This window comes from Paroedura picta, chromosome 8, assembly GCF_049243985.1.
Source record: "Paroedura picta isolate Pp20150507F chromosome 8, Ppicta_v3.0, whole genome shotgun sequence".
NCBI lineage: Eukaryota > Metazoa > Chordata > Lepidosauria > Squamata > Gekkonidae > Paroedura > Paroedura picta.
Window position 1 is genome coordinate 71,641,198 of NC_135376.1, and position 273,475 is coordinate 71,914,672.

At 43.1% G+C, this 273,475-nt stretch overlaps 8 protein-coding genes across 22 annotated transcripts; 2 read left to right on the forward strand and 6 right to left on the reverse strand.

Moving 5' to 3' along the window:
• Positions 1–931: 931 nt before the first annotated feature.
• On the reverse strand, positions 932–22,887 carry FAS (Fas cell surface death receptor). 5 transcript variants are annotated; one of them, XM_077350355.1, is made up of 9 exons: positions 22,564–22,887; positions 16,635–16,705; positions 15,386–15,516; positions 10,988–11,099; positions 8,086–8,150; positions 6,619–6,696; positions 5,637–5,692; positions 3,573–3,597; positions 932–2,363 (listed from the first exon to the last, which is right to left on the reverse strand). In XM_077350355.1, the coding sequence occupies exons 1-9, from the start codon at positions 22,609–22,611 to the stop codon at positions 2,023–2,025; spliced, it is 927 nt and encodes a 308-aa protein (XP_077206470.1). In that variant the 5' UTR covers positions 22,612–22,887; the 3' UTR covers positions 932–2,022. The 5 variants fall into 5 exon arrangements, with proteins under 5 accessions (XP_077206470.1, XP_077206471.1, XP_077206469.1 ...); XM_077350356.1 differs by having other exon boundaries at positions 15,386–15,520; positions 16,346–16,705; XM_077350354.1 differs by lacking the exon at positions 22,564–22,887 and adding an exon at positions 22,230–22,488.
• Positions 22,888–30,571: 7,684 nt separating this feature from the next.
• On the forward strand, positions 30,572–44,757 carry ACTA2 (actin alpha 2, smooth muscle). Its single transcript, XM_077350351.1, has 9 exons — positions 30,572–30,726; positions 36,162–36,332; positions 38,086–38,214; positions 39,656–39,766; positions 39,937–40,021; positions 40,113–40,274; positions 41,494–41,685; positions 43,436–43,617; positions 44,400–44,757. Exons 2-9 carry the CDS (start codon positions 36,204–36,206, stop codon positions 44,541–44,543), a joined length of 1,134 nt encoding a protein of 377 aa, XP_077206466.1. The 5' UTR covers positions 30,572–30,726; positions 36,162–36,203; the 3' UTR covers positions 44,544–44,757.
• Positions 44,758–45,748: 991 nt separating this feature from the next.
• Positions 45,749–73,273, reverse strand: STAMBPL1 (STAM binding protein like 1). 3 transcript variants are annotated; one of them, XM_077350340.1, is made up of 11 exons: positions 73,073–73,273; positions 60,801–60,871; positions 59,323–59,540; positions 56,754–56,829; positions 54,766–54,861; positions 53,080–53,413; positions 52,412–52,494; positions 51,195–51,332; positions 49,771–49,883; positions 47,524–47,623; positions 45,749–46,077 (listed from the first exon to the last, which is right to left on the reverse strand). In XM_077350340.1, the coding sequence occupies exons 2-11, from the start codon at positions 60,828–60,830 to the stop codon at positions 46,021–46,023; spliced, it is 1,245 nt and encodes a 414-aa protein (XP_077206455.1). In that variant the 5' UTR covers positions 60,831–60,871; positions 73,073–73,273; the 3' UTR covers positions 45,749–46,020. The 3 variants fall into 3 exon arrangements, 2 of the variants coding, with proteins under 2 accessions (XP_077206455.1, XP_077206454.1); XM_077350339.1 differs by having other exon boundaries at positions 52,370–52,494; positions 73,073–73,270; XR_013233682.1 differs by lacking the exon at positions 49,771–49,883 and having other exon boundaries at positions 52,370–52,494; positions 73,073–73,272.
• Positions 73,274–73,356: 83 nt separating this feature from the next.
• ANKRD22 (ankyrin repeat domain 22) lies at positions 73,357–93,624 on the forward strand. 2 transcript variants are annotated; one of them, XM_077350359.1, is made up of 6 exons: positions 73,357–73,664; positions 88,325–88,516; positions 90,097–90,204; positions 90,936–91,013; positions 92,389–92,487; positions 93,212–93,624. In XM_077350359.1, exons 1-6 carry the CDS (start codon positions 73,629–73,631, stop codon positions 93,284–93,286), a joined length of 588 nt encoding a protein of 195 aa, XP_077206474.1. In that variant the 5' UTR covers positions 73,357–73,628; the 3' UTR covers positions 93,287–93,624. The 2 variants fall into 2 exon arrangements, with proteins under 2 accessions (XP_077206474.1, XP_077206475.1); XM_077350360.1 differs by lacking the exon at positions 73,357–73,664 and adding an exon at positions 80,493–81,257.
• LOC143843760 (lysosomal acid lipase/cholesteryl ester hydrolase-like) lies at positions 93,618–125,664 on the reverse strand. Its single transcript, XM_077350341.1, has 10 exons — positions 125,623–125,664; positions 120,059–120,182; positions 118,441–118,558; positions 114,279–114,477; positions 107,712–107,821; positions 104,921–105,057; positions 100,866–101,006; positions 99,736–99,807; positions 97,311–97,382; positions 93,618–95,530 (listed from the first exon to the last, which is right to left on the reverse strand). The coding sequence occupies exons 1-10, from the start codon at positions 125,631–125,633 to the stop codon at positions 95,264–95,266; spliced, it is 1,251 nt and encodes a 416-aa protein (XP_077206456.1). The 5' UTR covers positions 125,634–125,664; the 3' UTR covers positions 93,618–95,263.
• Positions 125,665–130,738: 5,074 nt separating this feature from the next.
• LOC143843761 (lipase member M-like) lies at positions 130,739–164,535 on the reverse strand. Of its 5 annotated transcripts, none has more exons than XM_077350345.1 (10): positions 164,440–164,535; positions 164,131–164,327; positions 153,858–153,975; positions 149,687–149,885; positions 148,652–148,761; positions 145,434–145,570; positions 140,234–140,380; positions 138,733–138,804; positions 134,586–134,657; positions 130,739–131,366 (listed from the first exon to the last, which is right to left on the reverse strand). In XM_077350345.1, exons 2-10 carry the CDS (start codon positions 164,209–164,211, stop codon positions 131,133–131,135), a joined length of 1,170 nt encoding a protein of 389 aa, XP_077206460.1. In that variant the 5' UTR covers positions 164,212–164,327; positions 164,440–164,535; the 3' UTR covers positions 130,739–131,132. The 5 variants fall into 5 exon arrangements, with proteins under 5 accessions (XP_077206460.1, XP_077206462.1, XP_077206457.1 ...); XM_077350347.1 differs by lacking the exon at positions 164,440–164,535 and adding an exon at positions 162,132–162,217 and having other exon boundaries at positions 164,131–164,422; XM_077350342.1 differs by lacking the exon at positions 164,440–164,535 and adding an exon at positions 162,132–162,243 and having other exon boundaries at positions 164,131–164,422.
• An 11,662-nt stretch (positions 164,536–176,197) lies between these two features.
• On the reverse strand, positions 176,198–204,188 carry LOC143843762 (lipase member M-like). Of its 3 annotated transcripts, XM_077350349.1 has the most exons (11): positions 204,118–204,188; positions 201,968–202,066; positions 189,848–189,959; positions 187,955–188,072; positions 185,694–185,892; positions 184,920–185,029; positions 183,322–183,461; positions 181,320–181,466; positions 180,163–180,234; positions 178,609–178,674; positions 176,198–177,424 (listed from the first exon to the last, which is right to left on the reverse strand). In XM_077350349.1, the coding sequence occupies exons 3-11, from the start codon at positions 189,950–189,952 to the stop codon at positions 177,191–177,193; spliced, it is 1,191 nt and encodes a 396-aa protein (XP_077206464.1). In that variant the 5' UTR covers positions 189,953–189,959; positions 201,968–202,066; positions 204,118–204,188; the 3' UTR covers positions 176,198–177,190. The 3 variants fall into 3 exon arrangements, with proteins under 3 accessions (XP_077206464.1, XP_077206465.1, XP_077206463.1); XM_077350350.1 differs by lacking the exons at positions 201,968–202,066; positions 204,118–204,188 and adding an exon at positions 202,096–202,164; XM_077350348.1 differs by lacking the exon at positions 204,118–204,188 and having other exon boundaries at positions 201,968–202,138.
• A 4,522-nt stretch (positions 204,189–208,710) lies between these two features.
• LOC143842663 (lipase member M-like) lies at positions 208,711–259,800 on the reverse strand. Of its 2 annotated transcripts, XM_077347869.1 has the most exons (10): positions 227,067–227,171; positions 226,014–226,174; positions 224,633–224,750; positions 224,219–224,417; positions 221,392–221,501; positions 218,704–218,840; positions 215,824–215,970; positions 215,258–215,329; positions 211,933–211,998; positions 208,711–210,413 (listed from the first exon to the last, which is right to left on the reverse strand). In XM_077347869.1, exons 2-10 carry the CDS (start codon positions 226,107–226,109, stop codon positions 210,180–210,182), a joined length of 1,179 nt encoding a protein of 392 aa, XP_077203984.1. In that variant the 5' UTR covers positions 226,110–226,174; positions 227,067–227,171; the 3' UTR covers positions 208,711–210,179. The 2 variants fall into 2 exon arrangements, with proteins under 2 accessions (XP_077203984.1, XP_077203985.1); XM_077347870.1 differs by lacking the exons at positions 208,711–210,413; positions 211,933–211,998; positions 215,258–215,329; ... (5 more) ...; positions 226,014–226,174; positions 227,067–227,171 and adding exons at positions 233,359–233,625; positions 233,961–234,026; positions 235,644–235,715; ... (4 more) ...; positions 252,900–253,017; positions 259,703–259,800.
• Between the last annotated feature and the right edge of the window lie 13,675 nt (positions 259,801–273,475).

The window sequence follows — 273,475 nt, forward strand, 5'->3', positions numbered from 1 at the left end:
GGAAAGAATGACTCATAAAAAGTTGTTCTTCATAGCAGGCATTTGTTTGGGAAAGTCCATTCCGTCTAAAGATAACTCAACAACTCTTTATTTCAAATCATTTTCCTTCAAAGCTGAGGATCTATAGCACCAACCAAATAAAATGAGGGGAACCTAATGCACATGCACACCTTTTAGACGTGCAAAGAGAAGAAGTGCAAGTCTGTGCTTCCATCCATGCAACTTCTTCCTTTGTGAGCAGTGAACAAGTTTACCTGAGTTTCTTAAATTGTTTGAGCCTTGCTCCCTTCTCTTTTTGTTGAATCAAAGCCAACAGACTTCCAGTATGATATGATAGAATAATACTGAGAACTAACAATGGTAAGGGTTCTGAAGGGGGTTGTGCCTCAATGGGAGGCCTGGGACACGAACAGGGGCCAAGTTCCAAACAGAGATAGGATCCTGCACCAAATGGATCTCCTTTCTGACCTTCAGTCCAGACCTAAGTTGGTTGACTAAACCCTGACCATATTATCTTCTTTTATTCACAATGGACATAACAGGCTTGCTGTTCCTTCTTTGTCCCACCATATCTACAGAGCTATGGATGTGTCAGATGTCTCTCTCTAGTCTTCTTACGATTTCTGCGTTTGACTAACACTCTTTAATTCACAGATCCTCGCAAACCATAGCAAAAAGCTGTAAAACTGAGTTCACCTGAATCTCTACTCTCAGGTCCTGTGTGGACCACATAGATCAGTGTTAGGTAAAGAATCACATGGTAAAGTTCAGAGAAGGAACAGTCTGATTTTAAAAATGGAAATGTCGAGTCAGGGTACTAAAAGGTTAAATTCATTGCTTCCCTCCTTCTAGTTCTCTGAGCAGTAAAAAGTCCTCAAAGCCCTTTTTATAATGTTATTTCATAAGGAGGAGGGAATACAAGAGACCAGTGTTATTTGTTTGAAAACTTTATTAACTGCCTTTCTACCATATAGGAACTCAAGGTGGCTTACAGAAGAAGAAGAGTCGGTTCTCATATGCCACTTTTCTCTACCCGAAGGAGTCTTAAAGCTGCTTACAATCACCTTCCCTTTCCTCTCCCCACAACAGATACCCTGTGAGGTAGGTGAGGCTGAGAGAGCCCTGATATTACCGCTCCATCAGAACAGCTTTATCGGGGAGTGCAGAATCAAACCCGGCTCACCAGATTAGAAGACCGCACTCCTAACCTCTACACCAAGCTGGCTCTCTTTACAATGTAAACAGCAACAAAATTCAATAAAACACACTAAAGACACTTGCTTTATGCTAGAAAGGTGAATGATGGGAACATTCTGAACATTCTAATGGTTATGTTTGTCAGTTAGTGACAGTTGATGTCATTCACAGTTGGTGTTGCATCTTTCTCTGTTAGAAGAAGCTGACGGAAAGTGTGGATGCTTCTGCTAATATTTGCCTCTGTAAGTCAGAGACACGGTGTGTCAAAAAGAAGCTAACCAAACAGAAGTGTATTTTGACCAGATTTATCTTAGTAATATTGAAACTAAGATTGTTGAAACAAATTAACCAACTGAAGAGAAAAAGAAGCCTGTCAGATGTGCATATTTTTTGTTAACCATAACAATAAGTAAATTACTTAAAGAAGACTAAAGAATTACTTCAAGACAATGGTCTGTTTCGCTTGGCCCTGCTTGGCCCTTTCCTACCCAGCCACAGGACCTCCATCTTGAAGGGGTTGAGTTTCAGACGGCTCTGCTTGATCGCAACTGCCACTGATTCCAAACAACTGGCAGATGTCTCCAGGGGGCGAGTCCAGGTGGCCATCCATTAGGAGACAGAGCTGGATTGATCACTTTATAGATAGCACCCAAGCCCAAATTTCTGGACCAGCTATTGCAGATCAGTAAATTACCTTCTCTATGATGCTGAACAGAGGGCCTTTTTGCATATGCTGTGACCTTCAGTGTCCAAATTGCAGGCAGGTGTTGTCCATAAAGCACGAATGAGTAACTTATTCTTAACTGATAGCATAAAAACTGGATTTCAACAGCTGGGGTTTTCTTCTACCAAACATTCATGGTTTAATGAACACTTGGCATTGCTCTGTATATGGGAGTCCATCATTTGTTTAATCTTATCAGCAAGGGTGCGCATCTTAAGGTCTACCAAGCTTCTCATTAAAGTTCCATAAGCACCTTTCATCCCATTCTCTTGGTGCCAGCTCTCAAGTAGCTGTATTTTCTTCTCAGAAACATCGTGCATATTATTCATACCGATCCTATCTATGGTAGGACTTGACAGCATCTGTTTCCGAACAAACTTCATGACTTGTTCTAAGGTCATCAACTCCGCAATTTCACTGATGTGAGGTGTCAAGTCAGTATCTAGAAAGACATGACATGTGCGGGGACACAAAGAAATAATCCACATTATTCCAATGTACAATGAAAGTAATGAATAGAAAGCAGCGATGATAATGTCTATCTCCAGTGGCTGGGATCAAGGACTAAACGTTGTACCTTCCCTTTTTTTCTTACTGCAGACCCCTGCATTCCCCAAAAAGTCACTCCTGAGGGAACTTTGCAAAGAACAAAGGACAGAATAGAATGCTACTGTAGTTAGTCAGAATCAGCACAACCATCCTGCCAGGACTAGTTGGAGCCAGCTCACTATGCTGTTTGGGTTTTTTAAATTATTCTTAAATGCATAGGCTGCCCCTCATTGCAAGTAGCTTACAACGTTCTTTACACCAGGCCTATGCAAAATAAGCAAAGAGGCCTCCACAGTTTTAAGGGATGGCATAGTGGGGGTGGGGTGGGGGTGTCCCCTGTTGTATTTCTCCCTATCACAGTCTTCTTGTGATGGGAGAAATTGCACCCTGCTGACTTCTCCTTTTGAGCAAAGGTTTGGAGACACTCACTCACAGTCTTGGCTTGGCTACCCCACTTACAAAGGGCAAAACACTTATACGATCTGTAGAGAAACCAGAGCATTCCAAAAGATGATGCAAACGCATTGTCTCATCGTGTTGCACCTGAGATTTTACATGGAGGGAGCACAGTGGCATAAAGGTGTAATGGCCTCCTCATTACAAAGTGATAATACATTAATATCCAGTGACTAAGAGAGAAGCCTGTTCTCTGAAGAAATCATTTGCACAGGGTGAGCTTTCTAATCTGAACAAACAACTCCATTTCTAAAAATGTCCAACTGACAGAATCCTGTGAAAGGACTGACACATGACTGAAAAAAAATGTTTCCATCATGAGCAAAGAGGGTAGTTGCCACTTGAAAAAAGTTCACTCAGCAACTTTTAATGCTTCCATTTTGGCTCTCTAACAAGGGAGCACAGAGAGAGTTTCCCAGGAAAAGCCAGGAACAAATTTGAAAGGAAAATGATGAGAGGGGAAAAGGTTTACATTTCCCCCCCTCTCCGACCTCCACAACACACACTGTACTGCTCAAGATCGCAAACTTTCATAGTAGTTTTTACATTAAAATATACATTGGGAGACTACAGCCTGCATCTACTGTGAAACATGTAGTTTGGCCTTAACTGATAGAAATAGACAAAAATACATTTTTTTTCTTACCTGGGTAAGTTAGAGGTTCCAATTCCTAAGAAGGATGAAGTGAAATACTGATTAATGAAAAACATTCTACCAAATCTTGTTTCTCACTTTAATTTCTAAGCAACAATAAGCTGCTATCAAAAGGGTCCTCTTTATATCCTATTTCACACCTCTCCTCTGCATTGTAGAAGATCATGTCCCTTGTTTTCTGACATGAACCCACCCTTAGAATGAACTGAATGTGTATGAACTTTATATAAGCACAAAATGGGTCCTGAGTACACGCTGACTGAAAGGTATGTGATCTGATGCCACAAGGAAGGGCATACCAAGCTTTCTCAACTTGCATGAGAATTAAACAAACCAACAAAACTGCCTCCAATGTGTTATAGCTGGCCAAATTCTGAAGCAACTGATCAAATGGCATCATCTTTTCATCAGAGCAGGTTTTGGTATGTGAGGGGGGCCAAACCATGGATGCAGTTAACAAATGAGGCGACTGCTCCACAGCAAAGCTAGCTGGGATGTGTTCCAAACATAATACATACCTAGGGATTAGAATCTGTACACTAAATAAATCACTAAGGGGGGTGGGCTGTCCGGGATAGAAAACCCTCAGGGGCCAATCTGTAGGCACACATAGGGTGCCTCCCGATTGGCCCCTTGGCCCTGGACCACAGGCCCCAAACTCGCCCAGCTGCCTCCACGGCAGGAGCGCCAGCTGAGGGGGACCAGGCACCCGCCTCCTTGCCTGAGGAGGAAACTGCGGCAAGGAGTGATGGCCTGGCCCCAAGGGGATGCTGCCATGGCCTAGGCCGCTGCCCGTCACTGCCCAGGCATGGACGATGCTGCGCTGCAATGCTCCGTCACTGGGAACGCCCGGGGCCGCGGGAACATGTGCCACCGCTTGGAGGGCTGAGGAGGCCTCGCGCTGACAAGCGGCTGACTGGCCGCAAACAGACTGCCCCGCGCAGGACTGCGCGCCAAACAACCCCAGGTAAGGGGCTGCTGCCTCGCCAAAACGCCAGGGCTGGACCACGGGGGGACTGTTCCCCCAGCCCGCAGAGTGCCCATGCCACCTCTGCACCCCCAGGAACACCGCCGCTGCTGTTGGGGCAGGGGGGGAAGGGCTTCCCGGCCCCCTTCAAAGCCCGCTCTTAGGAGCCTAGTCTGTTAATAAGCAATGAGTCCAAAAGCTCATATTGATAGTTGTTAATCTTTAAGTGGACATTTAACTTTCATTTTGTGTTAGCGGACTAACATGGCTACCTCTTTGCAATCCCAAAGAGAGCCAGCTTGGTGTAGTAGTTAAGGACAGTGGCTTCTTGGCGAGCCAGATTTGATTTCCCACTCCTCCACATGCAGTCAGCTGGGTGACCTTGGGCCAGTCATAGTCCTGTTAGAGCTGTTCTGACTGAGTAGTTCTCTCAGACCTCTCTCAGCCCCACCTACCTCACAGGGTGTCTGTTGAGGGGAGAGGAAGGGAAGGCAATTGTCACCCACTTTGAGACTCCTTCGTGTAGTGAAAAGTCCAACTCTTACAAGAAGATATACAAAAAATAACGGACTGGATAGAAAAGTTGGAAGAACTGACCAAAATGGCAAAGCTTACTAATCTAGTTAATGGAATCATAGAATCTTTGGGGGTATTTCTCACATTGGGGGTATTTCTTACAATATTTAGTCAGATAGGTATATATGTATTAACTAAATATGTATTAATATTTAGCCAGATAGGTATATATATATGTATTAACAAATATGTTAATAGGGTGAACTGACTCATTATGGAACTATAATCTTTTGTTCTTTCTTTTTTCTGTTATTTTCTTTCTTAAACTAAATAAAGGCTGGAGCTATCCAGCATTTTAAAAAAGAAAAGAAAAAGTCTAACTCTTCTTCTTCTTCTAATCTGGTAGTGGCTAAACCTATGCCTACTTTATCATCACTGCACAGATATCTCAAATAATAGCAAAATGAAAATGCTTTGTCAAAGTCTGGCATTGACAATGATCTCCTATTTATTGTCTTGTTGTCTTCCTTAATTGCATTGTGAATCGCATTTGAATGAGAAATGCTACACACCATTGGTTTCTGCTCATCTGGGGTTGGCTTCTTCGACCTGAACTTTTCTTTGCCCCCTGCAAGAAGTAAGATTATGTGACGTAATATCCACCATAAGTCCCCTCCCCCTAACTGCCAGATCAAGGGGCTTGCACATGGCCATGGGCCCATATAAAGTGACTTAAGATTTGCAGCTCTGGAGAGTGGGAAGTATGTGCTGTGCCATCACTGCTCAAGCTGTGGAGTGTCAAATGTGAGACTGTGAATAGTTGTAAGCTTTGTATGAGGCAGAATCCATCCTGCTCCACCAGATTCTTCTCAAGGCCATGTATGATTTCTTGCTCAAGTGCCATAAGAAACTTTTTACTAGATTATAGATCTTTCAAAATAGTTCTTTGGGACTGACAACAGCTGACAGCATACACACTAGTCTTGACCTGATATTTGTGTTCAGTAGTTCAGTAGTTAGATTTACCAACACAACCTTGTTGAGAGGGAAGAGGGTTGCTGGAAGAGGGTTGCTGAAAAGCCACGCATGCTGCCAGCAACTGAAGAGGATGGAGGGGCCAATGAAATCGCTGATACTTCCCTGGCCAACCCAGAAACCACCCTCGGCCCCAGTCCTCAGCCATGTGACTCCTGAAAGCCTCCACTTCCTAGCCATGCCTGCAGCAAGGTTGTGGCCAGAGACACAAAAACAGTGAGTTGCCAGGCCTTGAAAGCTCTCTCACTCTTGTCACCATGACACTGGCTTCCCTGTAGGAGGGAGTTGCCTGCAACCCCCCCCCCCCCCGCCACCTCCCATGGGGTGGAGCAACCCTGGGAGGGAAAAAGAATCAGAAATTCTGAATGCTAAATCCTAGATTTTGAGAACATTTGTCCATAAACAGTATTATGGGCATTATAATTATGAGGAGAGAGAATGGAGGAGTTTTTTTTTTTTTTAATAAGAGTTTAGAATATAAGAACTGAGAAAAGTTTAAGAAAAGTGATACGGACTTACAAAGTATCCATATTATGGCTGCTAGCACGAACAAAGCAAGCACAACGACAGTCCCAATTATCCATGGCAAATGTTCTGCTAAAAGTTCCAAAAGTTAGGCAAAAAAATACTACTAACAAACAAACAGAAAACTGTTTCCTCTTGTCCTTCCTGAAAGTCTCCCTTGTTCCTCTCCTTCTAGGGCTGCCAATCTGGAGGTTTCTTGGAATCACAATATATCTCCCAAAACACAGCTTCCCTTAGGGCTGCTAACTTCAAGTTTGGAAATTCCTGGAGATTTGGGTGGGGGTTGAAAAGTTTGGGGAGTTAAGAGACCCCAGCAAAGTATGACGTCATAGAGACCACCCTCCAAAACAGCCATTTTCTCCAGGGGAACTGATTTCTGCATCTGGATAGCAATAGCAATCCTGGGTAATCTCTAGCCCCCAACTGGAGATTTGCACGTTAACAGGGTGACCTCAAATATCTCAATTGTTTACAAAGGCAATTTAATCTTGTATAATATCACTAAGTATACATGAACAATATTACACAGAATAGGTGAGTTGGCCAACTACTGTGACAAAAGCAAATAGAAAAGACAAACAAGCTACCAGTACCATACCATTTCAAACCACGGGAGTCCTTCCTCAGTTTTGCATGCAATGCATTCTTCCTACTACCAAGTAGGGTCTATACTGAGATCATGCGCCCTTGGAGAAAATGGCTGCTTTGGAGGGTGGAGTCTAGGAATTTCCTAACCTGGATTTGGTAGCTCCACCTATTTCCCACATGACAGGCAACCTACATTCATCTGCACCTATCTCTTAAACTCGCTGCCTCCCCCGCCTCTACCTAGGATTACCATGGCCCAGTTGTACGTAGAAATATGCACACAAAAATTCAGCTTATTTGGGGTTTGGGTTGAATAGACCTGAACTGATTCAGTATATCCTGAATCCCCTGAATCTCAGTATTGGTATAGAGGTTCAGGTTTAACAAGATTTGTAAAAGGCCTTTCCCTTCCCCACAACCTGCCTTCCTTACTGGCCACTGAGGGAAACAGGAAGTTGGGTGACATGGACCCTAGATGTCATTCAACAGTATTATTTTTGTGATTATAGGACAGAACCCATTACTATAATTTCTAGAATTCACTGCTGTTCACAGATGGCCATCGCTAGAAACTTAAGAGTATTGGATTATTTTAGCAAGGAAATTGCTATGTTCCTAAATGAGCTGACTTCTGGGAGCCAATCAAAATCTCAGCCTTAGGAGAGTCTGGGACTGACTATCAAAGGGTTATTTTTCAGCACATCATTTTTTCACATGGCCAGAGTAAACTGATAACAAGGATAAAAATTTGGAATGGCAAGCTGAAAAATGGTGCATTTATGTGTCGAAAGAATCATGAGTATAGCTTTCTATATATCTGAATGCAATTCTTCCCCTGTAATCATAACCTATTTCAGAGGTTTAGAAACTTACATTTTTTACCACAGATAGTGTCATTGGTTCGGGTGCATTCTTTAACAACTATGCCACCTTCACAGCTAGAAAAGATATGAAAAGCGATTATTCAAAAACTATGAAAAGATTCAACAGCCTTTAAAGAGAACAAATCAAGATATATCCATCTGTTTACTAATGGAACTTGATTCTTCAGTTCACCTGAGCCAAACGCCCTTTATATTACAGTGCCAGAGCTAGGGCCAATAGGACCTTGGGAAAGTTCATGTAAGCTTATAGATGCTCCCGTATGAAGACCTCCAGTCTAGAACTGCCAACAAGGCCTTCCTCAGGGGCCAACTTTGTAATCCGTTGCCACCTCATGTTTAATTTAGTAAATGCAGTTTCCTCAATGAGGAGAATGGGGGCATGCAGAGAGATAATAATTTTCATCCTACCCTCAAAAAACTGTTTTCTCATTGGAGAAAGTCAATCCTGAACAATCACTTCCACAGGGTGGGGCTGGGTGGGACACAGATGTCCGGAGGCTTTCTTCACAAAAGGAATTCCCATGCAATGGACCACAAAACTTGCCATAACAATCAAGTGTGAAATAAAATCCTTATTTTCAAAAACACGGTCTTAGTTATTTTGCTTGAAGGTTCTATTAACAGTGTAGATGAAAATAACATTGCTTGGAAATTTCATTCACAACACAGAAAGTGGAAATGCAGACATTTCGGTCTGTAGACTTTTGGTGCAATATTTTTCTAGGAATGAAATATATCAACGCAAATTGGTAACAAGAACTTAAAACTGACATGAGTGAAACACATAAACGAAGGTTTTTCTAGAGCTTCCGTGATTTCCACAATGGGCGTTTTTAATACATCGTTCTGAAATAAATACAATAACACAGTCAGGTGAGGCAATACAAATTCCAATACAAAAGCAAATAAATAACAGTGCAAAGGCCACAAATGGCTTACCACCATGACTTCAGATCTTTTGTAGCCCAGCACAGGTCTCCTATGAGATCAAGTTGTTGGTTCATAAAAAACACATTTATCTATGGAATGCAAGAACAAACAAGGCACCTGCAATGCACTCAATCAGCTGTAAGCTGTCAAACTACTTAAAGGAGCCAGGCCATCTGACTGAACATTAAACTGAAAATATTCCAAGTGGTGTGCTACTACATTGGACCATCAAAAATCAGCTCATCACCAATATAGGACCAAAACAGCCAAACAATTTCAAAGTAATTTTCCTTTGTGCGTAAGTGCCCAAAAAACACTTCTCAGAAAAATCCTTCTCAGAAAAAAAGTCAAAACCACAGCCAAAGCTGTTAATAAAACTACACAATGGCCCTACGTAAGAATCTGAAAAACTTGTTTCTCAAACGAAGAATTTTTATCGGAAACATGACAAATCCTGAACTGTATTAAGTTCCTCTGGAGCTAATTATCTTAAGTGATGAGTGAACCTAGCCTCTTGTATAAGTGTTCTGATAACATTTGTAAGGCTATAAAGATGAGACTGGAAAACATAAATTGCAAAAAAATAAATATTATCGGGATGTTGTGCTGCTGCATAATGGGAAACCAATGAAGCTTCCATGACTTTGTGTCTGATCTGGTACTTAAAAAAAAAAGGACTTTCTTTCACACTCGATTATTATTGCAAGCATTGTGGTCCATTGCATAGGAATTCCTTTTGTATTGATTCAATTGTACCCATTTGTTGTTGCTGCTGAAAGCTTTCCTCAGCAGAAGTAACAGTTATTTGCAGCTCCTCCCCAGCAAGAAAATGGCAAAGGAGTAAATAGATAGTTTCCCCCTCTCTACATATCATAGAATCTTAGAGTTGGAAGGGACCTCATGGGTCATCTAGTCCAACCCCCTGCACTATGCAGGACACTCACATCCCAATCGCTCATCTACTGTGACCTGCCACCCCTTTGCCTTCACAGAATCAGCCTCTCCGTCAGATAGCTATCTAGCCTCTGTTTAAAAATTTCCAAAGATGGAGAACCCACCACCTCCCGAGGAAGCCTGTTCCACTGAGAAACAGCTCTAACCGTCAAGAACTTCTTCCTGATGTTTAGATGGATTTTCTTTTGAATTACTCTGTTGCTTATGAAATTTTGAATGTTGCTTAAAATAAGCTTGGAAATTGTAATTAGGGATGATGGTCCCCAGGTATGGCCTGAAGATCCTTGTTTTACAGCTTATCTGCGGGTGACAGGGGTCAGTTCCCCTCGAGAAAATGGCTGCTTTGGAGGGCAGACTCCATAGCATTATATGCCACTGAGTTTCTTACCTATGCCAAATCCTGCCCACTTGTTTTATCCTTTGCCTATGGTCAGAGACATTTCCTCTCTTTTTTCTTTACGCTTTTTTCTTTACACTTCAGCCCAATCTTTGAAGGTCACCCAGTCCAATGAGGGTGCTACAAGACCCGTGTATCCTGCAAAGGCAAGTGCCTCTGAACTCATCACCATGGAAACAAGGCTCCTTTGGAATGTAGATCCAGAGGACTTACAGGACCCAGAATACAGGAGTGATGCAGAAGCTGTCAGGTTCCAGAAAGAAATCTCAGGTTCATTTCTCTCCCAGGCGGACATTCTGGGTTTTTCTGCATGCTCATTTTGCTTGCTTGTGTGTTTCTGTTGCTTTGTGGTTTTGTTTCTGTTCCCCATGTTCTATTCCCTCTAGTGGTGGATTCAATATTACATTGCTTTATGCTTAGCATATTTCCCTGCGGATTTAAACTGCAGATTTTTGTACGGGACATAGTGATGTTATATTGAGGGAGAAAAAACACATATGGAACAAAACCAAAACCATGAAGCAACAGAAACACACAAGAAAAATGAGAATAGGGGAAATCTCACTGAGATTGAAAGCGGGGGAAGGAGAAGAACCCTGGCGTGACTTACTTTGTACATGGTTCACAATGATCGCACAGTTTCGAGGAATTGCAAAAATAGCCATGCATGCAACGGCATTTTATATTCTGGGTTATGTTGCAGGGTTTTTCCACTTCGAAACCTAAAATAAATAGAACAGTGTTGTTAGGTTATTCTTTTAGAAAGGACTTGGTTGTTTCTATTGGGCAGGGGCTGATGGCCATACTTCAGGAGAGCAAAGATATTCTCAGGCTCCACTGAAACCTGAGGGATGCTTGTTTAAGTGCCTTGTATCTCACTGACAGCAAAGAGAAGGTAGCATGTTTTACTTTCTGTGGATGCTCTGCTTGATTATGTGCCATTTTGTATGTTGGTCACAATTGCCTTTATTTCTCCTTAATAAGATACGTCAAATAGAATACAAACACTGACGGCTACAATAAAATACATTTCTTTACATCTGTCCCATGTATCTGTGATGGGGATATGTGGGACAGCCCTCCAGTGGCTGCTCTTCTTCCTGCAGAATGGGGCACAGAAGGTTGCAGTGGGGGAAGAGTTGTCACGCCCCTTTTGGCTCCCTTGTGGAGTCCCCCAGGGGATGGTCCTCTCCCCACACTTTTTAACATCTTCATGTGCCTTCTGGCCCAGCTGGTCTTGAGTTTGGGGCAGAGCTGTCATCAGTATGCATATGACACCTAGCTCTATCTCCTCATGGACGACCGCCTGGATCCCCTTCCCCGGAACCATTAACCAGATGTTTCAAAGCTGTATCTGAGTGCCTCTAGCACAGTCGCCTGAAACTCAACTCCTCCAAGACAGAGGTCCTGTGGCTGAAAAGGAAGCGGGCAGGCCAGGAAGCACATCTACCCATCCTGACTGGAGCTCAGCTTAACATTGTGCCCTGTGCCAGGAACCTGGGAGTGATCCTTGACACTTCCCTTTCTAAGGAGTCGCAGGTCATGAGGGTAGCCCTGGAACCATAAAAACCCAACTGATGACAGTTAGGACCTTCGAAACTTCAATGCCTGTATTATTGTTAAAATTATATTACTTTTATTGTGCACAATTTTTAAAAAACAACTTTTAGAAATTAAAAACCTATATCCAGCCCATAGGCTATTGCAAACCAGTATGCAATGCTCTATGTGAACCAATAGAGCGACATGTTTCAGCCCTTATAGGGTCTTCTTGAATGGTCTAGTTCTTAACCAGTTTTTAACACATATAAAATATGTACAGCAGTCAATAAAAGCTCCAAAGGAGGAGCTGTAAAGTATTAGAGTCACTTAATGAAAGAAGTCTAGTTATCAGTCATTGGCTCTCTTCCAAAGGCTGCCTAAAATTTTCAATGGTGTTTCCTTATTAGTGCATGTGACTCTGATACTCCACTTTGAAAGAAAGTTATTTAGAACTCTCAAACACTTGGAGAAAATCAGACGAGATTAACTTTGTCCTCCTTCAAGTGCTAAAAATCTCTCTTGTTTACCAAAATGGATGAGGGAGGCTATTTTAGAAGAAGAGTTGGTTCTTACATGGCACTTTACTTGAAGGAGTCTGAAAGTGGCTTACATTCGCCTTCCCATTCCTCTCCCCACAACAGACACCCTGTGAGGTGGGTGAGGCTGAGAGAGCCCTGATATCACTGCCCGGTCAGAACAGCTTGATCAGTGCTGTGGCGAGCCCAAAGTCACCCAGCTGGCTGCATATGGAGGAGAAGCAGGGAATCAAACTTGGCTTGCCAGATTAGAAGCTGGCATTCCTAACCACAACACCAAGCAGAATGAAAGCTCTGGCCTTTCCCAGAGGCTCCCACAGCTTATGTGACTTATTAACAGTTGCATTGGTTCTGCCTCTCCCAGTGAGGGCTGATGGAATGTCGAAAGAATGAGGCTTGAAAAAAAGACAAAGAATTAGTAGCAGAGAGAAGCTGACAGCATAAGGGATGAAGTGAAAAAGGTTTATTCCTGACTGAGAGGAACTCTATAGAAGAGCTGCTTGGAACAGGCTGAATATAGTAAATTTGTAAAGCATTCCAGTTATAAGCAGGTAGCCGTGTTGGTCTGAAGTAGCACAACAAAAATAGAGTCCAGTGGCACCTTTAAGACCAACAAAGATTTATTCAAGGCGTGAGCTTTCAAGTATATGCATTCTTCCTCAAACTAAATGAAAAGCCATCATAACTGTGGGGCTATAAGGCAAAAGCAACTTGTGGGAAATTAGTAAACTGTGTCGTAATACCCAAATTAGGCCATATGATGCCATATGATAATTATTTGCTAACACAACTAATTAGTCCTCTTGAGTTCAGTTGTAGTTCACAAAAATATTATTGTTCCTCTATATATTTCTGAAACAGCCTAGGGGTTGGGATGTGTCCAGCTGTACAAGTTGGAATAAGGACAATCAGAGTGCAGCCAACTTTACCCTGATTGGCCCTGCCCCTGTGGCTCCCGCCCTCCAGACCTGGACTCTAGCCTCTTTGCTCTCAGATGCCTCAGTGCCTGGGGCCAGCAGCAGGTAAGAGGGCCCTGGGCAAAGGGTCGTGGTGGGGGGCTAGCTAATGAGGGCCTCCTGGCCTGCTAGGCTGGACCTGCTCACCAGGGCTTCCTGGCCTGCTGACTGCCTGCTCAGGAGTTCTGTCTCGGCCCTGCTAACAAGCTGCCCAGCCCCCGCCCGTCCCACTTGATTTGGCTGCGAGCTGTGGCCCAAAGCCCCCTTAAGCTGCCTGGCCATGGGCCAGGGGAGGGGACCTTTTCAGGTACCGTTTTTAGGAACGGGCTTTGAAGATAGTTGGAGAAATAAAACTGTCCACATAAGTAATTAATGGCAGACACTTTCCTAGATGTGAAAAGAAATAATTAAAAGAAACTAGTTGCTGGCCCTATCTATCTACACACAAGTGTGGAAGCATCCCTACAAGTGACAAGCTGTGCTGGCAAGTTATCTTGTCCTGAGACCACAGAGTTAAATTCAAAATTACATTACATATTGCTAACATAGTCACATTGCCCCAAATAGAATAAGGTTAGCATGCATAGTGAGATAAAACTTATGTCCTTGTTGAGTCCAGGGTATGCCATTGTTTTGAGTGTTGTAATAATTTGCATTTCTGCAATCTTCCTTTCTAGCTTGTTCTTGAAGTTCCGTTGTAATAAAACAGCTATTTTGCCCCTCCCCCCAGGGATATTTAACTAGTCTTCACTCACAAGTCATGCTCAGATATGTGCAGTGCTGGCCTTGAACAAAACAGGCACAGTTTGGTGCAGTACAATGCAACCACAGAACGTATTTACTCGCTTTTTTCTTTTCATTTTTTTGGAAGAGAATCTCATTTGATCCTCTCCAGCAGAGTCCAGGGTCTACAGCAATCAGCCTGACAGCAGATGTCAATGGCATGGGAATTTAGATGTATGCACAGAAATGTCACTTTCTGTACCACTTCATTTCAGGCCCCTTTAGACTCGTTGCTTAGCTATCTTTATACTGTTACGTCTATGAGTAGTGAGAAGCTCCAGATACTAGTGCTTACTGGATTCCCTTTGGAAGAGAGAGTACTGGAAGCTTATGGTGTATTTATTTAATTTACAGCCATTCACCTCAGATCCCCAGAGAGAGAGAGAGAGAGAGATCTTGCACACTCCCGGGGGTTCAGCCCAATCCAGCTGTAGCTGTCTCCTCCTGTCTATATGCCTTATCAACCTCCAAATGTTATTCTTTCTTTTCTGTCCACACCCTCCTGCCCTCTCCTATCTCTTCCTCTCTCTTTGTGCATGTGTGTCAGTCCTGATAACAGACTTGATGAGAACATTCCTGTCACTAGGGCAATAAAACGTTATTACCCACAGAGGAAACAGTGGCTTCTGCACACTCAAGGAATTCCTCAAGTCTGCATAAAAACATTAGTTTGCTACTTTGAACAGTAGGACAACAGTGTTTTTGAAAGTGCAAGAGCACTATTATTAATCTGAATTGAGATGGTGTCAGCGCACAATGGATCACATTTCCATGCCTCTGAGGTGGTTTTGCCTTTAGTGCAGGGATAGTCAACTTGCGGTCCTCCAGATGTTCATGGACTACAATTCCCATGAGCCCCTGCCAGAAAATGCTGGCAGGGGCTTATGGGAATTGTAGTCCATGAACATCTAGAGGACCATAGGTTGACTACCCCTGCTTTAGTGTCCCGGGAAAAGGCAGCAGCACAATGCTTCAGAGACAAACAGAAGTGCATGCCTGACTCTGTGCCACACTCAGGGACTCTCCTCCTCACGCTCAAGCACGTCACAGACTTCTGTTCTCTGTACTGCTTATGACACTATTGCAGATGGGCCATTGTGGATTAAACTTTCTGCAATGAAAGACACATAAAATGTTTTCCCCTTGGCCTGATATTGTAATTTTTTTTAAAAAGATCAGTTTCAAACATACCATGCGCAGAGTCACAAGAGTTGCACCGTTTGCATTTGGAGTGGTGATTGGGATGATCAGTGTACTCTTTCCCTTCTTCACATTTTTCACAAACTGTTTTCTCAGATGCTGTACAATTTTTTACTTTAAACCTACCTGCAAATAAAATTAAAGCATAAGTGTATGTATGTGTCTGAAGGGGATCCCATTGGACATATCAGATTTCCTGAATCATTCTTACTCCTCCAGACTTTCTAAGAACAGTTCTAGGAAGTATGTTACCCAAATGCTAGTAAGACTATATAGATCAGGGGTAGTCAAACTGCGGCCTTCCAGATGTCCGTGGACTACAATTCCCAGGAGCCCCTGCCAGCATTCGCTGGCAGGGGCTCCTGGGAATTGTAGTCCACGGACATCTGGAGGGCCGCAGTTTGTCTACCCCTGATATAGATATTCATCTACATAGAGAGATGATATAGATATAGGGGTTTGACTACCCCTGATATAGATATTCATCTACATAGAGTCCACGGACATCTGGAGGGCCGCAGTTTGACTACCCCTGATATAGATATTTATCTACATAGAGAGACAGATAAATAGACACAAACTGAATTTTATACTACAGGAAAACAAAATTCAAGTTCAGTAGCAGCTTAGAGACCAACATTTTATTCGGGGTATATTCTTGGACTTAAAGGGGCCCCTGGACTCAAAATTTGTTCTGCTGCTTCAGAGCAACACAGCTAACCACCTGAATCTATCTTTGTAATACAGCGAATCTGACAGAATAAAACTGTAGAGCCTTCTTTTTCAGCGATCTTATGATTAGACCCTGAGCCAAAAATGTCTTCTAGAAGAAGTTAATGTTTATGGTGTTTCAGGCAAATCCTAATTTCTAGCAATGATAAACACATGATGGCAATGCAGCACTCACGGTCTTCTATGTGTAACCACAGCTGTACTTAAAATTCCTCTCACCCATTTTCACAGCATGCTATTGGTAAGCCACTGTCTACAAAATCCATCCTAAAAGATGATCAGGAGGATACAAAGTGGAGAAAAAATATTTGAGAGGTTACCTTGTATAGAAATATCAACAACCGTTTGATTCTTTGTGCATTTTAGGGTTTCTTTTGTCTCACAGATAGTACAGCACAATTCATGCTACTTCATTTCTAAAATCCAGGGCACCAAAAGTATTATTGAGGGACTCTTCTACAACAGCTCTACTCTATTTCTGATCACCAACTCTACAAACGTACAATACCTACCAGGCTCACAAAGGTCACACTGGATCACAGGAACAGAATTGTCATGAGATGGTCCAGCAGCAATCACCTGTGGAAGGGGAAGAAGAGAAAAGGAATGTTATCGTATTGAATGCTAACGCATGCTTCTTATTCATCTTGAGTCCCTAGACTGCTACTAAGGTGTATCAATATTGTGCCCATTTATCCTTTGGTTTGACCTGTTTGGTCTATGTAGGGAACTGAAGGGCACTGTTGGCATTTAATGGCATATACAATGTTAGAAAGGATGTATGGACACAAATCTGACATTTAGAATCACAAAACTTAGAAAACTGTAGGAGAATATTTCAATCTCCAAGGCACTCAATAGGGTACCGCAAAGTAGCTATGTTATTCCAAAGGAATTTCAGGAGCAGATTGGAATGGGGCATTGCTGAATTACTCAAAAGCAGTGATACTCTGCACATGCTTGGGGGGACCCATTGCCAAGACCCAACACTCAGGTCAATGGAGCCCCCCAGAGATATTGGATTCTTATCTTGCTACATATTCTAAGTCACTCAGTTTTCACATATATAGAATTAAACTTTGTTGGTTTTAAAGTACCACTGGACTCATTCATTCAACTTGTATCCCGCCACTCCCGCAAAACTGGCTCATGGCGGCTAACAGTTTATAAGCCACACATTAAAACTCTCCATAAAACCATAAACCACATTACATCTAAAACATAGCCATTTCCAGACAGCAGTGGCTAACCTCCCTCAAGCTCAAACAGATTGATGACACCATGGGGGGGGGGCGCAAAGTGAGTCGGACCAATCTAATTTGCTCAAGTGGAGAAGCCCAGATCTTAACCAGCCCAGCCTCAACCTGGCAGAAGAGCTCCATCTTACAGGACCTGCAAAACTTCAAAAGCTCCACTAGGGCCCTTAGCTCACCCTGGAGCTCATTCCACCAGGGCTAATTCTGCACTTAGTTTGTTTATTCTATTGTGGATCCTGCTGAAGCCAGATCAATTTTAACTCGGATCTTCCTCTCCCACCCACATTGAAACAGAAAAGTGTTCTGCATGTGGTTAGGGAAGCTCAGAAGGGGAGGGGGTAGCCAAGTGCAGCAGGAGCCTTCTTTCTTTCCTTGAAGGGGTGGTGGTGGTGGAGAGGATTGGAGACAGCAGAGAAGGGAGAAAAAAACCAAGATACAAATCTCTACCAAGAGAAGTTAGGGCTTCTGAAGCCTCTGCTGAGAAAAGTTAGGGCTTCCCGTTTAAGGAAAGCTTGCAGCCTGGGAATGAGGAACTGAAGCCTGGTCAATCAGGACATCTCTACCACAGAGCTCAGCTGTGAGTTCGGAACACGCAGAGCTCTGCATGCTTTCTCATACCGATTTTTCAAATATTGAGGGTTATATTCACTCTAGGATATTGCAGGGAAAAGGTAGGGTCACTCAGGATCAATCATGTTTGTTGCAGAGGGAAAATTTAAATAAGAGAAAATCAAAATGAAAATCGCATTTAGTGGAGATGGCAGGGACTGAATCGACCTGGGATTGGAATAAAAGCTCCATGGGTCAGGGTCAGGACTGAAAAATCCCTGGCCTGAGTCAAGGCCAAGTGAACTTCCCTCAGGCCAGGGACAACCAGCAAATCAGCTCCTGCAGAGTGAAGAGCTCTGCGGGGGTGAGGCATAATCAGGCAAGTAAATGGGGTCGGGTAAATGGGGTCCTTATCGTAGATATCCTCAAAGGTTAATACGAAAACCGTGAACCTGATCCGGGCCACAACCAGCAACCGATGCAGCTGCTGCAGCACTGGCTGGATATGAGCCCTCCAGGATGTTCCAGTGATATACATCTGTGCTTAACTCTTTTATTATCTGTATGCTAATTTACTGCTATCCACAAGTCTTACCAACTGCTTTAATTCAATCTTAGCTATACCTATCGCTCAGTTACTTATGCATCTTGACACGAACTAGCCTTTCCTGGCAACTACAGTCCCTCTTTCTACCTATACATCAGGCTTGAGGAAGTCTTGTTTCAATGCAAGAAGTGTTCAAACTCAGGAAAGCTTATACGCAGATTTACACTTTCTCTTAAAGGTGCCACTGGACTCAAACTTCGTTTACTGCTCCAAGCCTATACAGCTACCCACCTGGATGCTTATTTTTATTGCTCCTGTTCTTCCTCTCTTTTGATGGTGTTGTGGGCTAAGAAAGTCTGGGAGACTCTGGTTCAAATCCCCATTCTGCTATGGAAGCTTGCTAGGTGACCTTGGGCCAGTCACACACTTTAACCTAACCTACTTCACAAGGTTTTTGTGAGGATAAAACTGAAGCAAGGAAAATTATACACACTGCTTTGGAGTCCTATCCCCCCCCCCACACTGGGGAGAAAAATGGGGGATAACTGAATAATGTTTTTATGGAGTTCTGTATTTCATATGTATCAAAAGCCTTGCTGAATGCTTCCACTGTGGCCGAACTATATACATTTTTACTATAAATAAATAGATCTATTGCAAAATCCATAGCCTCAGTAAGTCTCAATGCAAAGGGGGGGGGGTGTGCAGTGCGTTGGCTTTATGGTTACTGACATTGTACATCAGAAGAGAAAGTTACGAATGATTGTCAAGAGTCAAAGTACTGTCTGCAACAAACTGAGGATTATAGGCTGAATAGCAAGTTTCCACTGAAATAGCAAGCTAGAGGAAGAACATACTTTTGCAAAATATGGCAAGACACACAGCCAATTTCTGCTGCTCCTCCTGACAGTAAACGTATAGGGCAGCATCCAGGAAGGGAGATCCATGATATCTTCTGCACGCAGAGAAATAATGGAAAGCTTGTCTGTGAGCTAGTACAGATGATGGACACATGCAGCTGATGTGGACGAGCATTAAGATCCACATAGAAAAAAGAATGCAACTGGAGCTGGGTCAGGTTGTTGATACATATCATTTTAATCTTGAAAAATGTACTAATAGCTTTCAGTTCTCCAATCACAGTTTAATAAGGCCAGTAAAAAGGGAGAAACAAAACCCAATAAAAATATTAGAGCTCAGATGCATCTACAAGAAAAGTATGAGGAAAACTTGCCATATAGATACTCCATTGCCTTAAAATCCATCCATCCAACTACCAAGCATCGACTAATCAGTGTGATGCAGTGGTTAAGAGCAGAGGCTTCTAAACTGATGAGCGGGGTTTGATTCCCCTCTCCAACACATGCAGCCAGCTAGGTGACCTTGGGCTTCTCACAGACTTGTTAGTGCTGTTCTGTATGAGCAGTCCTGTCAGAGCTCTCTTAGCACCACCTATATCCTAGGGTGTCTGTTATGGGGAGAGGAAAGGAAGGTGATTGTAAACCGCTTTGAGATTCCTTTGGGTAGTGAAAAGTGGGATATTAAAAAAAGCCCTTCTTCTAACTCTCCTCAGGAAGATTTAAACTGTAAAGAGGAGACATTTTTTATAATTTTAAAACCTACATTTAAATGTATAATTCTTGAATATATATTACTGATTGTTTTTAAGTCCGATGTTACCCGTCCAGAGTCAACAAGCAAATAGTAGAATATAAAAATAGAATATTATTCTAAATTAGAAGTGAAACTCCTCTGATTTCTTGGGCTTGCTGAATAGCTTGGAATGGCTATATTCTAATATGGCCTCTATGTTTTTGCCAAGACCTAACATTTCTCTTAATTTTTAAAGGGAAGATGAATACTGAGGGAACAAGCTGGGAATAATTGTAGTGTGCAGATGGCCTACCACAAATTGCTTAGCCCTTCCTTCCATGCTTTCATTGAGAACTACTTTACACTAGGTTATAGCCAAGACAAGCAGGAACTGCATCAAGCCGTCTCACCAGTCAATGCAAAAAGTTTACCACAATAACAACAAAAATCCTCTACCCAATTCAGGAAATGGCTGCATTTACAACAGTGCATGCGCCCACTGTAGTTTCCTGACACACTTCTTATAAACAGTCTTATTCTTATAAACCTGTAACTATAATACTGAAACATACTATAATACTTCCTGAGAATACTCAGTGAATCCCCCCCCCAGTGTGATATTTTCAAATTTACCTCCCAAAGTCTGTATCTTTACCTTCTGCCTTCTTTGCAGCTTGCCTATAGCAGGATGCATTCTTGAATAGGAAGCAGCTCCGTTCTAGGCTCCTTCCACGTGGAAACGATTCTCCACATGACTTATTGCATTCACAGTGACAATGGAGAATCTATATGACAACTTTCCCTCAAACCTTTCTTGCCTTAGTCTCCCACAGCCAGCAGTCCCCCCCCCCCCCATTACCAGAAGGTACATTTGGACATTTGAGAAAAAATTGGCAATTGATATATGAGCTAGATCAGGGATTCCCAATCACGGGTCCCCCAGGGACCCAGCTAGGGAACTGGCTGCTTCCATTGCTCCCCCCCTCCCACGCATGAGTGAGTTCTCTCATGGTTTGTGTGCCTCAGAGCAAGAAGAAGAAAAGTCAGAAAGGTCACCCAGCTGGCTGCATGTGGGGGAGTGGAGAATCAACCCCAGCTTGCAGGATTAGGAGTCCATGCTCCTAGCCACTACACCAAGCTGGATCTCCATGCCTGCATGGCTACTCCCACCTTAAGCCATATCCTGTCTCTCCAACCACCACCCCCAGTCCTCCTCAAGAATACCTGTTAATGCAGGTGGTGATGTCACTCCTGGTGACATGCAACTAATTGGGGTGTGGCTGAGAGGCATTGCCAGCTGACATTTCAGGGGCTCCTCCAGGGTTAAAAGGTTGAAAAAGGCTGAGTGATGTAGTAAGGGTCAGGGATACGCAAGTTGGACTCTCTATTTGGCCATTACAGCTTGGGCCAGGACAGCCAGCTTGGCGTAGTGGTTAGGAATGTGGACTTCTAATCTGGCGAACTGGGGTTGATTCCCCACTCCTCCTCCACACGCAGCCATCTGAGAGATCTTGGGCTCGCCATAGCACTGATAAAGCTGTTCTGACCGAGCCTCACCCACCTGTTGTGCGGAGGGGACAGGGAAGGCGACTGTAAGCTGCTTTGAGACTCCTTCGGGTAGAGAAAAGGGGCATATAAGAACCAACTCTTCTTCTCACACAGTGTTGCAGTCTAACTTTACCCGGCTGCTGTGGGGAGAACTATGTTAGCTTCTTTGGATCCCCATTGGGAGGAAAGATGGGGTGTCAATGAAATGAGTCCAAGAAGTATGCTCTTCTCGCCTTTCAAACTCCAAGGGAGTTTTTTAAATGTTCCCCATTGGATCGCTAAGAGTGGGACACAACTGCATAGCTGACAATGTCGTCTGCATCATACAGAAAACTCCATGTATGGAAAGAACTAGAAGATTGCCAAGACTTTCTCCCTACGGTGCCCGTTTATTTCCACGCCTGCAACTTTTCACATTTAATTTTTCAAGCATTAAAAATACCCCCCCCCCTGCGAAGAAAACAAAAACACCCTTTAGTCTGGAAACCACCCTGAATAACTGTCAGTATAAAATTAGTCACCGTTACTTGCTTCCTGTTCTGATTTCAACAGCAGACCTGTGTGAGGCAACTACTTTTTGAAACTTCCCTGTGGTAAATCTGTAAAGTACCTTTCGTCGTTGCAGTTTGTTCACAGAAAAAGCAAAACCACTCGCTTTGATCAGCATTCCCCCATCCAGTCGGAGGCTCTTGTCTCGGCTGGCCAAGAGCGTCTCGAGCGGGGCAGAATACTGCTCAAAAGCTTGCTCCGCTCAAACCACCCGGCTCCGCTGGACCTTTTTCGAACTCGGTTTTGCCGCGTCGTGGCGACGAGCGCGCAGAGAAAGTGGGCACGGACGGAGCCGTCTCGCCTGCCGCCACCTTGCAATCGCCTTGGGAGGGGGGGGGGCGTCCACGAGCTTGTGTGGGACGGCGGGAAGGGGAAGTGGCGGCAAATATACTTACAGGGAGGAAGCCGAGAAGGGGGACGAGGAGCAGGAGCAGCTGCCGCATATTGCCTTCGGGCCAGCTCGTCGGAAGAAGAGTAACGAAAGTGAAAGGTCAACACTTCGGCATGACTCATCCCCTATGGGAGGTACGCGGTGCCAGCACTGCGACGCCTGGACGAAAGGGTGGCACGCTCCCTAGGGAGGCTAGTCCCCAGGTGGGACCGGGGGGGGGGTCTCCTGGAAAAAACTCACGTCCAGGCCAAAGGGATCAACTCCCCTGGGGAGAATGGCTGCCTTCGAGAATGGCCTCCCTAGCTTCAGACTCCACCAGGACTCTCCTTGCCCCAAATCCCGCCCACTTCTGGCTCCCCCCCTCAGGTATTTCCCACCCTCGCGCCTTCAAGACAACAAAATTCTCCTGCTCATGATTGGACTGCTGCTCTGTGCGCTTAGCCTTAGTGAGTCATGCGTGGGATGAGTGGAGCGTGGCTGAAAGCGAGTAGGTTTTCTTAACAGCATTTAATGTAACGTAGTTAACCACTGGGGGTCCCTTCCAGCTCTGTGATTCTAACCAGTCTTCACTTGCATTGTTTGACCAAGTCACTCAGGATGCCACTGGAGCATCATCCTGTTCTAGTTGTATGGATGACTTTTAGTTGGTGTGGCCTCATGAAGTCTATACTCAATCGTTGCCCTTCATGGCTCTTGCTACTGAGTCAGACTGAGGTGGTTGAGTGGACCCACAGGGGTAGTCAAACTGCGGCCCTCCAGATGTCCATGGACTACAATTCCCAGGAGCCCCTGCCAGCAAATGCTGGCAGGGGCTCCTGGGAATTGTAGTCCATGGACATCTGGAGGGCCGCAGTTTGACTACCCCTGACCCAGAAGGTAATAAATATCTCTCTGTGGGAGAGTGTAGTTCTGACTGTCTTGAAAGATGTGATTGTGAGACATCCCCTAAAAAAGCATTCCTGAACTCCACTACCCTAAACAACCACTGCCAGTGCCTAGTGGCTCACATTCTCTTTTTTGGGGCAAAGTGATTGAGCAGGTGGTAGTTATGCAGCTTCTGGTGGTCTTGGAGGAGGCAGATTATCTAGATCCATTTATTGTTCAGACCACCAGTTAAGATATGCTTCACAAGCCCTGTTTTCTTTGAACCAAATTACAGGGGCAGGCATGGGACAATCTGTGGCTATTGATACTCTTTTAGACAAGTATTGAGTAGTTTAGAAATTTCTATGGGGGCCTGATCATGTGCCTGCTGTGAGGTGGCACCATGTGACCTTGTTTCCCCTCTTCCTGCCTCCAGCCCCCCACCATGACTATTATGAGACTTGAAAAGATGTGCAGCAGCCAAACGAGATTGCATGGTGCTACTCAGGACGGAGGCAATCAGCAACAGGGCTTTTTCAGTAGTGGGACTTCACTTGTGGAATGTCTTTCTCCTTGACACTTGCTTGCATACCTGTGTTACTTTTTTATTAAGTGCCAGGCCAAAACATGCCTGTTCAATCAAACCTTTAATTAAGGGGGTGGTTTAACACCGTTTTGTAATCTGTTTTTTATGTGAAAGCTCTTATTTTTAAGTTAGATATTTGTAAATTATTCTTTATGTATTTATTTTGTTTTATTTTGTAAACTGTCCCAGGCAAGTTCCTAGAGAGATGACGTAAAATTTCTCTAAATATATAAATATGCATTCTCACCAACTTCCCTAGTAGTAAACAGGCATATTAGTCACAGTAGCAAAACTGGCAAGGGGGAGCAAGCAAGCTCAAGGAACAAGGTATTTTCATAGTAGTTATTTGCTTAATCAAACAATTCTGGATGTTTTAAATTGCAGGGACACAGTTCTACGGGAAGTTCTCTTGTGGAAGCTCCATGGTGCTCTTGCAGAATTCCTTCCTTGCAGATTCTATGATGCCTTTCAGGAAGGTAAATGTTTATGTTTATTATGTTCGAAAGCCTTATAAATACATGTATGGTGTTTCAAAGAAATTAGAAGAGGAAATTAGAAGAGTGGGAGACCCTACAGGGTCACCCTGAATTAGCTGTGACTTGGGAGCACTTTCTACTGCCAAAATAGTTCCTACCATTACATGCTCTTGACACTAGATGTCCTCATAGCTCACCCTACAATGTAGTTAAGTCAGGGATTCCCAATCAGGACAGAATCTGCACTTTGCTTTTTATCCCCGATGACCCTGAATGGAAAAAAAAAACACTCATCTACACTTCACTCGATTTCCATTCTGATATTTAACACTTTAAATTTCTCCTCTGCAATGTCTATGATTGGTCCATCGTGACACTACCTTTTCCCCACAATATCCAGGAATGGATACAACTCTCTACATTTGAGACAACTGCTCCAAAAGGCCCAGTATTAAGTGTAGATCACAGCATTTTGCTGGATTAACTTCCTCCCCCTCCTCCAATGCTGATGTAGTGTGGTAGTCTGTTGCTGATTGGTCAGGTCATCAGTTCAAAGACTGCTGGTTCCCAGTTGTCATTCCCTCACAAGACTTATTTTTGCCCTCATTTCTAAAGTGACTGTGTGCCAAGCCCACACTTCTATGTGCAAAGATTTGCCTTTCGGATTGTCTTCCACACCTCCCCTTGCTCACTCAGAAAAAGAAAAAGAAACAAGCAGCCTCATGCAGTGTTTGGTACTGTTGGCCATGGCCCAATGCCTAACCAACATGGGGTTCAAGATGCAACCCTTGAATGCCTGCAATATTTTCTTCAAGGTTGAGGAAAGAGAGTGATGCTAGTGGAGAGAACCTCCAACATGTGGAATCCCACAGGGAGCTTAACATCAAAATGCTCCTCCTCACCCAGCTGGTCTAGATTTTCAGGCTGTGTTTTCATCAGTATTCTGGTGATACTTATTTCTGTTGATGGGCACCCATCGACACCCCCGGATACTTTGGCCAGATGTCTGGAAGCCATGGTGGATTGGTTCAAGCAGAATGAGCTGTAGCTGAATCCAGCTAAGACAGAGGTTGCTTGTCAGGCATTTTACCATCTCCACTAGGCATGACAATTTGCACCCTACCTGTTGGCATCCGATTGAGCCACTGTGATCCATGCAATAGTCCCCTCCAGGCTAGGTGACTTTAATTCACTCTATGCAGGGCTGCCCTTGAATCAGCTCCAGAAACTTCAACTGGTCCAGAATGTGGCTGCACAGGTCCTCACAGGGACCCAATGGAGAGCACATATATGACCTATGCTCTCCCACCTGCACTGGGATCGGATCAGATTTGAGGTTTTGGTTCTCATCTTCAAAGCCCTAAACACTCTTGGACATTAGTAGCTACAGGACCTTCTCTTCCATTATGTCCCCCATAGAACATTACAGTTTAGTGAACCATCTCTGCTTAGGATCCCTGGCCCCAAGGAAGTTAAATTGTCCTCATCCAGGGCCTGGGCCATTTTGTCCCTGGCACCAGCCTGGTGGAATGCTCTGCTAGATGAGACTAAGTTGTTCCACAGGGCCTGCAAGACAAAGCTCTTCCACCAGGCCTATGGTTGCTGGCCTCTCTGTCTACAACCCATCCAGCTGAATTCCACCAGAGTGAATATTATTCCTCCCCCTCATTTTTCACTTGGAGAAGGAGGCGGTTCTTAATTAACTGGTCTAATTGTTAATATTTGATTATTCATTTTAAAACTTGTAAAACTTAACATTTAATTTTGCTCTGTATTTTTCATCTTCTTGTAAACTACCCTGAGCCTCCAGGGAAGGGTGGAGTATAAATGCAAAAATAAAAATTTTTGATGGCATCTTTCTTTCTTTCTTTCTTTCTTTCTTTCTTTCTTTCTTTCTTTCTTTCTTTCTTTCTTTCTTTCTTTCTTTCTTTCTTTCTTTCTTTCTTTCTTTCTTTCTTTCTTTCTTTCTTTCCTGCCCTTTATCCACAAATCTAAAGAAGTAAAAGCTGCAGAAACTGCCCCTGGCCAGGGCTCTGTACAAAATATGGAATTAAAAAAACAGACAATTCTTATTTCATCAGTGCCACTTCAGTAACAAGCCCAGGACAACTGAAATGGCAAAAATGAGGAATAAAATCAGATTTAAAGTATCCTGAATACGATAAAATCAGTGAAGTCGCTGACAGCAGAACCATCCTGTTTCCCATAGAATAGTTTTTCCTTTGGCTGGACAAGCAATTTGGCTTGATGCCTGAGAAGGCTCCCAGCCAATCGCTGCAATGTTAACCATAAATGTAAATGCATTTGTGCTTCAAAGTAGACTACCCAGAATCTTTATTGTAGCCCTTAGATTTCCCTGCTCTCTCAGTGCTGTACTCTCTCTGTGTTCTACCAGTCATCGTGAATAGTGAGTCTTGTTCAAAAGCTCTGAAGTAATTTCTGCTCAGGAGTAACTTCAGGGTTGCATTAAAATATCTTATCCTGTTAACAGCTGAAACTTTCCATGGCTTCGAGGTAAAAAGCATCACCTAACAAGATTCCACTGGGTTTCTATTATTTATTTATTTTTGCTTTATTGATAGCCGCCCACCTTTCTCACCAAGGTGGAGCCAAAGCAGTTCTCTCCTCAATTTAATCTCTACAACAGTCCTGTGAGGTAGGCTAGACTAAGAATGTATGATTGGGCCAAAGTCACCCAGTAAGCTTCCACTGTAGAGTGGAGATTTGAACCTGTATCCCAGACACTAGTCCAGGGGTGGCCAAACTGTGGCTCTCCAGATGTCTGGACCACAATTCCCATGAGCCTGTGCCAGTGTGTGCCCTGATGCCACTTGATCAGCAGTCACCAGAAAGCTTTGTTGGTCTCCAGTTTAAGAGATTGCAGAGTAAGTCTTCTGAGCAATAATTCCTACAGGTGTTATTAAAAGGATGTACTATGGAAATTCACCTAAATTTAGTTAGGAAAGTATACTTTCAAGAGGCTAGATAAAAAATCCCTGGAAAAATCCTTGTGCTGTTTTACAGCTATCCCCCCCCCCCACTCCCAGTGATACTGCAGTTCTTGCTGATAAGACACTCAAAAGTCTAATCTCCCTCTCCACAGTACCATTTTTCTCTTGAGTGATTACTCTTGAATGGCTGATATGTTTTCAGTTGCGTAATGAATGGGGATTTGAGGGCTTTTGTTGTGCAGTCAGTAGCATTCATGACTAGCTGGCTGGAAGCTGGTCATGCGTCGGAAGCCATGAGAATGAACGGCCATGAAATATTTGTAATCTGATCTGTGAATGTTTGGCTCCCCCCCCCACCCCCAAATGATGATTTGAGTGGGCCAAGTGGGCAAGCCATGTGGCTCCCTCCAGCAGCACTGGCACTCAGACATGCAAAGTGGACAAGCTAATGGAGCATCACAAAAGAGCAAATAACTTTTTTGTGAGTGTTCCCCCACCTCAACTCTTCTGGGTGGGTTAGGCAAGTATGGGGCTGTGGAGCTGCTGCCTTTTCCATTCTTTTCTGCTGTCAAGTCACAGCTGACCATGGGGTCAAGGCAAGAGACATTCAGAGGTGGGTCGCCATTGCCTGCCTCCACATCACAATCCTAGTATTCCTTGAAGGTCTCCCATCCAAACACTACCAATGGCTGGCCAGTATTTTCCATGAACAGAAAGGGAGGCTGGCAGTCCAAATGGATGCAATTAGAGTAGTGGGAGGCCACTGTGCGTTCTTCCTTGCTGTTGCTGATGCTTCATGGACCATATCTCTTCCTCTGTCTCAACCAATCCCATCATACAGTGAATGCCCTGCTGTTATCAAAGGCAATGAAAGTGAGCTAGAGTGAGAGCAGAGCTTCCTGGACTGGTCACATGGGAAACCTTAGTCAGTCAGGACCACATTGTCTCTCATTTCATCCACCAAGTGAAGCTACTTGGTAAGGGATCAAGATCACTCTTTCTATGGTGTTCCTTCTCTGTTAATTAGCCCTCTTCAGACATCACATTCACATAAACTGGGAGCTGACCAGCCATGTCCAGCCAATACTTGCAGTCACCATTTTGTGTGACTTGGCCAAGGCATGGATGTTGCACATGTATGTGGCTTTCACATGCTGCATGCACACTCAGCATATTGTTTGAATTTGGCAATGCATGAATTTTCTATAACATGCTGTATGTGCATGCAAAATGCATGCATTTCCCAGTCTCCATGGAGTGACAACTGTGTGCATTGGGTGCATCACAGAGACTGATACACATAGTAGGCAGGCTCCCAGTTTGTGTGGATGTAATATCTGAAGAGGTCTCCTGTATCTTGTGGTGATCACCTTTTACCCTTAAAGAGGGGTACAGATAGTACTGTGGAACCAACCCCCTTTCTCCCAAGCATTTCCACTCTGCTCCAATGTACAAGGTACCATTGTACCTTTGCATATTTTACAAACATACTGTATGACACCCCTCCTGACTGAGGTAAAAAGACTCAGATCTCCATTCCTGCTTGTGTCTGAGGGAGGAAGCTTTGACTCTTGAATGCTTTATAGTTGTTGTCATAGTAATTATTATTTTATTTTTATATCCCACCCTTTCATGGTTGGTTAAGGGTGGGTAACATCCTATTTAAAACAACACAAAGTAAATCGCATATTAATCTGTTATACATTTATACATTTTAATTTATTATTCGATTATAAATTCAAATCTAAAACTTCTTTACAGTTAAAATCTTTCTGAGAAGGTTAGTTGGTGTTTGGTTGGTTTAGTTGGCTAGATGGGTTCTTAAGCAGGGAGGCAAATAATTTCTTGATGTTATTTCTTGGCCTCAACCATTGGCCTGGCAGCCCCCCCGGGAGTGTTTAAGGTCCTGGAGGGCCCAAATTTCACTGGGCAGTGTTCCTTATACCCAGAAGCTCTTGTTGGTCTCTAAGGGGCTCCTGGACTCAAATCTAACAGCCTCTCCATTGCCTTGGCTCCCTTTGTATTTACAGTGCCAACTGAAAAAGTCATTTAACTATAAGTTCAAAAGTAAGATGTCCCATCACAACCTTCCCCTAAAGGTTGAATGTTCATGAAGTCCTGACATAGCTCGGTTGACTTCAAAGTGGATACACTTCTGCTGTTCATTTCCACTTCCTGTTTTCTTTTTAACTTGCCTAGCTGTCTCCCTTGCAGTCAGAGAGGCTGTCTGACTCTACACTTCACACTGGCACTTTGCAGGCACAGTAGGTGGCCTGGCAGCTGCAATAAATCAAGTTATTAGCAGAGTTTCATTCTTACTCCTGCTTCTCTGGTCCCCGCCTACTCAGTTTCTCTTAAGACAGTTTAAAAGTCTCCTAGTGAGCTGTAGGGAAAAAGATCCATTTGGAAATCCTGCTGCTGATTGCAAAAGGATAGATCATTTACGATCAGAAGGGAGACAAGAGACATTCTTCTTGTAGCAAGTTGATTCAGCAAGAATCCAATCAACAAGCTGGGCTTTTAAAACAGACATGTGTTTTCATCCCAAAGTGTACTTCTTGAAGGAAGAGTATTCATTTTCGTAATCAATGTGCAAACCTCCATAGACACAAACCGTGTTTACTATAGTTGATAATGGTAATGCAGAATTGCATTCTATGTTTTGTCCTCTGCATGTTTAGTGAGACATAAGTCACCGCATTTTCTGGAATTGCCGCCTAAGTATTCCTAAGTGGTCCTAATGACAAATGACACAGAAAATGTGGCAATGGAATTATAGACACCAGGGCATAGGCTGAACTGTGTAGGACTTAACTCCTTTACTAAGGGATTTAAGAGTGATATTTTGTATTTCCCTGCAGCAAGAACCCGGCACGCTTTACGCTGGCAGATGTATAACAAGTACCTCAAGGGGCATGTTGCCAGAGCGTGTGTTCCTTCCCGGGAGCTGCCTGCCTGTCTGTCATGCTGTTCCCCAGCAGTCTTTCAGCAGCCATGTAACTTATGTTTATATTAACTGTGGCTGAAGACTCCTCCTGGGCTGCAAACAGCAGAATGGAATGCGCATGTGGAAGGCACCCAGGGCCGTCTTGGCCACCCAGATGAGAGGGTTTTGTGCAGAAGGCCCTATATGGTTCTGTTTGACAGAGGGATGGAGATGGAGCCTGGCTTTGCTCCTTGTTTGGGAAGCTGATGGGAGGAGAACTAGCTCAGGACCTATAAAACCAGGGAACTTGCTGTTTCCCACTGCACCGTCCCAAAGCAGCTCTCCCCAGCCAAGCGCTGACAGGGTAAGTGGGCAGTGAACCAAAGGGGTGGGGGAGAGTGGCTGAGCTCTCTCCGGAGCTGCTGGGATGGTTTAAACAGCAAATCTTTTCTTGTACAAAATGTGTCGCTGCCTCTGAAACCTCATGCCACGAGAAATAACTCCCAGGGCAGTCTTCAGCAGAGGTCACTCCAGTCTAAGTCCACTAATTTCCTTTCCTCAGCCCAGTAACTCTGCCTAGGGGGACTGGGCTTTAAATAGCCAGCATGGCCGGCATTTGCAGGCTGCAGCCCTGCCGACAAATAATCGAGGCAACAAGAGCAATCCTGAATAGGTCTGCCCAGAAAATCTTGCAGCTGTGTGAAGCCAGGAACAGAAGAAAGGACTGGGGGGGGGGGTCAAGGGATGGGGATATATTGTAATTAACATCTGTTTTTTCGCTTTCAGTATATTCTTATAAAATAAAAAGATTAATAACAAAACAAGAAAGTTTTGCAGCTGCATTCAGCTGGGCTTAGTTCCAGGCGAGTGGCCTTAGAATTGTACTGCAAATATCACCAGTCTCTGTGGGAATGACCCCCAAGCTAGAGTGCACAGGATTGCAGTCTTTTTATGGGTTTGTTTTAGGTACTCTAACAAGCTTTTGGTATGCTCAGCACTTTGAAAGTATAGTTGATGTTAATGGGACACATGATGCTTTGAAATTAATAGGGCTTTTCTTTGGCTTGGTTGTTGTTCCCTTTGTCTTTCCTCCACCGTTTTGGGTAGAATTTGCAACATGCAAGTGGTTATAATGTTTACTGGCCATGTCATTTAGAGCTGAAGTCTGGAACTGGCCTATTTCTCTTGATGTATTTTCCCCATGACATTCGGTCATTAAACAGCATTCAAAGCGATCTTTGCTGGGCAGTGTTTTTCTCTCCAGGCTTTCGCTCAGATTAGTCCCGTGTTTCCTTTTACTTGAGCAGCAGTGGATTTGCCCCTCGCATGAATTAAGTTCTGCATTGCATATTTTGTTTTTTTTCTCTGTAAGAATTTCAAAGGATTCTCTTCAAACCCACCTTAGTCTAAAATAGACTGCCAGATTGAGTGCTTTTCAGTTTTGCTCCTGGTTTACTCTACTAAGGAATAAGAACTGAAATTATTTCTGGCTTCAGGTGGGGATGGATGCCAGTTTCCAGGTGGGACCTGGGGATCCCCTGGAATTACAGTTTATCTCCAGGTTCCAGAGATCAGTTCCCCTGAAGAAAAGGGAAGTGTTGGAGGGAAGTCTCTGGCATTGTACTCCACTGAGGTCCCAGTCTTCCTCAGCCTCCCCCCAAATCTCCAGGAGTTTCCCAACTTGATCTGGCAACCCTATCCCATGCTGGTGGCCAGGGGGAACAATGTGAAGTTTGTAGAGCAAAAGTTTTGCCTTGCTTTTGGGTATTAGGTAAAGTGCATGTATAGTGATGGTGCAACACAGATGCCCAAGGGAAACTCATGAGAGGTAAGTAGGGCAGATGATTTCCAGTTTAGTACACTGACAACAACACAGAATAAAATGAATTTGGGACTATGACTTTTCATCTGAAATGTCACCAATGTTTTCTAGAATCTCAAGCATGGGATATTCTCACTTGAGATAATGGGCAGAGTTACAACAATGACTCTTCTTTCAAGGGGCCCAAGGTGGTCCTCTCCTTTCCCCACCCTCACATCACCCCTGCGAGGTGGCTTTAGCTGAGAGCCTGCGACTTGGTCCAAGGTCACCAGACAGGACTTTATGGCTAAGTGAGGACATTCTGCCCTCTTCACAATACTGCACCATGGAGTAGTCCTGGGAACAAGACACAGAGGACCCCTTCCCTGGCAGCACTTGCCAGCTTGATTAATTGGGGACTCTGTGCCACTAGCTTTGCGTTGGGTGGCAGCATGCATGCAAACCTTTTTGTTGTTGCTGACTTATGACAACTCCATTGGGTTTTCAAGGCAAGAGAGGTTCAGAGGTGCCTTGTCATTGCCTGCCTCTGCATAGTACCCCTGGTATTCCTTGGTGGTCCTCCCATCCCAGTACTGACCAGGGCCAGCCTTGCTTAGCTTCTGAAATCTGACGAGATTGGGCTAGCCTGGGCCATCGGGGTCAAGGCTCCTTGGTGAGCTTCTGCTCCACTCTGTCAAACAGATAGGTTGAACCTGGCAGCATGAGGCTTCTCTGAGTACCATGCCTGTGTCTCATCCTTACACAAATGATAAAATTCTCCATGATTTTGTACTTGCTGATTTAGTTGAGATACAGTTACCCTTTTGATTATTAGCAATTCTAAATAGTGTGTCTTCTGGGCTATTCATTTCCATGCCATTCTTTGAGCAGGCTTCCTTATTTGCTTTTCCTTTCTCCTAATTGAACATATGAATAAGGTTGTCAGGTTCCCCCTGGCCATTGGCAAGGAACAGGGGGTAAGGTTGCAAGATCCTGGTTTGGAGACTCCTGAAGATTTGGGGAGGACAGAGGCCTACATGGGGCACAATGTCATAGAGTCCACTGAGCAAAGCATCCATTTTTCCTGGGGAAACTGATCTCTGTAGCCTGGAGATGAGTTATGATTTCAGGAGATCCCCAGGCCCCACCTGGAGGCTGGCATGCCTACATAGGCCTTACACAGGGTCAGAGTATTGGCCTATCAAGGCCAATGTTTAGTGCACTGGCTGGTGGTAGCTGTGTGGGATTATATGTCTTTCACATGATTTACTGATTCTTTTTTAAGAGGAGGCACTGGGGATACTGGAAGAGAAACAAAGACCTGGTTTAGATTATCACTGGTCTCAGGTTATCACTGAGCAAAGGCTGACCAGCTCTTTGACTAATCCTGCAGGCTCTTGTCCTAAGCTGCACTTCAGTCTTGAAGGGCACCATGCAGAGACTGCTATGTAGCGACACCGTACCCATGGCATTCCCCTCAGAGGGAGGTTTGTCTGGCCGGCTCATTTCAGATTTTTAAGAAAAGAACAAAGGTCATATCATAGGGTAGCATTTGCTACCTATCTTTTCCATTTTCATCTCACCGTTCCTCCAGTGATCTCAAAATGAGTGTGGTTCTTTCTTCCCAATTTTATCTTCACAAGGATCCTGTGAAGTACGTGTGTTTGAGAGTGACCTTCAGGGTCAAATTGGAATTTGATCCTTCCTCCTCCTTCTTTTTCTTTAACATCTTATTGATGGCTGGAGATCTGTTCTCCCATATCCTCCCCTGGAGGTCATGGCTAGGAGGGATTTTTTAGTTGTTTTAATTGTATCCTGGATCTTTGGATGGGTATTTTGTCATTTATATTGTTTTTAGGGGAATTTTATTCGGTTTTTTAAATGTTGTAACCTGCCACACGCCTTTTGGGAGTGGCGGGCTAAAAACTGAAATAATAATAATAATAATAATAATAATAATAATAATAATAATAATAATAATAATAATAATCCCCATCTTCCACTTCCTAGTTTGGCCCTCTAACCACTGCAACTCACTCTTTGAATTACTCTCAGGTTCCACAATTGTGAATGCACCTGTCCATTAATCTTTAATCTTGACATTTTAATTTCCTTTACTGTTTCCTCCCCCCAGAGTTGAATCCAAATCACTGATGGCGTTATAAACTTAGCTTGTTATTTCTGTCAGGCCCTTGCATCTGGTAAATATCGTCATTATTTGGTATGCTAACCCATGACCCAGTCTCTGCTTTTATATGTGGTCCTGTAACTTCCATTTCATTGTATCTGAAGAAGTGTTCAGTGCACACGAAAGCTTATATACCTTGAATAAAATGTTGCTGGCCTTAAAGGGGCCACTGGACTTAAACTTTGTTCTAGCACACTGGCTGTAAGATGTTCTGATGTTAACAGCACAATCCTGTGCATGTTTTATTTTCAGAACTTGTCTTGGCAATACTTGTTTTAGAACAAGAGACAATTAGCTGTTAATTGCATCCCTTAATCACCCGGAAGAGATCCGCATTACAGGCTGACTGAGGCAGCTACTGTACATTTTCACCCCTGCTCTCCGGAGCTTCCTAGGGATTTAAATCACAGTTCAGCTTGCAGCAGAGGAAGCTCTGATTTCTGAGCTTTGTTACTAAATATGGCTTTCCTGTGGAGTTCGCCATGCTCAAGCAGAAACGCTGTGCTCCCCCCTCCCACCCTTGCTGCAAGGATTTTTTTGGCTCAGTTGGCTGAGTTTGAGCAAAGCCCCTTGACCTCTCCGGTTCCATTCCAAAAACAGACTTTTGACAGACTTTGTTTCCTAATTAGGAAATGGTCTGTTCCGAACAGGCACGAGGCATTCATGTTACATGGAGATCCTGCATCTTGCAGCAAATGCTTACACACAATATTGCTGCTATCCTTGATACAGTTATCATTTCAAGCATTTCTTGCCCAGTAGAAGGTTATGATTTTTTAACTGAGATTTATTTCTCAAATTCTTTGACCAAAGAGCTTCAGATGACACATTTTCATGTTGTGTGTCCTAGAATCTCTGTGAGGGTTGCAGGACGGTGGATGGCAGGGGGGAAAAGAGGCTTTCCCAGAGCCATCTGCTGAGGCACTACTCACCCATTCACACAGAGACCTCAGTAGAAGAGGATGGGGAGCACTGATGCAGAGGATAGAATCCCATCCTCAATTACTTGGGAGTAAATGGAAATGCCCTTGGTCCTTCTTCAGAATAAGTGCAAAAAGAATTTTGTCACCTTTCTTCAGAATCTATTCACTTTGTCTTCCATCCCACGCCTATTTACTTTGTCTTCCATCCCCTTGTTTACTTGGGAGTAAATCAAACGAATGCCCTTGGTCATACTTCAGAATAAATGCGGAAAGGATCTTGTCACAAAGAATCTATTTGCTTTGTCTTCAGGTGACATGTGGTGCCAACACCGGAGGCTCAGTCAGAGGTTCTGTACAGCCTTTCTTTATATGAGGAATGTAACATTATCAGGGCCTGGTGCATGGCCCATTACACCCGTTGAACTCAAGCGTAGGTCTGGATGGAATTAAGGAGGTGAATACTAGTAATAGGTTAAGTGATATTAATGGTGATCCTTGAATTAGCCAGACAATGTGTACTCCATGCAAAATTAATTAATTAATTAATTTAAAAACATCAAGAAAATATGAAGCATGTAAAGGAAACGTCAAGAAAATACGAATCATGTAAAATTAGTCAAATTTGTCTTCTTAAATACTTCCTCTAATTCTGCTACTTGTGAGAAGAAACATAGTGCAAGGTATCAAAATGCCACCCTCTGCCAGTACCACTGAAAACACTTCTTCGGCCACCCCTCTGACTTCTATGTTTTTAGCATGCATTATCTGTATAACTATGACTCATAGTCATAAAGCCCAGAAAATAGCATTTTTAAAAACCCTTAAATTCTGATGTAGCAAATCTCTGTTGCTTTACCTCTAACAACATTTTCGTCTTCTCTTCACAGGACTGTAACTGTGTGGAGGGCCCAAGGAAGTTAGTATAGAAGATGTGTGAAGAAGAGGACAGCACCGCACTGGTTTGTGACAATGGCTCAGGACTTTGTAAGGCGGGCTTTGCTGGGGATGATGCTCCAAGAGCTGTTTTTCCATCCATCGTGGGACGTCCCAGGCACCAGGTGAATGACTGGCTCAGCTGTTAAATTATTGCTTCATAGAGTAAACAGGAGAGATCCGTTGCAGTTAATGGGGAGGAAGATGCATTTTTTCTAATGGCTTCCTCCACAGACCATTAAGTTCACTTTGTTTACTACTGCTTGGTAGAGTAAACAGAACTGATTCATGTAAGTTTCTGGTTAACATCACAGTTCTCAGACCATTTATTCTGGCTCATCCAGTTAATGGCTGCTCCATGCAGCTTGACTAGAAGCACCCATCTTGGAAGTCAGCCATTTTTCATTGGAATCTGGCCACTTTCTCCTACTACCAAGGCCAGACTAATTGAGGGATAGCAAATATATCAGTGCTTGCTTCGCTGAAGAGGGGTGTGTGACTCAGGTCAGTTTATTTAGTCAAGTTACAAACTGGTGAGAACAAAACTACAGCAGCCTGAATTCGGTCAGCATAAGTGTGGTTGACAAGGTGAGATGGAATCCAGGGAATAATTTGTGCCTCTTGCTAAATAACCATGAAATTAAATGGGAATTTCCCATCCCAAGGAAGCCCCAAAAATGCAGAGAGATCTAGAAATCACAGTGAGGGGGGTTGCAATCCCTTATTGATACTGTAACTGTGGCCAGTGCTATTTGAGAGCCAGTATGGTTAAAGAGCGGCAGACTCTATTCTAGAGAAGCAGGTTTGATTCCCTGTTCTTCCACGTGCAACCAGCTGGGTGACCTTGGGCTAGTCACAGTTGTCTTAGAGCTGTTTTTGCAGAGCAGTTCTCTTAGAGCTCTCTCACACCCACCTTCCTCACAGGGTGTCTGTTATGTGGAAAGGAAGGGAAAGGTGTTTTTAAGCCATTTGGGGACCCTTGAGGTAGTGAAAAGTGGGGTATAAAAACCAACACTTCTCCTCTTTATTTATTTATTGGAGTTTGATAATCATTGGAGCATGCAGCAGACTAAAACCAGAGTTTGATATAATTAAGAGCTAACAACATTTATTTCAGTGTAAGCCTTTGTGATGAGCCTCTTGTGGCGCAGGGTGGTAAGGCAGCCAACATGCTGTCTGAAGCACTGACCATGAGGCTGGGAGTTCAACCCCAGCAGCTGGCTCAAGATTGACTCAGCCTTCCATCCTTCCGAGGTCGGTAAAATGAGTACCCAGCTTGCTGCTGGGGGGTAAACGGTAATGACTGGGGAAGGCACTGGCAAACCACCCCATATTGAGTCTGCCAAGAAAACGCTAGAGGGCGTCACCCCAAGGGTCAAACATGACTCGGTGCTTGCACAGGGGATACCTTCACCTTTAAGCCTTTGTGATTCACTTAATAAGGTTGTATTATGGTGACACTGGGCTTTGTTACAGAATTAACAGAATTTGCTGTTATTCAATTACTTTAAAATAACTAGACCACTCACTTTATGGCTGAAATCATAATGATGTTTAACAGCAGTCTGTAGATTCATAGAGAAAACTGTCCTGTACAATATTTGTCACTAGATTGCTCTTTCTCTATTTATGTTTCTGGATTTGTCCTCACAAGAAAATCCAAACTGGTATTTTGGCTGGAATGTTTTTTAATAATCCACTTTAATACATCATTTTGTCTGGCGTTGCATTGTGCTTTTTGGACTGAGGCAGCTTGACAGCATCAGATTCTTATCTAGATTGAAAATAAAATAATTGGTTTATGTGACATCTGGCTTGCTTTTGACTTTGCTTGCTTCAAAGCCTGAGGCAACCATCTTTGTTTCTCTTCCTTATTAGGGTGTGATGGTAGGAATGGGACAGAAAGACAGCTATGTAGGTGATGAAGCTCAAAGCAAAAGAGGGATTCTGACTCTGAAATACCCCATAGAACACGGGATTATCACCAACTGGGATGACATGGAGAAGGTATTTAAATGGCATATTTGAAGTTATGCAGAAGAAAAGGATCCTGGTCAAAATGTAATGAAATCAAAGTGTTTGTTGATTACCTTTTCACAATAAATGCCTGTTCCTGATTTGTTGATCAATAAATGCCTGTGACTGATCAACAAATCAGCAAACCTTCTAGTGCATGTCTTCTTGAAGTGCACGGTATATTATACTTAGCTGGTAGATACACACATGTGTATAAACAGAAGGAGGCCAAAGGACAGAAATGATCACGCGGTAATTTGAAATAACTTTACTTTGCACTTCCTTAACATTTGTAACCAGGGCCCATTCCACACACATAGGATAATGCACTTTCAATGTACTTTGGCAGCTGGATTTTCCTGTGCAGAACAGGAAAATCTACTTCTAAAGCGCACTGAAAGTGTGTGGAATAGGCCCATGTGTTCATGGTAAACTTTTTATTTTGACTCTTGAGGACTTTTATCAATCAATAGTAAGCCACTTTCTGAGACCATTACCACCTGGCTTATCCCTGCTTGGCTGATATCTAATGGTTAGTGTGACCAAATTTGTGGATACTTAAGTAAAGAGAATGGAGAGATGAATGGATTAGACTGATCTTTCTAACCATAGGTTTTCAGAAGAACCTGAAATCTAAACAGCAAAATATTGGGGGGGGGGAATGAAATCCCCCTCCCCAAACGAAAGAAGTGATGCCTGTAACATTAAGAAACATGTTCTTAGTGAGTGTTGCTTGGCTACAATACAATTTTGCCAGTCCTTCAGCCTTGATTTCTGTCTCTAAAAGCCAGGGGCAGGGTCTTTTCCAAGACCTTTTAGGATGGACTCATGGGGCCAGGATCATTAGCAACCAGTTGGTGACTTGCTACCACACAACTTGAAGGACTCACCCAGGCCTGGCTGCTCACTGCTATTCAACAGCAGGCACTGCACAAACACCACTGTGGTTTAGTGGTTAGTGTTGCAAACTAGGATCTTGGAGACCCAGGTCTGAATCACCTCTGTACTATGGAAACTCACTGAGTGATCTTGGGGCAACAATACATTCTCAGTCTAAGTTACATTATAGAGTTGTTGTGATAATAGAATGGACGAAAGGAGAGTAATGTACACTTTGAGTCCTTATTGTGGAGAAAGGTTGGGTGTCAATGAAATAAGATGGGAGTCTGGAAAAAGTTGGGTGGGTGAGAAGGAGAGGAGGAAGCAGCAAAAGGAAATTGCTCAGCTGAGTATAAAATGTTGGCAGTTTCTTAAAAAAAAATCTAGCCCCGAGACGTCACAGTGAGGAATGGTATATAAGCTGAACGAATGAATCACTGAATGGACAGTCAGAGCATCATAAATATTGTCAAGGGGTCGTGGTATTAAATTATCATTAAATTTATGAATAATGGCTTGATAACAATGATAATCTTCTTGCCTTTTGCCTCAGATTTGGCATCATTCCTTCTACAATGAGCTGCGAGTTGCCCCTGAAGAACATCCAACTCTGCTTACAGAAGCTCCATTGAATCCCAAAGCGAACAGAGAGAAAATGACACAGGTAAATGGCATATTCCAAGTATAGGAAATGTTTGGGAGTGAAGGAGAAATCAATTAAGCTAGTCAATAAATGCTGTGACAGGTCCAGCTATGTTGTCAGTGGCTTTAATATAACAAAGATAATATAAATATAACAAATCTAAACAGTACTTCTTGTTTCACTGTTTTCAGATTATGTTTGAGACTTTCAACGTACCGGCCATGTATGTTGCTATTCAGGCTGTTCTGTCCCTCTACGCTTCTGGACGTACAACAGGTAAGTATCAATAGCTTAAGGACTTTTAAAAATAAACAATTCTGTTTATAATTGGGGCCCCAATGTTGTTGTGGTTTTGTGTCCTCTTAAGGGATTGTACTTGACTCTGGTGATGGTGTCACCCACAATGTGCCAATCTATGAAGGTTATGCACTGCCTCATGCCATTATGCGCCTGGACTTGGCTGGCCGTGATCTGACTGACTACCTCATGAAAATCCTGACGGAACGTGGTTACTCATTTGTTACTACTGGTAAGGAAAGTACTTGATATCAAGTTTTGTGCAGTGTTTTGGTAGCTGTGTGTGTGTGTGTGTGTGTTTTAAATTGCATTCTAGTCTGTATATTAGACCAGTGGTCCCCAACCTTTTTATCACTGGGGGCCGGTAAATGCTTGACAATTTTACTGAGGCCCAGGGGGGGGGGGTAGTCTTTTGCCGAAGGATGTCACCACCGCCCGAGCCCTTGCTCCACTTACTTTCCCATTGGCGCCCCTGACTTCCCACTGCCCACTGGGGGTGCTGACAGCAGCAGCTGCACAGTGCCACACTGAGAAACCCACAGTTCACTGAAACACAGTCTGATTGCAGCCGCATTAGATGGAACAGGAATTGGGCCTGATGCAGATATAGTCAAATGCAACAAGTGCAACACACACATGGATTATGCTGAGATATAGATTTAGGTTAACATTGGATGGAAAAGTATATACCCCTTTTAAAATGGATATCTGAAAATTATAAAGCGTATATTTGCAAATCACAGATTATCCATTACATCAACAATTACATAACCAATAATTGTGTAAAACAATACTCAGTGTCAAAATCAACTGACAGACATTCATTTGTAACTGACAAACCACACTATTGTGTGCTTTACTCTGCCACTTAAATTTAAATACCTAATTAAGGATTGCCAACTTTCTTCTTCATACTTTATGTTCCCAAAATGTTGCAGTGTTGTTAGTTTTAGTGATGATGAATGCTGCCCATTGTGCTGATGCAAGTACTCTCCAATCATAGCTCATTTTTAAACTGGGAACAAAGCAGCCCACAGGGACTTGGCTACAGAGAAAACAGCACAAGCACTGCAAGTTGGATGGGTTCCGTTTTTGAGTGAGTGACCTGCATGGATCGGAAAATCTGCAAGAGTTAGGATGAGTTTGAATCAAGTACACCCCCTAACCCTGTCTGCTGGAATCTCCTCCTCCTTTCAGTAAATATAGGGATGAAACTATAGAGCAGGGGTAGTCAAACTGTGGCCCTCCAGATGTCCATGAACTACAATTCCCAGAAGCCCCTGCCAGCATTCGCTGGCAGAGGCTTCTGGGAATTGTAGTCCATGGACATCTGGAGGGCCGCAGTTTGACTACCCCTGCTATAAAGAAACAAGACAAATATCAAGATAAATATCTTCCTTGTTACGATTGAAGAAAATCTAGTAGGTCTTTATTTTGGCTCTCATCTATAGCTGAGCGAGAAATTGTCCGCGACATCAAAGAGAAGCTCTGCTATGTTGCCCTGGACTTTGAAAATGAGATGGCTACAGCTGCTTCGTCATCCTCCCTTGAAAAAAGCTATGAGCTACCTGATGGCCAGGTGATCACAATAGGGAATGAGCGTTTCCGCTGCCCAGAGACTCTCTTCCAACCCTCTTTCATTGGTAAGATCATGTATATTATCTCTTATCCAATCATGTTAATGTTCCTGCCCTGTTTGGTTCTGAAATTTAGCCTCTTAATCTTCCCAAAATACAGCCCAAAATGTTGTTCTTCAAGTTCTACTTAGTTCTTATTCTCAGCCCACCCAACTCATATGTCTTAAGCAACCATCCCTTGATTCAACTGCTGATTTATGCGACTATATTTCTCAATTTATGAATTTTTCCACCTTGTGTAGTTTATCAATTTGCCACCATGCGATAAGGAGTCACTGCCCTTCCTGTTTGATATACATGAATTGAAAAATGTGATTAGCAGTGTGAACTCTGTCTTGAGAAAAAACTAGCTTTGCTTCTGAAATTCTCCTTATCCAATATTTTCCCTGGATTTAGGATGGTGTTATTTTGCAATTTAAATTATTAGAAATCTTCCATTTTTTTTGTTTCCAAATTGTTTCCAAACCTCCATGCATGTGCATTTCACTGCATCTTCCCATTTCTTCTGTTTGCCTGGATCACTTGCAGTGTTGTCAATATGCATGTACACATTGATAAAGCATTTTCCAAAACAATCATTATTCTACACAAAGTTGCATCAAGATTCTTTCAGTGTGGTCTTTTACCAATTCACAGCAGTGCATGTGCGTATGGATAAAACATCATAGTAAAAGACTATATATCCAATCATGACTGCTTTTTTGGAATGTTTTATCAGTATGCACATGTGCCTCTAATATGGGGGTAAGGATGACAATAGACATGAGTAAAGAAAGGAACTGAAATTGGAAGTTTTGGAATTTGAGACATTCTCCTAGTGAAACCAGTAGGAGCCTACTACAATACAGAAAGAAATTCCAGAACAAAGGAATGGAATAAGGAATATGTGCTCATCTCTAGGAAAAATTAAACTTTTTGTAGAATTTTGTTGTTGTTGTTATGGGTTGTCCAGAGATGTACCAGAATCCCTTACAAGGAGTATACCTATAACATGTTTAGGGAAATCTATCTACAGATTATTTCAAGAATACGAGGATTTCTTGTCAGAAGCTGATAAAAGCTATAAGGATGCCCTTACTCTTTCTACAACACAGTTAAATATTTTTAAAGACAGATTGTTTTCAAAACAGACTGTGCTCTTGGGCCGAGTTGAACTGGGGGAGCAGACGCTTTTATTCATCATTTGGGAGGGGGGCTCAAAAGGCAACAAAATTCTTTGCACTTCCCAGTGATATTCCCTATAAAAAGTGTGTTCTTCTCCTAGTACCATTTTTATTGCCACAATCCCGTCCTATCCAATGGTGGCACCTCTTCACTGCTCTGATTGGCCACTATATGGTGCAAGTTTCCAGTCTCTCTCCTCTCCATGGAAACAGCAATGTTGTCATACAGGCCATAAGATTGACTACATAATGATATCACTGATGGAAAGTGGAGCTAACACACTTCATTGCAAACACTAGTAAAGCAATGCAAGAGGCAGGCAGTTGGGAAGTCATATTGAGTAATATTTCAGTGTGCTTGAAAAAGTTTTAACGCTGAAAATGTTTGCTGTCAATCATCCTATTGTACTCCCAATAACCTCTTCTTGATTTTAACTTGCTGCAAGGTGTTTCATTTCCTGGGCACAAAACATGCACGTCAACTACTGGTAATTTTAGTACATTGAGTTTGGAGTAGAAAGAGTTTTTACTTGGATTAAACCAAAGGTATTTCCCTAGGTCTCCTTATAATTTGTTTGCTGGAATCATTTCAGGCATGGAATCTGCTGGCATCCATGAAACCACCTATAACAGCATCATGAAGTGCGACATTGATATCAGAAAGGACCTTTATGCAAACAATGTCCTCTCTGGGGGCACCACTATGTATCCTGGCATTGCCGATCGGATGCAGAAGGAGATCACAGCCCTCGCACCCAGCACTATGAAAATCAAGGTACCACAGGATTGTTCATTATCCCATACTGGATGGCAAAGAAAGTTAGTTATAGATGAGCTATTTTAATAGGAGCCGTTTGAGTATTATAGTTCAGTTCAGAAATAAGGGTTCTAAAGCTCCATATGTAAAACGAAGCAAGCAACTCATTTTGTTTCCAGAAAAGCAGGGATTCTGAAGCCAAAAACTACTGTGATATATAATAGGTCAGCAGTAGTGATTATTAGAATGCTAGCATTTTTTAAAAAGTAGAAATCATCAGATGGTTTCCTTTATGTATCATAGTTAACCTTATATAAACCCTCTGGTCAGGGTTTTGAAGTTTCCCTAGAAAGTAAGCCAAATTCATGGCAAATTGGAAACCCTTATGAGTGCCCTTTACCAAGAAAACTAAAATATAACTGGCTTGGATCCACTAGGGCATTTCCACCTGCTGCTCCTTAAGCACAGAATGTCACACAGGCATTTGCTCTTTAGTCTGCAGGAGGAAAGAGAAAAGTAATGATGTGTATGCAGAAATCGGTCTGTCCACAGAAACACTCTGCTGGATTCAAGTCCATTTGTTGACTTCCTTTACTTTAAGCTTTCCTTGGTCATGCTGAGATTCTGGAAGTAGTTCTTACCTATGTCAGAAGCACAGATGAATATAGATAAAAATCTTTCTGGCATTACAAGGGTTGACATAGGGGCAGCTTGCACCCATTATGGAAGACTGTCCAGGGCAACTTGTTACACAACATTTTAAGCAAGAATTCTTACATTCCTTCTCCCTTTCTCTCCAGATTATTGCTCCTCCCGAACGCAAGTACTCTGTTTGGATTGGGGGCTCTATCCTTGCTTCCCTTTCCACTTTCCAGCAGATGTGGATCAGCAAACAGGAATACGATGAGGCTGGGCCATCTATCGTACACCGCAAATGCTTCTAAGTTTCTTCCTTTTCTTTCTCTTTCTGTTTCTCACTTTGAGCACATTACTGTGAATGTATTCAGGAATAATAGCATTCTTGTATATTTCCATTCCAAATACTTTCATAACAATGTCTGTTTTCAGGTAGATTAATTTGTAATTCTGGGGATGGGGGAACTATCAGCTAAATTCTTTTATTTGTCATAAATAAAAAATTCCGTTTGGCTCCTGTTATTCTAACTGCAAGTCCATTCCTTGTGAAAGGAAGAATTCACCACTGCAGATACATACAGCAGCTACATCAACATGCAGCGGCAAAACTGTGGTATGGAAAGCAGGGTGAGGATTATTCAAGTAAGGCTTCAATATGTGTAGCTTCATCAACATGCAGCTACAAAAAAAAACAACAAAAAGTTTGCCCTACATATTGTAGATAAAATTGCTGTGTGGGCTGATTCTTAACATTTCAACCTGAAACGCAGAATGAACTTAGAAATTTAACTTGCAGTTTTCTTTCTGATGGCTTTGCTAGTGCTCATATTGAACACTTGGGGCGCTGCAATCAAGGTAGTGTGGTTTCCGTATTTGTTCTAAGGTTGTTATTTTGTTTGGGTTTTGTTTTTAGTGTCATGCAACAACAGTGGTCCAACTCAGCTCTTCAAATGACTTGTCTCCTCATTGCTTTGGGTAGGAAGCATTACTCAACTGGCAAGTCCATGGTAGTGAGGCAATAGTAGTCTATTTTGCTTGGAAGTTTTTCATTTCCATAAACATCCTTCACTTTCTCCACCCCAAGCAAGTTTTTCCATGGATCAAGATCCCTGGCAATATCCAGATTCTTACTTTCAAAAATAAATGAGGTGGAGAGGGAATATTCAGGACTCTTAAATTCTGTAGTCCATAGTTCTTAAAGGTAAAGGGACCGCTTGGGGTGACACCCTCTAGAGTTTTCATGGCAGACTCAATACCGGGGTGGTTTGCCAGTGCCTTCCCCAGTCATTACTGTTTACCCCCCAGCAAGCTGGGTACTCATTTTACCGACCTCAGAAGGATGGAAGGCTGAGTCAACCTTGAGCTGGCTGCTGGGATCAAACTCCCAACCTGATGGGCAGACAGCTTCAGATAGCATGTGTCAAACCATTTATAAAAAATCTGTATAGCTGAAAAACTGCAGTTAATAAAATCATGAAAAGGATTACAAAAGGAGTACAAAAAAATCCCAGTATTGTCACTGTTTCAAGTTCACTTTATTGTTGTTATCACAATATTTCAGAATAAACAACAGATCCTGATTCAATGCCACTGTGAACTCTATCTTGACAGAACAACAAAATCTCAAAATGGGAAAGGGTAATAAATATCAAATTATTAAATCTAAAATGTACAAATATAAAATGTCAGTAACTTTTGGAAAAAAAACACTGTAGTAAAATCTGGCAGCCATTGTTCTCCCTGGGGCATCTGTTTTGGGGAAAGACCTTTCTTCTCCCATCTGTATCACCTCAGATCTAAAACAGTTATTTTTACATCTTTCCCGATGACATGTTTGCAACTCTGTAAACCAAAAAATCAGATCAGACAAAGACATTTGTTAGGAAGGAATCAGCTGCAGGTGAAGTCAATCAAGAATAAAACATGCAACAGACAGAACACAATGATGGCTTGTTTTTTGAAAACATGGTATTTATTCAATGGTTAGTGCTGACCTGTCAATGGGATCTGACTAGTAGTCAGGGAGGATATTTCCCTGACTCCCAAAGAAGCCCTTTCTTGAAAGCTTGGTAGTGGTGGCAGAAAGCACTGCCATGTTATCACTAACTTATGGGGGAATTTATAGGGTTTTCAAGGCATCAAGGGATGTTTGCCACTGCCTGTTTCCATGTGGGCTTCCTTGGAGGTCTCCCATCCAAGTACCAACCAGGGTCAATCCTGCTTAGCTTCCCTGATCTGAAAAATGTGGGCTAGCTTGGGCCATCCAGGGTGGAGTCCGCATGGAGCTTTTATTCCAATCCCAGGTCGATTCAGTCCCTGCCATCTACACAGAATGCGATTTCTGTTTTGATTTTGGCCAATTTAAATTTTTCATCTGCAACAAGCAGGATTGATCCGGAGTGACCCTACCTTTATCCTGTAATATTTAGAATTGTCCACCAATGTTATAGGATTCTTGCTTATTTTTGCTTCTCTACCACTAGTACACTACAGCTGCCTCTGGGGAGTAGAGGGAAGGAGGAGTTCACATATCCTTCCCCCTTCCAGAAGCAAATTGGTAGAATGACCCTAGCTTTATCCTGCAATATTTAGGAGGGGAAATATCCCTCAATATTTTAAAGATGAGGTGGCTGGATGGAGTCAATGAAGCAGTCGGTGCGAGCTTAAATGGACTCCGGGGAATGGTAGAGGCTGTGTATCTTTGGATGCTGTAATATCAATACACTATAACAATCCTGCTCACACAGGAAGATCCAACTGAATGATTGCTGTAGTGTAGCGATAAGGTAACATCCAATGATGTGTGGGTATATATTTGATCAGGGTCAGCTTAGCCACACTGTAGTATAGTCCAATGAAAAGGGGTGATTAGGGATTGGAATATTAGGAGGGTTCTGGGTATGTTTAGCTCCCTTTACATGAAGGCAGGAAGAGCAAAATTTCAATTCTAGCTCAAGTCAACTGCAAGGTGGTAGAAAGCAATCGTACACCAATGTTATAGGATTCTTGCTTATTTTTGCCTCTCTACCACCAGTATACTACATCTACCTCTGGGGAGCAGAGGGAAGGAGGAGTTCACATATCCTCCCCCCTTCCAGAAGCAAACTGGTAAAATGACCTTAACAATATAAGCAGCAATCTTCAACATGCATATTTGGGGATTATTATTAAACCGTCATTTCTTAGTAGTGCTGCCACTTGTATGATCTAAAAAAGAACTCCTCTGTGACAATAGGTTTATGTTTTAAAATATATAACCTTAACCAAAGTGATGGTGATTATCCTTACATTAAATAGTCTAGGGTCCTTGGTATGAGGATGGAAGCCCTTCTTTTTACAAGCAGAAACTTCCAGCATGCCAGCATTAGTAAGTCTGAAGACTCCGGTGCTAGAAAACAAAGAATAAGAGTGACTTGTAAAAAATATGTTGCTCCTTTGCATTCTGAAAATATATCCACAGATTAGTCAGAAGCATAATCAAAGGTGCAAAGTGTTCCCACACAAGTGAATTATGATGCAGGCCTTGAAAATGCATAAAGAGCAAATAAACTTTAGTATTTCACATCAAAACCATCCCTACCTACTCACAAATAGCTCAATCCCATAAAGCTCCTTTAAAGACAGCAGAGGTGTGCAAAAACAGCAAAGGCTGCAGTGACTAAAGCCAGAACAGTGATTCAGATGGTACAACTGTGTCCTGCTTGAATTCATGAATTCCTGTATTGTGCTACAAATGCAGAACTTCGCTTGACACTAAGGCCTATTCTGCACTTTCAAAGTAGATTTTCCTGTTCCACACAGGAAAATCCAGCTGCCAAAGCACATTGAAAGTGCATTATCCTATGTGTGCAGAATGGGCCTAAGAGACAGGTCACTCGCTTCATGTTTCCCTAGGACATTATCAATGCAATCCTAAAGAGGCATGCCTTTCTAAAAGCCAGACTAGAAGTTACAGAAGCCATAGGTCTGGCCTGTGGCCACCGACAACGTTAAAGGAGAACTGCCCCATATAAAAATGATGCAAGAACCTGATCAGGCTCATGGTGCAGAGAGATCAAGCGATCTAGGCCAGTGTGGTGTAGTGGTTAAGAGCAGCAGGCTTTAATCTAGAGAGCTTGGTTTGATTCTTGCTCCTCCACATGCAGCCATCTCGGTGATCTTGGGCAAGTCACAGTCCTATTAGAGCTGTTCTCATGGAGCAGCCATGTCAGAGATCTCTCAATCTCACCCTCCTCACAGAATGCGTTTTGCGGGAGAGGAAGGGAAGGTGACCATATGCCGCTTTGAGACTCCTTCAGGTAGCAAAAAAGCAGGGTATAAAAAAACCCCTCTTCTCTCCATCCAAGCCTTTTCATGATCTGAACTCAGGCCCTCACAGCATTTTTAAAGGGCCAAACGTTTCTCTAAAATGGCTGCTTTTTAAAAAGTTTTTTTAGAATTTCAATGTGTATTATAGAAACCCCAAAGCAGAGGGCTTCTTGTGATAATGAAGGAAGCCAGTTCATAGGGCCTGTACTATCAGTGGAAGAACACAAATTTTGCATGCAGAGTTTCCCAGACTTCATGCCTGGCATCTCTGTTTAAAGGATCTCAGGCCACTGGTTTAGGAGACTTTTGCTTGTTGTGACTTTAAAAGAGCCACAGCCAGGCAGAGCAGACAGTACTGGGCTAACAGACCAATGGACAGACCCTGCATAAATCAGCTTCATACAGTCTAAGGTTCACTGCTAAAATGAATAGCCAAGGTCACTATTTCATTTTTAATTTTCTATCATATTAATATTCCAGAACCAGAACAGCATTACAAACAAATGCTCTTAACTTACAATCCATCCACCTAAAATAAATAAAGCTTCCACACTTCGGGTGATTTCTTCTTCTTAAGCAATAGGTACCCTGTGGAAGAGGACGTTGTGAACAAAGGAGGTCCATACATGCCTTTTGTTGCCAGCAGTGACATAGTGCACTTGAAGGACTCATAGACTAAGGATTGAGGACACAAACTAAGAGCCAGCGTGGTGCAGTGGCTAAGAGTGGCAGCTTCCAACCTGGTGAGCTGGTTTGATTCCCCGCTCCTTCACACGCAGCTAACTGGGTGACCTTGGGCTCATCACAGCCCTGATAGTGCTGTTCTCACAAAGCAGCCCTGTCAGAAGCTCTCTCAGCCGTACCTCCCTCACAGGGTGTCTGTTGTGGGGAGAGGAAAGGAAGGCAATTGTAAGCCACTTTGAGACTCCTTCAGGCAGTGAAAAGTGGGGTGTAAAACTAACTCTTTTCCAAATTAAGAGGGAAAACAGGACTGTTGTTGCTAATTTAGTTCAAGTTTGTTAAATGCAAATAACAGGGAGAAAATTAATTAAAATATTGCATGAAACTGAGATTGAGAAATAGAGTTTGCCTCTTAATGAATTATCACTAAGAACTAAATCGTATTCAAGGTTTTTTTTTTCTTTCTTCACCTTGATGTTTAAAAAGCTATCTTGTAGGTGATGTGGCTATTAGAACAGAGAATTTAGAAAGAGAGAGAAAACTCACTCATTATGTTTTGGTGAACAAACAATTGCAATAGCCTCGGGTAACATTAGCTGGTAAGAGCAATGTGTATGAAGATCAACACTAGATAAGAATGCCGTCTGTGTTGGATGCGTCTACAAAAGAAAAAAGGAATAAAGGAAAGCTCTGCATAGTGGACACTTGTTTTTTCTTTTTACCAATCAAGATTACAATACCATCCAGAAGAAATCATTAGTATAAGTTTTCCCTACACTTTTGTCAGCAAGGGGCTCATTTATGACATAGCCCTCATCTAAAGTGATAAGACAGGGACCAAGACCTTAAGAAGGTGACAATTTGAAGTTACAGAAAGTTTTGAAAGTGATAAGAGTAACCAGGCAAGAAAATAATCCTGAAAGACAAGGAAAACAAGGGCCTGTGCCTATGCAACTATTTTTGGAACAGAGAAAAAGTGCAAACAGTTAAATTTCAACTTGAACAGAGTTGGTTTAATTAGTTTCTTGGAGTATATAATTTGGACAGTGAGCTCACTGTAAAAAGTCAGGTATCCTGGTTTTGGGTCCTGCAAGCCAGGAAATTGACATTCCAAGAGTTGGAAGTGGCTGCTATGGAAGGGATCTCCCACTGAGCGATCACTGTAGCCAATCCATTATCACTGATGGAACTAAACAAGTGCACGTAATCTAAGACCACGATCAGAGAAGGTAAATCTCACAAACATTGTAGATAAGAGTTATTGTGCAATGTCGAAGAACAAGCCTATCTTGGAAATTCAACTGCAGCACTGTTCAAAACACCCTTTTCACCATAAGCTGTAACTAAGTTGAGCTGTGTGATATGAGTACATCAACACAATTTCACCTGTACATGCTCAACTATGCAGTAAGCAGCTTCCCCTGGATGTGATGAGTCAATATAGATTTGATATCTGCACTGCCATATTTGCTAGCAACAGTGGTAACCCAGCAACACCTATATGTCCTACAGCATATTCATCAATACCATATATACCTACACCTGTCCATAAGGAGACATGGGAGAATAGCCAAATATATGACTCAATCTCTTATTTATTTATTTCCACCATTTTTTTCAAGAGTGAGAGTCAAAAAGCCAGTTTGGTGTAGTGGTTAGAAGTGCCGATTTCTAATCTGGCCAACCAGGTTTGATTTCCCTCTCTTCCACATGCAGCCAGCTGGGTGACCTTGGGCTTGCCTCACAGGGTGTTCATTGTGGGGAGAGGAAAAGGAAGGCAATTGTAAGCCGCTTTGAGTCTCCTTTATGTAGAGAAATCGGAATTTAAAAACCAACTCTTCTATATGTATTTGAGAACTGTCATTTTGTCCTGCAATGCTGATAACAGTATGTTTGTTCTCTCTTTGAAAACAAAACAAAACTACATGCTTGCCTTCCTATCCCTAGCACTTCAATAGCCGCATACTTACATGGATCCAGCCTAGAGTGAGGAGGTCATGCTGGTCTTGAACACTGAATAACTCTTCCACATTCTCCATGTCACAGTAGTCTGGCCCTGCAGACTGTTTTGGTACTATCACATGTGTAATAGTGAATTCATTATGGGTCTGTAAAACACAAGGTTGGGAAGATGTCTTTTTGAACAAGCAACCTTAACCTCCAGAACCTAATGTTAGTATAAACTCGCATTATTCTTACTACTGACTTAAGTGGAGCTGCACTAAGCTTAGTGATTCATTATAGTAACAGACAAAATAACAACAGTGGCATTAGATTATATATAAAAATACACACACATAGAAATCCCTCCCCCCCTGGGATTTTTCTGCTCATAGAATCATAGAGTTGGAAGGGACCTGCAGGGTACTCTAGTCCAAGACCTGCACAATGTAGGATCTCAAAACTACCTGTCCACCCACAGTGACCCCAATTTCATGCCCAAGTGATATATTCAGCTAGAATATCAGAACTGCCCTTTTCGTATGCAACCCTATAACTCTTAGCCTCAGTGGAATTTACTTCTTAGTAAGCATATGTACAAATTTATTTTTTACATTCTTATTAAATATAATATATACAGTTAGCATCTGTGTATATACCTCAGGTGTCAGGCTGAACAGTTTATATATCTACCATGTATTACACACAGTGAAGTGTTTCAGTAGTGAACATAAGATATCAATGTACATTATTGAGATGCACAAACAAAACCCAAGCAACAGTAAATGGCATGAGTTAGAAGTGGATTTTTAAAAGCAAAATCTGAGGATAAAACATATCAATAGCTTCTGCTATCCTTAACATCAGTGTTCCGGCAACAAAATTCCATTTGCATTTGATGGAAGCCAGGAAAAAATTGTGAAGACCCCAGTAAATGGCACCAGACTGCACAGGAGAAGGGTGGAAGCAGGTTAATTACATGCCATGCCTCTCATAGAATTAGCTACTTCTGCAGAGAGGCGAACCATTGGACATTAGTTAATAAGAATTTCTGCCCAGACCCATACAAGCTATGTTACAGAAAGCCAGTTATATAATGCACTTACACTTCAGATATGCTTTTGCTCTGACACCACTTCATTATAGGAAAATACAGTATTATTAAAAGTGACTTCCCCATACAAATGTGAAGGATCAACTGTACCAGTTTTCCACAGAGAATTCCACATGTCTCTATTCCTCTTACTGTATTTGCTTCTGCTAGCAGCAGAAACTTGTGACAAAGGCCCTTGGGCAGAACTACACTTCGCAGCCCTTCGGTCACATTGTCTGAAAAGGAAAGGGAGGTGGGGAGAGAGAAAAAGGAGAAAAAAAAGAGAGATCATGCATGGAGAAATCTTACAGTAACACACTTTTCTAAAACACAATGTTGAACTGGAACTGAACAATTTTGATTGTCTGAGATGTAAACATTGGGCTTTTTATAGGCAGTTAAATTGTAGCTTTTAATATATCTGAAATGTGATGCTAATCTTGAGCGTTTGTGATAAAATGACCCTAACTAAAAATGGAAACAGAGTCCAGTAGCACCTTTAAGACCAACAAAGATTTATTCAAGGCATGAGCTTTCGAGTGCAAGCACCCTTCGTCAGACTAAGAACTCCTTACATGACCGTGGGAATATATAGCAAAAATTAATTCTGTTAGATTAGTAAACTGTGTCACACATCCAAATACAGCCAATGATAATTCTTTGCCAAAACAGCCAATCAATCCCCTTGAAATTCAGTTGTTGTTCGCACAAACATGGGAGAAATAAAACAAATCTAAAAATGGAAAACATTTTTAGGTCAGAGATATTTTAAAAATAAAGTGGGGTACAATGGCCCACCACGAAGAAAGACACTTGCTTACTCTGGACAGCACTCAGTGTAGCAGCTGGGTTTGTTGCCCGACTAGTTGGAGGAGACTGTCCGGCTGAGGCCTCGTTCTTGTTTGTTGATGCAGTATTGTTCAGATGGGGAGAAAGGCATGATGACAATACATTCCCATCCGTCTGTTCTGATGAAACAGAATTATCTCTAATTTTCTGATCACGGGCAAGTTCTTGCTTCTTCAGTTGGTCTTCAAAGAACTGAAACTGTTCCTTTTCCAGCTGCTGTTGACGGATTTGTGCGATTCTCTTTTTCTCGGCTTCAATCAAATTCTGCTGCTCCAGCTTCTTCTGTAATTCAGCTTTGCATTTGTTCTGGGAAATGTGTTAAGTGGAGAGATCTGATCAACAACCAAAGCCTTAGCGAGCTTTATATCATGCCCCCATCATCCCATGATAAGAATGGTTATGGGCAATATTAAGAGTTTAATTTACCTGGAAATGCTACATCCAAATTAGATTTTATATTGTATCTTAGAATTTTATGGGCTTTTAATTGTGTGGTGATCTGCCCTGAGTCTGCCAAGAGAGGGTGGAATAAAAGTTTAAATAATAAATTTAAAAAATATACTTTAACCCACTGAGATTGTCTTCCAAATCCTCATGCATGGGATAGGGAAATTAGGATATTCAGATAGCATAAATTCAGTGGGACTTCAACAGCAAAGAAACTACAAAGAACTACAAGAAGCAGTTTAAAGAAACTACAAGAAGCATCAAATGTTCTTAGGGCACTGACACAATACATTTCCCTAGGCACAGCAGCACAGGTGTTTGCATACTCAGGGAGATAAAGCCAACATGGCCCAGAGAAGGAAGACCTATGGGAGAAACTTTTCCTTTCCTGTCTGGAGCAGTTGCAAAGCTCCCTGGCAAGGAAGAGAATCCTCTGTGGCTTGGCTATCTGTCCTCTACATAGATGGGAGGAGTGAAAAGTGGTGGTGACATCTGGAGTGGTTTCAGGGTTTGTGCTCAAAGGCAATGGAGTTTGGCCTTTAAGTAGAAAGCAGTAAGCTTACCTGCCAATTTCCTGTCACTCAATTGGCATTTTCATTCAGGTGTGTAGCTGTGTTGATCTGAAGCAGCAGAGCACAGTTTCAGACCAGGGAAACCTTTAAGGCCAGCAAAGTTTTATTCAAGGTTTAAACTTTCATTTGCCTGCACATGAAAGCTTATACCTGGAGTAAAATGTGTTGGTCTTAAAGGTGCCATTGGACTCAAACTTTGTTTTGACATTTTTATATTATAGTTATTCTTATTGATATCGGTATTATGTTAGTACAACCCATGTCTTCATCTGTTTATAGAACTTGTGTGCTGCCTCTTCAGAACAAGGTTCATTCTATTCAAAAATTAACAAAAATAACTGAACAATTCAACCCAGCTTATTATTTCAAGAAGAGGAATTTATCTTTGTTGTTATTTTGCTAAATACAAATTAAACTTCATACATATTATTTGTTAGGATACCTGTACTCCACGTTTTCTCCCAACAGGGATCCAGGGACATTCTCCCGTTTTATCTTCACAACAACCCTGTGATATAGGTTAGGCTGAGAGGGATTGCTGAGCCCAATATCATCCAGTGAACTTCCATGGGAGTCCCTAGTGACCCTCTAATCACTATTCTGTGCTTGATTAAAGATATAATTGACTGAGAACTTTACCTCATCTTGCATAAATTCCTGATATTCTGCACTGTATTTCTTTAGCAAGTCCTTCTTTAGTTCATCAGTCCTTGGAAATGCAGTGTCCTTCAGTTTCTTTGGGAGGAGAGAAATAAAACCAAGAATCATCAGGCACTATACAACATCTATTACTGTAAAGTTAAACAAAAGCAATGCATTCATGCTTGTGTATCAGACAAAACACAGACACAGTGCAGTTTTAATGGCTCACTTCCCCCCCCCCAAAAAAAAAATTAATATATGGAGCAGGAGGTAGAAGTGCTCTTTTCTAATACAGAAATGGTTCCTTCTGTATTGGGGGGAGGAGGTAAAGTCACAGCTCAGCACCTAGAATCAAGCTACATTCAGTCCCCACATTTGAACTACAGATTACAAAGCAAATATGGGTTCCTCACCTTAAATATATGCATTGTAATACTGAAGGGAGGGAGCATTTACAAGGAAGAATTGGCAGACAAAGAACACCCTCCCCAGTTCTTCTTTATAGTTTTTAAACTTCATTTTTACTCCAGCCAAGGTTTTAAAGAAACCAGACTGGGGAAGGGAACAGCTGTGGGGGATAGTATTTGCACCAACTGTTTAGTGATAAAATATTGTTAGGCAGTTACAAACTCCAGCAATAATGGGACTCCAACACTAAAAACCAAAGCATAATTGAAAGAGTAGGCACCTGTACTTCAGGAAGTCAGAGAAAAAGCAAGCACAATGGTTTTAAATCTCTCTTTTTAACTTAAGCAAATTTATAATTTAAACCAGTGGTCCCCAACCGTTTTATCACCGGGGACCACTCAACGCTTGACAATTTTACTGAGGCCCGGTGGGGGATGTAGTTTATTCCTCTACTCTCAACCACTGCCCTAACGCTCTCTGATCGCTATGGTAATGTTTAAACATCCCTTCAAAATAAGATACAGACACGCCACAATAAGGAACATTTTATTTTCATGGAAATTTTAACTCATGACAATGACAAATCAATGGGAACCCTGAGCTTGTTTCTCTGCAACAAGATAGTCCCATCTGGGAGTGATGGGAGACAATGATACCCAAAGTGTGTTGTAAAGGGCCGGGGGGGGGATGAAGTAAAGGGCTGGGGGGGGGGAAAGAAGGTGTCCTTTGTGGCCCACCTCCAATTAGTCGAAGGACCACATGTGGTCCGTGGCCCACAAGTTGGAGATTGCTAATTTAAACTATCTACTATCATTTATGAAATTGTGGCATGTTAACTATAAGCTTGAACAGATAAAGACTAATGTATTTTGCTCACATTTCTATTGCAATTGTTCTTATTTTAGAACAACAGAAAAGAGACTCTTTGTCTACTCAAGACATAATCACAGGTATTCTTACTCAGACCTAATGTAACACGTTCCCCTATATTTAGAATTGGAGTATCATTTATGCATTCAGCATCTGATAGAATGTATAAAGGCCACAGATGCAATTCAGGTTGCAATTCTATGTAAAGTCTAGTAAGATTTATGAGTAGAATCATAGAAACATAGAGCTGGAAGGGGCCACACAGAGTAATGACGCCTAGAGCTGCAGTACTAGTATAGGTCTTCTCTGGACAGGCCATATTAGGACCATATTCTGGAGCCTCCTGGAGTTCTTTGGAATCTTATCAAGGAATGGCAGTCAGTTTTCTTGAGAGAGACTACATACCATGCAGCTACAAGAGAGAGTTGGGTGTTTTCTGATCTACTCTCAGTTCATTGGGGTGTAATAGTGTTGCTAAATATGCCTCTACAGTGCCCTGCAGCACTGATTATGTATGCTGGAGCATACCTTTGCAATGTGCTGGCAGATGTACAGGGCTGTCTCATCGGACAAGCTGATGGGGAAACGCCAACCAAAACAGCAATTGTGAAAGCCAGTGCCCTAGAGCACTGGTGAAAGTTTGTAATCCCTAGAAAGGCCTTGCACCCACCCCTGCTTGAAATGCCAGTTTAAAAAAGCAACCGTACCTTCATAATATCCTGTTTTTCTGGAACAGCACACTGCTGGTAGTCTCGATGACCCGGCAGCTTTTCTACAAACAAGCTTGAAAATGAAACACATACTTTTCGTCCCTGACAAATACACACAATATCATTATTCTTTTTTTTTTTTGTCCTGAGACAAAAGCAAATTGTAGAAATCATATGGGACCAGAAACAGCATTCCTTTTTTCTTTTTCTTTTTTAGCTATTCATATCAGTTTTCCATACCTTTGCAAGCTTACATTATGACAGGGCAATTCTACAGCAGGTTCTCACAGAGACTAAGTGCACAATAGCTTTAATTCTTACACTATTTACTATGATGCAATGCAACTAATTCTAATAGAACTATTCTGGAACAGGTGGTTTATTGAGCACAGCCAAGGACATTTCTGGAAGGTATGCACAGTAACGGTTTCATTATGGTACTTCCAGATGATACATACTACTGGACTCTTGATGTCAATATTTTCAACTCCTGCAGTCAGTGGCTCTCTAAAGGTAGAGGTTTTTCATGTTACCGACAATCTGATCTCTTTTAATTTAGACATGGCATGGATTGAGCCTGGGGAATTCTGCCAAGATCCCACCTTAGAGGGCATCTACTCCTAGGCTACAATAAGGGAAGGACTTGCACAGGGCAGCAAAGCACTTATATCTGGGAAAGAAAAACACCTTATGAGATAGTTTTCTGAGGTGTTTTTTCACTGGCACAGTTATTCTAATCTAAAGAATGCAATCGCTGGTTCTTAACTTTTAATCTAATATCCTTCACCAAGTGCATATTACCACTGGATACCTCCAAGCAAAAGTAAAAAATTAGGATATAAAATAGCATGTCAATAAGAAAAAATCCTTTTTCCTGTGATTTGTTGCTGGTACAGAGCCTCTTCTGTGGCTATCTTTCTGGAATTTCATCACACATATTCAGTCTCGTACATGGAGATTATTTTGTATGTCTGCTAATGTTGCCTCTGGTGGGACAGGAGGTATTTTTCATTGATCCCTAATTCTGGAGGATAAATCTAGGATCTCCACATGTCTGGAGGATAAATCTAGGATCTGATACACTCTTAACAGGCTTTGCCCACCTTGTGGCCAGTGTAATAGTCACACAAACTGTGGGTTCCCTTTAATGGCTCCATGTGATGTGTCTGATTTGGATTACCACTGTGGAGCATTCAGAGAAGGGGCTTCAATGGGGGAGAAGTGGTTAAGAAATCCAATAACAGCAGCAGCAACATCAATTTGGCCTCCCCAACCATTTTACCAACTTGCAACGGTCCTGCAGGTGTGTTATTTTGCTCAATGGAAAAATCCAGGTGTACACTTGTGGATCTTCCCAATGAGCCACACAGCACTTCCCCTAGCCTATTTCAAGTCAGGAAAATGCTGCAGGGGAAAGGCTGAAGCCGCTTCTCCGTGCATGTTGCAGTTATTAACTGAATAGGGCACCACATGAGTGGGAACTGAGAAAAATCTGCAATGCACCTGTGATTGATCTATTCAGGACACAGGGTGCAAACTTGGATCCAAACCTGCATCCTCCCTAATGTATGAATTTGCCATCAGTATTTTACCCTCAAGGAGGGATGAGCAATATAAAAGCAACCTCTTCTTTTGGCTGTCAGAAACCAATGAGGTTGCCTGAAATCCTGAATGCCCACCAATCATACCCTAATGTTCTAAATGCCCCCTAACATGAACCTGTAGATTGCCTCCAAGGTGGTGGTGGTGGGGTGTGTGGAATCACCAATAAAGAACAGGCATGAAACAGCAAGAGGGAGGTTCTTCACTTCTTGTTCTAAAATACAAAGGAACTGTGCATTTCAGCACAGTACAGACACATCATACAGCTTTAATGAATCTTAAAGAAAAAGCTATTCTGGGAGCATATTTTTCTCTTTAAAGAGATACATGGCTGCTCTGGTCTTGATTACTCAGCTTCTAAATAAATGAAGCCTCAGATTCTAAGCACTCTGCTCATGGTGGAGGGAAAGGATGATTTTTCCCAATTCCCTTCTTTCACTGCAGCACCCTACCTTGTATCTCAAGCTGTTCTAGGAGGAAGGAATCCCACTAACTTATGGAGAAAAGAAAAGCCTGAAGTGGGAGCAGAAGGCAAGTAAGTCACCTTCCTGACAGTGCAGCTCCTCTTACGTTGCACAGGACCCAAGCCGAAATGCTGAAAAAATACCACAGGTATCATGTGGTATCAAAAGTAATTTCTGAGAGGTGCTCATGAGATTTGCAAAATCACATTTCATATCACAAGATAGATGTGAGATGGACAGAAGATATATTTTATGTTCAAAACATTACCTGCGTTTTTTGCATACTGGCAAAACACAATATCCCTACAATGGAAACTTAACTCTAAGGGAATCTGAATTCCCTGTAACGAATGAATGAGAAATACACAATTGATGAGCTCTAATGTGGATATCTGAAAAGATTCTATTCTAGCAGCCTGTAAGAACAGTACCCACTGGCAGTCCTAAAATCTAAATAAAAGATATACCAAACAAAAATCCAAAAGCAGACAAATCCTTACGTTATAAACTTGTTATAGAGCACAAAGGCATTTTCAAGGTTTCCTTCCTCAAGATATACAGCCGCCATACGTTCCATCTCCACTCCAAACCTAAAGTAACGCCGTGGAGTGATGTCTTCATTGATGGTGATATTACAACCAAGCTTGCTTAAGGCACGTACGCGTTCTTCTGGGCTCAGCGAAACATCTGTGTGGTCAGGCATAGCAACTAGCCTTTTCTGTTAAAGCAGAGATCACAAGTAGCATGTCACTTCGATTGCTGACCTTATTCAGGAACTACTGCATCCAAGAAACTCAAGCAAAATCTTGGGCTGCAATTAGTTGCAACTTTTCATTTCAGCAACATTTGAAGAGCTTTAATTTTCTGCTTCCAGGCGATTACCATATAATGGCAGAAAATCACCCTAAAAACAGGACAATTTCCAGCAGCATGCTAAAACACACACACACACACACACACACACACAGACAAACCACCACTCCCCAAAAAGCTTCATGCTACTTGATGAGCCAATTATGTTACACTCTACCGCTGTTCTTACTTTATTTTACACTGTACTTATACAGGTGGGTTGCAGATAACACTTTAAAAACCAATATTAACTGCTCCATTATTTTCATTTTACAGAGAAGAATAAGGAATGAGTTTTTAAATGTGGTTCAAGTCAAAACAAGACATAATGGGGATAATTAGCTGCTGTTTTCACACTGGCTTCCCATCCTTTCCCCTCATTCTCCAGTAACATCCAATAATCTGAAATGCACTATATGATGTCAACCATGCTGAGATTTTATTATTGTTGTTGTTGTTCGATTTATTACCCGGCACACTCGGCACACCGGCTCATGGCGGGTTACATACAAAATTCAATACAATAATACAATCCCCAATTAAAGCCCCATAAAATTACAAAAATACAAAACCATATGGCGGAAACAACAATCCATCTTAACAACCCCCACTAAAAGCCGGGGTGGCTAGGGGGAGGAGTGTGACAACCAGCCATGCCAGCAGATGGACTGGCATGGGAGCAAATCTTCCTGGGGGGAGCCCCGTCTGATCTCCTACCAGCACTGGCCTCAACATAGACTTGGTGGAAGAGCTCTGTTTTGCAGGCTCTGCAGAAAGCTGGAAGTTCTCCCAAGACCTGCAGCTCCTCAGGGACTTCATTCCACCAGTAGGGGCCAGGACTGAAAAGGCCCTGGCCAAGGCCAGGTGTACTTCCTTGGGGTCTGGAATGACCAACAAGTTGGAACCCACAGAGCACAAAGCCCTGCGACAAGCAGTCCCCCAGGTATGTGGTTCTCAGACCGTAAAGGGTCTTAAAGGACAAAACCAGAACCTTGAACCTGATCCAGGCTGCAATTTTCTCCACCCATCCACACAAATTGCAACCATTGTAATGGAGTGGGAATACAACCAAGGCCAAACTACACATGACATTTTAGTTAGTTCTAAAAATCAGTTTCCTATTTACCAAAGAGCTCATAGTGAATGGCTGGTCCATTATCTCCCTTCAACTTTGCTGTTTCTTCACAGTTCTTCCATCTAGCCAAAGAAAGAAAAATATGGATGTATATAGTAATCAAATGCAAGAATAATCTGATACTGTATGTAAAGATTATGTATTAGTGGGACAATTTGAAAGAAATGTTCCCTTTCTACCTTCAACTGCATTTCTTACATTTGTCTGTAAATATAAAACACTGGCATAAACTGTTTTGCTGGGCTACCTAAGGCACAGAAGAGATAAATTCCAATTACTGCAGTATAGCCAGTTCCCCCTAAATACCGCATATATTCACATATAAGCCGAGACACCCAATTTCACCACAAAATGCTGGAAAACCTTATTGACTCGCATATAAGCCGAGGGTGGTGTTTGGATAGTGGCTCCCCCCCCCTTTTTCTTCCCACTCGCCTCCTTCCTCTTTCCCCTCCTCCCTCTTTCCCTCTGACCCCTCTTACCTTTTTATATCAATCCTTCTTATCTAATTCCCTTCTTCTTAGCTGGGTGTTCTGTTCTTTCCATTTTCCATTCCTTCCTTTAGGGGTGTTTCCTCGTTCTGCTCTCTGCTCTCCCTCTGAGACAGAGGCTTCAGAGCTTCTTGAAGCAGCAGCACGTGCTAGCCTCGTGCTAGCCTCATTAAAATAGTGAGGGGGGAGGCGGAGACTGCCCTTCCCTCCCCTCCCCTCCCACTGTCCCACCTGGGCTTGCTGCCTCTCTGCTTCTTCCTGCATCTGCTTCTTCAGTTAAGTATACTTGTCTCCCACCCCCGCCCTTCGGTCTTGTCTGGCAGCTTTTTAATATATATACCCACATATAAGCCGAAGGGGACTTTTTCAGCTTTAAAAAAGGGCTGGAAAACTCGGCTTATATGCAAGTATATATGGTACATTGTTCATATACTCGGCTTACATGCGAGTATATACGGTACATTTATCTGGCTTTAATAGAAGACAATATACTTACCTTGTACTTCAACATAATAAGTATCAGTTAACTACCAGTTACATTTTACTGAACAAGGTGCTGAGAACATATGCATAAGATCACTTTTACATTCAGAGGTTGAAAGGAACTCAATCTACTGACAATTTACCATTCTTCAATGAGGCCTCTTCAATGAGGCCTCAAATATGATGCATAAAATGGATGCCTTATTCCCAAAGGAGTGTCTGACCATTAATATCTTGGCTAGAGTTACTGCTATGATGTGCACGTCCACTTTCAAAGAAGAGGATGGTATCTCCTCCCTGGAAATTCACTTCTTCCATTCCTGAAAATATTTGCTTGACTCAAAACTGTTAACATCTATGTGGTACGTTTAGTTTGGTGGAAAAAGAAGGCATCTACCCTCTTTTTGTGATAATTGTTGGGAAGGATGCCTGAAGAACTGAGTCAAACTGTATCCTAAATTTGCTGCTATTCACAGATCTTATCAACTGTTGTAATCCAATCTTAGCTATGCTTATTGATCAGTCACTTATTCATCTTGACTCTAACTAGCTCTTCCTGGCAGCTAACCCCCACCCCACTACCCATATGTAATAGTTGAGGAAGTCTGGTTTCAATTTATCTAACAAAGTGTGCATGAACACAAAAGCTTATATCTGTAATTAAACTTGGTTGGGCTTAAAAGTGTCACTGGACTCAAGCTCTGTTCGGAGGTGACAAAAGATAAACTTGTAGAACTACAATGCAAACCCAAAACTAGTAAATGGCAAGGGTCAGATGCAGACACCCAATGGGGCTTAAGGAATTCAAATGGGAAATTGTTGCTCTATTATCCAGTAAAGGTAAAGGTATCCCCTGTGCAAGCACCAAGACATGTCTGACCCTTGGGGTGACGCCCTCTAGCGTTTTCATGGCAGACTCAATACGGGGTGGTTTGCCAGTGCCTTCCCCAGTCATTACCTTTTACCCCCCAGCAAGCTGGGTACTCATTTTACCGACCTCGGAAGGATGGAAGGCTGAGTCAACCTTGAGCCGGCTGCTGGGATTGAACTCCCAGCCTTATGGGCAAAGCTTTCAGACGGCTGCCTTACCACTCTGCGCCACAAGAGGCTCTATTATCCAGTAACTTTTCTCTAAATGTGTTACAGGTCTCTGAAAAGTAGCAAATACCTCACCAGCTTTTTAAAAGGGGTCCAAGGACTTACAGTCCCATAGCTTAGAATCTGATCTAAGTAAATTAGAAGAAGAAGAGTTGGTTCTTTTGGCCACTTCTCTACCAGGAGTCTCAAAGCGGCTTATAATCACCTTCCCTTTCCTCTCCCACAACAGACACCCTGTGAGGTGGGTGAGGCTGAGAGAGCCCTGATATTCCTGCTCAGTCAGAACAGCTTTATCAGTGCTGTGGTGAACCCAAGGTCACCCAGCTGGCTGCATGTGGGGAACCAGGCACTGGGAATCAAACCCGGCTTGCCAGATTAGAAGTCAGTGCTCTTAACCACTACACCAAGCTGGCTTTTAGTAGAAAACATTAAAGACAGAATTCTTAAGCACACTGAGGAATAAAGTCTGATGAGGGAAAATGAGCATAGTGTCCAGCCTCAATTTAAAACAAAAAATAGGGCTAAGCAAAAACAGACATTTATAAAATTATGCATGGGGTGGAGAAAGTAGATAGAAAGCATTTTTTTTTTACCTCTTATCATACCAGAACTTGGGGGCATTCAATGAAGTTGATTTGCTATGCGTTTAGCATGGCTAAACAGGAAATACTTCTTTACTTCACAATTAAAGCTTGCAGTTCACTGCCACTGGAAATGATGATGGCCATGTGCACAGATGGTCTTGAGGAAGAATTACACAGATTTATGGAGAATTGGCCCATCAATGGCTACTGGACATGGTAAGTAGAGGAAACAGAGGCAGCAAACCTCTAAATAGCAGTGCTAGGAGGCAGCATAGGGGACAGGTTATTCTAAGAGTGACTCTTACACATTTTGGGCACACACACAAGGTCCGTTCCCTTCAAGGTCCGTACTGTCAACTCACATTGACAACAATTCTCCTTGGCTCAGGTGGAAGTATTTCATCGCCTACTACCTGGTTCCTTTCACTTGGAGATACGGGGCATTGAATCTGGGATTTCTGCATGACAAGCAGATGCTCTACCACTGAACCATGGCCCCTTCCCAACAAGGAGCTCTGTTTAGCTGTGAGTCATTTATAATGAACATATTGTTTAGAACATATTGTTTCTTGCATGTTCCTTTAAGCACACGGTGAAGAACCTTACGCTGTAATGACAGCTGCTGAATCAGAAACCCTGTTGGGTAAAAAGTCCCAACTGACCCTACTCACTTTCTATAAAAACTCTTGGCATGTCCCAGGAAATATACTGGCAGGCACAATGGCAACCACAGGCACCTAAATTGGGCTCCCTGTGATGAACTATTAAGAAGGTAGATTTCTTAGCCACTAAAGATACTAAAATGTCATGGTCACTTTGTGATGCTTCCTCAGTGGCATAGTTCTGATTCTGTGAAGCTACATAAATCCTGATACATGAACCTGTTGCTGACACAATGGTGGATAAGTTCCAGTAATTAAGGGAGTACAGCAAAGATGACATACAATGTTTTAAGAAATATATAAAATTGATAAACATCTTTTGTTCAGTTTCGATAGAAGCTGATTACCTCACTGACTCATCCACTCAGGCCTACTCATTTCAACGGAAGTCGAATTCACTGCCTAGCTGCTTTGGAACATTAAGTCAAAGGATAAACTATTTATAGGATTTTGGACAATAATCTCAATAGAATCACTCTCTCTTAAGTAGAAGACATCTGTGGCTATAAATCAACACTTTATCATCAAAAGTAACCATGAATTAGGAGTCATTCTGCAGCCACAAAGCCAGCCTTATCCATTATCTCACTATGCGTATTCTTCTTCAGAAACAAACAAAAAATACCGAGATCCACACATATCTGACAGAGCTGAAAAATCTGAGTGGGTGAGGATCTCTATGAAGACTACTCATTGCAAATTTACCACTTGTTGTCTTTCTAGTTAAGGAGAAACAGTTCTCCCCTGCTCTGCAGGAAACTGGAAATTTTTTCTTCCACAAGAAGAATTATATTACTTATATGGGAATACAGATCAGTCAAACAGTAATCAATGATTTATAGAATTATAGAGTTTGAAGGGGCCATACAGGCCATCTAGTCCAACCCCCTGCTCTACGCAGGATCAGCGCAAAGCATCCTAAAGCATTTAAAGCTGGATGATTAACAAAAACTAGTGGGAAAGTTGCCGCTTATGAAAACACTGCCTTTTTTAACCCCTTTATCTTTCTGAAGTTTCATATGGACACACATTCTTCACAAAGCAAATGCGACTGTTGTTGTCAGCCATTCAGTTGAGCCCAACTCTTGGCAATCCCATGGCACAGCTGTCACCATGATCCCCAATCCCATACTGCCTCCCTCAGCTGTGCAATGTTCTGGCCAGTGTACGATTCAATCGTGCCCAAACATCGTGTTTAACCAATAAAATAATATTGGGTTGATCCCCACTCTCACTGAGAAAGAACTCGGCCATTGGGCTGTACAAGGTGGGATAGATTGTCGCCTTTGTAGGTTGTTGTTGTTGTTCTTAAATTTGGGAAGTTTTTATTGGGGTTTTATGTATTTTAATGTTTTATGATATAAACCGCCGCAAGACTGTCCAGGGAGCAGCAGTATGTAAATTAAAATATAAATAAATAAAGTATTGTCTACTCAGACTGGCAAAAAAAAAAGAGGAAGAAGTGAAGGCAAAAGGAAAAAAAAGATCAGAGCCCCTCAGTGAAACCATTGATGTCCTACAAGCTGCCAGAGCAAGCTCAGCTTGCAGTACACATTTGCAAAAGGCAATGCAACAATTGGCTGGCTGGAGCAGGCTTTTATTTCAATTACTGTATATACCCACATATAAGCCAAGGAGGGCTTTTTCACTGTGAAAAATGGTGCTGAGATATTAGGCTTATATGTGAGTATTTAGGGTAAGTGAGCCAAAGTTTTGTGATTTTGCCTACCAATGATACATCACACGTTATAAGTTGTAGTATGCAACTGTCAGCAACTGAGAAATTGATACCTGTATCACTGTGCTTCCAAATAAATCCTGTAGTCTTATTCCTGCTTAGAGATGTCTTCAGTTATAGCATATTTCTCTTTGAAGTAAGTCAGGTAACTTGCATAAATGGGAGAGGAGAGAGTAGATATTCTCTGTAGAAAGTTGCAGGACAGTGAAATGCTGTTTATAAATGAGTTTGAATGTGCTTACAGGAACAATCCTAAACATATCTACTTAGAAGGAGCTTCCATGCAGTTTAGTTGGCTTAATCCCAAGAGAGTGTCTGGAATCTTATAAGGCTAAGCTGTAAAGTGTTATTATTATTATTATTATTATTATTATTATTATTATTATTATTATTGGATATCTAGCCCGCCCGCTCCCCTGAGGCTCGCGGCGGGTAACATGTAAAAACCCCATAAAATCCGTAATACATAAAACACCTAAAAACGCCCCGCCCACCCAACCCACCCCACCTGATGGCCGCAGAACTATCCGGGAAACCAGGGGTCACTGCTGATGTAGATGTAGAGGGGGGAACTGATCTAAAAAGGGGAGGCGCTGGCCTCAACCACAAGCCTGGTGGAAGAGCTCCGATTTGGAGGCCCTGTGAAAGGATGGCAAATCCCGCAGGAACTGCAGCTCCTCCAGGAGCTCATTGCACCAGGCGGGGGCCAGGACCAAAAAGGCCCTGGCCCTGGTCGAAGCCAGACGTGCCTCCCGGGGGCCAGGAACCACCAATAAATTAGTCCCCGCCGAGCGTAACATAGATGTCCCCATGATACAATAAAAACACAGACAGCTGCTAAAACAATGGCGTTCTTTCCATGGAATGTATGATAGCAATGTTGGATATACTTGACAATGTTTGACAGGCTAATACAGAATGCACAAATTAGTTTTATCATTCTGGCTAATGGGACATTTCCACTCTAGTTCTTGGTGATGGCCAAGGGTTTGTGCTGTTCATTACACAATCTTTTTCTGAGTTTCATCAAAACACTTCACCTACACACTTCTGTACAATGTCTTTTCCCTGCTGTGACATTTACCTAATTGCAAGCTCTGGTCACAGTGACATCCATGATTCAAATGTGCAGACTGGCATTTGCATCTTCCCATTCTGTCTGCTTCATGCAGAATTAATCATCCAGTTCCCTTTCCAGAGACACAGAACAAGCACCATGTGTCTGATAGGTGTGTACGTAAAGTCTTGTTAAGTCACAGCAGACTTGAAGTGATCCCATGTTTTCAAGACAAGTGATTAAGCAGAGGTGGTTCGCCATTGCCTCTCTCTGTCTCCCATCCAAGTATGACCCTGCTGTAGCTTCCATAATTTGATGAGATTGGGCTATATCATACTGCTCCATAACCCATGTGTCTGTCACTACATGTTTGTAAAATTAATTTGTTTCTTGCGTGCAACCAACAATGCATGAAAAAGGGGAGGGGGGATCTGCTTCTGCTTTAACAAAATTGGGCAAAAGTTTGCCTACTCTCCTGTGGCAAGTGAAAGAGCTAGATATTTTCAGGCTGCTAATGTACTACAAATTGCTTGCATTGGTATGTGACTGCTTACTTGCAAAGCTGAAGCAAAAGACAAAGTTTACTAGTGATGCTAGCCAAAGCCATAACCACACAAACCAAGCAATAACAGACAGGATAATATTTATACAAGGCCAAAGTCTGAATCCAGTGGCATCTTTAGGGTCAACAAAATTTTATTCAAGGTGTAAGCTTTCGTGAGCACAACATACTTCTTCAGACACAATGAAATATATAGGCAGAGGGTGAGCCACAAATTAGTACACAAGCCTAATGAAGATATTGAACAGATTCAACGGCCTTACAGATATAACAGGCTAAGTTAGTATGGTTATAATTTAGTTAGGTTTAGCTTTTTTTGGGGGGGGGGGAACCATGAATAAAATAAATACGTCAAGATTGGAGAGTAATGGACAGATGCATTCCCAGTTGTGGAGCACTCCCAAGAGGAATTAACTCAGTCCTTGTCACTAGGCTCCATCCATCTCCACCCCCCCCCCCAGCATGAAGGCATCCCCACACTGGCCGTGCAGTTATGTCCCCTGTCCTCAGACCAGATAATTCAATTCTCCAATTCTAAATTATATCCCAATTATATATTATATCCTTACATTAAGAGCCTCTTGTGGCACAGGGTGGTAAGGCAGCCGACATGCTGTCTGAAGTTCTGACCATGAGGATGGGAGTTCGATCCCAGCAGCTGGCTCAAGGTTGACTCAGCCTTCCATCCTTCCGAAGTCGGTAAAATGAGTACCCAGCTTGCTGAGGGGTAAACAGTAATGACTGGGGAAGGCACTGGCAAGGCCACCCTGTATTGAGTCTGCCATGAAAATGCTGGAGGGCGTCACCCCAAGGGTGCTTGCACAGGGGATACCTTTACCTATTCCTTACATTACAATCTGCTACTAAATTCTATTTTTCCATTCCAAATAAGAAATAAAATGAAGAGGGTGTATGGCCCTCTACTACTTCAGACCAACATGGCTACCCACCTGAATCTATTTACAAAAGGCATACAATAAATAATAGAGGTCATAATGATAGCAGCAAACATGTGAATGAAGAAGTCAGCTCTCATTTTAGTTCTTATGAAAACATAAGCTCTCACACTGTGGGTGACAATAACTACACTCGCATATGGCTTCTGTTTAATTTTTTTAATTATAATTATATGGTTTGTTTTCTAACAAAGTACTTTTACACAGCTTTGTTAGATGCCAAAAGCTTTAACAACTGCTCTGAACCAAGCATTTTGTTGCTACAGCAAATAACGAAATGGTACCTGAGATCCAACTGTGACTCTTTGAATGACGTATAAATCAAATGGCCAGCAATATTAACTCACCTCCACTTGTTCTTATCAAAGTACCTGTTCTTATCAAAGCAATTTATTTAGTCAGGGTTCCATTGCTGTCTGATATTTTTCAATCAGCACTACCATCAAATGTCTCCATAACAAGATATTAACATTTTTACTCTTCTTAGGGCCCATTTCTAACTACACGAAAGCACTCTATGCATGAACATAAGCAGCAGAGCCTACTGGATCAGTCTGGTGGTCCATCTACTCCAGCATATTGTTTCACACAACCAGTTGTCCTGGAGGACCAAACAAATAGGCCACAGAGGCCAGAGGTTTCCCTTCATGCACTGGTATTTAGAGATTTGCTGCCTCTATAGATGGAGAGTCCATTAAGTCGCTATAGGTAGTTCTCTTCCATGAATCTGTTCAATCCTGTTATAATTACATGCTAGTGCTCTAGCATTGTCCACTACAATACATCACTTTGAAGTTTATTATTTTTAAAGCGGAACAAGCAATACATTTATTTGTTGACATTATTTATAGACTGCCTTTCTCACTTGGACTCAAGGTGGATTGCACAGTGTGAGTCAATACTGTCGATGGATGGGCCGTTCAATGAACAATGCAATAGGAATTAGGATTGTAGAACCAACCAGAAGCCTAAAAACAGATCTGAAGCAAAGCATAACTATTAACATGACACATTAAATGATGCAAAAATTACATAGTAGGATCTGTGTTTCAGCAAGCTACGCACAGTGGTAAGGACTCTACTAATTTATCCACATACCCGTGAGAAATGTTGTACCGTGTGACTATTTCCTATGTAGAAAAGCTCTCTTGAATAATTCAGTTTTGTCCAGTTTGCAGAAAGCCAGGAGACTGGGAGCATTCCTGACCTCCTCAGGCAAGCCATTCCCTAAAAACTGTGTGGGTATACAAACACCCCTCCCAATGTTCCGCTTTTAAATAAAATAACGACAAATACTGAAAATAGAACCCCACACCACTGCCGGCAAAAATGCTATGTCCCTTTCATTCAGTTACATGAGGATTAGACATCAAGCTATTTTAGCCTTTTCATTGAGTTATGGGTAATACAGGATGTATCTATAAACAGCAACAGGTTGTGGCATTGGTTTTCAAGCTACGTTCTGAAAATACTTCATATCAAGCTTACTTGATACCAGTTTGGTGTAGTGGTTAGGAGTGCGAGCGGGGTTTGATTCTGTTGTCCCCCACATGCAGCCAGCTAGGTGACCTTGGGCTCGCCATAGCACTGAGAAAACCGCTCTGACCAAGCAGGAATATCAGGGCTCTCTCACCTTCACCTACCCCACAAGGTGTCTGTTGTGGGGAGAGGAAAGGGAAGGTGACTGTAAGCTGCTTTGAGCTTCCTTTGGGTAGAGAAAAGCGGCATATAAGAACCAACTCTTCTTCCTCTTCTTCTTCATGGTGGATAAACTATGAAAAACTGAACCGGTCCACAGAAAGACAGTTAATACAAGTCCCAACAAAATCAATGGGGCAAATTAGCTCATCAAAGGAGAGAGAGCAGGTATTACTTGACTGTTCCTTGTCTGCTGAATTCTGTTCGCATATTGCTCTAGCTGTCCAATGAACCTGCTAGCTGAGCTTAGGGCAGACCAGCACAGCCTCCTTACATGTTGTAGGTCACAACACTTTGTTCTCCATCACAACCCAAACTATGCAATATGTTCACTTAACTTATACTGAATTAGGCCCAAGCTCCAGTGAAACAAGGCCTTATTTTTTAATTAAATATGTCTAGGGCTGTCGTCTTGCCTATTTAACTTGTATGCGGAACACATCATGAGAAAGGCGGGGTTAGAGGAGTCACAAATTGGGATCAAGATTGCAGGGAGAAATATCAACAAACTCAGATATGCAGATGATACCACTCTAATGGCAGAAAGCGAAGAGGAACTAAAGAGCCTGTTGATGCAGGTGAAGGAGGAGAGTGCAAAAGTTGGCTTGAAACTCAACATCAAGAAAATGAAGATCATGGCATCCGGGCCTCTCAATTCCTGGCAAATAGATGGGGAGGAAATGGAGGTAGTGACAGGTTTTATTTTCCTGGGCTCCAAGATCACTGCAGATGGGGACTGCAGCAAAGAAATTAAAAGACATTTCCTCCTGGGGAGGAAAGCTATGGCAAATCTAGACAGCATGTTAAAAAGCAGAGACATCACCCTGCCAACAAAAGTGTGTTTAGTCAAGGCTATGGTGTTCCCAGTTGCAATGTATAGCTGTGAAAGTTGGATCATAAGGAAGGCCGAGCGTCAAAGAATTGAGGCTTTTGAACTCTGGTGCTGGAGAAGACTCTTGCAAGTCCCTTGGACTGCAAGGCGAACAAACTGGTCAGTCCTAGAGGAGATCAGCCCTGACTGCTCCTTAGAAGGCCAGATCCTGAAGATGAAACTCAAATACTTTGGCCACCTCATGAGAAGGAAGGACTCCCTGGAGAAGATCCTAATGCTGGGAGCGATTGAGGGCAAAAGAAGAAGGGGACGACAGAGAATGAGGTGGCTGGATGGAGTCATTGAAGCAGTAGGTGCAAACTTAAATGGACTCCAGGGAATGGTAGAGGACAGGAAGGCCTGGAGGATCATTGTCCATGGGGTCGCGATGGGTTGGACACGACTTCGCACATGATTGTGCTGTTATTTTTGGTTACAATTATTAGTTATCAGTTATACATGTTACAGACTGTTTTATGTATTGTTCTCTGTTATGATGTAAACCGCCCTGAGCCTCCGGGGAGGGCGGTATATAAGTATGATAAATAAAATAAAAATAAATAAATAACATAACAACAAGAACAAGGGCTGGAATACTAACTTTGCCATAATCTCCTAAAATATTTACTGATCCTTTCACTGAAAGATACACATTAGGAAAATAAACACAAGTTAAACATTAATTTTACAAAATAGAACACTCATTTGAACTGGAGTACATGGTTTCAATTCAGCATTCAGATTTATCCATCTAATTAAACTTCAAGAAAAATGCAGTGTCAGTATAACTGTTTTTTTAATGAATTCTTTAATCCCCTTGGGTTTCTGACTTTCTCAAGGTGGTGATTTCCCATAGAGCTGCCCCTATCTTATCTTAGGGCCATATCACTGATTTCAAATCATATGAATTACTCTTCTTTGGAATATTTAAAGCAGAACTAGCACCGTTATCTTTCAGCTGATTTTCAACAGAAAGACCCATCTTTACATTCTCCAATAACATATTATTGCTAATTAGTCTGAGTTCACCTTTACTTATCCAAAGACAACCTGAGATTCCAGATGATTATTTTTGTCCATGTTATTTGTGTTTTATTTATGACACATGCCAGCAACAGGGCCCTTCCAGGGATGCGAAACTAACACACACCAACCCAACTAAGCATTTCCTAAATGACACCTGACCTTACTCTTTTACTCTATTGCTTCTGGCTGGTCCATAAAAGCACTGAATGCCCCCTTCCCCCGGAGCATTCCAGGCCCTACTAACGACAGAGACTGTAAGTGCTGCTGAGATCAATAACATAGCCGTGAAACTGCTGAGGGCAGGAAAGAGAGCGCTGCAGCCCGGGTGAAGAATGAGCTGGAAGAGAGATGCAGTCCACTCCCTCGGGCGGGCAACACCTGCCACCGACGGGAAGGAGAAGCACGGGGGTCGAGCGCATCCCAAGCAACTGGGAGACGCCGCGATGCGCCCAGGCGATGTGACAGGCAAGGGAGGCTGTGGCTCTTGTTGACAGCGCCGCTGCTGCGAAAAGTGGCAATCGGGTAGGGGAAATCACGGTCGCTGTGACGATCTGATGTGGAACGAGGGCTTCAGGTCTGGCGTATCTCAAGGGCCATCTTTAGGTATGCATTTAGGCTCGCTCTTCTCTCCCAGCTGAGCCGCTCACAAATCCAAGAGCAGCCCCGGCGACCTCCCTCGCAGCTTGCTCCCAATTGGCCCCACTGTAGGGAACAGGCCGGGCCGGGGGAAACCCTGCCGGCGAGCCCTCGCAGCCCTAGAGGGCCGGCCTGCCCGATTCCGTCCCATCGCTTTGGAGCCGCGCCTCCGAGCACTGGTCCCGGGCTGACCAACGGCAAAGGCCGGCTCCCCAGAGCAGCCTGCCTCCCACGCCGGCCCGCCGCGCGCCCCGAGAGCCCGGCCAGTTTGGCGGGCCTGGAGCGAAACCCGCCCTAGCCCCACCCCGCGCGCTCCCCCAGCGCCCGTCCCTCCACGCCCTTTAAGGCGAGCGCCGCGCTATGCCGCCCGCAAGGCCAGCCCAGGTCCCCTCCTCGCTTACCACAAAGCCTCTGCTCGGGCTCGCGTGAGAGGCTGCGGCTGGACCCGCCACTCGTGCCGCCAGAGGGGCTGAGCCTCGCCCAGCAGCAGCAGCAGCAGCAGCAGCAGCACCCACCGCTGCCTCCTCTTTCCCCTGATCAGCCACGAGCCGTCAGGAATGAAGCGCGCGCGCTAGCCCTCGCCCTCCCGCACCGCGTCCAGCCCCCAGAGAGTCGCCCTTTCTCCCTTCAGCAGGGAGCCTGTTTAGAGGGAGGCGCTTCGCGCCACGCGCGCGTGCTCAGCCCCCCGCCCCTTCTCTGCCAGCGCCAGAGCACCAACGCTGGGGTGGGGCCTCCTGCTTTCTGCCTCCTCGAGGGAAATGAAAAAGACGGCTGTGGCGACCGGGAGTGCCGCAAGCAAGGGGAAGGCCGCCCGGTGCTTCCGCGCTCTGTCCTGCGGAGAGTGCCACGGCCGGCCTTTCTTGCCTTGCACTACGCGGCTTTCTGGAGCCTTCCCAGCTGCGTGGAGAACGAAGGAGCCCAATTCAAGACTATGAAGTTTGGTTTCGAGAGGGAGAAATGGCAATGCGGTGGTGGAATGGGCTGCAGCACACGGTAGGGGAAAGAGGGTGGGACTCCCCAAAATAATAATTTTCTATAAGTGCAAAACTAACAGTGGGCTAGCCTGGAACATTTGTCCCCGGTGTGCTGATGTTTTTTTTTTTTTTAGAACAAGGAGCTTTTCTAAGTGGAACATTAAACGTACCTCACCTGCAGTCTGAAGTGGTACAGTCTATTTTTGTCCTCTTATAGTGCTAAGCATTTTTCATTTTTCTTGGATCACAAATTGATGGGAAGGGTGATTGCAGTATGGAAAATAAAACTTCGAATTGTTCTGGGTCACTCAGCAACAATGAGCTTGAACCAAACATGGAAAAGCAAGGACGCAAGTCTGACTACCAAATGTGGATTAGTTAGATCTATCATATTTCCAGTAGCCACTTATGGCTGTGAAAGTCAGACGATGAGAAAATTGGACAAGAGAAGAATCGATTCATTTGAGCTCTGGTGTTGGAGAAGGCTTCTGCAGGTTCCATGGACAGCAAAAGTCACAAACAGGGAAATACTACAGCCTGATGTATCATTGGTGGGCAAAATCATAAAACTCCGACTTACTTACGTTGGCCATTTCATGTGATCCTGCTCAACGGAAAAAGCAATTATGCTAGGACTGGTCAGTGGTAAAAGGATACCAGACCAACAAAGAACATGGTGGTTGGACATGGTTGAAGTGGACACTGGCCAGAACATTGCTTGTCTGAGAGAAGCAGTACAAGATTGGGGATTGTGGTGACAGCTGTCCCATGGGATCACTAGGAGTGGGACATGGCTGACAACAACAAGAAAAATAGTGCTAAGCGCTCTGGAGAGACAGACCTCCCCCCCATCTTGGTTTTGAATTGAACTAAATTGACAGCTAGCAGCACAGAGGATAATTGATTTAATTCATTTGTACCCCGCCTTTCACCTCATATGGGGACCCAGAACTGCTTACATCATTCTCCTTTTTATCCTCACAATGATCCTGTGAAGTAGGGTAGGCTGCAAGAGTCACCCAGCGTGAATTAGCAAAGGCCTTCACAGCTGGAGTCAACTACCCCCCCCCTAATCAAAATGTCCGTCAACTATTCACACATTCTGCACTTTGGCACAGAGAGATTCCCATCTTGTCGTGTCCTACCTCTGAAGATGCCAGCCAAAGTTACTGGTGAAACCATAGGGACTAAAACTACCAGACCACAACCACCCAGCCTGGAAAACCCACAACAGCCAGTCACCAGTGTGCTTCCATGGCATGAGTGGAGATTCAAACCTGGGTTTCCCAGATATTAGTCACATCCAACACTGGCTTGTTAAATGTGCCTGCAAGTTCAACAAGGACCTGAATTTCTCCTATTGCTGGACAAGGGTGCCACAAATTCTTACCTGTTCCATTCATGCCACCTGGATTGTAGATTGGCTGCCCTTAGCCCACTTCCAGGTTAAGAAGAAGATCTGTTTCTTTTGCACCCCACTTTTTACTATCTGAAGGTGTCTTCCTATGACAGACACCCTGTGAGGGAGGTGGGGCTGAGAGAGCTGTGACAAAGTGCTCTGAATAACTCTAACCGGCCTGTGACTAGCCCAAGGTCACCCAGCTGGCTGTATGTGGAGAGGTGGGGAATCATATCCAGTTCTCCAGGTTACAGCCCGCTGCTCTTAACCACTACAATCAAGCTGGCTCTTGACTTCTCTTAACCAGTATACCAAGCTGGCTGAGCAAGCAGGCTGACAGTGGTGTAGCAGCCATTGCCCTTTTAAGATTATAAGAGGATAGGGAACAGAATTGCAATTTTTCTCTCTTTGAAGTCCTGAAAGTGTAGAGAGGCTATGCTGATTTAAACTGTAGGGCAGGGATTCCCAGCCAGGGTTTCAGGGAATCCTAGTATTACATGAGAGCACCTCAGGGGATATGCAACCTTTTCCCAAAGTTCAGGTGGTCACTGACATCCCTAGACGTCCCTGGAACCTACTTCCCCTGTTGCTCTACAGGCCTAGTCCCTTTCTCCACAATGGAAATGGTAAATGACTTATTGATTGGCTGGCTCCTGCATCTTATTTCTACGTCCCCTTCTTTGAAGGGACATGTCACCACTTCTGGTGTTCCTTGAAGCCATGATCAACAGGTTGAAAAAGGCTGCTGTAGGACAGGAAAGGCTACACATTTGTGTTGCAGAAGCCATGCAACCCCAGCTTTCAGCACTTGGTGGAGGAGTAGTTCATGTGGTCAAATTCTTTCACTAGCAATGCAGGCTCTTTGTTCCCAGTGATGTACACACATTTTTATAGTTACACATTTATATTCCGCTCTCTTGCAGCTCAGGGCGGTTTACATTTGAACTTGTGATACAATACAGGAAACACCATCTGTAATCCAATACAAAGGGCAAACATAATTGTAAACGTATAACATTACTAACAGCGTCACATCGAGCATGCAGAATGTAATATGTGATCCAGGTTGTACACAGGTACAAGCAAGAATTCCTGTGTTCATGGCAACAAGAAAAAGTGCAACTGTAGTCACAGAAATTGTTGGCAGGTTTCAGCCACAGCAGTCAGGAAAACCACAGCTGTGTATACTGGGAGAACGTGTATGCAGGAAGAGGCTTCTTTGCTATTACAGCTAGTTGCTACATCTTTGTGAAACTGTTTCTTAAAACAAATAGGCATGCAAGTTCATTTACCTGCAGAGACAGCTATTGCTGGTGCCCATTAAATGTTTTTCCCCCTTTGAAAAGAAGCTATGACTGCAAATCTGTGCTGCCTGCAGTTTTTGTATAGAGATAATTACCACTGTGAATTCATTAAAAAAAAAAAAACAAACAAAACCTTGCTATGCAATATGTGAAATAAATGTGGTCTCATCAATTCCTAGATTTTGCAAAATGGAGATTAGTGCAGCAGCTTTCAGGTAAAACAAAATAAAACCCACAGATGAATTTTTCACCAAATTACATCCAGATTAAGAGGGTTACTTATTTTTCCAGAAAGTAGAAATATATATGTATTTCAGTTATTCATACAAAGAAAGCAAAAGGCATCAAATCTTCCTAGATTTCAGACATCACGTACAATTTGATTCTCCCCCAATACCTTTAGTTTTTTCTAGTTTCTTATTTGCTGGATGGGGTTACAGTTTTTCTTTTGTTTTAAATTGACTCCTTGCAGAGGTACGCAAAGTTGACAAGGTAATGATTGAGCTATGACAAAGATGCAACACATAAAGACAAAACATTGTAGACACTACACTAACCTAATTTTATGACAGACTCCAAAAGGAATTATGGGAAAGAAGCTATTTAGGTCATTGAGAAAACCAGCCAATTTTGCAGTTTTTCATTTCAGCTAGTTTGTTTAATTTCTTGGGCCTATTTGTATGCCCTGTGCTAATTTAAATTAGGCTGGAGTCAGATAACTGTCATTTCCCCCACAGAGCAGAAGATTGGTTGAAAGAGGGAATAAATACTCTTTCAAAAATGTGTTTGACCAGGGGACAAAGAAAATATGTATTTCAAAGGGTATCTCTGTTAGTTGTGCTAAAGTCAAAATAAAGAAGTCCTCTGTAGGTATGTATATCATCGAAAGTCAAGCTGTTCTAAAACCACTTTCTCTTCTCTTTCATGCTTTGCCTGCCTCTAGCTGTAAAGTGCAATATTCAAGGGTAAATGAAGAAGAAGAGTTGGTTCTTATATGCCGCTTTTCTCTACCCGAAGGAGGCTCAAAGCGTCTTACAGTCACCTTCTCTTTCCTCTCCCCACAACAGACACCCTGTGAGGTGGGTGAGGCTGAGAGAGCCCTGATATCACTGCTTGGTCAGAACAATTTTATCAGTGCCATGACGAGCCCAAGGTCACCCATCTGGCTGCATGTAGGGGAGTGCAGAATCGAACCCGGCATGCCAGATTAGAAGTCCGCACTCCTAACCACTACACCAAACTGGCTCTCCAGAAAGATAGGTTCATTTGCTGTTTTCTGCGGTGTTCATCTGTTGCTGACACTTCTGAGGAAATAGATAAAAGAAAAGTGCTTGAGAATATGAGAAAAATCAAAGTGTTTTGAAGCAAAATATAATTTTACTAGTAGAAAAATAAATATTGCTGTTTGTCTAATCAATGGCAGTCTTAGCTTTACATATAATGGCGGACAATTACAAGTATAGAAGTCACACAATAAATAAAATAATGTATGTATGGACTTGGCAAATTGGCTGGGATACGGGGGAAGGCCCTCCAGTGGCTGGTTGTCCTTCTTCAGAATTGGAAACAAAGGGTTGCTGTGCGGGAGGAACTGTTGCGTTCACCATCTTCATCCTTCACACATCACACCATCCATCACCCATCACACAAGGTGAAATATTCTCCCCCACTATTTAACATCTTTATGTGCCCTCTGGCCCAACTACTTCAGAGCCAAACTATGACATGGAATATAGGTGGGTGGATGACCACTTCCCAAAGTCAAAGGGGAGAAGGCTGGACACTGGACAAGACCCAGAAACCATGTCCACAATGAGGTGATACAATCAGGGGACTCCACAGTGAATTTCACATGTATAGCACCCCTGAAACAGCCAAGCAGTTAACAAACTCAAATGAACCCAAAGGTTTGTGAACATGGGGGGGGGGGGTTCCGTGCAAGCTTGGGGTTTGAGGTTCATGATGTCCCTCTGACCCACGACCCCCCCCCATCCCATACATTTCCATTTTCCAGGTTCTTGCCCACCTCTACTCTGGGGTATGATTTAGGCTCCTACTCAATTCAAGCGTCCTCATTGTTCTCTTGCCAGGATCTCTCCACTCTGTCACTCTGTTCCTAGCTAAGCAGGGCAGTCTAACCTCCTGGTCTATGTTACTTTGTTTACTTTGTCCAGATCCACCCATGTTATGGCTCCAGGTAGGCTCACTTGTTAGCCAGCTGGCTGCTTGCCTGCCCATCTCCATCAGTGCCCTCAGTTTTGACAGATACTACCCCTCATGTTAATCAGAATCTCCCACCACATCCCAGGAAACCTAGCTGTACTGCAGTTTATGTACATTGGCTGGCTAAAAGAACTTTCTCACCTTGTCAAAAGTTTCCTTCTTGCAAAGAGTGGCCGTCACTGTGCTACAAAGCAAGAGTCCCAAGGATTTCTATTGCATTCTCAGGTTTTGGATCACCCTAGTATATACATCCCTGGTGGCAAGAATTAATGCCCTGAAAGGTGACATACTGGGATGCCTAGTCGAAAGCCTAGTTTCTACAAAAGCATTCCAAGGTGAAGTGCAGTTTGGAGTCCCATTGAACTGCATTGCTAAGTTTTGAACCAACTCATATACCCATAGGAAGTATTATTTGGGGTGGTCTGAGTCTTGCATGCTGAGATTTTAAAATATCATTAATATCTATAGTTGCAATGGAGAACAATAATAATAATTGGGTTTTATACCCTGCTTTTCGCTACCTGAAGGAGTCTCAAATCACTTTCCTTTCTTCTCCCCAGAACCTCAGAATTATCTGAATGATTTGTACAGTACAGTAGCCTATAGGAACAAAGCTGGAGGTATGACTTATTAGGAATAGTAAGAGGAGATGAAATGTAGGGGCATCCAGGATGGGAGTTGCAAATTTCAGTTCAAGAACTTCTCAACCTTTCTCCTCAAGCTTAAGCAACACTGTTCTTGTTTCTGACCTCCTGGTCTGTTGATCTCCTTGAAAAGCTACAGATTATCGCACAGTAGGGTCTGGAGTTGATCTAGCACCCAATAGCTGCAACCATGTGAGCTGGTTAATCTCTTCTTTGTCCTTGGCTTAAATAGGCTGAAGAAAAGCAGCCAAATTGCTGGAGCTCTCCTGGTGAGGACTTAATTAGGCCAGAATCTTGCAGAGAAGTAGGTCTTGTCTGGTTCCACAATGGGCTTCTTGCTCTGTACTGTTCCTCAGCTCAGCTACTTCAACATGAGCCTGCTACCTCTGCCACTTCTGGTGGACTTCTAGATTCAGTCTTGAGTTGACACATTGGCCCATGAAGGAATGGAGAAGACAGAGGGAAGTTCTGGTGACTGCAGCTTGCTCAGGAGCAGATTCTGGAACAAATGAGGCAGAATCATCTATCACACAGTGTGTCTCTGAGCTTCTTGCTAGGGTTGCTAGCTCTTAGTTTGGAAATGCCTAGAGACCTTGTGAGGGGAGCAGGGAGTGGGTGGGATTTTGGGGCTGGGGAGGGATCGATTGAGTATAATGTGATGGAGGTCACCTTCTAAAGTAGCTATTTTATCCAGGGAAACTAACCTCTGTTGCCTGGAGATGAACCATAAGGCCATGTTTCTAGCTCCCCAGGCTCTCCCCCAAAAAACTTCTGAGTCAGACTCCAGATCCAGCTCAGTAGGGGTCATGTCAGTTACCTCCATGTCTTAGCAATGATGAATGGAGCCTCTTCCATCTATTATTTTAGGCATGACAGGAAAATATTTTACACTGAAGGAAAGAGCTTTGTTTGAACTAGTTTTGCAAGTCCTGCGACTGTGATATTTAAAAATGTTTTATCACTTTATGGTCCTCCCTCATGCAAATTAAAAAAAAGCATCAATAGGTGTGACTGAGATGAACACACCTGCAATATTTAGACAATCCAGATGGGATCTAATAAATGTGGTAAATTTGCATAGCCCTAGACAATTTTCCTGCATGCTACATTGCAATGAATACTTCAAAACTGCCTTTGTGATATTTGATACATATTCATATATTATCACCCAGGAAGTAATGATTAACGTCTTTATCATTAAGTGCAGTTTCTTTTATCAGGTGAACATTTGTCCTATGCTTTCTTTTGACCTCTGTGTGTGGGGGTGGGGGGAGAAACTGCCTGGTTTTCAGTGTTCTTACATGGATTACATTCTGTTAGGGTTGCCAACTGCAGGTGAAGAAATTTTTGGAGATTTGTGGGCAGGGCCTAGGAAGGGCAGAATTTGGGAAATGAGCTTAGTGAGCATGTGATATCCTTTCCACCTTTCACAGCAGCCATTATTTCCAGGGGAACTGATCTCTGTAGTCGGGGGAGGGGTTGTAATTCTGGGAGATCTCCAGATTGCACCTGGAGATTGGTTACTCTGTGCCAGGTCTATGACTTTTTAGTGAACAGTTTGCCTAGTTATGTGGCTTTCCTGTCACTTCTGCAGTTTAATTCCCATTGTCAGTTACCCTTAAACACACCCTCACAGCTGCTGTTGGGACATTTTCCTTTTAGGCAATTTCTAATTTATGTTGCTAAACTGACAGAGGGAACCTCCCCTTTCCCTGTTGTAACTTGTACTCAGATGTGAGAGCCTCGTAGTAAACCATCCCTCAGCTTGCTCTCTGGGCTGGGACTCTGGAAACAGTCACCGTGGATTCTCTGAGTGACTGAATAAGATAGTCCTTAGAAGCAAACATAGGGAATGCTTTGGAAAAGATACTGTATTTCAGTATGTTTGCTGTTCAGAGTGCTTAGGTAAAAGGGCTTTGCTAACTGCGTTTTGATCAGATTTAAACGCAGAGAAGGGTAATACAGAGTCAAGTGCCTGCCAGTTCAGCAAGAAGCAAAGGAACTGAATCTAAAGAAAGATAATGGGAATTCTCTATTCAGAGGTATGTAGCCATTTCCTAGACTATATATATATATATTTACATTAGTGGATGTTTTGTACAAATCAAGTAGGCCTGTTGAAAAAGGTTTCCAAATATTTTTGAATGCCTCTCTCAGATACTAAAAGGTTAAGGCTACAACAGTGAGTTAGGTTGTAACTCTAGACATATTTACTAAGGAGTTACAGGGTTCAACTAGAATTACTTCTGAGTAAACATGACTCAGGTTGTTCATGTTCTCAAGCATTTTTCACACTAAATGAACTGAGAGGTGTGTATATGGTGAAATATTTAACTTCTTGTTTTAGCTTGTGTTGACCAGGATAAGAGAGCTAGCTTGGTGTAGTAGTTAAGAGCAGTAGCTTCTAATCTGGTGAGCTGGGTTTGATTCCCTGCTGCTGCACATGCAGCCAGCGGGGTGACCTTAGGATCATCGCAGTCTTGTTACAGCTGTTCTCACAAAGCAGTCTTGTCAGGGCTCACTCAGCCTCACCTACCTGGCTGGGTATCTGTTGTAGGAACAGAAAGGGAAGGTGATTATAAGTTGCTTTAAGACTCCTTCAGGTAATGAAAAGCAGAGTATCAAAACCAAAACATTTTCATAATTGAGTTGCAGTTTCCTTCACACAAAGAGGCCAGAAATTAGGCATGCCAGCCTCCAGATGCAATCTGCAGATCCCTCAGAATTGCAGGCCATCTTCAGACTACAGTTATCAGGTCCGCTGGAGAAAATGGATGATTTGGAGGGTGGACTCTATGATACTGTACTGAGGTCCCTGTCCTCCTCAGGAGCCATCCCCAAATCTCTAGTTGTTTCCTAACCTGGATCTGTCAACTCTAGTTCCCCATTTCCCAACTGGTGGCCAGGGGGACCTGGCAACCCTACTAGAAGGGGACTTCACCCCCTGGTTCTCAGCAATCCCTAATCAGCCCCCAATTCTTTCAAGCTCAGTTCTTAGAACTTGTAATTTCATCTGTGAAACATGCTATTGGTGCCATAGGACTCATGTCTGCATAGCCAAATGTTTGCTATTATGAAAATAAAAATATTTTAAATAAATAATATATTTTATATTACTTAATTCTGTCTCTTTGTGTATATATATACACACACACATCTATTTATACAAATATATAAAATGCAGTCAAAGGATACAGTGTAGGTTGTTGGTATTTGTGTTTCAGGGCGTAGCTTAGTCATACTTTAAACAAGACCTACACTGGTCTACATTTAAAAGCTCACTAATTAATCTTGGATGGGACAAAAAGTCAAATGCTTGTTAAAAGTGATCTGGGAAGAAGTCATTCTGGTGTATCTACATACACACCTGAAGCAGTGAAATATTCTGGTTGGACTGCATTCCTTGTTAGTAATCCATTTGTGTCCCTGATGTTTAATCTGGTTTCTGTGTTCTTGGTTCTATCTAGAGCGGTGAAATGGAAAAGGGTGTGTGTTTTGAGTGTATATAATGCAGTCTTAAGTGTCATGTTCTCTTTGTAGCCTTTCAGGGGGGTGGGAAAGGTAGTTCATCTATATTGCATTGCAAACCACTTACAATTACCATATGGTATTTTAAAAAAGGCACCGCAAGAACCTCTACACTGCTTTCCAAAACATTCATTTACTTAGACAATTGCTGTGCTATCTTTCCATAGAACCTGTTTAAGGCAGCTGACAAAGTGAATCATTGTAAGTACATACATAAACCAAACCATTCATGCACCTAAAGGCAGAACACTGTCCTATACTTAACACTAGCCAGTGCTCATAATTTTCACTACATGCAGCTGATCCAATATTGAATCAACCCACTGGTCTATTGGTAGGAGCTCTCCAGAGTCTCAGGTGGAGGTCTTTCTCATCACCCACTGTGTGCATGTGAAGTACCATTCAAGTTGTTTCCAATTTATGGTGATCCTATGAATTACTATCCTCCAAAACATTCTATCATTAATAGCCATGCTCAGGTTTTGCAGGCTAAGGTCTATGACTTCCTGTATTGATTCAGTCCATTTGATGTTGGGTCTTCCTCTATTCCTGTTGTCCTTAGCTTTTTCTACGGTTATTGTCTTGTTCAGTAACTTTTGTCTTCTCATAATGTGATCAAAGTACAAGAACCTCAGTTTAGTCATTTTAGCTTTCAGGGTTTAATTTTAGCTGATGTTTTGTTGCAGTCTCACTTTGTGTTGATGATGAAGCCAAGCAACAAAAAGTCTTGAACAATTTCTTCATCCTTAACCATGAAGTTGTTTAATTCCCCAGGAATGATTACTTTTGTCTTCCTGAAATTCTGCATTAATCCACTGCCTGCTTTTTAACTGTAGCACTAGAGTTGAACGTGGGATCTCCTGCACGTAAAGCAAATACTGTACCACTAAGCCATGGGCCCATCCATGGTTGCACTGCATTTAGCCTTACCACACTCCCACAGCAGAACACTGCTTAATCCAAAACTATGCTGAACAAGAGTTATAGAATCCAGACATCTGAGTATTATTTCTTTTTGCATGCACATCACTTTGTCAACTCTTTTCCTGCTTGCAAGACAGTGAAAAAAATAACTTGAATTCAGCCCCTTGGCAATCCTTTCTGACATCCCTGCCGACTTTTTCTTTTTGCATGCCCTGAGGAATCCAATTACTTTCTATCTGTGGACTTTAATATACACTAAACATAGCATGACTGTAGGATACCATTTCAGAGCAAGGCTTGAAAATGGGTGGCGTTATCAAAGAGGTGTCACTTCCCAGTGTTCAAACATCATGATTTGTAAAAAAAAAAAATGTTTAATGCAATAGGACCAAGACTATCGTGGTTCTTTTTTAAATATGCTATTTGGAATTTGATGATTTTTGCTAAGCAACTATATTTATATATGACAGACTATTATGATCATACACAAAGTCAAACTGATTGAGCAGATCTGAAGGTAGATGAAGGAAGGCAGGAACAGCAATATGCACGGAGAGACATCTGTATCCCCCTCACTGCAGTTCTTAACAGAGACAGAACTGGTCAGAGTCTGTTTCCACAGTACCATTTTAGAGTTGAAAAGGGGTCTTCTTTTGAGCAAGGGCTGAAATGCAGAAGTTCCTAGGAGTGGAATCTAGTTGCAGTTTTCCTAGAGTTGCACATAGCATAGATAAAATTATGCATAAGCAAAATGTACCTGAGTTTAATACAAGTTTGGAATATCTCCCCATCCCATAAATCCATTGGTGAATATCCAACCATTTGTCGAGTTCTCAGAATGGGGCTTTTGTGCTTCCCTCTCCTGATACAGCCACCAAGCCTGCCGATTTTTGTATGGAGGGAGGGCAGCGGACCCTCCAGGAAACTGTACTTAGAAAGGGGGAGTCTGCAGTAGGAGGGGGGAACTGGCAGAAGTCCTTGCCCCTCTTATACAGATAGAAAATGCTGTTCTCCCTGCATGGTTGGAAATATGCCATGAATATTAAAATAAAATAATCTGCTTTATTTGGTAAATGTCTTCAATGAGCTGTATCATGGTAATGAGCATGCCTTCTGGCCATCCTAGTCACAGGCTCTGAGCTATGCCATATTATACTTGTTTATTATCCCTTAAAAGCCTTTCAGTTAGAAATTTTGTTTGGCTGTGCATGTATGTGCACAAAAGCATCTGGAAAGTCATAATTCACACATTTGAGGCAGGCAGTACATCTTGCATATATGGAATTTGTGTGTGTTTTTAATATCTGGGCCAACTTTCTCCCAACATAGCACTGAAGAACTGATCAAGCAGCATAATACAATTCCTTTACCCCCCTCCAACCAATATAATCGAAACAGAGCTGCATAACACAGACACTGAGAAGGGCTAGATAGTAATAAAGAAAAACTTATACCAGATAGTTTTTGCCTAATACTGAAAAGATAATAGAGGTGTAGGTGGGAGAATCAGCCTTAGGAGGACATTCTATATACTGGGTGCAGCCGGGTAGGCAATTTCACATGTTTTGTATGTACTACTTCTATGTAATCCACCAGAATGTAAATAAAAGAGCTAGTTTGGTGTAGTGGTTAGGAGTGCGGACTTCTAATCTGCCATGCCAGGTTCAATTCTGCGCTCCCCCACATGCAACCAGCTGGGTGACCTTGGGCTCGCCACAGCACTGATAAAACTGTTCCGACTGAGCAGTGATGTCAGGGCTCTCTCAGCCTCACCCACCTCACAGGGTGTCTATTGTGGGGAGAGAAATGGGAAGGAGATTATACGCTGCTTTGAGCCTCCTTCGGGTAGGGAAAAGCAACATATAAGAACCAACTCTTCTTTTTCTTAAAAGGGGGGAATTACCATTAAAAAGCAGCATAGAAAGATGGTGAATACTGAGCATGTGCAAAGTTCATAAATGTATCCAGACCTCAAAACCAATGGACATGTTTCAAATATTATATAGATGGGAACATGGATCTTGCAACTAAAGTTATATAGAATGCCCCTAAACTTCCACAAGAAAAATATATAACTGCACAGCAAAAGCTGTTACCACAGCAACAGGATTTCAGAAATTGAGAGAGAGATGTGATGGTTTGACTCAGTTTTTAATATAAGGGATAACAATTTAACCCATGAGGGACTAGAATTCAGTTTCAAAATTTGCTCTGTCTCTTTTTAAAAATAACATTTTATCATTGTGGCATTCAGAAATAAAAATACCCCCAAATATAAATACCATTAGATAATAGTTGTGCTCTAAAACAGCTCTTTAAAAAAGGAAAATGAATAATACTTCTGGGTTCTTTAATACTTCTTATTTGTCTCAGGGTTTTGACAGCATACAACATCACCCAAGGATGTTTAATAATATGTACTACATGATCAGAGCTACATGTGATGCAGTAATTGAGAGAGTATTCTTCATCATACTGAATAATAAAGATTTTCATTCATATGATCTTACAGAGTGAGCAATTTCCAAAAAGGGAAAGTTGTATTTGTAGACTGCACCCCAGCAGGATGCATTGTGAATTAACAGATTAATATGTGCTATGAACAAAGCCGTAAACTAATACGAAGCAGGAAGTTGGTTTGCAAACTGAAACAATTCATAGCAGTTTATGACCCTTCCTTTCTGCTCCCCATCTGCTCTCTAGTTTCTATATATACTATTCTTAGATCTGGCACTTAGATGATTAAAGATTAGGATGCATGTGAGTTTTAGTGAAGGAGCTGCTGAGAAAAGATGGAGGACATAACCCTCTTTCCATTGGCCATTAGTAAACACCTATCTGGATCAGCTCAAAGATAGGATGGCCAACCACCTGAGGAGAGGAAGACTATTATAAGCCACTCTGAGACTCCTTAGGCCAGTGAAAAGCAGGGTATAAGAATCAACTCTTCTTTTACTGGGAAGGTGCTACTGGGAAACAGTGTCTGTGGCTGCATTGCAAAACAGCCTTGGGAGGTTGGAGACATCATTTTGAGGGGCCCAAACAAGCCACCAAAATTCAGAGGCTGTGTCAAAAAATATTCCTTGTGTGGAAGTTGTATATATCTTCCCAGTCTCACCCACATCATTTTCCTTGCTCCAATTCCATGTGATGGCTACCCCCAAAGCATTCCTCTGTTCTCAGATTGCAAATTGCAAATGTCAGATGACTTACTCATGAGTAAACATTCCCAGAGCAGAGGATTTTCCTGGCTGTCCTGGATCCCAGAGGGCTGGCGGGGGACATTTCTGGACCTCCCGCAGTCCCCATCCAGATGGTACACAAAGGTGAGGTGGCCCCATTCTCCAAGTTGAAAAAGGCCAGGAGGCCAGGACAATTTTCTGGTGACAGGGCAGCTCCTCTTCCACCCAGAAAACTTCTGAAACTGGCAGGAAGTTGGAGGTAGAGGGCAGTCCCCTTATTAGGTTTTCCTGGCTGAGGCCCATGACTTAAAGGTAAAGGTAAAGGTATCCCCTGTGCAAGCACTGGGTCATGTCTGACCCTTGGGGTGACGCCCTCCAGCGTTTTCATGGCAGACTCAATACGGGGTGGTTTGCCAGTGCCTTCCCCAGTCATGACCGTTTACCCCCCAGCAAGCTGGGTACTCATTTTACCGACCTCGGGAGGATGGAAGGCTGAGTCAACCTTGAGCCGGCTGCTGGGACTGAACTCCCAGCCTCATGGGCAAAGCTTTCAGACGGCTGCCTTACCACTCTGCCACAAGAGGCCCATGACTTACTCATGAGCAAACATTCCCAGGGTAGACACTTTTCCTGCACACAATTTGAAGTGATTGGCTGTCATTGGCAGAGTACAGTTTTAATTGATTGGCTCCCACTTGTGAGTAAACATTCCCAGGGCAGAGACTTTTTCTGGCTGCCCAGTGTCCCAGAGGGATGGCAGGGGACTATTTCTGGGCTGTCCACTGTCCCCTTGTTCAGAAGGCAAGCAGAGGCTCTGCCAGGAGGTGGCTCACTCCCCCATTCTCCAAATAGAAAGAGACCAGAGCAACTTAATGACATCAGGGTATTCCACGCAACAAACTTCTGAAACTGGCAGGAAGTTAAAGTTGGAGAGTGGATTCCTTATTAGCCTTTCCTGGCTGACAGCTTCCTCATGATTGGGGCTAAACTACCAGTGCTGAGGGCCCTCCTAATTGGGGCTAAACTATCCTGGCTGAGGGCCATGACTTACTAAAGAGTAAACATTCCCAGGGCAGGGGCCATGACTTACTCATGAGTACACATTCCCAGGATATAGGCTTTTTCTGGCTGCCTGAGTGCAATTTGACCTGACTGGCCGTCATTGGCAGAGTGCAATTTAAACTGATTAGCCCTCACTCATGAGTAAACTTTCCCAGGATAGAAGCTTTTCCTGGCCGCCTGAATGCAATTTGACCTGATTGGCCCTCATTGGCAGAGTGCTCTCTCTCTTTTGTTGGCATACCTGAAGTGAGGGCCAATCAGGTAGAGAGTAAGTTGGTTGCACACAGGTTCAACTTTATAATGTTTAGTGATGATAGAAATCTTATCCTATTTATGTATTTTGGTTCGTTGTAAGCACCATGAATTGCCAAAGGGTGGGTAACAAATTAATATTATTCCATCTTTTTCCTTAGCCTATTTGTCAGGCAGCATACAACAATGACTTGAATGAAGTTCAGCTCCTTTTGGATGAAGACGGCAATAATTTGAACATCCAGGACAGTTACGGTGGAGACACACCACTCATCTGCGCCTGCAAACAGGGACATAACAGAATAGTTAGCTACCTTCTGAAAAGAAATGCTGATGTGAACATCAAAAATAGTGTAAGTATATAGTCAAGGGAATCTTCTTTTATGTTTATAAGTTTGACTTATATCTAGAAGGCAAGGAGGAATAATTTTCGGTCATTTATGTGATTAGCTGGGATCTTAGCTGAAAGTATTGAGGCTTTTGAACTCTGGTGCTGGAGAAGACTCTTGAGAGTCCCTTGGACTGCAAGGTGAACTAACTGGTCAGTTCTAGAGGAGATCATCCCTGACTGCTCTTTAGAAAGCCAGATCCTGAAGATGAAACTCAAATACTTTGGCCACCTCATGAGAAGGAAGGACTCCCTGGAGAAGAGCCTAATGCTGGGAGCGATTGAGGACAAAAGAAGAAGGGGACAACTGAGAATGAGGTGGCTGGATGGAGTCACTGAAGCAGTAGGTGCAAACTTAAATGGACTCCGGGAAATGGCAGAGGACAGGAAGGCCTGGTGGAGGATCATTGTCCATGGGGTCACGATGGGTCGGTCACGACTTTGCACCTAACAACAATAGCTGAAACCAGGCTTTCTTGCGGGGCTGAGGCAAAAGAGGAGCACCTAAAGGCAGGTGGGGAGAGGACTTCTTGCAAAAGGAAGGCTATAAAACCCATCTTCTGCAACATTACAATGAACAAAATCCCTTTGAAGAATTGAATGGGATGGAAACCAAAAACTGCCTCCGATCTGGCCAGCTGACTCTCCAGCTTTTCTGCAGTTTGACGATCCTGGCAATGAGGCTCCTTGCCTCATTCAAAGCCGGTGGGGCAGAAGAGTGCCAGAAGTACACACATAAGCTCTCTGCATGTATGTTCTCTGGCAAGCTGTCTGTCACTCAATTTACCGGCAAGGCAGGGTGGAGCCCCTTGAACCGCAGGGCCTGTAACACGTGCTACAAGTGCTACATGGTTAAACTGGTACTGCATTTGGGTGTTCTAATTCTGGAGCCAGGGAATGCTTGTCGTGAAGTGGTCCAAAATGGGTGGAAAAGCTTTAAATAACCTTCTGGTCTTGCTCATTTTGTGGCCAGGATGCAAAATGTATCCCACTGACCGTTTATGCACTGGGAACTTCACTGCCCCAGCTCTCGTGCAGGAGCACAAATAAGGGGCGGATGAGGTGCACCAAGCCAAATGCTCCCCCGTGTGGGTGCAGGAAGAGGTGGGGCAACCTGCCACGACTAAAACTCCAGCCTGCAGCCTGGCATGAAACCTCCAGTGCATAAACGGTCACTCTGAAAAGTATGTGACATCTCTCCCCTGTAAAAGAGGTGTGAGAAAATAATGATTACTACCCCAAACCTGGGAACCAGTCATGTTGAGATACCTTTGATGTGATTACCTCTTTGAAAGCCCCAAACCATAAGGCTTGGGGTTTAGAAACTTTCCTAAGATCTCCAGAATAGGTAGTATTTGTTTCTTTCCATAGAACATTCAAGTCTGGAACATCTCCTGTTGCAGCTCATTTTAACTTCAGTTTGACAACCCAATAAAGGTTTTAAAAAACCCCAAATAAACACACCTCTTCACTGGTTTATTGTTGTGAGAAATAGCCTCTTTGGGGAAGCTTTAATTGTATTAACCATTGTGCATTTCTCTCCAGAGAGAACGAACGTGTTTGCATTATGCTGTCAGAAAACGGTTCAACTACATTGATTATCTTCTCATTGTCATCCTAATGCCTGTTTTACTTCTTGGATATCTTCTCATGGTAAGTTCAGAGAAAACACAAGCGTAAAAATATGTTCCACATAATATATTTCTGGTAAGGCCTCATGGCCACTCAGTGCTTAACACCTACTCAGGGCAGCTGTTCTGCCTGAGTACCTCCTCTTCCAACCGGCTTGCCTGTCTGTCCAGTGGCCTGCCAATCACCTTCTGTGCCCCATCCCTGACCACCCCTTCCTCATTCCATTTCCCTCCAAGGCTCAGGGGCTGCAGATCCTTGCTGCAGTAGAGCTGCCCCTGCCGGTGAGTTCCCTGCCTTGGGGCCCTCCAGGTCTTGGGGGGAGGGAGAGGCCATCTGCAGAGTTCTCCCACCCCACCCCACCCCACCCAGTCTAGTGCCCGTTGTGTTCCTGAATGCAATGGGCTTGGCCCCTAGTTAGTTATAAACATTGCTTTTTCTATGGTCAAACTGAACTTCAGCATTTCCTCCAGAACTTTGTGAACTGCAGGTTTGACGATGGTTGTAGTGGACTCTGGCTGTGACAGAATCTTTCCCATGGAATGGTGGTCATATAGTGTTGATATGTGGAGAATTGAACATTTTCATTATCTGATCTCCCTGTAGTATTGTTAATATTTAATGTTTTTTTAGAGAATGCATAACTCCCCTTTCAGCACAGTGATTCTCAAGGCTGAATAAGCTAAAAAAAATTAAAGTTAAATGTTTGTTTACAAGAATGTTTCCTCTTTCTTCTCCCCAAATCTGTTAAACAGGTATCTAAGAGTAAGCAGAATGAAAACCTTATCAAGATGCTGCTCAGAGCTGGTGCAGATATCAATGCTACAGACAATGTAAGAAGACATATTCCCATATAGATGTTTTAGGACTGTGCCTCTGGCATATCCAGATTTTATAAAATTCAGGCAGACATGTAAAGCAGAGTCTCTCCTACTTTTAACAGTAGTCTTTCCCAAAACATTTTCTTTCTGTAGTGGTTAAGAGCAGTGGCCTTTAATCTGGAGAACCAAGTTTGATTCCCCACTCCTCCACATGCAGTCAGCTGAGTGACCTTGGGTAGTCATGGTTCTGTCGGAGCTCTCTCAGTCCCACCCACCTCACAGGGTGTCTGTTGCGGGGGGAGGAAGGGAAGGAGATTGTAAGCCGCTTTGAGACTCCTTCAAGTAGTGAAAAGCAGAATATAAAAACCAACTCTTCTAAAGTTGGAAGCATGTTCCTCTGTTTCTTACCACAGAGTTTTCTTCTAGTGTGAAGAGAACTTTTTTTTTTCTCAGAAGGATTCAATTTCTGTATTCTACATGAGTCCATTGGTGAGCATATGTCTTGACTGTAAAGTTGGAAGCGCAAACAATGACTCAGTCAGAGATATAGCCTTAGCTTTCTTTCAGGTCATATTACCTGGAAGTGACTTTGAACTAGAAGTGACATCCAAAAAGATATGTCTTTATGCCGGAAATTACTCCCCCACCTCCCCTCTTCACATCTCTGCTCTCCTTAACTCTTAAGTTTTCCTGCTTATGAAGTCACACATATGGTGACATAAAGCACATTGGCCGGCCAGCTGCTAACCCAGTGGGAAGAATCTTCCTGCCTTTTATTTCCTTGTACCTTGATCTCTTTCTCCCCTTCTTTTTAATGCCATGATTCCTAATAACTGCATCTTTCAGATTCAGATGGGTAGCTATGTTGGTCTGAAACAGTAGAACAAAGTTTGAGTCCAGTAACACCTTTAAGACCAAGAGTTTTATTCAAGGTATAAGCTTTCATGTGTATGAACACTTCCACAGATACAACGAAATGGGAATTACCAGGCAATACATATAGATAGAGGGTGAGCAGTAAATTACAATGAACAATCAGTGATAACCTTGTAAACTTTGTTTGTTATTCCTGTATGGTTCTTGAATCTGTTAAACAGCATTAATGTCATCAACCTTGAATTTACTCAGTTTACTTCTTCTGGCACCTTAGTAATTTTCCTGTAGTATACAGTTTGGAAATTTTGATTTTAAAAAGGTTATATACATTATTTCTCTAGTCATCTGACAGTAATATGGGGAACTTATCATAGAAGGAACATGCACATTCTTTTTCATTGGACTTCTTTCTCTAAAAACATTGGTTTGGTTTAAATAAGTTATTAAAATGAATGAAGCTAACATTTCTCATCTCTAAATGTAATCTGAGGCCCAATTTAATTCTTTCCAGTCAGGGAGAACAGCTCTTCACTATGCCTGTGAAATGAAGAACCAGTCCATCATTCCTCTACTAGTCAGAGCAGGTGCTGATCTTTCCATAAAGGATAAGGTAAGGAAATAAGCTCTTAAATAAAAGGGCTAGAATTTTAGCTGCTTTCTATTTATTTCTTTAGAGATTTATGTACCACCCTGTCTTTGGAGACTCAGGGAGGTTTTATATATATAATCTTGTAAATCTCCCTGAGTCTCCAAAGACAGGGTGGTACATAAATCTAACTTCTTAAATACGCTGACTGAAGGTTCTTGAATCATGGGTGTTGAATTCTTGAGTTCTGATGAGTGCCTTTTGGTCCTGGGTAGATATAATGGCGACCTAACACAGCAGAGGCAGAAATATCAGGTAAATGTAAGAGTCCTACAGCCAATCAGCACACTGCTTCAGAAGAAGTTTCCAGAACATCAGCAGACTTCTTCCCTCCCACTTGTTCTAGATGAAACTAATGTCAATTAACAGGAGTTCTGGGGAACCCATGAACTGGTAAATATTAGTGTAGCAAGAGCTGCTTCTCATCAGTTGCTGACACCTCTTGTTCACTGAGCTGGAAACAATACAAACAAACATCCTGGAAACAGCTTTTCCCTTGATACTCATCCAGTTCAGTGCAAAATGCCTCCCCAAACAAGGCATTTTAGGAGGCATTTTGAGCTGTAGCAAGAGAGGGAAGGCGAAGGAATTGTTATACTATGGGCAGCAATCCTTCCGAAATGTGGGACTGGCTCCAGAGCCATGACCCTTACTACTTTAGTTATTATCTTGTACTTCTTTATTTTAGGATGGTGAAACACCACTGGATATAGCAAGAAGACTGAAGTTCATTAACATAGAATCCATAATAAAGAAAGAATAGTAGACTGCAATGGGATATTGACATGGTTGTTAGAAAAAATGCTAACTGCTTTGGAAATTCGTTCCAAGAAGTGCCATTTGGTCAGCGTTTGAAGGCCATGATGTTTACAGCAGCAACGTAGCAGAAGGCTGCATTAAATCTCCTGCTAAGTATCCATGTGTGATGCAATTTTACCAGTACATGCTTTTTTTTACCATTAAGAGGTAATGCTTTTGATTTATTTCTTCTTACTCAAGATATTTGTAAAAGTTTGACCAGGACTAATTTATTTGAATGCTATTTGTAAATGTTGAAGTTTAAAACAAATCTGTCAATAAAGCTTTGTTTTTAAAAATTTATCTTCAGTATGCCATGAGGCAGCGGTTTAGTATGTTTTACGTTCATTGCCCAAGAATAAAACTGGAATGTGACAAAGTTTACCTGTGATTGACAACCGGAGCTAAGTGCTCTCCAAGAGCAGTGGACATTTGCAACATGCGTATGCAAGAGATGGAGGATCTGTAGGCCCTCCTGCGACTGCACTGCCTGTTTCTTCTGTGCTGCTCTCTCCTCAGTAGATGCAAAAAACACAATGATGACAGAGAAAAAGAAAAGCTGTTTTTTTAATGCCCTGCTTTTCACTCCCTGAAGGAGTCTCAAAGTAGCCTACCATTGCCTTCCCTATCTCTCCTCACAACAGACACCCTATGAGGTAAGTGAGGCTGAGAGAGCTCTGAGAGAACTGTAACTGGCTGCACATGAGGGATTGTGGAATCATACTCCATTCTGCAGTTTAGAGTCTGCCACTTCTAGCCGCTATGCTATTCTGAAGTTGGAGGTAGGGAACAGAGAACTCAAATTCTGACACAAACGAAATGAGACTAGACAACTTTATGCTTTAAAGTAAAGTATTTGCCAACCATTTCATTCATATGCTGGTTACTGTAGCGTCCCACTTACCTGTCCAATATGCTTTAATTCAGGGGTCTTTTGACAGCCCTGAAAGGGTTTCCCAAATGGGTGGGAGTTAATTAATGTTTTAATAAATTTAAGAAATTGTTAAACATTTATCAGGTGATTTGACCATATATGGTCATGTTGACCCCCCCATCCCAAAATGGTCAATGATGGGCCTGGAGGGAGTGGGAAGGGGAGGGCCCCAGGGGGATGTGTACACAGCCATGTTTCCCAAACATATTTGGCTCAATCAAGGCACTTCTGGAGTTTCTTGAACCCTGAAGAATGGGGTTTCTCAATGGTAGAAAAGGTGAGAGACTGCCTTAATGGAAAGATTTCCTTTTCTTTTTTAAGGAGCCATATTGACTTCTATACTTGGCCCAATGCAAATTGTAGATCCATAGGATGCAGACCTCTGATCTGGAGCATTCCAAATCCACACATTTGTAATGGGGAGATTTCATCCTTCCCAGTAACTTGCAGAATACAATGGAATAAAGTTTGTTGCGTGTAACTTGTCTTTAAACCAGAAGGCTGAATAAATGGGCAGACACGCAACTATTTTAGATTCGTTCTTAATCAGCAGAGAATACAATCCCGAAGCTACAAAAGTTCCAGATCATGTTGCTTTGCCATTGAACTATAATATATTGCAGTGAAAAATTAGACCAAAGGAGCAATCTGAATATATACTGTTCCCATTCAATTTTATTGAATGTTAGCAAATCTACAAAGTCATCCCTATACCAACTACAAAGCAAAGCATTTTCAAGAAGATGATGAGTGGTTTCACTTTTAAAACAACTAGTGTTTTTTTTCATTATTTAGGCAATCTCTATTTGCATGCATCCAATGACATGAAGAAAACAGCACTTTCTGAGACTATGGGTACTCAGTTGCATGAAGACACCAAATCTACCTAGTGGGATTATGGCGGGTTCATCATTTTAGTGAAAGACATGTGCACAGTTGTGTCAAACCTCAGCCAACCGGTGTTATGAATTCTTTACCATATTGGGAAAATGAGCTTTTTTGTGCTGATTAATCAAGATCCACAAGCAGCTCTGACTTGAATCCTGCATATCTTTTCATTGTCTCAATGATCTTTACATACATGCGCTCAGTAGCATCAAGTCCCCAGATGAAGTCTAGATGTCCCCATTCAAGAATATGATGTTCATACACAAGATTACTAATTCGAGGGCGTAACAAATCTAGATCTTTTGAATTAACAAACAAGTCACATCCAGCAGTCCAGAATTCAATGGGTATTTTTATATCTTCTAGCTTGTATACAGGCGGAGTTGTCTGAGGAATTAAAAGAGGGCTTAAAATGGCTAATTCTAAACATGTATAATAATACAAGAACATAACCTAACAGGCTGGGATGTTCCAGGCCGCTCACAGGACACAGACACAGAGCACATGGGCATCTGAATTACTTTCTGGCATAGTAAATGACCACAACTTTATTGTAAACATAAGTGTCAGTGCACCAAGGGAGTAGATTCAGCAAGAATAGCCAGTGGATTATTCAAAACTCACCAGACCAAGCAGGCCAACCAATTTAGGGGACTGAGCGACACGCCTGGTCAAGCTCGCCCCAACATCTAGGACTGCTGGGCCCCACGGGAGGGTAGTATCAGTGGAGGCCCTACAGATGTGGTAGTATCAGTGGAGGCCCTACAGATGCCTCTATTAGGGCTCCTACCATTACCCGTGCAGTGAGGCAACTCCTCACCCATAGAGGTGCTGCTGCTCAGCATGCACCCAGCCTCTTTACGGAGGCCCCTGATACCAACCGGCACACAGTCATGGTTTCCGCAAAACTGGGATCTGCTCCTTTCCAACAATGCCAGCTGTGACAAAAAGAACACATAAACTATAGAATGCAATCTGAGCAGGCCATCTCTGATGAACTACAGGGGAGGGAGGGTGGGAAAACAAGCAATGTGCTGGAAGCTGCGAGGCAAAGGGTGGTCTCCCTGCTTAAGAAGGCACCTGGACCCACCCACCCACCCCTGCAGCCAGGTGAGCCCTGTGTTTCCACATGTGTGCTAAGGGTGGGTGCAGGGGGGGGGGGGTAAACCCAGTGGCACAATCTCCTTGTGGCTGGCTCCAGCTGCATCAGTAATAGTAGTCTGCTGGTGAGCCAGCAGCCACCTTTCTTCTAATGTTTAAAGCTGATTCAGAATTTTAAAAATGTTCCAGACTTTCCATTACCTAAGACGATGGTGAGGTGTAATCCAGGAATATAATTCATTAGAAATGTGACTAAATCCAATATGTTATATCTACAAAAACAGTACTTTTACTTATGATTTATGCTACATAACACAAATGAAAGCAAAATAAAAATGGCATCCACAGAACAGGGCCATGTATAGAGAAGGGGGTTTGGGGAGGAATCTAAATAGTAAAAAGGCAACGGGGATTTACAAAGTGCCAGACTTAAAGAGAAAATGAGATGTAACAATGGCTTGTCATGAGATCAGCCACCATCTCAAGCTGCCACCAAGATGTAATGTAAAGTGAGAGGAATGCTTGGAGGAAAAGAAGCCAGAAGCTAGAGGTGATAGGTGTGGAATGTAGGTAATACTTGAGCTGGGAGAGAGCCCAGAGCAATCCAGTGCTAAGTAGTCCCTTAGCAGCCCCAATGGGGAAGGCAGAAGCCAGAGGTGGGCACTTAATACTGATCAAATTTGGGTGGAAGGGAGTCTGTGGCTGGCTGAAGGCTTCTTCCTAGCCAAACACCACTGGCATTGATACCTTCCTTCTCTAGTCAAACATCTTTTTCCCCTCCTGGTAGAATGTAGTCAGATGAGGAGAAAGTGGTGGTGGCCAGGACCAAGGAAAGAGAAGGCAGGAAGGGCAAGGGAAGCAGGGCCCAGTATTGGGGAAAATGGCAAGGAAGAAAAGAGATAAGAGGAGAAGGCAGCAGGAAGAAGAGAGTGGAGAAATGTGGCATGCATGGGGGGGGGGGGGGAGGAGAGGAGAAAAGCCAGCAGATAAAGCAGGGACCAATGAGGGAATTTCCTCATTAAGTCCTCATGGATTCCTGCTTGTATTATATATTTTGCTGCCCTACCTGGTTATACTTCTCCATATTCTTTTTTGGGGAGCCGTAGTCATATGCCTTGAATTGCCTTTCAAAATTCACCTGTAATTAAATTACCCACAGTCATATAATATCATAACTCTAGGGTCTAGAAGGTCAATGTTTGAAGGCCTGTTCTGACCTTGGGTTAGTCGCTGTCTCTGGTCTTGGCTTACCTACTGTGAGGGTAAAATAGAAGAGGAAAGAATGATATAAGGTGCCCCCCCCATTGTAGGGAAAAGTGGGGGTATAAATAGCTAAACAAACAAGATAATATACATCATATTAAAAGCTTCATATACATTATGCATCTTTACAATAGCTGTGTAAACGGTTGTCCTTGTGCACCACTGCATTGTACAGATTATAAACATTACTCTGGAATCATTTTAGCAAGTGTTTTAAAATAATTTGATTTTTTTTTCTTGAACCTATGGACAGATAGAGCTTCTTGGGCGCACAGTGGTAAGGCAGCAAACATGCAGTCTGAAGCTCTGCCCATGAGGCTTGGAGTTCAATCCCAGCAGGCGGCTCAAGGTTGACGCAGCCTTCCATCCTTCCGAGGTCAGTAAATTGAGTACCCAGCTTGCTGCTGGGGGGTAAATGGTAATGACTGGGGAAGGCACTGGCAAACCACTCCGTATTGAGTCTGCCATGAAAACGCTAGAGGGCGTCACCCCAAGGGTCAGACATGACCCGGTGCTTGCACAGGGAATACCTTTACCTTTACGGACAGATAAGTTTATTTTGTTGCTATACTTCGTGAGATTACAATAAAGGGATGTCCCATGCTCCCCACTGTATTAAATGAATAATAAGCATTAGAAGGTTGTTCTCTTTGATACCAGGCATCAGGCAGGGTAACTTGTTGTTGTTTCTAGAATAAATATCTGCAATATTTAAGCACATAGGTCTTCACCATAATTTATATAGCCCTTCAGAATTTTCAAAGCTTCAGTTCATAATATTTATAACACTGATTTTCAACCTTCTTGAAGTAGGACCCTGTTCTAAATCTATTGTATAATTTTGGGGCTCACATAAATTGTAACTCTGTGAACATTTCCCTCCCTAACATAAATCCCAAGAATCTCACATCAGTTATTGGATAGGGTTCATTTAGTCTTACGAGTACCCTTTTGTGTATGGGAGGTCATAGAGCAACATGGAGAAAACCAGTATTCAGAAAATAATATTAGCATATCTTTCAATTGTTGTAAGTCACTGGTTCTCAGACCTGAGGCATGTGACCCCAAAATGGGCCAAGGCATCCTCATAGTTATATTGTGGCATTGACAGGGAGGAAGGGAAAGAATGGGAGTCTCTGGGAAGCTTAGCGGCTAATTTGAGCTCATCTCAGCATAATTTGCAAAATGGCCAAGTAATGAAGAATGTTGGTGAGATGTGTCATTTTTAAATACATGCAAAATATGTAAAACAGAATATAACCTAACTCATTGGTAAGTGATGTGAGATGATGATGATGATTCTTTAATTTATATCCCGCCTCCCCCCAGAGGCTCGAGGCGGGTCACATAAAAACCAATCCCCTAAAACAATAAAAACACAATAAAACATAATACAATTAATTAAGATTCTTGTGTTTTATGCTGGTGAGGTGAAGTTAGTGCATATAACGATTGGGTGCACTACAAGATACTTGGCATCATGCATACCTGGTCGAAAAAGGGGAGGGAGAGATGAGATCCATGTTGCTTTGTGGGAAAGCCTTCACATTCACACAGGCTTACACGGGAGATTGAACGGGATGTAGCCAATAGCCCTCAGGACTGTGATAATGTATTAAGTGTGTAAATGTCACAACATTTTATTAAGAAGTGGTTTCAAAAGTCCTAAATAAAGGCACACAAACTGATCTAGTCACGTAAAAACAATGACAATGTAAAAAAATAAATAAAATAAAATAAAATGCAAGTCTAGAATATCTTCCTGGTTGGTCCTCCTCATTTCAATGAAGGGAGCTGAAACACAATGCACATTCCTTTGCATATGTATACTGGCTCCATCTACTGACACAGATGTGAAAGTGTTTGTGTGTGAGAGAGCACCTTTTGATAGATAGGAGAGCTTCTTCCCCTGCAAAGAATCGTGGGATTGGGATGAACCAGCATATGTTGAAACAGCTTTAATTTCCATGCTAATAATCGTTCCCGAGAAGAAGCCATGCCATTCTGCAGCAGCCAAAACCACGAAGAGCCTTGTTAACCTTACTGGTTAACAAATATATATATTTTTGTGAGCCGGAGGCCATTTCATCCAAGTTGTTTTGCTTTCTTGCTGACACAAATGTCCAACAAATCAGCTATGCCTTCATTCCAGAATATAAAGGCTTCCCATGCTGTGCAAACATGCAGTAATTGACAAGGGATTAGATTTAATTTTTTTTTAAATATACCTGGAGCCAGTGAAGAACATTTTGAAAAGATGTCCCAGCAGGAGAATGTGATACATACATATCCATACGGCTCTGCAACAAAACAATAAAATCAGGATATTGCTTAAGAAACAACTTAAACAGTAGAGCTAAAATGGAAACGTTCCTTATTCCAAGCTACTATTAAAATACGTAGTATCAATAGAAATACTCATGGAAATGATGTTCCATAGCTGTGAAAAACTGCCTGTTAAGCTTGAATTCCACATTGGTATTCATTCCGAGGACCTATCCCATAAATATCAGAGCAGCAGTGTAATGTTTGTGTTGAAACATACATATATGGAGAGGGAAAAAAGAATCATAGCATCAACAATCATGGCATCAACAGACAGGCCCCTCTATTTATTGATGTCGGTCTCTTTCATTGTTTTGGTGTTTTGATTGGTTCCTAGATCATGTTTCAGCTCCTAACAGTGTCAGCAATGTTTACATTGTGAGAATGTGCCTCAAGCAACTCAAACTGCAAGGAGCAAAAAGTCTTTTTCTGTTCAAATTTGAACAGAATTTCAAATTTCCACCCTCCATTTCTACCTAGCCTCTAAAAAGTGATCAGCTAATCCCAACACAAGGGGCTTTACATGCAGTAATCAGTGGCAAAACTCAGATGGACTGATGACCAAATGTACTGTGTAGTAAGGCTCTTAGCCTGCCCTGGATAGCCCAGGCAATACTGATCCCATCAGATCTCAGAAGCCAAGCAAGTATGACCTGGCCTACTATTTGGATGGGAGACCTCCAAGGATTTGGGTGGTGGTCCTCCAAGGAATACTAGAAGTCATGACAAAGAGGCAGGAAATGGCAACCCACCTCCTAACATCCCTTACTTGGCTTAATTGCAGGCAAGTGTGGATTGCAGCCTATTTCTGCCAGCAAGTCCCAGGACTGCAATGTACAGTCACGTTCCTAAGGAAATAATCACAGACCTGTTCCTAACAAAAATGGATGCCCTTAACTGCAGCATTATGTTGAAAGGAATCTTAAAAAAAAAAAAGCTTCACCTTAGTATCGCGCTTTCAGTAGGCCCTAACAACTTTTAACTCTAACACAAGTTTGTCTTGGTTTAGTGTGACAAAGAGAAGAATCCTTACCATGTTGAGGTTGGGGATATTATATCCAGATATAAAAGATATTACATGGGCACAGAATCCAGGTTGATGATTACATAATTTAACAAACATTTTTTTCATGTAAGATGGAGGTTGCAAAATTTGCTTTGTGCCGAGTATAACCTGAAAGATATATTTACAACTAGTTAACACTAAGAGAAATCAAATGATCCACCAATTCTCTGTATGTATCCAGCTTATATCATATGGGGCACTGCTGAGAAAATACCAAAACCTTGCACTCTTTGTTTAACACCTATCTGTGAGGCTGGGTGGCTGCATATCACTTGAAGGGGAGGAAGTAGATGAGGGGCACCACACAGATTGTGGAATGCTGCATCTCCTGAGGATCTAGCTCAGTATATGCTCAGTGGTAGTTCACAATACTATGAGGACTGGGGAGGTGATTACTCTGGACAGGCACATTGTTCAGTTGGCATTCCTCTGCACAGTGCAAAATGCCACTGGACACTATGTCTTGAGGGAACACGGCATAATCTCTGTGCCTGGCTTGCAGGGATTGGGTGAAGGTGCTGCGGAACCGAAAAGAGGACAGCACTTCACCAGTGATATCTTGGGTTCCCAAAATGCAATACACAACATGCCTCCATTGTCATGACAGATCACTGGAGGCAACTGAAAGAGGTAGGAGTAGTTATCAAGTGAAGAAATGGTTCCTATTTCCCATACTCAGATTCTTGACCAGAACCATATACCTGCTAACATTCTCAAGACTATCCTGTTTTGGCTTCATTATGACAGGGGGTGGAAACAACAAGTCTGACATTAGGAGGCATGGGAGGTTGGGGGCCGTAGGACCAATTAGGCCCTTTGCCATCTCTGTGATATTGGTGGTTGAGAGGGCTGAAGCTTTTAATTTTCCTTATGCAACTCTCTTTGCTGGGATACTGGGAAGCAAATTAGGCATGGGTGGAAAGAATAAAGCTAAAACAAATCAGTCTAGAGAGTGTACATGTCTTCAAGGTTTAGTATTCATTGTCGTTTCTGATAATTTTTGTTTAAAGAATTAAAGAATCCAAGCAAAGCTAATGGCAAGCCAAATTCAAATCTGAAACCAAATGCAAATTCAAACCCCCACCCCAATTTTATTGCTTTTATAGAATTAAGGATCCCCTCCTCCAGCTCTTGTGCAGCTATATGATTGGTAGAAATATTCAGGAAAGACAGATTTACCAAGATTTTTTCCCTGTTTTTCTGCAGACAGATAACAGACCTTTTCTACATTAGGAAACAAACCTTGTTTTAGCCTTGAGTTGGATTTTGATTAGATGTTGCGAGCTGAAATTTGCTTCCTGCATTTGGGCTTTCCTCCCCTTGTATTCCAGGCTGTAATTCACAATATGGTTTCTGCATTTTCAGAAGGAGGCAGCCTCCCATGATGCTTTGCTCCCTTCCCCTTTTCTAAAAGGTGCCCCCCCCGTGGTTCCTGCTTTCCCCTTCCTTTTAACTGTGCCCCTTCATTTCACCATTTCATGGCCATGATTGCCTCCCCTCTTCCCTCGGAGGTGTTTTTTAAATTTAAAATGCCCCAAGGTTATTGCATTACAATACTGCTGAACTGTAACGTGAAGACTGCTTAAAAAAAAACAAACAGTAGGAGCAGTGAAAGCCACAGGGACCGTCTGGGTGACAGCTGCTGCTGGAGGGAATGACTGCACACTCCCAAGAAGCCAAGGGAAAAGGAAAGAGAAAACAGGGGATTGTATTTGATAGACAGTCTTTCTCTGTCACTCACTCACACATACACAAACATAACAACACGAGCCTACTGGTTCCCTACCAGACTTCCTCCCTAAACTAGTTTATGACATATTTTGCCCCAGCCACCAGGACACTAATCCTAAGCAGGTGTGCTTGGAAAGTAATGCCCATTTAACCCAATGGGACTTACACCTAGGGAAGGCTCCTTTGGCTCACAGCCTGAAACACCAGCCCCATGCCTGAGGAGGACGGGGGTGCCATGGAAGCCTCTTTGCCTTTGGAGATGGACCCCCTTTTCCCAATTCTGCCCAGATGACCCCAACTACTCTCCCTTCAGGCCACTTCCCCCACCCAGCCCAGCCCACCCCAAGAGGTCCATGGGTGGAGGCTCCTTCTCAGTTTCTCAGCAAGGTCTCTCTCCCCCCCCCTCACCCACCCCATTATAAGTGGATTACAGCTAGAGAAGCATGCAAGCTCAGATTGGGGAGGGGAAGCAAGGGGACCCCAATGCCTCTCCTTCCTATTTGATCTGACAGCTGCCCTGTGCAGCATTAGGGAGGCACAAATGGATTTCTCCATGCCTGCCTCCCCCCCCCCCCCCCCATCGTTCAGAAGCTCACTGCCTTCTCCAATCCTCCAGGGACAAAAAAACAAAAAACAAAAAACAAAACCCAGTGTTGTAACACAATCTTAAAAAAAAAAACTTTGTGGGGGAAGGGGCGGAAAGGGAATGTGGAATCAAGGAGTGCTATTTGGGGGAAAGAGACACAGGTAGTATGGAAGAGGGGAGCACTAAGGCAACCTTCTCATGGGGGTAAGAAGGGAAGGGGGAGGGAGGACGGTGATGAGGAAAGGGGTATGCCCAAACACTCAAAACGGGAGGGAGGGGGGCATCGCAAAAAGCCAAACGCATGTTTTTTCACACTGAACAGCCCCAAAATAGACCCCATTAGACATCGCTTCAAAAAGTGAAAACCGGATTTCTGGGGATTCCTTTGTTGTGTGTCAAGTAAGCGGGCAATTAAGGTCTGCACCTGAAAAGGTGAATTTCAGTGCGGAAACAGACAAAAAAACTCCAGCCTTTAAAAATGCAACTCTGAATGACATCCTTAGTGCAGAAATTGTCATATGCTATGTTGATTTCAAAGTCACCAGATTCCTCCTCCCTCATTCTGATTGTGATCTGAACTTTAATTCCCTAAATCAGACAGCCAGGCCCAAGAATACATCACATCCTAGAATTCCAAAACAACTGAGTGAATGCTGTTAATTTCACAATTTCATTTATTTATTATTTATTGAAAATATTTTAGTCTGCCATTCTACACAATCAGGGTCTACAATTTGTTCTTTTTCCAGTAATAAAAAGATGACATTTTGGCTTTTTATTACTTAATAAAGAAAGATATATCTCTAACCTGAAGCAGACTATTGGAGTTGTAATAACCAGGAAGGCATATGAGTTAGTAACTATGGAGTGGATCCAACCATCCACCAATGAGCTTTTCTTTAGCCTAGAACAGACTTTCTCAGCCAGGGTTTCCTGAAACCGTGAGGTTACTTGATGGCTCTGGAAAGGTTTCCCGAATGGGCAAAAGTTAATTGTTTTGAATATGTTTTATTTGCTAAGCATTTACTGGATGATATTACCATATATAGTCATTTTGACCTCCCCCCCTCCGAAAATGGCCAATGAAGGGCCGGTAGGGAGTGGGAAGGGGAAGGGCCCTGGGTGGACACATCCACAGCTATGCTTCCCAACCATATTCTGCATGATCATGTCACTTCTGGGGATTCTTGAAGCCTAAAGAATATTTCAGGGGTTTCTCAACAGTAAAAAAGTTGAGAAAAGAGAGTATTCTTTCAGGTTAAGTGGCTCTTTCCCATCGGAAACCACTTAAGTTGGAGGAAAGCTATTTAGGAGGCAACCTCCTTAGGTTGGAGGAAGAATTCATACGTCACTCAGTGGAGTGGTAGAATCCACACCTGTGAATAAGTAGTAATACATTTTAATTTCTGAATAGTTAGTATATATTTTAAGTAGTCTGGCTTTGTATAAGTGACAGGATGGAGATGTTCTGAATATATCTTAAAGGTTTTAGAGTGTCTGATACACACACACACACACACAGAGTCCTAAATCTCTGTGGTTAGGAATTGTTACAAATTCAAGATTACAAAGTTTTTCATAGTGGAGTAAGTCTTATTTAGCCTAATGGAGTTTTATTCCAAATAAATGTGCATAGTTTCATGGAGGATAAGTCTAGCAATTGTCATTTAGATAGAGTTCGGCAATACTGGCCTCCAACACTTACTTGTAGAATTTTTTCAGACAAATTGCCCAATTTTGCAGCAGGTGATGTTGAAAATGTAGCTGTGCTTACAGGTGCTAAGGCAAAGAATAGTTTGATTCTTTCAGCCAGTTTTGGCTGAGTAGAGAATGCTACGAAACCTTTAAAAACAAACAAACATAGCTGAGTCAGCTAGACAGGGAGAAAGAACTTAGAAGAGAACTACTAGAAAGGTGAATACACACATACGTATGTATCCTTTTCTAAAATGCTAAATGAATGGAGAGCATTAACTGAGGTTGCTGTGTGAGAGGAGAGAGTTTGAGAGTGAGTGGGTGCTTGTAGCCTGCTGAAAAGTGTTTATTATTATTATTATTTATTATTATTATTATTATTATTATATTTATACCCCGCCTCCCCCCGAAGGCTCGAGGCGGCTTACATAACCCCGTCCCCTAAAACCATAAAATAACAATAAGATCCGATAAATTTACAATAATGGCAACAACGATGGCTTAATCTGCTCATTTAGTCTCTGCATCCTCAACTACAGGAGGGGGGTGACACTCTCTACCGCCAGTTTGTGAGGGGGGGGCTGATCTTCTTTCTGCCCGGCCTCAGTTATAAGCCTGGCGGAAGAGCTCCGTCTTGCAGGCCCTGCGGAAAGCTGGTAGATCCCGCAGGGCCCTCAGCTCTTCCGGGTGCTCATTCCACCAGGTTGGGGCCAGGACCGAAAAGGCCCTGGCCCTGGTCGAGGCCAGGCAGGCTTCCTTGTTTTCCTTGTTGTTTTTAGGTGGATCTGTTTGGATCTTTTTCCCGGTCTATTGCTCATTGAGTTAGATCTTTTTTTCTAAGATTGATTGTAAATCTCACTTTCTGCTGTTGCTGCTGGGAGATGTCAACTGTGGGTCTCTTGCTAGACAGAGGCTCTTTCTATACAGAAGGGTCAGCCAAAGGACAAGAGTAGCTTGGGGATCAGGCTTGAGGATCCCACATCACTCTAGATATATTTAAACCACTAACCGGTTATGAAACTTGAAAGCCAGTAGGGGACCAGGGGCTATCCAGTATTTTACAGAAAGTGCCACTTTATAATTATCTTATGATTCCACTCATTGGGTGGAAATGGTAGGTGCATTCTTGCTGCATGTAGTCTGTAGCAATCAGGGAGTCGGTTTATTCCGTGGAGGTTAGGGTTGCTGACCTAGAGAAGCTGAGGCAGAGATATAAATCTGGGAGATTTACCAGACCAGTCCCACTCCTGTGCTGACAGATCTTCTGCTGTTGAGGAGATTGAGAGTCTCAGGATCAGAGGGAATCATTCTGAGGAGGAGGGATTTGATCCTTTTCCTTAGGTGATAAATAGATATCCTCTCATACCGAGGATGCCCTGTGGGGACTGGAGGGAGGTGAGCACCAAGTGATTCAATCATTAGGAATATAGAATATGTGGGGTTTGTGACAGGGGTTTTGACGGTAACTTGTCTGCCTGGTGCAAAGGTTGTGGATATCACATGCTGTAAAGATAAGTTGATAGACAGTTCTGGGAGAGAGTCAATAATCATGGTGCAAGTTTGCACCAGTGATATTGGGAAATGCAATTATGTGGTCTGAGGAAAAAATTTAGGTCACTAGGCTTGGTGTAGTGATTAAGAGGGGCAACCACTAATTTGGCAAGCTGGGTTTGATACCTACTCTTCTACAGGCAGCCAGTTGGGTGAAAAGTCACAGTTCTGTTAGAGCTGTTCCCACAGAGCAGTGTCTCTCAGAGCTCTCTCAGTCCCACCTACTTCACAGGATGTCTGTTGTGTAGAAAAGAAGGGAAGGTGATTGTTAGCCACTTTGAGACTCCTTCAGGTAGAGAAAAGTCAGGTATAAAAACCAACTCTTCTTCTTCAAGGCAGAAAGTTAAAGACCAGGTCCTAAAAGGCAACATTCTCAGATTTGCTGCTAGTTCTGTGTGCAGGGACAGCAAGACAGGCACAGGTCAGGGGTTTCAATGTGTGGATAAGAAAGTGGTGCTAAAGTTTGTTAAGCACTGGGGGAACTCTGTGGGACAAGCTGAACCTGGAAGAGAGGGGCTTCACTTGCAATTTAGATATAGTAGGTATCTCAGAAACATGGCAGAATGGGGGATATCTATGGGATACAGTCATTCCTGGGTGTGCACTCTATAGGCAGGACAGGAAGGGAGAGCACAGAATCAAATAAGTTAGAAAACTTCAGAGGAATTAATTCCCAACAGAAGAGATATGGATGGAAATACTGGTCCCTAAGGGTTACTTAAAAGGCAGATGTACTATCCTCCCTTCCAATCAGATTCCTGAGGCTGATCATGAAATGGAGAAGAAAATAGATAAGGTGACTAAAGCAGATAATGTTATTATAGTAGGAATTTTAACTTATTGAGCAATCAAAACCTGCTCAGGATCCTCTGACCCAAAGAAATCAAAGTGGATTCAGCTTTCTGGTCCCACACAATTCTGGTGTTCTTAAACAAATGAATGCTGAGCCAGCAAATTAAGCAATAGTTTCATAGGTAGAAAAATGAGTTCACTTGTAGATGATTGGAATTTATCTTTAATGGTATATTCTTGCTAGCTTCTTGCTCACAGTAGTAGAATTGTAGTTACTGATTTTGGTGTGAAGGAAAAACACTTAAAATCCTGTTCTGAGCCACCCAAAGACTGCTGCTAGAGAGGGAAGGCCTAGAAATAAAATATTATAATAACAATGTCTTTTTGCCAACATGTGGGCGGAACAAATTTTCATATTCTATGATGACGCTCTTATGAAAACAGGCTAAATTACATACCAATTGCAGTTCCTTCTGAATGGCCCACAAAATAAAGCTGTTCTTGCCCCGTTTTATTCAGTATGTAATATATTGCTGCAGGAATGTCATAGTATCCAATCTCATGAAAACTATAAAGACATATATGCACAAAAACAATTTTAATAACTGCAATTGCTGCAAGAAGTTTAAAATGTTAATTATCTGGTGCTGAAATAATTGTTCCATTAATCATTAATACAATAATTAATTACATCACAGAATTATGGTTTATAGAATCATTTACCAGAATCATAGAGTTGGAAGGGGCCATACAGGCCATCTAGACTAACCTACTGCTCAATGCTGGATCAGCCTAAAGCATCCAGGATAAGTATCTGTCCAGCTGCTGTTTAGAGACTGCCAGTTCTACTTCTGAGCTACTCTGACTGTGAACATATTTTCCTGATATCTAGCCAATACCATTGTACACATAGTTTAAGCTCATGACAGCAAGTCCTATCCTCTGCTGGAGCTTAAACCCTCTCAACCTCTTCTTCTCCATTTCTCTTTTTTACTTCTTTGGGGACATCTTCTGTAAGGGAACATGTCTTCCACTCATGGAAGAGTCACAGAAGGCATCCTTGCATCAATTAAACACTCTACCCATTAACAGAAGATTCCTCCCTTAATGGGAGGGCTCCTTTGCATTCAGCTCATTGGGTTGTGACACCAGATTTAAAAAGATCAACCCCCCACCTGCATTTGCTTATACAAATGCCCTCCTAGTTGGCTTAAGCTCTGTGATCCTGAGCATTGGTAAAAACCTCTCACTGCTAGCATATTGATGCAATACAACCAAATTCAGAATTTATTTTGCTTTGCAGGGGTCAATTGGTCGCCCCTCAATAAAGACTCAACAACAATTGTTTGTTGCATGCAAAAAAAGGCCACAGCCATTTTATTATCTGAGAGAGGCGTCGCCTGGAAACGAATGCCATCTTGTGATCAGCTGACCACAAGGAAGCTCATTAATTTTTGCAGGTCTCCATCAATGGGTCATGCTGGTGCACATGCCGGCTTCTTCCCGGATACCTGACATGATTCCTGCGGGAGGTGGCATCATAATGCAAACCCACCGGGTGTCTTCTGCCTCTGCTGGGTTTTGTGGCCACCTGGAAATGCGAGCTCCTCATGTGGGCTCAGCATCCATACAGCCCCTTAAGAGGGCCCCCTCCACCAGGGATGCCAGCGCGCAAGCTTGACTCCCCAGACCATATCTGCTTCCAGCTAACCAACCGCCACAGAGCTCAGGGGATCTCCCCTGCGCTCCCACCATCTCTCCCTCCTGTAGCCACTTCCAAACTGCATGCCTAATATACTCCATCCATATATCCATCCCCCATTCTGTCAGATGGACTCCATCCGCCCTATAAAGGACCCACTGCCCATGCCGTATATCGGGGTGCTGTATCACGACACCCCCATTCCTTTGTATATATTTTGCCATGGCCTTATCCACCCGCCGTCTTGCCAGATCTATTCGGCTAGGCAATATTGCTCCTTGCCAACTGCGGCGTTCCAGGAGAGATGACCAAAATACTACAGCCGTCGGAAGCCAACGTTGCAGAATTGCTAAATCATGTATTATTAGCTTGGACAGGCTTCGCCCAGACTGCTCAGGTAAGTCATTCTCTCCTAGCTGAAGGATCAAGACGTCTGGATATCCTTTCCGATGTACCATGTCTGCAAGTTTCCAGCATCAATGGCCATCGCATTCCTTGCTGCCCTTTCCATATAAGATGAGCTCGCCCTGTCAATCCAAGGCTTCTTCCCCAACCGGAACTGGCGGCGTAGCAGGCAGCCCAAAACACGATGCTGTGCCCTATAATCCAGATATTTGGGGCCATCATCACCATCTCTGAAAAAATCAAGAGAATTAAAGAAGGCCTGTCCAAACATAGCTCCGAAAACCAGCCGAACACCAATGCCCCACAGATTTTATCTCTTCTGAACTAGCTCCACCAGCAGCCACACGTGTGGCGGCACCGATACAGAAGGAATGTGTTCCAAACTGTCCAGAGGGTAAACCCAATCTCAACAAGGCCATTCACAACACTGCCATCATTTGAAATCTGGATAGGCAACACCCATTTTCATGAACAAAAAGAGGCCCATCCACAGGCGGGCGAAGCCTGAAGTACTCTTTTAAACCCTGAACCGGGCAAGGTAAACCGCGCTCCGATTCCATAAGCATGATGCGGTTTCCTCTTCCCAACTGATCAGTTTTACTACGCCGATGGATATGCAATTCATTCTCATAGACATCAACATCCCGAAAACCCAATGCTTTTGTCCCATGGCCTTCCAATCTCACCACAGCGAAAGGCCCTGAAAAACATGACTGTAAACAGGCAAGATTCAAAGCCCGAATCACATATAACTGGCAACTCCCTTAACAAGCCTGACAAGATCGTCAAAGATATTGGTCACCGTGAATCCTGCCTGTTGGGGGCCAACCTCCTCCACCCAGCCACTGCCTTCTGGGCTAAAAAGGAAGGCGCAGGATCCCACCAGTTTTGTGACTTGCAGTAAAAGGAAAGGCCTGAAAGTTGCACTGACATTGTCTTAGGGCCATCCCCTGCAAATGAAGATACGCCAAAGAATGCAATATCGCCTCCTCCCGTAGCGGGAATGGTTCATTGCCCCATTGGTTCATTGCCACATGATGCTGAAAACCGTAGATATCCTGAAACTGCATTGGAATATACTCGCATCGTGGCCTTCAGGAGTCGACTGTGTAACTCGCGGCAGGCCGCAATTACATGTCTACAGGAGCTCCCCCACACTGATGCTTTCACCTCAGCGTCAAAGGGGGAAAGAGGCCAAAGAGCCAACTTTGCTCCCCTTAGAGGAGCACTAGCCAGGCTGCTGCCCGGAATTCTGGGACTAGTAGTCCCCACTCCCCCAGGCAACGTCTTCTTCCGGGGCTTTTTCCCCCGCGGCAGCAAAGGCCCCCTCGTCGATCCTCAGGGGCTATTGTGGTATTTTACCAACGTACCCAAGCACATAAATGATACAACAAGAGAACTGGCACAAATGGCCTGACTCCGGTTGTCCCTAGATTGGCTATTTAGGATCCAAAATATCATTGGGAAACTTTTCTAGACATATCAGCACTATCTTTTTTTGAAATGTCTGAGGTATGAATTTATTAGGAATCGGCAATATACAAAACTTCAGTGAGAACGTAGCTGCATGCAGATAATTGTTCTAAAAAGGTGAGTATTTCCTGCCATTATCACTGAGAGTCATTTGTTGGCCTGGGCTGCTACATGATTGTGGGTGCCTCATATGATGCCCATGTGATATGCTAATTTATATTGGGTGGTTGATTTGCACTGTGGGATAGGTGAATGGGTGGAGCAGGGGATTTAAGAAGAGGGCCTCTCGGTCCCTTCCAGATGCATGAATAATAAATGAAGGGATTATGAACTAAGGAAGACAACATATATGTTTACACTCTGCAAACAGAAATAACCCAGCCTATAGTGCATATAATAAATCTACCAATTGGGGTTTGAAATGTACTTTTTGTTTCTGTGCATCAAGCTTTGAGTGCAAGGAGATAAGGCAGGACAGACATGTTCTAAGGAAATAGATAAAATGGCTTCTGGCAGTACCCCGGACACTGCTTTAACTGGGGCTATATCCAAGCTGCAAAAGCACTGCAACTGCACAGACTAAGACACAAATGTATTTCCAGACTATGAATGTCTTAGCATTATGCTTACCTGAAGGGTAGAGGGGGGAAACTCCAACACTTGGCTGTGGACCTGGAGGTGAGTTCATTGGGGAGAAAATCATGCCAGAATACTGCCTACTACATTTTGACCCCACAATTTCTCCAAGGAACTCATGCAACCATATGTGGTCTTTCCTTCAGCATTTATACTCACAACAAACCAATGAGGTAAGTGACGTTGAGAGAGTGTGACTGGCAAAAGGTCATCCAATGAGTTTCATTGCAGGGTGTACTTGGAACCTGAGTCTCCCAAGTTCCTAGTTAGGGATGCTGTTCATTAATCAACAGTGTATCTGGAGTTCAGTATGGTTACTTCATTTAAGCAGGTCTGGCTTAGATTCAAATCTAGACAGCAGACCTGTGAAACCAGGTAACACACTGGGCCATTCCGTACATTAAAAAAATAGCATTGTGCCAGCGCCATGTGCCAGCTAAAAATAATGCACCTCTGGCCATTCCTCACCTCTCTCACTCTCCTCTGCCGCCTTCTTGCACTTCTTGACACTCAGCACGCCTGCTTGAAATGGCAGAGGAGAGTAATGCACTATTCACGGAACTCTCCTCCGCCTGTCAATCAAGCCAGGCAACCAATCACCTTTCTCCCGGTTTTAAAGGAACCGCGATGCAAGCTAATTTATTTTAAAAGGTTAAATTTCTCCATCGCTATGCCTATGCATCTAATCATAGATGCATAGTGATTACTTTACTGCCACCTCTTTTGGAATTATGAGCCTTGTAGCTTTAAAAAACTAAACATGTTCCCAATTTCTTATTTTTTTAGGGGGGGGGGTTAGAGAGGCACGCTTTGTGTGTTAACTGGTGGGGAAATATTGTTTTTTTGCTCTGCCTGGACGATTTAAGACATATTCATTGCTCCAAGCAGCTTGCTTCAAAAAAAAAAAAAAAAAGCCCCGTCCCTGGGAGAAGGGAGAGGGAGGTGGGTGCGAGGGCAGGTGCTGGAGGCAGGTCAGCCTTTCACTTTATTTTCTGGGTGCTGAATGGCCCACTGAATTCTATGAGAGAAGCAAATAGAATACCAATGCTATAAAAGTGCCAGAAGCAATATAATATGGGGAAATAAGGTGGAGGAGCATGGATATACCATGAACTTGGATGTAATCTCTGTTGTAAACATTATGTCCAGTTTCCACTTGATAAGTGAATGCATATGACATGTGACTTAAAAACTACTCCCTTCACCGTGCATAGTTTGATTACTAGATGAACCAATGAGAGTCTTTCATTGGTATGATGGGTGAGGTTAGAATCATACCAATGAAATAATTAAGTCAGCACGGATTTGTCTCTAACATGTCTGATCAATCTGTTGTCCTTTTTTTGACCAAAGTTTACTAGATTGTGGAAACTCAGCTGATGTTGCTTACCTGAAGTTCAGTAAGATTTTTGACAAGGTTCTTCATGATAATCTGATTGATAAACCGGAGGCTGGATTTTTGGATAGTACGTGGACAGGGAACTGGTTAGACAACCACATCCAAAGGGTAGTTGTCAATGGTGTTTCATCCGATTGGAGGGAGGTGAGCAGTGGGTTGCCCCAGGGCTCGCTACTGGGCCCGAAACTTGTAAACATTTTTCTCAATGATATGGATGAGGGAGTGGAGGGACTACTCATTAAACTTTCAGATTACATCAAACTGGAAAGAATAACAAATACAACAGAAGAAAGAATTCCACAAGATATGAACGTGCTGGGAGAGTGGACAAATGAGAACAAGATGCAATTCAATAAGGATAAGTGCAGAGTTCTAAATCTGGGTCAAAAATGAGAAGTATGCATACTGCATGGGAGATACATGTCTGGGTAGCAGTGTGTGCAAACAAGATCTTTGGACTGTAAGCTAAATATGAACAAACAATATGATGGGGTGGTAAAAAAGGTAAATGAAATCTTGGCCTGTATCAACAGAGGCAACATATCAAATTCACAAGATGTCATAGCCATGTTGTATACTTCATTGGTCTGACCGTGCCTGGAGTACAGTATGCAGTTCTACAGGCCTCACTTCAAAAAGGATATGTACAAAATTGAGAGAGTGTAGAGGAGAGTGATGTGGGAATCAAGCCTTGTGAGGAAAGGCTGAGGAACTTGGGAATGTTCAGCCTGGTGAAGAGGAGGTTGAAAAGGGACATGTTTGCTGTCTTTAAGTATTTGAAACGTTGTCACTTGGACCGTTTATGCACTGAGAACTTCACTGCCCCAGCTCTCATGCAGGAGCACAAATTGGGGGCGGATGAGGTGCATCAGGCCAAATTCTCCCCCATGTGGGTGCAGGAAGAGGTGGGGCAACCTGCCACGACTAAAGCTCCAGCCTGCAGCCCGGCATGAAACCTCCAGTGCATAAACGGTCTTGGAGGAGAGCAGGGAGCAGATAGGACCTGCAGTACTGGGTTTAAATTATCTATAGAACAGTACCAGCTAGACATCAGGAAAGAAATGTTCACAGTCAGGGTAGTTCAACAGTGGAAATGGCCACCTAAAGAGGTGGTAAGCGCCCTCCTCACTAGAGCCTAGTCTGCATACAATAGATAATGCACTTTCAATGTGCTTTCACGGCTGGATTTTCCTGTGCAGAACAGGAAAATCTAGTTCTAAAGTGCCTTTAAAGTGCATTATCTCTTGTGTGCAGACTAGGCCTAGCAGTCTTTAGGTAATGGCTGAGCAGATATTTAGCATGGATGCTTTAGGCTGATCCTGCATTGAGCAGCACGTTAGACTATTTGGCTTGTATGGCCTCTTCCAACTCTATGATTTTATGATTCTAATTCACAGTAACATATCTTACCTAAACTCCCAGAATTTCTGCTCGGTTGGTTTAAGTGTCTTGTGACGTGAAGACCAGGTGTTACCTCTGCTGTTTCCTAACCAAACATCAAAGCCAGCATCTGCTAATATGAAGCCAAAGCTATTGTTGGGCAAGTTTGAAAGCCAGTGAGTGGCATCTCCAAGTATAGCATGCTGCAAAAACACAATAGGCCTGGGACCTGGAGAACAGACAGGTATGCAGTTAAAGTATTTGTTGTATCTACTGTTGGTGAACACATGAAGTTACGTTCTGCTGAGTAAGGCTATTGGTCTATCCAGGTCAGTATTGTCTTCTCTGACTGGCAACCCCTCTGTAGAATCTCAGGAAGATATTTTCTACATCATCGGGTGCCTGATCATGTAAACTGGAGATGTTGAGGGATAAATCTGGACAATGTTTTAAAAAAAATGTCCTAATGGATAAATATCATTATTTGAGAGCAAGTGTGGTATAGTGGTTAAGAGCAGTCAAATCTATTATGGAGAACCAGGTTTGTTTCCCCACTCCTCCACATGCAGCCAGCTGGGTGATCTTGGGCTAGTCACAGTTCTCTGACAGGCTAGTCACATTTTGCTCGGGGCTGTTCTTGCAGACCAGTTCTGTTAGAGCTCTCTCAGCCCCATTTACCTTACAGCGTGTCTGTTGTGGGGAGAGGAAGGGAAAGGTGTTTCTAAGCTGCTTTGGGACATGAAAAGGAGGATATGAAAAAAAATGGCTGTTCTCCTTTGCATGAAATAAACATTGCTTATTCTATTTCTTTGTAACTTTTAAGTTATATAACATTTTCATATACATGGATCAAAAGATGTAAAATACTGCTTATTGTTGCCTATGTAAATATTTAAATAGTTCCCCCCTAATTTTGTCTTTGATCAAGTCCTCAAAGCTAATTTGGTGTAATGCATCTGCCTCTGCACTACTCTTGGCCTTCAACAATGTATTGGAGTCTCTCCATTCTGCTTTTTAAAGACCTTTACTGGAGGTCCCCAGAAATGTATCCAATCTCACTTTAATTGCTGGATTGGGCCAGCAGCAATTGATGACCAAAGCCTGATTGCAGACCATTAAGTATTGGTTAAAAATTAATTAGTCAGCCTCCCTTGGAAGCCTACTCATCATGGCTGTGCTTAGTGATGCATTCATCTCAGGTTGGTATAATCAAATTTTCTCTAAGATTAAAAGCATAGGCATTGATGTATCTTGGCTGTTGGGCCAGGAGGAAAAATATATGATTAAAAAGACTTGAGGATTTAGAATTGAAACTTTTAAACATAGCTTTCTATAGCCTTTGTTCCCCCAGTTTGGGGGTATCCCTGTTTCCCATAAAACTTTGCCTACTGATCTTTATTCTTTGGACTCTGTTCAGACAAGGAAGGCACTACCTCTAGCAAGACTAAATGTCTTTCCCTCAAATGTGACTCGAGGTAAAGTAAAGGTAAAGGTATCCCCCGTGCAACCACCGAGTCATGTCTGACCCTTGGGGTGACGCCCTCTAGCATTTTCTTAGCAGACTCAATATGAGGTGGTTTGCCAGTGCCTTCCCCAGTCATTACCGTTTTACCCGCCAGCAAGCTGGGTACTCATTTTACCGACCTCGGAAGGATGGAAGGCTGAGTCAACCTTGAGCCGGCTGCTGGGACTGAACTCTCAGCCTCATGGGCAAAGCTTTCAGACTGCATGTCTGCTGCCTTACCACTCTGCGCCACAAGAGGCTAATAAAGTTGCCAATATACTTTGCTTAATGTTAAAATTTAATTTGCAAAAAATTCTAGACTGTGTTTCAAGTTTTAGTGTACCCCACCTATGCTTATGAAAGTTGTGGCTATCTGTATCTACTTGAATTTTTATGCCATTAAAGGTAATCTATATCACTACTCATGGTAAGAGCCAATTCAGGGGCATGCCGATGTCAGGCTCTAAACACAAGGTGGCAAGGGATCCATGGATCAGCCAGCACCCATTGTCACACACACCCTACCACTTCTAGCCTCTGAGGCCTTGCCACAGCAACAAGATTCTGGTGCCATCAATCAGCCAGTTTCACGGCCTTCCAAACTGTCAGAATAGAAGAAGCCGGGGAAGAGCTGAGCCAAGGACAAGATCAGCTAGATCTAAGCTCTGACTTCACGGAGCAGCCAGGACCAAGCCACAGGAATGGACAAATGCCTCCCACTGACTCAACCCTGACCCTGCCAGCACTGGCAGGACAGCCCACATAGTTCGCCTGAACGCAGAAAGCAGCGAGGGGGGTCAGACTTCACTGAGTGGCAGCAAAATACCCAGCTCTTGGCTTGCTGTCATGGAGCCCAGGTGTGGAGGGCTTGCTGATGGAACCCAGGTGTGGAGTCTTGCACAGGTAATGCCTGCAGCTCCAGCTGCAGACATTTTGGAAGCAGAATTTAAGAAGAAGCAGTATCGTCTTCTAATTGTGGGTAGAATCTATGTGAATACCCTCCTATAGGTCTGATCACCTGTTCCTGACTCATCCCCTCACAGTGAAGCTCTGCCAGTTTGGATCTCCAGTTTCTGACCTTTGCTCTTGGATAATGACAGTGATGAATGGACTGTCTTATTTATTTATTTATTTATTTATTTATTTATTTATTTATTTATTTATTTATTTATTTATTTGTTTATTATTTTTCTATACCGCCCTCCCCGGAGGCTCAGGGCGGTTTACATTAAACTTATAAACAATACATGAAACAGTCTTCATTAATAATCATACAGTAACAACAGTGGTTGTAACAGTATAACAATATAGTAAACAGAATAACAATAACAGTACAACAGAAACGCTAAATGCGAGATGGGTCGATCATTGTTGGGCTCTCGCCCAAGGATGTTTTTTTCAGCAGTGGGCGTACCACTTGGCTTCTGACTTTAATCTCCTGGTACTCTGACCTCTGCCCGCTTTTCTGACTACTGCTCTTCAGTTCTCCCTTGAATTCTGGTAGCCTCAGTAGGTGTAAGACCTGGATTGGACTCTGACTCTGTTACATGGCTTGGGATTTGGGTTTAGCCTCCTGGCCAGGGATGTATTCATCCAGGCTGCTGCTATGGCCAGATAGGGCAGCACACCCATGCAGCTCTCTGGGAATCTGACACAAGCAGCATTCCAGCAGGTGGGCTGTTAGTATGTTCATTGGATCCGGGATCACAGACGAGTTGCCTGATTCAGGATCCATCCCTATGCTGCACCAATGCTCATGTAGTGTAATCAATAAAAGCTGTGGCCACTTTATTTCTCAAAATCTATGTGGTCAGTTTAACTTCCTCACCTGAGCCCTCAATGCCTAACCCTGAGCCCACAATAGCAAGAAACAAAACATTCACCCTGTCTCATTGCCTGATTGCCCAATTACTGTCCACTTCTTCGTTGTTTTGGGAATTTTGGATTAGATTCGGTTCTGAATCCCTCTCAAAAAATAGAGCTGCAGAATAACAGAGCATTTGAAATTATAGTTTACTTTTTGTGGATGAGAAAGATTACACTGGTATGATTACATATGAATATATAACATATTCATCTGCATCAGTCTCCTTACCGAAGCAGTGCACAAAAGCTTGAATGTATACAAAGAAAACATTGCAAGCCCCTAGGGCTAGGTTGTACAAGCAGAACTATATGCCCATATGTCAGCAGACGGAGAGAGCTGAGAACTCAATGTAGAGAACTCCCTGCAAACAGGAGTTGCTTCTCTTCCTCTTCATGACTACAATCCCATCTGAGTTTACTATTCACCTGCATGAGATTAAATTATCTGAAACTCAGGAGCAAGCACAGCATCCTTTAAATAAGTTCAAAATCCCCTCCATTTGGATCTTTTAGCTTGAGGCAGACTGTGTCTCTGGTCACAAGAACTTTTTTGCAGTTAAAAAATGTATGTGCCCCAGTGGAAAAAAACAAAAACAAAAAACAGAAGCTCACCGATTCAGACCAAGTTTCTAAACATTATGAAATCTGCTTCAGTTCCTCAGTGTACGGAGAAAAAACTATGAACCATGAATTTTCTAAAACAGCCTGATGCTTGTGTTACCACAGATGTATTCTAGACAAAATCAAAACCTAGTGAGGACTGAGGTAGGAAATTGTCTGAGTACAACCCATTCAGTTTTGCTCCTGACAAATATGTCCTACCTTTGTCTCCACCATTGTATTTGCCATGAGGTATTCTATTAACTGAAAGGATATAGTTATCTTCTGTCTCGATGTGATATTCCTCACTTGGATAACCATGATAACTGATGATTTCACTCTGCAGGAGGAAAACAATACACACACATGCTAGGCTTGTTTGAAGGCATCTGCTTTGTACCTATATCAATATATATGTTTATAGGGAAGAAGAAGTTAATATTAAAAGATTTAGGACTGAGGAGGCTCAGTGCAATCATAAAATTGCTTGGAGTGAACCAATTTTATTCATTTAATTTATATACCACCCCTCACTTTGAGGACTCAGGGCAGTGTACATGGGACAGTAAAGCATTTGCAGCAGTATAATCAGAAGGCAATAGTGATCGTGAATCAGTCAACTTCAAGGACGGAAGCTCCATCCAGGTATGCTAGTAACCAGATAGCCTAAGTGGATAGAACTACTTAGGATTGTTCTGTGCATGCTTCTGTGGTACTTCACTTTTATGGTTGCCAACCTCCATGTGGGGCTTGGAGATTTCTATTAATAACTGATCTCCATACCAGAAAGACCAGTCCCCCTGGACAAAATGACAGTTCTGGAGGGTGGACTCTATGGCATTATATCCCACTGAGGTCCCATCCCTCCCCAAACTGTTCCCTTCCCAGGTCTGAATCCCCCAAATAGACAGGGATGTCCCACCATGGAGAGGAGAAATCTACAGGAATGTCCCACCCTATCTCATTAAGATCCTATAAGTTACCAGGATATCCTCACTACATCCATGGAATCTGTTTGCCAGGATAAGCTAGCCTTGATTATACATTACTATGGGCAAAGCCATCCAAAAATACAATGGGCGCTAGAGCTTGGCAGTGAAAAGGATGTGTTCAAGGCAACTTTGGGTAGATTTGAGGTTATTGAAATGCAAACACTCTCTTCCATCCCATGTAATACCTGCTCCCCTCAGTTCTGGGACATTCAATTTAAATATAAATCTCTACCAGTATATTTATACCAGCTGGATTCCCACTGAGCTAGGAGGGCTTATCTTCTTGCAAGAGCTAACTGCTTTGCCTCAAGTGTGTCCTGGGGAAGATTTCATCAAATACCTGTCCCTGAAAGACTCTGTCTGCATGGTTGTCAAGTCACAGGCAAATGATTATATATTGTTTTGGAGAATCCAGCCTTCCCCCCCCCCCAACAAACTCTAATTCAGTCTTATTTGATGGATTTAAACTACAAATACAATTCTAAGTCTCTTATTATTAAATCAATGATTTCAGAAAGGATCCCATTAAGGAAAGGATCTTATTAATCTTGCTAGGGTAGCTGATGCTATTGGGAACATTAATCTGGAAATGTAGCCTTGTTTAATCTATTAATCTATTCTTGATATTTGTTTTCTTTAGATTGTTATTTTGTAGGCCAATAAAGGCTTCTGAATCTTACCACTGCTACATAGAATGCTACCTTGAGTATGCAATTTCTGTCAGCCTTATGTGGGAAGAATAATATCTGAACTATAGGCTGAGCACTAATATATCCATTTCACCTGCCTTATTTTTTGCCAATTAATACTGAATTAATGTTGGCTTAAAGCGTGTATATCTAACTTACAACGTTTAAAAAGCACTCAGGATCCACTGTATTTCTCTCCAAAGGTTCTGCTGAAGTTAATTTTTCTGAATTGAATGTCCCTTGAGATAAACATGCTACAATAATAAAAAGCCACATCTTCAACCTGTTTGAAATGAAACATGTATTAATAAAATGGAATATTTTAAAAGTGTGCTTTATACAGGCTTAAAGCTACAATACTCGTCCCTCAACCAGCTATAAGGCATGTAAAACATGAACATATGAAAATGACTTAAACTGTGTGAGAACAGCTGGGAACATTTAACAGGAGATTCCAAAACTCAATTGGCCTACAAGGCATTTGGTGAAAGTTAACTTCATCATTGGTTGAAAGAAACATCTAGTTTTAGAGGGGTATCTGTTGTTCTATAGACATTCTGCAACTCTTGATTTCTCCAGCCAGTCTTGAAAAGAAAATCTTCCCAGGGCTTAAATAACATTTTCTTTTAAGAATAGATCTTGTTCCATCTGTGCTTTGCAGTGTCATATATCATCCATTGACCTTTCTCCCCACAACCTTGTAAATGTGGGATTCTGGATTCTTTTTTAATAACTATGTCTCTCCTGCCCTCCTTCCCGATTAGTAGTTTGGGGGATGAATCTCTCTGACTGGATTATTCATAAATCTTAGGAAGTAGACAATAGCTCATGAAAGATTATGCCACTATAAATTTGTTAGTTTTTAATTTTCCACAAAAACTGTCAATATCAGTCTATAGCTGCAACTGAAGGTATATGATAGTTTTCACATGTGAGTCAAAAGATACTTTTTGTAGTTTTTGTAAATGCAAAATCTGTTTGATGAAGGTTTATAAGAGCTCAAAGGTATTGAGTCAGCATACCACAAACAATAATCACTATAATTCATCCTTACATCTCTAAACTGTTGGCTTTTGATAATATGGATTCCCCCCCCCCGCAAATTCTTAGGCCTTTTCTGCATGAACATCATACAGCAGATTTTCTTAGCAGTCAGGCCTTTAATTTGGTGCCTATCTCAACACTATTTTTTCCTCCAATGTATTTATTCTCCAGCTGCAACCCCCCCCCCCATGTAGCTGTCTTAATTTGGGTGGGAATGTCACTTGTAATGTGTGTGGGGGGGGTGGCATCTTATTTTTTTAATTGAAGCACTTGTCCTATCACAGCTGTGTAGTAAGTACCTTCCATTAACATCTTTGTAGTTCAATTCTTTGAGTGAAAGGGAGCATACGCACAAGAACAGGAAAAGTTAAAACACAGTATGTTGAAATGGACAAGCTGTACACATGCACACATACACAGAGCACCAGTTGAGCTTGTAGGGAATTCACCCCACAGGATTGATTCAAATGGGTAGCTTTGTTGGTCTGAAGTAGCACAACAAAATCAGAGTCCAGTGACACATTTAAGATCAACAAGGATTTATTCAAGGCGTGAGCTTTCGAGTGCAAACACACTTCCTCAGACTATGAACTGACCATCATGACATCTTTAAATGTCCTGCGGCGCCACAGGCGCCTCCCATATCGTGCCTCCCAATTGGCCACTTGGCCCGCCCTGGACTGGTCGCCCATATCCACCATTTCCCCACTTGCCGCCGAGCTGGACACATCTCCAGCAGGAGCTGCGCCTCCTCCTGTCGCCAGCAGGCCGCCTACAGCCGCCAGCAGCCCACCTTGCCGCCGTCCCAACCGGCTTCTTCTCGCCCGCCGACACACTCGCCCGCCGCCCACCCGCCGCCGCTTTCACCTGCCCCGCTGGCCCAGTGCCAGCCACGCCGCCGCCAGAGCCGCGAAGCGCCTCCCGACGCCTCAGCCCGCCACACAAGCCGCCACTGCCGCCCGAGGCCCAGAAGCCTCGCTCCCGTCGCCAGGGTGGGCATCGCGCACAGAAGCTGTCGCCGCCGCACGAGGCCTGGGAGCCGCCCAGCAGCCTCGCTCCTGTCGCCAGGTCGGCAATCGTGTCCAGAAGCTGCCGCCGCCGCCCCAGCCCCAGGAGCCGCCCAGCACCCTCGCTCCCTTCGACAGGCAGGGAATCGGCCCCAAAAGCCGCCGCCGCTGCCAGAGGCCCGGGAGATGCCCGCCAGCCTCGCTCCCTTCACCAGCCCGGGAATCGGCCCCAGAAGCCGCCACAGCCGCCGGAGGCCCAGGAGCCGCCCGGCAACCACGGCCAGAACACCAACCAGCGCCACGCCCTGAAACGCCCATCACCGACCTGCAGCAGCCCCAGCTCAATGCCAGGTGAGTGAGCTGGGGCCAGCAGCGCGGCTGCCAGGGCCTCCCTGCAGCGACAGGCTAGCGCCCATTGTATTTAGACATACAACGGGCTTTTTTACTAGTTGGGAATATAAAGCAAAAGATAATTCTGTTAAATGAGTAAATTGTGTCACACATCCAAATACAGCCATATGATTATTCTTTAGACAAAACAGCCAATCAGTCCCCTCGAATTCAGTTGTAGTTCACAAATATAGTTGATCACGGACAGACAATTTTATTTCTCCTACTAAAGGCAAAGCCCGTTGTATCAAGGAATACAACGGGTGCTAGAGCTTGGCAGTGGGAAGAGGAAGGGGAGGAGTTGTCCAGTCTATAAGGGCATGGGGTTGTCATGTGTGTTGTGTGGGAGGTTGTGGTGGCATAGTGGCAAATGAGGACATGGATGTGGAGAGATGGGTGTCAAGAACCTGTGGTTTGGAATGTTCATAGAGTGTGGAAGAGGACTGACCTTTGGGAATTTTGGTATAGTGGTTACAGGTGAGCTTTCCAGAGCCATGTCCTCAGATATGTGAAGGGAAAATCAGACTGGAGACTCTTCTTAGGGGAAGATTACATGGAAATCAGTTCCTCCCAGTTCTGCGTCATTTAGGCCACATACACCAAAATGCCCCCCTCCCCTAATATACATTGGGTAGTCACAGTACACAGGTGTCCACCCTGCTTCATCTGTCTCCATTTTTTTTTCACTGTTGATAAAATGTTATGTGCCTACATGCTTCTTTCATGGTTGCTCCTTAGAAGAAGAACTGGATTTTTGTACCCTATTGTTTACTACCCAATGGAGTCTCAAAGCGGTTTACAAACACCTTTTCCCTTTGTCTCCCCACAATAGACAACTTGTGAGAGATGTAGGACTGTGAGAGGTCTGAGAGAACTGCGAATGGGCCACAGTGACCCAGCAGGACTCAGTTGTCTCAAAGCATTGTCCTGGTGAAGTCCCAATCAGAAGGTGCTTCACACCTACCGATTGGGCCCTCACCTGACTGGATGGAACTGTGGCCTGTCCAGGTGAGGGCCCAATTGGAAGGCTCTTTGGAAGGCCTCTTGTGGCGCAGAGTGGTAAGGCAGCAGACATGCAGTCTGAAAGCTCTGTCCATGAGGCTGGGAGTTCAATCCCAGCAGCCGGCTCAAGGTTGACTCAGCCTTCCATCCTTCCGAGGTCGTTAAAATGAGTACCCAGCTTGCTGGGGGGTAAATGGTAATGACTGGGGAAGGCACTGGCAAACTACCCCATATTGAGTCTGCCATGAAAATGCTAGAGGGCATCACCCCAAGGGTCAGACTTGACCCAGTGCTTTCACAGTGGATACCATTACCTTTTTAACCTAGTGGTTACAGATGATTTTGTTGTCCTACAGGATTGGCTTGTTTTCAGGCTCAGTTAGTCTAGTTTAAAGTTGACAGCCCACTAGAGCCCAGCTGAGCCTGCAGGGAGAATTCTCCCCGCAGTATTGGCCTTTTTCAACTCTGCTAGGCAATCAAGTTTAAACTGGGCTTTCCAGCCAAGCCTGCAGGGAGAGTTCTCTCCACAAGATTAGCTCCTTTGTGGGTTTCCCCACTCCTGAATCCAAGTTTAGCAATGAAGTCATATCACTGAACTCATATTGCTTGTAAAAAAATACATAAAACTTTATGATGGAACAAAGAAGCACGAAGGAAGTAGGGAGTATGGTGGAATATTGGAAGGAATGACCTCTGAGGGGGGGATATTTATGCTTTTGAATTATCTTCAGTTTGGGAGTAAAGCAAGGTGAAAAAACAACACAAAACTACTCTCAGAAAACCTGTGGAAACAGCAGTGGGAAAGTGAACTGAGTCAATATAGCATGAAAAATAAAACCCAATGAATGTGTACTGAAAGCAAGGGAAAATGTAGAATGGAAAAGAAAATCCAAGAGACATGCATTGTGAAAGCATGGGAAAATATCAGTGCATAAAAAAAATCTTACTGCATTATAAAGCATAGAAATAAAGAGAAAAAAACTAAAATAATGGCTGTGTCTGACAAAGCATATACATAATATTGATCTTCTCAGGATTTTCTCTGTTCCTGTAGTCCCTTTCTGACCACAGCAAATATAATTTCTAGAGTTGCAGGACTGTAAGAAGAAAACAGGGGTACACATTCCTGCAAAAGTTATTCATTAAGTGGTCTTATGTGTCGGCTTAAGTTGGAATGCATGCTGACCAGCCACACAGAAGATTTAGAGTTTTCTAGCAGACTACAAGTGTTCCTGTTTCTCCTGGCAATTACCTACCAAAATGATCAGTCCTCTTTATGCTGTCACTAATAGGGTCTAAAGTTCCAGAGAGATCAAGCAAGGCAGGCATGAGGAGTGTGCCTGTACATAAGATAACTTGATGAACAGTAGCTCTAGCTAAATGCAACCCTGTTTGGGAAACCTGTGAAGGAGGTGGATGTGAAACTGTCAAATAGGTGAGGTTGAGAGAGCGCTGATATTACTGCTCGGTCAGAACAGCTTTATCAGTGCTGTGGTGAGCCCAAGGTCACCCAGCTGGCTGCATGTGGGGGAGCAGGGAATCAAACCTGGCTCGCCAGATTAGAATCCGCCCTGTGGGTTTGTTAGTGAGGTAAATATGATGATTAATGGTCAAAACAGAGTGGAATGCCTAAACTCAAAGGAAAACAAGTTTTCTTAGCAGCACTAATAAGATCTTGATAATTGTAATCTTAAATAAAGAATTATTTTTGAAATCATGTAATTCTTATTTCTAAACTTAAGTTAATTGAATTACTTATCTTTACCTCTTGCTCAAATAAGTATTTCTTTAGAGTTTTTAAAAATAATTACAACCAAAATATGATTGCTGGTCCTGTCAGACTAATTGATTAGGGCTATGTTAACTCAGCCGAGACAGCTACACATACCTGGATATGCAAGTAACTATCCTCATGACATTCTCCCAGCATATTCTCTGAATTCTAAAATTAAACTCAACCTAGTTTATTCCTGCACCCTGTTGATTACAGATCTCTTAGGTATTTCAAATTATTTTTCATTAGTGTTTGTTACTCCTTTATTGCAATATGGATTCTCAGTCACCCATTTGATACCCCTATTGACCCTTTTTATCAAGAAAGTCACATTCTTTAAGTAATGCAAAAAGACATTGACCAAGTTTCTGTTTCCAATTATAATAGTAAGCTACAACTATTAATATATCTGCTCAAAGATCTTTGAAGAAATGTAGAATAAAATCTGGTAGATTAATTTTTTGTAAATTTCAGTATATCTCTTAAGTATACACATCCAAACTTACCGTTGCTGCATCTATTCCTCTGTTTGAACTTACACAGTACCAGATTCTAAATGCAGTTCTCATAACAATGATCTGCTTATATACAATTACTGCATTAGAAAGGGCCACACCTAAGGGCATGCTCAATGTCAAAACCGTGTCCTATTTTCAGTTCTTTGGTGCTACCAAAAACCACACTTCTCTTTCCAGTCTAACTATACTGGATTATATTGATTATGCAGAGATCTCTCAAAATAAGAACAGTTCACATAATATAATAATAAATAAATATAAATCAGTCCAAGGCTGGAAAGGGTGGGAAAACCCAAGCTGCACACACAGTTTTAGCAAGGAACACTAGCTGAAGCTGCAGAGGAAGAAGCAAGTAAATCCTAGAATTAAATCCCACATATAGCTCTTGTTTCTTCTTATTTGAATGCATAGGTGTGCATGAAGAACCAGCCATGAATCATGATGCAGCTGGCCAGACTGTATAAGTAGCATAGCAGGAATTGGTCAGCTCCCTATCCAGAGACATGGATGTAAGCATTTCTTTCTTGAACTGAGCCAAGCATAGAAGACGGAAATACTCTCTCATGGATAGATACACCACAGCTGTTCAGCTCACACACCTTCTTCTTCCTTTATCATGTGTATATCATGGTCAGCTTTTAAACTCTGAGTACTTCTAAATTTTCCTAGCACTTTCCAGTTACTGGGGCAGAGGTCATCGGGTTTTCCAGCTGGTAGTCTCTTTACTGCTTTCATCTCAGATTCTCTTCCAGCCTTGGTCTTCGCACTCTCTTTTCATTGCCTCTAACCAATACCGGGACAGGTACTTATAAATTATCCATGTCTACATGAAGTTGTTTTTCAAGCCGCTAACTACACATGTTATTTGTTGTTCTGTTGACAAATTGTGCAGCTCACTCAGATGCAGGAGAAGCTGCAAATTGATGTTGCTCAATTTATTGCAACAACATCTACCCAACCAGCACAAGTTGACCAGGCCCAGAAGTAGGCACCACACAGCTTGGGTGAGTTACTAGGCACAATTTTTGCAACTTAGCCAATCGCCAATATTCCTGATGACACTTTATGTAGCCTGATAATCAACTTCTATATTTTTAATTATATTCTTGTGAGTGCTATGGAATAAATATTCCTTTTGATACAAATTTTATTTGCTGTAGCTCCACTCTTGAAGCATTTTTAGAGTTTCCACTTGTCAACAAGTTTAGCCTCAGCAGCTCTATCTGCAAAAGTAACATTATAGTAGAAGAAAGTTTGAGTTCAGTAGCACCTTCAATACCTTTATTCAAGATACAAGCTTTTGCGTGCATGCAGGCTTCCTGAATCTAAAGTATAGTATCAGTAAGGGGTACTCACCACCTCACACTGCTCTTAATATTTCAAAGAACTACAATTCATCTTCCAATTTGATGTCAAAGTCCAAGCTAAGTCCATGAGAAATACTCATCCATACAAACTTCATCAAAATAGCTTATGTCTTTAGATCCTTAGGCCTGCCAAATATTTCTTTCATCTTCGATCTTATTTCAGTTTCAAAGCAGGTAAGTTTGAGAATTAACTGCTTAATAATGGCCATATTTAGTGAAGCACCTCCAAAATTTTAACAGCAATGTCTCTAGTGCTCCAAAAGGATCACTTATATTATCCTATAGTATATAGAGATTTGTCAATATGTAGGAAAATTCAGTTTATACACAGCACAAATGGAGCCCTGATATTAACATAAACATGAAAAGCTAAACAATGAACTTATAATTAACATGCATAGGTCTCTTGTGTATTTCTTTTACTTTCTTATAAATTTTTCAAATAGGTTCAACCCAGTTTTACAATTTACAAGTGAAAAAAAATTCAGCTCATTCATTACTTGTAGTGTTTACAGTAAGCAAATATACACAATTGTCACAGTTCATAGATTCAGGTAATATGCAACCCACTAACAGAGTACACAAGCTCAGAGTGAAATCCACAGAGCTCATTCATTACTTGTAGAGTTTACTATAAGTATACACAATTTTCACTGTTAACAAATTCAGGGTAACATTCGACCCTTAACTGACCAACCAGTTCCAAGTCAGCTTTGAAAGAAAGAACCTCCTTCAGCAGCTTATGAATGATTACTGTTTTTCTTATGCAGAACTCTTTGAAGCTACAAGCCTGAACCAGCTTAAAATCTATTGTGTTGGGCACTGCCTTTGAGATTGTTGACTTCTATTTTTAGAAGCACCTAACCTATAATCTGCAGGCTGTAATGCATTCATCTTACATCTCAAGAACAAGATAAAAGGTAGACTTGATCTTAGATGATATAGGTGACAAGAAGAGAAATGTCACCTATCAGATGGATTAGAATTAACATTGATAATATTGTCCATATCTGTGGATAGAGCAATAACTTAGTACTTGACATAAGTAAACTTAAAATTCACATCTATGTTATGTAGCCAATTCATAAAAATTAAAAAAACAAATAATCAATGAACCTCAAGACAGATCTGCTCAAAATAGGGATTATTATTCACTTGGGAGATACCCTGTTTTTTAATTCAGCCATAACAAGATTTGCTATGGAGGGAGCAAAACAAGATCCCATCACCACATTAATTTGAACATAAAAATTCTCTAGGAACCTGAAGTAATTATTTTCTAAATAAATACCTACCGGGTCCATAAGAAAAAAAGGTTGGTGGATTCTGGATCCTTCTGTTGACTAGTGCTCTCTCAATAACCTCTCTAGCCCTGTCCTGAGGAATATTGGTATACAAGGATTGTACATCAGACATAACCAGAATACTATTTTTAGGGATCATGATATTTTCAACTTTATTAAGTCCATGGTATCTTTGACATATGAATTAATCCTCAAAACTATGGGCTGCAAAAATGATCAAGACATTTAGAAATAGTCTCAGGAACACAGCCTGATATTATCGGTCATCCATGAGGAGGAACTATCCCCTTGTGTATTTTGGGCAGTATTCTGGGATATTCATTCACCAAAAAACCTTCCAAAATCTTCACTAACTATAGTTAGACCTTCTCTAACTACAGTTCTTATGATGAATAAAATATGCTGCATGGGATCCCTATCAAAAGATTTGTAAAATGTTTCATCATCCAATTGACATTTTACTTCATTCAAATAATCTTTCTTATCTTTAACCAGCAGTGTACACCTGTTTAATGTCAAGGTGTCATCATCAATCAATCTTTGGAAGAGACTAGCATCTTATTTGGAAACACTGTTAGGTGTTCAGTTTTATTTATATCCCTCATGATCACTTTATTGATAACAGTGTAGGAATGCCAGTTGATTGAATAAGTAGAAATTTAGGTTTAAACACTATGTGAGGTAGAACCATCAAAAGACTTTTGAGTTTAACTAATCTACAGTTTCTAAATAAGTCAATTGTGAAAGGACTATATTTAGGGGCTGGAACAAAATTCAGCCCTTGATTAAGAACTCTTCTCTCATCCCTGGTCAATCTCCATGATGAGAGGTTGACTTAAATTTTCTTGCAGGACCTGGAAGGTGGGAGCCACTGAGAGTCTTGATTCCAATTGTGTGTCCTCATTGGGTATAGTTGGTAAGTCCATGTTCTGCTCTCTTCTTCACCAGAAGAGAAGTCAGGGATAATTAAACCACAGAAGAGTCAGAGGAAGATAATGGGGGTAGCCCAGAAAACTTTCATTCTATTATTATTACCGGGTTCCTTATACATCACTAAACATAATAAAGCTCAAGTTGACACTCTGCCTATGAGGACCAGTCAATTCAAATTGCACTCTGCCAGTTAGGATCAATAAGTTCAAATTGCCTGCAGACAACTCACTCCCAACCTGATTGGCTCTCCCTGGGGGTGTGTTGCCAATGGAGAGACAGCACTCTGTCAATGAGGGACAATCAGCTAAAATTAAATGCAAATAACTCACTCCCTACCTGATTGCTTGCCTGGAAATATTCCCCCAATAGGAGATAGTCATCAGCCAAGACTCACTTGCCCTGGTAGTTTAGCCCCAATCATGAGGGAGCCCTCAGCCATGAAGGGCTAATTAGGGCTCAGCTCCCCACCTCCAACTTCCTGCCAGTTTCAGAAGTTTGCTGGGTGGAAGAGAAGGCAGTCTCAGAGCATGCCCCACTGCCAGTAAATTGCCCTGGCCTCCTGGCCACTTTCAACTCAGAAGACATGGAGGGAGGAGCGAGCTGCTTCCTGGGGCAGACTTTGTTTGCCCCTGGAACCCAGGGCAGCCAGGAAAAGCCTCTACCCTTCCATATCCATACCATCTTGGTCTTGCTGCAATCTTTCCAAGACTATCACAATAAAGCAAATTTGAGACCAATGGCATGGAAGATGGGGAAACTGTAGACGGGGCACCGGAGCACTGTGAGGCCATGGGGACATGTGGAGAGGGGGGAGACTGTTTCCCAGTAGTACCTTCCCAGTAGAAATAAAATTGGTTTTCATACACTGCTTTTCACTGCCCAAGGGAGACTCAGAGTGGCTTATAATCCCTTTCTCTCCCCATAACAGACACCCTATGAGGTAGGTAAGACTGAGAGAGCTGTGAGAGAAACTGCTCTGTGAGAACAGCTTTTAACAGGACTGTGACTAGCCCGAAGTCACCCAGCATGTAGAGGACCAGAGAATCAACTGCAGTTTGACACATTATTAGCCATGTAGCCGGCCCCAGGAAGCCCCCAGTGCAGGTGTGCATCCTAGCACCCGCTGTTTTCCTGGGTGCAACGGGCTTTTCCACTAGTCCATTTATAAATTCTAGATCTTTCAGTTGCCTGATAAATTTCCTATTCTTATAGGCTCTTAACTTCTAAGTAAATATTAAAAGTGATGTTCCAAGAGCTTTAACCTTTTTTCTAAAGAGACGGTATTTTAAACTTTATATTTCACACTTGTTAACTCATTATCAATACTGTTTTTTTCCTTATAGGAGAACTCTATAATCAACAATATCAAATCAAAAGAACAGTTGTTGACTACAGCTACCCATTTTTTTCTGAAAAGCCTTAGTTCTAAATACTCTTTGGATCTCTAAACCCTTGAAAATTTGAGATGATTTTAAATAAGCAGAAAGCAAAGAGGGATACATTTATTTATTTATTTACTCCTTCTCAGAGTAAGTAAAAGTCTCTTCCACTCCCTACAGTAGACATCTCCAATCAGTCAACACACAGCACAAAAGGAGCCAAAGTATTAATGCAAACAAGAACAGCCAAATTATACTGAGAAAATCTATGATAAACTTATAATTAACATGCATAGGTCTCTTATGTATGTCTTTTACTTTCTTGTAAATTTTTCAAATTGTTTGAACCTATTTGAAATACATTGCAACCACAAATGTTGCAAAGTCACTTGTACAAGCAATATTTTTTCTTATCGGTCCCATGATTAAATGTCTGAAAATGACCACTTCAAAAAAGGGTCCACTGGTCAATATGCTCTTTGAACTGCTTGCTGCTGTCCCATTGCAGCTTTGGATTATGCATGGTTCCTCATGAGATCGATCATTTCATTATACATGTTCTGAGGTGCGTCCAGGCCCCAGATGAAATCGAGGTGACCCCATTTTGGTACAGCTTTATGGAACACAAGGTTTTTAATCTGAGTGACTAAGATAGCAACATCCTCTGGATCTGAAAACAGGTCTTGTCCTCCAGTCCATACTGCAGTTGGTACAGTCATATCTTCTATCTTATATAAAGGAGGAGTAAACTAGAAAGAAATGTATAGCCAGAAAGAAAAACAATCTGTTCAGTTTCCCCATTATATAAAAAAAACAAACACAAGTATGACTGTTTGATTCATATTTCCTTTTAAAATTATAATAATCTTTTACCAGGTGTCCTAAATTACCACTCACTGCAGTATCCATCCATACAGATGATGAACTTGAAAATTGCTTCCTGGGCCCATTTTTTTAAAACTTGGGCAACTCATATGTTTTTATTAGTGGTTTGTACACAGTTTGAAATAAGCTATAATTTATTTGCATCTTCACAGCTACCAAAGTTGATGTCAACATAGTCAGCTGGCTGATACCTGCTGCTGGGCTTGATGGCATTCATACCTTTCTGAGTCAATTCTAGAGATAATAAAAAAACTGCAGTTCCCTCCCTGCCCAACAGGATGCCATTTTGTGGAAGACTCAAATAGCACTGGGGAGACCCATTATCTGTTTAAAAGGCAAGTCTACCTGCCTGTTACTCCCAGCTCCAGAGTGGCACATTCTGTGGTTTCATGAGTGAGGAAACTGTCAGTTGATGGACTGAATATATGTGCACATTTCAGTACTTTTGGATGCAGCTTGGGGGGAAAAAAAACTTTCCCAGAAACTCTGGCACAAAAGTGATGGGCAACGGTGGGTGGGTGGTGTTTTCAAGTCTTGGAAACACCCTCCAAAGCTTGACAAGTGCTGCTCCTTGCCAAAAATAGAATTCCCGTTAGTCACAATTGAATGGGACTCATCCCTACCTAAAATTTTAGGATAGCCATTTGGTTCCTTTCACTAATTTGGGAGCCCCTAGAATTGGACCCCCTTGGTTGGGACTGCTAAAGAGAGATTATGACCAAATCACACAGCCCTAGTTGCAATCCTTTCTCCAAGGTTAGAGAAAGACTCTAGGAGATAGAACCTCCTAGTAGTTCACTTTAATAAGCTGGGTTCTGAAGAGACCTATTCTTTCTCTGGTTTTATTTAATATCTACATGACATTGTCCAGTTTCAGATGTGTGTATCACCAATATGCTGACATCCAGCTACACATCCCCAATTGTTTGAACAGATGCCTAGAGGCCATAGTGGATTGGCTCATGTGGAGTTGACTGAGGTTGAATCCAGATAAGATGGAAGTATTCTGGCTGGGTCCACATGCCCCAGGTGAGTCAATGCTACTCATGGTTCTTGACTGAATGCAATTAACAACTTTGGCAACTACCAAGAGCCTGGTTATAATCCTAAATTCCATCTTAAGTATGGAGGATCATACCACAAATATTGCTTGTCGGACATTTTACCATCTTTGCTAGCACCTTACCTGTCGGCAGCCAACTAGCACCTTACCTGTCGGCAGCCAATCTAGGCATGGTGATCCATGCAATGATCACCTCCAGGCTAGATTACTGTAACTCACTATATGCAGGACTGCCCTTGAAACTGCTTCAGAAACTTCATCTGGCCCAAAATGCAGCAGAAAAAGTCCTAATTTGGACCAAGTGGCGAATGCATATATAACTGTTATTCTAGCAGCTGCACTGATTCCCGATTGGAGACCAAATCAGGTTCAAGGCTCTGGTTATCAACTTTAAAGGCATAAATGGTCTGGAACCAGTGTATCTATGTGCCTTTTCCACTATGTTCCCCCAAGAGCATTAAGGCCTAGCAACCAAAACCTGCTTAGGGGGCCTGAGTTTAAAGAAAAAACTAGCCTCAACCAAGTTTTATATTCCGGCCCTGGCCTGCCAGAATGCTCTATCTGGTAAGATCAGAACCCTGTGGGAACCAAAGTCATTCCACAGGACTTGCAAAACAGAGCTGTTCTGTCAGGCCTACGGTTGAAGCCTAAAGATAACATCGAAATATTGCTAGCTTCCCTACTCAAATACGCCCAAGTAAATTGCACTGGTAACTGCATTTGTGACCTCCCTTTTACAATCCCCAGAAAAGGAGAAAGATCAATCAGATTGATAATATTTATTGGGAGTGCCTATGTCCCACCAAACATGCAACAATGGGCTCCAGTTTCCCAGATTCAGCCTCTGAAAAATCAAGCAGGCGAAACACAGACCTATTTGTGTTTTTTGGAGCTGGGGAATGAAAGGAGAAGGGGGGGGGGCAGGTGATTGAGCAGCTTTCTCCTTATAATTCAGTCCTGTGCTCTTTGTTTTTAAGCCTACCATTTACATAAATGGGCTCCAGTTTCCCATATTCAACCTCTGAAAAATCAGGCAAGCAAAACACAGACACCTTTGTATTTTTTGGAGCTGGGGAATGAAAGGGGAAGGGGGGGCAGGTGATTGAGCAACCTTCTCCTGATTGTTCGGCTGTGTGTGTGTGTGTACTTTTTTTTTTTAAGCTAACCATTTACAAAAAAATGACTCTTTGGGCTCCAGTTATCATCTTCAGTGTTCAAGAAATCCATCCAGACATAAAGTCCATAAGAATACGAATCCCAATTATTAAATAAGCATCTGTGTTGTACGATTACTGCATAGCAATGTGGGAGTGCATTTTTCTTTTTAAATTGGGGCTCTGGGGGAAGAAACTTCCCGTCCAAAAGAGAACTACTGTGCTGTGATTGGTGACTTTCCCCAAGGAGTGGGGGGGAGTTCATTCCCCCCCCCCTTGCAGCCTCATCGGAAGCCAAAAAGCCATGATGGGGCAGAGGAAAACGCAGGAGGGGTCTCACATGAGGAGGGCTGCAAATGCATGGTTTGCCATCTCACATTTGCAAGCAGGACGTCACTCATGTTTTTGCCCTCCATGCGGAAACAGTTGCAGATTGCCCCAATCTTCACCAGACTTGGTGGGCATATGGGAAAGAGTCAGCCAGAGATGTCCTTCCATTTTGGAGTTTGGTTTAGGAAAGCAAAACAAAACAAGTTTTCCAAGTTTGTGCCCATCCCTAGATAATAGAGCTTGACATCTGAAAGAATGTAAATAGACGTAGGTGTGTAAGTATACACTTATTCATACTTGGGCTTTTGGGCAACCTGCCAAAAGGGATGGGAGCTTGTTCTCTTTGTCAAGTTTCAAATGCAATAAAAATATGGAGGCACTCCTTGAGAATGTAATACATAAACTAGCCCTTAGCATCAAAGTACTTGTCTATAGTCCAGTTCCATTTCGCTCTCATGAATTCCATTCTCCTCTTGTCTCCCATTGGGTTTTTTCATCCAAAGATTGTGTTTTTCAGTAAATGCTGATTGCCCTACCTGACTGTGCTTCTCCTTATTCTTGACCTCATGGCCCCAGTCGTAACCTTTAAATAGTCCACAGCGATAAATCTAATAGGAAGGTCAACCGATGGAATATTACTTTTATAGAAGTACAATATGGACTCTTTCATGAATGTGAGCTACAAGTTTTTTTTCTGTCATAGAGTGGATTGGATTTTATAAAACATTTATATGCCACTTTATCAGAGACTTGCTTGAAGCAACTCATGAATTAAATGAAATAGCATCGTAAACATATAACCATTAAACTTAATCACAATTAAAAACCCAGCGAATAAAAACCCAGCAGCAAAAAAAGCACACAGTCCCCATGAAGATAAAATGTTTTGCTTGCCAAATAATGGCCCTTTCAGCTGTCCTCAGGCTAGAAGTAGATTAGCAAACCATTTAAAAGATCACATCCTTGACTTGGCATCTAAAATAAACTAGGATAGTGCCAGTCAAGTGTCAAGGGGGAGGTTATTCCAAAAGCAATGTACCACCATAAAAAATCTTGTGTCCCTAGTTGCCACCAGCCTCACTGTTGCAGGTAATAAATGGGAATATAGTGTAAAGAGGCCAAAAATAAATGCCCACTGTGATAAATATTGCTACATTTTTACATAATTGCATAAGAATACAAGTGGTTCTTATTGACAAAATTATCACAGAGGTCACAGTGATACAATAACATAAATGTAGGAAAGCTCTTGCTATATTACAAACAGCTACCCTTTTGAACTGTACATAATAGCTTCTGTAATGGACTGTAATAAGCATTGAACTTGCTGATAACAGAAGCCAGTATAAAAATGTTTCTTCTTTTTTCATGCAGCAATGTGTGTATCTAACATATTCTTAAAGTTACAGATCACCATGTGACCATAACTGAAACAGTTAAGTGCCTTTTTATATATTTCATTTATACAAACCATTATAATATCATTACTAATAGAGATTGAATGTCTTAGTAGAAGACTATGCTCCTTCAGAAATGTTGTGACTAATTACTTACAGGAGAGTCTTACAGAAGTAACTCCTATAAATAACAAGACAAGTCAAATTTTTATTGAAACGTGGGCATGTTTTTAGTTGGTAAATCCAGGGTGCCTCTTGAAGGAATAGCATTTTTTAAACATCAGAATTGGAGATATGTGGTTCATGTTATCAGCAAGCTAATGTCAAAACAGAGGGCTGCGTTCCAGATCACAAAAACCTAAGACTGGCTACCTCCTCTTACAGGCTTAAAGCTATTTACATAAGGTAAGTTTTAATGCCAAAGTTTATGATGTTATAGAAAACTTAAATTCTATTCAGCTGGATGTTGTTTCAAAGTTATTTGGGACAATGTAATAAAAATCTCTGAAGAAGAACTACTACAAAACGGACTTAAATCTAGATGCTTCTCAGCTCACTACTTATTGTTGGGCAAGGGGGAGAGTACCGAGCATGCAGATGCAACAATTTCTTTTTGGCTTTTCAAAAGTCCATGGCTTTATTGTAATGCAAATAAGCAAAGGTGACAAGGTGGGCGGATCCCCATGAATGCTCCCCTATCCCATGGATTGCTGACTGTGGAGAATACTGGGGATTGAAACTGATAGCAGGCCCACATTCAGGGCCCAAGCATCACCCAAGTCAAGCTTCCCCTACCATTCATGAGTCAGAATCCTCTGAAGCAGATTAACATGCAAACTGCATGGCCCGTCCAGAAGACCCGCCCTATTGCACTGACCCAGAAGGCTGCTGAAACTCCCACACCTGGGTTTCATCTGCACTAGGCTTTTTATCCTGTATAAGCTTCGATTTTAAAGAGCAATCTGCATCTGATCCGATTTCTAGTCTGATGTCAGAGAGCCAGTTTGGTGTAGTGGTTAGGAGTGTGAACTTCTAATCTGGCAATCCGGGTTTGATTCTTCACTCCCCCACATGCAGCCAGTTGGGTGATCTTGGGTTCGCCATGACACTGATAAAGCTGTTCTGACTGAGCAGTGATATCAGGGCTCTCTCAGCTTCACCCACCTCACAGGGTGTACTTTGTGGGGAGAGGAAAGGGAAGGTGACTGTTAGCCATTTTGAGCCTCCTTCAGGTACAGAAAAGTGGCATATAAGAACAAAATCTTCTTCTTCAGTTGGGTTTAATATTCCATCCGCAACTTCCCAGCTCCACTATAGAGTGACATCACCTTTCCGCTGGGATATCTGAGAGTGGATATTATTCATATAATTGGAGAAAAGCACTCTGAAAGTCCATTCATCCTCATGCAGATGTTAGCCTTGTTGGATGTTCTTTCCCCCTCCTCCTAGCCTGGCTGCATCTCCACACCCCCTCCCCACTTGATCTGGCAGTGGAGTTGGTCAGGAAAACAAAAATCAACAGGCCTCCTCCCCTGGCTTGCTGTATTTGTAAAGTTACAAAAGGCTGGAAATAAAGCCCACCCTCCTGCTCCTTCAGTGCTGCTGGAGCTTCACACAACCCTAACTTCCCCCCCCCAAGTCTCTAGCTAAAAGGTACCTACAGGTGCTGGCATGTGGCTGCTCCCCTCTCAATCAAACAGGAAGGAAAGAGGGTACTGACAATTGGAATGATTCAAGTGTAAAAGACGGAGTCTTAATGATAGCTGTTTCAGGTCAGAAAGAAAGGAATGTTGCAGATCTGTTGCAAAATCCAGGTGTATATCAATCAGAATTCAGCAGTATTGAGAATGAGGAAAAAAAGTGAGTGCAGATGGTACCCTGCTTGGAGCCTGAATTCTCAGAAGATTGGGGAGTGGCACCAGGGTGTGCTCTGTCTTCAGAATCGCTTTCCCCCCTCCAGTCAGTTGTGAGCAGACAAACCAGACACTGAATCATCCCTGCCCCCACCTCCTACCACTGCCCCATCCAGGGGCACTGGTACCACAGGAGCAGGGGCTAATGTGGCCGCTCTTTGGGTCCAAGAGGGCAGGGCAGGAGACAAGTGACCAACTGCCCCCACAGCTGGTGACAAGGTTCCCTCCTGAGCCCTCTTAGCCAAACCACATGTCATGTGGACCTGTTTCCCAGCAGTGTTGTGGGTCTGAGGTTAAAAAGGCACCCCACCACTAGCTGAAGTAGCTGAACAGCTTCCAGCCCCATGTCCATGACCTCATGCATGATAACACTTCAAAGGAGCCATGAACTATGCAACAAACGTAAGAACAACAAATGAAAAAGGCCCAGAACCTACCACCCAATTGGCACATGTCAATCTCTAAAAGATTCCAGTGGCACAGGTAAAAACAGGAGGCTGCCTTTTAAATCCATCCTGAGCAGTGCACCCCACCCTTTTCCCCTTCCCAGCCCAGGGAAATATGTCTCCAGCATCACCCCCTCCGAGCAATAGCGGGCTGCCCTGTTTACTCTGGCAGCTGCACTTACAGAAAGAGTCCGTTACAGAAGGCATTCTGCACAGTTCAAAATGGAAGGTGTTCTGTAATATTTTAAAAGCCTTCCTATATTTATGTTATTGTGTCACTGTGACCTGTGATACTGTGATAAATTTGCCTGTAAGAACCACTTGCAATCTTATGCAGTTATATAAGAACATTGCAATATTTTTCACAGTGGATGTTTATTTTTGGTCCCCATTGCAGGTAGCTATACAGAGAACAAGGCTTGATACAAATATAAGGTAGGCAGAATAGTACAGAAGGAAGAAGCCTCCCAGGAACTCTACCCACTAATAATTGAGGGCTGACTGATACCAGTTATGCCATATATTCATTTCATGTATTACATAAGAACATGAGTCTCAAAACATGTTCTACGTGTGAAAGGAAGAGTACATGGCCATCAGTCAGGTTAATTAATGTATGAATACGTAACATTTCAAAGCATGTCACAGAACCTCCAAGACATCTCCTTCCAAGCTGCCCTCTTGCATATTACTTATGTTTGCTTCCAAATATCGTTTGCTCCTCAAAATGTATGTTAAAACGTTCCTACAAATTTGAGTAAACTCAAAATTATATACGTATACAGTACTAAATCATCATCAATTTTGAAAAGCTCCTATGCGACATAAGAATGAGAAGTGATAATGACTGGCAATATGGTGAAGGTGGATACATTGGATTGTTGGAGTTCACCAATTCATATGAACAGTAATAATTAATAAATATACCTGGCTCCAGTGAAATATATTCTGTGCAGATGTTCCAGCTGGTACCCGAGCAACATACACATGCATTCGGCTCTGAAAGACAGAGAGAATACTGACCTTTCTGAATAACCCTCTCCATGAGTTTCCCAGTAGTGTGGGAGGTTTGGAGTCCCCAACCCCACAATCTACTATCTCATCTCTAAGGAGTCACCCAGCTAGCCTCAGAGAGAAGTGGCAGGTTTGGAAGCACCCAGTTCTTACTCTTCTTGCTGCTTCCCCTCAAGGGCTACCAAAGACCACACTTTTGTGAAGTGACCAGGGGCTCTGGGATAGAGCATCTGGTTTGTCTGCAGAAGGTCTTACATGTGATTCTTGGCATTTTTGTTAAAGACCTCTGCCTAAGACCCTGGAGAGAGAGTGCAAATCAGAAGAGAGATTTGTTGTATAGCAAGCTTATGTGTTTGTGTAGTCTTTTTAAAAGCAGGCCTGTATGGACAGCAGTCCATGCAAGAGATCAGGAGCTGGTCTGTCACTGCATCTAGACCTCTTCCTGCATTAGCTCTTTAAGTGGTCTCTTCCTCATGGCAGCTGTACAAATGAAGGAATCTTTCTCCAGCCTCACAGTGGCACCCAGTCTGAGTGGGAGTCCCCTTGCCTGTCTGACAGAATTTTAACATAGGATAACTCCATGATTAAACAATTTGTATTATACTAAACTAGTAATCAAGCCCGCTGCAGGGGAATGCAGCGGGCACTAGGTCCTGACTTCAGTCGTCGGCGGGTTGGTCGGCGGCGGCGGCGGGCTGGTCCGCGGCGGCGAGCTTCTTTCGTTGGCGGCGGGCTGACGTGGCGAGAGGCGCTTCGCGCCTCTCGCCGTGCCAGCCCGCCAGGCAGGGAACCCCCGGCAGCCGCGCTTCGCGCGACTGCCGGGGGCTCCCTGGGTCGGTGGCCTGATGCGGCGAGAGGCGCTTTGCGCCTCTCGCCGCGTCAGGCGCGTGGCTCGCAGTTCCTGGAGCTGGGAATCGGAGGGACCAATCGGCAGGCGCTTCGCGCCTGCCAATTGGTCCCTCCGATTGTCTGTCGTGAGGAAGGGTCCAATCCGGACCCTTCCTCATCACGGACTAATCCCACCTCTACACCCCTTACCAAATTATTTAGTCCGTGGCGCCACGGGCGGTTTAAACAGGAATGTCAATGATATGGATAAAGTCAGGGGTTCTTTTTTAGTGGATTTTGGGTTTCTTTCTGTAGGGTTTTGATGTCTCATATAGTCCTTTTGTAGGTTCAGTGGGATATACAGGCCAGAAAATGGTTGGGTGATGCAGTGAAATTGTTATGGATCTGGATTCCCTAAAGAACTAAAAACTATTGCAAATGTATGTAACAGTGTGACTAAGTTACTAAAGGGTGGGGAAACTAATGCTACAACTTAGAGTAGCAGATGTGTTGCATTAATTGGTTTCTAATTGAACAAAGTAATAAAAATGAGTGTCTTACTGTCTGCCTATTGGATCACACTTACCGTATTCATATTAGCCATATTATAGCCACTCAGAAGGAAGAAGACGTTTCCACAGACACCCGAAAATAATCTGTAGCTACACAACGGAACAATAATCTTTTTGAGTAACTTGTTCCGGGGAAGAAATTCTTTTTTGCCAAGCATAACCTGTAACACACAGGGGGACTGGTCAGCTGAAGACATTTTTTCCCTTCCATTTTCCCTCTTGTCTAAGTGGGAGAATTTCCCTCGCTAGCATGGGTTTGGGGGCTAGATCACATTTTTCTGGTCAAACCACATGTCCAAAATAAATGCCATATAAGAGGTCTCTCAGCCACTGAAGGGTACTTCAGTGCTTTGCATGCTGGAGGTGACATAACTTTAGATGGAACATTTGTTGGACAATGAATATAATCACTGAAAATTTGGTCCTAATTAGGGAGGGTGTGTGTGTATGTGTGTGAAAGAGAGAGAACAATATTGAAGGACATTATGAGGCAGTGCTCCATCTCTTTTATTTTTTACCTCTTATTAGTTTAAATCCATTTATTTAAATTCCTCTCTCCTTAGCTCTCATACTTAACCATTGCTCTACTTCATTGAGACTTATTTTGGCTTGTTTTTTGCACCATTTAGGTTTTGTAAGTTCTCATACTGAGATACCATGACTTGTTTACCACCCAATGGAGGCTTCAAAGAATATGCCCAATTATCCAAAGAAAATAAAAACTGTGACTGGCTAACACATAGAACTCATCTCTAGGATAAGGCATTAATGGGAGAAGACAATAAATGATTAAGAGCTTATATGGAATTTGAAATGCAAGTCAAAGCAAACAAGCCACACCTACTAAGCCACATTTATATGTGTTTATTGAAAATAGAAACAAAAGGCAAGCAAGTAAAGCAGTGTATAAGAACTAACTCTTCTTCTTCACTTTATTATTCAGTTTGTAAGACCTGAGCAAGACTGTTAATGACATGATGCTTTGAAAGCATAAATTGGAAGCAACTTTTCTCTACCAGGAGTCTCAAAGTCGCTTACATTCTCCTTCCCTTTCCTCTCCCTATACCAGGCACCCTGTGAGGTGGGTGAGACTGAGAGAACACAGATATTACTGCTTGGTCAGAACAGCTGTATCAGTGTTGTGGCAAGGCCAAGGTCATCCAGCTGGTTGCATGTGGGGAAGCGCGGAATCAAACCTGGCTCGCCAGATTAGAAAGTCCACGCTTCTAACCACTACACCAAGCTAGGTTTGTAGAAAAATTGAATGTTTAGGATAGTACAATATGCAAGACTTTATAAGCTTCAGCTTCTCATTGCATTTGTCATTTTTGCAGGATGAATTAATTTCAATGACATTCTTCTCTTTAACTAAGGTTTTATTAAATTCTAAAATGTCCCCTTTAAAAAAGGAATTTCAGTTACCCTGTTATTATAGCTCATCTTCAGGTGACAGAGCCAGTTTTTAGCAGAAAATGTCTGCTTTGGGCTCCATAAGATTATACTTATTTATTTTAGCTATTTATTTTTGAATTTATATCCTGTCACTCCCAGCAAGCTGTCTTGTGGTGGGTTAAAGATAAAAACCCAATAAAACATAATTAATTACCCCATCATTGGCTGCTATCCGGTGTCAAGGGGTCCCCATGTGCTGGCTCACAATACACAGCGATGGTCAGCTAGTAGAGACTCTGCTAGTTTCTAGTTCTTCAACTTCCTTATCTACTGGGGGGGCTGTCAGGTCTGGCCACAACCATAGACCCAGCAGAAGAGCTCCATCTTACAGGTCCTGTGGAATGCTGGAAGTTCCCACAAGGTCCTCAGCTTTGAGAGCCAGCTTGGTGTAGTGGTTAGGAGTGCGGACTTCTAATCTGACATGCCAGGTTCGATTCTGCACTCCCCCACATGCAGCAAGCTGGGTGACCTTGGGCTCGCCATGGCATTGATAAAACTGTTCTGACCAAGCAGTGATATCAGGGCTCTCTCAGCCTCACCCACCACACAGGGTGTCTGTTGTGGGGAGAGGAATGGGAAGGTGACTGTAAGCCACTTTGAGCCTCCTTCGGGTAGGGAAAAGCAGCATATAAGAACCAACTCTTCTTCTTCTTTTCAAGAAGCTTATTCCACCAGATCAGGGCCAGAAGCTAAAAGGCCCTGGCCCTGCTTGAGGCCAAATGAACTTCCTCAGGGTCAGGAATCACCATTAAGTTACTACAAGAGGTACCTTCATGACTTTTGCCTCCATGGACAGTGAGACGCCCAGAATCACCTCCAAATTTCTGGCCAGGGGCACAGTGATCAGTTGCATCCCAGCTAGAATGGGTAAACATGGTTCCTGTCCTGCCTCCTTCCTACACAGCCAGAGGACCTCCAACTTGGAGGGGATGGGTTTCAGACTACTCTGCTCTAGCCATCCAGCTATGGCTTCCAAACATCTGGTGAATGGTTCCAGGGGTGATCCTGGCCAGCAGTCCATGAGGAGATAGAGCTGGGTGTCATCCACATACTGATGACAGCCCAGCTCAAAGCTCTGTACCAGCTGGGCCAGAGGGCAAATAAAGATGTTGAAAAGAGTGGGGAAGAGCACTGCCCCCTGCAGGACTCCACAAGGGAGTCAACAGGGGCATGATAACGCATCCTCCACTGCCACCCTATGGGTCCGGTTCCAGAGAATGGAGTGCAGTCACTGAAGGGCTTAACTGAGATCTCTCCCTGCCCCAATCCAACCCCTCCCAGCTCCACCCCCAATGTCTCCAGATATTTCTTAACCCAGAACTGGTAACCCTATTTACAATATTTACTATTTACCATAGTAGTACCAACTGGATTTTAAATAAAATCTGTGTGTATTTAGCCTGCAATTAGGGAACTGAACACCAGATGGCAGTAATGCCTTTTGCCTTCGCTATTTAAAGCACTTGTTGCTGTAACCAAGTTTTGCCCAGAGATTTTTGGCATTTCCGCACATCTTTAAAAATAGCGTTACACCAGCTGAATGGCATAACACTAAATATAACTGCACCTCCTGGCTCCTCAACTTTTTGATATCTAGCTCTTCTTTGCTGCCATTTCATGCTTCTCCCCCTCCACATGCCTGCTTGAAATGGTGGAAGAGAGCAACACAGTTTATACATGACTCTCTTCCGCCTGTCAATCAAGCCAGGCAGCCAATCTCCTTTCTCCATGCTTTAAATGGCCCACAATGCCCACTAATTTTTTTTTAATTCAGTACTTCTCCATTGAAATGTCTATGCATCTAATCATAGATGCATAGTACTCCTGTATTGCCATCTGTTATGGAATCGTGAGTCTTGCTTCTTTTAAAAAATGAATCTTGTTCCTGATTTGGGGGATGGGTGGGACGGAAGCTTAGAGAGGCATGCTTTGTGCTACAACTTTGGAAGAAAATGGTTTATTTGGTTTTGCCTACATGCTTGTATGCCTATCTGTTGTTCCAGGCAGTTTGCTTTAAAAAAAAAACAACACCCATCCCCAGGAGAAGGGGAAGGGAAGCGGGTGCAAGGGCGGGACATTGGGGGCAGAGATAACATATCTTTACCTCCATACATTTTTTTTTTTTTTGCTCATGGCCCGCTGGTTGCTCTCCATTAAGTAGTGCTACATACGGTGGTGGATCCACTTTTTGGTGTTCATCAACTAGCGCTTTAAAATGGAGGATATAGCTGGCCATTTGCTGCCCAGACACTGCATGTTGGCAACATCGTATGGAAGGGCCAGAATATAATGACAACAAAAGCTAAGTATTTCGCTATTTTTAAAGGGTGTGGAAATCACCTTACTATTACATATATACAGCTGACATAGTCAATGTATATTATATCTTATCAGTGATCAGTGATTTCAGAAGCATTTCCAACTGCAGAGAAATCATATGGAAAAGGTGTAAATAAGGACAGGGTTTAAAAAAAAAATACCAAAGTTTTCTTTACAACTCATCTCGCTAGAGACATAAAAATAGAATTATGTACCCCTTATTCTGGTTTCCAATTGATATCCAGCATATATAGGGATACCATTCTCCTACTCTCATCTAATGATACTGAAATGGGAACCATGAAGGAGGGGAGACTCTTTCTGGACCAGTCAAATCCCAACCAACAGTGCCTCCAGTTTTGCAGCACTGACCCATTATGCCTGGGGCAGAATGTCCAGGCTGGTGGTGACAGGGCTGCAGAGCTAATCCCTGATGATGCCTGACGTTGCTGCCAACCCAGGCGCTGCCCAGCCCTGGCCCAACTCAGGCCCTCAGATGGCCTGCCATAAGGGAATGCAGAGTCTTCCTCATTCCCTGAGATGCCACAGGTGCCATTAGGGGCTAGGTTGGGCCAGCATTGTGCATAATCAGAAGACCTCCCCTGCCCTATGGTGTCTCTACAAGGACATCAAACACCCCTGTCAGCTCTGTGGAGCTGTGGAGCTGGCCAGTGCATTCCCCCACCCCCATCTTGGTGAGAGAGCAGCATGCCATTCCCCCCATCATTTGATGGGGGCCCCATGCCCCCTGCTTCCTGTTCACTGCTGCCACCAGGCAGTGCACTGGGCTTTCCAGACCTGGTGTTGTGTGTATGAGCACACTATACCAGGCAGTCTGCATATGCCAGGGGATTCCATTCCCCCTACATATGTGGGGAGTGGTGGGGCATTCCACCCCGGTGTAAGGATCCAGCAACAGCACGGCGTGACTGCTGCCATGCATAACGGGTTACTGTGAGTTAACAGGAGACAGCTTGCTTTCAGCTGTAGATGGTTTGTGGGTTTTGGATAAGGGTCCCAGGTGGGTCTAGACTAACAAAAGATAACTGGAAACAGCTATGTTTTGATCATTTCTATGTTTCCCACAACTTTGATTAGATATTTCTGCAAATGATAGTTCTATGATAAGCACAGAAATGTTAAACTTTTTATTGCTTTGTTCTCATGGCTCATATGTGCGTGGCAGAAAGAGATCAAATCATGCTTGTTCAGTAGCATGATTGATCGATGTATATATTTAAATGACATGTGCTAGAATACAAACAAAAAATCTAGAGCAATTCAGAAGATCAGCTGTGCAACCCTAACGATGCTTCTCTGTGTTATCCCCATTATGTAGACTTCACTGGGCTTCTGAACAGGCCTGCTTAGTATGGCTCTCTCAGCAGGCTCGCTTTCTGGTTCTTTGCAGGATCGGGAAACGAAAAGGAAGGACGGACGTACCCGGAGAAGTTTTTCTGGAAGACTCATAAGTGTCACTGCAGGACTTTTGGCATACTTAATTCTCGTTACAGGAGCTAAGGCAAAAAACATTTTGATCTTCTGAGCTAACTCTGGCATTGTCGAAAATGCTATAAACCCTGGGGAAATCAAAGAGATGAGTCAGTGACAACAATAACAACAACAACAACAACAACAATAACAATTCCCTAGTGAATAACCATACCAGAAACTTTTGTTGTTATTCACCCATCAACATGGCTGCAGTATTGCAAATATTAAATGCAGGCTCCCTGTGCTGCTGCTGTTGTAAGTTTTATCAGAGGAACCCATCTGCACTTTGAACCAACACTACCCTTTCATTGTTGCTCAGAATCAGGTCTCTTTTCAGGTCCTGCTTATGAGTATCTAGGTAATTTATAAAGGGGCACAACACTGAAATTCTGCAATCTTTAGATTCCTTCAAAATATGTCTTGGCAAAGCCCTCTTTCCTGTGTTTAATATTTTCAAACAATCTCTGGAAAGGCAAATAATTAGGGAGTCTTCAGTTAAAATCTACACTTTGCCATGAACAGAAAAAAGCATGTGGACTTCCATAGCAGTGCATTTCCCATCTCCTGGAAAATGGTGTAGGATGAGTCTGAAAATCCTTCTCCCTCGCTCTCCACCCTATGTACCTGGGTGGAATTGGGCACTCAGGAACATTAGTTTCCTGATGTATTATCAGTCTATGTTGGTTCCGGTGGCTGATAAGGTTTAATTTGGTCTTCAGTCTGCAATATGGAGATACTAATGTGGAATGTAAAGTCACTAGAACACTTGAAAAATTTCATTATTATGGGCTTAAACACATTTTAATATATGTTCTGCAATTTGAGGCACATTTGTTGGCGCAGTGGTTTGGATTCAACTCAGCACTTCTGTGTATAGAAGGATTTTCAACTATGGATGGAACATCAACCTGTGAAACTGCCTTATTCTGAGTCAAATCATTGTTCCCATATTTCTACATTGGCAGCCCAAAATCTAGCAACTCTATATGTAGCCCAGTTACTTTCATTGGTCAGTAGCTCAGAAATATCAACAACTGGAGAAGCAGAATCTTTGTTAATTATGAGGAGAATCAACTCCTGTTTAAATTTTAATCATTCAGGGCAGTTTAAAAGTACCTGATCCATGGATTCAATGGTTGTAAGTGTATGTTCTCTCTGAGTATGGTATGCCAGCATATCTATCTGTTAATACTGCAGATGGTAAAGCATTAAAATGCTACAAGATAATTGTGCATATATATTTAGGTTTTGTCTAAGCACAAAAATACATTGGGATTCAAACTGAGAGGGGAATGACATCTGTGGAAGCTGAGCAAACTCTTCTTGACATACTTTTATAATCCAGTTGTTTCAAACACATTTCAGTCAGAATTTTAAGCTCATCATCATTTACTCTCCCCATCAATTCTACTGAAATCACTAGGCACATTCGCTTATGCTTAACTAATTTATCCAAGTTGCTGTTATGCTTGTCTAATTTAATAAGACCAAACAAGCTTGGATCTGGATCTGACTGCAAGATCTTTAGTTTTAATTACATGACCTCCTCCATGTCCTAGCTTTGTAAGAGATTTCACCTACTTCATCACCAAGAACAAGATTGGCCACATATTTGGGGGGCCTCCAGTATACTACAAATAAACTTAATTAATGGTCAATATCCTCAGTAACAGCTTCTATCTAGACACTAACCACATATAACAAATGATTAGATACCTTAAATACTCTGAGTGCTGAAGATACATACTGGCCCCCTTAAGTCTAAAAGAGTCTATTGATTACTTTCCCAATGTTGTTCACAGCTCTTATAAAATAAGTTCTCCATGAAAGATCAGCACTGACAGTAGTCTCAAATACTGTTACATAGGCAGAACAGTCATGGATCATTTATAATTTTTTCACTTTCTGTTTTCTACTAAAAATAACAAACCTTGCTACATTATTAAATCTTCCCTACAGCACTATTTAGAAAATAGACAGATAAGTTTATGCAGGCCCACTATGGATTGAGACAGTAAGATAGGAGAACTGGCAGCTTCACCAATGCAAGATAAGGTGAGTCGCAATCCTATTGTAACAAAAAAAAATTCAGATCATTAATCTATACATTAAATAACAGAGAAGCCAAAATGCATGTCTTGCTTCACATCTTTATCTAGAGAAACATGATCTGGCAGTACTCCTGAACTTATTCCCCTTCAGAAGCCAGATTTCTTTTTCCTAAGATCGTCTTGTTGTTTTTTAAACCAATTTACCAACCTGCCACACAGCAGGGATGCATATGATTTACCCATATCTAACAGGCTAATAGGAAGGTAATTACAAGGGTCTGATAGGGCTTCTTTCTTGTGTATAATCCTAGCAATCAGTTGTGAGATACAATGCTTGCCCTCTGGTCCTAAGATCTCTTACTATTGGTAGAATTCTGATTTAATAATTAATCAAGAGCTTTCAGGTCAATGTGTGCGTGTGTGTGTCTAAGAGGAGGCCAATATACAATCTAGGTGGTGCTGCCACATCATTTAGTTAAAAGGGAAAACCTACTGGTGTATCCAGATGGTAAAAGTTGCTAAAAACATTCCTCTACTTACTTTGCTTTGCAGCTGGCAGTTCCCCCTTATAAGGAACAGATCTTGCCTCCCACTTATTATAGATATGTTACCTTGGACTAACCTATATAAAGCCAATTAAATAAAATAATTTCTCATCAAAGAATGGACTTAAAATGAATATGGCTTGTAAAAAGAAAAGCTGTTACTCTTCTAGGCTGCAACAAACTGTACCACAACACAGAGTTGGAAAAGAAAAGAAGAATCCTAATAAAAAGCAAGCCACAGTAAAACTAACAAATTCACTCATAGCAGATCTCAGCATCTGCATTTCTTGACTCTCACTGGAACATTTAAAAAATCTAGCACTGTTAGTGGAAAAGAATTGACAGCTTTTTCAATGAAAGGATGTCATTTGGGATTTTATATTCTAAGCTTTAAACTGTGGGCATTAGATTTTAATTTGTAAGCTGCCTTGATCCACCAAGGAAGATGGGATACAACTATTAAAATAAATAACCATTTGGCTATAATAAAATGTCTACTCTTAGATTTGTATGTTGCACTGTTTTGTAATATTCAAAGACAGGATCTTTATATACTCATTTCATACTGTACCTATTGCTGCACCCTGTGAGTAGCCAATGTAGTATAACTGTTGCTGTCCAGTAGTTTGCAGAATAAAGTTCAGAACAGCTGGAAGATCATACTTTGCCATCTCATCAAAACTGCATGAGGAACAAATCAAGACATTGAATAGTTCACATTAAAAACTTGTTTTGAAGCACATCATACAAATGTACCATATATACTCATGTATAAGCAGAGTTTTTGAGCACAATATTCACATTGAAAAGATCCCCCTTGGCTTATACGCAGTTATATATGGCAATTGAACTAACAGCCTGCTCCCAGTCAGCCAATCATTACATTGCTTCTGCAAACCTCCTGCAAGCTGAAGCTTGCTTGCTGTGGCTGCTTGTAGGACAGCAACCGTTTGAGTGAGGGACTCTGATCTTTTTTTTTCCTTTTTCCTTTACTTCTTCCAAACTATTCTTTTAGTTTCTCCATGTGGGGTGGGGGCGAGGTGGGTTTAGGGGGTGCTTTGGGATTTACTGTTTCTCCTAATGTTTATTTCTTCTTTTTTCTGAGGGGCAGCATTGTTTGCCTTTTCTTCTTGGGTTTCTGTTTCTTTTAAAAGTTGAGTTTTACAGTTCTTTATTTCAATGTTTTGTTCTGGGGGGAGGGACACTGTAGCTATAGTTAGAGTAGTCCATTCTCCCAGTTTGGTAGCTGTTGTACTTGTTGTAGGAGGTTGCCAACTTCGGGTACTGTTCTGCTCTGGTTTGGCTGGCCCTCTTTCGCACTGACAGAGCTCGTTTACTGTTTTTCTTTGAAATAAATATTTCAAAACATTTAACCTACTGGTGTCGCAATTAATGTAAATTTACCAGTAACTGCTGCATTTCCCTGGTTAGTACAAGGAAGCCGAAAGTTCTATGCAGAGACAGGCAATAGAAAACCACCTTGAAAATTTTACAGAGTCACTATAAATCAGCAGTGATGTAACAGGACTTTCCACCAACAACAATTCTGTTTAGAATTGCACTGGACTCCATTGTAACTTATAAAGATTGCCATCATTCAATATACCTGAAAGCCCAAAACTCTTCTTGATGTATGGACATATTTTGGTGTCTTCTGGACCAGATGTTTCCTCTGCTGTTTCCAATCCAAACATCATATCCAGCATCCGCAAGGACAAAGCCCAAACTATTGTTATTGAGGTTGGTGACCCAATTGCTTCCATCTCCTAGTAAGCCATGTTGGAGAAACGCTACAGGTTTCACAACTGAAACAGGAATATAATATTTTCTTTCATTTTTATGTTCATATACTATTAAGACATAGTAAGGCCTGTGTGAGTATAACATTAAGCTTTTAAAATATTTAACTCATGTACCATAATTGTTCAGATTCTAAAATTTGGATTTCAAAACATATGTATATTCAAAGGTTTTTTTTGTAAAAGTGCATATATAAGGTGTGCCAATGAAATATGTTCCCCACAGGGATGCAGAAATTGGTGAACCAGCTCTGCTGCCAAAATGTGTCTCCCATGGGGACTCAGATTGGCACCATTGGTGCAGAATAACCCTGTGTTTGAAAAGGTTCAGTGATTTAGTTATTATGGCTAGTTTCCTATAAAAACATGCACAGAGCTTGCTGCTGCTTCCAGCTGGAAGCTATGATGAGTCCTGCTGCTGTTGCGGCAGGAAAATAGAATTCAGCATCCTGTTTTGGTATACCTGTGGGTACCTAACATATTTTTTGATCCAATGCAAGCTTATGTTTATAGTTTATAAAATCAGAGTTTATTATGTACTTTTAGCCATTTTTTGATAAATTTACTATTTCACCATTCCCCTATTGTAATAGTCATACTGAAATTCTGCATCCACTCTATCATACATGGTGTCACTTGTTCTCTCTCAGTTTCATATTTAAGCAAAAGTATGCAAATTCTGCCCAAGAGATGTGGTTTATCTTGCAAAATCAACTTTTCAAACTTAGTTTGTTTTCTCAGAACTCTTTGAGAGTCTTTCAGTTACTCTTTCAATTTAGATGAACCTTGCATGTAAGTAAGCCAATCTATTCTTTTTCCTTCTTGTTGCATTTGCTGCCAGCTTTTTATTTCCCTCTCTTTATCAACCAGATTTTGAATTCATATTCTGTCACAGATAACTTTTGATGGCAAAGCTCTTGGACTGATCCTTTCACTATATTTCTCCATTTTTTCAAAAGGCTGTTTCTCCATATAGGATGTCATCTAGAGCCTGGTTTCTTTATTACTGGCCATAATAGGCTGTCCCTTTTCTTCACATTTCTGACTTCTTTTCCATGATTCTTTAATCCAGTTTATTATCCAAATTAAACCTGCTGCATGATAATATAATTCAGTGTTGAGAAACCCTAGCCCATCTTTTTTCTTATCATTTTTTAATGTTTTGAATGCAACTTGTGGTCTAATTCTTCCAAACAAACTTATTAATGTGACTTTGCCAATTGGCTAAAACCTTTTCTTTCAATTCCATTGGTCATGTTTGAAAGAGAATGTTCATTTTTGGTAACACATTTATTTTGATTGTTGTCATTCTAGCAGACCAAGAAAAATTCAGCTATGCCCAGTGGGGTAAGCCTTTAACAATTATTTTGTAATGTAATGTCATAATTGTTTTGTGCCAGGCTATTTAGATCTTTATCCATATAGATTCCAAGGTATTTAACCTTGTTTGGACTATACTTCACAATCTGATTTTTTGCAATATCCTTCACTCTTTCAGCTTGGCCTTAATATAATTTTGATCATATTTTTATTTATCTTATAACCAGATACAACAAAATCATTCAAACAGTTAATCAATCTGAGAATTGATAGTTCAGTTTTTATCAGTTTTTTATTATCAGCATAACTCCTGATTTTGGACTGTTCTCCATCTATTTGAAGACCAATAATTCCCATATCTGATCTAATTTTAATAGCCAAGTCTTCTAATACCAAATTGAATAACAGCAGGGTCAAAGGACAACCTTGTCTTGTTCTATTTGCAATATTGATCTCTTCTTGAGTGACCATCCCTTTTACTAATACTTATGCTTATTGTCTTAGATATATATTTTGTGTCCATTTCAAAAAATTGTTTCCACAATTCATCTGCTGCAAAACGTTTCCTAGGAAAATTCAATAAACACCATCTAATGATTTCTCCACATCTAAAAAAAACACAAAATGCTGTTTCTAGTTTTAATTTCTTTGAGAAATCCAAAGCATTTAACACTTCTTACATTGTCTCTTGTATATCTGTTTGGCATAAAGCCCATCTGATCATCATGTATTACTTGAGATACACATCTGTTCAATCTTTTTGTGAAAATTTTTGCAATTTTTTAAATCCACTTTCAAAAGTGAAATTGGTCTATATGATTGTGGAGTCGTAAGGTTGGCATTTTCTTTGTGTGACAATGACAAATAAGCTTGGCTCCAAGACTCAGGATAACCAGACATGATCTGGGAGACAATATCATTCATTATTTGCTGAAGTGGAATAGTGACTAGATTAATCATCTTTTTGTAATATTCCAATGATAGCCTGTCCAGGCATGGTGCTTTATTCATCTTTATTGATAATATTGTATCATTAACTTCCTTTATAACAATGTTAATTCTTTAATTACTCAAAATATAAATGCTATACAGGGATTGCTCAGAGTAGCTTGAAGAGAACATGAGAAATTCTCTCTATAGCTCTATCATTCTATAAAATTTTGAATATGGCTCAACATCCCATAAACCTATTTAAAATGAATTTCTTAATGTTATTTGGCATTGGTAATTTAATTAATTTTCCTGAATAGAATTCAGCACATCTTTTAGAGTTGGAGGATCTGTTTTTATTCCATCTAGCAGTTAGAATTATTTTAGCAACCATAAGAAGTGTTAAGACAAATTCTAAATCTAACACAATGGCATAATCTTTGATATATAACCCCCCCCCTTTTTTTCAATTTTAGGGAAACCTTTTAAAGTAATTTTAAATGTAATATTTTGGTATTTTAAAATTTTGTAGAATTTTAAAACATTTGTATTTTGGCATGTTGTGATCCACCCTGAGCCTTCGGGGAAGGGTGGGTTAGAAATATGATATGAAATTAAAATTAAATTGATCTAATAACCAAATGCTTGGTATAATGCTTAAAAGCAGTGGCCTCTGATTTAAAGAACCAGGTTTGATTCCCCCATGGTTCCACTTGCAGCCTGTTGGGTGACCTTGAGCAAATTACAGTTCTCTCAGAGCTTTCTCAATCTCATCTACTTCACAGGATGTCTGTTGTGTGGGATGAAGGGTAGGTGATTATAAGCCACTCTGAGACTCCTTTGGGTTGTAAAAAGCAGGGTACAAAATCCAGTTCTTTTTATTCTTTAGTCTGGCTACTGTTAGAATCAGGATGTTGGACTAAGGCCTAGTCTGCACACAATAGATAATGCACTTTCAATGCACTTTAGAAGTAGATTTTCCTGTTCTGCACTGGATAATCCAGCTGCCAAAGCACATTGAAAGTGCATTATCCTTTGTGTATAGACTAGGCCTAAGTGTGCCATTAGTCTGAGGCAATGTGATTATTCTTATATTTTAATACCATGATCTGTGCCTCTTCAGGGAGAAAAGTGATCCGAAAAAATCACCAGTTCTCCTTCCTCATTAATAATATTTAATATGCTATCTGATTCATGTGGAGTGTGTGTGTGTGTGTGTGTATGAGAGAGAGAGAGAGAGAGAGAGAGAGAGAGAGAGAGAGAGAGAGTTTCTTAGCTTCTCTCCAGATTATGGTAGGTGAAATGCTTATTAGCAAGGGACAATGCATTAGTAAGCCTCCTTCCCTGTTCACTTGCCTTGAGAGAAGCTATGTGAAGTGTTTGTCTTTTGCAGGCATAGCATTACCTGATAATTTCATGAATAGGGAGGAGAACAATAATCTTTGTACTGCATTTGCCTTATTTTCCTTGCTTGATAACTTGTTAATAAACCACCCTGTAGCCACATGCTTCAGCCAGGATGTTTGTGGACATTCTGTAGCCGGACAAAAAGGATTCAGAGGAGAAGACAGGGACAATCATGAGACAGAAGGAAAAAGAGGACACAAAACAGCAACACTGATAGGTTTCAAACACACTTTGTCAGCACCGTTCTCCATCAGATTTTGAGATGGCCTTGAGCATAACATGTACTGAGCTCACATCAGTCTTCTCCCTGTTTTGCCTTACCTGACTTTCCTTGATTCGTAATGCCAAACTGGATTCTGTTGATGCTAAGAATGTACCCATCAGCTGTCACTACTTCATACTCTTTGCTGGGGTAGCCCCTCTGCATGATGAGTTCATTCTGTAAGAAAAAAGTGCTCCTGGTTATATGAAAATTCTGTGGAAAAGCGAGGGAGGCTCTGATTTTGGTGCTCTGCAATGTAAGGTCAATCAATAACAAGGCCTCAACTCTGCAGCACTTCTTTGTGGAGTTTGGAGCAGACCTTGCTTGCATGACCAAGACCTAGGTGCAGAAAAGCGAAACAGTGACCCTGAAAGAACAACCCCTGCCTTGATACTCTGTCCTGCATCAATCTTGGATCCACGTTAGAGGGGGTTCTGGTCATGGTCCAGGAGGCTTCCTCCTACAGAGCTTTCCCTGTAGTGATCAGTGGAGTGGTATGTGTTGGCATTGGTTAGGACTCGGTCAAAGGCTTGGTCATCTTGCTGGTGTACTTCCCCTCCAATGCTTCACCAGATGCCCTGCTGAACCTGCTGGAGACAGTATCTGCTTGGGCATTGCAGTTTCCCAGGCTGATAGTCCTGTGGGACTTCAATGTCCACATAGATGTGCCATTGTCAGGACTTGGTTCGGACCTGGTGTTATCTATGGCAACACTGGGACTCTCGCAATTTGTTGCTGGGCCCACCCATCAGGCTGACCACACCCTTTACTTGATCTTTGGGATATAGGCAATGTTGACGGTACCATGGTCAGACCATTATGCCCTGTGGGCTCGGCTCAGGATGCCACCCCTTCCCTATTTGGGTGAGGGGCAGAGTTTTGCCCACCCTCTTATGGAGACTTATGGATCCAATTGGTTTCTGGAATGCTTTGTGGGGCACAATGCCTCCTGTTGACTTGTTGATGGTGCTGGTGGAAGATTGGCAGTCCTGCCTGATGGCAGCCATAGACAAGATCACCTCTAGACATCTTATCCACTAATGTCTCAAGCAGGTCCCTTGGTACACCAGGGAGCCCCAGGAGAGGAAGAGGAAAGTGAGAGGACTAGATCGAGTGTGATGAGGTCAGAAGAACATCTTATTACATGCTAATGAGGGCATATGCAATGAAACTGGAAAAACTGGACTTTTTGGCCCCAGAAATTGTGCCACTAACTTTTGTCCTGCTCAGTTGTTTAGGGTAGTTGGATCTCTGACTGCCCTCTAGGATGTGTGCTATTTTGTGGATTAAATCTTGTCGTTCTGCCATGATCTTTCAACCATGGTTGATACAGAAAGGGGATTGGAGGCCTGTTGGAGGTGATGTTTGATGGATTTGGAGGTGATGTTTGATGGCTTCAGATGGCTTTTTTTATTCTGAAGTGGTTGGAATCAGTGAAGGCTATTATTTGCCCCCTTGAACCCTGCCCATCTTGGATCTTCAAAGGGGGTGACCAGCAGATAGGAGGCCAGCTCAGGGATATTATTAATTAACTCCCTGTCAACTGGGGAGTTCCCTGAGTGGCTGAAGGAGGTGGTGATTCATCCTCTCCTTAAAAAAAAAAACCATCACTGGACCTACTGTCCGGTCTTACATCTTGTGTTCTAGGTAAGGTAGTTGAAAGGGCTGTGGCAGACCAGCTCCTGGCATTCTTGGAAGAAACTTTGGTACTCAATATATATCAGTCTGGCTTCCATCCTGGCCATGGGGTGGAGACGATGGATGATCTCCGGTGCCAGCTGAAACAGGGCGGCTTGGACATTCTCTTATGTTAGATCTGTCAGTTGCCTTTGATGACAGATCTTTGTTCTCAGTTAAAATGAACTTCATACAATAAAACAATACAAAGTAGCAGTCCAGGGCCAATGCCAAATCTTGACACCAGCTGCAAAGACTTCTGCTTGCCTGTTCATTAAAAAGGAAGCTTCTGAGTTTTAAAACAGAGCTCTGGTAAAACATGCCACTGCTGCTCACCACCATCTTCTCTGGTTCAGCATCCCAAGTAACAGGGGAACATATTTAAAGAGGTGGTCCCTCAGATATACAGGTCCCAGACCATATAAGGCCTTGAAGGTTAAAATCAAAACCTTGAAATAGGCCTGGAATGCTAACAGAAGCCAATGCAGCTGCCACAGCACAGGTCCTATGTGGGCTCTCCACAGTGTTCATGTGAAAACCCTGGCAGCCACATTTTGAACCAGTTGTAGCTTCCAGAACAGAGTCAAGCATAGGCACACACAGAGTGAGTAATAATAATGAAGTCTGGAGGTGACCATTGCATGGATCACCATGGCTTGGTGTTTTAGGACCAGATAGGGCTCTAGTAGCCTATCCTGGTGAAGGTGGAAAGATGCCTGCTGAGCTACCTTTGTGACTTGAGCCTCTATTACTCCTAGGTTCCTGGGTAAGTGTGGAGATGTAAGCTGTACCCCATCCAGCCTGGGAAAGTGCACTTCCTGCTCTGGTCCCTTCTTACCCAGCCAGAGGACCTTCATCTTTGTAGGATTCAGTCTGAGACAGCTTGCTTTAATCCACTTCATCACTGCTTCCAGACACTGGACCAATGCAGTCAGGTGAACAGGTATCCTTTAGTACTAAAGACCCATATCTGGTAGATATCTGGTGCATTTGGTAGTTGGTAATTTAGTCCTTAGGCATATAAATCATAGAATCATAGAATAGAATCGTAGAGTTGGAAGGGACCTCATGGGTCATCTAGTCCAGCCCCCTGCACTATGCAGGGCACTCACATCCCAATTGCTCAGCTACTGTAACCTGCTATCCCTTTGCCTTCACAGAATGAGCCTCTCCATCAGATGGCTATCTAGCCTCTGTTTAAAAATTTCCAAAGATGGAGAACCCACCACCTCCTGAGGAAGCCTGTTCCACTGAGAAACCACTCTAACTGTCAGGAACTTCTTCTGAATGTTTAGATGGAATTTCTTTTGAATTAATTTCATCCCATTCATTCTGGTCTGTCCCTCTGGGGCAAATAGATGCATCCAGAGAAGGGTGGAATATAAATGCAAAACAAACATGGAAAATCCAGCTGCAAAAGCACATTGCAAGTGCATTGTCCAGCATGTGCAAAATGAGCAGGTGTGAAGGTAGCAGACATTCAGATTGTCAAGCTATGTTGGTAGACAGTGCTGGGGAGAATCCACTGATCATGGTATAGGTTGGCACCAACAATGTGGGGAAATGTGTTGTCCTGGGGAAAAGATTTAGGCTGCTAGGCAGGAAACTCAAAGCCTGGACCTCCAAAGTAGCCTTCTTAGAATTGCTCTGTTCCATGTCTAGGACCAGCTAGACAGGAACAAATTAGGATTCTTAATGTACGGATGATGGCATATGGAGGAACTAGAATGCTTTTTTTACAGGCATTGGGATGCTTTTTGGAACAAGCAATACCTGTACAATAGAGATAATCTCCACTTGCCCCAAGAAGAAGCCAGACTAGTAAATTTTAAAATAAATCCTAGGGGAAAGGTCATGGAAGATGAAATGTCTCTGGTATGGAATGGCTAATCCCTAAAAGATAATGGGGTAGCTCTTACTGTTCTAGAGGGAAGTGGATTAGGACTGGCCACTGGTGACAAACAATATTGACTGCCTTACAAGGCCTAGAGGCCACAGGAGGAAGGTCACAGGCCTAATGTGTTTGGATAATTATGAATGTTTATATGCAAATACTAGAAGTGTAGGAGGTAAAATGGGGCAGTGAGATTGCTTACTGTCAGAGGATGTATGGGCAAAGATGCTCAAGATATCATGACAGAGAGTTTAGTGACAGGCATCTGTCCTCACAACATATATGTATATTCCTTTCATTGCCTAATGAAATTGATTGTGTTTTGCTTCTTTTACTGAAGTAATATCACTTTCAAAAACATGTTTACCCAAATTCTTTGTAACTGGGAATGATTTAAGGAGGGTCCTGAGTTGGATGGGATTCACCTGCTCTTATCTCTACTAATGAAACAGGGCTCAGGTGCAATGCATCCCTGGAATGAGGAGTTGAGCGGAAGGTGTAATCAATCAACCTTGTTTACCACATAAGCTTAGACAGAGAAAGTGAGGAACTGACTTAACAGGATGGGCTTCAGTGTATGTGTGGCAATGTGCTGCATACCTTTTGGCTGAAGGTCAATATCTCTGCTATCGTTCTGGGGCTCCTGGTAGCTGCTAAGAGATATTCTTGCTTGGTATGTATGAATGCTGTACTGTGACATCTATATTATCTTGTCAAGTACAATTGTCTACTAATTGTGCTCAATAAAAGACAACAATTTTTCCTGTCCACTGGCATGCTTATTGTTTCCAAATCCTAGGAAAAGAACCATTGCCAAGTTGGAGAACACAGATATTGTGGGTATTTCAGAAACTTAATAGGTTTAGGATGATCGGTGGGATATAGTGGTTTCTGGGTATAAATAATATCACGAGGATAGGAAGGGACAGGCTGGAGGTAAGGTTGCTCTGTCAGAGAGGGTATATAGTCCAGTAAAATTTGAAATCAAAGAGAAATGGATTCACAAGTGCTATGGGTGGAAATAGTGGGCCTAAAATGAAGCTCAATTCCTTTTATTTTTGGTTCACTTTCTGTTTTTGTCTTGTGAATTTTTATACCATTTGTGTCTTTTTTTAAATTGTTCAGAACAATAATGTATTATGATGGTTTATTTCCATATGTATAGTATGGTTTATGTATAGATGGTTTATTCTATTGTTTTTCTGGCATGGTTTTTGTTTATATGTCTATAATAAAACAATAGAAGTTGGGTGGGGGAACCAGAAGGAAGCTTGACTCTGGGGATTTGTTATTGCCCACCAGAGCAAAGGTGAGAGGATGATTTAAAAACAGCAAAAGAATTAAGTGATGGAAGATCATCCTTAGTAAGGTAAATACAGGGGAGCATAGGCCTTGACAAATAAGGTTCAAATCGCTGATCAGACAGGCAAAAAGAAATTATGAGAACATATTTCAAAAAGCATAAAGACCATCAATAAAAATGTCTCAAATACCTTAGAAGCAGAAAACCAACCAGAGAGGCAATGGAGCCCTTGAATAACCAAGGGGTTGAAAGGATTAGTAAAGGATAATAGGAAAATTGCAGAGAAGCTGAATATATATGTTTGCCTCTGGCTTCAGTGTGGAATATGGGAGGTGCTTGACCACTCCAGAACCACTAATTTCAGGTGGGATGCTGAAAGATATGAGTTGGATTGAGGTGATGAGAGAGGAGCTCTTATAATGATTGGGCAAAATAAAAACTGACCAATCACCAGGCCCAGATGGCATACCTCAAAGAATTATGATAGAACTCAAATGTGAACTTCTTGATCTCCTGACAAAATATGCAATCAGTAAAATCTGCCAAGATTCCTGAGGACAGGAAGGTTGCTAATGTAATTGCCATATTTTATAAAGGTTCCAAAGGAGATTACAGGTCAATCAGTCTAATGTCAATATCAGGGGCCTTTTCGCACGGGGATCTTTGTTGCAAATTGTTTGCGGAATGAAAAATCGCCATTTAAAATAGTGGAATTCGTCGTTATGCATACCTGCCTTTGTAGTGGAATCAGTTGCGTTTTTTAGCGTTTCCCACAGGCTTCCGGTCTCGGCAGAAATCGCTAGAAAGGAAGCGCTATTGCCAAGCTCGTCCCGCCCCTGGCCGTCAAGCAGCCAATGGGCAGCCGTTAGCATGCTCCCAAACAGCCCCTTTCCCTTTAAGGAAGGTTTAAAAAAAAAAAAAAACGACCCATAGCAACGAATCTAGGTAGATTCGTTGCTACGGAGAGACCCATCCAGCTGCCTAATGTGAGCTGTCGTTTGATTGTATGATCGTTTGCACGCTGCCTCAAGTGATAAAAAAAAAATCCCCCCCCCCCCTCTCACGGGCACGATTTTCGGCTGAATTTATTTGTAAAAAATAAAGGGACTTTATTTCAGCAAACGGGCTTTTCAGTGGTTTGTGCTTAGTGACTAAAGGTGAAGGACTGAAGCCAGGGAAGCCTCTAAACAGAAAGAGGCTCGCCGGTGCGTTTATCCCCGCTCGCTCGGAGAAAAAAAAATGGCGATCGCTTCGCCGGAAGTTTGGAGGAGAGAGCCAGGGGGAGGGACTTTGAAGAACCAGCAACAATGGTAACGCACAGGTCTTTAGCGCTACTGTTGCAGATTGGTTGCAGGAGTGTATCGCTATCCGGAGGGTGAATCCACTTTTCTGGATTCCCCTGAAAGCGCCACAACGAAGCGCTTTTTGCTGATTGGTTTCAGGATTGTTGCAGATTGTCTACGACGTCGTGGGTTATGGCAAATTAGTAGCGTTTCCAAATAGCAACCATTCTGCTACTTTGAAGCCGTGCGAAATGGCCCCAGGTAAATTGATAGGATGTGTTAATAAATATAGAATTAGTAGGCATGGTGATAATCAAAAGTTATTGAGGAAGAATCATCATAGATTCTGTAAGGGAAGATCATGTCTCACTCACCTTTTAGAGTTCTTTGAGGGGGTGAACAAACATATGGACAAAGTGATCCAGTAGATGTTGGTTACTTAGATTTCCAAAAAGCTTTTGATAAAATTCCTCATCATAGGCTCCTAAGTAAACTCAACCAGCCATGAGACAGAAGAACAAGTCCTCTAGTGAAGGGGTAGTCAACCTGTGGTCCTCCAGTTGTCCATGGACTACAATTCCCATGAGCCCCTGCCAGCAAACGCTGGCAGGGGCTCATGGGAATTGTAGTCCATGGACATCTGGAGGACCACAGGTTGACTACCCCTGCGCTAGTGGATTAAAATTGGTTAATTCACAGGAAACAGAATGAGTTTAAATGAATAGTTTTCACAGTGAAAGGCAGTAAGCATTGGAGAACCTCAGGGCTCAAGAGAAGTTCTGATGCTTTTTATCTTGTTCCTTAATGATGTATAGTTGGGAGTAAGCAGTAAAGTAGCTACATTTGTGGATCACTAAGTTGTTCAGGGTGGGAGAACCAGGAAGGACTGTGAGGTGCTCTAGTGGGATCTGTCAAAGCTGGACAAGTGGGTATCAATGTGGCAAACGAGGTTCAATATGGGCAAATGCAAAATAATGAATATTAGAGCCAAAAGTCCTAACTATGTGTTGGTGGGGCAGTAAATGACAGGAGAGGATCTTGGAGTCATGGCAGAAAGCTAACTGAAGATGTTGACTCTGTGTGCAACTGCAATTTAATTAAAAGCAAATGCTATGCTGGATTAGGAAGGGACTGAAAACAAACCAGCCAGTATAATAATGCTCCTGTATATTGTCAAGCCTCATTTGGAATACTGCATGCAGTTCTGCTCACTGCACCTCAAAACAAATATTGTGCCATTTTAATATTTTGTTATCTGTCTGAAGTCTGAAGGTTGGGCTACAAATAAATAAATGGTTTAGATTTGCACAGATGGCTGGCTATTTCCTGGCATACACTAAGTCAAGGGAAGCTTTTCTCTCACTCACTAGACCAAGCAGATGAGTCAGAAAACTGCTTCTCTGGCATAAGTGCTAACCACTTTTCTCCCTCAAAGGTGGACATGGTGAATGGGTGACAAGAAGTGCTATTCAGCAGGACAGAAGACAAAACAGAAAACACCTGTTATAAACTCTTTACCTATCCCCCAGTAAGAAGGATTCCAGAGTAATTTACATCTTTAAAATCACCTTCCCTGAAGTGTTTTTAATGCTAGCAAGGCTAAACCTCGTACCAGCAGCAGTGACTAAAGGCTGGTATGCCAAAATCCCATATGGCAACAGACTCTGATCATGTCCTGCAAAGAAACCTGAGTCAGTGGAACACATTCTCCTCTTCTGTGAGCAACACAACCATCTCAGAGAACGGTACATATATCCTCTCATATGGGCCTGCAAGATTTACGGTCCCTCGACAGCAGTGCACTTTCTTTTACTGGATCACAATCCTCAAATATCCGAAGGCTTCACAAAATTTCTCCATGAGATTTTTCTCCAAGCGGTCTGGGATCTGAATTGCCTGTCTTTTATATAGGTGTTTTGCTTTGATTATGCCAGTAAAGGTGTTTGAACTGAATTGTAACTCTTTACCTTTTCTTCATTTCCAATCTTCAGATACTGAGGAAAAAGTAGTTACTGTACAGGTACAAAGTTGTTTTACACGAACATTGGAACAATCCAATCAGGATCAAGGGAGTCAATCACGTCCACAGTGAATTTTTTAAAAAGCTTAATTAGGAATGTTTTACCAGTGACAATGACGACATATCTTAGTCATTCTAACCAAAAAAGCAACTTACAATACTCATAAATGCTTCTGGATCCACAGATCTTTTTCTTCTTGTGTGTTCTTTTGATTGCACAAACCCTTGGGACAGGCATACCACTAAAATAAACAACCACATCCTTTACCTGGGAGATAGAATACATCCATCAGTAATAGTTTTATGAGTTATAATGCAGCAAGTGAGGGAACAGGCAGAATGCAGTGTTATTTGAAGGCAGCGCTGAAAATATACAACACAAAATATACAGTACGAAAACAGTTCCACGGCTGCTTTATGGCATATTGATCTGGACTGAAGACTATAGCCACGATTTAGAAACACTTCATGTTTCCTTTCTCAGACCATTGTTTCAATTCCCTAGAAATGTGTGATGGACACTTGGCTCTGCCTCCTGGGTTTATGACTCCCATTGGTTATGCGTGCCCAGTTGCCCTGCCTCACAACAACTGACTGAAGAGAACACTGTAGCAGGATCACCACAGACAACACTGTAGTGGCACAATTTCCCCATCAAGCCACCCCTTAGGGGGGCAACGAACTGCGTTTGGGGGGCGATGAACTGAAAGGCACACACAGGATTGCTCTGCCTGCACCAGTGGATGTTGAATATAAGTTACATTATATTGGTTAATCTTGAGAAATATCTGTGTTACATCTGTTGCACTGAGAACAAGTTACACTGCGCGAGTTGATTAAGGATAGGGAAGTTTTGTCTTCACTTTCTAGTAATTGTAATAATGATCTTAGTGTATTAATCAACAATATAATCCCAGCTGTTCATTTTTTTACATTAGTGCTCATAACTTTAGTGAATGAAACATTGATGTTTAGATTATTAATTCTAATAGGCTTATTTATACAGTTTAGCTTACTATTTTTGATGGCTTATATACTGTGTACCCCCTTTTTCCCTATATGTTTAGTGACTAGAAAGGGCAACTATGAAGGAGCTAGGCAAGATTCATAGGTGTAAGGATGAGTCGCTGGCAATCAAGATAATTCCTATTCCTCATGTATGAGAGTGAAAGTCGAACAATGAGGAAAGCTGACTGGAAGAATCTTGATGGTGAGTTGGAAGAGAGTTTCATGGATATCATGGACTACTGAAAAGACCCCAATAAGTGGGTTCTAGATGAAATCAAACCTGGACTCTTCCTAGGAACTAAAATGACCAAACTGTGCTTTGGTCACATTATAAGAAGACAAGAGTCACTGGAAAAGACAATAATGCTAGAAAAGTTGGAAGGTAGCAGGGAAAGAGAAGGAGCCAACATGAGATGCATTGACTCAATCCAGGAACTAAAATGACCAAACTGTGCTTTGGTCACATGAGAAGACAAGAGTCACTGGAAAAGACAATAATGCTAGAAAAGTTGGAAGGTAGCAGGGAAAGAGAAGGAGCCAACATGAGATGCATTGACTCAATCCAGGAAGCCGTGTCCCTCATTTTGCAAGATCTGAGGCAGGCTGTCCATGACAGGATGTTTTGGAGGTCATTAATCTATAGGGTGGCCATAAGTTGGAAGCAACTTGATGGCATTTAAGCCACACCCCACCTACATCTTAATGTAGAATTTTGTATACGAAAAGAGAACATGAAAGTGAGCCTAAATACAAAATAAGAAAATGTGTATATTTAATGTTATTTGCATCCAAGGAAGAAGATGAAAAAAAGGAAGATTAGTTTCTGCTGATGCTATTGAGGTTCCACTTTCTGGCCAAAATGAATACATTGAAACTTTATTATTTGTCATCTCTATTTTAGAAAAATAGCTTCCTCTTTAGCATTGTCTTTTACTCCTGAACTGTTATCCTATGCATCATGGATCCTATATTTCTGCTAGTAGATATGCCATCTCTCATTCTGCCTTGTCCTCTCCTTAAGAAGCAATAAAACAAAGGAAGACCATGAGATACATGTTTTCAGTGCAAAAGCAATCACTGAGCATGATTATTCCCTCCATCGCTGTCTATGTTTCTCAATGAAATTCCAATGTAAAATAACACCAACCTTATACCAGCGTTTTCTTGTTCCTCTGAGTGATTCAGATGGTGGAAACTCCAGGAGATTCAGTGCTGACAACAACAGCATATAATAAACAGATAAATTGCACCAATTACATAGCCGCTCTCCTAGCAATCATTTCCAGGGCTGATATCAGTGTCAGTCGCTATCCCAGCTCTTTACTCCTTCAGCTATCACTTCAGCTAACAAATAATGAAAGAATGAAACATAAACCCTGAGTGATAATCCTCTCAGATGAGAAAGTTCAAGCCTCTTGAAAGAGAGAAGGAATTTCAAAGACATGTAGTTTCTTACCTGTCAGGTCTATAAGCAGAATGGTATTTGGCTCAATCCTGCCAGGCCTGATTTTGTGCATTCCAGAAATGAAATAATCTGCAAACCCTCAAAGATTAACCATTTATAACAGACCCCGAGGTCAAAGATTATTAGTGTCGACATCGAAGTAAGGGGAAAAGTTCTGATGTTAAACTGAATGGCCGTGTCATGTTTGGTGTCAGAGACCAATTGTGCACGGGGCAGAAAAGACAGGTTGGCAGCGGCAGGGCAACGGAGCTAGTCCCCACTTCCACATGACGTCGCTGCCATCCCAGCTGCCTCCCAGCCCTGTCCCGAGTCAGGGCTCGGGTAGTCCCCAGAAAGGGAACATGGATACTTCCGCAGTCCCTGTGTTGCTGTGGCCGCCATCATTGACCCTGCAGGGGACATTAAATGCCTTGGTTGGCTTTGTAGAGCTGCAGTGTAGTGAGGCCCCTCCCCCATGCCCCACTGCTAATCCCTGCTGTACAGTGTGGTGGACCCTACCAGCCCCAGCATTGTGCATTCGCACCCACAATGTCAGGGCAGTCCATGTGCACCGGGGGATTCCTACCCCCATGCTGCCCCACTGCTAGGAACTAGCAGTGGCCCGGCACAGCTGCTGCCATACATAAATGGTCATAGAGTGGCTATATTTAAGTTCTAAGAATGTGATCCTGTAAACACTGATAGCTGGTTCACATATGTATGTTCAGCAGTAGGATGCAAGCTGTTAGACTTGCATGTGTGAGTGGGAGACTATAGATTAGTTACTGGCATTGTTTAAAGACTGAATTCTTCCAAATGGGAATTGATGGTTATTAAACTACTTTGGACTGAGACCCAAACCAAACCAGGGGCTCCATTTCATGTCTGTGATAAGGTGGGCAGAAACCAGGTGATGTACTAAAGTTCAGTTTGGTGTAGTGGCTAGGAGTGTGGACTTCTAATCTGGCATGCCAGGTTCGGTTCTGCGCTCCCCCACATGCAACCAGCTGGGTGACCTTGGGCTCATCACGGCACTGATAAAACTGTTCAGACTGAGCAGTGATATCAGGGCTTTCTCAGCCTCACCCACCTCACAGGGTGTCTGTTGTGGGGAGAGGAAAGGGAAGGCAACTGTAAGCCGCTTTGAGCCTCCTTCGGGTAGGGAAAAGTGGCATATAAGAACCAACTTTTCTTCATCACTAATTTGGGCCAGTTCACGAACTGAAGAAAGATAATGAATTTTCACAAATTTTGATGCAGTTAATCATGGTGGTTTGAGAAGACCTTCACAGCCAACAACCGTGGAGCCATTTAAACTGACGGTTTCTGCTCCCAGCTGTAGGGAACAGAAAGCAGGTATGTAAATTTATTTATTTATATTTAGATTTGTATGACTGCCCCTCCCAGATATTGGCTTGGGGTGGTTTACAACATACAGGCTTACAACAAGACGTTAAAATAATAAACGGTTAAAAATATAGAGTGCTGATAGAATTCTTAGGAATCTGTAAGCACTGGCCTCTGCTTAATTGTGATTAATACTTCATTTTTTTCCAGGGGGAGGACTCTTACTTGCTCTTGTAGGAGAGGGCCAGCTTGATGATGTTTGTAATTCAGAGCTGACTGCCCAAGAAAGCCCCTTTAAACAACTGAGCCATGGGAATAGTTTGCTCTGTGGCTGCTCAACTTAAAGAGGCTTTTTTGGGGCATCACTGGCCATGAATCACCAACCAAACCACATTTTTGTAGTTCATGTCCACCCCTGGTCTGTGTCCAGATTTCTCCACCATTTTAAAAGACTGTCATGTGGGGCAGTGATTCAAATGGGCTATAGACCATCTATGTGGAGTGTGTGTGGGGTGTCATAACCTCTGATGTAGGCCATTCCCTTGTTATCTTATTTTATACAGCTTTGCCAACTACAAGCCCTGCATACTGATGGTATATGACCCACCTCACCCTTACACCCTCCTGTTATGTTACCATGCCAGGTCCACTGTTAACTTTGAGTGTATGAGGTGAAGCAGAATTGTGTTATTAGTGTGTTTTATTTCATAATGCTGTCTCACTCTTAACTAATAGCTGATATAATTTCCAGAGCTGCAAAGTATATTGCAGTTAATGGTTATGATGTTAGTTCTTTTAAAAACTTAATGACAATAACTAGAAAGCTTTTATAATTCATTATTTGTATTGAAGAACAGCAATCAACCCCTGTCAAAAAGCATACATTATCATCCCCAGTGGATTCCCTGTCTAATCCAGAGTGCCTCCGATTGGTTCTCCCTTCCAAAGTTCACTCCTATTTGTCCATTGGTTGTTGTCAGTTAAATGCTCCTCAGGTTCCCTCCCTCCAGACTTCAGTATTTAGTCTGTTTGAATCTGATTGGTCCATGATGATTAGGGAGAGGACAGTATGGAATCTCCTGTCCATCCTCTCCTGCCCTGTCATTTCATGTTGGTGCTAACATTAAATGGGGGGCATATGAAGACAGGGTTTTTTTTTTTTGCTATTCCAGGACTAATAATGATGTGATGGGATTAGTTTTTCAATTATATAATGATTAAATGCTTAGATCTCCTTTTCTCACACGTCCTGTGCACTCCTTTCTGAATTGGAGCCATCCAAAGCTGTAGATTGACTCCCAGAAAACAAGGTTGCTTATTTACACTGAAAGTCTTAATTTTTGCATATATCCTATTATGTTCCTGTTAGTTTATGATAGAACAGGTCTGTCCTGTTCTGAGCTTGCAGTTAACGCACCAGATTCCATTCCATGGCCATGAAGGCTTTATGTAAACCTCTTGGCTAAGAGGGCAGGGGGCCAAGAGAAAACAGTATACAGAGAGAGCACTTTGGTCATTTGTCATAGCAGGGATTCAAAGGATTTATTATCACTGACACATCTCTCTATTTCTGTACAATGTATGCTGTTTGTACTCCATATCATCTGAGGGGATGAGTGCAAAGATGCCCTATGAAGAATGATACCCCATGAAGTATGCTTAATGGCTAGTCCCTTTGATAGGAGCTTTAAACTGGAACCCCACCTTCAGGTCAGCCCCTAAAGGGAATTATCCAGTCCTGAGAAACCCAAAAGATGAAAAGCTTTGCCTAAGTTTGCCATTCTCAGGTGCTGTGCTTGGTGGGGAACTTGATCCAGCTCTCACAATGCCTACAGCTTGTAAGTCTTTATTGAGCTAGAAGCCATGTTTGACTTCTGTGATCTTTCACCTATGGCATATATTTCTCCATTACCTGTTTTGTACGTTTGTATTTCTGGGGGATTTCCTCCTAGTGTCTTCTGCTCTAGCACATATTTTTTTAAACTGAACAATACACTGATGTGAAACAGTCTTGATTTCAATAACGTTTATGTTAGCTCCAAGTGATGGCTAGAGGGAAACGAATGAGGTTATTCTTTGTGATCCAAAAGGGGAGCTGGGGTTAGAAAAATGCAGAGATTAGGATTTGATGACCCATGGGTGTAGTGCCCCTGCGGAATAGCAATGTATAAGTTGGTTCCTTTCCATTTCCCTGTTATAAATTTTATAGGGCTGACGAAGGAATTTTTTGTGAAATATCATGGTCAGAGGTAAGCAAATTGTGCTAAGTGCTGAGAAATCTAACCAAAATCCACTAGTTAGCTAAGCAAGAGAGAGGGAGAATGGATAGTCAATGTGACATAAAGGAAGCTATGGAAATCTTATGGTCTTGAAGATTATGTGCTGGCACTGGCTGCTTTGGCCTGGAACGCCCACTTGGGCGCCACATCACCCAACCCTAATTTGAACAATGCTCTTCGTGGTTTGCTCCCAAATGTTCCCTTCCCTATATTGATTAGGTGTTCTCTTTATTATTTTGTTCCATTTCTCCTTGGATATTATTGCATAACGTAGCATATTTATAGCATGGAGTTTATTGAAGCTAGAGGTGGCATGTGAGATGGGAGATGTTCAGGAGATATAGGGCTGAGGAGGAAGCATTGAGTCTGATAGTATTTTGTCAGATAAATATTTCTGACATCTTACTGACTTTTGGTATTTCACTAGGTGCACCTTACAACAAAAACTCAGAATTGTTTGAATAGCACAGCAGTGAGCTTTATTTTGATTTTCAGCCTTGCCTGTCAAGCTGAGTCCTTGCATTGATTTAAAGAGATTTGAGTTTTATAGATTATAGTGTTTCTGAATTTCTCCAAATTGTACCTTAAATATTGATCATGGGAATTTGATTTTGCTTAATGACATATTCAACTGATCACCTGGGTCATTTATGCCTTAATTGTATTAAGCTCACATTTTGCATATATTAACAGGCATGGTGCTTTCTCCTCCTGTGTCAGATAATGTCTATGGATGAAATGGGTTTTCTATCTGCATTGTAGACACTGTGAATATGGAATCAAGGCTTACTGGGAGATAACTACGATGGAATTTGAAAAGAGAATATGACATTATGATTTTTGATTACTTTCAATGTGTTAATGATCATGGTTTCTTCTTTCTACAACACTAGAAATGGCCACCTTACAAGGTCTTGAATGAGAGGATGCTATCTGTTCAGTTTTGAAAGCTAGAGGGCTGGACTCTTCCATGTCAATCTGTTAGAGGGCTACAGTTCTGTCAACATGGATGTGAATGTGGGATGAAATGTGGCCTGGAAGCTCTAGTTCCAGCAGTCACTGAATGAGACTTCCACACAGCTGAGTCCAATGTAATGGATTCTGTGAAAGTATCCATAACATCATCATAAGTATTTTCCACAGTCAATGCCCCTTTTTAGACTACCAGCCCCCAAGATGTACTCAGTGATGGAGGTTGTTTATATCAGGTTCTTTCCCTGCTTTCTCAAGAACAAACAGACTTGACCTCACAGTTATAATTTTGTTTCATTCATAGCATGACACACAGTTTTCCTGTTTTTTGTTTCAGATTCTTGTATGCTGTTTTTAGCATTATGGTTAGTTCTTAGATAAGAAAGGAGAATCACTGGAATGTTGATTGGTGACATCCAACCCTCCCAAAACAAATCAGACTAAGCAAAATATATCTGTCCTGTCTGGAGTTTTCATACTTTGGGGGAAGAAAAAGAGAACACTTAAGCTGGCTAGTGAGATAATCCTCACACTTCACTCCTAAGAGGTATTCTTGAACAAATATCTGAGTCACCAACTGAAGGGCAAGAGAGGAACTTCCAGTAAAGGCATTCTGTAACACTTTGGACCAAATGAAAAACAAAATAGGAGTGTCTAAGTATTTCCATTCTTTAGGAAGAGAGAAACGGCACACTGGTTTATGGAAAGCTGTTTGTATTTTCTAGCGTTCCCAAATGGAAGCTGGATTTATTTATTGCTTGAAAGTATATACTGTTGAGATAATGAATAAGAATAAGCAAAATAGGATTCATTTTAACCCCCCTAAATCATCAGCAGAAAATAATAAACTAGTAAGTATTAGCAGCTGAAGTTCAAGAAAATGGTCATCTAGCTATACTAAACCAGCCATTATTTTTATAGGTTTTAATGTTGTTCTCCCAAAGCTTTGCTGAAAGGCTAGATATAAATATAAAAATAATCTGTAATCATTGCATTATTTACAGTATATTTGACACAGTTCCCTATATTCTATTGTCTCTGAGTCTTTTCTCTGAGTCTTTTCCTCTGAGTTTCAACCAATAGGAGGAATATGGCTGATTAGGCACGGGCAGTAAAGGCCAAGGTGGGTATCTATATGAACCAAGGGCTAATCCCTGTGTTCATATGATGACCATGCCAGGTCACTGCCCTCCTGGGCCTGCCATGGATTGGGAACCAGTAGCCCCACAATAGAGGAATATGGATTCTTCCATGTTCTCTTTTGGTGCTGTGGGGATCAACGGGGCCTGTCCTTGGCAGGCCTGCAGGGGACAAACAATGTCCTGGATGGCTTCATGGCACTTCATGGTGCTACAGGGTACACCAGGACGTGGTATGTTTACTTTGGAGGATGGTGGGATTGTGTAGAATGCAATCCTACCATCCAGCAAACTACAACACTTCCCGCTGACCCCCTGCATGGCGGAACCTACTTGCTGCCACTGCATTTCACAGGGGGACTCCTTTCAGCAAGACACATTTCAATGTCGTGAGTGATCCGGTGCAGAAAAGCTCTGCAGCAATGTACCGGCAGCATCCCGGAGTTGTGCCCCTGGTTCAGAATTGGCCTTTGTATGGTAAATAATGTTTGCAATAATCTAATTCTAAACTGCACTGACATTTCACATTCGGAGTGTTCACAAGCATCCCTTTATCAGACAAATAGCATGAATGAATGCACATGAAAGCCTATGTTCAGAATTAAACTCTGTTGATCTTAAAGGATCCACTGGACTCAGACTTTGTTCCACCTTTACAACTGAAGCACTCAAACTTTGAACAGGAGTTTGTGTGTTTCACATTTAAAAGATTGCTTAAAAGATCCTAAAATATTTTTAAACATGTTTGCAGGAAAATGTTTTGTGCAGTCTAAGTGGGTCAACATAAAATTTATCTAGCACACATGCAATCACAGTTCACTATGTACCCAATTAAAACTGTGGGTTGTTCTTGAGATATCACAGTGTTAAGCCCATTTGTTTACCTGTAAGAACATGTAAGTGCTTTGATTAATGATGTGTTGAAATATAATGCCCTCTTATACCCAACCTGTATAGCCCAGGGAAGCCTGATCCCATTAGATCTTGGGAGATAAGCAGTGTCGGCTTTGGTTAGCACTTGGATGTGTGACCTCCAAGGAATACAAGGGCCATGACATGCGGGCAGACAATGGCAAACACCCTTGAATGTCTCTTGCCTGGCAAACAGATCATGTTAGGACTTCTTGGCTACACAACACCCATGTCATACGATAAATAAATAACCCTCTTATACTAAAATATAGTAGGGCAGATGGTTCATAAGTCCTATGAACAACCAAAGACATATTTAAATCCCACAACTTTTTGCTTGACAAAATAATTATTGAAAAGCTCTGACTCTGAACTCATTCAATTAGCACTCCAAACTATGAGAGGGATCTATGTAATTCAATCTGCAAGATCTGACCTGTTAATAATAGGACATTTTATTTATTTTGTTACGGACAATTTTATTTCATGGAAAGGGTGGAAAGTGGTGGGGTTGATATATAGTGCAAGGGAGGAGGAGAGGGGGAGAAAGTCAATTTTTCAAATCCAATCTCATCTTAACATTCAGTCTAATAGTTAAGTGATTGTGTGTTTTTGTAGATAATTATGTCTCTTGATAATCCAGAAAGCATTCCCAGCAGTATTGAAATTTCTCTAGAGGTTCTTTGCGTAATATGCTCATCAGTCTTACGATTGATACAAAATGTCCCATCTTTTCCAGTCACCCTTCAGCTTCTTAAATTGATGCTTCCATTTCGCCGCTACTATTAACCTGGATGCTCTTTTAGTTGCTTTGGTAAGTTCACTAGGAAAAAATATAACAGCATACATTTGGCATACATAGGCAACATATAGTTCATAATTCCCTGCATGAGTTTGTGTATTTTATACCAAAACTTTTGGATCATTTCACATGTACACCTGGTGTGATAGAAGGAATGTGTTGCTTGTTTACATCTCCAAGGCCTGTTATCTAATTCCTTAAATCTATTAGTCACCTCTACTGTATATTCATTAGGGATATGATTCATTAGGGATATTTAGTTCATACCTGAGTGGCCTACTGCTTTTCCCTACTTTCTTCAATTTGAGCCTAAATTTTGCAACAAGAAGCTGATGATCTGAACCACAATCGGCTCCTGGTCTTGTTTTTACTGACTGTATAGAACTTATCCATCTCTGGCTGCAGAGCACATAGTCTATCTGATTTCTGTGTTGACCGTCTGGCATTGTCCATGTGTAGAGTCGTCTCTTGGGTTGTTGGAAAAGAGTGTTTGCTATGACCATTGTATTACCTTGACAAAGTTCTACCAGCCTGTGCCCTGCTTCATTTGTACTCCAAGGCCAAACTTGCCTATTATCCCGGTAATCTTTTGGCTTCCTACTTTAGCATTCCAATCACCCATGATGATAAGCACATCATTTTTTGGTGTTGCTTCTAGAAGGTGTTGTAGGGCTTCATAGAAATGGTCAACTTCATCCTCTTCAGCAGCAGTGGTTGGGGCATAGACCTGGATTACTGTGATGTTGAATGATTTGCCTTGGATTCGAACTGAGATCACTCTGTCATTTTGGGGATTGTACCCCAATATTGCTTTTCCTAATCTTTTATTGGATATGAAGGCTACTCCGTTTCTTCTAAGAGATTCTTGCTCACAGTAGTGTGTGTGTGTGTATCCTTTTTAAAAGAAATAAGAAAAATCACTATGTAAAACATAGAAAAGATAGAAATGCCTCTGTCTCTCTGGTCTCCAGGACTGGTAAATATACCTACTGCAACTCTTTTTCCTCTTTGAATTCCTATGTGATTGACTGTTAGTGTGCCAGGTATGTTTGTCTATTTCTTTTATTATTTTCTTTCCAATAAATATTGTTGTTATTTGACTATAGCTACCTGTTGTTTGCCTTGAGTTCTCAAAGGTATAATCACCTTGTAAATATTGGCAAATGATTCATTCGCTACCTTACCAGTCTCTCACAAAGCAATTCCCCACTGCTCATAGACACATGTCTTGGACACATGTGCATTTCTGGTAACATTAGGATATATGTATTAAAATATAGATCTATAATCATGCCATTATTTACAGTACACCCTATACTATTCTCTTCATTCTCTTGTCATTAAACCATTTGATCTGAGTTTCAGCCTAAAAGTGGACTAAAAGTATGATAAATTACTGTTTGCAAAAATCTAAGTCTAAAACCATTGCATTGTGCTTGTTTCAGTGTAAGTGTTTGGCAATCACCTTTTTATCAGGAAATAGTATGAATGAATGTGGAAGCTTATGCCCGGAATTAAACTTTGGTGATCATAAAGGTGTCACAAGACTCAAACTTGGTTTCATCTTTCCCACTGAAGCACTCAAACTTTGAACAGGAGTGTGTGTGTCTTATTTTTTTAAAAAGTTTCTTGGCAAATGTTTTGTTCAGTTGAAGTGTGTCAAGTTGATTATTTTCCCTATCACATATACAATCACAGTTCACTGTGTACCTAATTAAAATACCAGTGTTGAGCCCATAAATTTTCCTGTAAGAACATGTAAGTGCTTTAATGAATGATGTCTTGAAACATAATGCCTTCTTATACTTGACATGGATAACCCATGGAAGCCTAATCCTGTCAGATCTTGGGAGTTAAGCAAGGTTGGCCCTGGCTAGCATTGGATGGGTGACCTCCAAGGAATACCAAGGATGTCACAGATGGCAGACCACCTTTAAATGTCTCTTTCCTGCTAGCCAGACTATCATAGGATCTCCTGACTACATAACACACATGCCATGTTATAAATAAACAAATAAGTAGATCAGATGGTCAGTAAATCCTGTAAAATTCCAAAAACAGATTGACATCCTACATCAGTATTTGACAAAATATGTCTTTGAAAATTCCAACCCTGAACTAATTCTTGTAGACCTCCACAGCTATAAAAGGGATCCACAGCCTTCAGCAGGGCCAGTTTAGCCATGTATAACAAGTAGCACATGCTATGGGCTCTGCACTTTCAGGGGCCCTGCATGGTGCATTTCCCCTCAATGGTTCAGAGTCATGACCTCTCTCCTCTCCCTTTTTTCCTTCTTGAAGGCCACTCAGAGTGACATCCCCTTTCCACTGTGGTGGGCTCCCCTGCTCCCAGTCTGGCTGCTCCCACAGCAATTGTACTTTGTTAGGGCCTTAATCCTTAATCCGCTAGAGCAAAATCTGTAAACCACTCCTACCTTCAGTTTGCAAGATCTGAGCAAGGATATTAATAGTAGAACATTTAGGAGGTAATTAATTCATATAGGGTTACTGTAAGTGGGAAGGGACTTCATGGTACACAACACAGCACACCAATTCGCAGTAACAAAACTACTACCCATCAGCTGTGAAAGAGCAGGAGCAACAAAGGACAAGCCGATGATGGCATAAAGAGCTTCACTTTATTAAAAGTTCACAAGTAACAGTTGAAGTCCGAGTCAAAATGGCCTCCAGTACAATGCCCATTTATGGAATTCCTTCCTCAGTGACTCTTAATAATGTAAATCCTAAATTGTTTCAACATAACTCAAAAGCTTTCCTTAACTATCTATAATTTATCAATTCATCTAAAAGGTCATATATTTTCCAAAATCCTTTTTTACTGTATTTAATTCCTAATTCCACATTCTAATTATACACTTTTAATATGAATGGAGCTAGAAAATGTGTAAGATTCTTGGATATACATGTGAAAAACACCCCAAAACCCAGTTAACCTTGAATTTTTTGAGATAATATTTGCTCCTTTTGACAAAAAGATAGATATCAAATTTCAAAAATTAGAATGAAAATTTTGTCAATGTGAAAATAGAGGAGATTAAGAGAACCTATCCTTTTATCCCATGACTACTAAGTTTACTCAGGGATTGTTAGTGAGATAACTTGTCAAATGACTTTTGAAAATCCAGGTCACAGTTATTTGCATGCTTGTTCACTTTCTCAAAGAATACCAAATGTTTAATGAAACATGATTTCCTTTTGTAGAAGAAATTATGATTTTCCCTCAGCAAGGTTTGCGCCTCTACAGTTTCTAACAATTCTTTGATGTCAGTTGCTACTAATTTGCCTGGGATAGACTTTAGGCTGATTGGCCTGTAACTTCAAGTTCCCCTTTGGATCCCTTTTTAAAAACTGTTGTAACATTTGCTGCTTTCGTGTCTTCTGATATAGGGGCTGGATTTGGTAATAGGTTACATACACAGCTTAGTAGATCTCACATCTCACATCTGAGTTACTTAAGAATTCTTGGGAGTATGCAATCAAGACCGGGAGACTTATCAGTTTTTAATTCCCCAGTGGGTCTAGAACTTCATCTCTAGTCACCTCAGTTTGGCTCAGCTCTTCAGACTCCCTTCCTGAAAACAGGGGCTGTGGCATGGATATGGGCCTTGCACTTTCCACGGTGAACACAAGTAAGAAATAATTGAACTTTGCTGCCATCTCCCTTCTTTTGGTAATCCCTTTATTTATTTGTTATACAAAGGCCCCATTGTTTCTCGGGCTGTTTTCCTGCTCCGGATATATTTTAAAAATATTTATTGTTTGTCTTAATGCTTTTTTGATGCTCATTTACTTTGGCCGTATCGTACACTCTAAATCAATTATGTTAGGACTAGATTTAAAGCCCGTTGTAAGTTTAAATACAACGGGTGCTAGAAAGGGTGGATTAGAGAGTGTCCTTGGTGGCTGGGCATTTGTGAAAGTGGTATTGTAGGTGTTTGGGAAGAATGGATGCGAGAAGTTCAGGAAAGTAAAGACATAGTAGGTGGAAATGTGCCGTAGTGTTTTTTTGAGGGATTAAACTGGTGGTTAGAAAAGGTAGTAGATGGCTGTATTGTCAAGAGGATGTGTTGAAGGGCGAAAATTGTATGGAGGTAGGTGGGGTTATCTGGAGGTGGTCTGATGTTGTTTATTTTTGTGTTTTGCTTTGCAGTGTTATCATCCATTTTTGTTTGAGGGAGTGGCGTTTGTGGAGGTCCAAGAAGAGCAGGGTTGGATGGTGACACCAGTGAAGTACTTTGGAGGCAGCAAAGTGTAATAATAACAATAAATGATGAAATAAAGACAAATGGGCTGAAGTGTGGTTTGTAATCAGAAGTTCTTTATTGACATTTATGGGTTATGAGTTGTAGCTGCTGCATGCCATGGAGGAGTGTTGTGTTAGAGGAATGATGTTGTTGTGTGCAGATTGTTATCCTCGAGGGAGCCGCGCTGCCTTCTTCCGTCTTCGGGGATGGTGGGGGGCCGGGAGCCGGCCTTCTCTCAGCCCCGGGAGCGGCCTCGCTGCACTGAGGCCACTCCTGGGGATGAGAGAAGACCGGCTCCTAGCGCCCATTTTATTCTACAATAAAATGGGCTTTATTTCTAGTAACTAAATGAAGCAGTGGAAGATTGGAAACCATAGTAGCTGCTGGGCCATAGGATCCCAAAGAGTCAGACTCAGAATAGCTAACATCATCATCATCGTGGTTTTAATAAACCACTCCTCAAAGTCTCTTTTTGCATCCCTAATTATTTTTATATGAATTTTTATTTTTCACAAAGATTGAAATAGAATAAGTATGAAAGATACTCATTTGTAAGAAAATATATAGAATACACTCAAAACATTTTATATTGAAAACCCCCTTCTATCCCATTATATTTCAGCTTCCTGCCTGAAGATTATTTTCTTAGATAGTTCAGATAAGGATCCCATTGTTCTTGAAGAACTCTCTAGGCGGCCTTGCAGTGGGCAGCGGCATGGCGGAGCGAGGCATCTGGCAAGAGTTCGGGGTCCCTGGTTCCAGAGGGGCTTACAGCCTAGTAGGAGGGGGGTCTGTTGGTGGCAATGGTGGTGAGGCGCAGTAGGTCTGTCTTTGGGTGGCAATGGCTTCTCAGTCTTCTTGCTGGTGGCTCACAAAACAGATTTTTGTTGTTTTCTCTTACATTTTTCCCAGTAGCTTTTCGTTCCTTTTGTTTTTTTCTAAATCTCAGGGTCTTCCCTCCCCCATAGCACTGTTCCCCCCAAAACCCTCTGCATAAAATTCATTTGTGTTATGACCCAAAATAAAATTGACAGTGTCAAAAGATCTTTATAAAGATTTCCCCATGAACTTGATGATTTTATAGTACATGCGCTGGGGAGCATTGAGACCCCAGATGAAATCCCAGTGGTTCCAGTCGATAATATTATGATGGTAAAGAAGCTTTCTGATCCGAGGAACAAAAATGTTCATATCTTCTGTGTCTGCCACTAAGTCATTTCCTCCAGACCATATCGCAGTCGGTACTGTCATGTCTTCAATTTCATATAAAGGAGGACAGGGCTAAAAAGAAAGTAATGGAATGTTAATAATATATCAGGGGTTTAGATGCTATCAGTAAGAATTTCTTTCTGACTGAATGTGATGCAATTTCAAATTTCAGTGATCTACAATCTTTTTTTTTGAGTGGGGGGAGACCAACAGTGGTCTATCAAAATATTTTCAATTAAGACAAGAAAAGCACACACTCAAAAAATTCCTTCTGTGTTGATTTTCTTAAAATTATTGCTCAAAACTGTTCTATCATTTTGGGTGCTTTGTTGAACACTGTAGAGAATAGACCCACTGGCATGAAAAGCCCAGGTTATTCCTACAGATTGAAAAGAATTCAGAATTTTATTTGATACAGCATTTAGCCAGAGTAGATTACCACCAGAATAATACGAAGGAGAAGGAGAGGGAGAAGGAGAAGGAGAAGAGTTGGTTCTTATATGTCACTTTTTCTCTGCATGTTGTTTCTCCGCATGTTGTCCCCTTTTCTCCTCATGTTGGCTCTGTGTTTTTTCTGCAGGGGAACTGATCTCTATCACTTGCAGATGAGCTGTAAAGCTGGGAGATCCCCGGGTCCTACTTGAGGACTGACATTCCTGTATTCACCACAGCTTGCGAAGTTGACGAGCAGCCTGGCACCATATCTCTTGGGGGCTGGAGGTAAGCCATGGCCTCCACTCTTTCCACAAAGGCTGCAGTTGGGTATAGCTGGCTCTGTTGCATCTCTAATCAATGTGTGGCAGTTCTGGGTCTTATTTATTTATTTATTTATTTATTTATTTATTTATTTTATTTCTATACCGCCCTCCCCGGAGGCTCAGGGTGGTTTACATTAAACTTATAAACAATACATAGAACAGTCTTCATTAATAATCATACAATAATAACAGTGGTTGTAACAAACAGGCACACTGGCAGGAGTGTAATGTCACCTCAACAGCCCTACCTTGCTGCACCACAGCAGCCTGGTCTCACTCAACCTGAATTGGCTGGACTGGCACCATGACTGCAGAAAGGGTTCCTTCAGGCATGATGGCTCCAGTCTCAACCTGGGGGGAGGAGGAGTCAGACAATACTATATATAGGTGCAGCTGAACAAATCGTAGCTTTTGTGGTCTTTCAGAGCAGCCTTTTATTTTTCCTGTCTTGCACTATCCTTTCCACAATTACATTTTATGTTACATGTTGTCGCTTACCTTGTTATATTTTGCTTGGTTCTCAATGTCATAGTTGAAATGTCTGAATAGGTTTGATTTTGCCACCTATTGAAAAAGTAGGTGGAAACATTCATTCATTCATTTATTCTCTCTTGCAGTCCAAGACCAGTCATCAAAAGCATTGCATACAGAATATAAAAGGCAGCATAAAGTGTTACATAAATCAATAAAACCATCAGTAAGATATATTACCTAGGCATGGGGTATCTAGCAGTATTTTAACCATTGTTTCCAAAGCCTTGTTGCTTCCTGCATGCTGGCTAGTGCTGGACTTCTTTTCCAGTAGTCATTTACTACCAAGTCTGATTCAAGTGTTAGGGCCATTCCGCACAAGGATCAATGTTGCCAATTGCTTTCACAAAGCGGAAACGCTATTTTAAATAGCGGAATCTCGCGTTCCGCATATCTTCATTTGTAGTGGAATCCAGTAGCGTTTCATTCGTTCCCCACAGGTTTCCAGTCTTGCAGGAATCGCTAGAAAGGAAGCGATTTTTTTCTGTGCTTGTTCCCACCCCTGGCCATCAATCAAATGGAACAGCCAATGGGCAGTTGTTATCATGCTCCCGAAAAGCCCCTTTCCCTTTAAGCACAGTTTAAAAAACACAAACACGTTTCAACGAATATGCCTTGATTCTTTTACAACGTAGAGACCCATCTAGCTGGCGGGTGAGCTGGCGATTCCTCGTTACCACGCTCCCCCAAGTGGAAAAAAAAATCCCCCCCCCCAGCACGGGCGCAATTTTGGGCTGAAATTAAAGGGAACTGGCGAACAGGGGGCTGTGTTGTGCTTGGGGACTTAGGGGAGCTTTAAAGCACTTCTGTGGAGGGACTGTAGCCAGAGAAGCCTCACTGGGTGAATGAAGCCTCGCTGGCTCATTGCTTTCCCCGCTCCGAGGGAAAAAAATGGCGATCGCTTCACCGGAAGTTTGGAGGAGAGAGCCAGGGGGAGGGACTTTGTTGCAACCGCTACATTGAGAATGCACCTGTCTTTTTTGCAAGTGTTGCAGGTTGTTGGCAAGAGTGTAGCGATTTTCTGAGGGTGAATCCACTTTTCCCGATTCCCCAGAAATCGCTACAACAAAGCGATTTTGGCGCTAGTGTTGCAGGAGTGTTGCAGATTGCTCACGACGTCATGCAGAACGTAGTTTTAGTGGCGAAAACAAAATGTAAGACTAGTGCTATATTAAAGTTGTGTGGAATGGCCCTTAGTTTTAACTCATGGTGTAGGTCTGGAAGATATGAAAGACCTCTCAATAGGAGCCCCTGGTCCCATTAAGGTTGTACAAGGAGGCACTCTCTCCTTTTGCAATGTGAGATCAACATATGACATAAATAAAGCTTTTCCTGTGATTTTCTCCCATACATTAGGTCAATAACATCCTATGAAGCCTTTGGCAAAAGCACAGGGCTTTTCTTTTTCCTCCAGGCAACCCTACACAGAATAGACTTGATAGCAGAGCCACTATAGTAAATAGGGTTATTCAGCCAATAGAGATGTCCACAATAATTGACTAAAAATATAGCAAACTGTACCTGGTGCCAGTGTATAAGATTTTTAAGAGAGCTAACATCTGGAAATCGAGCTGCATACACATCCATTCGACTCTTCAGGAAAAGATCAAAAAGAAACTTAGAAGAGAACTGTGAGTGGAGAAATGCATTTCAAGTGAATCCATTTATTGCAGTTTTGCATTTATAATAACACCATCTGAGAAGCGCTAATGGTGAGCCAGAGCAGAACCAAACATTGCATGTTTTTGGAGTGTCAGTTAAGGACTTCAGAGGCCTACATTCAAATTCCCATTTTACTCTACGCTTTCTGGGATTTTTATGGATGCTAGTTGAAAACCATTTCAGTGGTTCCTGTCCTGTTTGGTCAACATGGTCTCCTCACATTACAGCTTCAGAAGCGCATGTGACTGTGTCACTGTTACATAATCACCCCAAATTGTCTTGCATAACTAAGCAGAGCTACAGATGGATCAGAGGGAGGAACAATCTGGCTAACAATACAAAAGAAGTGTTGGGTTTTAGACCCTGCTTTTCATGACCCAAAGGAGTCTCAGAGTAGTTTACAGTTGTTTCCCTTTCCTCTTCCCATAACAGACACCCTGTGAGGTAGATGGGGCTGAGAGAGCTCTGACAGGACTGCTCTGTGAAAATAACTGTAACAAAACTGTGACTAGCCCAAGGTCACCCAACTGGCTGCATGTGGAGAAGGGGGGAATCAAACCTGAGTTGCCAGATTAGAGGTCAATGTGCTTAACCACTAGGCCAAGCTGGTTAACAGTACCCAAGAAGGGAAAACATCCCTCACAGACCACAGAACTATATTCTTTCTCCTTATTCCCCCCACCAACACATACTCTATGAAGGCAGTAGGAGAACTTAGATTACTGGTTAGCTTGTAATCACATCTGATTGATCCCATGCACTACAACATTGTAATATTCATCAAGTGATCTCTGACTGCCTGGAATCACAAAGTAAAGAAGACCAAAAAATAGCTCCTGAAATAGCAGCTGAGCAGTAAAGAGGCACAAAACAACACTGCAAAGAATCAATTACATATTTAAGGAACTTTACACCATGAAGTCCAATTCCCCCACCTCAGAAAATAAATTAACATAACAAATTAATACCATATTTAAGAGCAAACCTCTATGCAACAATTATATTCTGTTACACACCATATTGAGATTTGTGGCATTGAATCCACCTTGAGAAAGTAACAAATGGCCACATATATTCTTCATCCATGGATTGCTGCATAGCCTAATGATAAATTGTCTCATTGGCTTTTTCCAAATCACCACTTTTTTGCTGTCAAAAAGTCTCTGTAGAAATATAATAGTCATAATTTATATTGAACTACTTGCATGACCAGTTGTGGCTACTTTAAACCAGCTATTCTCAAACTTTATTGGGTATGGAACTTTTAGGAGCTCTACAAATGTTCCAGGAGCTCCTGCACTTGCTAGGCTAAAACAGACCTAACCTAAGAGTGAAGTAAATATATTCAGTGTGCCTTGTCATATATATCTTTAACACTTATAGCTATATAAATATTTGCACACAGCCCTCCTAGGCAGAACTTGTCCAGCCTCTGCTTCCGCATCCTGATTGGACCGGCCCCGCTCACACCCAATCCCCTACAAACTGGGCAACAAGCACTGTGGGCTGGGAACACAGCCTGGTGAGGCCTCAGTGGGGAGTGCCCTTGCCCCAGCAAGCCTTGCCATGCCCTGGTGAGGCCTTGCCAGGGCTGCCACAGGGGAGGCCTGAGAACACAGCCTGCCAAGGCCTTGGCAGGGAGCACCCGCCCAAGCTTGCTCCTGGACCGAACTCCCTCACCATAGCCTGGCAAAGCCTCAGTGGGGCAGCCCAGTTGGGTGGGTGTGGGGAGGTGAGGAGTGCTTGACTGAGTTTGTCCACACCCTGACCAGGCTCACTGCAGCCTGGCAAGGTTTTGCCAGGACTGCCCATGTAGGTGGTAAGAGGTAGGTGGGGGGTGGCCGCCCTAATCCAACTAGCCTTTCCATGCCATGACTAAGCCTTGCCAGGGCTACCGGGAAGGGGTGGTGGTGGCTAAAGGCTGTTGTGTTTTTATACAACGGGCTTTGTTGCATATAAGGCTGTTGTGTTTTTATACAACGGGCTTTGTTGCATGTATGTATGTATGTATGTATGCATGCATGCAGAGAGAGAGAGAGAAAATTTGACCAAGAGAAGCATGTGCTGTCATATATATTTTTTGTCTTGAATGCATTAATTCAAGGACACACAAAGGAATGGATTACTTGATTTCTTTTTCTTTCCCTTAATGGTTAAACTTTCTAGCAATTAATGGCATCATAGGTGACAAAAGGGTTTATTATTATTATTATTATTATTATTATTATTATTATTATTATTATTATTATTATTATTATTAATGTTAATGCATCTGGTGAGACGGACTTCACCCACAGCTATTTACATACATATATATGTATAGTCAAGTCACAAACAATTTTTGGCAACCCCAGCAAGGGGTTTTCATGGCAAGTGAGAAGCAGAAGTGGTTTGCCATTGCCTTCCTCTGCAGTGTCTCCCTTCATGGTCTCCCTTCCAAGTTCTGACCCTGCTTATCTTTCAAGATCTGTTTAGATCAGGTGACACCATGCCATCTTCCCTCTCATGCAGCTATTGGCTTTTATGAAATTGTGAGAACTTTAACTTGAGAAGACATGGCTTGATGACTTCCATCTGATCCTTTGAAGTCTTTAGATACTCTCAGAAGCACCTATGGTAGGTGAGATTAGGTCCAGGGAGCTTTGCAGTGCCATCCTAAGCAGACTTGTACTCAGCTAAGCCAATTGACTTAGAAGGGTATAACACTGCTGGTCTGGGGAAGGTCAGGCAGGAAAAGCTCCAATGGAATGCCTGTAGTGAAAAAGGAAGAATTCTCATTATAAGTTCTAGAATCCCTGGGCACATGCAAAGTGTACCACCTTCAATGTTGAATGACAGCTATCAGACCCTGAAGAGCAGTTCCTTTTTGGTCCCAGTGGTGAACATGGGGGAAATTCTCCAGCAATGCTGTGCTTTCCATTCAAAGGGTGCAGATCACAGTTTTGGAACTGGGGGTTCTCAAGTTTGTAGCAGCCCTATATGTCATTGATTCCATTAGTTTCAAAATAAAGCCAATACCTCAATGGAGTTTTGAGAAAGGGGGCGTAATAGCTTTAACGTAGGGCTTGAAGCATGCTTAAGAGAAATCACAGGTGCCAGGGCAAAAAACATTTTGATTTTTCCAGACAGCTCCGGCATGGCAGAAAATGCTATGAAACCTGGGGGGAAAAGGACAGCAGGATTCAATATCTATTCATTATACATTTGTAGAAATCTATTAAAAATGGATAAAATGTCCTTATGTAAGGTTACCATTTGGCTGGAGAAGGGGTATACTTTTGCTTTGAACCAGCTACTAGACTAGCAAAAAGGCAGCATATTTTTTTCTTCCTTTTTTTAAAGCAGTACACTTTAGGGCACAGAGATTTTTGTCATAACTTCTACCCTTGGAGTAGCTAAAAACTGCAGGGCTCCATACTGAGTCTTCAGTTTTATTCTGGACTTTGCATACTCAAAAATGTTATTTTATTTTAGGCATTGATGATGATGACAACGCCACAAGACCACAAAAACTTAAGCTGAACCAAGTGGAAAACATAGTGTCCAATCTGTTTAATGAGGGAGTACCTTAGCAGTGGTCATCAACCCCCAGTCCACAGAGCAGTACCAGTCTGGGGATCAGTCTGTACCGGGCTGCGGCTCCTCCTAGTTCTCCTCCCTGGGTGCTGCCTCGCAGACTGCCCTTTTAAGAGCTGCCCACCTCACAGGGAGGAGCTAGGAGGCTTTTCCTGTCTTGCAACATTCTTCCCCCCCACTCCGCCCCACCCCACCCTGCCCCTCCCCGTCTTTGCCCTGCCCGGTTGGCACTGGCTCCTAGGGAGCCCTCTCCCTCACTGCCACTGCCTGGGCCCCTGTGCCCCAGCCGCCATGCTCCCGTGCTGAGCAGGTGGTGCTGCCCGGGGGCCCCGGCGGGAAAGGAAGGAAGGCAGGAAGGAGCCTGTAGGAAGGTGGCCGGGGAGGAGCTTTTTGGGAGTCCCTTGAAGAAGTGAGCTGTGACTCATGAAAGCTCCTCCCTTGTTACAAATCTGGCCAGTCTTTCAGACTTTCAGGGTGATAGTGGGCTCTTGTTCTTTTCCAATGGTGTTTTTGGCCTCTCAAGTGATCCTCAGTCTTCTCTTCCTTGCCTGACAGACTGATTTTCTTGTTGTTTAGGTCAGCGGTCCCCAATCTGTATCTAATTTTGAAGGGATGTTTAAATGTTACCATAGTGACCAGAGTCAGAGAGCATTAGGGCAGTAGTCAAGAGGAGAGTAGACCCCCCCCCCCGGCCTCAGTAAAATTGTCAAGCGTTGACCAGTCCCCGGTGATAAAAAGGTTGGGGACCACTGCCTTAGAGGACATTGCCAATGTACCCAGTTCAGAGCAGATCTTCAGGCCAAACAAGGGGCAATTAGTGTCATTTCTCTCTCATTCCCCCACTTTTGAAGTCCCACATGCCATTGCTCCTAGATGAGTCACACAGGGACATGAAGTGGGCACAGAAAGGCTTGATTCCATAACCATACCAAAGGGATGAGTGGCTTGTGATAGACACATCTGGCCCAATGAACCAATTAAGCTGAATATAGTACAGGATTTCAGAACAAGGATGTCCACGTTGTTCTATTTTAGCTTACCAATAGAAGCCCCTTGAGAATAGCCAACATAGTACAATTGCTTCTGCTGGGTTTTCTGTAGGATAAAGTTTATTGTCGCTGGAAGGTCATACATAGCCATTTCATGGAAGCTGTAATAGAAATAGACGATATCTGGATGTCAATGCAGGGTAAGAAGAGAGGCTCATCCTAGATTTGTGTGGGTTTTTTTTTGTTTTAATTACAATAATTTCAAAAAAGGGGAGTGTTTTGTAATTATAGCAATTATTATTATTATTATTAGTAGTAGTAGTAGTATTATTAGTAATATTTAATTTGTATACCACCCTCTTATGCAAGCTTGCCAGGCCTGGGAGGGGGGCTGGCCCATGGCTACATCATGTGGAACCAGGGCTTAGCCCTGCTTCCATATGAGTGCCATCTTGGCCTTTTCCAACAGTGCAAAAAGAGACTGAGTTATTCTGAGCCATCTGGTTTCTCTAAATCCAATCTACTGCATAGGGCTGTTGTGATGACAAAATGCCCCCTGGCCTTTGGAGGACTGTGAAATGAGATATGTAAAGACTGACAGCAGGAGGAGTTTCCCATGACTAGTCAAGATCCCATGACTATTTTTCCTAAAGCTGTGAGGTTTTAATTGCAGGTTGATAGGCTTTGCAATTTTGACTGCATGGTTTGCATTCACAGTTGTATACTGCATCACAACAATCTGTTTGGGTAATGCCACATGCTTTCTTACAGTGACCCATAAAAGTAACATTTATTTTAAATTGTGACTTATTCCGTTTAAATCACCTAAAGTCCCAGAATTCATCGTCATCAGTTGAGTAATTCTGGTGTCTCTGAGACCAACTTGATCCTCTGCTGTTTCCAAGCCAAACATCATAGCCAGCATCTGCCAATATGAAACCGAAGCTGTTGTTGGCCATGTTTTCAACCCAGTGGCTAGCTTCTCCAAATATTCCATGCTGCAGTAGTATGACAGGCTTGGGCCCTAGTTAACAGCAAAGAGAAAGAGAGATTTCTTTGTAAATGACGAGGATTCCTCCTTCATGCCATGAAATTCTCACGGGGGTGGCCTATATTCGTATCTTTGTAATTTTTCATGCAGTAATTACTTGTAGCCTTGGATGAAAATGGATTGGTCTGTTTTTGTTACATTGTTCGCAAGAAAAGGATTTCACTCCCCATACTCAGTCATGCCAAATTTTTTTGCCTGGTACCCACACTCGCAATCTGTATTTTGTAGTACACTCATATGTCCTGTAATTGAAGGTCTATGTGAAATGTTTGGAGAGTTAGGATGACAAAGCCAGGACACTGTTAAGTAAATTACACATATTGATTTCATTTTGAAGATCTACTTCAAAATGATTAAATGTTAGGTGATGTTGATGCAGTTATCATCATCATCATCATCATCATCTCCAGCCTCCCCCCGGAGGCTCGAGGTGGGTCACATAAAAACCAAACCCCTAAAACAATAAAAGCACAATAAAACATAATACAATTAATACAAAAGTTATGACAAGAATGGCAGCAAAATTCAATACCTAACCCAATTCCACACCCCCTAAGAAGGGAAAGGGAGGGGGCAGATGACAGACGCAACCGTCACATTTCTTGCTGCCCGGCCTCAACCGAAAGCCTGGCGGAAGAGTTTGTTTCACAGAATTTGTCACGTTGGATTCATGTTCCCTGTGAACCGCCCTGAGCTGCAAGGGAGGGCAGTACAAAAATGTAATGAATAAAATAAATAAATAAAAATGTAACTAACAAGGGTTACAAGAGAACTTAAGTGCCTTTCCAGTGCCCAGGATGGAGAATGCATGTTGCAGTCCCAGGGCTTAAGGAAAGAGAGAGGGCAGTGCAGATGAGGGATCCTTTCTATACAAACCCCCAACAAACACAATCATAAATGGCCACAACTTTTATTGGTTACAGCTGTAAGAAACCTTGACACAATAAGGGGAAACCAGAATCTGGCATTGGCTGACCTGCCTGCCAGTCAATGTACCATGGCCCCACCCCAAGCCCACCTGCTGGGGTGGGGGCTGAACCATGGGATGACAGGATGTCAGATTCCATGATGACTGACACTAAGACCGTTTACGCAGTGTGAACTTCACTGCTCCAGCTCCCATGCAGGAGCAAAAATGGGGGACAGATGAGGCGCACCAGGCTAAATGCTCCCCTGTGGGGGTGCAGGAAGAGATAGGACAACCTGCCGTGAATAAAACTCCAGCCTGCAGCTCGGCATGAAACCTCCAGTGCATAATTGGTCTAAGTGATCTCCCTTGCCACTTGAGCATGAGGATAACCTGTTGGCAGCCCTTGAGCTGGGCATGCCCCTTGAAAGTCCTCACCCCAAGATTTCTTAAGGGGATACCCACACACTGGGAAAACAGGCACACAGGCCGATTTCTCCAAAACGTATCGGCTCCGTACTGATACCACCACAAGACTTGGGCATCCTCCAGCCCAGGTTCCACCAACACTCCTATAACCACAGTCAAGTCCGCAGGCCATACTGAACACCATGTGAGCCCAAATTTCATGCCCTAGCAGCCACCCAACCACCAGCTATCTGCATGATCCATCTCATCTGGATGACCATGGCAATTGTCAGCCTCACTGTCTCTCTCTGCCTGTACAGGATCACAAATAGGACCCATGGGTGAGACAGTGGCCCAAGCTACTACTTGGTCTTAAGAATAGTTTTGATTTAAAATAGCCAGTTGGGTGCCATGAAGTTCTCCCTTGAGTACATCTGTCAGATAAGCTTAGGTTCCAAGGCTACAAGTTCCAAACGAGGGATATCACTATTATACTGGAAATGTTTTTATGATGTTAAGTGATTGTTGTCTGAGATTGCACATTCTTTTTATTACTGATTTGAAATGTTTTAAATCCTTTTGTATTTTCCTTTTGTATTGTAATGGCCTATGGCTACATGCAATAAAATCTGACTTGACTTGACCACTATTATATTAGTAGTACCAATCCCTGGATTCCTTGTTCTTTGATAGCTTAGAAGTATTTAAAAAGCGGAATACCTCCAAATTTAAGATTTTTTCTTCCATAGGGAATTCGGTTTATTGTCAAATAATAAGCATCATCTGTCAAGACTTCATACTCTTCACAGGGGTATCCTCGGAAGGAAATCACTTGACTCTGAAAGAAGAACTAAACTCTTGAGATTGTTCAGAAAAATGGAAAATGTTTTAATATATCTGGCAGACAGAAGATAGTAAAGAAGCAGGATATGCAAAAAGGTTCATCTGTTTGTATGATGTTTTAATATTGGGTAAACTAAACGGATTAAAATATGGAAGAGAAAACAATTTACAGAATTGGTACACTAGTACACAGAAGAGCTGGGAATCTCTGGGTAGCTGTTAACATCAAACAACATAGAAAACACAAAAAGAAGGTCCTACTCTTTTGTTTTGCATCCCCCATACATGAGAATTGAGAGGTGTATCTTGGTTCCCTCATGTTTAGTGAAGATATAAGAACACAGGTGACAGTTTGCTTTGTGCTTGTTATTTAGACATTTTTTCCCAGATCAGTGATCCCAATGCAGGTATCATCTATAGGTATCCTCACCTATACCCTTCCTTTCAGTCAAAACTAGAACAAAGCAAGACAATCATATCATGGCTCCTTAGGAGTTCTATTATCCACTGGAACCCTCCCAAAAATGTAGGACATTGTTAGTGTTCCAGGACTGGTTAACTGCTTATTGACCACACGTGAGAGTCATTCGCTTGCTACTCCTCTCTCATTAGGTTCACCAGGTAACTTCCTACACTCACTGGCTCTCCCAGTGGCTCTCTCTCCCATTCTTGACATTTTTTTTACATGGGAGAAAATGGGAGTGGGAAGATGGTGCAGATAAGATATCACTTCTAGTTGTTGTGTTCATGATGCTATTCAAATCTCCCCAATCTTTATGGCCTTCACCATAGAGACTGGGATATTCCCAGAGTGTTAGGGTGGTGATATTAATGTTTGGTGATAACCTGGGAGTGACATCACTGAATCAGCAATATCCCCTGTCCCCAAGCTCTGCCTATGAAATCTCCAGAGGGTTGCCAACTCCTGGCTGGCAATCCTCCTTCCCACGGAGTTCTTATTTTTGCCTGTCTCTGGCATTCTCTTCCTGCATTCTCCTATAACCTCTTATCTTGTTGTTATGGCTTGCCAAATCAATGCATCATTTCCTGGTTGCCTTGCAGACTGGACAGATTGCTGATGGCCAGAGCAAACATTACTCTTGCACTCATATTCAAAGTTGACCCTCCCCCCAGTTTATCAGTGTCCAAACTTTGGATGTTATAATTCATTTATTTATAGTTAAATGCCTATACTCAGTATTACTAGCTCGAGGCAGTTGACATAATATAAAACACATGATAATAAATAAATAATCTAAGATAGCTAACAAGCAGTTAAAATATTCCAAGCCTGCATCAAACAATAATCTTAGTTTCTGCACCTCCTTGTCCTATTCAGGGGTGGGGTTGTTCTTAGGGAGGGCTCATTCAGATGGCATCGTTTACTCATTTAGTAGCCCCAATCAAAAGTTTGTTGGTGGAAGAGCCCCATCTTGCAGGACCTTCAGAAATTCCTGTAGGGCCCACTGCTCTTCTGGGAGCTCATTCCAGCATGTGGGGGGGCAGGACCAAAAAGGCCCTGACCCCGGTTGAGGCCAGATGTACTTCCCTAGGGCCAGAGATCACCAGCCAATATGTATTGGCTGAGCAAAGTGCTCTTTGTTGGATATAGTCAGTTAGGCTGTCCCTCAGGTAGACTCTAGAGGAAATCAAAAGAGCATATTTTGTGTTCTACTCTTCCCAATTAATTGTGTGTTGTAGGCCCAGTTCAGACCACCCCCCCCTTCTATTCTACTATATCTAAAACATTTATTGGACTATTTAGCTTACAACATTCATATGAACTTCAGGATTCTCATATCTTCTGTTCCAGAGGAGTTCTTCTAAGGTTACAGTTGCTTGTATTAGACATGCTATTGCAAAAAAACACCACATCTTACTTCTGAAAAATAATTGGGGTGGGGGGAGATATGTTCATCAGTAACTGTGATAATATCTTCCTCTCCAGATCAAAGCTCAATTTGTATTCCTGTATAATCAAGGACCCTGGGTTACCTTAAACTTCCATATTCACAGCAATACTGGGTTAAAAATGGACTTGCAGTCTACATAGAAACATTTTGTTCACATCATTTGAATGTGCACTGGCTAACCCCAAAAAGTGCCATTAGACTCTGAATAGGGAAAGTTTGGGTTTTGAATGACAGAGACCAAGTGTAGCCTCAAAAAATTGTGGTATAGATCAAACTAGCACTGATAAAAAGGGGGGGGGGACTCTTCCTTTCACCCTCTGATTCAACCTGTGCGCACACATTAAATCAAGTTGCTTGTGAGTCAATGTGGTACAGTGGTTAAGAACAGCAGACCCTAATCTGGAGAACAGGGATTTATTCCCCACTCCTCCACATGCAGCCAGTTTGGTGCAGCCACCTTGCCTAGTCATAGTTCTCTTAGAGCTATTCTCATCGAGCAGTCCTCTTAGAGCTCTCTCAGCACTACCTATCTCAGATAGTATCTATTTTGGGGAGAGGAAGGGAAAGGTGTTTGCAATTGTTTGGGACACCTTCAGATGGCGAAAAGTGGGGTATAGCAAAACTAGCTCTTCTTCTTCTTCTGGTGACCCTATGAATTAATCACCTCCAAAACATCCTATCATTAGCACTGATTGAGTAAATTAAGAGTTACGTCTCAAATTGTGCAAAATGGCAACTTAACATGTCTTGTTAGTCTCACAAAATTCTTTTTTAAAAAAGAAAGTTAGCATGAAAATGTATGAAACATATTCATGTGTACAGGAAATGCCATCAGAGGAAGCTGAGGTCATTTGCATATTCTCTGTCATTACTTCTTTAACTCAATGAAGCCTTTCTTCAGAAACTTACCTAGAACCACCTTAGCCATCTTCACTTCCCTCTCTTTTGTCTTGTGCTTGCTGACTTGCCCCCAGCCCCTTATTTTCCCACCTAGTTTTGTCCCCTTCCAGAACATCAAATAAGTTCACAGTTCAGATATTTTATTCCTTCACTATGGGAATCAGCAACGTAAAGAAACAAAACAAAACACAGAATTATGAACAAATGATATATGACACAATAATCATATTAGTGATGATCCGTTGGTTGAACTAGCTTGTCCCACCCAAACTAGCCCATTTTTATAAAGAAATTAAACATTGAGAGTAACTGAACACTTTACCGTCTAGAGTCTTCTTGGTGTATTTCAAAGACAGCAGAATGTTTGCTGATGCTCTCACAATTGCAGAGGTATTTGAATGGACAGGTGATTTCTTGGCTCACTAGCTTTCACTGGTATGTTGCGTGACAGGCCACGAAATTCATGCTGTTGGGTGGCTACCAAATTACTTGTTCATATCATTGGGAACACCCAACTAATTTTTGTGTCAGGTGTCTAATTGATAACGTCTTAGTAAATGTGGCACATGTTATTATTAATTATTAGACCTATAAACCAACCCTCCCTAATAGACTGAGGGTGGTGTACAACATTTTTAAATTCTCCATAAATATAAATTCTTATAAAACAGTAATCTTTTCATGTACAGACTTCAGCTTCCTAGGACACATGTGAATTTCCCTGGTGGGCTCCCTGTGTCTGTGGCACAGGGGAAAAGCCTGAACCCTTTCCCACTATTATTACATTTCTGATCTAAATTCACAAGTCATATCTGACAGCTACATGGGGTGGGAACCCTGGACCTAACCTATGTGCTCTATAACATGTGAAGCACAGCACAGAAATACTACCAGTGAAAGTACTCATTCTTCTAAGACAGTAACGACAGGACGAAGACCAGGATCTCTAGAACAATTCTACACAAGGAATCTTCCTCTGGAAAGCCTCCAGTTGCTGGACATGACATTGTCCAGGGGCTGGCTTGAGTTTTGGCCAGATTTGCCTTCATAGAATCATAGAATCATCTTAAACCGCTCCGCGGGAGCGGTATAAATAAAACAGTAAGGGCCCTGGCAGAGGGCCCTGTCTGGGATGAGGAAGGGTAGCCGTTGGCCCCTTGGGGCTGGAATGGCAAGCGGACGGCCCAATCGGCATGCGTGAAGCTCCTGCCGATTGGGCCCTCCACTTGCCATTCCGGCCCCAAGGGGCCAATCAGCCCATTGGCATGGAGCTGACGAGTTGGGAGGTGGCTGCTGTAGGCAGCTGCCGGTGGAGGCGGCAACAGGGCGATGCTTGTGCCCACTCGGAGCCACGTACCTGGCCTGCGGCGAACCCGCCGCCGGGAGCCTGCCGCACACAAATTATTATTATTATTATTATTATTATTATTGAATTTATTTCCCGCCACTCCCTTGCGGCTCATGGCGGGTTACAACAATATAAACCCCATAAAATACATTAAAAACCAATTAACATGTCAATATTAATGACTACCTGGCAAGAGCGGCTAATCAACTACCCATTCCCCCTTAGCAAGTGGAGAGGGGATACTGATGGTACTCATGACTAATCCCAATCCTCAGGTCCCGGGGGGGCGTAGGTGTTAAGCCTGGTCTCAACCGTAAACCTGGCGGAAGAGCTCCGTCTTTCAGGCCCTGCGGAACGATGGAAGGTCCCGCAGGGCCCGCAGTTCTCCCGGGAGCTCATTCCACCAGGCAGGGGCCAGGACCGAGAAGGCCCTGGCCCTGGTCGAGGCCAGGCGTGCTTCCCTAGGGCCGGGGACGACCAATAGATTTTCTCCCGCAGAACGTAAAGCTCTACGGGGGGCATAGGGCGATAAGCGGTCCCTCAGGTATGTGGGTCCCAACTCGCGTAGAGCCTTGAAGGTTAAAACCAAAACCTTGAACCGGATCCGGGCAGCAATTGGCAACCAGTGCAGCTGCCTCAGCACTGGCTGGATATGGGCCCTCCAAGGTGTACCAGTGAGGACCCTGGCAGCTGCGTTCTGCACTAGCTGAAGTTTCCGGATCAAGGACAAGGGAAGGCCCGCGTAGAGCGAGTTACAGAAATCTATTCTGGAGGTGACCGTTGCATGGATCACCGTGGCCAGGTGTTCGGGGGACAGGTAGGGCGCTAGTAGTCGGGCCTGGCGAAGTTGGAAGAATGCCTGGCCTGCTACTCTTTTGATCTGTGCCTCCAGAGTTAGGGAGGCATCAATGATCACGCCCAAATTCCTGGCCTGGGACGCGATGGTAAGATGCGCCCCTCCCAGGGTGGGCAAGTGCGCTTCCTGATCCTGCCCCCTGCGTCCCAGCCACAGGACCTCCGTCTTGGAGGGGTTGAGTTTCAGACGACTCTGCTCGAACCATTCTGTCACCGCTTCCAAACATCTGGCAAATGGTTCCGGGGGAGAGTCCGGGCGGCCGTCCATGAGGAGATAGAGCTGGGTATCATCAGCGTACTGGTGGCAACCCAGTCCAAAACTCCGCACCAGCTGGGCCAGAGGGCGCATAAAGACGTTAAATAATGTGGGGGAGAGGACCGCGCCCTGTGGGAATCCACATGGAAGTCTGTAGGAGCGCGAGAACTCATCCCCCACTGCTACCCTCTGGGTCCTGGAGAAAGGAGCGTATCCAGCGTAAAGCTGTGCCCCGTATCCCCGTTTCGGCGAGGCGGTGGACCAACAATTCGTGGTCCACGGTGTCAAAAGCGGCCGACAGGTCCAGAAGAACCAGCACTGCCGACCCGCCTCTATCCAGCTGGCGACGGAGATCATCCAGCAGGGCGACCAGCACCGTCTCCACCCCGTGGCCAGGTTGGAAGCCAGACTGATATGGATCGAGTGCCGAAGTTTCTTCCAAGAATGCCAGGAGCTGGTCTGCCGCGGCCCTTTCGACCACCTTGCCCAGGAACGCTAAGTGCGATACTGGGCGGTAGCTGTCTGGGTCTCGCGGGTCCAGCATAGATCTTTTCAGGAGAGGGCGGACCACTGCCTCCCTTAACTGCTCAGGGAACTCCCCGGATTCCAGGGAGAGATTGACAATATCCCTGAGCTGGCCTCCTATCTTCTGGCCCCCTCCTTTGAGGAGCCATGACGGACAGGGGTCGAGGGGGCACGTGGTCGCCCTGACCGAACCTAGCAACTCGTCCACTTCGGGTAGAGAGAGCCGTCTGAAGCCATCGAACGTCACCTCCAAAGGCGGCCAACAGGTCTCCAGTTCATTTACTGTATTAACTGTGGCGGGAAGAGCGCGGCGGAGCGACGAGACTTTGTCCGCAAAATGGCTCATTAAAGCCTCACAGCCTAGTTCTAATTTTCTACTATTTTGGCGCCCCTCAAGGGCGGTAAGGGATCTAACTGTTCTAAATAGTTGGGCCGGGCGAGAGCTCGCGGACGCGATTTCCGCGGCAAAAAATTCCCGTTTTGCCACTTTCACCGCCATCTCATACGCCCTCATAAGCGTGCGATGAGATGTTCTCGTAGCTTCGTCGCGAGTCTTCCGCCACACTCGCTCTAGTCGTCTCACTTCCCTTTTTCTCTCCCGAAGCTCCCTGTTATACCAGGGTGCCCGTTTGAGTCGAGGGCAGAGAAGACGTTTAGGGGCGATCTCATCTATGGCAGCCGATAGGCGGGACTGCCAGTCCTCCACCAGGGCCGCCAGTGAGTCGCCAGGAGGCATCGGGTCCCACAGAGCATTCCGGAATCCTATTGGATCCATAAGTCTCCGCGGGCGGACTAAAATGCGCCCGCCGCCCAACTGGGGGGGGGTGGTATCCTGAGCCGGGCCCGCAGGGCATAGTGGTCTGACCACGGCACAGCCAAAGCTGTATCCAGATCCACTTCTATCCCAGCGCCGAAAATCAGGTCGAGTGTGTGTCCGGCATGATGGGTGGGCCCAGCAACAAATTGCGAAAGTCCTAGTGTTGCCATGGATGACACCAGGTCTCCGCCATGGACTGGAGAGGGCGCATCCGCGTGGACATTGAAGTCACCCAGGATCAGAAGCCTGGGGTACTGCAATGCCCAGGCGGCCGCCGCCTCCAGCAGGCGGGGCAGGACATCTGGCGGCGCGTTGGGCGGACGGTATACCAACCAGATAGCCAAACTCTCGACCGAGTCCCATCCAATACCGACACACTCCACCCCCTCGATTTCCGGCGCCGGGAGAGCCCTGTGGGTGAGAACCTCCCGGACCACAATGGCCACCCCCCCTCCCCTTTTGTGGGTCCGAGATTGGTGGAGGACCGAGTAACCTGGTGGGGCCAGTTCTCTCAGGGCCACTGTCTCACCTTCCCTCACCCAGGTCTCGGTCACGCAAGCAAGGTCCGCCTTCGACTCTGCAATAAAATGTTGCAGAGTCGAGGCTTTGTTCTTAATCGACCTTGCGTTGCACAAGACCAATGTCGGATCCTTTACCCTAGCCTCCACCCTCACATTCCTGGGGATGGGCCGGAGGTTAGAAGGGGATCGAGCACACCCAGGGCGCCGACCATGTCTCCATGACCGGGCCCTATACAGGACACCAGTGCTCCCACCCCTTCTCTTGTCCAACCTCCTCCCCTCGCTATAGCGCCCCTGGCCCATGATCGTCGAGATCCCGGCCCCAGCATAACCCCCCCTCTCAGTTTGGGCCTCCCTCTCCATACCCCTTGCTCCCAGAGAGATAATCAATTAATCTCCTATCTGTACTCCCACCCGGCTGCACTAATCCCACCCTAACCCACCCTACCCTATTTTACTAACCACCCAACCCTCCCTCCCCCACCCTATTCTACCTAGCAGCTGGTGGGACCAAGCTATACTGCAGGGTGGGATCCCGCCTGCAAGGGGTTCTCCCAGCCCTTTAGTTCACTTCCCAGCACTGCTAAGTTTCCCTAGCATCTAATCTCTCTGGTCGAAACCCTATCCTTAACCCCACTAACCCACCCTATTACCAAGAAGGGGGGGGCTACCCCAGACAGCCACAGGTAGAGAAAGGACAAAACCAGAAAAAAATAAAAATAAAAATAAAAAATAAAAAATAAAAAGGAAAAGAAGTAGTAGTTGGTATTCGCCGTTTGGCCACCAGGTGGAGCAGAGGGCGATTTTCAGTAAAACAAGTAAATCCTTGTAATTCCTCCAGTCTCCACTAGATGGTGGCCAAGGCCAATCTTCATTTCCAATCTTGGTCTTAAAGGGAGAGCACTGATATCTCCGCTCTCCGCGCTCTCTTCGAGGCAGCAGCCCCACCGATGGAGATGGAAGGGTGGGGGGGGCAGATTCCAAGCGCCGTTGGCAGCAGGAGCCCTCTGGAAGCTGTCCTTCGCCAGTCGATGGATTTTCGGCCGCAGGATCTTCAGCCGCAGGGCACGCGCACCGCTCCCGAGCCCCCCGGTCGAGCCCAGGCCCCAGGCAATGGCTCCCGCCGTCACCGCCGTCGCGCCCCGCCGCCGCTCGTCGCCTCCAAGGCCCCAAGCGCCGTTGCGCCCCGTTTCCACTCACCGCTCGCTGCTTCCAGGGGTCCCGGAGTAGAGCCCCCAGTGAGCCGAGCCCAAGGGCCAGTAATGAACCGGCAACGAAGAGCAGGCAGGGAACCAAGCCAGCCCCAGCGCCCCGCGCTATCGAGGCGCTCTTCCAGGTAGGCCAGCGGTCTAGTTTGCTGTTTTGTTCCCTTGTCGGAGGGGGGTACGTTGAGGATATATAGCTCCCGATGGATAGTAGCAATCCGCGGGGGGGTAGGTCTTCAGTTGGTGCCCCCCGTGCGGCCTCTCTCCATTGCACCTCGGGGCTTGCGTTGGCTCCCTTCCCCCAGACACGATGTCTTATGCTGGGAGGCGACCATACGCGAGCCCGGTGATGGACCGGTGCTTTGGGCCGCTCTTCCCCCCCTCTTTTTCTACCTGTTTTTCTCCTCCTTTTTCTCCTCCTATTAGGCTGCAAGGGGTCCAATCCTGTGGTAAAAAGGGGGGAGGGGGTAGGGGCTGACTCCTGAGCCCCCAAACCTGCGTCGGAGCAGCACCCCCTGAACTTAAAAACTCTCATAGCCCAGACCAGGCGGGAGCTCTAATTCCCAGCGTCTGGGCACGCCGCCATCTTGCCATCATTTGCCAAATGACAGCCCTGCCGCGTCTCTGCCATGACGGGGCTCTCCCTTCGCAGCTCCTTAAGGGCCAAAGCTGCCTGTAGCCAGCCCACCGCAGCCAGACTTCGCCCCAGCATGACGCCCAGCCTTGCGCCGGTAAGCTCCACTGCGACCTTGCCTCCCCTCCCCCACTCAGGGGGGCCCCTGCTTCCACCACCACCCAGCGTACTCTTCCACCCCCCAAAAAGCCCCTGTGACCCGCCAGCCCCCTGTGCTCTGCTGCCGACTCAACTCACACACGCACACACACACACATACAGCCACCTCGTTCTTCCCCTGTCCGCCCCCTCCCGTCGCCCCCTTGATCCCCCCGCTCTCCGCTGCAGCTTCAACATACAAACATGCACACACAAACACACACACTACGCTCTTCCCTCTCCCCCTCCCCTCTCCCCCTCGATCCCACTGCTCTCTGCTGTGGCTTCAACATACACACACGCACACACACACAGCCACCTCATTCTTCCCCTGTCTGCCCCCTCCCCTCGCCACTTGTTATCTTGCTTCACATCAAGGAGCAACCAGGGGCAATTCTGTGTGGAAGGAGAAATTCACAACAGTCTCTGAATTGTTTTGCCTTCCCTTGCAACCACCCTCACCTCTCCATGTCCTGCTCTGAGAATTTTTTTTAGAAAAAGTGTGGTCCATGTTCCTGTAGGACCACAAAGCTACTTTGCAAAAGTTAGAATAAAATCTTCTGTAAAGTGCCCACAGTCTTTTTGGAATCAGGCAGGCAAAACACAGTCCCATTTGTGTTTTCTGGTGGGGGAAAGAGGGGGTGCGTGTGATGAAGGGGGAAAGAGGGGGGTGCATGTGATGAAGCAGGCCTCTCCTGATTAATCAGGCATCCATCCTCTTTGTTTTTAAGCCTACTGTTCACACAAAATCACTTGTCAGGGTCCAGTTACCATTTCCAGCGTCTCACAAATCTACCCAGACATAAATAGAGTCTGAAACACCACAAATCCCAAAAGGGGGGATGCTTTATCTTTCTGCCCTTTCTCCATTGCAACGCAGAAGTGTTGTGGCATTACCACATAGCAATGCAGAACTGCCTTAAAAAAATTGGGGGCTCAGAGGGGGGAAAAGTTCTGCGTCCACTAGAGAACTGCTGTTCTGTGATTGGTGGTTTGCTGTGATTGACTAGCCAAGGAGTGGGGAGAGAGGTTTGGCTTGTTTTCCTTTGCAGCCTTGTCAGGAGGCAAAAAAGCCACGTTGATGTAGAGGGAAAATGCAGGAGAGGTTTCCCAAGAGGAGGCTTGCAAATGTGTGGATTACAACTGCACATTTCCAAGCAGGAGGCAGTGTGAGGTTTGCGCCTCCATGCAGAATCGATCCTACTGTAGACCATAAATGGTGGTGCTGCTTCTTGGGGAGAGGATTCCATAAGGGACTGATTCCCCTCAGAGTTGTAGCCTTATCCCTTGACTATTCAGACCTCAAAAGTAGTTGCTACCTGGTTCTGTCTGTGCTGCTACTCCCTAGGAGACACTGTTCCACCAAGGGACAAATTCTTCCAGTGGTTCAGCTCTGCTTCCTGGTTGCTGCTTCTGTTTTATGACTGTATTGTGATTGTAATATGATGTGATTTCAGATTGTTGTCCTTTTTGTTAGTTTATTTAAACCACCTTAAATAGTAATATTTCTCAAAATTCTTTTCATGGGACATAAAATATTGTGTGGTGTGATGACTGTTAATTGAGTTAAACTGGGAATGTCCTTGAAAGGCAAAGTTATAGAGATAAATTATGGCACATCAATTCATGGCTTCTTAGTGACAAGCTGATCTCCCCTCCCTCACCGCTGATATACTTAACTGTTAAGCAACAACTAATTTCACTGCATGATTCCTCCTTGGTCTCCAAAGAAGGATGTGTGATGTCTGAGACATATGCTTAAATTAATGCTTCAGCATTATATAATGTCACATGTTTATGTTCATGATCTACAGGTTGGATATATTTGAAAGGCAGGTTTTTTCCCCCAGGTCTTTGGAATTCAGAGGATTACATCATACTCGAAATGCATACCTGCATACCTCAGAACCACTGCCACGTGCACCAAACAGCCTTATGGGTAGGCACATTGTTTACTGTAAATATATATGGTCATAAACATAGGGACATGTTAAGATGCAGTCAGTCCCATTCTCATGTCATACTTCTATTTTGCTGTGAGAATCGAATCAAATAACTGCCTGAAGCCTCTCTCATGACCACAAGTACCAGCTAGATCTGGGTGGAGGCAAGTGGAGGCAACAAAGATGGTGAGGGGGTTGGAGACCAAGACATGTGAAGAAAGGTTGGGGGAGCTTGGTCTGTTTAGCCTAGAGAGGAGACAACTGAGAGGGGATTTGATAACCATCTTCAAGTATTTAAAAGGCTGCCATATAGAGCAGTGTTCCCCAACTCCCGGGCCATGGCCCAGTACCAGGCCGTGAAGCCCTCAGTACCGGGCCGCGGCAGGGGGGAGGGAGGCACAGGTGTTGGCATGCCACCGGGCGCACCTCCCTCCTCCTTGCAGCGTGGCGCTCACTGCGCCGGGAGCAATTGGCTGCTTTGGCTGCCAAATTGCTCAAGCCTAGGGGTGAGGGAGGCCTGGGGACCGCGGGGGGGAAAGAGGATTAGCGGAGCTTTCACTCACCACACGGCCCTCGCCAGCAGGCACAAACGCATAGGCGAGTGCCGTGCTGCAAGGGGGAGGTGTGGGCGCCGCGTGGAGAGAACCACTCTCCCTCTTCCCCCCCGGTCCCTGGCCTGAAAAAGGTTGGGGACCACTGAAGAGGATGGAGCAGAGTTGTTCTCTCTTGCCCCGGATGGACAGACCAAAACCAATGGGATGAAATTAATTCAAAAGAAATTCTGTCTAAACATCAGGAAGAAGTTCCTGACAGTTAGAGCGGTTTCTCAGTGAAACAGGCTTCCTCAGGAGGTGGTGGTTCTCCATCTTTGCAATTTTTTAAACAGAGGCTAGATAGCCATTTGACGGAGAGGCTGATTCTGTGAAGGCTCTAGGGGGTGGCAGGTTACAGTAGATGAGCGATAGGGATGGGAGTGTCCTGCATAGTGCAGGGGGTTGGACTAGATGACCTATGAGGTACCTTCCAACCCTATTAGTCTATATTTCTATAATAAGTAAACAAATAATCTTTTTTTTTTTAATGTAACAATATTTAATGCCATAATAGATGTGGCAGGTGTAACTCAGTCACTCCTCAAGCTTTCAGTTATTCTTTGTCTCCACCAGGGGCTCCCCAGCCTTTCACCTAAACCCTTTCTTTAATGTGCTTGGCCATGCTTCCAGCCTGGTTCTGGGGTTTCACAAAGCCTGAAAAGCATTTCAGGGGCTCCTCCATAGTTAAAACATTGAAGGAGGCTGGTGTACACACTGAGTGACCCCATGACAGTCCACCAATTCCAGTGCTATCTCCACTTTGCCAGTGCCTCCTACCTCAGAACTTGATTTGTATTACTGCCTTTTTGACCAGTTAAAAGGACTCAGGATATATTTTTTTTAAAGATGGAAAAGTAGATACAAAATATTACATTCATTCAAAATACATTTTAAGCCACCATAGCCAACCAAATTTCTCAAAATCTAAAGTGTATTAATGAAAGCGGTAAAACCAATCAAAGCAAAATCCTACAAAAGCAATCTGACTGAAACCTTCCCATTGTATGTAATTCTGCCTCTGCAGTCATTTTCGGAATGCTTCATTGACACCAAAAAGTCAAAATGCCCTTAACTGGATGGCCCAGGTTAGCCTGATCTTGTCTGATTTTTGAGGCTAAGTAGGGCTGGCCCAGGTTAGTACTTAGCAAGGGAGACCAGCAAGGACATCCAGGGTTGCAATGCAGAGGTAGGCAATGGTGGAACACCTCTGTTTGTCTCTTTCCCTGGAAACCCCAGGAGTTGACCGCAATTTGATGACACTTGACACAAACACACAAAACCACAACATTTTAGATACCAAACCTCTAAAGCCTTCTGCATTTTGTATCACTGTCCCCTGATCACATCACTACAATCATTCAAAACATCACTTCTCATCTCCCACCCAGTGTAAAAAGCCTTGACTGACTCCTATTTTCCATTGTTCTCCATCTATTCAATTGGACCTCCTAGTACAACATGGCTAAAATGTTATCCTCACTTCTGTCCTCTCAGCAAAGGCTTTTGTTCATGCTTCTGTTTTGTGGAAAGAGGAGAAGCAATCTAAGATACTGAACAAAATTGGAGACTTTGTTGGCCTTAAGGGTGCCACTGGACTCTTTGTTCTGAGGCTTCAGACTAACACAGCTGCAGACCTGAATCAATCTAAGATACTGCTTACTTAACAGAAGTTCAATAGAATCAGAGTCCAGTAGCACCTTTAAGACCAACAAAGATTTATTCAGGGCGTGAGCTTTCGAGTGCAAGCACTCTTCGTCAGACTAAGAACTCCTTACATGACCATGGGAATATATAGCAAAAATTATTTCTGTTACATTAGTAAACTGTGTCACACATCCAAATACAGCCAATGATCATTCTTTGCCAAAACAGACACTCAATCCCCTTGAAATTCAGTTGCTATTCACACAAACATGGGAGAAATAAAACTGTCTGTGAAAGTGATCAAAGGCTATCACATCACCATATGTTGCTTGCCCCCATCTGTTTCCATTCCAGTGTGAAACAGTAACTATCACAAGTTAAACAAGGTTAGCATGAATAATGAGATTTAAAAAAAACCTTTGTCCCTATTGAGTCCTGGGTGTTGATTACACCCGTAGGAACTCCAGGCAAACACAGATGTAAATGGTAAAATAGTAATATAATCTTTATTGAAAAGAGAATAACAAAAAGACACACAAATAGCTAACAAGCAGTCATGTAGAGAAGGGGGAGGAAGAGTGGAAGTCTTGATAATTACCTGTCCGAGGAATGGAGGGTCAGAGGAAGAAGCACGAACCAGCATGGGAGTTGTCAGTTACAATAAGTCTCTGAAAATCCCAGCAAAATCTGTATGAACCTGTATGAACAAAGTAACAGAACACTTACGTCAGGTGTTCTCTTAGGTGCTGCTCATATCTGTACACTTGAGGTGATGATATTGCAGCAACAGGCTAACAGATGTAGGGTGCTCATTTAACTGGATCTAAGTAATGCCAAAAATGTAGTCAAACAGCTTAGCAATGCTGGCTTGAAGCATTCAGCCATAAAAGCATCACTGCTGAAAACCTTAATTTCGTATGGAGTCATCTGGTACTTAACCACTATAACCTTCTTCTCCCTGTCCATCTGGGGAAACATTTCAGCCTTCTCACCACTAGCAACAACTCTTGTCACCTAAACCATTCACATATAGCATTGCTTAGATTATTGTCCAAAGCCTCACTGCCTCATGACCTGTATCATTACAAATCCTCTGGAATTCCAAAGTCATAGGCATGGATGAATACATCTATATTGATTTCTATATTGATTTTTGCATCAAGACATGTATTTCTCCCAGGGATTTCAAAAGAAAGTAGCCTAACTGTCTTCAATACTCTAGAGTAATGTTAAGTAAGGCTCTTTTGTTGATTCTCCAAAGCTCTACCATTATGAGTAGAGATCCCAGTCTGCAACACAGTGCCTTCCCAAATCTCTCAGAATCTCTGGAGGTTGTTGGACATCCAGAGGAACTGGTTGCCCAGTGTGTGAGGCTGCTGGACTAGATGGATCACTAGTCTGATCAAGGACAACTCTTCTTATGTTACCTTGCAACACGAAACTTCCCTGTGATGTACTTATAAGCCCAGAGATGGTCATCATCTTGTTTCTGACCATAGTCAACAGGTCTGAGTCATATCTGCTATCATCATACCAATCATCTGCAACTAGACATATCTCCTGGACTTCATTCCAACATTTTGGAATGTATTTTTCTCTCTCTATTCTCCTTAGAACAGAGAATCTGAACTGTCTTATAATAACCTAACTCCTGACCTACTAATGGTTTCTTGAATCCTAAAAGTGCACTTATCATTGGTCAACCAAAATTTCACCAATGGGTAGCCAGAACTTGCACTTCTGGGCCAATGCAATTCCTCTTGGATCCTAAAGGTACACCAATCTCAGGCCAACCAAAATTCCACCAATAGTCAGTCAGATCCTGAACTTCTGGTTCAACACAATCTCAACTGATTCTACAAATTCAGCCAATGTGGCACTAACCTCAGCACCCAGCTAATCCTCACCAACCTTCCTGACAGATAAACCATGATAAGAATGGTTCGGGAAGCCTCCCTCTATCATAAGATGCCTCAGGGTTTTCACTGTAGATCCTTAACTTAAAATCTTGTACTGTTGATTCCAGCAGGGAGTAACCAGTCTTAACTCAGCCTAATTAGAACACCCCCACCTTGGCAAAGTGAAGCAGATGGAAAGCAATTCTTTCTCAGCCAGTTTCAAGGAGTCCAGAAAAATCCTGCTTGTCTTTGAAGCAATCAGCTATTTCCACATAGATGGGTAGGCAGGCAGCTCCAAAGAGCACGTACCATTATTGGGGAGGAACAAACTTCTAAGATTTGGTATATTCTCACCCATAATTGGAGGAGAGTCCAGTTTCCACACTTTGCCACCAAGAAAGCTCAGTGTGTTCCTTAATTGGGGTGTATGTGCGGAGTGGGGAGACAGCTCCCAAACTATGAGTGATGGGAGCTGAACTTCTTGTAGCTGGTGACCCTCCTAATGTGACCCTCCTAATCAAGACATGCAAAATACATTTTTCTTTCTGTTGTTCTTCTTTCCTTTCTAAACTTAACCTTCCACATGGCTCTTCCTATTCCTCACTTCTTAGCTTGCTCCTTTCCTGCTCTCAGTTGGTCTGCCCTGCCAGCCCCACAGCATGCATACATGAGCAAAGCCTCCTTCCTTCCTTTGCCCACTTACTTCACAGCACGTTTGGTCCTGCGTTTTAGAGCCAGCATGATGCCGTGGTTAAAGAGCAACAAGTTATAATCTGGAGAATCGGGTTAGACTCCCTACTCCTCCGTATGCAGCAAGCTGGGTGACCTTGGTCTAATCAGCCCCACCTACCTCACAGGATGTCTGTTGTGGGGAGAGAATGGGAAAGATGTTTGCAAGGGACTTTGGGACTCCTTTGGATAGCTCTTCTTCTCTTCAAGCAATACCTCAGCTGCTTTTTTTATACCAGAGTTGCTGGAAATGTTGCATAAACTGTGGACTTAGCCACACCACATATTTCACGTTGAACTTGTTTGACAGTTGATCTTGCTGTGTTAAATGTGACAGTCAGACATCAGCCAGTCAACCGGTCACCCTGTTCGCCTGGCTCCCATTCAGTGATTCAATCACCTGCTAAACAGGTTTCCGTTGTTTTTAAAACAAGCACGTGCAAAACACTTCTTGTACTTCTTGAAGCTGGCTGAACTCCAGAACCTTCTACCAACACCATGAACATAAAATAACATGATCCTCCTCATCAAGACATGCAAAATATGATTTTCTTTAACCTTAGGCTGTTCCTTTCCTGTTCTCCATTGGTCTGCCTTGCTTACCACCCTGCCAGTCCTATGGCCTGCATACATGAGCAAGGCCTCCTTCCTTCCTCTGCCCACTTAACTCACAGTACTTTTGGTTCCGTTTTTTAGAGCCAGCATGGTGTCTGTACAAATGGATTGGCAGCCATTGATGTCATTGAGAACTACTTAGAGAAACACCATAATATAGACTTTTTAAAATAAGGTATTTATTTATGACCAATGAATATTATAAAAATGGGCTGTCATGGTCCAATTATCAGCATTCCTGGATGAAGCTTCATAGAATCATAGAGTGGGAAGGGACCTCCAGGGTCATCAGAATGCAGGAAATTCACAACTACTTGCCTACCCACAGTGATCCCAATTCCATCCCCACCACCACCAAAAAAGAAAACCCAGATTCTCTGGTCAGTCTGGTCTCAAAGAAATTCACCTCCCTATCCCAAAGAGGTGATTGGCATTTTCCTGGCCATGCAAGAAAGGGTCACAAGAGCCAAGCACTGACACAATTCCTTCTGCCCAGCCAGTCACAAAATCAGAATTTCTATCAGATGGCTATCTAGCCTCTGCTTAAAAACTTCCAAAGAAGGAGAACCCACCACCTTCCAAGGAAGCCTATTTGACTGAGGAACTGCTCTAACCGTCAGGAAATTTCCCCAGAAGTTTAGCTGAAAATTCTTTGGAGTTAATTTCATCCCATTAGTTCTGGTCCTACCCTCTGGGGCAACAGGAAAAAAAAACCTCTTCTCTATCTTCTATGTGACAGCCCTTCAAGTACTTGAAGATGGCTATCATATCACCTCCTACTTGTCTTCTCTCCAGGTTAAACAGAACACGCTCCCTCAGCCTTCCTTCATATGTTTTTTGTTAGACCCATCCCAGTCAGCCTTCTGGCCTGGCCATGAGATAAAAACAGCACTGGTCACCCTGATGGATGACCTCTGTTGCCAGCTGGACTGAGGCAGGTCAGCGCTACTCATGCTACTAAACCTCACAGCAGTGTTAAACACATTCGACCATGAGCTCCTTGGTCACCACCTCACTAACACCACCCCTCCAATGGCTGATCTGCTTTCTTTGGGGTCATGGACAAAGGGTAGCAAAAGAAGCAATCAAGCCGCTACCAGCTCACATGTGGAGTTCCACCGGGAGTGGTCCTCTCTCCAATTTTAGTTAATATCTTTTAGCTAATTTCTTGTCCAGCTGTTGCAGAGTTTTGGGCTAGGTTGCCATCAATATGCAGAAGATATCAAGGTCTTCCCCCTAATGGATGGCCACCCTGAATCACCCCCAGAATCCTGGATCAGACCGAAGGTACCTTTTAGAGCCTCAAGCGGTCTGTGCCCAGTGTACCTGAGGAAACACCTCACTGTCTATACCCTCCAAAGAGCTTTACACTCCTCCACTTCCAACGGGCTGGTGTTCCCTGGCACCGAAGAAGCATGTCTGACCTCAACCAAGGCCAAATCATTCCCCTGGCCCCCTCTTGCTCAGCACGGTGTTATGCTTAAGGTGACCTTTGCCAGTAGTTCACTTGGCGTGTAACGTGGGAGTTCAGACAAGGTAACTTCACCTGGCAATTGTGTGCTGCTGCAGGTCTCAGCATGTCTGGACAGAAATATCTGTGGCAAAATGCCACTTGATGCATGGGACAGTAAATGTTTATATTGCACCTTGTTAACTCCCAGAAGTTAACCTAAAGCAACCTTCCTGGGTAGCTAAAGGTTTCAGAACAAGTTTTGCCAGTTAGCTCACTGTTTGCAAAGATAAGGTGAGTGCTCCTTCATATTAAGGCTTATACTTGACCAAACTAAGGAACTGTTTTCTGTGACTTCAAGATTCATCACTAGGTGGGCTTTCTGTAAAAAAGCATATACCATTCATCATATATCATTGGAAAGTCTAAGGTGGGAATGTTATTCTTTGCTGGAAGGACAAAACTGGAAATGGCCAGAAATACACTTGACTTTGGAATGAATGGGAAAGCTTCAGAGAAACATAAAATAAAAAGATCAGGAATGGCCTACTTCTTAAAGCAGCATCATGGAAGAGTAAGTTGCAATCCAAGGATGAGATTATGTTTATTGCTCATTTAATTTTCTCTTTGCTTGGAGGGTGTTAGGAAAATTTTGCTCGTCTATGTTTTTCTGTTTTATTAAACTGGTATTTGGTTGGTATGTCTATGCCAGGCTTTCTCAACAGGAGTTTTGAGAGGGTTTTGCCAACTGGATGCGAATTAATTACTTTTTAATATATTTTAATTAAATATATTGGGTGATATGATCATATACGGCTTTGTAGCCCCCCCCCCAATGGCTAATGATAATCAATCAATCAATCAACCAACAAGAGTAAATAAATAGATAGGTATGCTTCTGTAAACTAAGTCACTGAAGTGACATGTTATCCAAATATTCAGTTCCTGTATGAATGCACTCTTTATATTTTGTAATTCACTTTGAGTTTAGATGAGAAGGGTGGACTATAAAGTAAATGATAAATATATTCATATTCTTGTAGTATCATAATAATCTTATTTACATTGACTGGGGAAATGGATAAAGGTGAAGCCCTCATTATGGGCTGGGGCAATATCCCCCATGGTAGAAGAAGGTTCCTACAAATCCCATTTTGCCACAGCTTCTGCTTGGCTTCTGTTCCCATAATTCCCTCAAACATTATTCCCACAAGCACCTAAATATTGCTCTTACCATATGATCCCTTCTACCTGAAGAAGAAGAAGAAGAAGAGTTGGTTCTTATATGCCGCTTTTCCCTACCCGAAGGAGGCTCAAAGCGGCTTACAGTCACCTTCCCATTCCTCTCCCCACAACAGACACCCTGTGAGGTGGGTGAGGCTGAGAGAGCCCAGATATCACTGCTCGGTCAGAACAGCTTTATCAGTGCCATGGCGAGCCCAAGGTCACCCAGCTGGTTGCATGTGGGGGAGCGCAGAATCGAACTTGGCATGCCAGATTAGAAGTCCGCACTCCTAACCACTACACCAAACTGGCTTTTGTCTTTATTGTAGGCCTTTTGGTGAACAAAAGGGACCCTTTCTACTCTTCACCAATAGAAAAGCTGGTAGGATTCAACCTACAGGAAGTCATGTTTTATTTTTCTAAGAAAAATATCACCTTTAAAACTCTAGGTGACAGCAAACATGAAATAGAGTGATTACAGGCAGAAGCACACAGGAAATATTGTCTACAGGGCTTTGTTCCCAGAGGAGTATAAACTAAGCTGACCATCCTTCCTGCCTTTGGCAGGGCAGTCCTGCATTCGGGGCATTTGCCTCATGTCCTGCAGCGTTTTCAAATTGTCCTGCGGCATTCACATATATTTTTTAAAAAATTAAATTAAAAAATATTTGTTTTGCCCGCACGGCAGGCAGCCCACTAGACAGCCTAGGCTCCGGGGCGGGGCTTCCTGGCCAGCTCTGCTGCTGCCTTTTCCTCCGGGTGGCCTTTTCCTCCAGGCCTCCCTGCCTCCTCCAGGACCAGGCCTTCAGTTTTGCCTTGACCCGGGCCGCCACCGCCCTAACGCCAGTTGAGGGGGGAGGGAGGGAGGGAGGAGGGTGGGAGGAGGGAGGGGCCACCATTGCTGCCACTCCCGCCGCTGCCCCCCACCACTGCCCTTCTAAGGGTCGGGGGAGGGAGGGCCCACCTGCAGCCACCACCACCGCGTGTCCCGTCTTGCAGGGCCAGATATCTGGCCACCTTAGTGTAAACAAGTATATGAAGCTTGTTTAACATGCATTTGAACAAGCTGCCTCTGCTCCCCATGCATGTCTGTTTACCCCAACATAGGTACAAGCTATCACTCCTGACTGTGGAGATGGAGCCTATGCACACATTTTCTGATTCTATGTTTATGCTGTGGTAAGGAAGCAGGGCCAATGTATTTAATCTCAGCATCTCTTTTCTGTACATTGACCACTTGGATGCTGGGCTAAAAAGTCCTTCTGTTCTGAATATAATCAACAACACATTTGCATTTTATTTCAGTAACTGACCTAATGAGCCAATAAGCATGACCAAACATAATGTGGTATGCCAATGTTGTTATATTTCAAAGTATATATATATATAAGAAAAATAACAGTGAATAATGCACATCCTTAATAATACATAGAAGATGCAAGTCCATGATCATAAGACTTGTCAATTAATTCTTTAATTTATTTACATTAAAAAAGAAGTACAAATTTAAAACAAAAACAAGTTGATTTCTAGCCCGGTATCATTTGAAAGCATGGCTTTCAGCAAACACTGGACCTTATTGTGTTTGCACAGAGTGGCTTGGACACCTTAAATATGCAGAAGAAACCCATTTTACAAAACCCAACATGCAGCAGTGTTATGAAAATTAATTGTCAGCAAATCAGCCACATACTGCCCATGTTCTGTTTCACCTCACCATAACCAACAAACATAAACCGGGAGCTGATTATGAAGATGAAGTGGTGATATTGTACAGGCAGAAGCAGACAGAGCACGGAGGGGGGGGTAGGGGGCTGAATAAAAATTTATTATCCCAGATACTGTATTGTCTAGCTGAGACTAACAGGGATCTCATGGATGGTACAGTGTGTCTCCATCTACAGAAAGTACCTGATTTCTGGTTCCTCAGTGTGTTCTTATAACATACAAACCACTCACTAGGGCCATTAAGGATAACATCTCTTAATTCCTGCTTACGGAATTATTTCATGCATTCTAATAATCCTTTTATTATCCTCTTTTGAGGAATTGGATTCAGTTTCTAACCAATTCCATTTTAAGCAAAGAGAAATTTGAAGAGAGGAGAGGCAGCCTGGAAAATCAGGACTTCAGAATGTCAGGATTTCTCTCTATAGATGCTTAGAGGCAGGCAAGATCTTCCCAAACCTACCCACCATTGCAGTGTTCCCCAACCCCTCGGTACCAGGCTGTGGCGGGGGGGGGGGAGGTGAGGGCACCGGTGCATCAGCAGGCATACTCCCCCCCCCCCGCTGTGTGGTGCTTGCTGCGCTGGGAGCTTCAGTGGCCGAATCGCTCAAGCCTAGCTGCACTGTGGGGGGGAGGGGGCGCAAACGCGCAGCCGTGGCAGCTCCATGCCTGCACATTTGCACCCACCGGTGAGTGCTGCACTGTGGGGGGGGGGGAGTCACAGGCGTGAACACGCAGGCAAAGCAGCTCCGTGCCTGCACATTTGCGCTTGCTGATGAGCACCACTCTTCCTCTCTCTCTCCACGGCCTGAAAAAGGTTAGGGACCACTGTGTTAGAGCACCATCCTGTGGTTTATAACATAAAGCAACTGCCAGAGCTGAAGTTACAAAAACAGGACATTGATTTCTCTTCAAAGTGAAATCAAAGTGAGATCTAAAGAGAATAAGAGGGATCATTGGATATATCTAAAAAGTAAGTTTCAGATAAAAGAAATTCCCTTCCCTATAACAACCCTTTACTTCACTTATTCTGTCTGGTACAATGATAAATATTTGACCAACATGGCATTAAATGAATGTTTTCTGCCAAACATTTAACCTATAGTGGAAATGAAGTCCCCTTTGTTCTCGGTATTCATTTATATTGAAATGAAAACGTTACAGTGCTAGGGCTCATTCATGATCAGCATAATTAGGTCATTGTAAACTTTCTGAGGAGCATCAAGACCCCAAAGAAAATCTAAGTGAGTCCAGTTAGGTATTTTAAATTCATGTACTACATCATGGAGTCGATGCATTAATTGCTTGATGTTATCAGGATCAGCAAACCAGTCATTTTCACCATACCATATGGCTGTTTTTACTCTCATACATCCCAGATCATATGCAGGAGGCTCAGACTAGAAAAGAAATACAGAGATATTATGTAAGTGAAACCATGCAAATTGTAAAATCAAACTCAGACCTCAACAATCAGGAAATATAAATTACTGGCTAAGTTTCTTTTTTGAACATCTGTGGACGTAAAGTTATAGCCTCAATGTAGCCATTTTAAGGTTGCCAACTCCAGGCTGGGAAATTTCTGGAGGTTTGGGGGAGAGTCTGGGGAGAGTGGGGTTTGAAAACGGAGACTCTTAATGCCCATCTCCAAAGCAGTCATTTTCTCCAGGAAAACTGATCTCTGTTGACTGGAGATGTAATTCCAAAAGATCTTCAGACCCCTCCTAGAGGTTGGCAAACCTAAGCCATTTTGATAGGATCCCAGTTGGCAAAATAATTTTGTTAATCAAAATTATAATGATCTGGGACCCTTGTACCTATGAGACTGCCTCTTCCAATACACATCCCAAAGAACATTAAGACCCAGGGGCTTTCCGCACTCCTTCAAAATCGCACAATGGTTGCCAATTGAAATCACTACAGTTTTGCCATTATGCACAACGTCATTGACAATCTGCCACACACCTGAAACCGATCCGCAAAAAGCGCTTCCTTGTAGCACTTTCAGGGAAATCCCCAAAAGTGGATTCACCCTCTGGAAAGCGCTACACTCCTGCAACCAATCTGCAACACTAGCGGGAAAGTTCTGTGTGTTACCATTGTTGTGGTTTCTACAAAGTCCCTCCCCCTGGCTCTCTCCTCTGATCTTCCGGCGAAGCGATCGCCATTTTTTTTTCTCCGAGCAAGCGGAGATCAAATCACCGGCAAGCCTTCGTTTACCCAGTGAGGCTTCCCCAGCTGCAGTCCCTCCCCAAAGCTCTTTACAGTCTCTTTACAGTCACTAAGCACAAACAACAGAGAAGCCTGTTTGCTGATGTATTTTCCCTTTATTTTTTACACTGTTTTCGGCCGAAAATCGGGCCCGTGAGGGGGGGGATTTTTTTTTTTTCACTTGGGGGGAGCGTGGCAACGATGAAATGACAGCTCAAACACACCTGCCAGCTGGATGGGTCTCTCAGTTGCAACGAATCAACACATATTTGTTGCAATGGATGTGTTTATTTTTTTTAAAAAAAACTTTCTTAAAGGGAAAGGGGCTGTTTGGGAGCATGCTAACGGCTGCGCATTGGCTGCTTGACGGCCAGGGGTGGGACGAGCTTGGCAATAGCGCTTCCTTTCTAGCAATTTTTGCTGAGACCGGAAGCTTGTGGGAAACGCAACTGGATTCCACTACAAAGTCAGGTATGCATAATAACGAATTCCACTATTTTAAATGGCGATTTTTCGTTCAGCAAACAATTTGCTACAAGGATCCCGGTGCAGAAAGCCCCCCAGTAAGCAACACTTGCTCAGGATACCTGGCCCAAAAGAATTGAAAATGGAACTTCTTGCAGTGCATACCATAATGTACAGGTACTTTGTGTATACAGTGTTGTATATGATCCAGGCATCATTTTTAAATACTGCAGATGTTCTCACCTGATTGTATCTATCCTGGTTTTCACTTTCATAATCAAATTTTCTCAGTTTTCCAGTTTTGTATACCTTGAAATGAAGACAGGAGGATGAATTCTAAACAACATAAATATTCTGAGTGATTTATTATTTGTCTTTACCCCATATTATCAGGCATGGGAACTATAGTGGCTTTTGTTAAATCCTCAAAGGATTTGACCTAAAATGTTCTGTCAGTCAGCTAAGGTCTATGGGCAAATGGGAAATCAGATAAGAATCATGGATGAAAGGCACGCTGATATCAATGGAATTTATTTCCAGTTAAGAGTGCTCAGCATAGCAATCTAAGAATAAGAAACCAAAGCATGACACAGAACAGCCCTGTTGACAAGTTACAGCAAAAACATGCACAATCTATGTGCAATGTACACTTCATTTTTCCTTGTATGTACATTGAACAATTCTCATATTGCATTCAATGCATGTACAGTGGAATATACGCCACTGTCCCCCCTCCCTCACTTCATTATGAAGTGAACTCATTTTGGCCCTTTCTTACAAACAGATGTTCATTGTATCATGGGAACAAAGCTGTTATTTTTGAGGGATTGTGACCATTAAAATTTCTTTCAGCACTAAGATTCAGCTAGGTTGCTACATCAATACAAGAGCAAAACAGAGCTGCCAGAAGTAAAATAGGAGTTCCTGAGTAACCAGACGTACAGAATAGTTCTGAGGAGATTAAAAGTGTCATCATGAACTGTTGAACTTTAAGGGTGCAACTCTGTTTAGAAGTGCCCTATGAAAAGGAAGGGCTGAGTGTGTTCGAGGACTCAGAGACATGGTTGGAAGCAATTCAGCAATGTTTAAGAAAAAGGGAAGGAAAAAGAATGGGGAGAGCAAATGATTTGCTCAATAACCTAAAACAGACTTTTTCAGTCTTTTGACTGTGGAGTAACCCCTGAGATATTTTTCAGGCTTTGAGGAACCCCAGAAGTGGTGACATGGCCCTTCAGAAATGTTGGTGCAGAAGTAAGATGTGGGAGCCAGCCAGTCAACCAACGGATCATTCACTATTTCTATTGTGGAGAAAGACAGTTTCTGTAGAGCAACAGGGAAAGTGGGCTGTAGTGTATCGAATGATGTCAGCAGCCCTCTAAACTTCTGGGAAAGGCTGTGTGACCCCTGGGGAGTTCTCACATAACCCAGGGTTCCCCAGAACCATGGTTGGGAATCTCTAGTCTAAAAGCTTATAACATCCTCAAAGAGGAGTTTTGGGGGAAGGAATTGACCAGTTATTTACTAATCATTTATTTGACATTTTCTGGGGCTTCAAATTGTTTTTCACTGGCTTGTTTTGGACAGCATATAAGCAAGGATAGTATCAGGCTCTTACAGTACAATTCTAAACAGAGTTGCACCCTTTAATTCAACTGACTTAGAAAGGTGTAACTCTCTTTAAGATTCCACTACAAGTATCAAAGTGTATGAAAGTTTTTGTGATATAACTAAGACCAGACTTCCTACCACCTTTTACCTAAGGTAGAGTGTTGAAAAAGTCCTACACATTTCTGCTGTGCCCTCATGTCTAAGGAATTTAAGGAGTGGAATTCCCCAGGGGCCCATTAAATTGCTGCTGTGCTTTCTACGGTAAACAAAATTTTCATTGTGAATTTGGAGATGCCTACTTGGTTGTTACATCCAAAGAATGATGAGGGAAGCCAAAAATGTCTATTGCATTGTCTGAGAACAAGAGTGAATTGCCTCAAAAACATTTAAAACAGACCATTCTGAGCCATCAGATTGTACTTACTCACCTGCTCACGCACGCAGCTACATGCGGTAATTTAGCATGCCAGCATAAAATGTATATAACCTATAGGCCTTTGGCATATTTATTTAGCAAGCCCAACCTCTTTGTTTTATTCATTCATCCAGTTCTCAGCTTTTTCCTTTGTATAACTCGGAGCAGCTTGCAATTAGGGATGGGCACAAACTATTTAATGAGCCAAAGTTTGTCATGAAGTTGTCCTGATTCATACTCATGAACCAAGGTTCAGGGGAGGTGCCTCCCCCAAACATTTCCTGGACTTTTGTCTGGTTTAGGGGTGCAGATCATTTAAAACTAACAGCTGAACAGGGCGACCTGCCCATCAGCTGTTAGGTTTAAATGGATGTGAGCCATTTGAACTGCCCATTTCACTGCACCCTTCTAAGTGGAGGAAAGTGAAATGGACCACTGAAATAACTGCCAGCCATTTCTCCAATCAATTTTGTTTGGTCCCCACTTCAAAGCAAGGGGGAGCAAAATGAATCTGTGAAATGGCTTCCTGCCATTTAAACCTAATAGACTGGTGAGTCCACCCGTCAGCTGTTAGATTTGAATGCATGGCAACTGTTTGAACCATCCATTTCACTCCCACCCCATTTTGAAGTGGGGGGAAGTGAAACAGGCTTCTGAAATATCTGGCAGCCATTTCAGCAGTTCATATAGCTTCCCATGGCTTTAAAGTGTGTGTGTGGCGGAAGGAGTGAAACAAACAGCCATTTCATCAGTCTGTTTCGCTTCTCCCTATTTCTAACTCGAATGTTCTGTTCATGCCCATTCCCGCTTGCAAGATAAATAAAACATTATTAAAATAACTAACCCTCCATTAAAACCACAACTATAAAATCCAATAAAATGTCAACAATTTAAAAACACCAATTAGGACTTCTGGTAAAAACTCAATCAATTAAATGCATTCGTAAATAATGTAGTTTTCAACCACCTCCTGGAAATTAGCAATGAGAGGGCCAGACACACTCTTGGGGGAGGTTCCATTGCTGTGGGGCTGCCACTGAAAAGGCTCTCTCACATGCCTTCCACATGAACCTGCTTGATTGGTGCAATCCTTCTTCATACTTACTGTTTCCACAACAAAAGTCATAAACAGCAAGTTTTGTAATCTTAATTCCCAGGCAAGATCATATGACAGAAGACAGTCCTTCAGATACCCCAGTCCAAGTAATGTAAAACAAAACTGACACCTTGAATTGGGTTCAGGAGCAAATTGGTAGCCAGCGTAATTTCTGTAGTATCAGGAACATATGAGTTGGATAGGGGCTCTAAGCAGCAATCTAGCTGTAATATTCTCCCCTAGCTGCAGCTTTTGAACAGGAGCAGCCCAATTTAAACAAGACAGTCTGCAAAACAGTTTTCTCCAAGTGCCTTTGTCTCACCAGTCGCACATTTAACTCTAGACTTACTTATGAATGGTTTGAACACACAACATGGACATGCTAGGGGAAGAATATGGATTTAATCAATGCTTCACCATAGCCAAATCTGAATAGTCAGTCATGTTACCTGTCCCCAGTGGAGTAGATTTTGAACAGATGTTGAATCTGGAAAATGTGATTTGTATACATCAAGTCGACTCTGCAAGAGAAATGTCGTTTATTTTTAACAGAGGGAGAAAGTTGTGTCCAGGGATGGGAAAAATAATGTTTTAATAGTTCTAGCCCTGTACACACTTCCATCTATGTACATAAATCAACATATTTAAAACACTACTTTAATCTCTCTCTCTCTCTCTCTCTCTCTCTCTCTCTCTCTCTCTCTCTCTCTCTCTCTCTGTTCCCTAGTAAGTAATACTAGTTCAAAGTATTTCAGGCATATGTATTATATGTCATTAATTCTTTTCCAGCATAGGGCAACCCTATACATTAACAATCTTCAAAAGAAGAAGAGCTGGTTTTTACACCCCACTTTTCACTACCCAAAAGAGCCCCAAAGCAATTTACAAATATCTTTTGTTTCTTCTCCCCACAATAGATACCCTATGAGGTAGGTGGGGCTTAGAGAGCTCTAAAAGAACTGCTTTGTAAGTACAGCCATGCTGGCATCCAACAGCCCTTTCTAGTAATACATACTATGTTTAGATGACTCTCTTTGGCACCTCCACTAATTAAAAGATCCCAAGAACACAACTTCTTCCAGAATTTAGATCTGCACATAGATCTGGTGATGTTTCTTCTTGTCTCACTTCTCAGTAAGAAATCCTTCTTGCCCCAAAACATCTATAAATAAATCAGTGAAACAGTTACCAAAATGACAATAAGTAGCATGGCCACCTAGGGAATTTCTTATCCCTGCTTTCAAAAAAGCAAAACTCCATTTTGATTTCACTTCTCTCCTATGTGACTCAACCCGTACATTTGTATTTACTTAGACTTCTTTTAAACGTTTGAAACCCACCTCATCTCCTCAGCAAACCACAGACCTTAGAAGCACTAAATTCTTCTCATAAAATGTACAAATTATTCAGTATTAAGTGTATAAATAAATCAACATTATATTTATCATTCATTCATTCATTCATTTATTATATTTGTATAATGCCCTCCCCGAAGGCTCAGGGCAGTTCACCTAAAACAGAACAGAAACAATAAACTTAGATTAACAATAATGAATGAAGTGAAACAACAAGCAACATGGAACAGTAGAAAAATTAAACATTGAAATAACTCCTCCCCATCCCCCAATCATCCAATTGTGTACACACACACACACACACACACACAATCTATGTAAAGATACACCACCTACATTTGCAGAAAAATCCCCCCTCATGGATTTATTGATCTGCATGGTTGGGCCATTCATTACTATTAGGTATATAATTTTTATACAGTTTTCGCTGTATTCATATTTGGCTAAGGGCTAAGTGGGCGGGGAGTGGGCGGGGTCAATCCAGGTGAAGCACCTTCCGAATTGCCCGTCGCCAGGACAGACAACAGTTCTAGACAATTGGGTGAGGGCACAACCTAGGCCCCCGCCAGCACAGGCAAGAAAGGCTTCTAGGCCCTCACCAAGACAGGCCAGAAAGTAATGGGGAAGCGTCAGGAGACCATGAGTAAAGATGGAGGCCTTCTCCTCAGGCCTAGAAGGACACCCAGGGCCTCAAAGAGGCCCAGGGTGTGCTTCTAGGCCTGAGCGGAAGGCCGCGCTGACACCGGGGGGGAGGGGGGGAAGCAGGCCTTCTCCTCGGGCCTAAAAGCTCATGGGGGCCTTTCAAAGTCCGGCTTTGAATCTAGTATGTATATAATATGTTAGGGATGGGCATGAACTGGCACACAAAGTAAAGTTCATCATGACATTAGCCAGTTCTTAGTTTGTGAATTAATGTTGGCAAATTGAAGAGCCATTACTAGCTTCCATACATTTTGATGCAGTTTTTGGTGGTTCATTGCTGTTCATGAAGAGCAGAAAGCAGGGGGTTAAATGGCTCTGAGCCATTTAAACAATTTATTTCTGTTTCCCGTAAAACTGCTGTTTGATATAAAAGGCTTTGAGCCATTTAGCTTTCTGCTCCTAGCCAAAAGTGGCCCAAAAAAGAAAGTAGGAAGGTGAGCCACTTCAACCCCCATTTCCCTCTTGCCAGTTTTTGGCAGCAAGGCATTTCACCTCCACTCCTGGACATTTTTTCCAGCCGTCTAGGATTCTGATAGTTCAGAAGTACTTTGAAAATAGATACATGGCTAGTTAAGTATGCATTTGTTCTACTGCTTGAGATTTACTATTACTGAATATATAGCTTTGTTTATATACTACTTATCTAAGGTGACCAGATTTAACATTGGTAAAGCGGGACATTTACTCATTTAGTCTCCGCATCCTCAACTACGGGAGGGGGGGGGGAGACACTCTCTACCGCCAGTTTGTGAGGAGGGGGCTGGTCTTCTTACTGCCCAGCCTCAACTATAAGCCTGGCGGAAGAGCTCTGCCTTACAGTTCCACAACCTGCAATCTGTGACTAGCACCATATTCTGCGATCCTGTCGATTTACTGCATGAGCACAGCCCTGAGGATTGAACCAGTGGAGTCCATGTTTAATTCTTAAGTCCCAGGAGTGACCTAGGAGGCCACGGATATTAGTTTTAGGTATCTGTTTTAATTACCTGCTTTTGTGCGAATGAGTATACTGTGCTATCCTAAGTAGACTTATACCATTCTAAGACTGTTGATTTCAAGAAGAAGAACAAGAACAAGAAGAGTTGGTTCTAATATGCCACTTTTCTCTCCCCGAAGGAGGCTCAAAGCGGCTTACAGTCACCTTCCCTTTCCTCTCCCTACAACAGACACCCTGTGGGGTGGGTGAGGCTGAGAGAGCCCTGATATCACTGCTCCGTCAGAACAGCTTTATCAGTGTCATGGCGAGCCCAAGGTCACCCAGCTGGCTGCATGTGGGGGAGTGCAGAATCGAAACCGGCATGCCAGTTTAGAAGTCCGCAATCCTAACCACTACACCAATCAGATTTGAAAGAGTGTAACTGTGTTTAGGGTTGCACTGGTAATAAATATAATAGGATATATGCAGCCACCCCAAGCCTTTGCAGGGCAGAACTTTCCTGTTCCCCCAAATTCCATAGGGCAACCATTGCTTTTGAAATGCTGGGACTTGGATCCAGCCAGCTTTTCTACAGGCACGGAAAGTCAGCTGCAACTTGACAGCCTTGGACGCACAGAGAGTTCTTACTTTATAAAAACACAAATAGAAGACAACATGAATCTGGCATGAACTTCCTGGTTGCAAGCCACAGAAGAGATCCTTGTTGTCAGCATAAGATGACAGGAAGTGGCCTGTTTTGCATTCCATCAGGAATTATTTTACTCAGAACATTTATCTAAACCACGTTTTCCCTGATGCCACTGGTACTCAAGGCATATGACAACAACAACAACAACATAGTACAAAAAATAATCACCTATTATCATCATTGAGTTTTTTTTGGGGGGTGGGGGTCATTTACCTTGATTACTGCATCAGGCAGGGAAAGGAGCATGGCATATTGGCCAGGAGCATTCTGAAGGGTGTTTAATGGAGCCAAAGCATACAGCCTTTTAATCTTGCAACCCAGGTCAGGCATAGTTGAAAATGCAATGAGTCCTGAGGAGGAAATACACAGAGAGAAAACATATTACAGCCACCAGGCTTTCAACCTTAAAACAGAGAACCTGCTCAAGGTACCCTATAAACATAACGAAAGCATGTAGCATCAAATTACTAAACATAACAAGCTATTATTACCAAACTGTTATTAAAAACTGAGAACAGAGCAATTCAAAGTAATTTTCAATGATTTTTTTAGTATAGTGAAGAAATTGTACACTCTTCAATTCATAGGGGCTTTTCTTCTGTGATTTCAGCTGAGAATTTGGCCATCTGGATATCATAGCCACAAACTGTCCGCTGTGCAGATAACGATTTTTTTTCCAATTTATATACCATTCCTCCCCACAAGAGGGCTCTAAGCAGTTACAATAATTAGAATATCTTCACAATAGCCCAGGCTGTAAAGGACTCTGCAAACACACAGTCAGTTCTCAGAAGTTTTTGAGAGCTGGCCCTCATTAGTATTTGGATGGGATACCACCCAGAAAGTATAGAGTTGCTTACATGGCAATGGCAAACCACCTCTGTTCCTCTTTTGCCTTGAACACCTGATGGGATTGCCATACATCGATTGTGCATTGTTGGTAAGTTCTACCACCAAATAAAGGGAACTATTGGTTTGCAGGAAAACAGCATGAAACTGGCAGGGGAAGAAGAATGGGATTTTTCCCCCCATGCAATTCCTCACAGGTTATCCTTTTTATCCTTTTAAATATTGAATAATTTTACCATCTGCGCCTGGTGAGGCTACTAGTGTTCTAACTGTCCCCAGACAGGCTACTGTGATCCATGCAATGGCCACTTCCAGGTTAGACTTCTATAACTCACTCTATGTGGGCCTACCCTTACCTGTGGCCCAGAAATTGCAATTGGTGCAAAATGCAGCTGCTAGGGTCCTCACGAAGTCATCTTGGAGAATCCACATCCAGCCTGTGCTGAGGCAGCTGCATCGGTTGCAGGTTAGCTTCCAGATCAGGTTTAAGGTTCAGGCTCTTACCTTTAAGGCCATCTGCGGCCTGGGCCCTGCATATCTGAGGGACTGCTTGTCTCCTTATGCCCCCCGCAGGGTTCTTCTCTCAGGGTTGAATTGGTTGGCTGTCCCTAGTCCCTGGGAGGTACACCTGGTCTCGACCAGGCAAGGGCCTTTTCAGTCCTGGCCCTGACCTGGTTGAATGAGCACCCAGAAGACCTAGGACCCTGACGGAGCTATCACAGATGGAGCTCTTCCACCAGGCATTTGGTTGAGACCTGGCCAGGAAGATCAGGTCCCTCTTGGTATAGGCCCCATTGGCTGGACAACACTAGAAGATCTCCTCCCCTGGGGCGTGGTGGTGGATGTTACTATAGGGTATGGATGGGTGGGAGAGAGGGGGTTTATAGTTGGTTTCTTGCCACCATTATTATTATTATTATAAAACAAAAAATATATTATTGTTTTATTGTTAAACTTGATTGAAAACCCATTGTGTCTGTGAATACAATGGGCGCTAGAATCCCCTCTCCTCCCCCCGGCCCCCGGGCAGCCCTCCTGGCAGCTCCCCCACCCAAAAAAGGGCTGCCACGGCATCGCATGGCCCAAGGAGCAGGGCCACTGCGTCTCCTTCATGGCAGACCTGCTAGTTTGTCTGTGCTGAAGATTCCCCCCACCCGCCTCTGCCCGGACTCCCCGGCTTTGCTGCAGCCCAAGGAGCAGGCCTGCTATATTGGGCAGGGTCCGGGAGTGGCAGAACACCAACACCAACACCAACACCAACACCAACACCAGCATAGAGAATTAGTCAAGAATTTGGAAGATCCAGGTTTGAATCCCCACTCATAGGTCCATTATGCATGGCCGCAGAAACGGCGATTTCGGGTCACATGGAAAATGCGGAGGGGGAAGAAGCAAAGCAAACCGCTTATGCATGGGACGCAACGGCGGCAAAACCCAGAGTAACCGATTATGCACGCGGCGACCTTGGCGCCGCTTCTGGTTGCGCCCCGGTCACCCGGAAGCTGAGCTTTCTTCCACATTTCACTAATGCGGCTTTTTCGGCAGCATGCACCGAATCTGCAGCCGGTTGCAGCCGGCTCCGTGCATTATGGGTGATTTTAGTGGCTGCCATTCCACCCCGAATGTGTGCTATCCCCCCCCCCATGCATAATGGGCCATAGGGAAGTTTGCTGGGTGACTATGTCAACCTTCCTCACAGGGCTGTTGTAAAGATAAAGTGGGGGAGGGGAAGAAGATCATGCAAGCTGCTTTTGACTTGCCATTGTGTGTGTGTGTGTGTGGGGGGGGAAACAGGATATGAATAAATAAACCCCCAAATCTCTATTTATTGATTTATTATATTATATTATATTTATATACCACACTCTTTTGTGGCTTAGGGCGATTTACGTTAAAGTCTGTGATACAATACAAGGAAGACATGATCAGAAGGGCTTTATCTTTTATTCTAATTCAAAAAGAAAAAAAAAATTATAGTAGACTTTTCATTGCACTGTTCCTAAAGAGCATTTATAAGTAGAAATACATTGTCCATACATTTCTTTAACATACCTTCAGTGGCGCCCTGAGAAAATCCAACAAAATGTATTTGGGGCTTTCCGGTTTTCTCCAGGATAAAGTTGATTATCGCTGGGAGGTCATATTTGGCCATTTCATCAAAACTGCAGTACAAGTGAAAATGTATAGTAACTTACAGGCGAGAGCCTTTACTTTATTGGCTTGTAACCAGGCAACTGTTGTAACTGAACGCAGTCTGAATTCAAAGTAGATGGATTTGCTGTGGAACTTTCTGACCTGGCTCACAGGGTGCTTGAGAATGGTTGACACTGACTGATTCCGCACAGGCATAAAAGGCTGAGAAGGAAACCCGATATGGAAGTGGGGTAAATCCCTACTTTCATATGATGTTGCCACCAGGCTGCCACCCTGGAACATGTAATTTTCTGAGTTCCCTTAGCCCACTGCAGGAGCCAATAGGGCCTGTCCCACGGCAGGTCTCTGAGGACAGACACTAAGTGTCCCACTGAAATGTGTATCCTGTGTGGACACAGACTGCTATAGAGCATGTAGCTCTGTAGCAACACACTGCTGGCAGCCCGGTGCTTCTGCCACCATGCGGACTCGGTCACAAGGATTGCAAACCTCATGGTGCTTTGTGATTGTATAAATATAAGTAATTGGAGGGGGGGCGTTCTCCTGTATCATTCTTCCTTGAGGTTTCCCCACCCTCCAAAACTTTGAATTCGGATCATTTTTTATGCTAACACATTATTTTTGCCTTCTGTTTTTTATGCTATTAAAATGTGGTTCTCTGTGTTTACATCATCTAGATATCTTCATCTGCATCTTTCCAGAGCTGGCATTATTTTTAGGCCATCCTCCCTTAGGCAAATGTTTATGTCATTATTATCTGCTTTACTCTCACTCTCAGATATTATCTCTATCACACAGAAGAAATTGTGCTTTGTAAAGCTATTGCCTATGGTTGTAAAACTACTCACATGACTCATGGTGGAGAATATGATAGTGATTGAGATTAGGTGAAGTACCCACTAATATGCACCTTCTCTGAGTTGAGTAGGGTTACTTACATGAGAATGGTGACTGATTAGTTTGATATATCAAATTTCCAGTAGCCACTTATGGCTGTGAAAGTTGGAGAATGAAAAAATTGGACAAGAGGAGAATTGATTTGTTTGAACTCTAGTGTTGGAGAAGGATTCTGCGGGTTCCATGGACAGCAAAAGTGGACAAACAAGGAAATACTACAGCACATAACGCCTTAAATATCACTAGTAGACAAAATCATCAAACTCCGGCTCATTTACTTTGGCCATATCATGTGATCCAACTCAATGGAGAAAGCAATTGTGCTAGCCATTATCAATTGTAATGTCCTGTCCAAATTAGTGGTTCAGAACCCATCCTTTAAAACAAGTTATTAGACGCATATTGAAAACAACATTGTTCGAATCAAACCCAAGAACCCGAGCATTTCTTAAGTGTTTCTGATTTTGATCTAGAAGCATGATTAGTACACTGCATTTGCATTATCTTCTAGATCATGCACTATGTAAACTTCAGGCATGCAATAACCCTTTGATTGCACAGAAGACAAGGGGGCAATCTGAAACAAAATACATTTGGATTGCTTTCTAGAATGCCAAATAGTGGGATTCAAAGGTGCCTTGCATGAATGGGAGAGAAGTCTACAGTTCCCCACAGAGAGGATTCCACAGTATTCCAAAAGCAGCCTGGAGCCTAAGACTAGCTTTTCAGGCCATACAAAAGACTGAGAAAAATGGCAGAGACAGAAATGACCCATACCTTAAGAGCTGCTCTACCTAGTATTCTTTGGATCCAAACCATAGAAATGAAAAACAGTAATCTAACAACTGATTATAACTTATAACTATGACTTTCTGTGCTACCAATTATTAATAAACCCACATGGTAACTCGCTCTATGCAGGCCTATCCTTGTTCTTGACACAGAAATTGCAGCTGGTGCAAAATGCAGCAGCCAGATTCCTCACTGGAACACCTTGGAGGGCCCATATCCAGCTGGTGCTGAGCCAGCTGCATTGGTTGCCCATTGCAGCCCGGATCACATTAAAGGTTCTGTTTATGACTTTTAAGGCCCTTCACGATCTGGACTCCATACATCTGAGGCACTGCCTATCACCTTATGCTCCCCACATGACCTTGCATTCTGTGGGTACTAACCTGTTGGTTATGAGAGGTTTGCCTGGCCTCGACTAGGGCTGGGGCCTTTTTGGTACTGGCCCCAACCTGGTGGAATGAGCTCCTGGAAGAGCCCTGCAGGAATTTTCATGGTTCTGCAGGGCCTGTAAAATGGAGCTCTTTCACCAGGTCTTCGGTTGAGGCCAGAGTGTGGGAGATCACAGGGGGCCCCTCCACAACCAAGAACTATTGGCATCCCACAATTTAGAAAGGTGCTTTTTTAAACTGCAGTTGCAGAATAAATACACATAATGAAAACTAAAAGTGCATAGGGTGGGCATAGAATCCAAAGTCAAATTTAAAGGCTTACTGCCCTGAAAATCTGCAGTAAGATGCATGTATGTAATGGGCCAAAGAAAACAGATTATGCAGAGCTCACATGAGTTGAATTACAAAGTGCTTTCCTGCAATTCTTGTTCAGTATGTTCAATTGTCTGATAATTCAGATATTCAATCATTTGAAGTAAAAAAAAGTCAAATTTTGAACATGGAAACTGGACATTTTTCTGGATATAGGGTTATTTCTGCTGCAAGGCTGAAGGAATGCTCCATAAAGTATGAATTAGGAAGAAGCAGAATTGGGGGGTGGGGGGAGTTTGGTTTAAACGATGTGTAAACCTTTACATTTATAGTACCTGTAAGCAGAAAACTGTTCTTGATCAACAGTCAAGCTTTGATGTTTTCGTGACCAGGAGGTGCCTCTGTTGTTCCCAATCCAAACATCACAGCCAGCCTCTGCCAGCATGAATCCCAGGCTATTGTTTGGCATATTTGCAATCCAGCTGCTGCCTTCTAAAGCGAAACCATGCTGCAGAAGCACAACTGGCTTTTCAACTGGGAAAAAAAGGGAACAAACAGGTTATTGATTCACAACACATGGACCGCCCTGAGCCTTAGGGGAAGGTGGTATATAAATGTAATAAATAAATAAGTGAATAAATAAACAAGAACTGTACAGGACTACAGGCTGTATGCAGATATTATGATAGCTGTTTCATCAAGCTTATTCCATGTATTAATAAAGCTCCAAATCAAGCATATTTACTTACATGACCACTGTTGTCTTGCTCTGTCACAAGGAATTCTGTTCAAAGTGAGGATGTAACCATCATCTGTTATCACTTCATATTCTTCAGATGGGTATCCATGATGTCGGATAATCTCACTCTATTGAGTGACATAAGTAGTTGGGAAACATTATGTTTTCATATTGAGCACAAAAATGATGCCTACATTATTTGGAGGAATTTAAACCCTTTTTTCAACTGCCTCTCAAAATGTGTTTAAAAGACAGAATACAAACAGAATAAGGTCTACAGAGTTTCAGCCTAAATAGAATAGAAAATACTGTGTATGGCTATAAATAAACTTATAATTATTAATACAAAAGCAATTTGCATTGTTGATTTATTGCTTGCAATATCAAAAAAAATGGAAAAGGGTATTTCACAAGGTAGGTATTTCAGCTACAAGCCTTCATCAGTGTAAACACATTCACCAGGTTCATAAGAATTCACCTTGTCTGTCGCCCCTTGGGGAACCTAAATACACATTTGATTATTCCTGCACAAGGTTCTTTGTAGCCAATGTTAAATTTGCATGCTTTTTGAAAAAAGGGATAAATGAGTTTTGATCTGGTGAATATATTTATTCAGATGAAGGCTTGTAGTCCAAATGTTGTTAAACACCATGAATTCCAGTTTTTGATGCTTCAAGCAATACATCCACAGTACAAATGCAAGTTGCTTTTGTATTGTTAATAATTATATTTACAGTCATACATAGTATTTTCTATTGCATTTAGTCTGAAAGTGTGTTGCAAAAGAAATTTTCTTTCCTTAAAAAAACAAATGGGGGCTTCAGATGTGACAGAAGAATTAACCATTTTCAAATCACAGCAGAGACATGTTACTTGCTGACACCGCCATGTGTTGCTATGCAATATCCACCTTCCGATGCATGTGTGGGTTTTCTATCCATAATGAAGTCAATGCCCATAGAATATCTTGGGCTGCTGTTTAAAAAATAAATGTCTCAGGAGAACTGTGACAAGACATTAAATGAACAGAAGAAATTGACGGAAGACAGGAGAGAGAAAATCATTGGAAGTGATAAGAGGGAAAAAACAGGTCAGTGAAGAAACATGAAACTTGCATTACTTATTGTGAAAATCACTTGCACTTCTTTCATCATGTGCATATGCAGCAAAATTGCTACATAAGATGATATACACAGAGCTTCTATTGTTTTAGCAAAGTAGGGCATGGGAGATACAAGTGTCTGCAGGTCCTAAGACATCTTTCTTAGTATTACTGAAAGGAGCGATAGATGAATAAAAGAGAACCAAATCATTTTTTATAAGTCTCCCATATAGTGCTGAAGACTCAATGGGTGATATTGTTTGAATCACGATAATAAATTAAAACTTACAATATTCATGTATACTTCAGGATTCACATTTGTAGTACTGGATGCTGAAGACACAATTCCTTGGGCCACATACAACACCAGAAGGAACATCCACATTTTGCTTCTGTATTAAATAAGGTGTTGTTTGATTTTCATAGATAATAGGTTCCTAGAGGAATTAACTGGCAAACAGGAAGATATGCTTATTATAGGAATACCATCCTTACGTGCATCATCTACACAGAGAGTGAACTCAAATATAATGTGCCATTAAATGCTTCTGGACCACACAAGGCCACTGCTCATAACTGCTTGCTCAAGCAGGTATGTCCACAACAGACAATATCATGCATTCCCGTCAGCCATCAGAAAAGATGAGGCCACTGCTTCCATCTCTGGTGGCAGCTTCCAAGGTAAGGGGTGGCATGAGGGGTAGGCAGGATCAGTCCACCATCAAGAAAAAAGTGCAACCTGCACTCAGGGCAGCTTCAGAATACTGGGTTCTTCAAAAGGCCATGACAACTGCCCAATGATACCTCTCATATATATTGATCACGAATAGTCCCCGCAACTGCTCTTGGTAGATAAATTGCATGTTGAGCAGGGAACTCTAAGTTTAGCTCCTCAATGCCTTAAATATCCTAAAAGCAAAGATGCTCTAAAATTTTGGCAAATATCTTTACATACTTGCATAAGCTGCCATTACACATTACATTCATAATCACAGTGTGATCCAATGCAGAGTTAGCCCAGGACAAACTGATGAAAATAAATCAGTTTCAGAAAAAGTAACTCCATAGTGTGGAGTTGTGGGTTATTATTATCCACCCTCTTATAAGTTTTATTTCTTTCATTTTCAGTTAGAAGCAGACTTATTCCACAAGCCCTTAATCAAACGTATTTCATCCATCTGAAAAATGAAGCAGGCATATATAATATTAGCATCCAGAGACTTGTCACCCCATTAGAAGGATCACACTGAGATGTGCACACAGTTAATTCAGAGACAATACACCATTATTATAGGGTGAATGGTGTGCCAAAAGGCTGCATCAATCAAACATAAGACATTACCGGAACACACTAGCAGGTCTTGAAGGGATAAAAAGTTGGCAGTCCCCCATTGACAGGAGTAGGACAGAGACAACTTCCTTCCGATAGACTCACTGCCATTGCTTCCCTAAACAACCTTTGTATATATATCTACAGTGTCTCTCTCACTTACCTGCTTCACACCCCCCCACACACACACACCCTGTGATAACATCTAATTAATTCAGGGTGTACATTCCAGTGACATTGCTGTTTTCTTGCTCAGTATCAGTTAGTGTATCCCAGTGTATCTGAGGGAACGCCTCCCTAAATACATTCCCGAGAGAATGCTTTGATCTAGTAACACCAATCAATTGAGGATCCCTGGCCCTAAAGAAATGCATTTGGCCTCAACCAGAGCCAGGGCTTTCTCAATCCTGGCTCCTGCCTGGTGGAATGAGCTCCCTGAAAATATTAGGGCCTTGATGGAACTTCCAACAGGCCTTTGGTTGAGGCCAACCAAAAACACAGATTACACTTCACATAAATTGGGTCTCCCTCCTCTCACCCCCCCTCCCTCTGACTCCTCTCAATCGAATTGCCTATAACACCTTACAGACCAATACAGGCAGCAACTCATTTTAAGTCTTTTAACTTTTTGGTTATTATTTTATGTTCTATCAGCTGCTGTATATTCTTTGTTGTGCACCACCCCAAGACAGCTAGACTGTGAGGGGTGGACTATAAATCAATCTATAAATAGATAAATAAATATGATAGATAGATATGATAGATAAATAAATAGACACACACATACCATTTGGAATTGGAATCTCACCTCTGAACACAAGGAAAACTACCCTCTGAATTGTCCAGGATGATACAACGGAAACAACTTAGAGTAGCAATCCCCAACCTGTGGGCCGCAGACCACATGTGGTCCTTCGACTAATTGGAGGTGGGCCGCGAAAGACGCGTCCCCCCCCTGGCCCTTTACTTCATCCCTCCCGGCCCTTTGCAACACACTTCGGGTGTCATTGTTTCCCATCACTCCCAGATGGGACTATCTCATTGCAGAGAAACAAGCTCAGGGTTCCCATTGATTTGTCATTGTCATGAGTTAAAATTTCCATGAAAATAAAATGTTCCTTGTGTTCATTGTTGTGGCGTGTCTGTATCTTATTTTGAAGGGATGTTTAAACATTACCATAGCGATCAGAGAGCGTTAGGGCAGCGGTTGAGAGTAGAGGAGTAAACTACCCCCCCACCGGGCCTCAGTAATATTGTCAAGCGTTGAGTGGTCCCCGGTGATAAAAAGGTTGGGGACCATTGACTTAGAGGACATTCAAAAGTTGTTGATAGTCATTCAGAACAAAATGTCAGTCATGAGTACAATGCATTGCATCACACAAGAAACTAATGGAGGAGGTCAGGTTCCTTGGAAACAAAAGACATGCTCTTTAAAAACAAATACACACAACCTATTCAGCTGTCAGTTCACTGAAAGGGAATGATGGTGAAATTCTGTGGAAAGGAAATTCTTTGGAGGGGAGAGCTAGTTAGTTTCTGGGTTGTCTTCAAGGACAGCCTGTGGATATTTATTTATATTGTCTATTGTACACTAAGGACTACTTAGTCCAGTGTTTTCCTCTTGGAGGCTAAACTCAAGACCTGTTTTCAATGTGTATTTTAAGAAAACTGTACAATGCACTGAGTTATTTTGTTTAATTCACTTTTAGTATTGTTACCGCTCAACTTCATGGTACCTAATTGAATTTTTGTTAGGTTTATATTCCTTTGTGTATGTGTCAGAGGGCAGCCAACTGTGAAATGGGTCAGTGTGGCCAGATTGTGTCTAGAAAATAAGAGAGCTGGCAAATCATATGTAGCTGATTGAAGGTCAACTTGTTTTTCAAACATCAGGGCAGGCTCTGTAACTACTCCAAGCTCTTAAGCTGCTCCTTTTATCTCCATAAAATGACCCTTTTTGAATCCATCAGCTGTGATTCATAAGAATACATACTAATAAAGCCACATGTCTTCTGGTCAGGAGACCAGGGACACTGAGGTTCCAGTTAAACAAGACAATGGTCCACAGGATTCTCTGGAGTTGGATTCTAGTTCAGCATGCCTCCCCTACAGCCAGACAGTCTCTCCTCCCCCCGCCATGTGCCATTTTCTTGACTTGAACATTCCTTATTAAGGTAATGTGAACTGTACATAGGGTTCTACTCATATCAGTATTATGGCCTAGGAGGAGAGAAGGGGATCAATGGGGCAAATTATAGTCTTTCTCCTTGAGAAAATGGCATGGAGTGGCTGATGCTTCTTCCCTCTCAATGCAAAATGGGCCCTGTGATATGACTCCCCAGCCCCAGTCCTCCTTCAGAGTCCAACACAGTCTTGGAAAGAGTCCTATCCCTTTCCACCTGCATTTTACTGACAGAAACTAAAGCTTGAAGTCTGTCAGCGTTAGGATTTCCTAGCAACTCCCACAATAACCAGTAAGATGGCATTTGTTTCTTAAAGCTGCAGCTATTGCTTCTATTCTATCGAATGTTTTAACCCTCAATGTTTTCTATTTATTATTATTTCATATTTTTCTGCAAACCTGGAGCTTATTTTTAAATTTGTAGAAAGATCCATCTTGTTTGTTCATGGCTCCATTCTCAAGATTTAAGTATCCAGAAATCTGGCATCTGAGTAACTAATATAGTGACAAGTGGTGACCCACAATACTTATGGGAGGGAACTCCTGCTTGCCATTGTAACTTACCACAATTGCCTGGCATGTTTCCCAAACTCTGTCACTGGGCTCTTGCAACCTCTGCCCCCCAAATACCAGAGTCATTGCCAGGTCTTCCATAGTTAATAGGCACCCCCTCATTCACTGTTACCACCATTCCCACCTGAAGGAGGTATGTGAGATTTCTGTGCATACACAGACATTTAAAAATGGAAATTGGTGGAATTTACCCCCCCCCATTTTTAGTTTCATATTTTTCTGCAAACTGTGGGGTTCCTATGTTTCCAGGAAAATCTGTTTAGTAATGTGGCCCCAAGCTGCAGGTTTCAATAGTTGCTGATTTTTATTTTATTTTATTTTATTTTATTTTATTTTATTTTATTTTATTTTATTTTATTTTATTTTATTTTATTTTATTTTATTTTATTTTATTTTATTTTATTTTATTTTATTTTATTTTATTTTATTTTATTTTATTTTATTTTATTTTATTTTCTATACCACTCTTCCATATAGCTCAGGGTGATTTACATACAACATGGGGGATACATGGAATGAAATAATATATAACATAAACAAATAAAGACCACACTTGAGAAATAAATATATAGACATGGTGACATCACAATGTTTAGGATTAGAGAGCTAGAACAGATGTAAGAAACCAACCTCTCCCCTTTCAGGATGCCATCTAAATATGCCTAGCCACGTGGGACTGAAAATCCCATGATATCATGTTGTTTGTTCTATAAAGGAATCCAAAACTACAAAGTTTCTTCTGTATCCTGAAGATAGGTAAAGACAGAGTGTCTGTATTGCTTCATTTATTTGCATCTTGCCTAATTCCAAAGAGTATGGTTGAGCCAACTGGCAGTAACCCCATACCCTCAGGTCTTCAATTGCTTATCATTGAATTATTACATATCAAATAGATCAGAATTTGATAATAGATGCAGGGATGTAGGTGCCCACATCGTGTTAGCACATTCCACAGAGAACAGCTATTCTCCAGTCAATTGCTGGTTTGATAGGAGAACACATCAAAAAATACTAGAACAATGAGTTCATCTAAAATTTAACAACAAATCATAACGCATGTTCTTATCAAGAAGTATCAGTACCCTCCTTTTGCCCTGCCTTGTGTAAGGCAGCAGACAATTACATGAAAAGCTTAAAATCTTGAGCTAGATATTGTATAGTAGAAAAGAAAGAAGGATCTGTACCTGTATTTAAAATGCAGAGGCTATCCAAAATGTACGTCTGTGCATGTAAGTCAATCATTGCATTTTTAAAGTTTTTACTGCTTTTAATTTATCCAGGTTTCCCAGATATTAGAACTGAAGGCCAACAACATGCATATTGCTCTTGCAATCCTTTCTCCGGGTGTGGTTGTTTTGGGAGAGGGAATGGGGATTTCATGAAATGCTTACCTGTCTACCATAGTTTATTATGTCTAGCATAATTTATTATGATCCAGGATCACATAATAAGAAATAAGCCACGCATGATACACATTAGATAGAGGAACACCATAGTGGGTTGCCCACATGCTCATTCTTGATAGCGGCTCAATAGTCTAGGCCTGGTAAATGCCCTGCCTATGAAAGGTACAGGATGTTGGTAGCCAAGAGTTGTTTATTACAAAAGAGAAGGTAGCTGAGAGTTGGAGCCCAAAGAGAGGAAAGAAAGAAAGCGGGGAAAACCATCCAGCCTCACCTCAGACCTCTTTTTAGAAATGCTAATATGTCTGCCAAGAGACAATAGGGTGGTCCAGCTTCCTCCACCTCTAGCTAGGTAGGTGATATATAAAAGGAACAGACATATGAGGGGGTTAACTACTAAAATGGCTTCAAGAAGAAACTCTTGAAAACAAGAAATGATAAAACCTCTGGGAACAAGGAGGAAGCTCTTTTTTGTGCTGACCCATCAAGTCAGAAAGAACTCTTAACTGAGATCTGTAGGAGGCAGATATGCACAAATAAAAATTAATGAATCAAAATGTGCCAGCCTGCAGACCATAAAGAGGTTGGAGGTAAAAGAAGCCTGAACAAACATCTGTAACTTTCTAAGATAACTTAACAGCTGCTAGGGCATGCATAGAGGGAGGGAGGGAGGAATTGTGATTTGCACTTTTCTGTTGGATCCCTTGCTTAATCTGGTAGTACACTAAAACGGTGCTTGGGAATATTTTCTTTTTAATAGATGCTTTATATATTCTGATACTGATATTATTAGTAGTTCTCTATACCACCCAGACCTACATCCTCTTGGACAAGTTATTTTAAAAGGGGTGCCAAGAGGAAGGGGAGAGGCAGTCAGCTGGCAAGTGGCTAACTTCAGCTGATTCTGCATGGGTGGAAAAGGCCAAGAGGGTGCTTGTATGAAAGCTTGTATGAAAGCGGAGCAAATCGCCCCTCCTGGGCCTGCCAGGAATCAGAACCTCAGTTGGTCGGGGCTAACTGAACACGGGAAAATTTGCATTACCTTAGCCGCTACGGGGGCCAACAGGGGGCAAAGAATGCCCTGGTTGGCTTTAAAATGCTTTCCTGTGCTGCAGGACGGACTGGGACATTCATTTTTCTTTTGCAGGAAGGTGGAATTGCATGGAACACAATCCCACCCTCCTGCATAATAAAGAATCCCCCCCATGGGGCCCCCTTACATGGTAGAACAAATCCACCACTGCTTTGCTTCCCAGGGGGACACATTTCAATGGGATGCTAGGTGTCCCACTGAACTGTGTCCCCCGTGTGGACACAGACTGCTGCAGCACATGCCTCAGACTGCCTCAGACTGCTGCAGCACATGCAGCACACTGCTGGTGGCCCAGTGCAGCCACCACCATGCGGAATTTGCCTTCCAGTAGTATTTAAGGCAGTAAGCTATCTTTATGATAAGCAGATGATGAATAGTGTTGGCAAGGTAAATAACACAGGGAGGTGCACAACCTGATTAAAGAGTAGATAAATGTTTATTAGGGATTAATATATTATACAGTGTAGATTAGAGATAGAGATAGGTTGAGAGAGAGAAACTGAATGGCTTCCAAAATGCAGGAAATTGACCCTAAGAGTAGCAATCTGGAGACAGACAACGATGATACTTAATAGGAGAGAAAGTCCTGACCTCATGATCATATCTGATAGTCTTCTTGTAGCCCCTTGCACGTCTTCTTTTTCTTTGTGCACCAGACATTGCCTATTCCAACAAATAGTAGGAATTATAGAGCAGGGGTAGTCAACCTGTGGTCCTCCAGATGTTCATGGACTACAATTCCTAAGAGCTCCTGCCAGTGTTTGCTGGCAGGGGCTCATGGGAATTGTAGTCCATGAACATCTGGAGGACCACTGGTTGATTACCTCTGTAGGCCTCAGAGCTTTAAAGGGAAGCTGAGAGTCCTGGCCCTCTCAGTGGACAATTCTTGCAATGACCAGGTTGTGGTGAACAGAAAGGAAAAATCCCTTTCAGGTATTTGAAAATCATTGTAGGGCCTGCAGGCCAGAGCCACATGTTCTGCCACATGTAAGTAATTTACAGAAGGGATCAGACACAAACTTGTTTTAAGCGTTTCCATGTTTAATATGGAATATGTGCAGTTTATACCTTATATTAAGTAACACTTTATTTGTAATGCTCCATCAATGCAAAAATGTCTGGGTATAAGTACTTTGGATCATCAAGTCCTAAAAGATAGTCTGAATGGTTCCAATCAGGAATGTTCTTATAGAAAGTTAAGTGAGTGATTCGAGGGAGCAACAGTTGAACATCTTTCACAGTTTCAATTTTATCTCTTCCAGCACTCCACACAGCTGTTGGAACAGTCATATCTTCTACTTTATAAAAAGGAGGAGTGGTCTGTTGATGAAAAGACCAGAAAAAATAAATAAAAATTGAGCGATTAAAAAATATTATTTTAAAAGCCAGTTAATCTTCTAGCATCTGAAAAACCTTTTGAATGCAGAAGGACATCTTGTCCTAGAAAATTATGGTTTGCCCTTATGGTTTATCTGCATCTCTTTCAATATCCGAATCTGTTGCAGGATCAGTAATAAACAGAAAAATGGGAATTCATTCAGATGAGGCTGTTCCCGAGTGCTATTGTATGATTCTACTGGTTACTATCTATCAGGCCTTAACATAACATGATTTACACATTTTTAAGTCCTCATCACTATCGCCCTTTTGCTTACCATATTATATACAGCTTGGTTCTTACTGCCATAGTCAAAATATTTAAATTCTCCGGATCTAGCCACCTAAAAGAAGGAGGAGAAAGAGTAATAATGAGAAATCTGGTAAATTCTCAACATTTTGGAAGACTGATTGGTTGGCCAACTTCAGATTGTGGGGTGAAGTATGAGGACCTTCCAGAAGTATGTCTACCTTCCAGAACAGTTATTATCCCCATAGTCTGAATATCAATTGAGAGATCTGGGAGATCTACATTCGTAGAATGGAGACTACAACTATAAAACAATGTTCCCTGTAACATCTGTCAAACCTCAAACTAAAACACTGGATCTCTAAGAAGTAACTTTAAATTGTTATTGTGGCTATAATCTTAGTTTTTGGGAATATCTAATCTGAGACCTTTGGTATTTGTGATTTGAAATCTATGCACACATTTCTCCTTCTCCTTCTCCTTCTGTGCTCACAAGAGGGATCGTTGTATATTCAGTAAAGTTTGTATTTACCCATATGTCTTCCAGCTGGTCCTTCTACCATTTGGTTACAGTCACTGCTATTTCAGTGACTATTTTTTAAATTTTGTTGATATAAAGTCTTCCTGTGATATAAAGTTAGGAGCTTGTTCCTACAGTTAGGAGCTTGTTCTTTTCTAGGATGTGTTCACTGCCCATACCATTCAATAACTGTATGTGAAAACTAGTGAGTTATATGAAAACTAACAAGCTGGCTTTAACTTGCCTGGTCATTCCTGATAAAATCCTTTAGTCTAATGCCTCATATATAGACCTAAGTAAATTTCTGTACTGGAATCTCTTCATGTTCATTGCAGTAGGCAGCAGGGTGTTGGGGTTTTTTTTGTGATAATTGATTGTGAGATGTGGGAGAACTTTATATTCGAAAATGCAACAAGCAAAATAAAAATGCAGATATCCTTAACACTATTTTGCTCCCTTATATATTTGGGAAACAGCCTCCTGGGAGGACACGGTCCAGGGCCCTGTCCATCCAGGTCCACCCTGATTGGCCCTCCCCCTCCAGCTCCTACCCTCCCTCCTTGCCTGCTAGAAGCCTTGGGGCTATGGCCTCCATTGTTGCCCATGAGGAGACAGGCAGCAACAGGACTTTGAGACCCACAGGTATGCTCCTGCTGGGAGGGAGCTAGTGGAGTTTGCAGCCTCCCTGCAGGCCACAAAGCCCTGATACTAGTATTTAATATAAAATTTCCTCATACCTCATTACAGCACTTTTTGGAAACCTAGACACTCATTTCAAAAATTAAGGAAAATATACATTTGAATTTTGAAAATTGCTTTTCAACAGATAAGGTAAATTTTTTGGCATTAGACCATGAACATTCATACACATTGGCCCTAGATCCCATGACCTGCTTCCAGTGGCAGAAGGATTCTTGTTCGAAAAGAAGGACTTTTCTGGCTCCAACCCACAATGCCTTCCCAGTGTTATTCCTGGGGAACTGGAGATTCCTAAGAACAGCATTTCAGGGGGAATTTCATGCTACCACAAGAGGAGAGAAAGAAGGAACTTACACTTGGCTTATGGAAATCACTTCCATTCATGGAAGTGCCCTGCAGTGTTGAACCCGTGTAGGCAGAGACTACCTGGCTTTAAACCATGTTGAAAACATTGATGGTTGCAGTTTAAATAAAGAAATTGGTCAACTCTACCTGGCTCCAATGAATCACTGTTTTTACTGAAGTGTAATCAGGAAATATTCCAGCAACGACGTCTATTCGACTCTGGATAAGAAAAGTAGGAAAGTTAAGGGCGTTTTGATTCTGTTCCTCTCGCAGCTGTCAAGGTGGACATGAAAGAAATAGCATTTCTTGTACCGCTTGTAGCAATGAAGACATACAGATCAGAGAAGCTCGCGAAAGCTCCCCGGTGTTAACTGTTTTTATTTCTTTTTATCTATTGTTCTCGCCTCTTGGTGAAAACAGCCTGGGGTTAAAGTACATTGACGCTAGCTTTATATGTTCGGCCACTATCTTTGACTGCTTTCATTCACTTACTGAAAAGATATTGTTGCTTCTGGAAGTGTTATCATCCCTAATTCCTACTCTCTGATGAAACAGACCATAATACGTTATTCAACAAATAAAATGAAGTGTGCTTGGAATGCTATCTGCCTCTGAGACAGGTTTGTAATTTATTGTGACCTAGCTCATTATATTGGACAGACTAATTCGCCATTGCCTAACAGGAGGGCAGTTAGGGGACAGCAAGAAGGATGCACACACACAAAATCTTATTTGGCATGGGATTGGCCACAGCTTTATTTACTCCAGCCAGAGTGTCGGCACGTCCCGGGAAGAACCAGTGCCACCTCACAATCAGCAGACTGCGAGGAACCCAGACACCAGTGACAAGACCCAGCCCTTGGCACCCCAAAGCCACTGGGACCAGAGCAGGGGGGAGGCAACCATAGCAGGAAGGCAATCTTCCCCTCTAATTACTGCCCCCCTTCTTGACAATGTTTTGAAATTCCTCTGTCATCCTATGAGATTGATGTCAGCAGCACTGTTATTTATTTATCCATCTATTTATATTTATATACATTTCTACCAACACCCCTGCATAGAAAGCCAATTCACAAGGATAGCTTGCTTTTCATGAAGCCACAAATCATTGCCCCATTCAGAGAGATAAACACCATCATTGCAGTAAAGAGGGGAAAGCCTCTGTGATATATTTGAATGACTGATGACTAGCCCACCCCAACTTAACACATGCCGACCAATTGCCTTTTTAATTTTACATCTTGCAAGGCCCACCTTCCCATGCAACACAGCCTCTCTCCAGCTGCAGCACTGGAGCAGATCCGAACATATAACCATTACTCCTGGTAAACACTGATGTAAAATCTCTAGAAAAGACTGGTCAGTGAGCTGCAGTCGAAGGCCCTTGATAGCAGGCCGGTCATTCTTGCCCAACTGTACCACAATTACTGATAGGGCCCCTCAGCAAAACCCCTCAGCAGCCACAGTGTCCGCAAGTGCATTCCACTTTGTGCCTCAGTGGTCTGGTGATCTCATATAAAGGTGGTCTGCCAGACCAAGGTGCATGTCCCAGCTGGAACTTGAAGCTTAACAACCTGCCAAAAAACACCACCACCAGAACTACCACCAGAACTTTTGGAAACGAGCCAGCAGGACCTAAAAAGGTGAATATTAGCATACTAAGTCAGGCCTCACATAGCCTTTATATGCTAAGGACTACAAATGACCTAGCACCATTATCTGATGTGGGGTAGAGATGATCTGTGAGGCAAAAATGGCCTTTCTGATCCTGAATGAATGCATTCCCAAATGCCCAGTGTTTAAACCAAGGAGGCAGAGGCATGACCTGAGGATAGCAGAGAACTGAAAACATAAGAGGCAACTCCCATTTTCATGTATAAACAGAACTCCTGGTAAGTTCCGCCTGAACTCAAGGTAACAAGACATGCTATGCAGAGGGCGGGGCAATGGCATAAGCAATGCTGGCAGAGTGATGGAAATACCTCACCCTTGTGGATCACACTTAGACCTGCACAGCCACACATGCAGCATTGTTGGAAAAACCTCAATATCACTCCTGGCCAGTGCAGCACCGGATTTGTCAGTGTGTGAAGCAGCCAGAATTTCCCTGCACCAAAAGGCACCAAAACAGGCAAGTGTGAATGTTGCTTAATACAGAGCCTCCTTAAGGGGTGATGTGCATGCTGCCAGTAATTGGTCCAGCAGCTTCTGCAGCAATTGCAGCTTGGTGTAGTGGTTAGGAGTGCAGACTTCTAATCTGGTGAGATGGGTTTTATTGCATGCTCCCCCACATGCAGCCAGCTGGGAGACCTTGGGCTTGCCACAGCACTGATAAAGCCATTCTGATCGAGCAAGAATATCAGGTTCTCAGCCTCACCTACCACACAGGGTGTCTGTTGTGGGAAGAGGAAAGGGAAGGGGATTGTAAGCCACTTTGAGACTACTTCAGGGAGAGAAAAATGGCATATAAAAACCAACTCTTCTTCTCCCGCCATCAGCTGAGTGTAGCACCAGACTTCTCCAACCCTCCAAAGCCTTTCTTGCCATGAATGAGCTGCATGGGTTCCAGTAGCCTAGTGCCCTATTATAAAAGAATAAACCTGCCAAGTATACATTTGTAGTCTTGGTGTACAAACCCTTATTATGCAGGTGCTGATAGGGTGCAGGACAAGAGGTTCTGAAGCCTGCAATGGCGATGGCCACCCTACCGCTCACCCGAATGATGAAAAGCTGACAATTGCCCTCTCATAAATGCTCTGCGTGGAAGGAGAAAGTGATCCCAGGTGTTGCCAAGTCTCCAGGTGTTGCCAAGCCTTAGGGAAGGTCTCTGGATCCTGACTCACCCCCGGCATTAGTATTTGAATCCTCTGCTCCTAGAGGAGAGATAATGCATCTTCCACTTGATTATCAACTCCAGCTATGTGCTTTGCAGAAAATATGATGTTGCAGTGGTCCCCAACATTTTTATCACCGGGAACCTGTCAACGCTTGACAATTTTACTGAGGCCCGGGGGGGGGGGGTAGTCTCCTCCTCTCCTTTAACAGTCCTAATGCTCTCTAACTCTGGTCACTATGGTAACATTTAAACATCCCTTTTTTGTCTTTTGCCTAATGCAACCATGCACTTCTGCCCCAGGGCCCAAAGAGAGCACTGGAACACTCCGAGGCTGCCTCTTGCCTGGCTGGACGACTCTGAGCAGCAGCGCCCCCCCTCTCCCCCAGGCGCAAGTAGCTTGCCACTGCCCCCGCACATCCTGGCAGGGCACTCTGCCTCGGGCTCCGAACCCATCTGCTGTGGACCCACTGAGCATCATTCTCTGGGCAGTGGCAGTGGCAGCCGTGCACACACCTTCGCGGTGGCAGAGTGATCCTTGCAAGCTGGGGAGGCAAGTGAGCAAAGGTGCCAGTGCGGCAGAATAAGCGTTGCAAGCTCAGGGCAGGCGAGGTACTCGCTCATCGCAGACCTTTCCGGCCTCTGCGGGAACCACTTGGCCAGCTGCTGAAGAGGCATGTTTCCACCTCCTCGGGACAAGTTCAGGACTGACTGGTGAGCAGCGTGCTTGAGGCGGGCATGGAGCTGGCTTGCCAAGGAGAAGGAAGGCTGTGGGGAGAGGGGGAAGTTTTGCCAAGGGATGTCACCACCACCACCTGAGCCCCTGATCCGCTTGCATTCTTGCGGGCACCCCTGACTTCCCACCACTCACTGGGGGGTGCTGCCAGCAGCAGGTGCACAGTGCCACACCGAGGGGGAGCGCCAGCCATGGCGGTTGCTAGAGAGCACCAATGGTGAGCTGGCGGCAGAGCGGCAGGGCAGCTCCCAAGGCAGCAGCTGGGGAGGAGGAAGAGAAGGAGCTGTGGCCCGGTACCGACTGATCCATGGACTGGTACCGGTTCGGAGCCCGGGGGTTGGGCACCTCTGTGATGTTGTATTCCAGGCAAATGAGAACTAATTTGCACACCGCTTTCATTACTGGCATGGGCCAGGAGGATTGCATGTTTATGAACCAGGCAACCTAGTTGTTGCAGCAAAGTAGGACTCTATGATTGGAGAACAAATTCCTCCAAAGGCTGACCACTACTAAAATGGGAAACAACTCCAGAAAAGTTAGATTTCAAAGCAGGCCCCCCTTTTTTCCAACTCTAGCCACTGCTGGTCACACCAGCAGTTGTTGTAAAGTACCCCAAACCCCAGATTCTCTGCCATGTCTGATTAAACCTGAAAAGCAGCTCCCAGGATATGTGGTGACTGCCAAACTGACATACCATTGAAATTTGCCAGGAACTCCAGCCCGTCAAGTCTGATTTTATTGCCCTCATGATGAGAAGGAGCTTTTACCCTTGTGGACCTCCCAAGCCTTGTACAAAAAGCCTGCCCTGGAGACACCACTTTGCAGGCAAACTTGAGGTCATAGGATAGAATCATAGAGTTGGAAGGGACCTCCAGTGTCATCTAGTCCAATCTCCTGCACAATTCAGAAAATCACAACTACATGCCTACCACAGTGACACCAATTTCATGCCAAAATGATCCCCCCACCAAAAATCTCTAGAATCCATGCCAGCCTGGAGGAAATTTACCTACCATTCCACAGCCACAGTTAGCAGTTTCCTGGATATGCAAGGAAGGGCCGCAAGAGACAAACACTGGCACATCCCTTCCTGCCCATCCACTCAGAATCCTGCTCCTCCCTTCTCCACTCCTTTCCCTTATCCCTGCAGGAAAGAGGGGTGGGTCATTTCTGCCCCAGCCTTGGCAAAGTGGCACCAGCAAATAAAAAGGGGAGCTATTTCCATTTTTTTAAAAGTATGATTTACAATGCCTGATTCCACTGAGAAACAGACCAGGTTTACCTTCATATGCAAGCACCTATGAGATAATAGTTGTTATTCACTTCCATGGAAAATCAGATCACAGGAAAACAATGCACTGGTACAGCAACTGGAAACCCTCTTCACCTTTTATAACATGGCATGGTCTTTAAAGAGCTCATGAAGAAATTTGGGTTCCCCCTCATGGGGATAGATAATCTCTGGCCTAGCTCTAGCAATGATGAGATTGGACTATTACAGGCTACTCTTTAGCTATGTATATCTCATTTATCTCGCTAATGGGGACACAAATCAGCTTGCAATATCATTTTCCCCTACACCATTTCCCAATGGCAACAACCCTGTAAGGTTGATTCTACTGAGACAGTGAATGCCTCAGTGGCACCCAGCAAGCAGTAGGATGCTAAAGTTGCAAAATTGGATGATCAACTTCTGATGACAAGTGTAGATACTCTCTTTTGAGACTTTAATTCTTTGAGAACCCACAAAGTAAAGGCTGACTGCAACCTCTGTCTCTGCTATGACAGTTCTTATCTGTATGGAAGCTTAATGTGCAAGTACCCAACAAACTCAACTAACGCTCCCTCACTCTATACAGGATATGACTCTGAGTAGGACCATTGACTGACAGACCAGAGAGTAGCCTACCAACCCAACAAACAGACAGAATACTACAAAAACTAAACCTTCATGAATTCTAACATGTGCCAAGGGATGCCTTCCTTACAAGGGGACATCAAGACACCAGCATCACACACAAAGAAAAAAAAGGTGGGTGAAAGAGTTCAAGTGCATCCCCCTCAGAAAGTCAGATAATGCTGGAGATGGGAGAGATGAGTGGAAACATGAAGCCATTTCAAAAGTCCACTACATCAAAACATCGAAAGCAATGGTCACAGCCCCCCCCCCAAAAAAAAAACACTCACAAATGCCCCTTTACATACACAGTTTCAAAGAGTCCGATTTGGAAAAATCACAATGGAATGGGAGGAGGAAGGATGCTGCAGCCATCTTCACAAACCAAGAAATATTCTACCCTCATGCATGGAAAACACAACCACCTCACTGCACTCCTATGCCACAAAGTCCGCTGTTAAAGTAGCATCCATTTACTCATTGGGAACTGTTCTCTGTCCTCATCAGATAAAATCCTACTACAGGCAATCCCCAAGTCCTATATAGACACTGGATCTGGTATCCACCAGCCAGCAATGAAAGACAAATTTACAAACAATGGCCCACAGAACATCACACACATGACATGACAGTGCAGTCACATAACAACACTCACAAAGACAGTGCTTAGATTCAACCACACACACCACATGATAGACAATTCATTAACCACTCAAAAACACAATGCAGCCAACATCACTTACTTTAGGTAATCCCAACATTCATTAGGCATGGGCGATTCGGATTCAGAAATGTCTGAATTGCCCGAATTGGACCCGATTCGGACATTTCCGAAGTGGAAACGGTCTGAATCGCCCCCCCTGTAGGTTTAAGTGGTCCGAATCGCCAAGATTCGGTGATTCGGTGGCCAAATCGATTCGGATACAAATCGATTTGGCTAAGTGAGAGGCAGGCAGCCCTTGCCTGCAGCCTGCCCTCTGTGGGTTTTTTCTGTTTTTTCCCCACTGAAAATGGTGGTTGGCGGAGGGGGCAGTGAGTGCCCAATCAGAATGCCTGTAGTTTTCAGTTCAGGCATTCTGGCCACTCATGGGAGACTTTTTATTTTTAAAATCCCCTTGCTTTGTAGCCTGCCCAGGAGGAGGGTACTTAAAGCAAGGGTAGATGAGAGTGAGAGGGGTGGAGGGGAGTGAGAGGGGGACAGAAACTAAAGGGGTGGAGGGGAGTGAGTGGGGAAAGGAAGAATCCTTCCCCCCACCTGAGACCTGTCTTGGGTCGACCTTCCACCACTCCGACCTCTGCAATAAAGAATGTCTGAAAGGGTCTCTTTATTGAGGTGGCTGCCGGGGCACCCCATTCTAAGGTGCATCAGGCAGGGCCGATTGCTCGCACTACTGCAGGGCCAGCTGATCAGGCAGCCCCTCGTGTTGCTCCCTTTAATGAGGCATAGGGGCTCCCTTTAATGAGGCATAGGAGGAGCTGCCTGATCTTTCCCTTGGGGTGAGCCTTGGGGACATGACTGGCTTGTCCTTCATGTCCCCAGGCATCACCTTGGGGGTGCAGAGAGCCCTGGAGGAGATGGGTGAGGGACTAGCCCACCAGTCTACTCCCCTTTCTCCTCCAGGATCCAGCAGGCTTCAGTTGGGGGGGGGACAGGAGCAGATGAAAGAGGTGGTGCAAGAGGGAGAGATGGAGGTGGCACCCCCTGCCCTGCCATCTCGACCCCTTCCCCCTTTCTCACCTCCTTCTGTCCCCACCTCAGGACACGGTGTGTCTGGCCTGAGCTCCTCACAGGAGGCAGCTCAGGGGATTTCCCAGGCTACAAGTCAGCCTGCGTTGTCCAAAGACTCCAAAGTCTGGAATTACTTCCAGATAGTGGAGGGAACACACTTTGCAGAGTTCCAGCTCTGTAGGCAGAGGGTTAGTCGTGGAAGACAGAAGCATCACTACACGACTAGCGGCCTCAGGAACCACCTGAAGAGGCACAACCAGGCTGTCCTGATTCAGGGGGAGAGACAGGCTGGCAGTGGGGTGCCTGCACAGGCCCAACCTACCAGCACGAGGCTGGAGATTCTCCCTGGGACCTCCCCCTCCGGAGCTCTCCCTAAGAGTTCTGCTCAGGGGACAGGTGGAGTTAGAGGGAGGCAAGAGACCATGGTGGAAATGCTTGCCCAGGTTGGCAGCAGCATGCCAAAAGTGGGGTTTGAGGCAGGATGTAGGGCTGCAATCCATGACCTAGCTGAGCTCATGAACACAATGAATTACTTGAGGACTGGACATGATGTTCAAGACATGGTGCTCCATGACAAAAATTAATGCCACAGGACAGTATCCACTTACACTATGGAGGGGGTGGGGAATGGGGAAAACCATGATACATCTGTATGCATGTCAGCCTTCCAAGATGAGCTAAATCCTAAGCACTGAAACACAGAAAAACACAATCACCCCACAGCATACACAACTCACAAGCACACACAGACACTTCCACTCATGTCTACATTTATGTATTTAAAAGTAATGCCCCAAACCATAACACATAATTCTACTAAAAGAACAATCCAGCACCACAAACTCACAAATTCAGCATTCACAACCATGACATACACCATAAAACACCCCTGTGATGGATACCCTTTGCTCACAGCTTGGAAGGGAGTCCACATCTCTTGCCCTTGGAGGATTACCATCCTGCTAATGCTTCAGCAAACTTACAGTACAACATGACATAACATACAATCCAAACCCACATCTAGCACCCGTTGCATTTCTGGATACATTGTTCTTTACTGCTAGTCTATATCTATATATGCAATTATAAAACACAGAGAGCCAGCTTGGTGTAGTGGTTAGGAGCATGGAATTCTAATCTAGTGAGCTAGGTTTGATTCCACGCTCCCCCCCATGCAACCAGCTGGGTGACTCTTGGCTTGCCACAGGAATTATAAAGCTGTTCTGACGAACAGGAATATCAGGGCTTTCTCAGCCTCACCTACCTCACAGGGTGTCTGTTGTGGGGAGAGGAAAAGGAAGGTGATTGTAAGCTGCTTTGAGACTCCTTCTGGTAGAGAAAAGCAGCACCAACTTCTAGATACTGAGCTGCAAGTTCAAAATGAAGCAGCTAGAAAAACCTGTTCACTTTTCTTACGTATTTCTCCATTACCTGAGAAATTAGTGTTTTATTTTTTCATTTGTTTAATCCACAGCAACACAGGGCCTTCACCTTGCTAGGTTTAACATTCTACCATCAGCAGTAATGGCTGCGAGATTCCAGAAGTTTCCTTACACACACACAGACATTGCCCATGCAAGCAAGGCTCCATAGAAACCATACAGAATATCTTCTTTTATTGCCCCATATACGATAATATTCGGGCTAGAGACTTTAATGTACGCCTAATGAAATGTAATAGTTATTCTGATCATTGCAAGGTATGGTTCCTTCTTTCCAATCAAGACCATGATATCATTGATACAGTGGCTAAATGTTTACAAATGACGATTAAGCTGCAGGAACTTAAGAACTAACTGATTGCATTCTGATCTGTCTTATTTTACATTTTGTAATTATGCTCAGGCCAATAAAGTTTATTGTGCTGTGTGTTGTGTGACATACAAATCCCTGGATACAGCAAAAGATATCTACATGTGGAAATAGTCAGATATGGCTACTGATGCATGTTCACCTGTATCTTTCCACATTCTCAGTGTGATTCTTATCATTGATCTGGTGACTTACAGTTTTTTTCAGAATCAGCATCTTCTTCCTTAGTCACTGTTGTATCTAGCTGCCATGTGAACAGGACCCACACATCATTGTGCTCTTGTTGTGGTACAGCAATTATTTGCAACTGAATTATCTTTTTTTGTATGATATAATCCACTTGTGAATGAGTGCTACCACACAACATTACTGCAATGTCCAGTGATGTGTAGATGCTGCAATTTAGCATTACCAGAATGTGCATGGTTACTGTAACAGAGCTGAAATGAACATTTCTTTTCAATCTCACTCTTCTCTCTTTGGTTTCACGGTGTCTTGAAGCACAAGGAAAGACAGGGTATAAATATTTTCAACTATAAATCTGTGAAAATATACAGAATAAATCCATTTACTGTATTTTGATTCTTCTCATTCCATCCCACGATCATAGAAAGTATATGAACACAAATTTTGTCTATTATTTCATGGCTGCATAGCTTAACATTTGCAAGTTTCATCTTCCTAGAAATAATGCAGAATTCTTTCTTGCCCATTATAATCTGCAAAATAAAAATGCATAATATTACTCTCTTTAAATGCTTATCAAAGTGTGTTTAGTCGCAAGGTATCTTTTCCTGAAGGTTACTAAATTGGTGAATACATGGCTACACTAAACTCTGTGATTCCAAACAGTCCCATAACTGATATTACACTCAAAGATAAAGCCAATTCAAAATCAGCTTCCAGAAAAATGTCAGGGTAAAAGTGTTCCAAAAGGGCTGGGAAAACCTGAGGGAAAATTTAAAAAGTGAAAACGAAAGGAGTAAATATGCATGTGGAATCGGGGATAAGCTGAAGTTGTAAAGGGCCAGACCCATACAGAAAAGCACATCTTCTGGTGCATAATGGGCTACTAATAAGAGTATTAATTTTTGGGTGACCAACTGCTATCTTCAATCTTTTTCTTTTCCGGATGGATCTTAGATAATACTGATTTGGATTTGGCTGCTATATGAAAATGAAACAGAATGAGAAACAGTAGGGGGAAATGAGAAACACCTACCCTTTTTAATATATCAGGAACAAATATTAATTTAACAAGACCACCAATGCCCAACATTGTATAGGCAGGAGAAAAGGACATTAGGAGCTTGACTTTTTTAGCAAGTTCCGGAAAGAGTGAAAAGGCAATCATACCTGCAAAAGAGAAAGTTTTTAAAAATGATTCTTTAAAATAGCCACTCTGCAAAGTTTAAACAATCCCATGCAATTTACAGGTATCTGTGACTTCATCCCCCCATCCCCCTTTCCGTTCCATTCCAATATATATCGGATAAGGTCTTGTGATCATGGAATTGATAGAAAGAGTATATTCTTAAATAGTTACATTCATAAGTTACAGATTTCCAGGCTGCACCTCAAAGTTGGTGACCCATAGGTCAGGAATGTTCCTTGAGGCTTGGAGGCGGGCCCCAAGACTCCAGGGTTGGGCAGGAGCTCTTCCTATGAAGCCAGCCCCCAGGGAGTCCACAATGCAGGTATACATCATAGCACCTGTTGTTTCCCTGGGTGCAATGGGCTTTGCCTCTAGTGAATGTATAATAAGAAGTTGAGGGAAATTAGGTTAAGGGAGGAATTGCTATTTCCTTAGACAAGTGTAGAAATTACCTCAGTGGAACAAAAGAAATTTCCACGTTATCAAAAGGGGTGTGATGTGGAGATGTGTCTCTTCAGTTTTGAATGAACTTGTTTAGATTTTTGGATCCAAGATGGGCACAGAATAATTTATTTGTGCCCACAGATTTATGGAGGGAAGGAGTAAAATTTACACAGAAACGAGGGGCAAGGAAATCTCACGTTCTTTACTTCTTAAACGGAGGGTCAGGGTTAGATTTGACCCAATAGCTAAACACAGTAAAAAAGATTTTAGAGAAATTAAAAGAAAGTAGAGTGAGATGCTTGCACAGCTGGGTTGTCATCTGCAGACCCTGCAATATGGAGCTCTTCCACCAGGCATTAGGTTGATGATTTCTCAGGAATAAAAAGTTTAAAACAGTAGATGCAACCACTACTTTATTAGATGAGATAGAAGGGAATTGTTTTCCAACCACTCATCAAGAAAAATTTAATTATAGTTTAATTATATTCCTTTCAACTTACCCATTGAGGCACCCTGAGAATGGCCAATATAATATAATGCTTCCTGTTTAGTTTGCATCAAAATAAATTTCATCGTTGCTGGAATGTCATAAATCCCCATTTCATGAAAACTGTAACACAGGTATGAACAAATGACAGCTGAAATGACTTGTACTTGTCTTTTGACTAACATCTCAAAAGCGTTTTTAAATTTTAAAAAAATGAACTTCAAAATAAAACCCAATATTTCTAACCCACTCTAAGGATTTTTCAAATTACAAAACTGGCTCAAGTAAGTAATGAGCTTGGTAACTTTTTGGAGCATGAGTCCACAAAAGGTATTAATGCTTTCAGTATATTAAGGGGGAAAGTATGTTACATTCCACCTCTCTGGACCTCTCTGGACCTACTCGGAACAGCGCAAAATTATAAACAAATCATCAAAGCAAATCATAGCAATACAAAACAATATAATCAATGTTTTAAAAAGAAGAAGAAGAAGAAGAAGAAGAAGAAGAAGAAGAAGAAGAAGAAGAAGAAGAAGAAGAAGAAGAAGAAGAAGAAGAAGAAGAAGAGTTGGTTCTTATATGCTGCTTTTCCCTACCCGAAGGAGGCTCAAAGTGGCTTACGGTCGCCTTCCCTTTCCTCTCAAAAATCAAAACCACTATTAAAAGCAACCCAAGGCGTACACACACAAGTGCCATCAAAACACAACTGACTTGCAGATCCAGCAAGGGGCTTTCAAGAGCAATGAAAAGCAGAGGTGCTCTATTATTGCCTTTCTCCGCAGAATCTTCCTTGGTGGTCAAGCCAAGGTATAAAAGAGAAAGCCAGTTTGGTGTAGTGGTTAGGAATGCGGACTTCTAATCTGGCATGCCGGGTTCAATTCTGCACTGCCTCACTTGCAGCCAGCTGGGTGACCTTGGGCTCTCCACGGTACTGATAAAACTGTTCTGACTGAGCAGTGATATCAAGGCTCTCTCAGCCTCACCCACTTCACAGGGTGTCTGTTGTGGGGAGAGGAAAGGGAAGGCAACTATAAGCCACTTTGAGCCTCGTTCGGATAGAGAAAAGCGGCATATAAGAACCAACTCTTCTTCTTCTTCTAAAAGTACAAGAAAGCAATCTAAAATGATATTATTAACACAATCCACAAATTAGGAGCAGACCATAATACATCTAAAAATATGGTACTCCTTTGTTCGAAGTCTGGGTGTAAAGCTGTGCTTTCTCCTGTCACCTAAAGTAAAGTAAGCACCAAGAAAGACTCAAAGGAAAGGGATTCACGTGTGCCCTGCATGTTACTGCATGTTACTGCTGCAGGCATAGGTAGAGAGAGCTGGGCTTAAGAGAAGGATGTCAACTAGCAGTTTATGCAGTATGAAAGGAAGCTAGGGGTGTCATTCAGAGTGGCAGGGAGAGTGGGGTATTTGCCACACCAATGGTGCAAAGCCACTTCCAACTAATACCTTGTAATCATATTGCATCACCGGTGGAATATCAGTACAAAGCTTTAGGGTTTGGGCAAAAAATCATTTTATCATAGAGTTTTACTGAAATCTTTGGGAAACACATTGATGTCACACTGTTGATTGCAGGAACAGAAAAAAGGTTATGGGGCTTTCAGAAAGGGAAAGGATATAGTGGGGATGAAATGCCTCCCACAAAACTACAAAAATCACAGTAATCAAAAAAGCTTGTGTGGGCTATTAGTTTGAAAATTGCTGGTTATAGAAGAATCCTTATTTTTCAAGGTATGTGGGCCAGCTAAGGAAGCTGGAATTTTGAACTGGAATTGGAATTGTGTGGGGTGAATGAAGTGAATTGGCCAGGGGTGAATTGGCCAGGGAATGTGCAAGTTCCTTGTGGCAGAAGAGGTGGTACAAATCACAGAACTGAACTTGATTAATTTGCATCAGTATAGTTCTGACTTATAATCAGTGCACTGATGTTTCCTATCCATTGTAACCTAAGGAGAAAAACAACAAAGAGCGGCTGCCATTAAGGGTGGCCACCAGTTGAAGCCGCAGCTGGCCGCCCAAGAAAGGACGACAGCTGGAGAGTGCATGCTGTCGGCATGTATGGAGCAGGTGGGAGGGGCCGACCAGTGCGTTAAAAGGCACCACGTGTGGCAGGGGGGGCTCTTTGCCAGAGAACGCCATCAGGACAGCTTCCCTCCCCCCCCCTCCCTAGTTGCCCTGTTTGGCCGTTCAAGTTCTTAAGGAGTTCTTATTGTTGTCACAGCAGCGGATTAGAGGCACGAGGAGGAGCCTGTTTGGCAGTTAGCTGGTTTGTATACCAGACTCCCTGAGGGGTTGGGGGTCCCATTAAGGGGTTGGCTGAAAGGAGCGCGGCTGATCCTGCTGGGTGGCCAAGGCTCAAAAGCCAAACGTCCTGGGGAGCCAAATAAGATGGGCATCCATTGGCTCTCCGCAAGGTTGCTTCCCACATAGAGAACTCCAGAAACAAGGTCTGTCCTCCTGGCTGGGAGGGGCAGTACCAGGGCATCTCTGGGCTCCGGGTGATTGCAGGCAAACGGCTGTGGGGGTCATGTATGTCCAAGATCATGTTCCTCCTCATCTTACTAACTGGTGACATTTACTCTTGCTAGCAGAGAGAAAAATATACTGTTTAAGGCAACTGTAATATTAGCATAATTTTTAAACTACTTAGATCAAATTGCCTGTGATAAATAAAAACTACAATAATTTATACACATCCCAAATTCTGGAGTGAATGTGAAGAACTGAAACCAGGATTGAACTGGAATAGAACATTGAACAGAACAAACCTGTAAGGCAATACAAGAGTGAAATAGGTAATATTTCTTATCCACCAGTTTTCAAAAGCAGAAAATTCTGGACTGAGCAGCAAGTGATATCAAATGGAAGTGATTTGAAGTCAAAATAAAGCATCCAGAATACTTAGTCAAAGGCCCATTCTGCATCAAAGCATTTCCATCACAAGATAAAATGATGTAAGATTGCCATAGATGTTAGAAAGAAGATTGCAGTCTATCCAACCTATAGACTCTTTTTCCAAACTCACCTGAAATCCCAAAATTCTTCTTGCTCAATTGACAAGTTCTGGTGTCTTCTAGACCAGGTGGTCCCTCTGTTATTTAGCAGCCAAACATCATAGCCTGCATCTGCTAGGACAAATCCTATACTGTTGCTGGGAAGATTTGCAATCCAACACCTACTGTCAGCAAGGATACCAGGTACCAGTAGCACAGCTGGGTTATGTCCTAGAAGAGACAGAAATGGGAGCATAGAAACCATCTGAACAAAGCATCTCCTCAAATACTTTTTTACATGTATGGGACAGGAAAATGGCCTGCAGTGATGCTCTATGTGTAACACTATATTTGGACCACGGATCATCATATTTATATCACCTGACAAACCCACAATATAAATCATTCTCTGGTCTGCCACAGGGGCCAAAGGGCCTGTCCAACAACAGGCCCATGTGGAGGGGAAAGAGCTGGACCTTTGAGGCCCATCTCCTTCCCTTCCTACAGTGGCCCAGAGAGGACAAAAAATGCCTCACTCAGTTCCACGGGGCTTCACAGTGTCACAGGGCTGAATGGGTCATTTTTTTTATTTGCATGAAGGTGGGGTTGCTCAATCCCATCTTTATGCATTTTTAAAAAAAAAATGCCACCCCCTGGTTGGTGGAATCTTTCCACCCCAGCCAACTTCATATAGAAGCAGTAATCTGGGGTGGATCTGGTGCACTATCCAAAAACATCCCCTGTGGGGATGCAGGAAGCAGTGGGGCAGATGGGGTATCTTAAATATGGTACCACTTCCATATTTAGGATGAAATAGTGAGAGATGGGAAGAGGAAAGACAGAAAGACCTTTTCAGGTGCTACCAGTTAAGTGGGTTTGGGAAACCAAAAAGAGGGAATATAAGGCTTTATGTGGAGGGCCTTGGGATTATGGGATTATTTAGAACACAATTCCCAAATGTAATTGGCAGACACCCAACTCAAGGATGGAGAAATTCTTCCATAACCAGTGGTGAGCTTGGCTGGATGCAAAAAAATTCTACATTTAAAGGACTGCCTATCTCTATATGAACTTGTGCAAGGGTTGTCTCAGCACTTCTTACTGGTTCTACTATTACTCAGATCTGTGAGATCTGCTCTAGCCAGTTCAAGAATTCCTAGGCTTCAGCACAGACTCCCCTTGAGGTTAGGAAATCCCATCCCCTTCAGTTTATTACAAAACAATGTAATGCCATAACAGTCATTAGAGTTTTTGATGAATAAATGAGGTGTCACCATCATCTCTTTAAAATGCACTGTGCTTTCTAAACGAGAAATAATTTCTTATTATTGGTTAGAGAGCCAGTTTGGTGTAGAGGGCCAGTTTGGTGTACTGGTTAGGAGTGTGGACTTCTAATCTGGCATGCCAGGTTCAATTCTGCACTCACCCACATGCAGACAGCTGGTGACCTTGGGCTCACCACAGCACTGATAAAGCTGTTCTGATCGAGCAGTGATATCAGGGCTCTCCCATCCTCACCTACCTCATAGGGTGCGGAAAGGAAAGGGAAGCTGCTTTGAGCCTCCTTCGGGTAGAGAAAAGTGACATCTAATAACCAACTCTCCTCCTCCTCCTCCTCCTCCTCCTCTTCTTCTTCTTCTTCTTCTTAATTTTCAAGTCTAACTCACTTCTGTCTACTACTGCACAAGGTACCATGTAAAATACTGCTAGCATGCACATTGTTAAAGACCAGATCAGCAAGGGGAGCTAGCTCAGTAGTAATATGAACAACTCAAAGAATGTCTGATAGCCAGTGAGTAGCCACAGCTAGGGATGTATAAGCACCCGCTGGTTCAAGTCGTGCTCTTATGGTCAACTGAGACAATGAGAGATCTGATTTATTGACTGCTCAGCTGTTCGTTGCCCACTTGTATTTCTGCAGCAAGTACTGGAAACCTCTTAGTGTCCTAGTCTTCCAAATTTGTCCCACACATTCAGCACATGAGATAATGCACTTTCGATACACCTTAGAAGTATATTTGCATAGGAAAATCCAGCTGCAAAAACACATTGAATCCAACATGTGCAATTTCCCCTCCAGCATCCCACAGATATAGTGACATATTTAATGGGAGGTATTGATCAGAAGCTGTCTCTCAGCTGGTTGGGGAATCATCTGACAACTGCTTTCTGCCACCCCACTCCCCTCCTGGGAAATGTATTGCATCCCTATGAGGCTAGAGCATAGTGTGAAGTTTCTTAGATGGGAGACCAAAGCTGACTCTGAGTTGATGGGACATGAACTTCTGATCTCCTGTCCTGAATAAGTTATTTGCAGCAGCAGCTAACTCTCAGCGGAACCTCACCCTTCCAGTTTTTACAAGGGCTCAAGAGGAAAACTAGGAAATTACAAGCCAGTCAGCCTAATGTCAGTCACAGACAAATTAGTTGACACTGTAATCAAAGACAGAATTGTTAGGCACATAGAGAGACAAGCCTACTGAGGGATCATCAGTTTGGTTTCCACAAAGGGAAGTCCTGACCCATCAAAGTTTTTGAGTCCTTTGAGAAAAGGAACAAACATGTAGACAAATGTGACCTGGTAGATGTTATATACTTGGACTTTATAAAGGCTTTTAACAAGGTACCCCACCCAAGACTCCTGAGTAAACTTAGCATAGACCTTCCATGCCAACTCAAGTATTCTCAGACACATAATCATATGAGAAAAGGAAGGTGAAGTAAGACTACACACAAAAGATGATGCCCCTTTCCTCATTAATCTAGCTCAGGGGTAGTCAAACTGTGGCCGTCCATATGTCCATGGACTACAATTACCATTTGCCCCTGCCAGCAGTCACTGGCAGGGGCTCATGGGAATTGTAGTCCATTGCCATCTGAAGGGCCACAGTTTGACTACCCCTGATTTCAAGCTAGTTCTGTAGCTTTGTTCTTTCCATTTACCCTTAGCTTTTCATTAGCAGATATAGAAGACCAGAGACAGTGTGCATGTGAACTCTGTGCCCTTTCTCCTGGCTAAAGCAGCAAAGAGGATACTGAGCCATACTCTCAATCATCTTTGGAATCACAGTAAACCAAATACCATTCTTCTCAGGACTGTGTAATCCATAAGGAATTCTGTTTAATTGCAGGAAATAACCATCATCAGTCTGCACCTCATATTGTTTGCTGGGATATCCCCAGAACTGGATAATTTCAGGCTGTAAGGAAACAAAAAAAAAATCCTTAGGGAGAAATCAGACCCTTACTATTATCTTGTTTGAGCAATTGCCAGAACTAACTGGTTCATAAAGGTCTTTACTGACCCTAGGCCCTCATAATGTTATCGACTGAATATTGAATTGAATTAAATGAATAAAGAAGCCATTCCATGATAAAACCTTCTTCCCGTCAAGGCCCATTATACACAGACATCTTACTGCAGATTTTCAGAGCAGTAAGCCGGCTCTGACTTTGGATTCTGTCCCCATCTTATGTTCCATTCTTTTTGGTCCAGTGTATTTGAAACTTAAATTTTTTCAATTTCCAACTGGTGGTGATGATGAGTCTCGCTGCTGCTGTTGCATGAAAGAAGAATTTGGCGTCCTGTTTAGGTATACCTGTGGGTAGAATGCTTAACAACATATTTTGGGGTCCAATGCAAATTTACATTTAAACATAGTTTGCAGCTTGTCATAAACTTTTATCCAGACTTTTAAATCAATTTACAATTCCACCAAATATGATAAAAGGATCCAATGGCATCTTGACATTTCCAATATTCACCATCCGTTACTGATAAAAAGCGGCCGAAGACTCACCAGAAGCCGCCATTGACGTGGTGGCGGGGCGGGAGGGAAAGGAAGACGCTCCCAGGAGCGTCGGGGCGGCGTGTGCGGCTCAGGGAGCCGCAGCACGTGAAAGGCGTGGGCTCGCGGCGCTTTAAAAGGTGCCACGTGCTGCGAGCCCGGCCTTTTCTCCCCCGGCAGCTGAGCAAGCAACGACCCTCCCTCCCTCCCTTAAGTTTTGGGGCTGCCATGTTGGCACTTACGTGGTTGAAAGATAAACAAATAAAATGTCACAGCTGGGTGGGGATGGCAAGGGGATGGAGCCTGAAGATGGGTCAGGGAGTCTAGAAGGAAGAAGGGACTCCCTGGAAGTAATGCTGCCTCAGGAGTGAGGGGCAAAATTGGGTTGAGATAACCCAGCTGGGTAGCTCAACGGGATACAGAAGTGGATGACCTGGGATGGGCCAAGGGAGGTCCACGCCTCCTGAGGCATCACAGGCATCCATTCCTTGGGTCAAAACCTCGCAGCAGGGATCCCCGCAGATCCAGGGGGATTCTGTCGAGTTCTCCAGAGGCTGTGGGGTCTCTGAAGAGAGCCTTTGGGTCAGGGTCAGGCTCCCTCTCCCCTTGCTGGCCAACACAATGTTAGTGTTTTTTGGTTGTGTTAATAAAAGCTGTGGCCTGTTTTGCCAAATGTTACTTGGAGTGTGCGTCTCCTTTCTGAGCAGAATGCCCTCCTGCAAGTCAACTTTAGATGGCAAATGCCATCTATAAAACATTTTATATCAATTTTCATGCGATGCTTGACATTGCATCAATTTTACATTTTTACACCATGAATGGCCTAGAGGAAATTCACCTACCATCCCATAGCAGCAATTAGCAATTCCCTGGGCATGCAAGGAAGGGCCACAAGAGGTAAACACTGGCACATCCCTTCCTGCCCATCCACTCACAATCTGCCTAAGTTCATAAAATCTGCATTTCTGTCAGATTTCTATCTAGTCTCTGCTTAAAAGCTTTCTCAAGGTTCTTTGAAATCTTCTTTCATCTTGGATGACTATTGCATATAAGTAACCCAGTCTACTCTTTTTTTCTTTTTGTTGTATCTGCTGCTAGCTTTTCATTTTCCTCTCTTTATCCACCAAATTTTGAATACTTCCTTCAGGAACATAGGCAGAATTAAGGTTACATACAAGGATTTACATATATAAAACACAGGCTCATCCCTCTCCCTCCCCCCCATGGGAAGGTGATGACAGGTTTCAAAGGAGACCAAACATTCCTACATTCAGGGTGCTAGGCATAGGCGGATAAGGGAGCAGAAGGGAGGAGGCTATCTCAGGGCAACATTGTGGTGGAAGCTCAAACCATAAATTGCAAGTTAGAGAATTTGGCCTTGAGGTGCTAGCCGGGGCAGTAACTGGAAAACATCACAGGCCAGGCAGGATAGATAGCATCAGACATCAGAAATTAATTACAGACCATATGGAAGAATACCATGGATTCTGACATCCTGCTGCCCCAAGAACACCCCCCCCCTTCATCCCCCCACTGGGGGGAACAGTTTCAGTGGAAATTCTTCATGGGAAACTCTCTCCAGTCCATGAGATACTCAAGCTTGCCACAGTGCCAGTGGGAATCCAGGATTTGCCTGACTTCATAATGTGTCTGCTTATCCACGAAGACAGGGCTAGGTGTAACAGGGGTAGGGTGCCACTGGTATGGAGTGGGGGCCTTTCACAGCAGGCTAGAATGAAGCAGAATGAGGGCTGCTGGCAACGGAGATTCTTTGTGGATAAATACACTTCATCCCCCATCTTCCATTCAGGTGTGGGGCTCTGTTTTTTGTCAGCTTGTTTCTTGTAATCCACTTTTGCTGACTCTAGCACTTGAACAATGCTGGGCCAGGTTTCTGCAATACGATCTGCCCATGCTTTTAACTTCGGGGGGCTTCCTGAAACCGGCGTCCATGTAGGTGTGGCCAGAAGATCTGTGTCATACACCAGTCTGTATGGAGAAATCCCTGTTGTAGAATACACCCCATTATTGTATGCAAATTCAGCTAAGGGGAGTAAGGACACCCAATACATTTGTTGATAGTTAATAAAGCACTTGGTTAATCCACTCCATTGGACTCTGGATGGTAGCCTGATGTCAGAGCCTGCTCCACCCCCAACATCTTGAGAAGTTCTTTCAAGAAATTAGCAATGAATTGTGGCCCCTGATCCAAAAGGCAAAGAGTCAGCAAACTATGGAGTTTGTACACGTGTAGCACAAAAAGGGCAGCCAGTTTTGATGTCATTGGTATGGTGGTGCATGAAATGAAATGGGCTTGCTTAGAAAATGCATCCACCAACACCCATACTACTGTTTTCCCTTGACTGGGAGGTAAATCAGTAATGAAGTCCATGGTAATTTCCCTCCAGGGGCCTTTGGGCATTTTGAGGGGTTGTAACAGGCCTTTCAGTTTGCCTCCGGGTCTCTTTGCGGTTATACCAACAGAACACTCCTTTACATAATTCTCTACATTGGTACACAAAGTAAGCCACCAATTATGCCGCCTGAACAGGTGTAAAGGTTTTACAAAGCCGAAGTGTCCATCAGGTTTAGAATCATGGAAAAGCCGAAGAACCTCCCCCACGCCGCTGTGGGAACGTACATCTTATCCCCCTTACAAAAGAACCTTCCTTTTCCTGCAAGGGGGGCAGAGCCAAGGAAATTCACTGTCCCCTCCCAAATCCTTTTGGAGACAACCCCCCATGGCAGATCCAGCAGCTGATGCCTTGCTACGCATCACTGCAGCCAGTCCCAACTGGGAGGGACTTGGGAGGGACTAAACACCGAGTACACCAATGGTTCAGTTTTACTTCCATGCTGGGGAAGTTGTGAAAGGGCATCAGCCAAAAAGTTCATTTTCCCCAGCAAGTGCTTTAAGGTAAACAAGAAATGGGAGAATAATTCAGCCCATCATATTTGCTTGACTGCCTCAGTGCCTGCAGGTTTTTATGGTCGGACCACACTTCGAACGCGATGGGAGATCCCTCTAGCCAGTACCGCCATGTAGTCAGGGCCAGTTTAATAGCGCAGCCTCTTTTTCCCAAATAGCCCAGTTTTACTTTGTATATTAAATTTCTTAGAAATGCATGCCAGGGTAAGTAAATGCCCATCCTTCCCCTTCTGTAGGATCGCCGCACCCATGACCACATCACTAGAATCTACTTGCAGGATAAATGGCTTTGCTGGGTCCACGTGTTGTAGCACTGGTTCCAAGGTGAAAAGCCTTGTTAGTTCATCAAAAGCCTGTCGGTACTCTGCCATCCACAGTAGCAGGGCACTTGGTTTTGCCATCTTGGCCTTACCCGCTTTGGTCTTTAACAAGTCTCTGAGGGGGATCGCCACCCTGGCGAAATTTGGAATAAAGGTTCTGTAGGAATTAGTGTACCCCAGGAAGCTTTGCAATTGTTTACAGGTGTGTGGTGCTTCCCAGCCCAATAGATCAGGGGTAGTCAAACTGCGGCCCTCCAGATGTCCATGGACTACAATTCCCAGAAGCCCCTGCCAGCGAATGCTGGCAGGGGCTTCTGGGAATTGTAGTCCATGGACATCTGGAGGGCCGCAGTTTGACTACCCCTGCAATAGATCCTTAACTTTGTTAGGGTCTATGCTCAACCCCTGTGGTGAGATGCAGAGGCCCAAGAAGTCTATACATTCTTTGTGAAATTCATATTTTGAAAGCTTAGATTGCAGATGGTTTTCTCTCAGCCTCATCAGGACTTCCTGCACTAAAGCCACATGCCCCTCCATGGATTCAGAGTATAACAAAATATAATCTAAATAAACCAGGACCCCTTTATACAGCAAATCATGCAACACTTAATTAATTAAATTCATTAACACCCTGGGTGGACAGGAAAACCCAAACAGCATCATGAGGTACTCAAACTGCCCGAGGGTGTTGTTAAAACCCATGAATGGTTTATGCCCCCTTTTTATGCGCACTCGATAGTATGCTTCCCTCAAGTCCAACTTTGTGAACACCTTCCCCAGCTGTCTCAGTAAATCCTTTATAAGGGGGAGGGAGTATACATTGGACACAGCATTTAAACCCCAGTGGTCCACGCACAACCTTAATGAGCCGGGGCTGCCATGTGAGGGGTCGTGGGATGAATGAAACCTCTCACCAAATTCTTGTCTAGGAAGGCTCTCAATTCCATCATCTCACGTGGACTCATGGAATAAATCTTTGCTTTGGGTAACAGCTCCCCGGCCTTTAATTCAATGGCACAATCCGCTTTCCAATAAGGGGGAAGCTTATCACAATCGTGCTCCTCAAAGGCAGATCGCAGGTCCCAGTACTCCTCAGGGAGCCCCACCATCGTTTCCTCACCCACAGCAGCATGCTCCAGCTGCTCATCCCACACAGGAAGGGGGGCCAATCCCCGGCAGTGGGTCCGACATCCCTGATCATTAACTGTGAGTACTCTGGCCCTCCACTGCACACTAGGATCATGCTTTCTCAGCCAGTCCAGGAGGCCACTATGGGCTGGATATGTTCCCAATGTTCCTCTATGTCTAAGTTCAGTGGGGCTGTACGATCCACTGCTACCCACCCCTTTGGAGAATTCACCATCCATCTGGGAAAATCTTAATGGGTGCTTTAACGGCACTAACCCCACACCTAAAATCCGTACCATTTTGGGGTTTATCAGTGTTCTAGTGCACCCACAGTCTAAGACTCCTTGCACTCATACCCCTACCCAGTCTGTGGGTCTTAAAGAGTCACTGGGATCAGCAGAAGGGGAATGGGACTTACCAAACATTCACCCCTACCACGGATCTGCCGGCAGGGCTGTCTCACAACAGGTCAGCCCTGTTTCCCACCGGCTTGCAGGGCCCAGCCTCCTCCGCTGAGTTGTCTGAGGCAGGCCTCCTTAGTTTTTTCATTGGACACTCAGCCAGAGAGTGCCCCTGACTCCCACAGCCTAAGCACAAACCCTTTTAATGGTCGTGAGCCCTTTCTGCCGCACCATAGGAGGCCAACTTCAGTGTGCTGGTCTTGCGGGGAGCATTGGCACGCTTGGCCTCCTTCTCTACCGCATCTCTGGCATCCACTAGATCCAGGATTCAGATTCTCCCTTCTATTTCTCCCACCAGCTGGATCAATCCCATCAAGGTGGCTGGGTGGACTGTCCCAGGCACTGCTGCAGCAGATCTGTACAGAGCCCGTCACAGAAAGCATGGACACAATTGGTTTCAGACCAGTCGCCAACATGGGCTGTAAGGCACCAAAATTCTCATACTTATTGGGAGACAGTCTTGGTGCCCTGGCAGAGACTGTAGAGTTCCTCTCAAGCCAAGTCTCTTGCCAGTGGATCCTCAAATCGGTTGCAGAAGGCATGTAAGAATAAATCATAGTCCATCAGTTCGGGGGAATCAAAATCAAAAAGGTCCATAAGACCCACATTGTACCGGGTCAAACAACGCTGTCCTCTCCATTCAGTAACATGCCTCAAGATCACACTTTCACTCCATGAGGGAGTGCAGAATGCTCTGGCTGCTCCCAATACTTGTGTGGAAAGGCCCGCAGACCGACCTTGATTCAAAGACTTCCTTCATGAACATAGGCAGAATTAAGTTTACACACAAGGATTCACATATATAAAACACAGGCCCATCCCCCTCCCTCCCATGGGAAGGTGATGACTCAGGTTTGAAAGGAGGCCAAACATTCCTACATTCAAGGCGCTAGTCACAGGTGGATAAGGGAGTGGAAGGGAGGAGGCTATCTCAGCACAACATTGTGGTGGGAAGCTCAAGCCATAAACTGCAAGTTAGAGAATAAACTGCAAGTTAGAGAATTCAGCCTTGAGGTGCTAGCTGGTGCAGTAACTGGAAAACATCACAGGCCAGGCAGGATAGACAGCATCAAACATCAATCACAAAAAATCAGTTACAGACCATATGGCAGAATGGTCTTCTGACATTAGCCTCCTACAACAGATGTCCTGGGTATAGATGTGAAATTACTTCTTGAAACCCAGTTGAAAAGGAAATTATACAATTTGCTTTCACAATAATATAATGACCAGTTTCAAAGTGCATATGAATTACTTACTATTGTCATGAACCCTTGAGGATTCAAATGTCTTCCTATTTCTTCTGAGGGTGTAGTCTGTTGGATTAAACATATTGCTGCTGCAACCAGCCACATTACAGCCCTGCGTGAAACAGCATAGGTAGTTTGAAAAGCAATGCAATGCCCAGCATCTGAAAACTGTTCTCAAATTTACATTAGACTGCTGATTGATTTTAAAAGCTGCTTGTGCACTATTAAAGAATCTGCCCATCTCTTGGAGCCTAATTGATGTCAATTACAATGGATCCCCAAAGCCCTACAGGAGCTTTCGGCTTTTCATAGGGCCTGCAAAATGGAGCTCTTCCACCAGGTCTGCAGTTGAGGCCAGGACAAAGAGAAGATCTGTGCCCCCCCTCCAAAGGAGGAGTAAGGAGGGAAGGTTACCCCACCATATTCTACTAATGGTGGCCAGCTCTTTCCCTCTGGTCCCCAGCGGAAGGAGGTGGGGGGTTGGTCTGCCACCATGTTCTTGCTGGGTTTGTATTTTATTAACTGTAATGTTTAAGGTTTTTTTTTAAGGGTTTTGTATTTTACTTATTTTACCTTGTAACCTGCCATCAGCCGGCTTTGCCGAGAGTGGTGGGCAATAAATTCAAATAATAACAACAACAACAACAATAATAGGCTTGTATTACAATGCTGGAAAGATAAATGCCCACCTCTGGTAAATTCATACAATGAGGACCTTAAAATTATATGACTGAAAGAATTGCATATAGATGGCAATAACAAACTATATGTAAAAAATTATTTATTCCAAAACAGTTTATTTCAATTAACTTAGAAATTGATGAAGTTTGCTTGTAATCCATTTCTATTTCCATGTACACTTCAATTAGGTATGTATGTATATATATGTGTGCATGTGTGTATTTCATACCTTTAAAAAACACAAGACATTCTAGATAAGAGAGAAATTTATTTACCTGTGCCTGTGCCTCTGACTTCCCAGTATCCCTCTAGCTCCCTGTTGGACAGGCTTGATCACCTGCTGTTTCAGCTCATGTCCTGCTTGCCAGTGACAGGGGACAAGTTTGGACACTTTTGAGTGAATTCAGCTGCATCCATTTTGCACAATCAACACTGATTCTTACAGTTACTGCCATACATCTTCCACCATTGCATCCAGTTTTTCATAGTAAAAAAGGGAAACAAATCAGTTTGGGGTTGTTTTTTTTAGTTGAGAATTCCTATTTAGATGTCTCTGTATATATTTGGTGATACTCATGAAACATGATCATGACTTAACACAAAATGGCCACAAACTGCAAGAGCTGACTTCTGTACCTTGCACTATATGGGCTTACCCTTACCCTTTACCTGGAAATTACTACTTGTCCAGAACACAGCTGCCCACAGGAACCATGAGGAATTTTAGCTGTATTGCAGTGCTCCTGCAGGCAATATCATTTGTGTGTAACAAGTAGAGGTACCTTGTCTGCTTCCCTTACTGCTTTCATTTTAAGTTGGTGTTAAGCCTCTGGCAAGATGACTTCTAAAAATACAGCCTCCACTAGCAAGGCAAAAGCAGTGAGGACTTGTATGCACCTTGCCGAGAATACCTGCAAAAGCTAAGCCAGTTAACAATTTAGCCAAGAATTCACACCAGGACAAATCTGGTTCTGCTTTGGTGACTTCTGGGGCCAGGTGATAAAGCAATCCAGCACTAGGGAGGTCTAGGTATGCCACGACTAAAAAAGCCCATCCCTGGAAATGTCATAAGTGAAGCCCAGGTGGATAATTCACCCATGCAGCTGAGGACTACAGACCTTGACTGATTATGCACGGGGTGGAACACCTGAGATGGTGATGGCAATGCTTTGGGGATTATACCTTATGTTACCGCCACCCAAGGCGCCACAGAGCCCTGGCCTGACCTGGGCCCCCTGACCTGCAATAGGGAATGTGGAGGAATATTTTCTTTATTGTTCTGTAAAGAGAAGTTTAGTGTACCAGACTGTTTCGTAAAAGAAAGCCCAGAAACTTATTTTTATTCTTGACTGTATTTTGAAATGTTACCAAGGCTGATATGTTCTATTCTCAAGGCCAGAGACAATTGTTTATATCATACCATTGTTTATGTTACCAGAAGATTGAGAAAGAATGGGAAATTGCCTTTTGTAACCTTTTTCCAGTTACTTAGCATAATGGCAATGGGGTGGTCCTGTGGGACATGCAAGAGGGGTGGAGACCCCAGATTATTGGTTTGACCTGAAAAGCCTCATCTTTCCCTGCCTTCAATGGAATATTATAAAATCTCATGTAATCCTTTGTGTGACACACAAGCTTTTCTAGGACAACCCCCCTGTGTCATTTTGTTCTTCTGCAGTTGAATAAAATTATAAAAGGTTTTTCAGTCTAGTGGTCACTCTGTTTGGGTACTACACACTAGGCAAACGATCCCAAAATGCCCAGACCAGGCCCTGGGCCATCAGAGCTGTGCTGCCACCTGGAGCCCCTGGCGGAAGACTGCACTGCACTGGAGGCACTGCTGGAGCAGCTGGCGGCTGAGCGAGGGCACCGGCAGGAGGAGCAGCAACAGTGGCAGCGTTCCCCCCCCCGGCCCAGCTGCTTGCCCTGCCATGACCCCTGTGAAAGGGTCGTTCGACCCCCAAAGGGGTCCCGACCTCCAGTTTGCAAACCACTACCCTAGGGAGATCCAGGAGCATATCATGGATGGAGATTATTTATTTATTATTTATTTATTATTTATTTATTTATTATTGCACTTCTATACCGCCATTCCCGATGGGGCTCATGGCAGTTTACAAGATAAAAAGATAAAATACAATAAAACCCCATAATTCCCCTTAATAAAACTGTTACTATCGATACCAATATCAGTGTTACATTGAAGTTTTTTCTTTACTTAAAATATAAAGTCACATCTTATTTGTCTCTTGAGAAATTTATATGCAGGTCAAGAAGCAACAGTGAGAACTGAACATGGAATCACGGATTGGTTCAAAATTGAGAAAGGAGTTCGGCAAGGCTGTATACTGTTTCCTTGCCTATTTAACCTGTATGCGGAGCACATCATGAGAAAGGCGGGATTAGAGGAGTCACAAATTGGGATCAAGATTGCAGGGAGAAATATCAACAACCTCAGATATGCAGATGATACCACTCTAATGGCAGAAAGTGAAGAGGAACTAAAGAGCCTGTTGATGCGGGTGAAGGAGGAGAGTGCAAAAGTTGGCTTGAAACTCAACATCAAGAAAACAAAGATCATGGCAGCCGGCCCTCTCAATTCCTGGCAAATAGATGGGGAAGAAATGGAGATAGTGACAGATTTTATTTTCCTCGGCTCCAAGATCACTGCAGATGGGGACTGCAGCAAAGAAATTAAAAGACGCTTGCTCCTAGGGAGGAAAGCTATGGCAAATCTAGACAGCATCCTAAAAAGCAGAGACATCACCCTACCAACAAAAGTGCGTTTAGTCAAGGCTATGGTATTCCCAGTTGCAATGTATGGCTGCGAAAGTTGGACCATAAGGAAGGCTGAGCGTCAAAGAATTGAGGCTTTTGAACTCTGGTGCTGGAGAAGACTCTTGCGAGTCCCTTGGACTGCAAGGCGAACAAACCTGTCAGTCCTAGAGGAGATCAGCCCTGACTGCTCTTTAGAAGGCCAGATCCTGAAGATGAAACTCAAATACTTTGGCCACCTCATGAGAAGGAAGAACTCCCTGGAGAAGAGCCTAATGCTGGGAGTGATCGAGGGCAAAAGAAGAAGGGGACGACAGAGAATGAGGTGGCTGGATGGAGTCACTGAAGCAGTAGGTGCAAACTTAAAAGGACTCCAGGGAATGGTAGAGGACAGGAAGGCCTGGAGGATCATTGTCCATGGGGTCGCGATGGGTCGGACACGACTTCGCACATAACAACATGCCTGTTTTGGGCTGCATCTAAAGCTGTCTTGCTTTCACAATGCCATTTTGAGCATCCCGGTCTTTTTCTAATGGCAGCAGAAAAAAGGAGGCCGCATTAGATAATTCCAGTGCTTCCAATGACTCAAAATAATATTTTCTTGGAAAAGGTGTTGTTTTGCTCTGGTACATGCCCCAATGTTTCCAACTGCTCACAATAATGATTTTAATGCAGAAAGATTGTGTTTAGCTTTAGCACATTCCATAGTTCACCTATAACTGTTGGAAACTTTTTGTGTAGTTTATCCAAACAGAAAACCAGTGGCCTTCCTGTGAGAAGGCTTTGTGACAGGTTTGAAAATCCCTTTTAATAGTCTGTTCTTTCCTATGGATATAAGTGATTCCTCTGGTTTCCTAGCATCAGATGGGAACAAATATGTAACAGCTTCAATCACCTATCTCTATAACCTTGAGAACAGGAAACAGAGAAGCACTTTCCCTCTTACCAGATACTCAGCCTTGCCTACAGTAGTACTAGAGGGCTGATATAAAAGAAAATTGTAGGGATCCAATTATCACATGATATTATGTGAAGACACTAGAGCTTCTACCCTGTCAGCATTGGCATTAGTGTGCAGGATGCTCATGACTCTTACTCTTAGCAGATCTGAAGAAGTGAGCAGTGTCTCATGAAAGCTCCCTCCATGATTTGAGGGGGGTACTTAACCCTTGCTTTTTGCAACCACCGTGGCTGTGTCACCTACATCCAGGATTATCTTCGTACCTTCTACTTTTTCTTACTTGCTCATCTTCTACACACGCAGACACACACACACACACACATTTTCTGAAAAAGAAACAATTGCTACAAGAATCTGTCTTGAAAATAGCCCAGCTACTTGCAGGCCCACATTGCATATTTGGACACAAAACGTCAAGAGATGGGAAGAGAGACTGGAGAAGTATTTTGTGTAGTAGTCACATGCACGTGAATTGACATTTGGCATCCAGAGCTGCGATGTGGGGCTGCGAAGGTCCAGGAGGCCTGAGCTGCTCAGTGCTGCAGGAGAAAAGTCAGCCTGCCCCCCCCCCCCGTGCTTCTACCCAAATGGCCCCTGTGGCCAACAGAGGGCTCACTGGCCCTTTTGCAACCAGCAGCAGGAGAAGCCGGGCACCCACCAGTGCTTCCCACCCCCCTTGCCCCAGAAGAACCCCGCTGAGCCCTCTGGGCCCTTTAGTGGCCCTTTTTCACCAGCGATGGCAGAATCCGGCTCCCTGATGCCACTTCCCACCTCCCTGAGAGAAAGCCATTGAACCCTCTGGTGGTTATCGCAACCCTTGGGTGGCAGTGGCAGGATGTGCACCATTCCCTGCCATTACTTCTCACCCACCCCCGCCCCTTAATAGGCCCACCAATGGTAGTGGTGGCAGGACCCAGCTCCCCACTGCTCCTTCCCACCCCTGCCATTCCCCGAAACAAGCCTGTGTAGATAAATAAAATATCTGAATTCACATGCCTAGTCAGAATACTAGCTGTGTTTGTAGGACAGGGAGAAGGAATGTCCATAGCAAAGACTGCAAACCAAAGTAATGCAAACCAAAACTTTTGCATTTCTGATCCCAGGGTGGCTCCATTTCGTTTAGTGTAAAAGTCCCTCCAACCAGGTGCTGGAACAGCTGCACTGATTTCTTGCTAAATGCCATCTCAGCACAAGGATATCGCAACAGTCAATGTAATCCTGTAACATCAATTTAAGAAAATCCTATCTTTATAGTACTGCAGAATAGCTAATACAATGAGCTGAAACCAGACAGACAATAGTCCTATAAAGTCCTGTAAATAAACAGACTCATATATTTTGGACAAATTGACAACTGTAGTCAGATGAGCATCTAGAGGTAAGCCCATTTTCTCAAAAGTTATTCTTGTTAGGTCTTCCTCAGGAGCTGTCAACCAGGATCATTACAACTTAAAAAGCACAACTGAATGGAATTTCAGTATTCTGCTAGAACTGAATCAATATTACATTTACTTACCTGTTATGTATAACTCTATGCTTATGGGAGCCAAGTCGGTCTTCTTTTCTTAACCTGGTACAATGTGTATTAACATTAACTAGGAAAATGCTCTCTGAATGTGCTAATCACACTACCCATCTTACTATAAAGTCTTCCTGGTAATTCCAGATGGGTGTGACACTACCACATTATTAAAATAACAGATGATAATGCAGTTTGAGAGAAAGCAATAATCAACCATTTCTTTGATTTAGGAAAGCTGGAAGCATTTGAGATGTATTAATTTGATCTGATTTTCATCATAGTTAAATAAGAGTAGTCATTCTGGATATTACAAATGTGGTGATTGTTCTAAATGTCTGAAATGAAAAAAGTGTAATGGTATGTATGTAACTAATGTATTGCATTTTACAAACTTCAATGCAACAACCTTTGGTGAGCCAGTTTGGTGTAGTGGTTAGGAGTGTGGACTTCTAATCTGGTGAGCCAGGTTCAAGTCTGTGCTCCCCCACATGCAACCAGCTGGGTGACCTTGGGCTCACCACGGCACTGATAAAACTGCTCTGACTGAGTGGCGATACCAGGGCTCTCTCAGGGTGTCTGTTGTGGGGAGAGGAAAGGAAAGGCAACTGTAAGCCGCTTTGAGCCTCCTTCGGGTAGAGAAAAGCGGCATATAAGAACAAACTCTTCTTCTTCTTCTTCTTCTTCTTCTTCTTCTTCTTCTTCTTCTTCTTCTTCTTCTTCATTGGCATAAAAATAGGCCAAATCAGAATACAATCAATTATCAATTGTATCTGTATCCTGATTGGAGAGAAGGAACTGTACCTTGTACTTATCAGAGTAGCCTGTTGTTTACTACCCAAAGGCGACTCAAAGCAGTTTACAAACACCTTTGCCCTTTTCACAATAAACAACCTGTGAGGGATGTGGATCTGTGAGAGGTCTGAGAGAACTGGGAATGAGCCGTAGTGACTCAGCAGGCCTCAGGTGTCTCAAAGCATTTTCCAATCATCTTCCCTTCCTCTCCCCATAGCAGACTCCCCATAAGGGAGGTGGGGTAGAGAGCCTCACATTCAAGGTGGCAACCCTAAGAGGAAGACTCTCTATGCACAGCAGTCTTGACCACAGTAAGGTTTTTACACTGCTTTTTTTAATTTGCCAGGCCAAAGTTGTAAAAAGTGAAGTCAGTTCCCAAGTCTCTCCAGCCATTTACTTGTTCACTATTTACAGTTTCAGGCTGTAAATATTTATTTAGATCTTCCTGTACTTTCCAGACTCACAGGACTGATGCGGGTCTGCCTGTCCGTGCCCCAGAATACAAACAGTTGCTGGTAAGGGCTGGCCATAGGCCATAGCCTAGGAGGGACACATCTGCACCACTCCCTCCCAACTGCAGGCAAAAATGGCTCCGTTGAAGGCTGGACTCTGAAGCATTGTACAATTTTGAAGTCCCACCTCGAAACTTCCAGGAATATTTCCAACCCAGGGGTAGCCAACCTACAGGGGTGGCCTGGAGAGCTCCTGGAATTAGAGCTCACCTGCAGAGTATAAAGATCAGCTCCCCAGGCAGAATGAACTACTTTGGACAGGGTTGGGGTAGATAAGAAATATTTAAGGCCTCCCACACAGATTGTTGTTGAACTGAAAGACTTGAGGCCTACTGCACAGGGTTGTTGTGCAGATGAAACAGGAGACAAAAGAACCAGTTTCATCTGCAGAATAACACTGAGCAGTGGCCTCAATTCTGCAGAGAGTAGCAAAGAAGAAAGACACATGGCTTGGCTGTGTCTAATCCCCGGCCAGAGCAGTAATTTAAGTGAGAAAGGGCTTTTCTGTGGCCTCCCTATCAGCCAACTGTGTGGCAGAAGGGGAAAGTTCTCCATCCTCATAAAGAATGCCCTCAGGCTCTCCTGCATTGCTCTTGGAAGGAAACCCCTCCCTCCCCTCAGTCAGGGCCTGTCAGAGGCTCCTTCACAGCAAGCCTGAAGAGAGGGGGAGGGAGAGCACTCACCAGCCTCCTGCCAGCTCTGTCATGGTTCTGAGGCAATTTGCAGTTGGACATGACAGTTAGGGCAGCCTTGGGGCGAAAAGGGCTGGCGCAACCTGTCCACGCCTCCATTCTCATCCCCTTTGGCAGCCCTACTGATCTACTCTCCCTGCGGTGGTCAGGAGCAGACTGGCAGCCATGTCTCCAGATTGCCCCTGGCTGGGCTGGACGGAACTCTGGTCTGTCGTGGTGAGGGGCCAAACGGAAGGCGCTTTGCACCTTCCGATTGGCCCCTCCACTTGTCAGTCCGGGGCCAAGGGGCCAATCCGGGAGTTTTGATCCCGGACTCAGCCCACCCCAAACCTTCTTACTGTTTCATTAAGAGGGACAGATATATCGATGTTGTAGGTGCTAAGGCCAGTGAATCCAAAGAGATGCCAAGCATTTGGATTTTTCACTCAATATAATTAAACCAGTTGGAAGTCTGTAGTTCTGATAGCATTAGAGAAGTAAAACTGGCCTAGTCAGAATTAAAGACTAAACGCAACCAAAACGTAATAGTAAGCAGCCAAGCCCTGGTCTCCAACTGTCTTTTAGCATCAGACCTGTTTAGCAAGATAAGATCTTCCTTAATGAATGTTGATGACCCATTGGGAGCTATACAATTATTGGACAGTTTAATCTCCAGTCTCTGTGACCAACTCTCTCAGAAATCTAAAATTGTGACCAAATCCCATAACGAACAACCCAGAAGCTGGTCCCATAGGGAATGCCATGATTTAAAATCCAGATGACATATTATTTACCACCAGTATCGCTGCTCAATGGCATCTTCCTTACCTGCTGAAGTTTTTCAATTAAAAAAACAACTAAAACACAGTTAAAATAAAAATTCAGAACTCCACTGCAAAACAATGGGAGCAATTGATCTGGGGCACAGCGGCTAACAAAACCAGGCAGTTTGGGGCAATAATTTCAAACACCTTTGGTAGTAAACCTCAATTAACAGCAACAATCCCTTCTGAAACTTGGTGCAGTTCTATGACGAGAGGACAAATATGAAAGGCATCACAGAATCGTTTGTAACAGGTGCCCCAGAATAGCCACCAGTATCACCTGAGGAAATCTTAGTACTAATAAGCCAATTAAAGTCTGGGAAGGCACCTGGCCCTGATGTAATACCTCCTGAATTACTGAAGACCCACCCTGATTGGTAGGCCCCTCCTTTGGTTGCCATATTTAATATGATTAATAAATCTAGCATTATGCCAAAAGCATGGACTTCAATGCAAAGAAGGCAGTGTATGTCATTTCATGCCCGTGCCAGTTTCTCTATGTTGGAATGAGTCTATATACTGTAAATACATGCATTATAGAACAGAGGATCATTGTCCATGGGGTCGCAATGGGTTGGATCTAACAACAACATAGAACATAGATCACGAAACCATAATAAAAATGTGGAACCATCTTTGTTAGCACATGCTGATGATTTTATAATAAGCAGATATGTACTACATATGTATAATCCCTTGGACTGCAAGGCAAACAAACCAGTCAGACCTAGAGGAGATCAGCCCTGACTGCTCCTTAGAAGGCCAGATCCTGAAGACGAAATTGAAATACTTTAACCACTTCATGAGAAGGAAGGACTCCCTGGAGAAGAGCCTAATGCTGGGAGCGATTGAGGGCAAAAGAAGAAGGGGATGACAGACAATGAGGTGGCTAGATGGAGTCACTGAAGCAGTAGGTGCAAACTTAAATGGACTAGGAGGAATGGTAGAGGACAGGAAGGCCTGGAGGATCATTGTCCATGGGGCCGCAATGGGTCGGACACGACTTCGCACCTAACAACAATGTATAATTATTTTGATGTCAAAATGTTACTTTGTCATCAAGTTACTTAGATTTAAATAACACCCAAATAGAATTATTAGTTCTGGAAGTAAAAAAAAAATCTTGACTCAGATTCTACCAACATACTGAAAGCTACTCACATACATTACAGAGGTGCATGCATGTGGTGAGGCTAAAGTAACAGGATGCTCTTTCCTCTCTAGTTGCTCAGAGGCAGCCTTATCAGTTTGTTTTATTAAGGTTTAAAGTCATACATCCAGGCTTTCTGAACCAGAGTGTCATGAAATCCTGGGGTTTCTTGATGGTCCTGAACAAAGCAATTTCCCCTATCTTGTTTAGCTAGTAAAATTGTCCTTTCTATATACAGTATAATTGCCTTGCCTGGTCTCATCGTCTGTAAACCGCCCGTGGCGCCGCGGGCGCCATCGTCTGTAAACCGCCCGTGGTGCCGCGGGCGCCACGGACTAAATAAAACAGTAAGGGGTTCTGGGGCGGGATGTGTCCGGGATGAGGAAGGGTCCAGATTGGACCCTTCCTCATGACAGACAATCGGAGGGACCAATCGGCAGGCGCAAAGCGCCTGCCGAATGGTCCCTCTGACTCCCAGCCCCAGGAACTGCGAGCCGCCTGACGCGAAGCGCCTCTCGCCGCGTTAGCCTGCCGCCTGAGGAAGCCCCCGGCAGTCGAGCGGAGCGCGGCTGCTGGGGGCTCCCTGCACGATGGCCTGACGCGGCGAGAGGCACAAAGCGCCTCTCGCCGCGTCAGGCCGCCGCCTGAGGGAACCCCCGGCAGTCCCGCGGAGCGCGGCTGCCGGGGGCTCCCTGCCCGACGGCCTGACGCAGCCAGAGGCGTGAAGTGCCTCTCGCCGCGTCAGGCTGCCGCCGCTGCCGCCGCCGCCGCCACCGCAACCCCAGGACTCCTCCAACTCAGCCAGCCGCTCGCCAGATGCTCGCCGGCCGCTCCGCCTCAGGCCACCGCCACCAAAATCCCAGGACTCCTCCAACTCAGCCAGCCGCTCGCAAGCCACTCGCCAGCCGCTCCCAGCCACTGAAAGACCCGCCGAAAGACTCCAGGTAGTCCCCCCCCCATACCCACTCTCACTGCTCGCGCCCATTGCATTTCAAACTGCAATGGGCTATATTTCTAGTTTATACAATAACTCTGCTATTTTTTATTACATTAACTCCTCTAGCCTATTTTTTATCAGCACTTAGACATTTAATTGAATCTGTAAGTCTAGCTGCACTAACAGATCACGGCTCCAGATACTGAATGGAAGGGGGAGAACAAAGGGACAGACATGAACATGTGATATTGGTATAGTAGGGGTAATTATCTGAATCCAGCGAATGCTTTCTTCAGGACCATCAAGAAACCCCCCAGGATTTCATGACACTCTGGTTCAGAAAGCCTGGATGTATGACTTATGGGCCATTAAACCTTAATAAAACAAACTGATAAGGCTGCCTCTGAGCAACTACAAAGGAAAGAGCGTCCCGTTACTTTAGCCTCACCACATGCATGCACATCTGTAATGTATGTGAGCAGCTTTCAGTATGTTGATAGAATCTGAGTCAAGATTTTTTTTTTTTACTTCCAGAACTAATAATTCAATTTGGGTGTTATTACCATCAGAATCCTTATTTTCATGCAAAAGAGTATTACTAAAACCAACATATATTTGAGAGTTTAACCATACCCTTTATCAATAAAATGTTGGGATTAAAGAAGGTCCTGTGTGAGAGAAGCAGAGCCTAAGGGTGGAATTCAGCATCTCGAAGCACAGAACACAAAATGGAAAGTAAAACTCCAAACAAACAGGTGGACCGAGAAGACTACAACAGCTATATTATTATACTAGTGAAACCTATAAGCAAGCAGTACTATTATAAAATATTCCATTATAAAATGCTGGTCTTACAGAAGTACAGATCCAAATTTGTATTATTCTATGAGATATTTATTTTTTCAACCTTTAAATCTAAGCAACTTGATGACAGTCCAAATAGGCCCCCTAGTGATCTTGACAGATCCAAAGTGGCTTAATTCAGCTACTTAGGAGGCTGCTTCAGCCACTTTGGACCATGTTGGCATGTCACGGGTGATGATTGGAAGCTTACCTTGCTTCCAGCCTGATCCATCTCTTTCCTGCCCTTTTCCCGGATCTGTGCAGGGCAAAGGGGAGGGGGGAGAGTGTGGACCAATCATTGCAATGCATTTGCTTTGAAAATGCATGTGCAATGCAGCTGCTTCCTGGAAAAAAAAAGTTAAGTGGAGGTGGGGATGCTTGGGTGGGAAGTTAGCCAATAGGGAGGCAGGGATTTTTTAGGGAAACATCTATTGTCCACTCAGAAAAGGTTTTTCATTTTTGAAAAACTTTTCTTTGTAGTTATGAGGCTACTTGAGGCCAGGGGTTTTCTCTTCCAGCTCTGTTGTGTTCCTGGCTGCTGAGCTGACCTGATCCTGTGCTCTGGTAGAGACAGATTCTCTTTGAGTCTGACTCCCATGCTGCTGGTCCTTGGTTTTCTTCCTGCACTGAACTCTAGAGGATCATCGCTGAAGAAGACATCTAAAAGTTTGATTCAGGGATTCCTCTCTCCTATATTTTTCTCCTTCTTCCTCTTCTGACTTTGCTTCTTTTTCCCCAAAAAATGTTTTTCTGGGTTTCTGTGGATGGGTGAGGGGTATTTGCAAGGGGGGTTGTTTTGGGGTTCATATATTAGTTTTGCTCTTTTTTGGGAAGTGTTGTGGTAGGGGGCAGGGGGTTAAAGTTGCTGTTATTTTTATTTATCTGGGCCTGTTGTTGAATTGTTGTTGGAGCTGAATTGTTTATTCATGGTGTTGCTGGTTTTTTTTGAGGGGGGGTTGGGTGAGTTTGGGTGGGCACAGTGAGTTTAGTTTCTTGTTTTTGGGGGGTGCTTTTCCCGGGTGGAGTTGTTGGTGTTTCCCAACCCACCACGAGCTGGCTTCAGGAGTGGTGGGGAATCAATCAATCAATCAATCAATCAATCAATAAAATGAATGCTTTAAGACCATAAAAGAAAAATGGGGAATCAGAAAAATAACATCAACAGCTGAATATATTTTAATTAGTTTATTTTGTTGAATTTGAAAAGACATTTTGAGATCTCATTGTTTCCACTGCTCAAACTAAGAGCCAGTTTGGTGTAGTGGTTAGGACTGCAGACTTCTGCCGGGTTTGATTGTGCACTCCCCGGGTTTGATTCTGCACTCCCCCACAAGCAGTCAGCTGGGTGACCTTGGGCTCGCCACAGCACTGATAAAACTCTTCTGATCGTGCAGTGATATCTGGGCTCTCTCAGCCTCACCCACCTCACAGGGTGTCTGTTGTGGGGAGAGGAAAGGGAAGGCGACTGTAAGCCGCTTTGAGCCTCCTTCGGGTAGAGAAAAGTGGCATATAAGAACCAACTCTCTTCTTCTTCTTCTTCTTCTTCCTCCTCTTCTTCTTCCTCCTCTTCTTCTTCTTCCTCTTCTTCTTCTTCACATATGAGTACAAGTGTTTCCTTTACAACATAAATTGTGACCAATGAATGCTTTTTCCTTGTTAGGCTTGTTAAATACTATCAGAGCTCATGTAGCCCTGGGCTGGCAACATCATTGAGTTTAACTGTTCTGTTTTTTATCCAGTATTGCAGGCAATAATTATTCCTTAAAAGATACAAAAATCCAGTTGTTGGGATGGCATATTCATTTCACACCTATCCTGGGACAGCTATGGTGTCTTCCAAGTTTGTTTTGTAGTGCAGTTCAAAGGGCTAATGTCAGTCATGTGACACTGGTTGAGAGGTAATGGCTGAAAGCATAGTAAGGACTGGACTTTGTGATTGTGAGTGGGTGGGTAGGAAGGGTTTTGTCAGTGTTTATCTCTTGTGGCACTTCCTTGCATACCCAGGGAACTGCTGATCACCACTATGGGATGCTAGGTGAATTTCCTCCAAGCCAACCTAGATTCTGAAGATTTTTGGTGGAGGGGATCATTAGGGCATGAAATTGGGGTCACTG

Bases quoted from the DNA above. Each gene is read 5' to 3' on its own strand.
- LOC143843761 (XM_077350342.1), bottom strand. From the start codon at position 162,236: ATGTGGTTGTTTATTTTAGTGGTATGCCTGTCCCAAGGGTTTGTGCAA. The intron at 148,762-149,686 runs GTATATTGAATG...TTCCTCATGCAG, and splicing joins GAAGAGTTTTGGGCTTTCAG to TTTTGATGAGATGGCAAAGT. The intron at 131,367-134,585 runs GTAGGGCAATCA...ATTTCTTTCTAG, and splicing joins ATAAGGAGAAGCACAGTCAG to TTTACTCCTCCTTTATATAA.
- LOC143843762 (XM_077350349.1), bottom strand. From the start codon at position 189,952: ATGTGGTGTTTTTTTGCAATAGCATGTCTAATACAAGCAACTGTAACC. The intron at 185,030-185,693 runs GTGATTTAAACG...TTTCTATTACAG, and splicing joins GATGAATTCTGGGACTTTAG to CTTCCATGAAATGGCTATGT. The intron at 177,425-178,608 runs GTAAGCGACAAC...CTTTCTTTTTAG, and splicing joins ACCAAGCAAAATATAACAAG to CCCTGTCCTCCTTTATATGA.
- LOC143842663 (XM_077347869.1), bottom strand. From the start codon at position 226,109: ATGTGGATGTTCCTTCTGGTGTTGTATGTGGCCCAAGGAATTGTGTCT. The intron at 215,971-218,703 runs GTAAATGACCCC...ATTTATTTATAG, and splicing joins TGCCTGATGCAGTAATCAAG to ATGTTTTGGGGCAAGAAGGA. The intron at 210,414-211,932 runs GTGAGAACATCT...TTTCTTTTCTAG, and splicing joins ACCAGGATAGATACAATCAG to TCTGAGCCTCCTGCATATGA.
- ACTA2 (XM_077350351.1), top strand. From the start codon at position 36,204: ATGTGTGAAGAAGAGGACAGCACCGCACTGGTTTGTGACAATGGCTCA. The intron at 40,022-40,112 runs GTAAGTATCAAT...TGTCCTCTTAAG, and splicing joins CGCTTCTGGACGTACAACAG to GGATTGTACTTGACTCTGGT. The intron at 43,618-44,399 runs GTACCACAGGAT...CTTTCTCTCCAG, and splicing joins CCAGCACTATGAAAATCAAG to ATTATTGCTCCTCCCGAACG.
- FAS (XM_077350353.1), bottom strand. From the start codon at position 19,425: ATGGATCTCCCTTCCTGGATGCTGCCCTATACGTTTACTGTCAGGAGG. The intron at 11,100-15,385 runs GTATGTTTGAAA...TATTTATTTTAG, and splicing joins CTCTTGTGACTCTGCGCATG to GTTTCGAAGTGGAAAAACCC. The intron at 5,693-6,618 runs GTAAGTCCGTAT...TACTTCTTGCAG, and splicing joins AGCCATAATATGGATACTTT to GGGGCAAAGAAAAGTTCAGG.
- LOC143843760 (XM_077350341.1), bottom strand. The intron at 118,559-120,058 runs GTAAGTTAGATA...TTCCTCCTGCAG, and splicing joins CTGAGTGCTTTTTAAACGTT to AGTGAAATCATCAGTTATCA. The intron at 95,531-97,310 runs GTAGGGCAGCAA...TTAATTCCTCAG, and splicing joins ATATGGAGAAGTATAACCAG to ACAACTCCGCCTGTATACAA.
- STAMBPL1 (XM_077350339.1), bottom strand. From the start codon at position 60,830: ATGGACCAGCCATTCACTATGAGCTCTTTG. The intron at 53,414-54,765 runs GTAAAGTTCTCA...CACATTTCCCAG, and splicing joins AGGAATTTATGCAAGATGAG to AACAAATGCAAAGCTGAATT. The intron at 52,495-53,079 runs GTAAGCAAGTGT...TTTCCTTTTCAG, and splicing joins TACACTGAGTGCTGTCCAGA to ACAATGTGACCGAAGGGCTG.
- ANKRD22 (XM_077350359.1), top strand. From the start codon at position 73,629: ATGGCAATGCGGTGGTGGAATGGGCTGCAGCACACG. The intron at 88,517-90,096 runs GTAAGTATATAG...ATTTCTCTCCAG, and splicing joins ATGTGAACATCAAAAATAGT to AGAGAACGAACGTGTTTGCA. The intron at 90,205-90,935 runs GTAAGTTCAGAG...TCTGTTAAACAG, and splicing joins TTCTTGGATATCTTCTCATG to GTATCTAAGAGTAAGCAGAA.